The sequence below is a fragment of the Desmodus rotundus genome, unplaced genomic scaffold, assembly GCF_022682495.2.
Source record: "Desmodus rotundus isolate HL8 unplaced genomic scaffold, HLdesRot8A.1 manual_scaffold_34, whole genome shotgun sequence".
Lineage (NCBI taxonomy): Eukaryota > Metazoa > Chordata > Mammalia > Chiroptera > Phyllostomidae > Desmodus > Desmodus rotundus.
In genome coordinates, this window is record NW_026527412.1 from 342,152 (window position 1) to 591,658 (window position 249,507).

The 249,507-nt window shown below is 44.9% G+C and overlaps 5 protein-coding genes, 1 non-coding gene and 1 pseudogene across 8 annotated transcripts; 2 read left to right on the forward strand and 5 right to left on the reverse strand.

Annotated features, from left to right (window-relative positions):
• Positions 1–133,547: 133,547 nt before the first annotated feature.
• LOC112300850 (acyl-coenzyme A diphosphatase NUDT19) lies at positions 133,548–141,852 on the reverse strand. Of its 2 annotated transcripts, none has more exons than XM_045191947.3 (3): positions 140,920–141,852; positions 135,016–135,276; positions 133,548–134,151 (listed from the first exon to the last, which is right to left on the reverse strand). In XM_045191947.3, exons 1-3 carry the CDS (start codon positions 141,713–141,715, stop codon positions 133,946–133,948), a joined length of 1,263 nt encoding a protein of 420 aa, XP_045047882.2. In that variant the 5' UTR covers positions 141,716–141,852; the 3' UTR covers positions 133,548–133,945. The 2 variants fall into 2 exon arrangements, with proteins under 2 accessions (XP_045047882.2, XP_053773810.1); XM_053917835.2 differs by having other exon boundaries at positions 135,016–135,223; positions 141,005–141,850.
• On the forward strand, positions 137,169–139,901 carry LOC128780102 (cyclin-Y-like protein 1 pseudogene; annotated as a pseudogene).
• A 3,292-nt stretch (positions 141,853–145,144) lies between the features above and the next one.
• Positions 145,145–152,869, reverse strand: RGS9BP (regulator of G-protein signaling 9-binding protein). Its single transcript, XM_053917836.1, has one exon. It carries the CDS (start codon positions 152,459–152,461, stop codon positions 151,754–151,756), a length of 708 nt encoding a protein of 235 aa, XP_053773811.1. The 5' UTR covers positions 152,462–152,869; the 3' UTR covers positions 145,145–151,753.
• A 631-nt stretch (positions 152,870–153,500) lies between these two features.
• Positions 153,501–221,933, forward strand: LOC128780104 (ankyrin repeat domain-containing protein 27). The gene is made up of 29 exons (XM_053917839.1): positions 153,501–153,638; positions 162,942–163,073; positions 169,030–169,140; positions 172,793–172,949; positions 173,670–173,824; positions 176,758–176,817; positions 176,905–176,958; positions 177,054–177,119; positions 177,206–177,282; positions 177,985–178,106; positions 179,161–179,239; positions 179,736–179,868; positions 183,169–183,261; positions 184,346–184,473; positions 185,043–185,125; positions 185,980–186,095; positions 186,514–186,606; positions 187,766–187,963; positions 190,236–190,295; positions 195,401–195,520; positions 197,450–197,494; positions 199,561–199,683; positions 207,519–207,716; positions 208,811–208,930; positions 217,195–217,356; positions 218,379–218,490; positions 219,449–219,527; positions 219,715–219,787; positions 221,309–221,933. The coding sequence occupies exons 2-29, from the start codon at positions 162,972–162,974 to the stop codon at positions 221,540–221,542; spliced, it is 3,153 nt and encodes a 1,050-aa protein (XP_053773814.1). The 5' UTR covers positions 153,501–153,638; positions 162,942–162,971; the 3' UTR covers positions 221,543–221,933.
• A 3,923-nt stretch (positions 221,934–225,856) lies between these two features.
• On the reverse strand, positions 225,857–235,239 carry LOC128780103 (programmed cell death protein 5). Of its 2 annotated transcripts, XM_053917837.2 has the most exons (7): positions 235,052–235,239; positions 234,041–234,078; positions 229,737–229,798; positions 227,895–227,986; positions 227,096–227,176; positions 226,386–226,457; positions 225,857–226,046 (listed from the first exon to the last, which is right to left on the reverse strand). In XM_053917837.2, the coding sequence occupies exons 1-7, from the start codon at positions 235,235–235,237 to the stop codon at positions 225,999–226,001; spliced, it is 579 nt and encodes a 192-aa protein (XP_053773812.1). In that variant the 5' UTR covers positions 235,238–235,239; the 3' UTR covers positions 225,857–225,998. The 2 variants fall into 2 exon arrangements, with proteins under 2 accessions (XP_053773812.1, XP_053773813.1); XM_053917838.1 differs by lacking the exon at positions 227,096–227,176 and having other exon boundaries at positions 235,052–235,233.
• Positions 235,240–245,940: 10,701 nt separating this feature from the next.
• Positions 245,941–248,524, reverse strand: LOC128780105 (large ribosomal subunit protein eL13). Its single transcript, XM_071220477.1, has 6 exons — positions 248,433–248,524; positions 248,152–248,272; positions 247,716–247,857; positions 247,341–247,514; positions 246,624–246,680; positions 245,941–246,123 (listed from the first exon to the last, which is right to left on the reverse strand). Exons 2-6 carry the CDS (start codon positions 248,253–248,255, stop codon positions 245,965–245,967), a joined length of 636 nt encoding a protein of 211 aa, XP_071076578.1. The 5' UTR covers positions 248,256–248,272; positions 248,433–248,524; the 3' UTR covers positions 245,941–245,964.
• Positions 247,569–247,652, reverse strand: LOC128780106 (small nucleolar RNA MBII-202). Its single transcript, XR_008426076.1, has one exon. It is a non-coding gene; the product is annotated as a small nucleolar RNA MBII-202 (small nucleolar RNA).
• Positions 248,525–249,507: the final 983 nt, after the last annotated feature.

Sequence of the window (249,507 nt, forward strand, 5' to 3'; positions counted from 1 at the left end):
GAGCGGCGAGAAGCCCACACTCGCAGCTCATTGTCCTGCGAAGTTCTGAAACTGCTATGCTCCTGTTCATTCACTACCGATTGAAAATGATTTCAGTAGCATTTAGTTTAGGACACAACCCACAGCTCTGATATATCAGAAGATTTCTGTTTAAAGATAGAGTTAGGGTTAGGGCTAGCATTACGATGATGGTAAGGATAAGCTTTATCATGAGGGTAGGGATAGGGATAGGGTTAGGGTTAGGGGTAGGGTAAGGGATAGGGATAGGGTTAGGGTTAGGGTTAGGGAAAGAGATAGGGATAGGGTTAGGGTTTGGGTTAGGGTTACGGATAGGGTTAGGGTTAGGGCTAAAGCTAGATGACGGCCGCAGGTAGAGGAAAGTGTGTCATAGAAGACCGCGCATTTCATAGCTCTCTTAGTCCTGTGCTTTCATTGAGTCCGTTGAGGACGAGAAAGTGATTCTGTAGATCGTTGCACTGAAACACAGCAAGGTAAACATAACAGAGCAAGAGAGCGGATCATAAGTTCTGAAGAGGGTATGTGATATGGTACAAGGCACTCATTTCCAATTCAACTGCTAGGAGCACATTGATCTAGTGCTGCGTTCATGCTTAAAGCCGCTTCTCAGGAACATGTTCAATCCCGAGTGACTTGGCAGCTTTCAAACCGTTCACTCCTTTGCTGTGCGAGAGAGTCACTCGAATAGAGTAAGGGGACTGCTAGCTGCACATGCATTTCTACGTTGAAAACTCTGTATGGGCAAAGTGAGGTAGTAGGCTGTTGCCTCTCTTCTTCCTGGGGCTACGATTTTCTGATGGAAAAAGTACCTAGGAGAAAACTCTACTGTGGAAGCTCATTCCGCTTCAAGGATCACAAAGTGCTATGCTAGCATTCCCTCCGTTGCTGACGGGAAATCGTTTCAGTAGCTCTTGCGCTATGACACGAGCCAGAGATCCTATACTGCAGCAAGGTTCTTGGACAGGATGCTCACAAGACTACGTACTATGTGACACACCGCTGCTTTCATCTCCTACTGAAATGAGAACATGGATAACACGTCAAATAGTGTGGATGGCTTTTGTTGAGAACACTTTTCGCACGACTTGATATAATTCCTGAGTGACGCAGGGGAGCGCAAAGTCTTCACTGCTGTATTCGCAGAGTGGAATGAATGGCCTGGTAGGCCCATGAGGTACTTTTAGCTTCTTCCTCTTTGAATGCTTCACGAACGGGTGGAGTCCGAGGGACGTAGTATAGTCTCCATGGTTTCTTAGGCTACAGTCTTCTTCTCCCATCACATCTACTACTGAAATGACCACATTGAGAAGACGTTGAACACTGAGACGGCTTTGGAGGAAAACCCGCTTCCTACGAAATAGGTTGATTCCCGAGTGAGTTTGAGGAGCAAACAAATCTTCAGGAATGTATTATCTTCCACTGGGAGCCCCACAGGCTACTCTGACATTGATATTCCCTTAGATCTTCAGAGACTTGCAGGCCAGGTCGCGCAGCATGGCCTAGCCGCCTTCCAACGTCCGCATACGCTTTCCTCGCAGAACGCATAATTTGGCGAAAACACTGGTAGACAAGCTTACTCTGGGTCATAGTTGGCATAGCGCTGTGCTTGCGTTCACTCATTTGTTTTGGGCAACGGGATTCCACAACTCTGTGGCTAGCAAACTTACCGCCAAGGTGATCATACAGAAAACCAATTGAAATGACGTTCTAAATGGGTGGCTTCTAGCGGCATCCCACACATTTCGCACTCTACTGAAACGAGTCCTTTGACCTAGTGTTACCCGCTGGAGATGAAGTTTTCTCTTAAGGGACTTGTATGAAACATCCTGATTCCCTAGTTGTTTGGAAGCTTTCCATGAATTCCTTGCTATTCTATCAGAAGGAAACTCAATCGCATAGAGTCAGTGGGCTGTGAGCTTCATGGGCATGTCTACGTTCGAGAAACAGTTTTGTCCACAAGACACAGTAGTCAGTAGCTGCAGGAGATCTTCGGCCTCTGCTGTTTTCCCGGACGAAATAGAGCGGCGAGAAGCCCACACTCGCAGCTCATTGTCCTGCGAAGTTCTGAAACTGCTATGCTCCTGTTCATTCACTACCGATTGAAAATGATTTCAGTAGCATTTAGTTTAGGACACAACCCACAGCTCTGATATATCAGAAGATTTCTGTTTAAAGATAGAGTTAGGGTTAGGGCTAGCATTACGATGATGGTAAGGATAAGCTTTATCATGAGGGTAGGGATAGGGATAGGGTTAGGGTTAGGGGTAGGGTTACGGATAGGGTTAGGGTTAGGGTTATGTTTAGCGTTAGGGATAGGTTTAGCATTAGCGTTTGGGTTAATGTTACATGTGGGTTTAGGGCTAGGGCTAAAGCTAGATGACGGCCGCAGGTAGAGGAAAGTGTGTCATAGAAGACCGCGCATTTCATTGCTCTCTTAGTCCTGTGCTTTCATTGAGTCCGTTGAGGACGAGAAAGTGATTCTGTAGATCGTTGCACTGAAACACAGCAAGGTAAACATAACAGAGCAAGAGAGCGGATCATAAGTTCTGAAGAGGGTATGTGATATGGTACAAGGCACTCATTTCCAATTCAACTGCTAGGAGCACATTGATCTAGTGCTGCGTTCATGCTTAAAGCCGCTTCTCAGGAACATGTTCAATCCCGAGTGACTTGGCAGCTTTCAAACCGTTCACTCCTGTGCTGTGTGAGAGAGTCACTCGAATAGAGTAAGGGGACTGCTAGCTGCACATGCATTTCTATGTTGAAAACACTGTATGGGCAAAGTGAGGTAGTAGGCTGTTGCCTCTCTTCTTCCTGGGGCTACGCTTTTCTGATGGAAAAAGTACCTAGGAGAAAACTCTACTGTGGAAGCTCATTCCGCTTCAAGGATCACAAAGTGCTATGCTAGCATTCCCTCCGTTGCTGACGGGAAATCATTTCAGTAGCTCTTGCGCTATGACACGAGCCAGAGATCCTATACTGCAGCAAGCTTCCTGGACAGGATGCTCACAAGACTACGTACTATGTGACACACCGCTGCTTTCATCTCCTACTGAAATGAGAACATGGATAACACGTCAAATAGTGTGGATGGCTTTTGTTGAGAACACTTTTCGCACGACTTGATATAATTCCTGAGTGACGCAGGGGAGCGCAAAGTCTTCACTGCTGTATTCGCAGAGTGGAATGAATGGCCTGGTAGGCCCATGAGGTACTTTTAGCTTCTTCCTCTTTGAATGCTTCACGAACGGGTGGAGTCCGAGGGACGTAGTATAGTCTCCATGGTTTCTTAGGCTACAGTCTTCTTCTCCCATCACATCTACTACTGAAATGACCACATTGAGAAGACGTTGAACACTGAGACGGCTTTGGAGGAAAACCCGCTTCCTACGAAATAGGTTGATTCCCGAGTGAGTTTGAGGAGCAAACAAATCTTCAGGAATGTATTATCTTCCACTGGGAGCCCCACAGGCTACTCTGACATTGATATTCCCTTAGATCTTCAGAGACTTGCAGGCCAGGTCGCGCAGCATGGCCTAGCCGCCTTCCAACGTCCGCATACGCTTTCCTCGCAGAACGCATAATTTGGCGAAAACACTGGTAGACAAGCTTACTCTGGGTCATAGTTGGCATAGCGCAGTGCTTGCGTTCACTCATTTGTTTTGGGCAACGGGATTCCACAACTCTGTGGCTAGCAAACTTACCGCCAAGGTGATCATACAGAAAACCAATTGAAATGACGTTCTAAATGGGTGGCTTCTAGCGGCATCCCACACATTTCGCACTCTACTGAAACGAGTCCATTGACCTAGTGTTACCCGCTGGAGATGAAGTTTTCTCTTAAGGGACTTGTATGATAATCCTGATTCCCTAGTTGTTTGGAAGCTTTCCATGAATTCCTTGCTATTCTATCAGAAGGAAACTCAATCGCATAGAGTCAGTGGGCTGTGAGCTTCATGGGCATGTCTACGTTCGAGAAACAGTTTTGTCCACAAGACACAGTAGTCAGTAGCTGCAGGAGATCTTCGGCCTCTGCTGTTTTCCTGGAAGAAATAGAGCGGCGAGAAGCCCACACTCGCAGCTCATTGTCCTGCGAAGTTCTGAAACTGCTATGCTCCTGTTCATTCACTACCGATTGAAAATGATTTCAGTAGCATTTAGTTTAGGACACAACCCACAGCTCTGATATATCAGAAGATTTCTGTTTAAAGATAGAGTTAGGGTTAGGGCTAGCATTACGATGATGGTAAGGATAAGCTTTATCATGAGGGTAGGGATAGGGATAGGGTTAGGGTTAGGGGTAGGGTAAGGGATAGGGATAGGGTTAGGGTTAGGGTTAGGGAAAGAGATAGGGATAGGGTTAGGGTTTGGGTTAGGGTTACGGATAGGGTTAGGGTTAGGGCTAAAGCTAGATGACGGCCGCAGGTAGAGGAAAGTGTGTCATAGAAGACCGCGCATTTCATAGCTCTCTTAGTCCTGTGCTTTCATTGAGTCCGTTGAGGACGAGAAAGTGATTCTGTAGATCGTTGCACTGAAACACAGCAAGGTAAACATAACAGAGCAAGAGAGCGGATCATAAGTTCTGAAGAGGGTATGTGATATGGTACAAGGCACTCATTTCCAATTCAACTGCTAGGAGCACATTGATCTAGTGCTGCGTTCATGCTTAAAGCCGCTTCTCAGGAACATGTTCAATCCCGAGTGACTTGGCAGCTTTCAAACCGTTCACTCCTTTGCTGTGCGAGAGAGTCACTCGAATAGAGTAAGGGGACTGCTAGCTGCACATGCATTTCTACGTTGAAAACTCTGTATGGGCAAAGTGAGGTAGTAGGCTGTTGCCTCTCTTCTTCCTGGGGCTACGATTTTCTGATGGAAAAAGTACCTAGGAGAAAACTCTACTGTGGAAGCTCATTCCGCTTCAAGGATCACAAAGTGCTATGCTAGCATTCCCTCCGTTGCTGACGGGAAATCGTTTCAGTAGCTCTTGCGCTATGACACGAGCCAGAGATCCTATACTGCAGCAAGGTTCTTGGACAGGATGCTCACAAGACTACGTACTATGTGACACACCGCTGCTTTCATCTCCTACTGAAATGAGAACATGGATAACACGTCAAATAGTGTGGATGGCTTTTGTTGAGAACACTTTTCGCACGACTTGATATAATTCCTGAGTGACGCAGGGGAGCGCAAAGTCTTCACTGCTGTATTCGCAGAGTGGAATGAATGGCCTGGTAGGCCCATGAGGTACTTTTAGCTTCTTCCTCTTTGAATGCTTCACGAACGGGTGGAGTCCGAGGGACGTAGTATAGTCTCCATGGTTTCTTAGGCTACAGTCTTCTTCTCCCATCACATCTACTACTGAAATGACCACATTGAGAAGACGTTGAACACTGAGACGGCTTTGGAGGAAAACCCGCTTCCTACGAAATAGGTTGATTCCCGAGTGAGTTTGAGGAGCAAACAAATCTTCAGGAATGTATTATCTTCCACTGGGAGCCCCACAGGCTACTCTGACATTGATATTCCCTTAGATCTTCAGAGACTTGCAGGCCAGGTCGCGCAGCATGGCCTAGCCGCCTTCCAACGTCCGCATACGCTTTCCTCGCAGAACGCATAATTTGGCGAAAACACTGGTAGACAAGCTTACTCTGGGTCATAGTTGGCATAGCGCTGTGCTTGCGTTCACTCATTTGTTTTGGGCAACGGGATTCCACAACTCTGTGGCTAGCAAACTTACCGCCAAGGTGATCATACAGAAAACCAATTGAAATGACGTTCTAAATGGGTGGCTTCTAGCGGCATCCCACACATTTCGCACTCTACTGAAACGAGTCCTTTGACCTAGTGTTACCCGCTGGAGATGAAGTTTTCTCTTAAGGGACTTGTATGAAACATCCTGATTCCCTAGTTGTTTGGAAGCTTTCCATGAATTCCTTGCTATTCTATCAGAAGGAAACTCAATCGCATAGAGTCAGTGGGCTGTGAGCTTCATGGGCATGTCTACGTTCGAGAAACAGTTTTGTCCACAAGACACAGTAGTCAGTAGCTGCAGGAGATCTTCGGCCTCTGCTGTTTTCCCGGACGAAATAGAGCGGCGAGAAGCCCACACTCGCAGCTCATTGTCCTGCGAAGTTCTGAAACTGCTATGCTCCTGTTCATTCACTACCGATTGAAAATGATTTCAGTAGCATTTAGTTTAGGACACAACCCACAGCTCTGATATATCAGAAGATTTCTGTTTAAAGATAGAGTTAGGGTTAGGGCTAGCATTACGATGATGGTAAGGATAAGCTTTATCATGAGGGTAGGGATAGGGATAGGGTTAGGGTTAGGGGTAGGGTTACGGATAGGGTTAGGGTTAGGGTTATGTTTAGCGTTAGGGATAGGTTTAGCATTAGCGTTTGGGTTAATGTTACATGTGGGTTTAGGGCTAGGGCTAAAGCTAGATGACGGCCGCAGGTAGAGGAAAGTGTGTCATAGAAGACCGCGCATTTCATTGCTCTCTTAGTCCTGTGCTTTCATTGAGTCCGTTGAGGACGAGAAAGTGATTCTGTAGATCGTTGCACTGAAACACAGCAAGGTAAACATAACAGAGCAAGAGAGCGGATCATAAGTTCTGAAGAGGGTATGTGATATGGTACAAGGCACTCATTTCCAATTCAACTGCTAGGAGCACATTGATCTAGTGCTGCGTTCATGCTTAAAGCCGCTTCTCAGGAACATGTTCAATCCCGAGTGACTTGGCAGCTTTCAAACCGTTCACTCCTGTGCTGTGTGAGAGAGTCACTCGAATAGAGTAAGGGGACTGCTAGCTGCACATGCATTTCTATGTTGAAAACACTGTATGGGCAAAGTGAGGTAGTAGGCTGTTGCCTCTCTTCTTCCTGGGGCTACGCTTTTCTGATGGAAAAAGTACCTAGGAGAAAACTCTACTGTGGAAGCTCATTCCGCTTCAAGGATCACAAAGTGCTATGCTAGCATTCCCTCCGTTGCTGACGGGAAATCATTTCAGTAGCTCTTGCGCTATGACACGAGCCAGAGATCCTATACTGCAGCAAGCTTCCTGGACAGGATGCTCACAAGACTACGTACTATGTGACACACCGCTGCTTTCATCTCCTACTGAAATGAGAACATGGATAACACGTCAAATAGTGTGGATGGCTTTTGTTGAGAACACTTTTCGCACGACTTGATATAATTCCTGAGTGACGCAGGGGAGCGCAAAGTCTTCACTGCTGTATTCGCAGAGTGGAATGAATGGCCTGGTAGGCCCATGAGGTACTTTTAGCTTCTTCCTCTTTGAATGCTTCACGAACGGGTGGAGTCCGAGGGACGTAGTATAGTCTCCATGGTTTCTTAGGCTACAGTCTTCTTCTCCCATCACATCTACTACTGAAATGACCACATTGAGAAGACGTTGAACACTGAGACGGCTTTGGAGGAAAACCCGCTTCCTACGAAATAGGTTGATTCCCGAGTGAGTTTGAGGAGCAAACAAATCTTCAGGAATGTATTATCTTCCACTGGGAGCCCCACAGGCTACTCTGACATTGATATTCCCTTAGATCTTCAGAGACTTGCAGGCCAGGTCGCGCAGCATGGCCTAGCCGCCTTCCAACGTCCGCATACGCTTTCCTCGCAGAACGCATAATTTGGCGAAAACACTGGTAGACAAGCTTACTCTGGGTCATAGTTGGCATAGCGCAGTGCTTGCGTTCACTCATTTGTTTTGGGCAACGGGATTCCACAACTCTGTGGCTAGCAAACTTACCGCCAAGGTGATCATACAGAAAACCAATTGAAATGACGTTCTAAATGGGTGGCTTCTAGCGGCATCCCACACATTTTGCACTCTACTGAAACGAGTCCATTGACCTAGTGTTACCCGCTGGAGATGAAGTTTTCTCTTAAGGGACTTGTATGATAATCCTGATTCCCTAGTTGTTTGGAAGCTTTCCATGAATTCCTTGCTATTCTATCAGAAGGAAACTCAATCGCATAGAGTCAGTGGGCTGTGAGCTTCATGGGCATGTCTACGTTCGAGAAACAGTTTTGTCCACAAGGCACAGTAGTCAGTAGCTGCAGGAGATCTTCGGCCTCTGCTGTTTTCCTGGACGAAATAGAGCGGCGAGAAGCCCACACTCGCAGCTCATTGTCCTGCGAAGTTCTGAAACTGCTATGCTCCTGTTCATTCACTACCGATTGAAAATGATTTCAGTAGCATTTAGTTTAGGACACAACCCACAGCTCTGATATATCAGAAGATTTCTGTTTAAAGATAGAGTTAGGGTTAGGGCTAGCATTACGATGATGGTAAGGATAAGCTTTATCATGAGGGTAGGGATAGGGATAGGGTTAGGGTTAGGGGTAGGGTAAGGGATAGGGATAGGGTTAGGGTTAGGGTTAGGGAAAGAGATAGGGATAGGGTTAGGGTTTGGGTTAGGGTTACGGATAGGGTTAGGGTTAGGGCTAAAGCTAGATGACGGCCGCAGGTAGAGGAAAGTGTGTCATAGAAGACCGCGCATTTCATAGCTCTCTTAGTCCTGTGCTTTCATTGAGTCCGTTGAGGACGAGAAAGTGATTCTGTAGATCGTTGCACTGAAACACAGCAAGGTAAACATAACAGAGCAAGAGAGCGGATCATAAGTTCTGAAGAGGGTATGTGATATGGTACAAGGCACTCATTTCCAATTCAACTGCTAGGAGCACATTGATCTAGTGCTGCGTTCATGCTTAAAGCCGCTTCTCAGGAACATGTTCAATCCCGAGTGACTTGGCAGCTTTCAAACCGTTCACTCCTTTGCTGTGCGAGAGAGTCACTCGAATAGAGTAAGGGGACTGCTAGCTGCACATGCATTTCTACGTTGAAAACTCTGTATGGGCAAAGTGAGGGAGTAGGCTGTTGCCTCTCTTCTTCCTGGGGCTACGATTTTCTGATGGAAAAAGTACCTAGGAGAAAACTCTACTGTGGAAGCTCATTCCGCTTCAAGGATCACAAAGTGCTATGCTAGCATTCCCTCCGTTGCTGACGGGAAATCGTTTCAGTAGCTCTTGCGCTATGACACGAGCCAGAGATCCTATACTGCAGCGAGGTTCTTGGACAGGATGCTCACAAGACTACGTACTATGTGACACACCGCTGCTTTCATCTCCTACTGAAATGAGAACATGGATAACACGTCAAATAGTGTGGATGGCTTTTGTTGAGAACACTTTTCGCACGACTTGATATAATTCCTGAGTGACGCAGGGGAGCGCAAAGTCTTCACTGCTGTATTCGCAGAGTGGAACGAATGGCCTGGTAGGCCCATGAGGTACTTTTAGCTTCTTCCTCTTTGAATGCTTCACGAACGGGTGGAGTCCGAGGGACGTAGTATAGTCTCCATGGTTTCTTAGGCTACAGTCTTCTTCTCCCATCACATCTACTACTGAAATGACCACATTGAGAAGACGTTGAACAGTGAGACGGCTTTGGAGGAAAACCCGCTTCCTACGAAATAGGTTGATTCCCGAGTGAGTTTGAGGAGCAAACAAATCTTCAGGACTGTATTATCTTCCACTGGGAGCCCCACAGGCTACTCTGACATTGATATTCCCTTAGATCTTCAGAGACTTGCAGGCCAGGTCGCGTAGCATGGCCTAGCCGCCTTCCAACGTCCGCATACGCTTTCCTCGCAGAACGCATAATTTGGCGAAAACACTGGTAGCCAAGCTTACTCTGGGTCATAGTTGGCATAGCGCTGTGCTTGCGTTCACTCATTTGTTTTGGGCAACGGGATTCCACAACTCTGTGGCTAGCAAACTTACCGCCAAGGTGATCATACAGAAAACCAATTGAAATGACGTTCTAAATGGGTGGCTTCTAGCGGCATCCCACACATCTCGCACTCTACTGAAACGAGTCCATTGACCTAGTGTTACCCGCTGGAGATGAAGTTTTCTCTTAAGGGACTTGTATGAAACATCCTGATTCCCTAGTTGTTTGGAAGCTTTCCATGAATTCCTTGCTATTCTATCAGAAGGAAACTCAATCGCATAGAGTCAGTGGGCTGTGAGCTTCATGGGCATGTCTACGTTCGAGAAACAGTTTTGTCCACAAGACACAGTAGTCAGTAGCTGCAGGAGATCTTCGGCCTCTGCTGTTTTCCCGGACGAAATAGAGCGGCGAGAAGCCCACACTCGCAGCTCATTGTCCTGCGAAGTTCTGAAACTGCTATGCTCCTGTTCATTCACTACCGATTGAAAATGATTTCAGTAGCATTTAGTTTAGGACACAACCCACAGCTCTGATATATCAGAAGATTTCTGTTTAAAGATAGAGTTAGGGTTAGGGCTAGCATTACGATGATGGTAAGGATAAGCTTTATCATGAGGGTAGGGATAGGGATAGGGTTAGGGTTAGGGGTAGGGTTACGGATAGGGTTAGGGTTAGGGTTAGGTTTAGCGTTAGGGATAGGTTTAGCATTAGCGTTTGGGTTAATGTTACATGTGGGTTTAGGGCTAGGGCTAAAGCTAGATGACGGCCGCAGGTAGAGGAAAGTGTGTCATAGAAGACCGCGCATTTCATAGCTCTCTTAGTCCTGTGCTTTCATTGAGTCCGTTGAGGACGAGAAAGTGATTCTGTAGATCGTTGCACTGAAACACAGCAAGGTAAACATAACAGAGCAAGAGAGCGGATCATAAGTTCTGAAGAGGGTATGTGATATGGTACAAGGCACTCCTTTAGAATTCAACTGCTAGGAGCACATTGATCTAGTGCTGCGTTCATGCTTAAAGCCGCTTCTCAGGAACATGTTCAATCCTGAGTGACTTGGCAGCTTTCAAACCGTTCACTCCTGTGCTGTGTGAGAGAGTCACTCGAATAGAGTAAGGGGACTGCTAGCTGCACATGCATTTCTACGTTGAAAACACTGTATGGGCAAAGTGAGGTAGTAGGCTGTTGCCTCTCTTCTTCCTGGGGCTACGCTTTTCTGATGGAAAAAGTACCTAGGAGAAAACTCTACTGTGGAAGCTCATTCCGCTTCAAGGATCACAAAGTGCTATGCTAGCATTCCCTCCGTTGCTGACGGGAAATCGTTTCAGTAGCTCTTGCGCTATGACACGAGCCAGAGATCCTATACTGCAGCAAGGTTCTTGGACAGGATGCTCACAAGACTACGTACTATGTGACACACCGCTGCTTTCATCTCCTACTGAAATGAGAACATGGATAACACGTCAAATAGTGTGGATGGCTTTTGTTGAGAACACTTTTCGCACGACTTGATATAATTCCTGAGTGACGCAGGGGAGCGCAAAGTCTTCACTGCTGTATTCGCAGAGTGGAATGAATGGCCTGGTAGGCCCATGAGGTACTTTTAGCTTCTTCCTCTTTGAATGCTTCACGAACGGGTGGAGTCCGAGGGACGTAGTATAGTCTCCATGGTTTCTTAGGCTACAGTCTTCTTCTCCCATCACATCTACTACTGAAATGACCACATTGAGAAGACGTTGAACAGTGAGACGGCTTTGGAGGAAAACCCGCTTCCTACGAAATAGGTTGATTCCCGAGTGAGTTTGAGGAGCAAACAAATCTTCAGGAATGTATTATCTTCCACTGGGAGCCCCACAGGCTACTCTGACATTGATATTCCCTTAGATCTTCAGAGACTTGCAGGCCAGGTCGCGCAGCATGGCCTAGCCGCCTTCCAACGTCCGCATACGCTTTCCTCGCAGAACGCATAATTTGGCGAAAACACTGGTAGCCAAGCTTACTCTGGGTCATAGTTGGCATAGGGCTGTGCTTGCGTTCACTCATTTGTTTGGGCAACGGGATTCCACACCTCTGAGTCTAGCAAACTTACCGCCAAGGTGATCATACAGAAAACCAATTGAAATGACGTTCTAAATGGGTGGCTTCTAGCGGCATCCCACACATTTCGCACTCTACTGAAACGAGTCCTTTGACCTAGTGTTACCCGCTGGAGATGAAGTTTTCTCTTAAGGGACTTGTATGAAACATCCTGATTCCCTAGTTGTTTGGAAGCTTTCCATGAATTCCTTGCTATTCTATCAGAAGGAAACTCAATCGCATAGAGTCAGTGGGCTGTGAGCTTCATGGGCATGTCTACGTTCGAGAAACAGTTTTGTCCACAAGACACAGTAGTCAGTAGCTGCAGGAGATCTTCGGCCTCTGCTGTTTTCCCGGAGGAAATAGAGCGGCGAGAAGCCCACACTCGCAGCTCATTGTCCTGCGAAGTTCTGAAACTGCTATGCTCCTGTTCATTCACTACCGATTGAAAATGATTTCAGTAGCATTTAGTTTAGGACACAACCCACAGCTCTGATATATCAGAAGATTTCTGTTTAAAGATAGAGTTAGGGTTAGGGCTAGCATTACGATGATGGTAAGGATAAGCTTTATCATGAGGGTAGGGATAGGGATAGGGTTAGGGTTAGGGGTAGGGTAAGGGATAGGGATAGGGTTAGGGTTAGGGTTAGGGAAAGAGATAGGGATAGGGTTAGGGTTAGGGTTAGGGTTACGGATAGGGTTAGGGTTAGGGTTAGGTTTAGCGTTAGGGATAGGTTTAGCATTAGCGTTTGGGTTAATGTTACATGTGGGTTTAGGGCTAGGGCTAAAGCTAGATGACGGCCGCAGGTAGAGGAAAGTGTGTCATAGAAGACCGCGCATTTCATAGCTCTCTTAGTCCTGTGCTTTCATTGAGTCCGTTGAGGACGAGAAAGTGATTCTGTAGATCGTTGCACTGAAACACAGCAAGGTAAACATAACAGAGCAAGAGAGCGGATCATAAGTTCTGAAGAGGGTATGTGATATGGTACAAGGCACTCCTTTCCAATTCAACTGCTAGGAGCACATTGATCTAGTGCTGCGTTCATGCTTAAAGCCGCTTCTCAGGAACATGTTCAATCCCGAGTGACTTGGCAGCTTTCAAACCGTTCACTCCTGTGCTGTGTGAGAGAGTCACTCGAATAGAGTAAGGGGACTGCTAGCTGCACATGCATTTCTACGTTGAAAACACTGTATGGGCAAAGTGAGGTAGTAGGCTGTTGCCTCTCTTCTTCCTGGGGCTACGCTTTTCTGATGGAAAAAGTACCTAGGAGAAAACTCTACTGTGGAAGCTCATTCCGCTTCAAGGATCACAAAGTGCTATGCTAGCATTCCCTCCGTTGCTGACGGGAAATCATTTCAGTAGCTATTGCGCTATGACACGAGCCAGAGATCCTATACTGCAGCAAGGTTCTTGGACAGGATGCTCACAAGACTACGTACTATGTGACACACCGCTGCTTTCATCTCCTACTGAAATGAGAACATGGATAACACGTCAAATAGTGTGGATGGCTTTTGTTGAGAACACTTTTCGCACGACTTGATATAATTCCTGAGTGACGCAGGGGAGCGCAAAGTCTTCACTGCTGTATTCGCAGAGTGGAATGAATGGCCTGGTAGGCCCATGAGGTACTTTTAGCTTCTTCCTCTTTGAATGCTTCACGAACGGGTGGAGTCCGAGGGACGTAGTATAGTCTCCATGGTTTCTTAGGCTACAGTCTTCTTCTCCCATCACATCTACTACTGAAATGACCACATTGAGAAGACGTTGAACACTGAGACGGCTTTGGAGGAAAACCCGCTTCCTACGAAATAGGTTGATTCCCGAGTGAGTTTGAGGAGCAAACAAATCTTCAGGAATGTATTATCTTCCACTGGGAGCCCCACAGGCTACTCTGACATTGATATTCCCTTAGATCTTCAGAGACTTGCAGGCCAGGTCGCGCAGCATGGCCTAGCCGCCTTCCAACGTCCGCATACGCTTTCCTCGCAGAACGCATAATTTGGCGAAAACACTGGTAGCCAAGCTTACTCTGGGTCATAGTTGGCATAGGGCTGTGCTTGCGTTCACTCATTTGTTTTGGGTAACGGGATTCCACACCTCTGAGGCTAGCAAACTTACCGCCAAGGTGATCATACAGAAAACCAATTGAAATGACGTTCTAAATGGGTGGCTTCTAGCGGCATCCCACACATTTCGCACTCTACTGAAACGAGTCCTTTGACCTAGTGTTACCCGCTGGAGATGAAGTTTTCTCTTAAGGGACTTGTATGAAACATCCTGATTCCCTAGTTGTTTGGAAGCTTTCCATGAATTCCTTGCTATTCTATCAGAAGGAAACTCAATCGCATAGAGTCAGTGGGCTGTGAGCTTCATGGGCATGTCTACGTTCGAGAAACAGTTTTGTCCACAAGACACAGTAGTCAGTAGCTGCAGGAGATCTTCGGCCTCTGCTGTTTTCCCGGACGAAATAGAGCGGCGAGAAGCCCACACTCGCAGCTCATTGTCCTGCGAAGTTCTGAAACTGCTATGCTCCTGTTCATTCACTACCGATTGAAAATGATTTCAGTAGCATTTAGTTTAGGACACAACCCACAGCTCTGATATATCAGAAGATTTCTGTTTAAAGATAGAGTTAGGGTTAGGGCTAGCATTACGATGATGGTAAGGATAAGCTTTATCATGAGGGTAGGGATAGGGATAGGGTTAGGGTTAGGGGTAGGGTAAGGGATAGGGATAGGGTTAGGGTTAGGGTTAGGGAAAGAGATAGGGATAGGGTTAGGGTTAGGGTTAGGGTTACGGATAGGGTTAGGGTTAGGGTTAGGTTTAGCGTTAGGGATAGTTTTAGCATTATCGTTTGGGTTAATGTTACATGTGGGTTTAGGGCTAGGGCTAAAGCTAGATGACGGCCGCAGGTAGAGGAAAGTGTGTCATAGAAGACCGCGCATTTCATAGCTCTCTTAGTCCTGTGCTTTCATTGAGTCCGTTGAGGACGAGAAAGTGATTCTGTAGATCGTTGCACTGAAACACAGCAAGGTAAACATAACAGAGCAAGAGAGCGGATCATAAGTTCTGAAGAGGGTATGTGATATGGTACAAGGCACTCCTTTCCAATTCAACTGCTAGGAGCACATTGATCTAGTGCTGCGTTCATGCTTAAAGCCGCTTCTCAGGAACATGTTCAATCCCGAGTGACTTGGCAGCTTTCAAACCGTTCACTCCTGTGCTGTGTGAGAGAGTCACTCGAATAGAGTAAGGGGACTGCTAGCTGCACATGCATTTCTACGTTGAAAACACTGTATGGGCAAAGTGAGGTAGTAGGCTGTTGCCTCTCTTCTTCCTGGGGCTACGCTTTTCTGATGGAAAAAGTACCTAGGAGAAAACTCTACTGTGGAAGCTCATTCCGCTTCAAGGATCACAAAGTGCTATGCTAGCATTCCCTCCGTTGCTGACGGGAAATCATTTCAGTAGCTATTGCGCTATGACACGAGCCAGAGATCCTATACTGCAGCAAGGTTCTTGGACAGGATGCTCACAAGACTACGTACTATGTGACACACCGCTGCTTTCATCTCCTACTGAAATGAGAACATGGATAACACGTCAAATAGTGTGGATGGCTTTTGTTGAGAACACTTTTCGCACGACTTGATATAATTCCTGAGTGACGCAGGGGAGCGCAAAGTCTTCACTGCTGTATTCGCAGAGTGGAATGAATGGCCTGGTAGGCCCATGAGGTACTTTTAGCTTCTTCCTCTTTGAATGCTTCACGAACGGGTGGAGTCCGAGGGACGTAGTATAGTCTCCATGGTTTCTTAGGCTACAGTCTTCTTCTCCCATCACATCTACTACTGAAATGACCACATTGAGAAGACGTTGAACACTGAGACGGCTTTGGAGGAAAACCCGCTTCCTACGAAATAGGTTGATTCCCGAGTGAGTTTGAGGAGCAAACAAATCTTCAGGAATGTATTATCTTCCACTGGGAGCCCCACAGGCTACTCTGACATTGATATTCCCTTAGATCTTCAGAGACTTGCAGGCCAGGTCGCGCAGCATGGCCTAGCCGCCTTCCAACGTCCGCATACGCTTTCCTCGCAGAACGCATAATTTGGCGAAAACACTGGTAGCCAAGCTTACTCTGGGTCATAGTTGGCATAGGGCTGTGCTTGCGTTCACTCATTTGTTTTGGGTAACGGGATTCCACACCTCTGAGGCTAGCAAACTTACCGCCAAGGTGATCATACAGAAAACCAATTGAAATGACGTTCTAAATGGGTGGCTTCTAGCGGCATCCCACACATTTCGCACTCTACTGAAACGAGTCCTTTGACCTAGTGTTACCCGCTGGAGATGAAGTTTTCTCTTAAGGGACTTGTATGAAACATCCTGATTCCCTAGTTGTTTGGAAGCTTTCCATGAATTCCTTGCTATTCTATCAGAAGGAAACTCAATCGCATAGAGTCAGTGGGCTGTGAGCTTCATGGGCATGTCTACGTTCGAGAAACAGTTTTGTCCACAAGACACAGTAGTCAGTAGCTGCAGGAGATCTTCGGCCTCTGCTGTTTTCCCGGACGAAATAGAGCGGCGAGAAGCCCACACTCGCAGCTCATTGTCCTGCGAAGTTCTGAAACTGCTATGCTCCTGTTCATTCACTACCGATTGAAAATGATTTCAGTAGCATTTAGTTTAGGACACAACCCACAGCTCTGATATATCAGAAGATTTCTGTTTAAAGATAGAGTTAGGGTTAGGGCTAGCATTACGATGATGGTAAGGATAAGCTTTATCATGAGGGTAGGGATAGGGATAGGGTTAGGGTTAGGGGTAGGGTAAGGGATAGGGATAGGGTTAGGGTTAGGGTTAGGGAAAGAGATAGGGATAGGGTTAGGGTTAGGGTTAGGGTTACGGATAGGGTTAGGGTTAGGGTTAGGTTTAGCGTTAGGGATAGTTTTAGCATTATCGTTTGGGTTAATGTTACATGTGGGTTTAGGGCTAGGGCTAAAGCTAGATGATGGCAGCAGGTAGAGGAAAGTGTGTCATAGAAGACCGCGCATTTCATAGCTCTCTTAGTCCTGTGCTTTCATTGAGTCCGTTGAGGACGAGAAAGTGATTCTGTAGATCGTTGCACTGAAACACAGCAAGGTAAACATAACAGAGCAAGAGAGCGGATCATAAGTTCTGAAGAGGGTATGTGATATGGTACAAGGCACTCCTTTCCAATTCAACTGCTAGGAGCACATTGATCTAGTGCTGCGTTCATGCTTAAAGCCGCTTCTCAGGAACATGTTCAATCCCGAGTGACTTGGCAGCTTTCAAACCGTTCACTCCTGTGCTGTGTGAGAGAGTCACTCGAATAGAGTAAGGGGACTGCTAGCTGCACATGCATTTCTACGTTGAAAACACTGTATGGGCAAAGTGAGGTAGTAGGCTGTTGCCTCTCTTCTTCCTGGGGCTACGCTTTTCTGATGGAAAAAGTACCTAGGAGAAAACTCTACTGTGGAAGCTCATTCCGCTTCAAGGATCACAAAGTGCTATGCTAGCATTCCCTCCGTTGCTGACGGGAAATCATTTCAGTAGCTCTTGCGCTATGACACGAGCCAGAGATCCTATACTGCAGCAAGGTTCTTGGACAGGATGCTCACAAGACTACGTACTATGTGACACACCGCTGCTTTCATCTCCTACTGAAATGAGAACATGGATAACACGTCAAATAGTGTGGATGGCTTTTGTTGAGAACACTTTTCGCACGACTTGATATAATTCCTGAGTGACGCAGGGGAGCGCAAAGTCTTCACGGCTGTATTCGCAGAGTGGAATGAATGGCCTGGTAGGCCCATGAGGTACTTTTAGCTTCTTCCTCTTTGAATGCTTCACGAACGGGTGGAGTCCGAGGGACGTAGTATAGTCTCCATGGTTTCTTAGGCTACAGTCTTCTTCTCCCATCACATCTACTACTGAAATGACCACATTGAGAAGACGTTGAACACTGAGACGGCTTTGGAGGAAAACCCGCTTCCTACGAAATAGGTTGATTCCCGAGTGAATTTGAGGAGCAAACAAATCTTCAGGACTGTATTATCTTCCACTGGGAGCCCCACAGGCTACTCTGACATTGATATTCCCTTAGATCTTCAGAGACTTGCAGGCCAGGTCGCGTAGCATGGCCTAGCCGCCTTCCAACGTCCGCATACGCTTTCCCCGCAGAACGCATAATTTGGCGAAAACACTGGTAGCCAAGCTTACTCTGGGTCATAGTTGGCATAGCGCTGTGCTTGCGTTCACTCATTTGTTTTGGGCAACGGGATTCCACAACTGTGTGGCTAGCAAACTTACCGCCAAGGTGATCATACAGAAAACCAATTGAAATGACGTTCTAAATGGGTGGCTTCTAGCGGCATCCCACACATTTCGCACTCTACTGAAACGAGTCCATTGACCTAGTGTTACCCGCTGGAGATGAAGTTTTCTCTTAAGGGACTTGTATGAAACATCCTGATTCCCTAGTTGTTTGGAAGCTTTCCATGAATTCCTTGCTATTCTATCAGAAGGAAACTCAATCGCATAGAGTCAGTGGGCTGTGAGCTTCATGGGCATGTCTACGTTCGAGAAACAGTTTTGTCCACAAGACACAGTAGTCAGTAGCTGCAGGAGATCTTCGGCCTCTGCTGTTTTCCCGGACGAAATAGAGCGGCGAGAAGCCCACACTCGCAGCTCATTGTCCTGCGAAGTTCTGAAACTGCTATGCTCCTGTTCATTCACTACCGATTGAAAATGATTTCAGTAGCATTTAGTTTAGGACACAACCCACAGCTCTGATATATCAGAAGATTTCTGTTTAAAGATAGAGTTAGGGTTAGGGCTAGCATTACGATGATGGTAAAGATAAGCTTTATCATGAGGGTAGGGATAGGGATAATGTTAGGGTTAGGGTTAGGGTTACGGATAGGGTTAGGGTTAGGGTTAGGTTTAGCGTTAGGGATAGGTTTAGCATTAGCGTTTGGGTTAATGTTACATGTGGGTTTAGGGCTAGGGCTAAAGCTAGATGACGGCCGCAGGTAGAGGAATGTGTGTCATAGAAGACCGCGCATTTCATAGCTCTCTTAGTCCTGTGCTTTCATTGAGTCCGTTGAGGACGAGAAAGTGATTCTGTAGATCGTTGCACTGAAACACAGCAAGGTAAACATAACAGAGCAAGAGAGCGGATCATAAGTTCTGAAGAGGGTATGTGATATGGTACAAGGCACTCATTTCCAATTCAACTGCTAGGAGCACATTGATCTAGTGCTGCGTTCATGCTTAAAGCCGCTTCTCAGGAACATGTTCAATCCCGAGTGACTTGGCAGCTTTCAAACCGTTCACTCCTGTGCTGTGTGAGAGAGTCACTCGAATAGAGTAAGGGGACTGCTAGCTGCACATGCATTTCTAAGTTGAAAACACTGTATGGGCAAAGTGAGGGAGTAGGCTGTTGCCTCTCTTCTTCCTGGGGCTACGCTTTTCTGATGGAAAAAGTACCTAGGAGAAAACTCTACTGTGGAAGCTCATTCCGCTTCAAGGATCACAAAGTGCTATGCTAGCATTCCCTCCGTTGCTGACGGGAAATCATTTCAGTAGCTCTTGCGCTATGACACGAGCCAGAGATCCTATACTGCAGCAAGGTTCTTGGACAGGATGCTCACAAGACTACGTACTATGTGACACACCGCTGCTTTCATCTCCTACTGAAATGAGAACTGGATAACACGTCAAATAGTGTGGATGGCTTTTGTTGAGAACACTTTTCGCACGACTTGATATAATTCCTGAGTGACGCAGGGGAGCGCAAAGTCTTCACTGCTGTATTCGCAGAGTGGAATGAATGGCCTGGTAGGCCCATGAGGTACTTTTAGCTTCTTCCTCTTTGAATGCTTCACGAACGGGTGGAGTCCGAGGGACGTAGTATAGTCTCCATGGTTTCTTAGGCTACAGTCTTCTTCTCCCATCACATCTACTACTGAAATGACCACATTGAGAAGACGTTGAACACTGAGACGGCTTTGGAGGAAAACCCGCTTCCTACGAAATAGGTTGATTCCCGAGTGAGTTTGAGGAGCAAACAAATCTTCAGGAATGTATTATCTTCCACTGGGAGCCCCACAGGCTACTCTGACATTGATATTCCCTTAGATCTTCAGAGACTTGCAGGCCAGGTCGCGCAGCATGGCCTAGCCGCCTTCCAACGTCCGCATACGCTTTCCTCGCAGAACGCATAATTTGGCGAAAACACTGGTAGCCAAGATTACTCTGGGTCATAGTTGGCATAGCGCTGTCCTTGCGTTCACTCATTTGTTTTGGGCAACGGGATTCCACACCTCTGTGGCTAGCAAACTTACCGCCAAGGTGATCATACAGAAAACCAATTGAAATGACGTTCTAAATGGGTGGCTTCTAGCGGCATCCCACACATCTCGCACTCTACTGAAACGAGTCCATTGACCTAGTGTTACCCGCTGGAGATGAAGTTTTCTCTTAAGGGACTTGTATGAAACATCCTGATTCCCTAGTTGTTTGGAAGCTTTCCATGAATTCCTTGCTATTCTATCAGAAGGAAACTCAATCGCATAGAGTCAGTGGGCTGTGAGCTTCATGGGCATGTCTACGTTCGAGAAACAGTTTTGTCCACAAGACACAGTAGTCAGTAGCTGCAGGAGATCTTCGGCCTCTGCTGTTTTCCCGGACGAAATAGAGCGGCGAGAAGCCCACACTCGCAACTCATTGTCCTGCGAAGTTCTGAAACTGCTATGCTCCTGTTCATTCACTACCGATTGAAAATGATTTCAGTAGCATTTAGTTTAGGACACAACCCACAGCTCTGATATATCAGAAGATTTCTGTTTAAAGATAGAGTTAGGGTTAGGGCTAGCATTACGATGATGGTAAGGATAAGCTTTATCATGAGGATAGGGATAGGGATAGGGTTAGGGTTAGGGGTAGCGTAAGGGATAGGGATAGGGTTAGGGTTAGGGTTAGGGAAAGAGATAGGGATAGGGTGAGGGTTAGGGTTAGGGTTACGGATAGGGTTAGGGTTAGGGTTAGGTTTAGCGTTAGGGATAGGTTTAGCATTAGCGTTTGGGTTAATGTTACATGTGGGTTTAGGGCTAGGGCTAAAGCTAGATGACGGCCGCAGGTAGAGGAAAGTGTGTCATAGAAGACCGCGCATTTCATAGCTCTCTTAGTCCTGTGCTTTCATTGAGTCCGTTGAGGACGAGAAAGTGATTCTGTAGATCGTTGCACTGAAACACAGCAAGGTAAACATAACAGAGCAAGAGAGCGGATCATAAGTTCTGAAGAGGGTATGTGATATGGTACAAGGCACTCCTTTCCAATTCAACTGCTAGGAGCACATTGATCTAGTGCTGCGTTCATGCTTATAGCCGCTTCTCAGGAACATGTTCAATCCCGAGTGACTTGGCAGCTTTCAAACCGTTCACTCCTGTGCTGTGTGAGAGAGTCACTCGAATAGAGTAAGGGGACTGCTAGCTGCACATGCATTTCTACGTTGAAAACACTGTATGGGCAAAGTGAGGTAGTAGGCTGTTGCCTCTCTTCTTCCTGGGGCTACGCTTTTCTGATGGAAAAAGTACCTAGGAGAAAACTCTACTGTGGAAGCTCATTCCGCTTCAAGGATCACAAAGTGCTATGCTAGCATTCCCTCCGTTGCTGACGGGAAATCATTTCAGTAGCTCTTGCGCTATGACACGAGCCAGAGATCCTATACTGCAGCAAGGTTCTTGGACAGGATGCTCACAAGACTACGTACTATGTGACACACCGCTGCTTTCATCTCCTACTGAAATGAGAACATGGATAACACGTCAAATAGTGTGGATGGCTTTTGTTGAGAACACTTTTCGCACGACTTGATATAATTCCTGAGTGACGCAGGGGAGCGCAAAGTCTTCACGGCTGTATTCGCAGAGTGGAATGAATGGCCTGGTAGGCCCATGAGGTACTTTTAGCTTCTTCCTCTTTGAATGCTTCACGAACGGGTGGAGTCCGAGGGACGTAGTATAGTCTCCATGGTTTCTTAGGCTACAGTCTTCTTCTCCCATCACATCTACTACTGAAATGACCACATTGAGAAGACGTTGAACACTGAGACGGCTTTGGAGGAAAACCCGCTTCCTACGAAATAGGTTGATTCCCGAGTGAGTTTGAGGAGCAAACAAATCTTCAGGAATGTATTATCTTCCACTGGGAGCCCCACAGGCTACTCTGACATTGATATTCCCTTAGATCTTCAGAGACTTGCAGGCCAGGTCGCGCAGCATGGCCTAGCCGCCTTCCAACGTCCGCATACGCTTTCCTTGCAGAACGCATAATTTGGCGAAAACACTGGTAGCCAAGCTTACTCTGGGTCATAGTTGGCATAGCGCTGTGCTTGCGTTCACTCATTTGTTTTGGGCAACGGGATTCCACACCTCTGTGGCTAGCAAACTTACCGCCAAGGTGATCATACAGAAAACCAATTGAAATGACGTTCTAAATGGGTGGCTTCTAGCGGCATCCCACACATTTCGCACTCTACTGAAACGAGTCCATTGACCTAGTGTTACCCGCTGGAGATGAAGTTTTCTCTTAAGGGACTTGTATGAAACATCCTGATTCCCTAGTTGTTTGGAAGCTTTCCATGAATTCCTTGCTATTCTATCAGAAGGAAACTCAATCGCATAGAGTCAGTGGGCTGTGAGCTTCATGGGCATGTCTACGTTCGAGAAACAGTTTTGTCCACAAGACACAGTAGTCAGTAGCTGCAGGAGATCTTCGGCCTCTGCTGTTTTCCCGGACGAAATAGAGCGGCGAGAAGCCCACACTCGCAGCTCATTGTCCTGCGAAGTTCTGAAACTGCTATGCTCCTGTTCATTCACTACCGATTGAAAATGATTTCAGTAGCATTTAGTTTAGGACACAACCCACAGCTCTGATATATCAGAAGATTTCTGTTTAAAGATAGAGTTAGGGTTAGGGCTAGCATTACGATGATGGTAAGGATAAGCTTTATCATGAGGGTAGGGATAGGGATAGGGTTAGGGTTAGGGGTAGGGTAAGGGATAGGGATAGGGTTAGGGTTAGGGTTAGGGAAAGAGATAGGGATAGGGTTAGGGTTAGGGATAGGGTTAGGGATAGGGTTAGGGTTAGGGTTAGGGATAGGTTTAGCATTAGCGTTTGGGTTAATGTTACATGTGGGTTTAGGGCTAGGGCTAAAGCTAGATGACGGCCGCAGGTAGAGGAAAGTGTGTCATAGAAGACCGCGCATTTCATAGCTCTCTTAGTCCTGTGCTTTCATTGAGTCCGTTGAGGACGAGAAAGTGATTCTGTAGATCGTTGCACTGAAACACAGCAAGGTAAACATAACAGAGCAAGAGAGCGGATCATAAGTTCTGAAGAGGGTATGTGATATGGTACAAGGCACTCATTTCCAATTCAACTGCTAGGAGCACATTGATCTAGTGCTGCGTTCATGCTTATAGCCGCTTCTCAGGAACATGTTCAATCCCGAGTGACTTGGCAGCTTTCAAACCGTTCACTCCTGTGCTGTGTGAGAGAGTCACTCGAATAGAGTAAGGGGACTGCTAGCTGCACATGCATTTCTACGTTGAAAACACTGTATGGGCAAAGTGAGGTAGTAGGCTGTTGCCTCTCTTCCTCCTGGGGCTACGCTTTTCTGATGGAAAAAGTACCTAGGAGAAAACTCTACTGTGGAAGCTCATTCCGCTTCAGGGATCACAAAGTGCTATGCTAGCATTCCCTCCGTTGCTGACGGGAAATCATTTCAGTAGCTCTTGCGCTATGACACGAGCCAGAGATCCTATACTGCAGCAAGGTTCCTGGACAGGATGCTCACAAGACTACGTACTATGTGACACACCGCTGCTTTCATCTCCTACTGAAATGAGAACATGGATAACACGTCAAATAGTGTGGATGGCTTTTGTTGAGAACACTTTTCGCACGACTTGATATAATTCCTGAGTGACGCAGGGGAGCGCAAAGTCTTCACGGCTGTATTCGCAGAGTGGAATGAATGGCCTGGTAGGCCCATGAGGTACTTTTAGCTTCTTCCTCTTTGAATGCTTCACGAACGGGTGGAGTCCGAGGGACGTAGTATAGTCTCCATGGTTTCTTAGGCTACAGTCTTCTTCTCCCATCACATCTACTACTGAAATGACCACATTGAGAAGACGTTGAACACTGAGACGGCTTTGGAGGAAAACCCGCTTCCTACGAAATAGGTTGATTCCCGAGTGAGTTTGAGGAGCAAACAAATCTTCAGGAATGTATTATCTTCCACTGGGAGCCCCACAGGCTACTCTGACATTGATATTCCCTTAGATCTTCAGAGACTTGCAGGCCAGGTCGCGCAGCATGGCCTAGCCGCCTTCCAACGTCCGCATACGCTTTCCTCGCAGAACGCATAATTTGGCGAAAACACTGGTAGCCAAGCTTACTCTGGGTCATAGTTGGCATAGCGCTGGGCTTGCGTTCACTCATTTGTTTTGGGCAACGGGATTCCACACCTCTGTGGCTAGCAAACTTACCGCCAAGGTGATCATACAGAAAACCAATTGAAATGACGTTCTAAATGGGTGGCTTCTAGCGGCATCCCACACATTTCGCACTCTACTGAAACGAGTCCATTGACCTAGTGTTACCCGCTGGACATGAAGTTTTCTCTTAAGGGACTTGTATGACACATCCTGATTCCCTAGTTGTTTGGAAGCTTTCCATGAATTCCTTGCTATTCTATCAGAAGGAAACTCAATCGCATAGAGTCAGTGGGCTGTGAGCTTCATGGGCATGTCTACGTTCGAGAAACAGTTTTGTCCACAAGACACAGTAATCAGTAGCTGCAGGAGATCTTCGGCCTCTGCTGTTTTCCCTGACAAAATAGAGCGGCGAGAAGCCCACACTCGCAGCTCATTGTCCTGCGAAGTTCTGAAACTGCTATGCTCCTGTTCATTCACTACCGATTGAAAATGATTTCAGTAGCATTTAGTTTAGGACACAACCCACAGCTCTGATATATCAGAAGATTTCTGTTTAAAGATAGAGTTAGGGTTAGGGCTAGCATTACGATGATGGTAAGGATAAGCTTTATCATGAGGGTAGGGATAGGGATAGGGTTAGGGTTAGGGGTAGGGTAAGGGATAGGGATAGGGTTAGGGTTAGGGTTAGGGAAAGAGATAGGGATAGGGTTAGGGTTAGGGTTAGGGTTAGGGTTAGGGTTAGGTTTAGCGTTAGGGATAGGTTTAGCATTAGCGTTTGGGTTAATGTTACATGTGGGTTTAGGGCTAGGGCTAAACCTAGATGACGGCCGCAGGTAGAGGAAAGTGTGTCATAGAAGACCGCGCATTTCATAGCTCTCTTAGTCCTGTGCTTTCATTGAGTCCGTTGAGGACGAGAAAGTGATTCTGTAGATCGTTGCACTGAAACACAGCAAGGTAAACATAACAGAGCAAGAGAGCGGATCATAAGTTCTGAAGAGGGTATGTGATATGGTACAAGGCACTCCTTTCCAATTCAACTGCTAGGAGCACATTGATCTAGTGCTGCGTTCATGCTTAAAGCCGCTTCTCAGGAACATGTTCAATCCCGAGTGACTTGGCAGCTTTCAAACCGTTCACTCCTGTGCTGTGTGAGAGAGTCACTCGAATAGAGTAAGGGGACTGCTAGCTGCACATGCATTTCTACGTTGAAAACACTGTATGGGCAAAGTGAGGGAGTAGGCTGTTGCCTCTCTTCTTCCTGGGGCTACGCTTTTCTGATGGAAAAAGTACCTAGGAGAAAACTCTACTGTGGAAGCTCATTCCGCTTCAAGGATCACAAAGTGCTATGCTAGCATTCCCTCCGTTGCTGACGGGAAATCATTTCAGTAGCTCTTGCGCTATGACACGAGCCAGAGATCCTATACTGCAGCAAGCTTCCTGGACAGGATGCTCACAAGACTACGTACTATGTGACACACCGCTGCTTTCATCTCCTACTGAAATGAGAACATGGATAACACGTCAAATAGTGTGGATGGCTTTTGTTGAGAACACTTTTCGCACGACTTGATATAATTCCTGAGTGACGCAGGGGAGCGCAAAGTCTTCACTGCTGTATTCGCAGAGTGGAACGAATGGCCTGGTAGGCCCATGAGGTACTTTTAGCTTCTTCCTCTTTGAATGCTTCACGAACGGGTGGAGTCCGAGGGACGTAGTATAGTCTCCATGGTTTCTTAGGCTACAGTCTTCTTCTCCCATCACATCTACTACTGAAATGACCACATTGAGAAGACGTTGAACACTGAGACGGCTTTGGAGGAAAACCCGCTTCCTACGAAATAGGTTGATTCCCGAGTGAGTTTGAGGAGCAAACAAATCTTCAGGAATGTATTATCTTCCACTGGGAGCCCCACAGGCTACTCTGACATTGATATTCCCTTAGATCTTCAGAGACTTGCAGGCCAGGTCGCGCAGCATGGCCTAGCCGCCTTCCAACGTCCGCATACGCTTTCCTCGCAGAACGCATAATTTGGCGAAAACACTGGTAGCCAAGCTTACTCTGGGTCATAGTTGGCATAGCGCTGTGCTTGCGTTCACTCATTTGTTTAGGGCAACGGGATTCCACACCTCTGTGGCTAGCAAACTTACCGCCAAGGTGATCATACAGAAAACCAATTGAAATGACGTTCTAAATGGGTGGCTTCTAGCGGCATCCCACACATTTCGCACTCTACTGAAACGAGTCCATTGACCTAGTGTTACCCGCTGGAGATGAAGTTTTCTCTTAAGGGACTTGTATGAAACATCCTGATTCCCTAGTTGTTTGGAAGCTTTCCATGAATTCCTTGCTATTCTATCAGAAGGAAACTCAATCGCATAGAGTCAGTGGGCTGTGAGCTTCATGGGCATGTCTACGTTCGAGAAACAGTTTTGTCCACAAGACACAGTAGTCAGTAGCTGCAGGAGATCTTCGGCCTCTGCTGTTTTCCCGGACGAAATAGAGCGTTGAGAAGCCCACACTCGCAGCTCATTGTCCTGCGAAGTTCTGAAACTGCTATGCTCCTGTTCATTCACTACCGATTGAAAATGATTTCAGTAGCATTTAGTTTAGGACACAACCCACAGCTCTGATATATCAGAAGATTTCTGTTTAAAGATAGAGTTAGGGTTAGGGCTAGCATTACGATGATGGTAAGGATAAGCTTTATCATGAGGGTAGGGATAGGGATAGGGTTAGGGTTAGGGGTAGGGTAAGGGATAGGGATAGGGTTAGGGTTAGGGTTAGGGAAAGAGATAGGGATAGGGTTAGGGTTAGGGATAGGGTTAGGGATAGGGTTAGGGTTAGGGTTAGGGATAGGTTTAGCATTAGCGTTTGGGTTAATGTTACATGTGGGTTTAGGGCTAGGGCTAAAGCTAGATGACGGCCGCAGGTAGAGGAAAGTGTGTCATAGAAGACCGCGCATTTCATAGCTCTCTTAGTCCTGTGCTTTCATTGAGTCCGTTGAGGACGAGAAAGTGATTCTGTAGATCGTTGCACTGAAACACAGCAAGGTAAACATAACAGAGCAAGAGAGCGGATCATAAGTTCTGAAGAGGGTATGTGATATGGTACAAGGCACTCATTTCCAATTCAACTGCTAGGAGCACATTGATCTAGTGCTGCGTTCATGCTTATAGCCGCTTCTCAGGAACATGTTCAATCCCGAGTGACTTGGCAGCTTTCAAACCGTTCACTCCTGTGCTGTGTGAGAGAGTCACTCGAATAGAGTAAGGGGACTGCTAGCTGCACATGCATTTCTACGTTGAAAACACTGTATGGGCAAAGTGAGGTAGTAGGCTGTTGCCTCTCTTCCTCCTGGGGCTACGCTTTTCTGATGGAAAAAGTACCTAGGAGAAAACTCTACTGTGGAAGCTCATTCCGCTTCAAGGATCACAAAGTGCTATGCTAGCATTCCCTCCGTTGCTGACGGGAAATCATTTCAGTAGCTCTTGCGCTATGACACGAGCCAGAGATCCTATACTGCAGCAAGGTTCCTGGACAGGATGCTCACAAGACTACGTACTATGTGACACACCGCTGCTTTCATCTCCTACTGAAATGAGAACATGGATAACACGTCAAATAGTGTGGATGGCTTTTGTTGAGAACACTTTTCGCACCACTTGATATAATTCCTGAGTGACGCAGGGGAGCGCAAAGTCTTCACGGCTGTATTCGCAGAGTGGAACGAATGGCCTGGTAGGCCCATGAGGTACTTTTAGCTTCTTCCTCTTTGAATGCTTCACGAACGGGTGGAGTCCGAGGGACGTAGTATAGTCTCCATGGTTTCTTAGGCTACAGTCTTCTTCTCCCATCACATCTACTACTGAAATGACCACATTGAGAAGACGTTGAACACTGAGACGGCTTTGGAGGAAAACCCGCTTCCTACGAAATAGGTTGATTCCCGAGTGAGTTTGAGGAGCAAACAAATCTTCAGGAATGTATTATCTTCCACTGGGAGCCCCACAGGCTACTCTGACATTGATATTCCCTTAGATCTTCAGAGACTTGCAGGCCAGGTCGCGCAGCATGGCCTAGCCGCCTTCCAACGTCCGCATACGCTTTCCTCGCAGAACGCATAATTTGGCGAAAACACTGGTAGCCAAGCTTACTCTGGGTCATAGTTGGCATAGCGCTGGGCTTGCGTTCACTCATTTGTTTTGGGCAACGGGATTCCACACCTCTGTGGCTAGCAAACTTACCGCCAAGGTGATCATACAGAAAACCAATTGAAATGACGTTCTAAATGGGTGGCTTCTAGCGGCATCCCACACATTTCCCACTCTACTGAAACGAGTCCATTGACCTAGTGTTACCCGCTGGACATGACGTTTTCTCTTAAGGGACTTGTATGAAACATCCTGATTCCCTAGTTGTTTGGAAGCTTTCCATGAATTCCTTGCTATTCTATCAGAAGGAAACTCAATCGCATAGAGTCAGTGGGCTGTGAGCTTCATGGGCATGTCTACGTTCGAGAAACAGTTTTGTCCACAAGACACAGTAGTCAGTAGCTGCAGGAGATCTTCGGCCTCTGCTGTTTTCCCGGAGGAAATAGAGCGGCGAGAAGCCCACACTCGCAGCTCATTGTCCTGCGAAGTTCTGAAACTGCTATGCTCCTGTTCATTCACTACCGATTGAAAATGATTTCAGTAGCATTTAGTTTAGGACACAACCCACAGCTCTGATATATCAGAAGATTTCTGTTTAAAGATAGAGTTAGGGTTAGGGCTAGCATTACGATGATGGTAAGGATAAGCTTTATCATGAGGGTAGGGATAGGGATAGGGTTAGGGTTAGGGGTAGGGTAAGGGATAGGGATAGGGTTAGGGTTAGGGTTAGGGAAAGAGATAGGGATAGGGTTAGGGTTAGGGTTAGGGTTACGGATAGGGTTAGGGTTAGGGTTAGGTTTAGCGTTAGGGATAGGTTTAGCATTAGCGTTTGGGTTAATGTTACATGTGGGTTTAGGGCTAGGGCTAAAGCTAGATGACGGCCGCAGGTAGAGGAAAGTGTGTCATAGAAGACCGCGCATTTCATAGCTCTCTTAGTCCTGTGCTTTCATTGAGTCCGTTGAGGACGAGAAAGTGATTCTGTAGATCGTTGCACTGAAACACAGCAAGGTAAACATAACAGAGCAAGAGAGCGGATCATAAGTTCTGAAGAGGGTATGTGATATGGTACAAGGCACTCCTTTCCAATTCAACTGCTAGGAGCACATTGATCTAGTGCTGCGTTCATGCTTAAAGCCGCTTCTCAGGAACATGTTCAATCCCGAGTGACTTGGCAGCTTTCAAACCGTTCACTCCTGTGCTGTGTGAGAGAGTCACTCGAATAGAGTAAGGGGACTGCTAGCTGCACATGCATTTCTACGTTGAAAACACTGTATGGGCAAAGTGAGGTAGTAGGCTGTTGCCTCTCTTCTTCCTGGGGCTACGCTTTTCTGATGGAAAAAGTACCTAGGAGAAAACTCTACTGTGGAAGCTCATTCCGCTTCAAGGATCACAAAGTGCTATGCTAGCATTCCCTCCGTTGCTGACGGGAAATCATTTCAGTAGCTCTTGCGCTATGACACGAGCCAGAGATCCTATACTGCAGCAAGGTTCTTGGACAGGATGCTCACAAGACTACGTACTATGTGACACACCGCTGCTTTCATCTCCTACTGAAATGAGAACATGGATAACACGTCAAATAGTGTGGATGGCTTTTGTTGAGAACACTTTTCGCACGACTTGATATAATTCCTGAGTGACGCAGGGGAGCGCAAAGTCTTCACGGCTGTATTCGCAGAGTGGAATGAATGGCCTGGTAGGCCCATGAGGTACTTTTAGCTTCTTCCTCTTTGAATGCTTCACGAACGGGTGGAGTCCGAGGGACGTAGTATAGTCTCCATGGTTTCTTAGGCTACAGTCTTCTTCTCCCATCACATCTACTACTGAAATGACCACATTGAGAAGACGTTGAACACTGAGACGGCTTTGGAGGAAAACCCGCTTCCTACGAAATAGGTTGATTCCCGAGTGAGTTTGAGGAGCAAACAAATCTTCAGGAATGTATTATCTTCCACTGGGAGCCCCACAGGCTACTCTGACATTGATATTCCCTTAGATCTTCAGAGACTTGCAGGCCAGGTCGCGTAGCATGGCCTAGCCGCCTTCCAACGTCCGCATACGCTTTCCTCGCAGAACGCATAATTTGGCGAAAACACTGGTAGCCAAGCTTACTCTGGGTCATAGTTGGCATAGCGCTGTGCTTGCGTTCACTCATTTGTTTTGGGCAACGGGATTCCACAACTCTGTGGCTAGCAAACTTACCGCCAAGGTGATCATACAGAAAACCAATTGAAATGACGTTCTAAATGGGTGGCTTCTAGCGGCATCCCACACATTTCGCACTCTACTGAAACGAGTCCATTGACCTAGTGTTACCCGCTGCAGATGAAGTTTTCTCTTAAGGGACTTGTATGAAACATCCTGATTCCCTAGTTGTTTGGAAGCTTTCCATGAATTCCTTGCTATTCTATCAGAAGGAAACTCAATCGCATAGAGTCAGTGGGCTGTGAGCTTCATGGGCATGTCTACGTTCGAGAAACAGTTTTGTCCACAAGACACAGTAGTCAGTAGCTGCAGGAGATCTTCGGCCTCTGCTGTTTTCCCGGACGAAATAGAGCGGCGAGAAGCCCACACTCGCAGCTCATTGTCCTGCGAAGTTCTGGAACTGCTATGCTCCTGTTCATTCACTACCGATTGAAAATGATTTCAGTAGCATTTAGTTTAGGACACAACCCACAGCTCTGATATATCAGAAGATTTCTGTTTAAAGATAGAGTTAGGGTTAGGGCTAGCATTACGATGATGGTAAGGATAAGCTTTATCATGAGGGTAGGGATAGGGATAGGGTTAGGGTTAGGGGTAGGGTAAGGGATAGGGATAGGGTTAGGGTTAGGGTTAGGGAAAGAGAGAGGGATAGGGTTAGGGTTAGGGTTAGGGTTACGGATAGGGTTAGGGTTAGGGTTAGGTTTAGCGTTAGGGATAGGTTTAGCATTAGCGTTTGGGTTAATGTTACATGTGGGTTTAGGGCTAGGGCTAAAGCTAGATGACGGCCGCAGGTAGAGGAAAGTGTGTCATAGAAGACCGCGCATTTCATAGCTCTCTTAGTCCTGTGCTTTCATTGAGTCCGTTGAGGACGAGAAAGTGATTCTGTAGATCGTTGCACTGAAACACAGCAAGGTAAACATAACAGAGCAAGAGAGCGGATCATAAGTTCTGAAGAGGGTATGTGATATGGTACAAGGCACTCATTTCCAATTCAACTGCTAGGAGCACATTGATCTAGTGCTGCGTTCATGCTTATAGCCGCTTCTCAGGAACATGTTCAATCCCGAGTGACTTGGCAGCTTTCAAACCGTTCACTCCTGTGCTGTGTGAGAGAGTCACTCGAATAGAGTAAGGGGACTGCTAGCTGCACATGCATTTCTACGTTGAAAACACTGTATGGGCAAAGTGAGGTAGTAGGCTGTTGCCTCTCTTCTTCCTGGGGCTACGCTTTTCTGATGGAAAAAGTACCTAGGAGAAAACTCTACTGTGGAAGCTCATTCCGCTTCAAGGATCACAAAGTGCTATGCTAGCATTCCCTCCGTTGCTGACGGGAAATCATTTCAGTAGCTCTTGCGCTATGACACGAGCCAGAGATCCTATACTGCAGCAAGGTTCTTGGACAGGATGCTCACAAGACTACGTACTATGTGACACACCGCTGCTTTCATCTCCTACTGAAATGAGAACATGGATAACACGTCAAATAGTGTGGATGGCTTTTGTTGAGAACACTTTTCGCACGACTTGATATAATTCCTGAGTGACGCAGGGGAGCGCAAAGTCTTCACTGCTGTATTCGCAGAGTGGAACGAATGGCCTGGTAGGCCCATGAGGTACTTTTAGCTTCTTCCTCTTTGAATGCTTCACGAACGGGTGGAGTCCGAGGGACGTAGTATAGTCTCCATGGTTTCTTGGGCTACAGTCTTCTTCTCCCATCACATCTACTACTGAAATGACCACATTGAGAAGACGTTGAACAGTGAGACGGCTTTGGAGGAAAACCCGCTTCCTACGAAATAGGTTGATTCCCGAGTGAGTTTGAGGAGCAAACAAATCTTCAGGAATGTATTATCTTCCACTGGGAGCCCCACAGGCTACTCTGACATTGATATTCCCTTAGATCTTCAGAGACTTGCAGGCCAAGTCGCGTAGCATGGCCTAGCCGCCTTCCAACGTCCGCATACGCTTTCCTCGCAGAAAGCATAATTTGGCGAAAACACTTGTAGCCAAGCTTACTCTGGGTCATAGTTGGCATAGCGCTGTGCTTGCGTTCACTCATTTGTTTTGGGCAACGGGATTCCACAACTGTGTGGCTAGCAAACTTACCGCCAAGGTGATCATACAGAAAACCAATTGAAATGACGTTCTAAATGGGTGGCTTCTAGCGGCATCCCACACATTTCGCACTCTACTGAAACGAGTCCATTGACCTAGTGTTACCCACTGGAGAGGAAGTTTTCTCTTAAGGGACTTGTATGAAACATCCTGATTCCCTAGTTGTTTGGAAGCTTTCCATGAATTCCTTGCTATTCTATCAGAAGGAAATTCAATCGCATAGAGTCAGTGGGCTGTGAGCTTCATGGGCATGTCTACGTTCGAGAAACAGTTTTGTCCACAAGACACAGTAGTCAGTAGCTTCAGGAGATCTTCGGCCTCTGCTGTTTTCCCGGACAAAATAGAGCGGCGAGAAGCCCACACTCGCAGCTCATTGTCCTGCGAAGTTCTGAAACTGCTGTGCTCCTGTTCATTCACTACCGATTGAAAATGATTTCAGTAGCATTTAGTTTAGGACACAACCCACAGCTCTGATATATCAGATGATTTCTGTTTAAAGATAGAGTTAGGGTTAGGGCTAGCATTACGATGATGGTAAGGATAAGCTTTATCATGAGGGTAGGGATAGGGATAGGGTTAGGGTTAGGGGTAGGGTAAGGGATAGGGATAGGGTTAGGGTTAGGGTTAGGGAAAGAGATAGGGATAGGGTCAGGTTTAGGGTTAGGGTTACGGATAGGTTTAGGGTTAGGGTTAGGTTTAGCGTTAGGGATAGGTTTAGCATTAGCGTTTGGGTTAATGTTACATGTGGGTTTAGGGCTAGGGCTATAGCTAGATGACGGCCGCAGGTAGAGGAAAGTGTGTCATAGAAGACCGCGCATTTCATAGCTCTCTTAGTCCTGTGCTTTCATTGAGTCCGTGGAGGACGAGAAAGTGATTCTGTAGATCGTTGCACTGAAACACAGCAAGGTAAACATAACAGAGCAAGAGAGCGGATCATAAGTTCTGAAGAGGGTATGTGATATGGTACAAGGCACTCATTTCCAATTCAACTGCTAGGAGCACATTGATCTAGTGCTGCGTTCATGCTTAAAGCCGCTTCTCAGGAACATGTTCAATCCCGAGTGACTTGGCAGCTTTCAAACCGTTCACTCCTGTGCTGTGTGAGAGAGTCACTCGAATAGAGTAAGGGGACTGCTAGCTGCAAATGCATTTCTACGTTGAAAACACTGTATGGGCAAAGTGAGGTAGTAGGCTGTTGCCTCTCTTCTTCCTGGGGCTACGCTTTTCTGATGGAAAAAGTACCTAGGAGAAAACTCTACTGTGGAAGCTCATTCCGCTTCAAGGATCACAAAGTGCTATGCTAGCATTCCCTCCGTTGCTGACGGGAAATCATTTCAGTAGCTCTTGCGCTATGACACGAGCCAGAGATCCTATACTGCAGCAAGCTTCCTGGACAGGATGCTCACAAGACTACGTACTATGTGACACACCGCTGCTTTCATCTCCTACTGAAATGAGAACATGGATAACACGTCAAATAGTGTGGATGGCTTTTGTTGAGAACACTTTTCGCACGACTTGATATAATTCCTGAGTGACGCAGGGGAGCGCAAAGTCTTCACGGCTGTATTCTCAGAGTGGAATGAATGGCCTGGTAGGCCCATGAGGTACTTTTAGCTTCTTCCTCTTTGAATGCTTCACGAACGGGTGGAGTCCGAGGGACGTAGTATAGTCTCCATGGTTTCTTAGGCTACAGTCTTCTTCTCCCATCACATCTACTACTGAAATGACCACATTGAGAAGACGTTGAACACTGAGACGGCTTTGGAGGAAAACCCGCTTCCTACGAAATAGGTTGATTCCCGAGTGAGTTTGAGGAGCAAACAAATCTTCAGGAATGTATTATCTTCCACTGGGAGCCCCACAGGCTACTCTGACATTGATATTCCCTTAGATCTTCAGAGACTTGCAGGCCCAGTCGCGTAGCATGGCCTAGCCGCCATCCAATGTCCGCATACGCTTTCCTCGCAGAACGCATAATTTGGCGAAAACACTGGTAGCCAAGCTTACTCTGGGTCATAGGTGGCATAGCGCTGTGCTTCCGATCACTCATTTGTTTTGGGCAACAGGATTCCACAACTCTGTGGCCTGCAAACTTACCGCCAAGGTGATCATACAGAAAACCATTTGAAATGACGTTCTAAATGGGTGGCTTCTAGCGGCATCCCACACATTTCGCACTCTACTGAAACGAGTCCATTGACCTAGTGTTACCCGCTGGAGAGGAAGTTTTCTCTTAAGGGACTTGTATGAAACATCCTGATTCCCTAGTTGTTTGGAAGCTTTCCATGAATTCCTTGCTATTCTATCAGAAGGAAATTCAATCGCATAGAGTCAGTGGGCTGTGAGCTTCATGGGCATGTCTACGTTCGAGAAACAGTTTTGTCCACAAGACACAGTAGTCAGTAGCTGCAGGAGATCTTCGGCCTCTGCTGAATTCCCGGACGAAATAGAGGGGTGAGAAGCCCACACTCGCAGCTCATTGTCCTGCGAAGTTCTGAAACTGCTATGCTCCTGTTCATTCACTACCGATTGAAAATGATTTCAGTAGCATTTAGTTTAGGACACAACCCACAGCTCTGATATATCAGAAGATTTCTGTTTAAAGATAGAGTTAGGGTTAGGGCTAGCATTACGATGATGGTAAGGATAAGCTTTATCATGAGGTTAGGGATAGGGATAGGGTAGGGTTAGGCGTAGGGTAAGGGATAGGGATAGGGTTAGGGTTAGGGTTAGGGAAAGAGATAGGGATAGGGTTAGGGTTAGGGTTAGGGTTACGGATAGGGTTAGGGTTAGGGTTAGGGTTAGGGTTAGCGTTAGGGATAGGTTTAGCATTAGCGTTTGGGTTAATGTTACATGTGGGTTTAGGGCTAGGGCTAAAGCTAGATGACGGCCGCAGGTAGAGGAAAGTGTGTCATAGAAGACCGCGCATTTATTAGCTGTCTTAGTCCTGTGCTTTCATTGAGTCCGTTGAGGACGAGAAAGTGATTCTGTAGATCGTTGCACTGAAACACAGCAAGGTAAACATAACAGAGCAAGAGAGCGGATCATAAGTTCTGAAGAGGGTATGTGATATGGTACAAGGCACTCATTTCCAATTCAACTGCTAGGAGCACATTGATCTAGTGCTGCGTTCATGCTTAAAGCCGCTTCTCAGGAACATGTTCAATCCCGAGTGACTTGGCAGCTTTCAAACCGTTCACTCCTGTGCTGTGTGAGAGAGTCACTCGAATAGAGTAAGGGGACTGCTAGCTGCACATGCATTTCTACGTTGAAAACACTGTATGGGCAAAGTGAGGTAGTAGGCTGTTGCCTCTCTTCTTCCTGGGGCTACGCTTTTCCGATGGAAAAAGTACCTAGGAGAAAACTCTACTGTGGAAGCTCATTCCGCTTCAAGGATCACGAAGTGCTATGCTAGCATTCCCTCCGTTGCTGACGGGAAATCATTTCAGTAGCTCTTGCGCTATGACACGAGCCAGAGATCCTATACTGCAGCAAGCTTCCTGGACAGGATGCTCACAAGACTACGTACTATGTGACACACCGCTGCTTTCATCTCCTACTGAAATGAGAACATGGATAACACGTCAAATAGTGTGGATGGCTTTTGTTGAGAACACTTTTTGCACGACTTGATATAATTCCTGAGTGACGCAGGGGAGCGAAAAGTCTTCACGGCTGTATTCTCAGAGTGGAATGAATGGCCTGGTAGGCCCATGAGGTACTTTTAGCTTCTTCCTCTTTGAATGCTTCACGAACGGGTGGAGTCCGAGGGACGTAGTATAGTCTCCATGGTTTCTTAGGCTACAGTCTTCTTCTCCCATCACATCTACTACTGAAATGACCACATTGAGAAGACGTTGAACACTGAGATGGCTTTGGAGGAAAACCCGCTTCCTACGAAATAGGTTGATTCCCGAGTGAGTTTGAGGAGCAAACAAATCTTCAGGAATGTATTATCTTCCACTGGGAGCCCCACAGGCTACTCTGACATTGATATTCCCTTAGATCTTCAGAGACTTGCAGGCCCAGTCGCGTAGCATGGCCTAGCCGCCATCCAATGTCCGCATACGCTTTCCTCGCAGAACGCATAATTTGGCGAAAACACTGGTAGCCAAGCTTACTCTGGGTCATAGGTGGCATAGCGCTGTGCTTCCGATCACTCATTTGTTTTGGGCAACAGGATTCCACAACTCTGTGGCCTGCAAACTTACCGCCAAGGTGATCATACAGAAAACCATTTGAAATGACGTTCTAAATGGGTGGCTTCTAGCAGCATCGCACACATTTCGCACTCTACTGAAACGAGTCCATTGACCTAGTGTTACCCGCTGGAGAGGAAGTTTTCTCTTAAGGGACTTGTATGAAACATCCTGATTCCCTAGTTGTTTGGAAGCTTTCCATGAATTCCTTGCTATTCTATCAGAAGGAAATTCAATCGCATAGAGTCAGTGGGCTGTGAGCTTCATGGGCATGTCTACGTTCGAGAAACAGTTTTGTCCACAAGACACAGTAGTCAGTAGCTGCAGGAGATCTTCGGCCTCTGCTGAATTCCCGGACGAAATAGAGCGGCGAGAAGCCCACACTCGCAGCTCATTGTCCTGCGAAGTTCTGAAACTGCTATGCTCCTGTTCATTCACTACCGATTGAAAATGATTTCAGTAGCATTTAGTTTAGGACACAACCCACAGCTCTGATATATCAGAAGATTTCTGTTTAAAGATAGAGTTAGGGTTAGGGCTAGCATTACGATGATGGTAAGGATAAGCTTTATCATGAGGGTAGGGATAGGGATAGGGTAGGGTTAGGGGTAGGGTAAGGGATAGGGATAGGGTTAGGGTTAGGGTTAGGGAAAGAGATAGGGATAGGGTTAGGGTTAGGGTTAGGGTTACGGATAGGGTTAGGGTTAGGGTTAGGGTTAGCGTTAGGGATAGGTTTAGCATTAGCGTTTGGGTTAATGTTACATGTGGGTTTAGGGCTAGGGCTAAAGCTAGATGACGGCCGCAGGTAGAGGAAAGTGTGTCATAGAAGACCGCGCATTTATTAGCTGTCTTAGTCCTGTGCTTTCATTGAGTCCGTTGAGGACGAGAAAGTGATTCTGTAGATCGTTGCACTGAAACACAGCAAGGTAAACATAACAGAGCAAGAGAGCGGATCATAAGTTCTGAAGAGGGTATGTGATATGGTACAAGGCACTCATTTCCAATTCAACTGCTAGGAGCACATTGATCTAGTGCTGCGTTCATGCTTAAAGCCGCTTCTCAGGAACATGTTCAATCCCGAGTGACTTGGCAGCTTTCAAACCGTTCACTCCTGTGCTGTGTGAGAGAGTCACTCGAATAGAGTAAGGGGACTGCTAGCTGCACATGCATTTCTACGTTGAAAACACTGTATGGGCAAAGTGAGGTAGTAGGCTGTTGCCTCTCTTCTTCCTGGGGCTACGCTTTTCCGATGGAAAAAGTACCTAGGAGAAAACTCTACTGTGGAAGCTCATTCCGCTTCAAGGATCACGAAGTGCTATGCTAGCATTCCCTCCGTTGCTGACGGGAAATCATTTCAGTAGCTCTTGCGCTATGACACGAGCCAGAGATCCTATACTGCAGCAAGCTTCCTGGACAGGATGCTCACAAGACTACGTACTATGTGACACACCGCTGCTTTCATCTCCTACTGAAATGAGAACATGGATAACACGTCAAATAGTGTGGATGGCTTTTGTTGAGAACACTTTTCGCACGACTTGATATAATTCCTGAGTGACGCAGGGGAGCGCAAAGTCTTCACTGCTGTATTCGCAGAGTGGAATGAATGGCCTGGTAGGCCCATGAGGTACTTTTAGCTTCTTCCTCTTTGAATGCTTCACGAACGGGTGGAGTCCGAGGGACGTAGTATAGTCTCCATGGTTTCTTAGGCTACAGTCTTCTTCTCCCATCACATCTACTACTGAAATGACCACATTGAGAAGACGTTGAACACTGAGACGGCTTTGGAGGAAAACCCGCTTCCTACGAAATAGGTTGATTCCCGAGTGAGTTTGAGGAGCAAACAAATCTTCAGGAATGTATTATCTTCCACTGGGAGCCCCACAGGCTACTCTGACATTGATATTCCCTTAGATCTTCAGATACTTGCAGGCCCAGTCGCGTAGCATGGCCTAGCCGCCATCCAATGTCCGCATACGCTTTCCTCGCAGAACGCATAATTTGGCGAAAACACTGGTAGCCAAGCTTACTCTGGGTCATAGGTGGCATAGCGCTGTGCTTCCGATCACTCATTTGTTTTGGGCAACAGGATTCCACAACTCTGTGGCCTGCAAACTTACCGCCAAGGTGATCATACAGAAAACCAATTGAAATGACGTTCTAAATGGGTGGCTTCTAGCGGCATCCCACACATTTCGCACTCTACTGAAACGAGTCCATTGACCTAGTGTTACCCGCTGGAGATGAAGTTTTCTCTTAAGGGACTTGTATGAAACATCCTGATTCCCTAGTTGTTTGGAAGCTTTCCATGAATTCCTTGCTATTCTATCAGAAGGAAATTCAATCGCATAGAGTCAGTGGGCTGTGAGCTTCATGGGCATGTCTACGTTCGAGAAACAGTTTTGTCCACAAGACACAGTAGTCAGTAGCTGCAGGAAATCTTCGGCCTCTGCTGTTTTCCCTGACAAAATAGAGTGGCGAGAAGTCCACACTCGCAGCTCATTGTCCTGCGAAGTTCTGAAACTTCTATGCTCCTGTTCATTCACTACCGATTGAAAATGATTTCAGTAGCATTTAGTTTAGGACACAACCCACAGCTCTGATATATCAGAAGATTTCTGTTTAAAGATAGAGTTAGGGTTAGGGCTAGCATTACGATGATGGTAAGGATAAGCTTTATCATGAGGGTAGGGACAGGGATAGGGTTAGGGTTAGGGGTACGGTAAGAGATAGGGATAGGGTTAGGGTTAGGGTTAGGGTTACGGATAGGGTTAGGGTTAGGGTTAGGTTTAGCGTTAGGGATAGGTTTAGCATTAGCGTTTGGGTTAATGTTACATGTGGGTTTAGGGCTAGGGCTAAAGCTAGATGACGGCCGCAGGTAGAGGAAAGTGTGTCATAGAAGACCGCGCATTTCATAGCTCTCTTAGTCCTGTACTTTCATTGAGTCCGTTGAGGACGAGAAATTGATTCTGTAGATCGTTGCACTGAAACACAGCAAGGTAAACATAACAGAGCAAGAGAGCGGATCATAAGTTCTGAAGAGGGTATGTGATATGGTACAAGGCACTCCTTTCCAATTCAACTGCTAGGAGCACATTGATCTAGTGCTGCGTTCATGCTTAAAGCCGCTTCTCAGGAACATGTTCAATCCCGAGTGACTTGGCAGCTTTCAAACCGTTCACTCCTGTGCTGTGTGAGAGAGTCACTCGAATAGAGTAAGGGGACTGCTAGCTGCACATGCATTTCTACGTTGAAAACACTGTATGGGCAAAGTGAGGTAGTAGGCTGTTGCCTCTCTTCTTCCTGGGGCTACGCTTTTCTGATGGAAAAAGTACCTAGGAGAAAACTCTACTGTGGAAGCTCATTCCGCTTCAAGGATCACAAAGTGCTATGCTAGCATTCCCTCCGTTGCTGACGGGAAATCATTTCAGTAGCTCTTGCGCTATGACACGAGCCAGAGATCCTATACTGCAGCAAGGTTCTTGGACAGGATGCTCACAAGACTACGTACTATGTGACACACCGCTGCTTTCATCTCCTACTGAAATGAGAACATGGATAACACGTCAAATAGTGTGGATGGCTTTTGTTGAGAACACTTTTCGCACGACTTGATATAATTCCTGAGTGACGCAGGGGAGCGCAAAGTCTTCACTGCTGTATTCTCAGAGTGGAATGAATGGCCTGGTAGGCCCATGAGGTACTTTTAGCTTCTTCCTCTTTGAATGCTTCACGAACGGGTGGAGTCCGAGGGACGTAGTATAGTCTCCATGGTTTCTTAGGCTACAGTCTTCTTCTCCCATCACATCTACTACTGAAATGACCACATTGAGAAGACGTTGAACACTGAGACGGCTTTGGAGGAAAACCCGCTTCCTACGAAATAGGTTGATTCCCGAGTGAGTTTGAGGAGCAAACAAATCTTCAGGAATGTATTATCTTCCACTGGGAGCCCCACAGGCTACTCTGACATTGATATTCCCTTAGATCTTCAGAGACTTGCAGGCCAAGTCGCGTAGCATGGCCTAGCCGCCTTCCAACGTCCGCATACGCTTTCCTCGCAGAAAGCATAATTTGGCGAAAACACTTGTAGCCAAGCTTACTCTGGGTCATAGTTGGCATAGCGCTGTGCTTGCGTTCACTCATTTGTTTTGGGCAACGGGATTCCACAACTCTGTGGCTAGCAAACTTACCGCCAAGGTGATCATACAGAAAACCAATTGAAATGACGTTCTAAATGGGTGGCTTCTAGCGGCATCCCACACATTTCGCACTCTACTGAAACGAGTCCATTGACCTAGTGTTACCCACTGGAGAGGAAGTTTTCTCTTAAGGGACTTGTATGAAACATCCTGATTCCCTAGTTGTTTGGAAGCTTTCCATGAATTCCTTGCTATTCTATCAGAAGGAAATTCAATCGCATAGAGTCAGTGGGCTGTGAGCTTCATGGGCATGTCTACGTTCGAGAAACAGTTTTGTCCACAAGACACAGTAGTCAGTAGCTGCAGGAGATCTTCGGCCTCTGCTGTTTTCCCGGACAAAATAGAGCGGCGAGAAGCCCACACTCGCAGCTCATTGTCCTGCGAAGTTCTGAAATTGCTGTGCTCCTGTTCATTCACTACCGATTGAAAATGATTTCAGTAGCATTTAGTTTAGGACACAACCCACAGCTCTGATATATCAGATGATTTCTGTTTAAAGATAGAGTTAGGGTTAGGGCTAGCATTACGATGATGGTAAGGATAAGCTTTATCATGAGGGTAGGGATAGGGATAGGGTTAGGGGTAGGGGTAGGGTAAGGGATAGGGATAGGGTTAGGGTTAGGGTTAGGGAAAGAGATAGGGATAGGGTCAGGTTTAGGGTTAGGGTTACGGATAGGTTTAGGGTTAGGGTTAGGTTTAGCGTTAGGGATAGGTTTAGCATTAGCGTTTGGGTTAATGTTACATGTGGGTTTAGGGCTAGGGCTATAGCTAGATGACGGCCGCAGGTAGAGGAAAGTGTGTCATAGAAGACCGCGCATTTCATAGCTCTCTTAGTCCTGTGCTTTCATTGAGTCCGTGGAGGACGAGAAAGTGATTCTGTAGATCGTTGCACTGAAACACAGCAAGGTAAACATAACAGAGCAAGAGAGCGGATCATAAGTTCTGAAGAGGGTATGTGATATGGTACAAGGCACTCATTTCCAATTCAACTGCTAGGAGCACATTGATCTAGTGCTGCGTTCATGCTTAAAGCCGCTTCTCAGGAACATGTTCAATCCCGAGTGACGTGGCAGCTTTCAAACCGTTCACTCCTGTGCTGTGTGAGAGAGTCACTCGAATAGAGTAAGGGGACTGCTAGCTGCACATGCATTTCTACGTTGAAAACACTGTATGGGCAAAGTGAGGTAGTAGGCTGTTGCCTCTCTTCTTCCTGGGGCTACGCTTTTCCGATGGAAAAAGTACCTAGGAGAAAACTCTACTGTGGAAGCTCATTCCGCTTCAAGGATCACAAAGTGCTATGCTAGCATTCCCTCCGTTGCTGACGGGAAATCATTTCAGTAGCTCTTGCGCTATGACACGAGCCAGAGATCCTATACTGCAGCAAGCTTCCTGGACAGGATGCTCACAAGACTACGTACTATGTGACACACCGCTGCTTTCATCTCCTACTGAAATGAGAACATGGATAACACGTCAAATAGTGTGGATGGCTTTTGTTGAGAACACTTTTCGCACGACTTGATATAATTCCTGAGTGACGCAGGGGAGCGCAAAGTCTTCACGGCTGTATTCTCAGAGTGGAATGAATGGCCTGGTAGGCCCATGAGGTACTTTTAGCTTCTTCCTCTTTGAATGCTTCACGAACGGGTGGAGTCCGAGGGACGTAGTATAGTCTCCATGGTTTCTTAGGCTACAGTCTTCTTCTCCCATCACATCTACTACTGAAATGACCACATTGAGAAGACGTTGAACACTGAGACGGCTTTGGAGGAAAACCCGCTTCCTACGAAATAGGTTGATTCCCGAGTGAGTTTGAGGAGCAAACAAATCTTCAGGAATGTATTATCTTCCACTGGGAGCCCCACAGGCTACTCTGACATTGATATTCCCTTAGATCTTCAGAGACTTGCAGGCCCAGTCGCGTAGCATGGCCTAGCCGCCATCCAATGTCCGCATACGCTTTCCTCGCAGAACGCATAATTTGGCGAAAACACTGGTAGCCAAGCTTACTCTGGGTCATAGGTGGCATAGCGCTGTGCTTCCGATCACTCATTTGTTTTGGGCAACAGGATTCCACAACTCTGTGGCCTGCAAACTTACCGCCAAGGTGATCATACAGAAAACCATTTGAAATGACGTTCTAAATGGGTGGCTTCTAGCAGCATCGCACACATTTCGCACTCTACTGAAACGAGTCCATTGACCTAGTGTTACCCGCTGGAGAGGAAGTTTTCTCTTAAGGGACTTGTATGAAACATCCTGATTCCCTAGTTGTTTGGAAGCTTTCCATGAATTCCTTGCTATTCTATCAGAAGGAAATTCAATCGCATAGAGTCAGTGGGCTGTGAGCTTCATGGGCATGTCTACGTTCGAGAAACAGTTTTGTCCACAAGACACAGTAGTCAGTAGCTGCAGGAGATCTTCGGCCTCTGCTGAATTCCCGGACGAAATAGAGCGGCGAGAAGCCCACACTCGCAGCTCATTGTCCTGCGAAGTTCTGAAACTGCTATGCTCCTGTTCATTCACTACCGATTGAAAATGATTTCAGTAGCATTTAGTTTAGGACACAACCCACAGCTCTGATATATCAGAAGATTTCTGTTTAAAGATAGAGTTAGGGTTAGGGCTAGCATTACGATGATGGTAAGGATAAGCTTTATCATGAGGGTAGGGATAGGGATAGGGTAGGGTTAGGGGTAGGGTAAGGGATAGGGATAGGGTTAGGGTTAGGGTTAGGGAAAGAGATAGGGATAGGGTTAGGGTTAGGGTTAGGGTTACGGATAGGGTTAGGGTTAGGGTTAGGGTTAGCGTTAGGGATAGGTTTAGCATTAGCGTTTGGGTTAATGTTACATGTGGGTTTAGGGCTAGGGCTAAAGCTAGATGACGGCCGCAGGTAGAGGAAAGTGTGTCATAGAAGACCGCGCATTTATTAGCTGTCTTAGTCCTGTGCTTTCATTGAGTCCGTTGAGGACGAGAAAGATTCTGTAGATCGTTGCACTGAAACACAGCAAGGTAAACATAACAGAGCAAGAGAGCGGATCATAAGTTCTGAAGAGGGTATGTGATATGGTACAAGGCACTCATTTCCAATTCAACTGCTAGGAGCACATTGATCTAGTGCTGCGTTCATGCTTAAAGCCGCTTCTCAGGAACATGTTCAATCCCGAGTGACTTGGCAGCTTTCAAACCGTTCACTCCTGTGCTGTGTGAGAGAGTCACTCGAATAGAGTAAGGGGACTGCTAGCTGCACATGCATTTCTACGTTGAAAACACTGTATGGGCAAAGTGAGGTAGTAGGCTGTTGCCTCTCTTCTTCCTGGGGCTACGCTTTTCCGATGGAAAAAGTACCTAGGAGAAAACTCTACTGTGGAAGCTCATTCCGCTTCAAGGATCACGAAGTGCTATGCTAGCATTCCCTCCGTTGCTGACGGGAAATCATTTCAGTAGCTCTTGCGCTATGACACGAGCCAGAGATCCTATACTGCAGCAAGCTTCCTGGACAGGATGCTCACAAGACTACGTACTATGTGACACACCGCTGCTTTCATCTCCTACTGAAATGAGAACATGGATAACACGTCAAATAGTGTGGATGGCTTTTGTTGAGAACACTTTTCGCACGACTTGATATAATTCCTGAGTGACGCAGGGGAGCGCAAAGTCTTCACTGCTGTATTCGCAGAGTGGAATGAATGGCCTGGTAGGCCCATGAGGTACTTTTAGCTTCTTCCTCTTTGAATGCTTCACGAACGGGTGGAGTCCGAGGGACGTAGTATAGTCTCCATGGTTTCTTAGGCTACAGTCTTCTTCTCCCATCACATCTACTACTGAAATGACCACATTGAGAAGACGTTGAACACTGAGACGGCTTTGGAGGAAAACCCGCTTCCTACGAAATAGGTTGATTCCCGAGTGAGTTTGAGGAGCAAACAAATCTTCAGGAATGTATTATCTTCCACTGGGAGCCCCACAGGCTACTCTGACATTGATATTCCCTTAGATCTTCAGAGACTTGCAGGCCCAGTCGCGTAGCATGGCCTAGCCGCCATCCAATGTCCGCATACGCTTTCCTCGCAGAACGCATAATTTGGCGAAAACACTGGTAGCCAAGCTTACTCTGGGTCATAGGTGGCATAGCGCTGTGCTTCCGATCACTCATTTGTTTTGGGCAACAGGATTCCACAACTCTGTGGCCTGCAAACTTACCGCCAAGGTGATCATACAGAAAACCAATTGAAATGACGTTCTAAATGGGTGGCTTCTAGCGGCATCCCACACATTTCGCACTCTACTGAAACGAGTCCATTGACCTAGTGTTACCCGCTGGAGATGAAGTTTTCTCTTAAGGGACTTGTATGAAACATCCTGATTCCCTAGTTGTTTGGAAGCTTTCCATGAATTCCTTGCTATTCTATCAGAAGGAAATTCAATCGCATAGAGTCAGTGGGCTGTGAGCTTCATGGGCATGTCTACGTTCGAGAAACAGTTTTGTCCACAAGACACAGTAGTCAGTAGCTGCAGGAAATCTTCGGCCTCTGCTGTTTTCCCTGACAAAATAGAGTGGCGAGAAGTCCACACTCGCAGCTCATTGTCCTGCGAAGTTCTGAAACTTCTATGCTCCTGTTCATTCACTACCGATTGAAAATGATTTCAGTAGCATTTAGTTTAGGACACAACCCACAGCTCTGATATATCAGAAGATTTCTGTTTAAAGATAGAGTTAGGGTTAGGGCTAGCATTACGATGATGGTAAGGATAAGCTTTATCATGAGGGTAGGGACAGGGATAGGGTTAGGGTTAGGGGTACGGTAAGAGATAGGGATAGGGTTAGGGTTAGGGTTAGGGTTACGGATAGGGTTAGGGTTAGGGTTAGGTTTAGCGTTAGGGATAGGTTTAGCATTAGCGTTTGGGTTAATGTTACATGTGGGTTTAGGGCTAGGGCTAAAGCTAGATGACGGCCGCAGGTAGAGGAAAGTGTGTCATAGAAGACCGCGCATTTCATAGCTCTCTTAGTCCTGTACTTTCATTGAGTCCGTTGAGGACGAGAAATTGATTCTGTAGATCGTTGCACTGAAACACAGCAAGGTAAACATAACAGAGCAAGAGAGCGGATCATAAGTTCTGAAGAGGGTATGTGATATGGTACAAGGCACTCCTTTCCAATTCAACTGCTAGGAGCACATTGATCTAGTGCTGCGTTCATGCTTAAAGCCGCTTCTCAGGAACATGTTCAATCCCGAGTGACTTGGCAGCTTTCAAACCGTTCACTCCTGTGCTGTGTGAGAGAGTCACTCGAATAGAGTAAGGGGACTGCTAGCTGCACATGCATTTCTACGTTGAAAACACTGTATGGGCAAAGTGAGGTAGTAGGCTGTTGCCTCTCTTCTTCCTGGGGCTACGCTTTTCTGATGGAAAAAGTACCTAGGAGAAAACTCTACTGTGGAAGCTCATTCCGCTTCAAGGATCACAAAGTGCTATGCTAGCATTCCCTCCGTTGCTGACGGGAAATCATTTCAGTAGCTCTTGCGCTATGACACGAGCCAGAGATCCTATACTGCAGCAAGGTTCTTGGACAGGATGCTCACAAGACTACGTACTATGTGACACACCGCTGCTTTCATCTCCTACTGAAATGAGAACATGGATAACACGTCAAATAGTGTGGATGGCTTTTGTTGAGAACACTTTTCGCACGACTTGATATAATTCCTGAGTGACGCAGGGGAGCGCAAAGTCTTCACTGCTGTATTCTCAGAGTGGAACGAATGGCCTGGTAGGCCCATGAGGTACTTTTAGCTTCTTCCTCTTTGAATGCTTCACGAACGGGTGGAGTCCGAGGGACGTAGTATAGTCTCCATGGTTTCTTAGGCTACAGTCTTCTTCTCCCATCACATCTACTACTGAAATGACCACATTGAGAAGACGTTGAACACTGAGACGGCTTTGGAGGAAAACCCGCTTCCTACGAAATAGGTTGATTCCCGAGTGAGTTTGAGGAGCAAACAAATCTTCAGGAATGTATTATCTTCCACTGGGAGCCCCACAGGCTACTCTGACATTGATATTCCCTTAGATCTTCAGAGACTTGCAGGCCAAGTCGCGTAGCATGGCCTAGCCGCCTTCCAACGTCCGCATACGCTTTCCTCGCAGAAAGCATAATTTGGCGAAAACACTTGTAGCCAAGCTTACTCTGGGTCATAGTTGGCATAGCGCTGTGCTTGCGTTCACTCATTTGTTTTGGGCAACGGGATTCCACAACTCTGTGGCTAGCAAACTTACCGCCAAGGTGATCATACAGAAAACCAATTGAAATGACGTTCTAAATGGGTGGCTTCTAGCGGCATCCCACACATTTCGCACTCTACTGAAACGAGTCCATTGACCTAGTGTTACCCACTGGAGAGGAAGTTTTCTCTTAAGGGACTTGTATGAAACATCCTGATTCCCTAGTTGTTTGGAAGCTTTCCATGAATTCCTTGCTATTCTATCAGAAGGAAATTCAATCGCATAGAGTCAGTGGGCTGTGAGCTTCATGGGCATGTCTACGTTCGAGAAACAGTTTTGTCCACAAGACACAGTAGTCAGTAGCTGCAGGAGATCTTCGGCCTCTGCTGTTTTCCCGGACAAAATAGAGCGGCGAGAAGCCAACACTCGCAGCTCATTGTCCTGCGAAGTTCTGAAACTGCTGTGCTCCTGTTCATTCACTACCGATTGAAAATGATTTCAGTAGCATTTAGTTTAGGACACAACCCACAGCTCTGATATATCAGATGATTTCTGTTTAAAGATAGAGTTAGGGTTAGGGCTAGCATTACGATGATGGTAAGGATAAGCTTTATCATGAGGGTAGGGATAGGGATAGGGTTAGGGGTAGGGGTAGGGTAAGGGATAGGGATAGGGTTAGGGTTAGGGTTAGGGAAAGAGATAGGGATAGGGTCAGGTTTAGGGTTAGGGTTACGGATAGGTTTAGGGTTAGGGTTAGGTTTAGCGTTAGGGATAGGTTTAGCATTAGCGTTTGGGTTAATGTTACATGTGGGTTTAGGGCTAGGGCTATAGCTAGATGACGGCCGCAGGTAGAGGAAAGTGTGTCATACAAGACCGCGCATTTCATAGCTCTCTTAGTCCTGTGCTTTCATTGAGTCCGTGGAGGACGAGAAAGTGATTCTGTAGATCGTTGCACTGAAACACAGCAAGGTAAACATAACAGAGCAAGAGAGCGGATCATAAGTTCTGAAGAGGGTATGTGATATGGTACAAGGCACTCATTTCCAATTCAACTGCTAGGAGCACATTGATCTAGTGCTGCGTTCATGCTTAAAGCCGCTTCTCAGGAACATGTTCAATCCCGAGTGACTTGGCAGCTTTCAAACCGTTCACTCCTGTGCTGTGTGAGAGAGTCACTCGAATAGAGTAAGGGGACTGCTAGCTGCACATGCATTTCTACGTTGAAAACACTGTATGGGCAAAGTGAGGTAGTAGGCTGTTGCCTCTCTTCTTCCTGGGGCTACGCTTTTCCGATGGAAAAAGTACCTAGGAGAAAACTCTACTGTGGAAGCTCATTCCGCTTCAAGGATCACGAAGTGCTATGCTAGCATTCCCTCCGTTGCTGACGGGAAATCATTTCAGTAGCTCTTGCGCTATGACACGAGCCAGAGATCCTATACTGCAGCAAGCTTCCTGGACAGGATGCTCACAAGACTACGTACTATGTGACACACCGCTGCTTTCATCTCCTACTGAAATGAGAACATGGATAACACGTCAAATAGTGTGGATGGCTTTTGTTGAGAACACTTTTCGCACGACTTGATATAATTCCTGAGTGACGCAGGGGAGCGAAAAGTCTACACGGCTGTATTCTCAGAGTGGAACGAATGGCCTGGTAGGCCCATGAGGTACTTTTAGCTTCTTCCTCTTTGAATGCTTCACGAACGGGTGGAGTCCGAGGGACGTAGTATAGTCTCCATGGTTTCTTAGGCTACAGTCTTCTTCTCCCATCACATCTACTACTGAAATGACCACATTGAGAAGACGTTGAACACTGAGACGGCTTTGGAGGAAAACCCGCTTCCTACGAAATAGGTTGATTCCCGAGTGAGTTTGAGGAGCAAACAAATCTTCAGGAATGTATTATCTTCCACTGGGAGCCCCACAGGCTACTCTGACATTGATATTCCCTTAGATCTTCAGAGACTTGCAGGCCCAGTCGCGTAGCATGGCCTAGCCGCCATCCAATGTCCGCATACGCTTTCCTCGCAGAACGCATAATTTGGCGAAAACACTGGTAGCCAAGCTTACTCTGGGTCATAGGTGGCATAGCGCTGTGCTTCCGATCACTCATTTGTTTTGGGCAACAGGATTCCACAACTCTGTGGCCTGCAAACTTACCGCCAAGGTGATCATACAGAAAACCAATTGAAATGACGTTCTAAATGGGTGGCTTCTAGCGGCATCCCACACATTTCGCACTCTACTGAAACGAGTCCATTGACCTAGTGTTACCCGCTGGAGAGGAAGTTTTCTCTTAAGGGACTTGTATGAAACATCCTGATTCCCTAGTTGTTTGGAAGCTTTCCATGAATTCCTTGCTATTCTATCAGAAGGAAATTCAATCGCATAGAGTCAGTGGGCTGTGAGCTTCATGGGCATGTCTACGTTCGAGAAACAGTTTTGTCCACAAGACACAGTAGTCAGTAGCTGCAGGAGATCTTCGGCCTCTGCTGTTTTCCCGGACAAAATAGAGCGGCGAGAAGCCAACACTCGCAGCTCATTGTCCTGCGAAGTTCTGAAACTGCTGTGCTCCTGTTCATTCACTACCGATTGAAAATGATTTCAGTAGCATTTAGTTTAGGACACAACCCACAGCTCTGATATATCAGATGATTTCTGTTTAAAGATAGAGTTAGGGTTAGGGCTAGCATTACGATGATGGTAAGGATAAGCTTTATCATGAGGGTAGGGATAGGGATAGGGTTAGGGGTAGGGGTAGGGTAAGGGATAGGGATAGGGTTAGGGTTAGGGTTAGGGAAAGAGATAGGGATAGGGTCAGGTTTAGGGTTAGGGTTACGGATAGGTTTAGGGTTAGGGTTAGGTTTAGCGTTAGGGATAGGTTTAGCATTAGCGTTTGGGTTAATGTTACATGTGGGTTTAGGGCTAGGGCTATAGCTAGATGACGGCCGCAGGTAGAGGAAAGTGTGTCATACAAGACCGCGCATTTCATAGCTCTCTTAGTCCTGTGCTTTCATTGAGTCCGTGGAGGACGAGAAAGTGATTCTGTAGATCGTTGCACTGAAACACAGCAAGGTAAACATAACAGAGCAAGAGAGCGGATCATAAGTTCTGAAGAGGGTATGTGATATGGTACAAGGCACTCATTTCCAATTCAACTGCTAGGAGCACATTGATCTAGTGCTGCGTTCATGCTTAAAGCCGCTTCTCAGGAACATGTTCAATCCCGAGTGACTTGGCAGCTTTCAAACCGTTCACTCCTGTGCTGTGTGAGAGAGTCACTCGAATAGAGTAAGGGGACTGCTAGCTGCACATGCATTTCTACGTTGAAAACACTGTATGGGCAAAGTGAGGTAGTAGGCTGTTGCCTCTCTTCTTCCTGGGGCTACGCTTTTCCGATGGAAAAAGTACCTAGGAGAAAACTCTACTGTGGAAGCTCATTCCGCTTCAAGGATCACGAAGTGCTATGCTAGCATTCCCTCCGTTGCTGACGGGAAATCATTTCAGTAGCTCTTGCGCTATGACACGAGCCAGAGATCCTATACTGCAGCAAGCTTCCTGGACAGGATGCTCACAAGACTACGTACTATGTGACACACCGCTGCTTTCATCTCCTACTGAAATGAGAACATGGATAACACGTCAAATAGTGTGGATGGCTTTTGTTGAGAACACTTTTCGCACGACTTGATATAATTCCTGAGTGACGCAGGGGAGCGAAAAGTCTACACGGCTGTATTCTCAGAGTGGAATGAATGGCCTGGTAGGCCCATGAGGTACTTTTAGCTTCTTCCTCTTTGAATGCTTCACGAACGGGTGGAGTCCGAGGGACGTAGTATAGTCTCCATGGTTTCTTAGGCTACAGTCTTCTTCTCCCATCACATCTACTACTGAAATGACCACATTGAGAAGACGTTGAACACTGAGACGGCTTTGGAGGAAAACCCGCTTCCTACGAAATAGGTTGATTCCCGAGTGAGTTTGAGGAGCAAACAAATCTTCAGGAATGTATTATCTTCCACTGGGAGCCCCACAGGCTACTCTGACATTGATATTCCCTTAGATCTTCAGAGACTTGCAGGCCCAGTCGCGTAGCATGGCCTAGCCGCCATCCAATGTCCGCATACGCTTTCCTCGCAGAACGCATAATTTGGCGAAAACACTGGTAGCCAAGCTTACTCTGGGTCATAGGTGGCATAGCGCTGTGCTTCCGATCACTCATTTGTTTTGGGCAACAGGATTCCACAACTCTGTGGCCTGCAAACTTACCGCCAAGGTGATCATACAGAAAACCAATTGAAATGACGTTCTAAATGGGTGGCTTCTAGCGGCATCCCACACATTTCGCACTCTACTGAAACGAGTCCATTGACCTAGTGTTACCCGCTGGAGATGAAGTTTTCTCTTAATGGACTTGTATGAAACATCCTGATTCCCTAGTTGTTTGGAAGCTTTCCATGAATTCCTTGCTATTCTATCAGAAGGAAATTCAATCGCATAGAGTCAGTGGGCTGTGAGCTTCATGGGCATGTCTACGTTCGAGAAACAGTTTTGTCCACAAGACACAGTAGTCAGTAGCTGCAGGAAATCTTCGGCCTCTGCTGTTTTCCCTGACAAAATAGAGTGGCGAGAAGTCCACACTCGCAGCTCATTGTCCTGCGAAGTTCTGAAACTGCTATGCTCCTGTTCATTCACTACCGATTGAAAATGATTTCAGTAGCATTTAGTTTAGGACACAACCCACAGCTCTGATATATCAGAAGATTTCTGTTTAAAGATAGAGTTAGGGTTAGGGCTAGCATTACGATGATGGTAAGGATAAGCTTTATCATGAGGGTAGGGACAGGGATAGGGTTAGGGTTAGGGGTACGGTAAGAGATAGGGATAGGGTTAGGGTTAGGGTTAGGGTTACGGATAGGGTTAGGGTTAGGGTTAGGTTTAGCGTTAGGGATAGGTTTAGCATTAGCGTTTGGGTTAATGTTACATGTGGGTTTAGGGCTAGGGCTAAAGCTAGATGACGGCCGCAGGTAGAGGAAAGTGTGTCATAGAAGACCGCGCATTTCATAGCTCTCTTAGTCCTGTACTTTCATTGAGTCCGTTGAGGACGAGAAATTGATTCTGTAGATCGTTGCACTGAAACACAGCAAGGTAAACATAACAGAGCAAGAGAGCGGATCATAAGTTCTGAAGAGGGTATGTGATATGGTACAAGGCACTCCTTTCCAATTCAACTGCTAGGAGCACATTGATCTAGTGCTGCGTTCATGCTTAAAGCCGCTTCTCAGGAACATGTTCAATCCCGAGTGACTTGGCAGCTTTCAAACCGTTCACTCCTGTGCTGTGTGAGAGAGTCACTCGAATAGAGTAAGGGGACTGCTAGCTGCACATGCATTTCTACGTTGAAAACACTGTATGGGCAAAGTGAGGGAGTAGGCTGTTGCCTCTCTTCTTCCTGGGGCTACGCTTTTCTGATGGAAAAAGTACCTAGGAGAAAACTCTACTGTGGAAGCTCATTCCGCTTCAAGGATCACAAAGTGCTATGCTAGCATTCCCTCCGTTGCTGACGGGAAATCATTTCAGTAGCTCTTGCGCTATGACACGAGCCAGAGATCCTATACTGCAGCAAGGTTCTTGGACAGGATGCTCACAAGACTACGTACTATGTGACACACCGCTGCTTTCATCTCCTACTGAAATGAGAACATGGATAACACGTCAAATAGTGTGGATGGCTTTTGTTGAGAACACTTTTCGCACGACTTGATATAATTCCTGAGTGACGCAGGGGAGCGCAAAGTCTTCACTGCTGTATTCGCAGAGTGGAACGAATGGCCTGGTAGGCCCATGAGGTACTTTTAGCTTCTTCCTCTTTGAATGCTTCACGAACGGGTGGAGTCCGAGGGACGTAGTATAGTCTCCATGGTTTCTTGGGCTACAGTCTTCTTCTCCCATCACATCTACTACTGAAATGACCACATTGAGAAGACGTTGAACACTGAGACGGCTTTGGAGGAAAACCCGCTTCCTACGAAATAGGTTGATTCCCGAGTGAGTTTGAGGTGCAAACAAATCTTCAGGAATGTATTATCTTCCACTGGGAGCCCCACAGGCTACTCTGACATTGATATTCCCTTAGATCTTCAGAGACTTGCAGGCCAAGTCGCGTAGCATGGCCTAGCCGCCTTCCAACGTCCGCATACGCTTTCCTCGCAGAAAGCATAATTTGGCGAAAACACTTGTAGCCAAGCTTTCCTGGGTCATAGTTGGCATAGCGCTGTGCTTGCGTTCACTCATTTGTTTTGGGCAACGGGATTCCACAACTGTGTGGCTAGCAAACTTACCGCCAAGGTGATCATACAGAAAACCAATTGAAATGACGTTCTAAATGGGTGGCTTCTAGCGGCATCCCACACATTTCGCACTCTACTGAAACGAGTCCATTGACCTAGTGTTACCCACTGGAGAGGAAGTTTTCTCTTAAGGGACTTGTATGAAACATCCTGATTCCCTAGTTGTTTGGAAGCTTTCCATGAATTCCTTGCTATTCTATCAGAAGGAAATTCAATCGCATAGAGTCAGTGGGCTGTGAGCTTCATGGGCATGTCTACGTTCGAGAAACAGTTTTGTCCACAAGACACAGTAGTCAGTAGCTGCAGGAGATCTTCGGCCTCTGCTGTTTTCCCGGACAAAATAGAGCGGCGAGAAGCCCACACTCGCAGCTCATTGTCCTGCGAAGTTCTGAAACTGCTGTGCTCCTGTTCATTCACTACCGATTGAAAATGATTTCAGTAGCATTTAGTTTAGGACACAACCCACAGCTCTGATATATCAGATGATTTCTGTTTAAAGATAGAGTTAGGGTTAGGGCTAGCATTACGATGATGGTAAGGATAAGCTTTATCATGAGGGTAGGGATAGGGATAGGGTTAGGGTTAGGGGTAGGGTAAGGGATAGGGATAGGGTTAGGGTTAGGGTTAGGGAAAGAGATAGGGATAGGGTCAGGTTTAGGGTTAGGGTTACGGATAGGTTTAGGGTTAGGGTTAGGTTTAGCGTTAGGGATAGGTTTAGCATTAGCGTTTGGGTTAATGTTACATGTGGGTTTAGGGCTAGGGCTATAGCTAGATGACGGCCGCAGGTAGAGGAAAGTGTGTCATAGAAGACCGCGCATTTCATAGCTCTCTTAGTCCTGTGCTTTCATTGAGTCCGTGGAGGACGAGAAAGTGATTCTGTAGATCGTTGCACTGAAACACAGCAAGGTAAACATAACAGAGCAAGAGAGCGGATCATAAGTTCTGAAGAGGGTATGTGATATGGTACAAGGCACTCATTTCCAATTCAACTGCTAGGAGCACATTGATCTAGTGCTGCGTTCATGCTTAAAGCCGCTTCTCAGGAACATGTTCAATCCCGAGTGACTTGGCAGCTTTCAAACCGTTCACTCCTGTGCTGTGTGAGAGAGTCACTCGAATAGAGTAAGGGGACTGCTAGCTGCACATGCATTTCTACGTTGAAAACACTGTATGGGCAAAGTGAGGTAGTAGGCTGTTGCCTCTCTTCTTCCTGGGGCTATGCTTTTCTGATGGAAAAAGTACCTAGGAGAAAACTCTACTGTGGAAGCTCATTCCGCTTCAAGGATCACAAAGTGCTATGCTAGCATTCCCTCCGTTGCTGACGGGAAATCATTTCAGTAGCTCTTGCGCTATGACACGAGCCAGAGATCCTATACTGCAGCAAGCTTCCTGGACAGGATGCTCACAAGACTACGTACTATGTGACACACCGCTGCTTTCATCTCCTACTGAAATGAGAACATGGATAACACGTCAAATAGTGTGGATGGCTTTTGTTGAGAACACTTTTCGCACGACTTGATATAATTCCTGAGTGACGCAGGGGAGCGCAAAGTCTTCACGGCTGTATTCTCAGAGTGGAATGAATGGCCTGGTAGGCCCATGAGGTACTTTTAGCTTCTTCCTCTTTGAATGCTTCACGAACGGGTGGAGTCCGAGGGACGTAGTATAGTCTCCATGGTTTCTTAGGCTACAGTCTTCTTCTCCCATCACATCTACTACTGAAATGACCACATTGAGAAGACGTTGAACACTGAGACGGCTTTGGAGGAAAACCCGCTTCCTACGAAATAGGTTGATTCCCGAGTGAGTTTGAGGAGCAAACAAATCTTCAGGAATGTATTATCTTCCACTGGGAGCCCCACAGGCTACTCTGACATTGATATTCCCTTAGATCTTCAGAGACTTGCAGGCCCAGTCGCGTAGCATGGCCTAGCCGCCATCCAATGTCCGCATACGCTTTCCTCGCAGAACGCATAATTTGGCGAAAACACTGGTAGCCAAGCTTACTCTGCGTCATAGGTGGCATAGCGCTGTGCTTCCGATCACTCATTTGTTTTGGGCAACAGGATTCCACAACTCTGTGGCCTGCAAACTTACCGCCAAGGTGATCATACAGAAAACCATTTGAAATGACGTTCTAAATGGGTGGCTTCTAGCGGCATCCCACACATTTCGCACTCTACTGAAACGAGTCCATTGACCTAGTGTTACCCGCTGGAGAGGAAGTTTTCTCTTAAGGGACTTGTATGAAACATCCTGATTCCCTAGTTGTTTGGAAGCTTTCCATGAATTCCTTGCTATTCTATCAGAAGGAAATTCAATCGCATAGAGTCAGTGGGCTGTGAGCTTCATGGGCATGTCTACGTTCGAGAAACAGTTTTGTCCACAAGACACAGTAGTCAGTAGCTGCAGGAGATCTTCGGCCTCTGCTGAATTCCCGGACGAAATAGAGGGGTGAGAAGCCCACACTCGCAGCTCATTGTCCTGCGAAGTTCTGAAACTGCTATGCTCCTGTTCATTCACTACCGATTGAAAATGATTTCAGTAGCATTTAGTTTAGGACACAACCCACAGCTCTGATATATCAGAAGATTTCTGTTTAAAGATAGAGTTAGGGTTAGGGCTAGCATTACGATGATGGTAAGGATAAGCTTTATCATGAGGTTAGGGATAGGGATAGGGTAGGGTTAGGCGTAGGGTAAGGGATAGGGATAGGGTTAGGGTTAGGGTTAGGGAAAGAGATAGGGATAGGGTTAGGGTTAGGGTTAGGGTTACGGATAGGGTTATGGTTAGGGTTAGGGTTAGGGTTAGCGTTAGGGATAGGTTTAGCATTAGCGTTTGGGTTAATGTTACATGTGGGTTTAGGGCTAGGGCTAAAGCTAGATGACGGCCGCAGGTAGAGGAAAGTGTGTCATAGAAGACCGCGCATTTATTAGCTGTCTTAGTCCTGTGCTTTCATTGAGTCCGTTGAGGACGAGAAAGTGATTCTGTAGATCGTTGCACTGAAACACAGCAAGGTAAACATAACAGAGCAAGAGAGCGGATCATAAGTTCTGAAGAGGGTATGTGATATGGTACAAGGCACTCATTTCCAATTCAACTGCTAGGAGCACATTGATCTAGTGCTGCGTTCATGCTTAAAGCCGCTTCTCAGGAACATGTTCAATCCCGAGTGACTTGGCAGCTTTCAAACCGTTCACTCCTGTGCTGTGTGAGAGAGTCACTCGAATAGAGTAAGGGGACTGCTAGCTGCACATGCATTTCTACGTTGAAAACACTGTATGGGCAAAGTGAGGTAGTAGGCTGTTGCCTCTCTTCTTCCTGGGGCTACGCTTTTCCGATGGAAAAAGTACCTAGGAGAAAACTCTACTGTGGAAGCTCATTCCGCTTCAAGGATCACAAAGTGCTATGCTAGCATTCCCTCCGTTGCTGACGGGAAATCATTTCAGTAGCTCTTGCGCTATGACACGAGCCAGAGATCCTATACTGCAGCAAGCTTCCTGGACAGGATGCTCACAAGACTACGTACTATGTGACACACCGCTGCTTTCATCTCCTACTGAAATGAGAACATGGATAACACGTCAAATAGTGTGGATGGCTTTTGTTGAGAACACTTTTCGCACGACTTGATATAATTCCTGAGTGACGCAGGGGAGCGAAAAGTCTACACGGCTGTATTCTCAGAGTGGAATGAATGGCCTGGTAGGCCCATGAGGTACTTTTAGCTTCTTCCTCTTTGAATGCTTCACGAACGGGTGGAGTCCGAGGGACGTAGTATAGTCTCCATGGTTTCTTAGGCTACAGTCTTCTTCTCCCATCACATCTACTACTGAAATGACCACATTGAGAAGACGTTGAACACTGAGACGGCTTTGGAGGAAAACCCGCTTCCTACGAAATAGGTTGATTCCCGAGTGAGTTTGAGGAGCAAACAAATCTTCAGGAATGTATTATCTTCCACTGGGAGCCCCACAGGCTACTCTGACATTGATATTCCCTTAGATCTTCAGAGACTTGCAGGCCCAGTCGCGTAGCATGGCCTAGCCGCCATCCAATGTCCGCATACGCTTTCCTCGCAGAACGCATAATTTGGCGAAAACACTGGTAGCCAAGCTTACTCTGGGTCATAGGTGGCATAGCGCTGTGCTTCCGATCACTCATTTGTTTTGGGCAACAGGATTCCACAACTCTGTGGCCTGCAAACTTACCGCCAAGGTGATCATACAGAAAACCAATTGAAATGACGTTCTAAATGGGTGGCTTCTAGCGGCATCCCACACATTTCGCACTCTACTGAAACGAGTCCATTGACCTAGTGTTACGCGCTGGAGATGAAGTTTTCTCTTAATGGACTTGTATGAAACATCCTGATTCCCTAGTTGTTTGGAAGCTTTCCATGAATTCCTTGCTATTCTATCAGAAGGAAATTCAATCGCATAGAGTCAGTGGGCTGTGAGCTTCATGGGCATGTCTACGTTCGAGAAACAGTTTTGTCCACAAGACACAGTAGTCAGTAGCTGCAGGAAATCTTCGGCCTCTGCTGTTTTCCCTGACAAAATAGAGTGGCGAGAAGTCCACACTCGCAGCTCATTGTCCTGCGAAGTTCTGAAACTGCTATGCTCCTGTTCATTCACTACCGATTGAAAATGATTTCAGTAGCATTTAGTTTAGGACACAACCCACAGCTCTGATATATCAGAAGATTTCTGTTTAAAGATAGAGTTAGGGTTAGGGCTAGCATTACGATGATGGTAAGGATAAGCTTTATCATGAGGGTAGGGACAGGGATAGGGTTAGGGTTAGGGGTACGGTAAGAGATAGGGATAGGGTTAGGGTTAGGGTTAGGGTTACGGATAGGGTTAGGGTTAGGGTTAGGTTTAGCGTTAGGGATAGGTTTAGCATTAGCGTTTGGGTTAATGTTACATGTGGGTTTAGGGCTAGGGCTAAAGCTAGATGACGGCCGCAGGTAGAGGAAAGTGTGTCATAGAAGACCGCGCATTTCATAGCTCTCTTAGTCCTGTACTTTCATTGAGTCCGTTGAGGACGAGAAATTGATTCTGTAGATCGTTGCACTGAAACACAGCAAGGTAAACATAACAGAGCAAGAGAGCGGATCATAAGTTCTGAAGAGGGTATGTGATATGGTACAAGGCACTCCTTTCCAATTCAACTGCTAGGAGCACATTGATCTAGTGCTGCGTTCATGCTTAAAGCCGCTTCTCAGGAACATGTTCAATCCCGAGTGACTTGGCAGCTTTCAAATCGTTCACTCCTGTGCTGTGTGAGAGAGTCACTCGAATAGAGTAAGGGGACTGCTAGCTGCACATGCATTTCTACGTTGAAAACACTGTATGGGCAAAGTGAGGTAGTAGGCTGTTGCCTCTCTTCTTCCTGGGGCTACGCTTTTCTGATGGAAAAAGTACCTAGGAGAAAACTCTACTGTGGAAGCTCATTAGGCTTCAAGGATCACAAAGTGCTATGCTAGCATTCCCTCCGTTGCTGACGGGAAATCATTTCAGTAGCTCTTGCGCTATGACACGAGCCAGAGATCCTATACTGCAGCAAGGTTCTTGGACAGGATGCTCACAAGACTACGTACTATGTGACACACCGCTGCTTTCATCTCCTACTGAAATGAGAACATGGATAACACGTCAAATAGTGTGGATGGCTTTTGTTGAGAACACTTTTCGCACGACTTGATATAATTCCTGAGTGACGCAGGGGAGCGCAAAGTCTTCACTGCTGTATTCGCAGAGTGGAACGAATGGCCTGGTAGGCCCATGAGGTACTTTTAGCTTCTTCCTCTTTGAATGCTTCACGAACGGGTGGAGTCCGAGGGACGTAGTATAGTCTCCATGGTTTCTTGGGCTACAGTCTTCTTTTCCCATCACATCTACTACTGAAATGACCACATTGAGAAGACGTTGAACACTGAGACGGCTTTGGAGGAAAACCCGCTTCCTACGAAATAGGTTGATTCCCGAGTGAGTTTGAGGAACAAACAAATCTTCAGGAATGTATTATCTTCCACTGGGAGCCCCACAGGCTAATCTGACATTGATATTCCCTTAGATCTTCAGAGACTTGCAGGCCAAGTCGCATAGCATGGCCTAGCCGCCTTCCAACGTCCGCATACGCTTTCCTCGCAGAAAGCATAATTTGGCGAAAACACTGGTAGCCAAGCTTACTCTGGGTCATAGTTGGCATAGCGCTGTGCTTGCGTTCACTCATTTGTTTTGGGCAACGGGATTCCACAACTCTGTGGCTAGCAAACTTACCGCCAAGGTGATCATACAGAAAACCAATTGAAATGACGTTCTAAATGGGTGGCTTCTAGCAGCATCGCACACATTTCGCACTCTACTGAAACGAGTCCATTGACCTAGTGTTACCCGCGGGAGAGGAAGTTTTCTCTTAAGGGACTTGTATGAAACATCCTGATTCCCTAGTTGTTTGGAAGCTTTCCATGAATTCCTTGCTATTCTATCAGAAGGAAATTCAATCGCATAGAGTCAGTGGGCTGTGAGCTTCATGGGCATGTCTACGTTCGAGAAACAGTTTTGTCCACAAGACACAGTAGTCAGTAGCTGCAGGAGATCTTCGGCCTCTGCTGAATTCCCGGACGAAATAGAGCGGCGAGAAGCCCACACTCGCAGCTCATTGTCCTGCGAAGTTCTGAAACTGCTATGCTCCTGTTCATTCACTACCGATTGAAAATGATTTCAGTAGCATTTAGTTTAGGACACAACCCACAGCTCTGATATATCAGAAGATTTCTGTTTAAAGATAGAGTTAGGGTTAGGGCTAGCATTACGATGATGGTAAGGATAAGCTTTATCATGAGGGTAGGGATAGGGATAGGGTAGGGTTAGGGGTAGGGTAAGGGATAGGGATAGGGTTAGGGTTAGGGTTAGGGAAAGAGATAGGGATAGGGTTAGGGTTAGGGTTAGGGTTACGGATAGGGTTAGGGTTAGGGTTAGGGTTAGCGTTAGGGATAGGTTTAGCATTAGCGTTTGGGTTAATGTTACATGTGGGTTTAGGGCTAGGGCTAAAGCTAGATGACGGCCGCAGGTAGAGGAAAGTGTGTCATAGAAGACCGCGCATTTCATAGCTCTCTTAGTCCTGTACTTTCATTGAGTCCGTTGAGGACGAGAAATTGATTCTGTAGATCGTTGCACTGAAACACAGCAAGGTAAACATAACAGAGCAAGAGAGCGGATCATAAGTTCTGAAGAGGGTATGTGATATGGTACAAGGCACTCCTTTCCAATTCAACTGCTAGGAGCACATTGATCTAGTGCTGCGTTCATGCTTAAAGCCGCTTCTCAGGAACATGTTCAATCCCGAGTGACTTGGCAGCTTTCAAATCGTTCACTCCTGTGCTGTGTGAGAGAGTCACTCGAATAGAGTAAGGGGACTGCTAGCTGCACATGCATTTCTACGTTGAAAACACTGTATGGGCAAAGTGAGGTAGTAGGCTGTTGCCTCTCTTCTTCCTGGGGCTACGCTTTTCTGATGGAAAAAGTACCTAGGAGAAAACTCTACTGTGGAAGCTCATTACGCTTCAAGGATCACAAAGTGCTATGCTAGCATTCCCTCCGTTGCTGACGGGAAATCATTTCAGTAGCTCTTGCGCTATGACACGAGCCAGAGATCCTATACTGCAGCAAGGTTCTTGGACAGGATGCTCACAAGACTACGTACTATGTGACACACCGCTGCTTTCATCTCCTACTGAAATGAGAACATGGATAACACGTCAAATAGTGTGGATGGCTTTTGTTGAGAACACTTTTCGCACGACTTGATATAATTCCTGAGTGACGCAGGGGAGCGCAAAGTCTTCACTGCTGTATTCGCAGAGTGGAACGAATGGCCTGGTAGGCCCATGAGGTACTTTTAGCTTCTTCCTCTTTGAATGCTTCACGAACGGGTGGAGTCCGAGGGACGTAGTATAGTCTCCATGGTTTCTTGGGCTACAGTCTTCTTTTCCCATCACATCTACTACTGAAATGACCACATTGAGAAGACGTTGAACACTGAGACGGCTTTGGAGGAAAACCCGCTTCCTACGAAATAGGTTGATTCCCGAGTGAGTTTGAGGAACAAACAAATCTTCAGGAATGTATTATCTTCCACTGGGAGCCCCACAGGCTAATCTGACATTGATATTCCCTTAGATCTTCAGAGACTTGCAGGCCAAGTCGCATAGCATGGCCTAGCCGCCTTCCAACGTCCGCATACGCTTTCCTCGCAGAAAGCATAATTTGGCGAAAACACTGGTAGCCAAGCTTACTCTGGGTCATAGTTGGCATAGCGCTGTGCTTGCGTTCACTCATTTGTTTTGGGCAACGGGATTCCACAACTCTGTGGCTAGCAAACTTACCGCCAAGGTGATCATACAGAAAACCAATTGAAATGACGTTCTAAATGGGTGGCTTCTAGCGGCATCCCACACATTTCGCACTCTACTGAAACGAGTCCATTGACCTAGTGTTACCCGCTGGAGATGAAGTTTTCTCTTAAGGGACTTGTATGAAACATCCTGATTCCCTAGTTGTTTGGAAGCTTTCCATGAATTCCTTGCTATTCTATCAGAAGGAAATTCAATCGCATAGAGTCAGTGGGCTGTGAGCTTCATGGGCATGTCTACGTTCGAGAAACAGTTTTGTCCACAAGACACAGTAGTCAGTAGCTGCAGGAGATCTTCGGCCTCTGCTGTTTTCCCAGAAGAAATAGAGCGGCGTGAAGCCTACACTCGCAGCTCATTGTCCTGCGAAGTTCTGAAACTGCTATGCTCCTGTTCATTCACTACCGATTGAAAATGATTTCAGTAGCATTTAGTTTAGGACACAACCCACAGCTCTGATATATCAGAAGATTTCTGTTTAAAGATAGAGTTAGGGTTAGGGCTAGCATTACGATGATGGTAAGGATAAGCTTTATCATGAGGGTAGGGATAGTGATAGGGTTAGGGTTAGGGGTAGGGTAAGGGATAGGGTTAGGGTTAGGGTTAGGGTTAGGTTTAGCGTTAGGGATAGGTTTAGCATTAGCGTTTGGGTTAATGTTACATGTGGGTTTAGGGCTAGGGCTAAAGCTAGATGACGGCCGCAGGTAGAGGAAAGTGTGTCATAGAAGACCGCGCATTTCATAGCTCTCTTAGTCCTGTGCTTTCATTGAGTCCGTTGAGGACGAGAAAGTGATTCTGTAGATCGTTGCACTGAAACACAGCAAGGTAAACATAACAGAGCAAGAGAGCGGATCATAAGTTCTGAAGAGGGTATGTGATATGGTACAAGGCACTCCTTTCCAATTCAACTGCTAGGAGCACATTGATCTAGTGCTGCGTTCATGCTTAAAGCCGCTTCTCAGGAACATGTTCAATCCCGAGTGACTTGGCAGCTTTCAAACCGTTCACTCCTGTGCTGTGTGAGAGAGTCACTCGAATAGAGTAAGGGGACTGCTAGCTGCACATGCATTTCTACGTTGAAAACACTGTATGGGCAAAGTGAGGTAGTAGGCTGTTGCCTCTCTTCTTCCTGGGGCTACGCTTTTCTGATGGAAAAAGTACCTAGGAGAAAACTCTACTGTGGAAGCTCATTCCGCTTCAAGGATCACAAAGTGCTATGCTAGCATTCCCTCCGTTGCTGACGGGAAATCATTTCAGTAGCTCTTGCGCTATGACACGAGCCAGAGATCCTATACTGCAGCAAGGTTCTTGGACAGGATGCTCACAAGACTACGTACTATGTGACACACCGCTGCTTTCATCTCCTACTGAAATGAGAACATGGATAACACGTCAAATAGTGTGGATGGCTTTTGTTGAGAACACTTTTCGCACGACTTGATATAATTCCTGAGTGACGCAGGGGAGCGCAAAGTCTTCACTGCTGTATTCGCAGAGTGGAACGAATGGCCTGGTAGGCCCATGAGGTACTTTTAGCTTCTTCCTCTTTGAATGCTTCACGAACGGGTGGAGTCCGAGGGACGTAGTATAGTCTCCATGGTTTCTTGGGCTACAGTCTTCTTCTCCCATCACATCTACTACTGAAATGACCACATTGAGAAGACGTTGAACACTGAGACGGCTTTGGAGGAAAACCCGCTTCCTACGAAATAGGTTGATTCCCGAGTGAGTTTGAGGAGCAAACAAATCTTCAGGAATGTATTATCTTCCACTGGGAGCCCCACAGGCTACTCTGACATTGATATTCCCTTAGATCTTCAGAGACTTGCAGGCCAAGTCGCGTAGCATGGCCTAGCCGCCTTCCAACGTCCGCATACGCTTTCCTCGCAGAAAGCATAATTTGGCGAAAACACTTGTAGCCAAGCTTACTCTGGGTCATAGTTGGCATAGCGCTGTGCTTGCGTTCACTCATTTGTTTTGGGCAACGGGATTCCACAACTGTGTGGCTAGCAAACTTACCGCCAAGGTGATCATACAGAAAACCAATTGAAATGACGTTCTAAATGGGTGGCTTCTAGCGGCATCCCACACATTTCGCACTCTACTGAAACGAGTCCATTGACCTAGTGTTACCCACTGGAGAGGAAGTTTTCTCTTAAGGGACTTGTATGAAACATCCTGATTCCCTAGTTGTTTGGAAGCTTTCCATGAATTCCTTGCTATTCTATCAGAAGGAAATTCAATCGCATAGAGTCAGTGGGCTGTGAGCTTCATGGGCATGTCTACGTTCGAGAAACAGTTTTGTCCACAAGACACAGTAGTCAGTAGCTGCAGGAGATCTTCGGCCTCTGCTGAATTCCCGGACAAAATAGAGCGGCGAGAAGCCCACACTCGCAGCTCATTGTCCTGCGAAGTTCTGAAACTGCTGTGCTCCTGTTCATTCACTACCGATTGAAAATGATTTCAGTAGCATTTAGTTTAGGACACAACCCACAGCTCTGATATATCAGATGATTTCTGTTTAAAGATAGAGTTAGGGTTAGGGCTAGCATTACGATGATGGTAAGGATAAGCTTTATCATGAGGGTAGGGATAGGGATAGGGTTAGGGTTAGGGGTAGGGTAAGGGATAGGGATAGGGTTAGGGTTAGGGTTAGGGAAAGAGATAGGGATAGGGTCAGGTTTAGGGTTAGGGTTACGGATAGGGTTAGGGTTAGGGTTAGGTTTAGCGTTAGGGATAGGTTTAGCATTAGCGTTTGGGTTAATGTTACATGTGGGTTTAGGGCTAGGGCTAAAGCTAGATGACGGCCGCAGGTAGAGGAAAGTGTGTCATAGAAGACCGCGCATTTATTAGCTGTCTTAGTCCTGTGCTTTCATTGAGTCCGTTGAGGACGAGAAAGTGATTCTGTAGATCGTTGCACTGAAACACAGCAAGGTAAACATAACAGAGCAAGAGAGCGGATCATAAGTTCTGAAGAGGGTATGTGATATGGTACAAGGCACTCCTTTCCAATTCAACTGCTAGGAGCACATTGATCTAGTGCTGCGTTCATGCTTAAAGCCGCTTCTCAGGAACATGTTCAATCCCGAGTGACTTGGCAGCTTTCAAACCGTTCACTCCTGTGCTGTGTGAGAGAGTCACTCGAATAGAGTAAGGGGACTGCTAGCTGCACATGCATTTCTACGTTGAAAACACTGTATGGGCAAAGTGAGGTAGTAGGCTGTTGCCTCTCTTCTTCCTGGGGCTACGCTTTTCTGATGGAAAAAGTACCTAGGAGAAAACTCTACTGTGGAAGCTCATTCCGCTTCAAGGATCACAAAGTGCTATGCTAGCATTCCCTCCGTTGCTGACGGGAAATCATTTCAGTAGCTCTTGCGCTATGACACGAGCCAGAGATCCTATACTGCAGCAAGGTTCTTGGACAGGATGCTCACAAGACTACGTACTATGTGACACACCGCTGCTTTCATCTCCTACTGAAATGAGAACATGGATAACACGTCAAATAGTGTGGATGGCTTTTGTTGAGAACACTTTTCGCACGACTTGATATAATTCCTGAGTGACGCAGGGGAGCGCAAAGTCTTCACTGCTGTATTCGCAGAGTGGAATGAATGGCCTGGTAGGCCCATGAGGTACTTTTAGCTTCTTCCTCTTTGAATGCTTCACGAACGGGTGGAGTCCGAGGGACGTAGTATAGTCTCCATGGTTTCTTAGGCTACAGTCTTCTTCTCCCATCACATCTACTACTGAAATGACCACATTGAGAAGACGTTGAACACTGAGACGGCTTTGGAGGAAAACCCGCTTCCTACGAAATAGGTTGATTCCCGAGTGAGTTTGAGGAGCAAACAAATCTTCAGGAATGTATTATCTTCCACTGGGAGCCCCACAGGCTACTCTGACATTGATATTCCCTTAGATCTTCAGAGACTTGCAGGCCCAGTCGCGTAGCATGGCCTAGCCGCCATCCAATGTCCGCATACGCTTTCCTCGCAGAACGCATAATTTGGCGAAAACACTGGTAGCCAAGCTTACTCTGGGTCATAGGTGGCATAGCGCTGTGCTTCCGATCACTCATTTGTTTTGGGCAACAGGATTCCACAACTCTGTGGCCTGCAAACTTACCGCCAAGGTGATCATACAGAAAACCATTTGAAATGACGTTCTAAATGGGTGGCTTCTAGCGGCATCCCACACATTTCGCACTCTACTGAAACGAGTCCATTGACCTAGTGTTACCCGCTGGAGAGGAAGTTTTCTCTTAAGGGACTTGTATGAAACATCCTGATTCCCTAGTTGTTTGGAAGCTTTCCATGAATTCCTTGCTATTCTATCAGAAGGAAATTCAATCGCATAGGGTCAGTGGGCTGTGAGCTTCATGGGCATGTCTACGTTCGAGAAACAGTTTTGTCCACAAGACACAGTAGTCAGTAGCTGCAGGAGATCTTCGGCCTCTGCTGAATTCCCGGACGAAATAGAGCGGCGAGAAGCCCACACTCGCAGCTCATTGTCCTGCGAAGTTCTGAAACTGCTATGCTCCTGTTCATTCACTACCGATTGAAAATGATTTCAGTAGCATTTAGTTTAGGACACAACCCACAGCTCTGATATATCAGAAGATTTCTGTTTAAAGATAGAGTTAGGGTTAGGGCTAGCATTACGATGATGGTAAGGATAAGCTTTATCATGAGGGTAGGGATAGGGATAGGGTAGGGTTAGGGGTAGGGTAAGGGATAGGGATAGGGTTAGGGTTAGGGTTAGGGAAAGAGATAGGGATAGGGTTAGGGTTAGGGTTAGGGTTACGGATAGGGTTAGGGTTAGGGTTAGGGTTAGCGTTAGGGATAGGTTTAGCATTAGCGTTTGGGTTAATGTTACATGTGGGTTTAGGGCTAGGGCTAAAGCTAGATGACGGCCGCAGGTAGAGGAAAGTGTGTCATAGAAGACCGCGCATTTATTAGCTGTCTTAGTCCTGTGCTTTCATTGAGTCCGTTGAGGACGAGAAAGTGATTCTGTAGATCGTTGCACTGAAACACAGCAAGGTAAACATAACAGAGCAAGAGAGCGGATCATAAGTTCTGAAGAGGGTATGTGATATGGTACAAGGCACTCATTTCCAATTCAACTGCTAGGAGCACATTGATCTAGTGCTGCGTTCATGCTTAAAGCCGCTTCTCAGGAACATGTTCAATCCCGAGTGACTTGGCAGCTTTCAAACCGTTCACTCCTGTGCTGTGTGAGAGAGTCACTCGAATAGAGTAAGGGGACTGCTAGCTGCACATGCATTTCTACGTTGAAAACACTGTATGGGCAAAGTGAGGTAGTAGGCTGTTGCCTCTCTTCTTCCTGGGGCTACGCTTTTCCGATGGAAAAAGTACCTAGGAGAAAACTCTACTGTGGAAGCTCATTCCGCTTCAAGGATCACGAAGTGCTATGCTAGCATTCCCTCCGTTGCTGACGGGAAATCATTTCAGTAGCTCTTGCGCTATGACACGAGCCAGAGATCCTATACTGCAGCAAGCTTCCTGGACAGGATGCTCACAAGACTACGTACTATGTGACACACCGCTGCTTTCATCTCCTACTGAAATGAGAACATGGATAACACGTCAAATAGTGTGGATGGCTTTTGTTGAGAACACTTTTCGCACGACTTGATATAATTCCTGAGTGACGCAGGGGAGCGAAAAGTCTACACGGCTGTATTCTCAGAGTGGAATGAATGGCCTGGTAGGCCCATGAGGTACTTTTAGCTTCTTCCTCTTTGAATGCTTCACGAACGGGTGGAGTCCGAGGGACGTAGTATAGTCTCCATGGTTTCTTAGGCTACAGTCTTCTTCTCCCATCACATCTACTACTGAAATGACCACATTGAGAAGACGTTGAACACTGAGACGGCTTTGGAGGAAAACCCGCTTCCTACGAAATAGGTTGATTCCCGAGTGAGTTTGAGGAGCAAACAAATCTTCAGGAATGTATTATCTTCCACTGGGAGCCCCACAGGCTACTCTGACATTGATATTCCCTTAGATCTTCAGAGACTTGCAGGCCCAGTCGCGTAGCATGGCCTAGCCGCCATCCAATGTCCGCATACGCTTTCCTCGCAGAACGCATAATTTGGCGAAAACACTGGTAGCCAAGCTTACTCTGGGTCATAGGTGGCATAGCGCTGTGCTTCCGATCACTCATTTGTTTTGGGCAACAGGAATCCACAACTCTGTGGCCTGCAAACTTACCGCCAAGGTGATCATACAGAAAACCAATTGAAATGACGTTCTAAATGGGTGGCTTCTAGCGGCATCCCACACATTTCGCACTCTACTGAAACGAGTCCATTGACCTAGTGTTACCCGCTGGAGATGAAGTTTTCTCTTAATGGACTTGTATGAAACATCCTGATTCCCTAGTTGTTTGGAAGCTTTCCATGAATTCCTTGCTATTCTATCAGAAGGAAATTCAATCGCATAGAGTCAGTGGGCTGTGAGCTTCATGGGCATGTCTACGTTCGAGAAACAGTTTTGTCCACAAGACACAGTAGTCAGTAGCTGCAGGAAATCTTCGGCCTCTGCTGTTTTCCCTGACAAAATAGAGTGGCGAGAAGTCCACACTCGCAGCTCATTGTCCTGCGAAGTTCTGAAACTGCTATGCTCCTGTTCATTCACTACCGATTGAAAATGATTTCAGTAGCATTTAGTTTAGGACACAACCCACAGCTCTGATATATCAGAAGATTTCTGTTTAAAGATAGAGTTAGGGTTAGGGCTAGCATTACGATGATGGTAAGGATAAGCTTTATCATGAGGGTAGGGACAGGGATAGGGTTAGGGTTAGGGGTACGGTAAGAGATAGGGATAGGGTTAGGGTTAGGGTTAGGGTTACGGATAGGGTTAGGGTTAGGGTTAGGTTTAGCGTTAGGGATAGGTTTAGCATTAGCGTTTGGGTTAATGTTACATGTGGGTTTAGGGCTAGGGCTAAAGCTAGATGACGGCCGCAGGTAGAGGAAAGTGTGTCATAGAAGACCGCGCATTTCATAGCTCTCTTAGTCCTGTACTTTCATTGAGTCCGTTGAGGACGAGAAATTGATTCTGTAGATCGTTGCACTGAAACACAGCAAGGTAAACATAACAGAGCAAGAGAGCGGATCATAAGTTCTGAAGAGGGTATGTGATATGGTACAAGGCACTCCTTTCCAATTCAACTGCTAGGAGCACATTGATCTAGTGCTGCGTTCATGCTTAAAGCCGCTTCTCAGGAACATGTTCAATCCCGAGTGACTTGGCAGCTTTCAAACCGTTCACTCCTGTGCTGTGTGAGAGAGTCACTCGAATAGAGTAAGGGGACTGCTAGCTGCACATGCATTTCTACGTTGAAAACACTGTATGGGCAAAGTGAGGTAGTAGGCTGTTGCCTCTCTTCTTCCTGGGGCTACGCTTTTCTGATGGAAAAAGTACCTAGGAGAAAACTCTACTGTGGAAGCTCATTCCGCTTCAAGGATCACAAAGTGCTATGCTAGCATTCCCTCCGTTGCTGACGGGAAATCATTTCAGTAGCTCTTGCGCTATGACACGAGCCAGAGATCCTATACTGCAGCAAGGTTCTTGGACAGGATGCTCACAAGACTACGTACTATGTGACACACCGCTGCTTTCATCTCCTACTGAAATGAGAACATGGATAACACGTCAAATAGTGTGGATGGCTTTTGTTGAGAACACTTTTCGCACGACTTGATATAATTCCTGAGTGACGCAGGGGAGCGCAAAGTCTTCACTGCTGTATTCGCAGAGTGGAATGAATGGCCTGGTAGGCCCATGAGGTACTTTTAGCTTCTTCCTCTTTGAATGCTTCACGAACGGGTGGAGTCCGAGGGACGTAGTATAGTCTCCATGGTTTCTTGGGCTACAGTCTTCTTCTCCCATCACATCTACTACTGAAATGACCACATTGAGAAGACGTTGAACACTGAGACGGCTTTGGAGGAAAACCCGCTTCCTACGAAATAGGTTGATTCCCGAGTGAGTTTGAGGAGCAAACAAATCTTCAGGAATGTATTATCTTCCACTGGGAGCCCCACAGGCTACTCTGACATTGATATTCCCTTAGATCTTCAGAGACTTGCAGGCCAAGTCGCGTAGCATGGCCTAGCCGCCTTCCAACGTCCGCATACGCTTTCCTCGCAGAAAGCATAATTTGGCGAAAACACTTGTAGCCAAGCTTACTCTGGGTCATAGTTGGCATAGCGCTGTGCTTGCGTTCACTCATTTGTTTTGGGCAACGGGATTCCACAACTGTGTGGCTAGCAAACTTACCGCCAAGGTGATCATACAGAAAACCAATTGAAATGACGTTCTAAATGGGTGGCTTCTAGCGGCATCCCACACATTTCGCACTCTACTGAAACGAGTCCATTGACCTAGTGTTACCCACTGGAGAGGAAGTTTTCTCTTAAGGGACTTGTATGAAACATCCTGATTCCCTAGTTGTTTGGAAGCTTTCCATGAATTCCTTGCTATTCTATCAGAAGGAAATTCAATCGCATAGAGTCAGTGGGCTGTGAGCTTCATGGGCATGTCTACGTTCGAGAAACAGTTTTGTCCACAAGACACAGTAGTCAGTAGCTGCAGGAGATCTTCGGCCTCTGCTGTTTTCCCGGACAAAATAGAGCGGCGAGAAGCCCACACTCGCAGCTCATTGTCCTGCGAAGTTCTGAAACTGCTGTGCTCCTGTTCATTCACTACCGATTGAAAATGATTTCAGTAGCATTTAGTTTAGGACACAACCCACAGCTCTGATATATCAGATGATTTCTGTTTAAAGATAGAGTTAGGGTTAGGGCTAGCATTACGATGATGGTAAGGATAAGCTTTATCATGAGGGTAGGGATAGGGATAGGGTTAGGGTTAGGGGTAGGGTAAGGGATAGGGATAGGGTTAGGGTTAGGGTTAGGGAAAGAGATAGGGATAGGGTCAGGTTTAGGGTTAGGGTTACGGATAGGTTTAGGGTTAGGGTTAGGTTTAGCGTTAGGGATAGGTTTAGCATTAGCGTTTGGGTTAATGTTACATGTGGGTTTAGGGCTAGGGCTATAGCTAGATGACGGCCGCAGGTAGAGGAAAGTGTGTCATAGAAGACCGCGCATTTCATAGCTCTCTTAGTCCTGTGCTTTCATTGAGTCCGTGGAGGACGAGAAAGTGATTCTGTAGATCGTTGCACTGAAACACAGCAAGGTAAACATAACAGAGCAAGAGAGCGGATCATAAGTTCTGAAGAGGGTATGTGATATGGTACAAGGCACTCCTTTCCAATTCAACTGCTAGGAGCACATTGATCTAGTGCTGCGTTCATGCTTAAAGCCGCTTCTCAGGAACATGTTCAATCCCGAGTGACTTGGCAGCTTTCAAACCGTTCACTCCTGTGCTGTGTGAGAGAGTCACTCGAATAGAGTAAGGGGACTGCTAGCTGCACATGCATTTCTACGTTGAAAACACTGTATGGGCAAAGTGAGGTAGTAGGCTGTTGCCTCTCTTCTTCCTGGGGCTACGCTTTTCTGATGGAAAAAGTACCTAGGAGAAAACTCTACTGTGGAAGCTCATTCCGCTTCAAGGATCACAAAGTGCTATGCTAGCATTCCCTCCGTTGCTGACGGGAAATCATTTCAGTAGCTCTTGCGCTATGACACGAGCCAGAGATCCTATACTGCAGCAAGGTTCTTGGACAGGATGCTCACAAGACTACGTACTATGTGACACACCGCTGCTTTCATCTCCTACTGAAATGAGAACATGGATAACACGTCAAATAGTGTGGATGGCTTTTGTTGAGAACACTTTTCGCACGACTTGATATAATTCCTGAGTGACGCAGGGGAGCGCAAAGTCTTCACTGCTGTATTCGCAGAGTGGAATGAATGGCCTGGTAGGCCCATGAGGTACTTTTAGCTTCTTCCTCTTTGAATGCTTCACGAACGGGTGGAGTCCGAGGGACGTAGTATAGTCTCCATGGTTTCTTAGGCTACAGTCTTCTTCTCCCATCACATCTACTACTGAAATGACCACATTGAGAAGACGTTGAACACTGAGACGGCTTTGGAGGAAAACCCGCTTCCTACGAAATAGGTTGATTCCCGAGTGAGTTTGAGGAGCAAACAAATCTTCAGGAATGTATTATCTTCCACTGGGAGCCCCACAGGCTACTCTGACATTGATATTCCCTTAGATCTTCAGAGACTTGCAGGCCCAGTCGCGTAGCATGGCCTAGCCGCCATCCAATGTCCGCATACGCTTTCCTCGCAGAACGCATAATTTGGCGAAAACACTGGTAGCCAAGCTTACTCTGGGTCATAGGTGGCATAGCGCTGTGCTTCCGATCACTCATTTGTTTTGGGCAACAGGATTCCACAACTCTGTGGCCTGCAAACTTACCGCCAAGGTGATCATACAGAAAACCATTTGAAATGACGTTCTAAATGGGTGGCTTCTAGCGGCATCCCACACATTTCGCACTCTACTGAAACGAGTCCATTGACCTAGTGTTACCCGCTGGAGAGGAAGTTTTCTCTTAAGGGACTTGTATGAAACATCCTGATTCCCTAGTTGTTTGGAAGCTTTCCATGAATTCCTTGCTATTCTATCAGAAGGAAATTCAATCGCATAGGGTCAGTGGGCTGTGAGCTTCATGGGCATGTCTACGTTCGAGAAACAGTTTTGTCCACAAGACACAGTAGTCAGTAGCTGCAGGAGATCTTCGGCCTCTGCTGAATTCCCGGACGAAATAGAGCGGTGAGAAGCCCACACTCGCAGCTCATTGTCCTGCGAAGTTCTGAAACTGCTATGCTCCTGTTCATTCACTACCGATTGAAAATGATTTCAGTAGCATTTAGTTTAGGACACAACCCACAGCTCTGATATATCAGAAGATTTCTGTTTAAAGATAGAGTTAGGGTTAGGGCTAGCATTACGATGATGGTAAGGATAAGCTTTATCATGAGGGTAGGGATAGGGATAGGGTAGGGTTAGGGGTAGGGTAAGGGATAGGGATAGGGTTAGGGTTAGGGTTAGGGAAAGAGATAGGGATAGGGTTAGGGTTAGGGTTAGGGTTACGGATAGGGTTAGGTTTAGGGTTAGGGTTAGGGTTAGCGTTAGGGATAGGTTTAGCATTAGCGTTTGGGTTAATGTTACATGTGGGTTTAGGGCTAGGGCTAAAGCTAGATGACGGCCGCAGGTAGAGGAAAGTGTGTCATAGAAGACCGCGCATTTATTAGCTGTCTTAGTCCTGTGCTTTCATTGAGTCCGTTGAGGACGAGAAAGTGATTCTGTAGATCGTTGCACTGAAACACAGCAAGGTAAACATAACAGAGCAAGAGAGCGGATCATAAGTTCTGAAGAGGGTATGTGATATGGTACAAGGCACTCATTTCCAATTCAACTGCTAGGAGGACATTGATCTAGTGCTGCGTTCATGCTTAAAGCCGCTTCTCAGGAACATGTTCAATCCCGAGTGACTTGGCAGCTTTCAAACCGTTCACTCCTGTGCTGTGTGAGAGAGTCACTCGAATAGAGTAAGGGGACTGCTAGCTGCACATGCATTTCTACGTTGAAAACACTGTATGGGCAAAGTGAGGTAGTAGGCTGTTGCCTCTCTTCTTCCTGGGGCTACGCTTTTCCGATGGAAAAAGTACCTAGGAGAAAACTCTACTGTGGAAGCTCATTCCGCTTCAAGGATCACGAAGTGCTATGCTAGCATTCCCTCCGTTGCTGACGGGAAATCATTTCAGTAGCTCTTGCGCTATGACACGAGCCAGAGATCCTATACTGCAGCAAGCTTCCTGGACAGGATGCTCACAAGACTACGTACTATGTGACACACCGCTGCTTTCATCTCCTACTGAAATGAGAACATGGATAACACGTCAAATAGTGTGGATGGCTTTTGTTGAGAACACTTTTCGCACGACTTGATATAATTCCTGAGTGACGCAGGGGAGCGCAAAGTCTTCACGGCTGTATTCGCAGAGTGGAATGAATGGCCTGGTAGGCCCATGAGGTACTTTTAGCTTCTTCCTCTTTGAATGCTTCACGAACGGGTGGAGTCCGAGGGACGTAGTATAGTCTCCATGGTTTCTTAGGCTACAGTCTTCTTCTCCCATCACATCTACTACTGAAATGACCACATTGAGAAGACGTTGAACACTGAGACGGCTTTGGAGGAAAACCCGCTTCCTACGAAATAGGTTGATTCCCGAGTGAGTTTGAGGAGCAAACAAATCTTCAGGAATGTATTATCTTCCACTGGGAGCCCCACAGGCTACTCTGACATTGATATTCCCTTAGATCTTCAGAGACTTGCAGGCCCAGTCGCGTAGCATGGCCTAGCCGCCATCCAATGTCCGCATACGCTTTCCTCGCAGAACGCATAATTTGGCGAAAACACTGGTAGCCAAGCTTACTCTGGGTCATAGGTGGCATAGCGCTGTGCTTCCGATCACTCATTTGTTTTGGGAAACAGGATTCCACAACTCTGTGGCCTGCAAACTTACCGCCAAGGTGATCATACAGAAAACCATTTGAAATGACGTTCTAAATGGGTGGCTTCTAGCGGCATACCACACATTTCGCACTCTACTGAAACGAGTCCATTGACCTAGTGTTACCCGCTGGAGAGGAAGTTTTCTCTTAAGGGACTTGTATGAAACATCCTGATTCCCTAGTTGTTTGGAAGCTTTCCATGAATTCCTTGCTATTCTATCAGAAGGAAATTCAATCGCATAGAGTCAGTGGGCTGTGAGCTTCATGGGCATGTCTACGTTCGAGAAACAGTTTTGTCCACAAGACACAGTAGTCAGTAGCTGCAGGAGATCTTCGGCCTCTGCTGAATTCCCGGACGAAATAGAGCGGTGAGAAGCCCACACTCGCAGCTCATTGTCCTGCGAAGTTCTGAAACTGCTATGCTCCTGTTCATTCACTACGGATTGAAAATGATTTCAGTAGCATTTAGTTTAGGACACAACCCACAGCTCTGATATATCAGAAGATTTCTGTTTAAAGATAGAGTTAGGGTTAGGGCTAGCATTACGATGATGGTAAGGATAAGCTTTATCATGAGGGTAGGGATAGGGATAGGGTTAGGGTTAGGGGTAGGGTAAGGGATAGGGATAGGGTTAGGGTTAGGGTTAGGGAAAGAGATAGGGATAGGGTTAGGGTTAGGGTTAGGGTTACGGATAGGGTTAGGGTTAGGGTTAGGTTTAGCGTTAGGGATAGGTTTAGCATTAGCGTTTGGGTTAATGTTACATGTGGGTTTAGGGCTAGGGCTAAAGCTAGATGACGGCCGCAGGTAGAGGAAAGTGTGTCATAGAAGACCGCGCATTTCATAGCTCTCTTAGTCCTGTGCTTTCATTGAGTCCGTTGAGGACGAGAATGTGATTCTGTAGATCGTTGCACTGAAACACAGCAAGGTAAATATAACAGAGCAAGAGAGCGGATCATAAGTTCTGAAGAGGGTATGTGATATGGTACAAGGCACTCATTTCCAATTCAACTGCTAGGAGCACATTGATCTAGTGCTGCGTTCATGCTTAAAGCCGCTTCTCAGGAACATGTTCAATCCCGAGTGACTTGGCAGCTTTCAAACCGTTCACTCCTGTGCTGTGTGAGAGAGTCACTCGAATAGAGTAAGGGGACTGCTAGCTGCACATGCATTTCTACGTTGAAAACACTGTATTGGCAACGTGAGGTAGTAGGCTGTTGCCTCTCTTCTTCCTGGGGCTACGCTTTTCTGATGGAAAAAGTACCTAGGAGAAAACTCTACTGTGGAAGCTCATTCCGCTTCAAGGATCACAAAGTGCTATGCTAGCATTCCCTCCGTTGCTGACGGGAAATCATTTCAGTAGCTCTTGCGCTATGACACGAGCCAGAGATCCTATACTGCAGCAAGCTTCCTGGACAGGATGCTCACAAGACTACGTACTATGTGACACACCGCTGCTTTCATCTCCTACTGAAATGAGAACATGGATAACACGTCAAATAGTGTGGATGGCTTTTGTTGAGAACACTTTTCGCACGACTTGATATAATTCCTGAGTGACGCAGGGGAGCGCAAAGTCTTCACGGCTGTATTCGCAGAGTGGAATGAATGGCCTGGTAGGCCCATGAGGTACTTTTAGCTTCTTCCTCTTTGAATGCTTCACGAACGGGTGGAGTCCGAGGGACGTAGTATAGTCTCCATGGTTTCTTAGGCTACAGTCTTCTTCTCCCATCACATCTACTACTGAAATGACCACATTGAGAAGACGTTGAACACTGAGACGGCTTTGGAGGAAAACCCGCTTCCTACGAAATAGGTTGATTCCCGAGTGAGTTTGAGGAGCAAACAAATCTTCAGGAATGTATTATCTTCCACTGGGAGCCCCACAGGCTACTCTGACATTGATATTCCCTTAGATCTTCAGAGACTTGCAGGCCCAGTCGCGTAGCATGGCCTAGCCGCCATCCAATGTCCGCATACGCTTTCCTCGCAGAACGCATAATTTGGCGAAAACACTGGTAGCCAAGCTTACTCTGGGTCATAGGTGGCATAGCGCTGTGCTTCCGATCACTCATTTGTTTTGGGAAACAGGATTCCACAACTCTGTGGCCTGCAAACTTACCGCCAAGGTGATCATACAGAAAACCATTTGAAATGACGTTCTAAATGGGTGGCTTCTAGCGGCATACCACACATTTCGCACTCTACTGAAACGAGTCCATTGACCTAGTGTTACCCGCTGGAGAGGAAGTTTTCTCTTAAGGGACTTGTATGAAACATCCTGATTCCCTAGTTGTTTGGAAGCTTTCCATGAATTCCTTGCTATTCTATCAGAAGGAAATTCAATCGCATAGAGTCAGTGGGCTGTGAGCTTCATGGGCATGTCTACGTTCGAGAAACAGTTTTGTCCACAAGACACAGTAGTCAGTAGCTGCAGGAGATCTTCGGCCTCTGCTGAATTCCCGGACGAAATAGAGCGGTGAGAAGCCCACACTCGCAGCTCATTGTCCTGCGAAGTTCTGAAACTGCTATGCTCCTGTTCATTCACTACGGATTGAAAATGATTTCAGTAGCATTTAGTTTAGGACACAACCCACAGCTCTGATATATCAGAAGATTTCTGTTTAAAGATAGAGTTAGGGTTAGGGCTAGCATTACGATGATGGTAAGGATAAGCTTTATCATGAGGGTAGGGATAGGGATAGGGTTAGGGTTAGGGGTAGGGTAAGGGATAGGGATAGGGTTAGGGTTAGGGTTAGGGAAAGAGATAGGGATAGGGTTAGGGTTAGGGTTAGGGTTACGGATAGGGTTAGGGTTAGGGTTAGGTTTAGCGTTAGGGATAGGTTTAGCATTAGCGTTTGGGTTAATGTTACATGTGGGTTTAGGGCTAGGGCTAAAGCTAGATGACGGCCGCAGGTAGAGGAAAGTGTGTCATAGAAGACCGCGCATTTCATAGCTCTCTTAGTCCTGTGCTTTCATTGAGTCCGTTGAGGACGAGAATGTGATTCTGTAGATCGTTGCACTGAAACACAGCAAGGTAAATATAACAGAGCAAGAGAGCGGATCATAAGTTCTGAAGAGGGTATGTGATATGGTACAAGGCACTCATTTCCAATTCAACTGCTAGGAGCACATTGATCTAGTGCTGCGTTCATGCTTAAAGCCGCTTCTCAGGAACATGTTCAATCCCGAGTGACTTGGCAGCTTTCAAACCGTTCACTCCTGTGCTGTGTGAGAGAGTCACTCGAATAGAGTAAGGGGACTGCTAGCTGCACATGCATTTCTACGTTGAAAACACTGTATTGGCAACGTGAGGTAGTAGGCTGTTGCCTCTCTTCTTCCTGGGGCTACGCTTTTCTGATGGAAAAAGTACCTAGGAGAAAACTCTACTGTGGAAGCTCATTCCGCTTCAAGGATCACAAAGTGCTATGCTAGCATTCCCTCCGTTGCTGACGGGAAATCATTTCAGTAGCTCTTGCGCTATGACACGAGCCAGAGATCCTATACTGCAGCAAGCTTCCTGGACAGGATGCTCACAAGACTACGTACTATGTGACACACCGCTGCTTTCATCTCCTACTGAAATGAGAACATGGATAACACGTCAAATAGTGTGGATGGCTTTTGTTGAGAACACTTTTCGCACGACTTGATATAATTCCTGAGTGACGCAGGGGAGCGCAAAGTCTTCACTGCTGTATTCGCAGAGTGGAATGAATGGCCTGGTAGGCCCATGAGGTACTTTTAGCTTCTTCCTCTTTGAATGCTTCACGAACGGGTGGAGTCCGAGGGACGTAGTATAGTCTCCATGGTTTCTTAGGCTACAGTCTTCTTCTCCCATCACATCTACTACTGAAATGACCACATTGAGAAGACGTTGAACACTGAGACGGCTTTGGAGGAAAACCCGCTTCCTACGAAATAGGTTGATTCCCGAGTGAGTTTGAGGAGCAAACATATCTTCAGGAATGTATTATCTTCCACTGGGAGCCCCACAGGCTACTCTGACATTGATATTCCCTTAGATCTTCAGAGACTTGCAGGCCAGGTCGCGCAGCATGGCCTAGCCGCCTTCCAACGTCCGCATACGCTTTCCTTGCAGAACGCATAATTTGGCGAAAACACTGGTAGCCATCCTTACTCTGGGTCATAGTTGGCATAGCGCTGTGCTTGCGTTCACTCATTTGTTTTGGGCAACGGGATTCCACAACTCTGTGGCTAGCAAACTTACCGCCAAGGTGATCATACAGAAAACCAATTGAAATGACGTTCTAAATGGGTGGCTTCTAGCGGCATCCCACACATTTCGCACTCTACTGAAACGAGTCCATTGACCTAGTGTTACCCGCTGGAGATGAAGTTTTCTCTTAAGGGACTTGTATGAAACATCCTGATTCCCTAGTTGTTTGGAAGCTTTCCATGAATTCCTTGCTATTCTATCAGAAGGAAACTCAATCGCATAGAGTCAGTGGGCTGTGAGCTTCATGGGCATGTCTACGTTCGAGAAACAGTTTTGTCCACAAGACACAGTAGTCAGTAGCTGCAGGAGATCTTCGGCCTCTGCTGTTTTCCCGGACGAAATAGAGCGGCGAGAAGCCCACACTCGCAGCTCATTGTCCTGCGAAGTTCTGAAACTGCTATGCTCCTGTTCATTCACTACCGATTGAAAATGATTTCAGTAGCATTTAGTATAGGACACAACCCACAGCTCTGATATATCAGAAGATTTCTGTTTAAAGATAGAGTTAGGGTTAGGGCTAGCATTACGATGATGGTAAGGATAAGCTTTATCATGAGGGTAGGGATAGGGATAGGGTTAGGGTTAGGGGTAGGGTAAGGGATAGGGATAGTGTTAGGGTTAGGGTTAGGGAAAGAGATAGGGAAAGGGATAGGGATAAGGTTAGGGTTACGGATAGGGTTAGGGTTAGGGTTAGGGTTAGCGTTAGGGATAGGTTTAGCATTAGCGTTTGGGTTAATGTTACATGTGGGTTTAGGGCTAGGGCTAAAGCTAGATGACGGCCGCAGGTAGAGGAAAGTGTGTCATAGAAGACCGCGCATTTCATAGCTCTCTTAGTCCTGTGCTTTCATTGAGTCCGTTGAGGACGAGAAAGTGATTCTGTAGATCGTTGCACTGAAACACAGCAAGGTAAACATAACAGAGCAAGAGAGCGGATCATAAGTTCTGAAGAGGGTATGTGATATGGTACAAGGCACTCATTTCCAATTCAACTGCTAGGAGCACATTGATCTAGTGCTGCGTTCATGCTTAAAGCCTCTTCTCAGGAATATGTTCATTCCCGAGTGACTTGGCTGCTTTCAAACCGTTCACTCCTGTGCTGTGTGAGAGAGTCACTCGAATAGAGTAAGGGGACTGCTAGCTGCACATGCATTTCTACGTTGAAAACACTGTATGGGCAAAGTGAGGTAGTAGGCTGTTGCCTCTCTTCTTCCTGGGGCTACGCTTTTCTGATGGAAAAAGTACCTAGGAGAAAACTCTACTGTGGAAGCTCATTCCGCTTCAAGGATCACAAAGTGCTATGCTAGCATTCCCTCCGTTGCTGACGGGAAATCATTTCAGTAGCTCTTGCGCTATGACACGAGCCAGAGATCCTATACTGCAGCAAGGTTCTTGGACAGGATGCTCACAAGACTACGTACTATGTGACACACCGCTGCTTTCATCTCCTACTGAAATGAGAACATGGATAACACGTCAAATAGTGTGGATGGCTTTTGTTGAGAACACTTTTCGCACGACTTGATATAATTCCTGAGTGACGCAGGGGAGCGCAAAGTCTTCACGGCTGTATTCGCAGAGTGGAATGAATGGCCTGGTAGGCCCATGAGGTACTTTTAGCTTCTTCCTCTTTGAATGCTTCACGAACGGGTGGAGTCCGAGGGACGTAGTATAGTCTCCATGGTTTCTTAGGCTACAGTCTTCTTCTCCCATCACATCTACTACTGAAATGACCACATTGAGAAGACGTTGAACACTGAGACGGCTTTGGAGGAAAACCCGCTTCCTACGAAATAGGTTGATTCCTGAGTGAGTTTGAGGAGCAAACAAATCTTCAGGACTGTATTATCTTCCACTGGGAGCCCCACAGGCTACTCTGACATTGATATTCCCTTAGATCTTCAGAGACTTGCAGGCCAGGTCGCGTAGCATGGCCTAGCCGCCTTCCAACGTCCGCATACGCTTTCCTCGCAGAACGCATAATTTGGCGAAAACACTGGTAGCCAAGCTTACTCTGGGTCATAGTTGGCATAGCGCTGTGCTTGCGTTCACTCATTTGTTTTGGGCAACGGGATTCCACAACTCTGTGGCTAGCAAACTTACCGCCAAGGTGATCATACAGAAAACCCATTGAAATGACGTTCTAAATGGGTGGCTTCTAGCGGCATCCCACACATTTCGCACTCTACTGAAACGAGTCCATTGACCTAGTGTTACCCGCTGGAGAGGAAGTTTTCTAATAAGGGACTTGTATGAAACATTCTGATTCCCTAGTTGTTTGGAAGCTTTCCATGAATTCCTTGCTATTCTATCAGAAGGAAATTCAATCGCATAGAGTCAGTGGGCTGTGAGCTTCATGGGCATGTCTACGTTCGAGAAACAGTTTTGTCCACAAGACACAGTAGTCAGTAGCTGCAGGAGATCTTCGGCCTCTGCTGTTTTCCCGGACAAAATAGAGCGGCGAAAAGCCCACACTCGCAGCTCATTGTCCTGCGAAGTTCTGAAACTGCTACGCTCCTGTTCATTCACTACGGATTGAAAATGATTTCAGTAGCATTTAGTTTAGGACACAACCCACAGCTCTGATATATCGGAAGATTTCTGTTTAAAGATAGAGTTAGGGTTAGGGCTAGCATTACGATGATGGTAAAGATAAGCTTTATCATGAGGGTAGGGATAGTGATAGGGTTAGGGTTAGGGTTAGGGTTAGGGAAAGAGATAGGGATAGGGTTAGGGTTAGGGTTAGGGTTACGGATAGGGTTAGGGTTAGGGTTAGCGTTAGGGATAGGTTTAGCATTAGCGTTTGGGTTAATGTTACATGTGGGTTTAGGGCTAGGGCTAAAGCTAGATGACGGCCACAGGTAGAGGAAAGTGTGTCATAGAAGATCACCATTTCATAGCTCTCTTAGTCCTGTGCTTTCATTGAGTCCCTTGAGGACGAGAAGGTGATTCTGTAGATCGTTGCACTGAAACACAGCAAGGTAAACATAACAGAGCAAAAGAGCGGATCATAAGTTCTGAAGAGGGTATGTGATATGGTACAAGGCACTCATTTCCAATTCAACTGCTAGGAGCACATTGATCTAGTGCTGCGTTCATGCTTAAAGCCTCTTCTCAGGAATATGTTCATTCCCGAGTGACTTGGCTGCTTTCAAACCGTTCACTCCTGTGCTGTGTGAGAGAGTCACTCGAATAGAGTAAGGGGACTGCTAGCTGCACATGCATTTCTACGTTGAAAACACTGTATGGGCAAAGTGAGGTAGTAGGCTGTTGCCTCTCTTCTTCCCGGGGCTACGCTTTTCTGATGGAAAAAGTACCTAGGAGAAAACTCTACTGTGGAAGCTCATTCCGCTTCAAGGATCACAAAGTGCTATGCTAGCATTCCCTCCGTTGCTGACGGGAAATCATTTCAGTAGCTCTTGCGCTATGACACGAGCCAGAGATCCTATACTGCAGCAAGGTTCTTGGACAGGATGCTCACAAGACTACGTACTATGTGACACACCGCTGCTTTCATCTCCTACTGAAATGAGAACATGGATAACACGTCAAATAGTGTGGATGGCTTTTGTTGAGAACACTTTTCGCACGACTTGATATAATTCCTGAGTGACGCAGGGGAGCGCAAAGTCTTCACGGCTGTATTCGCAGAGTGGAATGAATGGCCTGGTAGGCCCATGAGGTACTTTTAGCTTCTTCCTCTTTGAATGCTTCACGAACGGGTGGAGTCCGAGGGACGTTGTATAGTCTCCATGGTTTCTTAGGCTACAGTCTTCTTCTCCCATCACATCTACTACTGAAATGACCACATTGAGAAGACGTTGAACACTGAGACGGCTTTGGAGGAAAACCCGCTTCCTACGAAATAGGTTGATTCCCGAGTGAGTTTGAGGAGCAAACAAATCTTCAGGAATGTATTATCTCCACTGGGAGCCCCACAGGCTACTCTGACATTGATATTCCCTTAGATCTTCAGAGACTTGGAGGCCAAGTCGCATAGCATGGCCTAGCCGCCTTCCAACGTCCGCATACGCTTTCCTTGCAGAACGCATAATTTGGCGAAAACACTGGTAGCCATCCTTACTCTGGGTCATAGTTGGCATAGCGCTGTGCTTGCGTTCACTCATTTGTTTTGGGCAACGGGATTCCACACCTCTGTGGCTAGCAAAGTTACCGCCAAGGTGATCTAACAGAAAACCAATTGAAATGACGTTCTAAATGGGTGGCTTCTAGCGGCATCCCACACATTTCGCACTCTACTGAAACGAGTCCATTGACCTAGTGTTACCCGCTGGAGATGAAGTTTTCTAATAAGGGACTTGTATGAAACATCCTGATTCCCTAGTTGTTTGGAAGCTTTCCATGAATTCCTTTGTATTCTATCAGAAGGAAATTCAATCGCATAGAGTCAGTGGGCTGTGAGCTTCATGGGCATGTCTACGTTCGAGAAACAGTTTTGTCCACAAGACACAGTAGTCAGTAGCTGCAGGAGATCTTCGGCCTCTGCTGTTTTCCCGGACGAAATAGAGCGGCGAAAAGCCCACACTCGCAGCTCATTGTCCTGCGAAGTTCTGAAACTGCTACGCTCCTGTTCATTCACTACGGATTGAAAATGATTTCAGTAGCATTTAGTTTAGGACACAACCCACAGCTCTGATATATCAGAAGATTTCTGTTTAAAGATAGAGTTAGGGTTAGGGCTAGCATTACGATGATGGTAAGGATAAGCTTTATCATGAGGGTAGGGATAGGGACAGGGTTAGGGTTAGGGATAGGGATAGGGTTAGGGTTAGGGTTAGGGAAAGGGATAGCAATAGGGTTAGGGTTAGGGTTAGGGTTATGGATAGGGTTAGGTTTAGGGTTAGGATTAGCGTTAGGGATAGGTTTAGCACTAGCATTTGGGTTAATGTTACATGTGGGTTTAGGGCTAGGGCTAAAGCTAGATGACGGCCACAGGTAGAGGAAAGTGTGTCATAGAAGATCGTGCATTTCATAGCTGTTAGTCCTGTGCTTTCATTGAGTCCCTTCAGGACGAGAAAGTGATTCTGTAGATCGTTGCACTGAAACACAGCAAGGTAAACATAACAGAGCAAGAGAGCGGATCATAAGTTCTGAAGAGGGTATGTGATATGGTACAAGGCACTCATTTCCAATTCAACTGCTAGGAGCACATTGATCTAGTGCTGCGTTCATGCTTAAAGCCGCTTCTCAGGAACATGTTCATTCCCGAGTGACTTGGCAGCTTTCAAACCGTTCACTCCTGTGCTGTGTGAGAGAGTCACTCGAATAGAGTAAGGGGACTGCTAGCTGCACATGCATTTCTACGTTGAAAACACTGTATGGGCAAAGTGAGGTAGTAGGCTGTTGCCTCTGTTCTTCCTGGGGCTACGCTTTTCTGATGGAAAAAGTACCTAGGAGAAAACTCTACTGTGGAAGCCCATTCCGCTTCAAGGATCACAAAGTGCTATGCTAGCATTCCCTCCGTTGCTGACGGGAAATCATTTCAGTAGCTCTTGCGCTATGACACGAGCCAGAGATCCTATACTGCAGCAAGGTTCTTGGGCAGGATGCTCACAAGACTACGTACTATGTGACACACCGCTGCTTTCATCTCCTACTCATATGAGAACATTGATAACACGTCAAATAGTGTGGATGGCTTTTGTTGAGAACACTTTTCTCACGATTGATATAATTCTTGAATGATGCAGGGGAGCACAAAGTCTTCACTGCTGTATTCTCAGAGTGGAATGAATGTCCTGGTAGGCCCATGTGGTACTCTTTTAGCTTCTTCCTCTTTGAATGCTTCACGAACGGGTGGAGTCCGAGGGACGTAGTATAGTCTCCACGCATTTCTCAGGCTACACTCTTCTTCTCCCTTTACATCTAGTACTGAAATGAGAACATTGAGAAGACGTTGAACACTGAGACGGCTTTGGAGAAAAACCCGCTTCCTACGAAATAGGTTTATTCCCGAGTGACGTTGAGGAGAACACACAACTTCACCAATGTATTATCTTCCACTGGAAGCCCCGCAGGGTACTCTGAGATCCATATTGCCTTAGTTCTTGAGAGACTTGGAGTTCAACTCACGTAACATGGTCGGATGCTGACAAGAGTATGTAGTATGTGTGACACCACTACTTTCATCTCTAGAGAAATGAGAATATTGATAACACGTCCAGTGATGTGGATGGCTTTTGTGGAAAACACTTTTCGCAGGACTTCATATCATTCCTGAATCATGCAGGGAAGTGTGAAATCTTCACTGCTGTAGTGTCAGAGTGGAATGAATGCCCTGGTAGGACAATGGTGTACTCTCCATGCATTTCCTAGGCTACATTCTTATTCTCCCATTACATCTACTACTGAAAAGAGAACATTCAGAAGATGTTCCACACTGAGGCGGCATTGGCTAAAAAACTGGCTTCCTACGAAATAGGTGTATTCCTGTGTGATGTTGAGGAGAAAACACAACTACACCTATGTATTATCTTCCACTGGGAGCTTCTCAGGGTACTCTGAGATCCATATTGCCTTAGATCTTGAGAGACTTGGAGTCCAAGTCACGTAGCATGGTCGGATGCTGACAAGAGTATGGACTATATGTGACACCACTGCTTTCATCCCCTACTGAAATGAGAACATTGATAACACGTCAAATGGTGTGGATGGCTTTTGTGGAAAACACTTTTCGCTGGACTTTATATAAAATTCCTGAATGACGCAGCGTAGCGCAAAGTCTTCACTGCTGTATTATCTTCCACTGGGAGCCCCTCAGGCTACTCTGAGATTCATATTCCCTTAGATCTTCAGAGACTTGGAGTCAAGTCAGGAAGCATGGCCTAGCAGCCTTCCAACGTCCGGATACGCTTTCCTCCCAGAACGCATAATTTGGCGAAAACATTGGTTCACTCATTTGTTTTGGGGAATGTAATTCCGGAACTCTTTGGCTGGGAAAGTTACCGCCAAGGTGGTCATACAGAAAACCAATTGAAATGACGTTCTAAATCGGTCGGTTATATCGGCACCCAATACATTTCCCACTCTACTGAAACGAGTCCATTGACCTAGTGTTACCCGCTGGAGATGAAATTTACTAATGAGGCACTTGTGTGAAACATCCTGATTCCCTAGTTGTTTGGAAGCTTTCCATGAATTCCTTGCTGTTCTATCAGAAGGGAATTCAGTCGAATAGTCAGTGGACTGTGAGCTTCATGTGCATATCTACGTTCGAGAAACAGTTTTGTCCACAAGACATAGTAGTCACTTCCTGCAGGAAATCTTCGGACTCTGATTTTTTGAAGGAAAAAATAGAGGGGCGAAAACCCCACACTCATTGTCCGGCAAAGTTCAGGTACTGCTATGCTCCAGTTCATTCACTACTGATGGAAAATGATTTCAGTAGCATTTAGTTAGGACACAATCCACAGCTCTGATATATGAGAGGACTTCTGTTTAAAGATAGAGGTAGGGTCAGGGCTAGCATTAGGGTTATGGAGAGGATTAGCTTTATTATTAGGTTTAGGGTTAGGGTTAGGGATAGGATTAGGTTTAGGGTTAGGGATAGGGATAGGGTTAGGTTTAGGGTTAGGGATAGGGTTAGAATTAGGGTTGGGATGGGGTTACGGTTAGGGTTAGGGTGAAGGTTAGGGTTAGGAATAGGTTTCGGGTTAATGTTACAGGTAAGTTTAGGGCTAGGGCTAAAGCTAGATGATGGTCGCAGGTCGAGGAAAGTGTGTCATCGAAGATAGTGCATTTCATAGCTGTCATAGTCCTGTACTTTCCTTGAGTCGTTGATCACGAGAAAGTGATTCTGTAGATTGTTGCATTCAAATACAGCAAAGTAAATGATAAGAGAGGAAAATAGCTGATCATAAGTTCTGAAGAGTGTATGTGATATGGTACAAGGCAGTCATTTCCAATTCAACTGATACGAGCACATTTATCTAGTGCTGCGTTTATGCTCAAAGCCACTCTCAGGTATATGTTCCTTCCCGAGTACTTGGCAGCTTTCAAACCATTCACTCCTGTGCTGTGTGAGAGAAATTCACTTGAGTAGAGTAAGGGGACTGCAAGCTGCACATGCCTTTCTACGTTGAAAACACCGTATTGTCAAAGTGAGGTAGTTGGCTGTTGCTTCTCTTCTTCCTGGGGCTACGCTTTTCTGATGGAAAAAGTACCTAGGAGAAAACTCTGCTGTGGAAGCTCCTTCCCCTTCAAGGATCACAAAGGGCTATGCTAGCATTCCCTCCTTTGCTGACGGAAAATTATTTCAGTAGCTCTTGGGCTATGACACGAGCCAAAGATCCTATATTGCAACAATGTACCTCGACAGGATGCTGACAAGAGTACGTATTAGGTGAGACACCACTGCTTTCACCTCCTTCTGAAATGAGAACATTGATAACACGTCAAATAGTGTGGATGGCTTTGGTTGAGAACACTTTTCGCACGACTTGATATCATTCCTGAATGATGCAGGGGAGCGCAAACTCTTCACTGCTGTAATATCGAGTGGAATGAATACCCTGGTAGGCCCATGTGGTACTTTTAGCTTCTTCCTTTAATGCTTCGCGAACGGGTGGAGTCTAAGGGACGTAGTATAGTCTACATGCATTTCTTAGGCTACACTCTTCTCCCATTACATCTAGTACTGAAATGAGAACATTGAGAAACTTCAACACTGAGACGGCTTTGGGAAAAAACCCGCTTCCGACGAAATAGGTTTATTCCCGAGTGATTTGGGGGAGAAAACACATCTCCACGAATGTATTATATTCCACTGGGAACCACACAGGCTACTCTGAGATTCATATTCCCTTAGATCTTCAGAGACTTGGAGTCCAAGTCAGGAAGCATGGCCTAGCGGCCTTCCAACGTCCGGATACGCTTTCCTCCCAGAACGGATAATTTGGCGAAAACAGTGGTAGCCAAGCTTACTCTAGTTCATAGTTGGCATAGTCCTGTGCCACCTAGGGTTCTCTCATTTGTTTTGGGGAACGTGATTCCGGATCTCTTTGGTAGGAAAGTTACAGCCAAGGTGGTCATACAGAAAACCAATTGAAATGACGTTCTAAATCGGTCGGTTATATCGGCACCCCATACATTTCGCACTCTACTGAAACGAGTCCATTGACCTAGTGTTACCCGCTGGAGATGAAATTTGCTAATAAGGCACTTGTGTGAAACATCCTGATCCCCTAATTTTTTGGAAGGTTTCCATGAATTCCTTGCTGTTCTCAAAGAAGGAAATTCAGTCGAGTAGAGTCAGTGGACTGTGAGTTTCATGTACATATCTACGTTCGAGAAACAATTTTGTCCAGAAGACATAGTAGTCAGTACCTGCAGGAAATCTTCGGACTCTGATTTTTTGAAAGAAAACATAGATGGGTGAAACCCCACACTCGCAACTCATTGTCCAGCAAAGTTCAGATACTGCTGTGCTCCAGTTCATTCACTACTGATGGAGAATGATTTCAGTAGCATTTAGTTAGGACACAATCCACAGCTCTGATATATGAGAGGACTTCTGTTTAAAGATAGAGGTAGGGTCAGGGCTAGCATTAGGGTTTTGGTTAGGATTAGCTTTATTATTAGGGTTAGGGTTAGGGTTAGGGATAGGGTTAGGGTTAGGGTTAGGGATAGGGTTAGGGTTAGGGATAGGGTTAGGGTTTGGGTTAGGGTTGGGGTTAGTCTTTGGGATATGGTTAGAGATGGATTTAGATATAGCCCCTATCCCTAACGCTATCCCTAAACTTAGCCTTAACCCTATCCTTATCCGTTTCCCTAATCATAACACTAGCCCTGAACATTACCCTATCACTTTCCCTAACCCTAACCATAACCCTAACCCTAACCCTAACTCTAACCCTATTCCAAAATGTTACCCTATCCTTAACCCTAATCCTAACCTTACCCTAACTCTAACCCTATCCCTTACCCTAGTCCTAACGCTAAACCTAACCTTATCACTAACCCTAGTCATAACCCTAACCCCTCCCTAACCCTATCGCCAACCCTAGTCGTAACCCTAACCCTATCCCTAAACCAAACCCTATCCCTAGCCCTAACCGTAGCCATTACCCTAACCCTATCCTTAAACCAAATCCTAACCCTAGCCATAACCCTAACCCTAAACCTAACCCTATCCCTAACCCTAGTCATAACCCTAACCCTAACCCTAGTCCTAACCCTAACCTTAACCCTAACCCTATCCCTGACCCGAACCCTAACCCTAGACCTCACCCTAACCCTAACTCTAACTCTAGCCCCAACCCTAACCCTAATGCTCACCCTAACCTTAACTCTGTCCTTAAACATAAACCATGTGAAATATCAGAGCTGTGGGTTGTGTCCTAACCAAAAGGCTACTGAAATCATTTCCCATCAATATTGAATGACCAGGAGCATACTGGTATCTCAACTTTGCAGGACAATGACCTGCAAGTGTGGGGTTTTCTCCGCTCTATTTTTTCAGCAGGAATACGTAGTTGAAGAAGACATGCAGGTACTGACTACTTACTCTTTTGCACAAAACTTTTTCGAACGTAGTTATGCACATGAAACTCACAGTCCATTGACTCTATTTGACTAAATTTCCTTCTGATAGAACAGCAAGGAATTCTTTGAAAGCTTCCAAAATCTAGGGCATCAGGATGTTTCATACAAGCGCCTTATTAGCAAATTTCATCTCCAGTGTGTAACACTAGGTCAATGGACTCATATCAGTAGAGTGAGAAATGAATGGGGTGTCCGATATAACCAACTTTTTTAGGAAGTCATTTCAATTGGTTTTCTGTATCATCACCTTGGCGGTGACATTGCTAGCCAAAGAGTTCCCAAATCACGTTCCGCAAAATAAATGAGTGAACGTAAGCACAGGAGTATGCCAACTATGCTATAGAGTAAGCTTGTCTAGCACAGGTTTTGCCAAATTTTGCTCTCTTGGAGAAAAGCATATCCAGACGTTGAAAGGCCTCTAGGCCATACAACGAGACTTGGACTCCAAGTTTCTGAAGATCTAAGGGAATATGAAAAACAGAGTACCCTGTGGGCCTCCCAGTGGAAGAGAATACAGTAGTGAAGACTTTTTTCTCCTCCAAATCACTCGGGAGCAAACCATTTTCGTAGGAAGCGGGTTTTTATCCAAAGCCGTCTCAGTGTTGAACGTGTTCTCAGTGTTCTCATTTCAGTAGTAGATGTAAAGAGAGAATAGAGTGTAGCCTAAGAAATGCATGTAGTGGGAGAACCAAGATGGTGATGTAGGTAGACACACTGTGCCTCCTCGCACAACCGGAACTGACAGAAAATCGAACGGCAAGGAAGTCAGACACAAGGGAAATAAAAAATAAACATTCATCCAGACTGGTAGAAGGGGTGGAGACGGACAGTCGGGGCGGGGAAGACTCACGTGGCCATGGCGTGACTGAGACTGGTGGAGTGTGGGACGAAAGGGGCAGGCAGGCTGGCCACTAGCAGACACTGCAGCCCCACACTCGCGCACAGAGAAACCAAGAGGGCCGGACTCAGAGTGGCGGGGAACAGGGCAGGCAGAGAGGCGCGTAGCACCCAGCAGCCCCACATTTGCGCACAGATAAACCAGACAAACAGCGGGGAGCGAGGTAGACCGCACAACCCAAGGCTCCAGAGTGGGTAAATAAAACCTCAAACCTCTAATTGAAAATGCCCGTGGGGGTTGGGGCGGCAGCAGGAGAGACTCCCAGCCGCACAGGAGAGGTTGTTGGAGAGATCCACAGGGGCCTAGGGCGTGCACAAGCCCACCCACTCGGGAACCAGCACCAGAGGGGCCCAGTTTGAATGTGGGTAGCGGAATGAAAGATTGAAATCCGTTGGAGAGTGGAGTGGACGCCATTGCTCCCTCTCGGCCCCTCCCCCACATACAGTGTCACAGCACAGCGACCAGCATTACCCCGCCCCAGTGAACACCTAAGGCTCCGCCCCTTTAAGTAACAGATGCACCAAGACCAAAAAAAAAAAAAGGCCCAAATGACAGAACACGTCAAAGCTCAAGAAAAGATACAGCTAAGCGAGGAAGAGATAGCCAACCTATCAAATGCACAGTTCAAAACACTGGTTATCAAGACGCTCACAGAATTGGTTGAATTTGTTCGAAAACCAGATGACAAATGAAGCCTATGCTAAGAGAAACAAAGGAAAATGTACAGGGAACCAATAGTGATGTGAAGGAAACTGGGACTCAAATCAAAGAGGTGGACCAGAAGGAAGAAAGAAACATCCAACCAGAAAAGAATGAAGAAACAAGAACTCGGAAAAATGAGGAGAGGAACCTCCAGGACATCTTGAAACGTTCCAACATCCAAATTATAGGGGTGCCAGAGGAAAAGAGAAAGAACAAAATATTGAAAACTTATTTGAACAAATAATGAAAGAGAACTTCCCTCATCTGGCAAAGGAAATAGACTTCCAGGAAGTCCAGGAAACTCAGAGAGTCCCAAAGAAGCTGGACCCAAGGAGGGACACACCAAGGCACATCATAATTACATTCCCCAAGATTACACAGAAGGAGAGAATCTTAGAAGCAGCAAGAGAAAAGGACACAGTTACCTACAAAATAGTTCCCATAAGACTGTCAGCTGATTTCTCCAAAGAGACCTTACAGACAAGAAGGGGCTGGCAAGAAGTATTCCAAGTCATGAAAGGCAAGGGCCTACATCCAAGATTACTGTATCCAGCAAAGCTATCATTTAGAATGGAAGGGCAGATAAAGTGCTTCTCAGATAAGGTCAAGTTAAAGGAGTTCATCATCACCAAGCCCTTATTATATGAAATGTTAAAGGGATTTATCTACGAAAAGGAAGATAAAAAATATGAACAGTAAAAATGACAGCAAACCCACAGTTATTAACGACCACACCTAAAACAAAAACAAGAGCAAACTAGGCAAACAACTAGAACAGGAACAGAACCATAGAGATGGAAATCACATGGAGGGTTGTCAATAGCCGAGTGGGAGGGAGAGGGGGGAAGGTACAGAGAATAAGTAGCATAGATGATAGGTGGAAAATAGACAGGGGGAGGGTAAAAATAGTGTAGGAAATGTAGAAGCCAAAGAACTTATAAGTATGACCCATGGACATGAACTATAGGGGGGGAATGTGGGAGGGAGGCGGTGGGCAGGATGGAGTGGAGTGAGGTGGGGGAATGGAACAACTGTAATAGCATAATCAATAAATATATTTTTAAAAAATAAAATTAAAATTAAAATTCAATAAAATATCACTTTCACTCATTTACTCCTTTGAATATTATATTTCTCTATGTTTGTTTTAACCTCTCTCTTTTTCTAAATCTCTCCCTCTCTGTCTTTAATTCTCTCTTTTTTATGTATATTTTAGAGGGTTGGGGTACTATAAGCATGTATTGGGTTGTGGAAAAAGGCTATGAAAAACCCTACCATGCAGAAGACATCACCGAAAACACAAGTGATTTGGCCTAAAATGTCCATGGTTAACACATGGCAAGAGCCCCAACATTGATGCATATGAAGTACTTACTGTGTGTTAGTTTTCAGATTCTTTATATGTGGTGTGGGGTTGGAAGCACTGAAGGCTGTTGATGAAGCTCCTCTTTTGGATCAGATATGTATTCCTAATGACTTATATGCTAAAAAAAAGAACTCTGAGGTGCTAAATTTTGTCGTGTTACTTCCAGTCAATATTGCATGAGGGAGATATGAGGTTCAGAAGAATAGAAATGTTCAGAGAAGGGCCTGGGGGCCAGTAACCTGAGAGACAGTGGTTGTCCCAGTTGTAACGCTGCAAAATCATCTAAACAGGTGTCACCTGATCAAGGTCAGTCTTCAGCCACAACGAAAGTCTACAAACATAGGTGTGCTTACACACTCCTACTCTCAGGTTTTGAACTGTTGAAGGAAAAGGAGCTGAGTGAAAGATAACTATAGGGAGTGTGTGAGCACTGAAAATGAGGGGGGAAACTAGCATAAATTAAAAAACAAGGAGACTTAACCATAGCTGACATCAGTTGGGAAACAGGGAATATAGGCAGGAATGAAGTCAGTTGGAAGGCAAAGAGGGATGTGTGGCCTAGAAATTTCTGTGAAGCAGAAATTGGTGAGGTGCTCACTTCAATGGGAAGACAGGGAGAGGTGGGTAAGAAGGAAGCAGGGCTGGTCCCATTTGAAATATGGAAGAGGTGGGCAGAGCTGTTATCAGTTTAAATTTATTTTTGTGTATGATGTAATAATGTAGACAAGTATTATTGCATGCATAAATTTTAGTTTTCCAAGACCAGCTTTTGAAAAGTCTCTCAGCTCTTCAGTGTATATCTTTACCCACTCTCACATAGATTACTTGTTCATGTAAGAGAGTTTAACTGTGAATTCTCTATACTCTTCCATTGATTTAGGCATCTGATTTGTGCTGACACATTTCTGTTTTGACAGTTTAATATAGTATTAAAGTATTATTAGACTTTGTCATATATTTATTATATATAATTATACAGATATAAATTATATATATATATGATTTCTATTATCTACATATTAAAGTATTACTTTACTTTTATAGAAGAGTTTGAAAATCCAGAGTGTGATATCTCCAACATTGCTCTTTCTTCTCCAAATATATTTGGCTTTTTAAAGTATTTGTGGTTCCATAAAAATTTTAATGTTTTTTTTTCTGAGCAGTATTTTGATAAGGATTGAATTGAACTAATAGCTTTGGGAAGTATTACAATTATAACAATTTAATGTTCCCTTTGTATAGGAATGATTTACCCTTCCATTTTTTATGTTCTTTTCACTTTCTCTCTTCAGTGTCCTTTAATTTTGAGAGCACAGGTACTTCACCTCTTTGTTTATTCCAATTCACAGGCATTCATTTCTTTTCCACACAACTGTACATGGGATTACTTTCTTTACCTCTTCTTTCATTGTTTTTTAATGCTACGAATGTGACAGATTTCTGTACATTCAGTTTGCATTTCATTCTTAATGAGTTATTTTATTAATTCTACTGTGTTGGATTCTTTAAGAAATTGTGGATGGGTGGCAATGGCAGAAGAGGGAGTGGAAGCCACACTAAACTTCTCCCAGGACCAACCTGGAATTACAACTAAATTGTGGACAAATTACCCAGAGCAAACAAATGAACTATAGTGAGGGAGAAGCCTTAGTACATCATACAGAAAGAAGAACCACCTTCAGCACAACCTGTCTGGTAAGGAGTGCGGCAGAGACTCAAGAGGCCTGGCTGGGTTCCCGTAGGCAACAATGCCTGGGGGATAATTAAGCAACATATTAGAGCCCCTGAGAAGAATGGAGTCTAAACCCTAATCTCAGATCCCCAGTCTAGAACACCAGAGCCAAAAAGTATACAGATAACAACCAGATGCAAAAAGTGGCAGGGTTGGCTCTGCCAGAAATGGATGGCTGGTGACACAAAGAGCCACTTAAAAGGCCAAAGCACACATTTTCATTTGCTGTCACTTACCTGTGATTCCAGCAAAGGTGGGAGCAGATTGTCATGGAGATGCCACAGGAGAGACTGGTAATGGAAACTTTGGGGAGAAGGCAGAGAGAGTAGACACAGGGAACAAGGTGCTGAATCAGCTCCCAAGCCCCAGCAGCCAACATGCTCAGGCAGACCACTCCCTTCTGAGCGGCAGCAGCCTGAGGGGAAGCAACAACCCAGCCCCCAAGTGAGACTCTAACCTGGCTCTCTGTTGCTTAAGCCTGATTGTGGAGTGTGGAGAAACTAAATTAATAACTAAAGGAGACAGCCACAGACGTAAATCCCTGGCAAAGAGAGGAGGGCAGTGTGGACTAGAGACACTTGAGGAGAGAGTGAAAATGGAGGCATGGAGCAGAGAGCTGAGAGACCAGCTGCTGGGATCCCAGTACCGAGTCATCTCTCATACTGCAGCAGCCATCCTATTCAGGCAGACATCTCCCCTCTGCACAGCAGGAGCCTGAGGGAAGACAATAGCACCAACTGCTGAAGAAATTCTGCCCTGCCCTATGGGTCTTAAACCTGACTGCTGAGTGCAAAGTAACTAAAAATTGAAACAGACAACCATAGTCAGCAGAACTCTGGCAGTCACACAGCAGGAAGCTGAAGGTCAGACAGGGTCAACATCTGACACCACTGGATGCAGACCCAGAAAGAAAAAAAAGTGCTAAATACTAAAGTCTACTGACACAGAGTTGACTCGTCTTCTCCATGACTAGTGATATTTTCTTTCCTGCATAGCTCTTCAATGTTCATTACTTGTCCAGCAAGTTTGTGCATAATAAGTCACTAGAATTTATACTAGTTTATTTCCCTCCTCTCTTAAAATAGCCTTAATTTCATTACATCATTATTAATATTTGTTCATTTGCCATTGATACTGAGAATTTGGAGGGAGATACTTTTGTGGAGGTGGGTTTGTTGCAGGGGCCAAAACAATTTATAGACTCAATGCAACCCCTAGTAAAGTAACAATGACATAATTCACAGATGTAGAACAAACATTTCCAAAATTTATATGGAACCATAAATAACCCCGAATAGCCACAGCAATTTTGAGAAGGAAGTACAAAGTAAGAGGATGTCAATCTTGATATTAAACTGTATTATATGGTCATTGTAATCAAAACATCATGGTATGGGCATAAAAACAGAGACATAGACCAATGGAACAGATTAGAGAGCCTGGAAATAAACCCAAATCTCTATTGTAAATTAATATTCGACAAAGTGGGAAGAAGCATAAAATGGCGTAAAAAGAGTGTCTTCAAGAAATGCTGTTAAGAGAGCTGGAATGCTACATGCCTAAAAGTGAAACACAATCACCAACTTACTACATCCACAAAAATAAATTCAAGGTGGGTAAAAGACTTAATTAAATATAAGTCACAACATCATAAAAGTCCTAGAAGGGAACATAGGCTGGAAAACCTCAGATATTTCACGCAGCCATATTTTCACAGATATGTCCCCTAGGCCAAGGAAAGAATACACAAATGGGATCTCATCAAAATAAAAAGCTTCTCCACAGCTAAATAAAAAAGCATTAAAATGAAAAGAGAATCAAATACCTGGGATACCAATGATACCTCGGACAAGGGTTGGATCTCCAAAATATATAAAGAACTTATATGACTCAATGACAGGAAGACATACAACCCAATTAAAAAATGGGCAAAGGACTTGAACAGACACTTCTCAAGGAGGACACACAGATGGCCCAGAGACATATGAAAAGATGCTTAGCATCACTAGTCTTCAGAGAGATGCAAATTAAAATGACAATGCAATGCCACTTCACACTGATTAGAATGGCCATCATAAGCAAATCAACAAACAACAAGTGTTGAAGAGGATGTGTAGAAAAGGAAATCCTATGGCACTATGGTGGGAATGAAGACTGGTACAGCCACTGAGGCAAACAGCATGGATTTTCCTCAGAAGAATAAAAATGGAACTGCCTTTTGACCTGGCAATTCCACTGGTGGGATTATATCCTAAGAACATTGAAACATCAATTTAAGAGAACCTATGCACCCCAATGTTCATAGCAGCACAATTTACAATAGCCAAGTGCTGGAAGCAACCCAAGTGCACATCAGTACGTGAATGGATCAAAAAACAATGGTACTTTTACATGATGGAATATTACACAGCAGAAAGAAAGGAGCTCCTACCCTTTGAGAGAGCAGGGATGGTACTGGGGAACATAATACTAAGTGATATAAGTCAGGTGGTGAAAGACAAATACCTTATGATCTCACCTATAAGTGGAACCTAATCAATAAAACATACAAGCAAGCAAAATATAACCAGAGACATTGAAATTATGAACAAACTGACAGTAACCAGAGGGGAGGTGGGAGGGGATAATGGGGGAAAAATGGGGAAGGGTTTTCAGGAATATCTACAAAGGACACATGCAGAAAACCATAGAGGGGTAGGATCGAGGTTGGTAAATGGGGATGACTGGTCTGAGGGGAATGGTTGGGGGAAAATGGAGACAATTGTACTTGAACATCAATAATAAAAGGAAGAAAAAAAAGAAATTCTGTATAAAGTATCATGTCATCTACAAATACTCATTGTTATTTTTCTTTTATAGATAGATGCATTTCACTTATTTTTTGACTGCTATGTCTAAATATTCCATTATTATTTTTAATAATAGTAACAAGCGTAGACATTCTAGACATGTTTTAGATCTTTAAAATGCTTTCATTACTTCACATTTGAGTATTATGTTAGCTGTGAGGCTGTCATATATAGCCTTTTTCAAGCTGAGATCTTTTCTTGTATTAGCATTCTTTTGAAATCTTTTTTATCAGTAATGCATATTTAGTTCTTCAAAGGCTTTTCCTGTGTTTCTCACATAATCATATGATTCTTGTTTTTGGTTGTTTTTTTTTAATTTTCACCAATAACTTTATTTTGATATTTTTAGTATGTCGGCTATCTCCTGCTTGGTATAATGTTGATTATTCTCAATTAATGTCTCAATTTGATCACTATCACCTTCAACATGCCTACCCAACCATGGAGCATCGTCCAGTGAAAAATCTCCAGCATGAAACTTCACAAACAAAATCAAGGGGGAGGGTACAGGTGGGGGCGGGAGGTGGGATTGGTTGGGGTGGGGTGGAAGGATGGGGAGAAAATGCAGACAATTGTAACAGAATAACAATAAAAAATTAATTTAAAAAATATAGGGGAGAGAGAAGATGGCAGGGAGATAGGTGGAAGTGGAGTTAACTTCCCTCTGCACCTGGGTGAAACACCTACCCATTCTACTGAGGAACAAAGCAAACAACCAAAAGCAGCCCAGCGTTTATGAGGATATGAGACCAAAAAGTACAGAGGACACTGAGAAAACAGAAGGTAAGGGGATTGCTTCAGGACAAAAAGGTCCCTGGGACCAACTTGGGGACCAGGGTGGCTGCAGCCCCAGGCTCGCCCCTGCTGGGCCTGCCGCAGGACTCCTGGGAGAGAGCAGAGTTAACGGCCCCCTCCCCTGCCAAACAAGGCCTGAGCAACACTGTAGAGACCTGGTTGCCTGAAGTCGCAGGGTGGGGAATAAGAACGAAGTGGTAAACCCAGGGAGACCACGGGTGCTGGCTGAGGAGAGTTGAAAGTTGGGCCGTGTGCGATCCTGACCCGGACAGCCCCCTGCCTAGCTGGAGAGGTGGGCTGTGTGAGAGGACAGGCCCTTCCTTGTATGGAGGGAGCTACAGGATTGAGCAGGAGGATTTTTCCCAAAAAGAAAAAGACCCTCTGGGGCACTTTGGGGAATTCCCCTGCAGCAACAGCTCCAGTCTCCTCTCCACCCCACCACCCTTCGGGGGACTGAGACTACAGGCACCAACCAGGGGAGGGTGCCCAGCGACTGGGGAGTGTGCCCATCCACCGGGGAGTGTCCGCACTGTCAGGATGGGCAGGGATATCTGCCTGGCAGCCTGAGCCTGAGGGGAAGCACCAATGATGGACTGCGGCTTTGTTCCAGGAGCAACCCCCCAAGGAGAGCCAATCAGAATTTGGTGCATAAAACCCCACCATATTCCCTGCTTCTGCAGGACTTCCTCGGCCTGCTCCGTGGACTGGAGAATCTCGCCCGGGTCCGCAAACCTCAATAAAGCTCTGTACTGCCTAATTTTGTGGCTGATTGGCATTTTTTCCTTGGTGGAGCCTAAGAAAACCTTTCACGCGCCTCATCTCGGAGGGAGCTGAGACTAATATAACCTCGGGGGAGGGTGCCCAGTGACCAGGGAGTGTGCCCATACACCGGGGAGTGCCTGCACCTCATCTCGGAGGGAACTGAGACCACAGGCACCAGGGAGAGTGCGAATCAAGAAAGGCTCTGTGTGCACACCCATAGCCCAGAGAAGGCCTACCATAAAAAAAAGAGTGGGTAGAAGCTGGGGACAACAGGATACCTCCTGAAAGAGGAAACCCACCAACAAAGGAAACACCAACAGATAAGAAGAGAAGAAGGTGAAGGAGGGAGGGTAAGCCACACTAAGTCAACCCAGGACATATCTGAAAATACAAATAAATGGTGAGGAAATTACTAAGGACAAACAACTGAACAAGAGCAAGAGAAAAGCCTCAAAACCTTGTACACATGGAATAACCAGCTCCAACACAACCTGCCCACAACTGCACAACAGAAAAAAAGAGGTGGGGGACAGCAGATAACCAGCTGGTGGGAAATACCCACAAAAGAAAGATCCAACAAGAACCAAAAACCAAAGACATACACAGAGCCAACATAAACCACAGACCAAGATCAGTAAGATCGGGAGATCAAGGAGACTGTACCATTAAATCTCACAGGTATTCTATCACAGAAGTTTACACCAAAACCCCAGGGAGTCAGAACAGAGCAACTTAAGAAGAAGAGGCTAACAGGAAGAATCTCACAAATAATGGGAAGACAAAGAAACAATCCCCAAATGAAGGGAAAGGGGGAAGTCTCAGAAACAATGCTAAATGAAAAAGAGGCAAGTCAACTATCAGATAATGAGTTCAAGGAATTAATTATAAAGAAGCTTCATGAACTCACACAGAATTACAAAAAAATAAAGGGAAACTACAATGAACTCACTGCAAACTATATCAACATGAAAAAGGAAATAGAAACTATCAACAAGGGCCAAGAGGAAATGAAGAATACAATTTCTGAACTGAAGAACACAGTAGAAGGAATCAAAAGCAGGCTCGATGAGGCAGAGGATCGGATCAGTAAACTGGAGGACAAGGTAGAAAAAAACACCCAGAATGAGCAAGAAAAGCAAAAGAGGCTCAGAAAGAATGAAGGGGGATTAAGGGAAATGCAGGACAACATGAAACGCAATAATATCCATATAGTAGGGATACCAGAAGGAGAAGAAGAAGAGCAAGGGATAGAAAACATGTTTGAAAAAGTAATGATGGAAAATTTCCCTAATTTGATGAGAGAAAAAGTCACACAAATCCAGGAATCACAGAGTCCCAATCAAGAGGAACCCAAAGAGGCCCACTGCAAGACACATAATAATTAAAAAGGCAAAATTCCAAGACAGGAGAGGATCTTAAAGGCAGCAAGGGAGAAAAAGGAAGTAACATACAAGGGAGCCCCAATAAGGTTAGCAACTGACTTCTCAATGGAAACGCCCCAAGCCAGAAGAGAATGGCAAAAATATTCCAAGTGATGAGAACCAGAGGCCTGCAACCAAGACTACTTTACCCAGCAAGGCTCTCAATCAAGATAGAAGGCCAAATGAGGAGCTTCCCAGACAAAAGAAGTCTAAAAGAATATACCTCCACCAAACCAGCTCTGCAAGACATGCTAAAGGGGCTGCTGTAAGGAAAAGAAGGAAAAGAGAGAAAGAGGGAAGAACACAGGTACAAAGAATTGGTAATGAATAAATACCTATCAATAATAACCTTAAATGTAAATGGATTAAATGCTCCAATCAAAAGACATAGAATAGCTGAATGGATAAGAAAGCATGACCCACACATATGCTGCCTACAAGAGACGCACCTCAGGACAGAAGACCTACACAGACTGAAAGTGAAGGACTGGAAACTAATATTCCAAGCAAATGGACAAGAAAAAAAAAAAGCAGGGGTAGCAATACTCATATCAGACAAAATAGACTTCAAAAGAAGGGCCATAAAGAGAGACTCAGATGGTCACTTCATAATACTCAAAGGAAGAATCCACCAAGAAGACATAAACATTGTAAATATATATGCATCCAACATAGGAGCACCAAAATACATAAAGAAAATCTTGGAGGACTTCAAGAAAGATATTGACACCAACACAATTAAGGTAAGGGATTTTAATACCCCACTGTCAAAGATGGACAGATCTTCTAAACAAAATATCAACAAAGATATTGTGGCATTGAACAATGCCCAGATGAAATGGACTTAACTGACATATATACAGCCTTTCATCCCAAAGAAGCAAAATACGCATTCTTTTCAAATGCACATGGAACATTTTCAAAGATAGACCACATGATGGGACACAAAACAAGCCTCAACAAATTCAAGAAAATTGAAATCATATCAAGCATTTTCTCTGACCATAAGGGACTGAAATTAGAAACAAATCTCAAGGAAAAAAAACCCAAATACTCAAAAACATGGAGATTGAATAGCATGCTATTAAACAATGAATGGGTAAAGAATGAGATTAGGGAAGAAATCAAAAAGTTTCTGGAAACAAACGAAAATGAACTCACAACAATCCAAAACCTATGGGACACAGCAAACTTGTGTTAAACTTCCCTTTCCTGAGAGGGAAGTTTATAGTGATACAGGTCTAGCTAAAAAGAATAGAAACAGCTCAAATAAACAACCCAACTGTACACCTACAAGAACTCGAGGAACAACAACAAAGACAACCCAGAGCAAGTAGAAGGAAGGAAATAACCAAGATCAGAGCAGAATTAAATGACATAGTGACTAAAAGCACAATTGTAAGGGATCAACGAATCCAGGAGCTGGTTCTTTGAAAAGATAAACAAAATCGACAAGCCTTTAAGTAGGCTCATCAAGAAAAAAAGAGAGAGGACCCAAATAAACACAATCAGTAATGAAAGAGGAGAGACTACAAGTGATACCACCAAAACAAAGGATTGTAAGAAATTACTACGAAGAACTGTATGCCAAAAAAAATTGAAAACCCAGATGAAATGGACAAATTTCTAGAAAAATATAACCTTCCAAAACTCAATGAAGAAGTAGCAGAAAGCCTGAACAGACCAGTAACTCCTGATGAAATTGAAACAGTAACCGAAAAGCTTTCAACACACAAAAGCCCTGAACCAAATGGTTTCACAGAAGAATTCTGCAGAGCATTTAAGGGAGAGCTAACCCCTATCCTCCACAGATTATTTCAAAAAATTCAAAAAGATGGAAGACTCCCAATCTCGTTTTATGAAGCCAACATCATCCTAATCCCAAAACCATATAAAGACATAACAAAGAAAGAAAACTTCAGGCCAATATCGCTGATGAACATAGATGCTAAAATACTCAACAAAATATGGGCAAACCACATCCAGGAATACGTTAAAAAGGTCATACACCATGATCAAGTGGGATTCATCCCAGAGATGCAAGGATGGTACAATATTTGCAAATCAATAAACATAATACACCACATAAACAAAAGCAAAAACAAAAACCACATAATCATATCAATAGACGCAGAAAAAGCATTTCATAAGGTACAGCACCGATTTATGATAAAAACACTCAGCAAAGTGGGAATAGAGGGAACATTCCTCACCATAATAAAAGCCATAATGAGAGACCTACAGCCAACATCATACTCAATGGACAAAAATTTAGAGCTTTCCCACTAAGATCAGGGACAAGACAAGAATGCCCTCTCTCACCACTCCTATTCAACATAGTACTGGAAGTCCTAGCCACAGCAATCAGACAAGAAAAAGCAATAAAAGGCATCCAAATTGGAAAGGAGGAAATGAAACTGTCACTGTTTGCAGACGACATGATAGTGTACATGGACAACCCTATAGACTCCACCAAAAGACTACTCAACCTAATAAATGAATTTGGCAAAGCAGCTGGATACAAAGTCAACACTCAGAAATCAAAGGCATTCTTGTACACCAACAATGAAACATCAGAAAAAGAAATCAGGGAAAAAATCCCATTTGATATAGCAACAAGAAAAATAAGGTACCTAGGAATAAACCTAACCGAGGAGGTAAAAGACTTGTTCTCAGAAAACTACACAACACTGCAGAAAGAAGTTAAGGAAGACACAAACAAATGGAAGCATGTACCATGCTCATGGATTGGAAGAATTAACATCATCAAAATGGCTATACTACCCAAAGCGATTTATAGATTCAATGCAATCCCTATTAAAGTACCCATGACATATTTCACAGATATAGAACAAACACTTCAGAAATTTATATGTCACCATAAATGACCCCGAATAGCTGCAGCAATTTTCAGAAAGAAGAACAAAGCAGGAGGGATCACAACACCTGATATCAAACTGTATTACAAGGCCACTGTAATCAAAACAGCCTGGTACTGGCATTAAAACAGACACATAGAACAATGGAACAGAACAGAGGGCTCAGAAATAAACCCAAGTCTCTACAGTCAATTAATATTTGACAAAGGAGGCAGGAGCATAAAATGGAGCAAAAACAGCCTCTTCAACAGATGGTGTTGGGAGATCCGGACAGCTACATGCAAAAAAATGAAACTCGATCACCAACTTACGCCATACACAAAAATAAACTCAAGATGGATAAAAGACTTAAATATAAATCGTAACACCATAAAAGTCCTCGAGGAAAACATTGGCAGGAAAATCTCAGACATTCCACGCAGCAACATCCTCACAAACATGTCCCCTAAAGCAAGGGACATAAAGGAAAAAATAAACAAATGGGACCTCATCAAAATAAAAAGCTTCTGCATGGCTAAAGAAAACAGCACCAAATTACAAAGAGAACCAACAGTATGGGAAAACATATTTGCTAATGATACCTCAGACAAGGGCCTGATCTCCAAAATATATAAAGAACTCACAAGACTCCACTCCCGGAAGACAAACAACCCAATTAAAAAATGGGCAAAGGACTTGAACAGACACTTCTCCAAGGAAGACCTACAGAGGGCCCAGAGACATATGAAAAGATGCTCAACATCACCACCCATCAGAGAGATGCAAAATTAAAACCACAATGAGGTACCATCTCACACCGGTCAGAGTGGCCAACATAAACAAATCAACAAACAAATATTGGAGAGGATGTGGAGAAAAGGGAACCCTAGTGCACTGTTGGTGGGAATGCAGACTGGTGCGGCCACTGTGGAAAACAGTATGGAATTTCCTCAGAAAAGTAAAAATGGAAATGCCCTTTGACCCAGCAATTCCGCTGCTGGGATTATACCCTAAGAACCCTGAAACACCAATCCAAAAGAACCTGTGCACCCCAATGTTCATAGCAGCACAATTTACAATAGCCAAGTACTGGAAGCAACCTAAGTGCCCATCAGCAAACGAGTGGATCCAAAAACTATGGTACATTTACACAATGGAATTCTACGCAGCAGAGAGAAAGAAGGAGCTTATACCCTTTGCAACAGCATGGATGGAACTGGAGAGCATTATGCTAAGTGAAATAAGCCAGGCGATGAGGGACAAATACCATATGATCTCACCTTTAACTGGAACATAATCAACAAAAGAAAAAAGCAAACAAAATATAACCAGAGACATTGAAGTTAAGAACAATCTAACAATAGCCAGGGGGGGAGTGGGGAGGAGACAGTGAGGAGAGGGGATTACAGGAACTACTATAAAGGACACATGGACAAAATGAAGGGGGAGGGTGGAGGTGGAGGAGGGAGGTGGTTTTGGCTGTGGTGGGGTGGAGGGGTGGAGAGAAAATGCAGACAACTGTAATTGAGCAACCACGAAAATAAAAAAATTTAAAAAGTACAGAATCCTGTAGAATAGCTTCAAATTTACTCGCCATTTCCCTGTATAAACTTTTGTATTAAATGTGATCATGTATACATCTTGGAGAATGTCTGGGCTTACACTGGAGCTGACTGCAATCTGGGGAACGTAGTTCAAACAATTCAAAAGCAAAATCAGGAAACATATGGCCTACTGAGAAGTTAAACAACATGGTGTTTTGTCTAGAATTTCCACAAGTATGTGAGGACTGAATTATATTTTTTCAAGTATTTGGTGATGGAGAAAATGGCAATTAACTTTTTGGGGGGAGTGGGCCAATAAGAGACATTTTTCGGAAAGCCATAGAGATGCCCAAGTTATACATACATTGTATTCTGAAATCTGGGGTCCCTCGGTTCATCTTGTGTCTGTCTTCATTTCCTTGCCAGTATACCTACATAGCTGACTGAACCATGCGCTTCTGTGTAACTGCAGTTCCGATGACATGAAGATAAATAACAGTACACCAAGTGCAATGCAGTATTTAATTTTCTTCATGTTCTAAAGTATACAATGAAAACGCACAATGCCCATACCTCTGTATGTAATATAACATTCTCTGTGTAGAAGTAACTAGAATTTTGTCTTCCAGTCCATGCTCAAACCTATACTGTTTCATTGAACAAAGCTTATATATAAAAGGCTTTAAACAAATATAGCTCTTTATTTATTGAACTTTCATTTTGACACCATCAAATGAGATCAAAAACAACATGTTATGTTGAGCATCTTTTACTCTGCTTATTTCATGTGCCTGTTTGGTATTTGTATGTATTCTTTTTTTTAATTTTTTTTAAATTTATTTTTTATTGTTATTCAATTACAGTTGTATGCCTTTTCTCCCCTTACCTCCCCCCCACCCCAGCTGAACCCACCTCCCTCCCCCACCCCTACCATCCCCCCCGATTTTGTCCATGTGTCCTTTATAATAGTTCCTGCAATCCCCTCTTCCCACTGTCCCCACCCCACTCCCCCCTGGCCACTGCTAGACTGTTCCCCCCCTCAATGTCTCTGGTGGTATTTTGTTTGCTTTTTTCTTTTGTTGATTATGTTCCAGTTAAAGGTGAGATCATATGGTATTTGTCCCTCACCGCCTGGCTTATTTCACTTAGCATAATGCTCTCCAGTTTAATCCATGCTGTTGCAAAGGGTATAAGCTCCTTCTTTCTCTCTGCTGCGTAGAATTCCATTGTGTATATATACCATAGTTTTTGGATCCACTCGTTTGCTGATGGGCACTTAGGTTGCTTCCAGTACTTGGCTATTGTAAATTGTGCTGCTATGAACATTGGGGTGCACAAGTTCTTTTGGATTGGTGTTTCAGGGTTCTTAGGGTATAATCCCAGCAGCGGAATTGCTGGGTCAAAGGGCATTAGTAGAAAATCAACTTGAAAGGACCATTGTTGCAGGCTAACCCTGAAACAATCAGGGTACGTTAGGAAATCAGATTTTATCACAGAGCAGAGGACACCAAGAGATCTAAATGATCGGAATTCAATGAAGAAGGTGGTGATCCTGTGGCTGCTAGTAACCCAGCCTGAGAGTCTCTCGGTCGGTCCCTCACTCTAGCGTGACCCATGCGTCTAGATAGTAACCGTGCTTTTCCATCACACACATCTCTGAAAATGTTGCTAAGTGTTTTTACCTACTTCCATATTGGTCTCTATGAATAGAATAAGATAAGCATGAACTCAATAGCTAAACAAAGGCTTCTAAATATAAATCCCCTGAATCCTAAATGCATGTGATAAAAATGCTAGATACAGAGTTGACTTTGCAGATTAAATACAATTTAAACATTATTTTCCAAAAAAAAAACCAAAACAAAACATGTTTCATCTTGTGTAAATGCAACATTTAACATTACATAATGAGGAGAGTTTGTATTTACCAATTGTAGTCTCTACTGATAAGCTTTCCCAATCCTCTCCTGGTATGTATTAAACTTAACCATCTTCAAACACTGTACTTTGCTTTCCAAGAAGGAAGAGAAGGTTAAGGAGCGGTACATTTTCCAACATACATTTTCCATGAAAACTTAAGCAACTTCCAGATTTCAAGTAATTTAACACAGTATTTTCACATTTCTTTGCTACAATGTGTTCCTCTCCTTTAAAATGTATGTTGCTCTAGCCCTAGCCCTAGCAGAAGCCCAAACACAAACACTAATAGTAACCATACCTAAGCCCTAACCCTAACCCTAAACCAAGTCCTAAATCTAACCCTTGAGCTGATCCTAACCCTACCCTAAACCAAATGCTAGCCCTAATCTTAACACTGCCCCAGGCCAAACAATAACCTTAAATTTAACACTAACCTGAGCCCTAAACCTAAGCCTAAACCTAGCCCAAGAACTAACTCTAAATATAAATATAATCCTAAACCTAACATTAGCCCTAACCTTAGCCCTAGCCCTAAACTTAACTCTAACCCTACCTCTAGCCCTAGCCCTAAACCTAACCCTAACCCTAATACTAACACTAACCCTTGCCTTAACCCTAAACCTAACTTTAGCCCTAAACCTAATCCTAACCCTAGCCCTAACCCTAATGCTAGACCTAACCCTAACCCTAAACCTAAACCTAACCATAGCCCTATCCCTAACACTAACCTGATGCTAAACCTAATCCTAGTCCTAACCATTACATATCCCTAACCCTAATCCTAATGCTTACCTTAACCCTAAACCTAAACCTAATCCTACCCCTAACCCTAACCCTAACCCTAACCCTAGCCTTAACCCAATACTAATCCTAACCCCAAACCTAAACATAACCCTAGCCATAAACCTAATCCTAAACCTTTCCCTAACCCTAAACCTAACCTTAACACTAATCCTAAAACTAGCCCTAGCCCTAGCCATAGCCATAGCCCTAACCCTGTCCTAACCCTAAATCTAACCCTAGTCCTAGCTATAACCCTAGCAGTAGCTCTAGCCTGAAACCTGGCCCTAGCCATAGCCCTAAACCTAGCCCTAGCTCTAACCCTAAACCTAACTCTAACCCTAACCCTAAACTTAAACCTAACCATATCTGACTTCTAAGGAGACCTTTATTTCTATGCTTCTCATAGCTCTACGAGTAATAAAGCTGCTGCACAATCTACAATAACATAGGAGCACACCTTAAAATATATCACTGCCAAAATTGTTGTTTCTGTCCTCGTATTATCCCCAGTATTGCCTACACAGACAAGAGAACCATTTTCTTCTGTATAACTGCACCTCTGATGACATAAAGAGAAATAACAGTACACTAAATTCAACTCAGTATTAATTGTAGCTGTGTCCTATATCTTACAAAGAAAACTCACCCTGCCAAGCCCTTTGTCTCTCTATTAACATTCTGAGGTGTGGAAATAACCAGAATTTTTTCTTCTAATCCATACTCTGTCCTATACTGTTTCATTGGGGGGGGGGAAGCTTATATAAATGGCTTTACACATAGTTCTTATTTATCAAAGTCTACCTTTCTCACCATAAAATGCGTTCCAAAACAAACAAACAAACAAAGCCGTGATAATTTGTCTAAAGGTAACATTTTACATTACAGGATGAGGAGAGCTTGTATTTATGAATTGTAGTCTCAGCTGATCAGCACTCCCAAATCTCACCTGGTATGCATTCAACGTAAGCATGTTCAAACACTGCACTGTGGATTTCCATACAGGACAAGAAGGCTGAGGGTGGTCACTCCATCCTCCAACATATATTTTCCCCTTTAACTTAACCAACTTCCAGATTTCAAGAAATTTAAAACAATAATTTCACGTTTTGTCACAACAATTCCTTTCAGTCCTTGAAGATGTACACTGCCCTAGCTCTAACCTTAACCAAAACCTCAAACCTAACCCTAACTCTAGCCCTAAACCTAACCCTATTCCTAATCCTACAACTAACCATAAACCTAACCCTAGGCAAAACCCTAACTCCAATCCTAGCCAAAACGCTAACCCTTACCCTAATCCTAACCATAATCCTAGCCCAAACCTAAAACCTAACCTTAACCCTAACCTTACCTTAAGCCTAACCCTAGCCGTAACACTAACCTAATCATAAACCTAACCCTAGACCTAAATCTAAACCTAACTGTAACCCCAACTCTAACCCTAACACTAAGCTTACCTTAAACCTAGCCCTAACCATAATCCTAACCTAATTCTAACCCTAGGTGTACACCTAACTTTAGCCCTAATTCAAACCAAAACCTGGCCCTAAACCTAATTCAAAACCTAACCATAATCATAACCCTAACACTAACCCTAACTGTATCCCTAAGCCTAAACCCCGCCCAAACCTTACCCTAACCATACACCAAGCCCTAATCCTAACCATAAACCTAAACCAAACCCTAACCCTAACCTTAACCTTAACACTAACCTCAGCCTTAAACCTGACCATAAGCCTGACCCTAGACCAAAACTTATCCCTAACCCCAGCCCTAATATTAACCCTAACCTTACCTTAACCCTAGTTGGAAACCTAAATCTAACCCTAGCCCTACACCTAACAGTAACTCTAACCTTAGCCATAACCCTAACCTAACCCTAATCATAAACCTAAGTCTATTCCTAACCCTAACACTAAACCGAACCCTAACCCTAATTCTAACCCTAACCCTAGCCTTAACTCTAACTCTAACTCTAACCCTAACCCTAACCCTAGGGATACCCATAACCCTAATCCTAAACCTATTCCTTACCCTAAACCTAACCCTAGCCCTAAACCTATCCCTAACCCAAGCCCTAACCCTAGCCCACCCCTAACCCTAACCATAGGCCTAGCCTTAAATTTAACCCATATTCAAACCCTACACCTATCCCTGGCCCTAACTGAATACCTAATTATAATCCTAACCCTAACCCTAGTACTAATCCTCACCCTAACCCTAACCCCAACCCTAACTGTAGCCCTACCTTAATCCTAAACCTACCTCTAATCCTAACCCTAAACCTAATTCTAACCCTAATCCTAACCTAAACCCTAAACCTAACCCTAGCATTAACCCTAACAAGAATTCTAACCCTAGCCCTAAATCTAACCATAAACCTAATCCTAAACCTAACCTAGCCTAATCTTAACCAAACATTAACCTTAACACTAGCCCTAGCAGTAACCCTGACCTAAGACTAACCCTAACCCTAATCCAAATCCCCCCAAAACCTAACCCTAGCCTGAACTCTAATCTTATCCTAGGACACCCCTTAACCTAACCTTTATCCTAGCCCTAACCCTAACCCTAAAACTAAACCTAATACTAACCCTAACTCAAATACTTATCTAATACTAACCCTAAACCTAACCCTAGCCCTACATTTAATATGAACCCTGAACCTAACCATAGCTTTAACTCTAACCCTAGTCCTAACCCTAACCCTAACCCTAACCCTAGTGCTAGCCCTTACCTAACCTTAAACCTAATCCTAACCCAAACACAAACCTAGACCTAACCCTATCCAAAAACCTAACCATAACCCCAACCATATCCCTAGCTCTAAACCTAACACTATCCCTAACCCTAACCATAACCCTAACCTTAACCCTAACCCTAGCCATAGCCTTAATCCTAACCCTAAACCTAGCCTTAATGTCAGCCCTAAACTTAACCCTAACCTTAACCTTCACCCTAGCCCTAGCTATAACCCTAAACTAAACCTAAACCTAACCTTAGACCTAATCCTCACACTAGCTTAACCCCTAAATTTATCCCTAAACCTAACCCTAATGAGAGCCCTAGCCCTAATCCAAAACCTAATTCTAAAGCTCTCTCTAACCCTAAACCTAGCCCTAGCCCTAACCTTAACCCTAATCCTAACACTATTCCTAGCCCTAACCCTATTCTAAGCCTAAACCTAAGCCTAGCCCTAGCCTTAACCGTAGCACTATCCCTAGTTCTAGACCCTCCCTAGCCCTAGCCCTAAAACTAGCCCTAACCCTAACCATAACCCTAACCCTAACCCTAGCCCTAAACCTAATCCTGACCCTAAACCTAACCCTAACACTATCCAGAACCCTAACCCTACCCATATCTGATTTCTGAAGGAACTTTATTTCTATGCTTCTCACAACTCTACAAATAACAAAGTTACCACACAATCTAGAAAAACATGAGAACACGCCTTAAAAAAATGATCACGCAAATGTTTGTTTCTGTCCTTCAGAATCACAGTCTCTGCTGATAAGCACTCCCAAGGTTTACCTGGTATGCATTCAACGTAAGCATGTTCAAACACTGCACTGTGGCTTTCTGAACAGGACAAGAAGGCTGAGAGTGATCAGTAGATTCTCCAACATATATTTTCCTCATAAATTTAAGCAACTTCCAGATTTCATGTAATTTAACTACTTTCACATTTCTTTGCTACAATTCCTTTCACTCATTGAAACTGTACATTGCTCAATGGAGTGGACAAATGGCTTCTTTCACAAAAATGTAAATATGTATCAGGCCATTTTCTGGTACAAAGTTGCTCCACGAGTTGTGTTTAATAGCTCGGTAGAGAAGTTTCCATTAATTACTTCTTGTCCATGAGAAAACAGCATTTTACCCAGCTTTACAACACCATACTTAAAAGAGATATGAGGTTAATCATATCTGACTTCTAAAGAGACCTTTATTTCTATGCTTCTTATAGCTCTACAAGTAACAATGTTACTGCACAATCTAGAAAAACAAAAGCACCCCTTAAAAAACATCAACAACACCCAAGTAGTTGTTTCTGTCCTTATGTTCTTCCCAGTATTACCTACAAAGTGAACTGAATCATGCAATTCTGTGTAACTGCAGTTCTGATGACATTAATAGAAATAACAGTAGAACAAGTGCAATGCAGTCATTAACTTTAGCCATGCTGTAAAGCTTACAAAGAAATCTCAACTTGCCAACCCATTTGTCTGTCTATTAACAATCTCAGGTGTGGAAGTAACCAGAATTTTGTTTTCCAATCCATGCTCAGTCCTATACTCTTTCATAGAACAAAACTTATATAAATAGCTTTACACAAACACAGCTCTTTAATGAAATTTCCTACTGACACCGTCAAGCATGATCAAAACAACATATGTATAACAACATGTGTAAAGGAAACGTTGTACACTACATACTACATAATGAGGAGAGTTTGTATTTATGATTGTAGTCTCTGCTGATAAGAACTACCATATCTCACCTGGTGTGCATTAAACTTAACTGCGTTCAAACACTGCACAGTTGCTCTCCAAGAAGGAAAGCAGGCTGAGAGTGAGCAGTTTATTCTCCTACATATATTTTCCTCACAAACTTAAGCAACTTCTAGATTTCAAGTAATTTAAGACAGTACTTTCATGTTTCTTTGCTACAATGTGTTTCTTTCCTTGAAACTGTATGTTGCCCTACCCCTAGCCCAAACCCTAAGCCTAACCCTAACCCTAACCATAAACCTAGCCCTAAACCTAGGCCTAATCCAAGCACTAATGCTAACTTTAACCCTAATCCTAAACTTAACCATACCCTCTCCCCAACCCTAACCCTAGGCCTAGGCCTAACCCTTAAGCTAAACATATCCCTAAATGTAACCCTAACCCTAAAACTAGTCCTAGCCCTAGCCCTAAACTTAACCATACCCCTGACTGTAAACCTACCCATATCTGACTTCTGAAGAGAACTTTATTTCTATGCTTCTCACAATTCTAGAATTAACTAAATTACCACACAATCTAGAACATAACAGCACACCTTGAAATACATCACCACACAAATGTTTGTTTCTATCCTTCAGAACTGTATTCCAATTCTGAAATACAAACTTATGTTTGTATTTCAGAACTGTAGTCTCTGCTGAGAAACACTAATAAACCTCACCTGGTATGCTTTCAACTTAACCGAGTTCAAACACTGCACTGTTGCCCCTGGGAAGGAAAGCTAGCTGACAGTGAGCAGTAGATTCTCCTACATATATTTTCCTCATAAACTTAAGCAACTTCTAGATTTCAAGTAACTTAAGACAGTACTTTCATGTCTCTTTGATTCAACGTGTTTCTCTCCTTGAAAGTGTACATTGCCATAGCCCTAGACCTAGCCCAACCCCTAGCCTTAGCACATACCTAAAACCTAACCCTAGCCATAGCCCTAGCCCTAGACCTAACCCTAAACCTAACACTAACCAAAACCCTGACCCTAAACCTAGCCTTCACCCAAATACTAACCTAACCCTACCCTACCTCTAGCCCTATCCCTAAGCCAACAGCAGGCCATAGGCCTATCATAACTCTAATCTTAACCTTATCCCTAACGCTACCCCAAGCCCTAGCCCTAAACCTATCCCTAACTCCAGTCCTAGCCCTACCACAGCCCCAAACATAACACTAACGCTAAACCAAAACCTAGCACTAGCCCTAACCTTAACCCTAACCATAACCCTAGCCCTAACCCTGGCACTATCCCTAGACCTAAACCCTCCCTAGCCCTAGCCCTATAACCACCCCAAGCCCTAACAATAACACTATCCCTAACCCTAACCCTAGCCCTAAATCTAATCCTAACCCTAACCCTAACCCTAACCCTAACCCTAACCCTAACCTAAACCTAACTCTAACCCTAATCCTAGCCCTAGCCCAAACCCTAAACCTAATCATACCCCTAGTCCTAGCCCTAATGCTAAACCTACACTAGCTCTAGCTCTAACCCTAACTCTCATCCTAATCCTAACCCTAACCCTAACACTAAACCTAAACCGAAACATAAACCTCGCCTTACCCCAACCCTAAACCAAATATTAAAACTTACATTAAACTCAAATCTGACCCTAACCCTAACCCTAACCCTAACCGTAGTCCTATGCCCAGCCCTAACCCTAGCCCTAACACTAACCCTACTTTAATGCTACACCTAGCATTAACCCTAGCACCAAGCATAAACCTAGCTCTATCCCTTACACTAACTGTAGCCCTAACCGTTACACAAACCCTAATCCTAGCCCTAGTCCTAATCTAACCTTACCCCTAAACCTAACACTAGACCTAACCCTAACCATAATCCTGCACCTTACCTAACCACTAAACCTCAAGCTAGCCTTAGCCCAAACCCTAATCCTAACCATAACCCTAGTTCTATCCCTAACCCTAACTCTAAAGTTAAACCTGAAACTAACCCTAACCCAGACCCTAAATATAACCCTACCCCTACCCCTAACCCTAACACTAACACTAACCCTAAAATTAACTCTTACCCTAACCTTTGCACTAGCCCTAAACCTAACCTAATCCTAAATCTAACTCTAGCCCTGGCTCTAACTGTAGCACTAGCCCTAGCCCTAGCCCTAGCCCTGGGATTAGCCATAATACTTACCATACCCCTAAACCTAGCACTAGCCCTAACTATAAACCCAACTCTAGCCCTAGCCCTAAATCTAACCATTATACTAACCCTAAACCTAAACCAAAACCTAACCCTAACCTTATCCCTTAACCCTAAACCTAGCCTTAACCCTAACCCCAGGCCTGGCCCTAACCCTGACCATAACTGTAACCCTAGCCCTAGCCCTAAACCTAACCTAATCCTAGTCTTAGCCCTAACCAAACCCTAACCCTAAACTTAAATTAAGCCTTAGCCCTAACCCTAACCCTAATGATAACCCTAGTCCCAGACATAGCCTTAGCTTTATCCCTATCCCTATCCCTAACCCTAACCCTAACACTAACACTAACACTAAACCTTACCCTGGCCCTAATGCTAATACTAACCATACTCCTAGACCTAGACCTAACCCTAACCCTAACCCTATCCTAACCCTAACCGTACTCTAACCCTACAACTAGCCCTAGCCCTAAGCCTAAACCTAGCTCTAGCCCTACACTAACCCTACCCTAGCTCTTACCCAAGACCTAGCCATAACACTGCCCTAACCCTACCCCTAACTCTAACCCTAACCCTAAACCTAAACCTAATCCTAACCCCAACACTAACCTAACCCAAAACCTAAATCTTGCCCTATCCCTAACCCTAAACCTAACACTAAACCTTACATTAAACTTAACCCTGACCCTAACCCTGACCCTAGACCTGTCGGGAGCCGAACAACAGCTGACCCTTGACACAGTCAGGACGGATGAGATGCGTCTGCACAGCAGAGGCAGCTGTGGCTGGACTTCCTGTATATCTCTTCTGGCATGCATGTCTTTGCTATTACTAGGTGGTGGGATTTTTGAGCACTTGTATTTCAGGTCCACTGATCTGCAGAATTCCAATGCAATTGTACAAAATGATTTCTTGGCCATAAAACAAAAGTCCTTTATAACCCCTCCACAGCCTACTTCTCCTACCTATTGGGTGATTAATATTAGACAATGGTCAGGCTAGCTGCCTGAAAGATGGAGAAAAGTTTTACTAGATGTTCCCCTTAGTACAACAACCCCCCCATACCTTGGACAGGAATAATAATTGATGGAACCAGATAGGTAAAAGAGCAAGGAAAATACGTGAACTATTATGATTTAAGCACGAGGGAACAAATACAAAGATCATCCCCTGCAAAGTGCATAAAGAAAGAACCTAGACAGGAAGATAGATGGCTGAGTTAGAAAGCCTAACCACATAGACCCTTAAATAGTTTACATATAACCAATGACGAGTCTAGCGTATCTTTTTGACCTATGCCAAATTCTGAAAACTTTGTTAGACATCAGATGATCAATAGACATTTGAAACTTTGTACATGTAGTTACTTGTAATTGTCTGATTGATAGCCCTCCTAGTCAAAATAACTTTTGTTCAGTATGAACAAATCTGTAGAACTTCCTGTACATTTCCTTGGTATTTCTGTATAGACCATTTCTGCTTGAGAAATCATGCCATGCACCTGTTCCTTTGATGTTATATAACAAATCCCTATAAAAATAAAGCTTGATTAAACTCTTTGAGTTCGGTCAGACCCACAAGGGCTGGCCGTTCTCTGGCATCAGACTTGGTGTCTGATCCCTCGTTCGTCACCTGTGCCGTCCATCCTTTGGGGACCCTGAGACCCGCTGAGGCTGGACCCCAGCATAGACCTACACCTAGCCCTAACAGTAACCCTAATTTAACCCTACACCTAGCAGTAGCCCTGCTGCTAAGCCTAAACTTAGCTCTAGCCCTACACTAACCCTATGCCTAAAATTAACCCTAACCCTAATCTTTGCCCTAGCCCTAAACCTAACTTTAACCCCAACCATAACCCTAGACCTAATGCTAACTATAATCCTGGGCCTTACCCTAACACTAATCCTAGCTCTAGCACATTCCCTAGACCTAACCCTAAACACAACCATAAATCTAAACCTAACACTAACTCTAGAGCTAGCCCTAGCCTGAACCCTAATCGTAGCCACAACCCTAGTCCTAGCCCTAAACCGAACCCTGCTCTAAACTTAAACCCGAAACTAACCCTAACCCTAGACCTAGACCTAGATCTAGCCATAACCCTAACACTAACACTAACCCTAAATCTTACCCTTACCCTAACCCTAGCACTAGCCCTAAACCTAACCTAACCCTAAACCTAACCCTAGTCCTATCCCTACCATAACCCTAAACAAAATCTTGGCTCAGGCTCTAGCCGTAGCACTAGCCCTAGCCCTAGCACTAGCACTAGCTGTAACACTAACCCTAAACCTAACCCTAGCACTAGCCCTAACCCTAAACCTATCTCTAACCATATCCCTAAACCTAACCCTAACACTAACCCTACCCCTAACCTAACCCTAGCCATAGATGTAACCCCAAACCTTACCCTAACCCTCCCTCAAACCTAAGCCTAACCCTAACACTAAACCTAACCCTGACCTTAACCCTAACCCTAAATGGAACCTTAACACTACCACGAACCCTAACGCTAGTCCTTGCCCTGACCCTATCCCTAATTCTAACCCTAACCATAGACCTAACACGCTAAACCTAATTTCAATGCTAGCCCTAAAACTTTTCCTAAACCTTACCCTAAATCTAGCCCTACCCATAGCAATGGCCCGAATCAAAATCCAAGCCCTAGCCCAAGATCTAACACTAACAATAAACCTAAACCTAACCTTAAACCTAAACCTAACTGTAACCCTAACCTTAGCCCTAACCCTAGCCCTAACCCTAACCCTAACCCTACCCTAATCCTAACACTAGCTGTAGCCCTAGACCTAAACCTAACCCTCAACCTAGCCTAACCTTAATCCTAACCCTAACCCAAGGCCTTGCCCTAAATTGATCCTAACCCTGGGGCTTGCACTAACGCTACCCTAACCCTTGGCCATTCCTTAGCACTAATCATAACCATAACCCTAGCCCTAGCCCTAGCCCTAACCCTAACCCTAACCATAAACCTAGCCCTACGTCTAGCCCTAAACCTAGCCTTATCCATATTCTAGGCCTAGCTGTGACACTCACCCTAACCCTAGCCCTACCCTGACACTAAACCTAGCCCTAGGCTTAGGACTAGCCCTAGTTCTAGCCCTAGCCCTACCCCTAACACTGACACTAACCCTAAACCTAGCCCTAGCCTAGCCCTAATGCTAACCCTAACCCTAACCGTAACCCAAGCCCTAGTCGTAATCTGAACCCTAATCCTAATGCTAGCCCTAGCCCCAGCCCAAGCCATAAACCTAACCTTAACCCTATCCTATACCTTGCCCTAGACCTAGACCTAGCCTTACACCTAATCATAACCCTAAATGCAAACCTAACACTACCGTAACGCTAACCTTAAACCTAAGACTAACCGTAGCCCTTGCCCTAACCCTAACCTTAACCCTAGATCTTGCCCTACCCTAACACAGGTCCTAGCCTGGGCCATAGCACATCCCAAAACCTAACCCTAACCCTAACGCTATACCTAGCCCTACCCTAAACCTAACCCTACCCCTAGTGCTGGCCCTAGCTCTAGCATTAGCCCTAGCCCTAGCCCTAACCCTACAGAAAAAACTAGCCTGGATCCTAATCCTAGACCTAGGCATAACCTTAAACTAACCATAACCTTAACCATATCCCAGCCCTACACCTACCCCTACCCCTAAATCTAGCCCTAACTCTAACCCTAACCCTAACCCTAGCCCTAGCTCTAGACCTATCCCTAGCCATAGCCCTGACACAAACCCTAAACCTAACCATAATCCTAGCCCAACCTGAGCCCTAGACCTAAGTCTAGTCCAAGCCCTAGCCCTAAGTCTTACCATCAACCAAACCCTAAACATAACCCTAACCGTAGCCGTAACCCTAATCCTAAACCTAGACCAACCTGTAGCCCTAGCCTTAGCCATAAATCTAACCCTAATCCTAACAGTTGCCCTAGTCATAAACTCAACTGTAGCCACAGCCCTAACCTTAAACCTAATCGTAGTCATAGCCCTAGCTGAAGACCTAGACCTAGCCCTAACCCTAACCCTAAAATAAACCTAACCATAATGCTAACAGTAACTCTAACCCTAACACTACCCTAAAACCTAACCCTAAATATAACACTAACCCTAAACCTAACCCTAATCCCATCTCTAGCTTTAATACTAGCACTAGCCCTAATCCTAGCCCTACTCCTAGTGTTAACCCTAACCCTAACACTAGCCTTAGCCCAAACCTAGCCTTACCCTAGCCTTAAACCTAAACCTAACCCTAACCCTAAAGCTACATCCAACCCTAATCCTAAACCTAACCATCACCCAATTCCGAGCCTTAGCACTAGCCCTAACCTAAACCTAACACTAACCCTAAACCTAAACCTAACCTTTAAACTTACCTTAGGCCTAGCTCTAGTCCTAGCCCTAAACCTAGGCTTACCCCTAACCTTAACCTTAATCCTAGAGCAAACCATAAGACTAACTCTAGTCATAGCACTAGCCATAGCTTTACCCCTAAACTTCTCCTTAGCCCTAGACCCAACCATAAACATTGTCCTAGCCCTACACCCAAACATATCTCTAATCATTCCCCTAACCCTAACATTAACACTTACCCTAACCCTAAACTTAAACGTAGCCCTAGCCCTAACCCTAAATCTACCCTAACCCTAAACTTAAATCTAAACCTACCACTAACACTAGCCATAACCCTAGCCCTAGGCCTAGCCCTAGCCCTTTCCATACAACTAGCCATAAACATAACTCTTCCCCTAACCATAAACCAAAACCTAACCCTAACCCCTAAACCTAAAACTAACACTAAACCTAACCTGAACACTAACCCTAAACCTAATCCTAACCCCAGCACCAACACTAACCCTAACCCTACCTCTAGCATTAGCCCTAACCTTGCTCTAACCCACCCATAAGCCTAGATCTAACCCTAACCCCAGCCCTAGTCCTAACCCTAAGAATAACCCTAAACATAAACATAAAGCAAACCTTTAGTCTTATCCTAACCCTAGTCCTAATGCTAATGCAAACCATAAACTTAGCCATAGCCATGGCCATAGCCATAACCCTACCCCTAACCCTAGCCCTAACTGTAATTCTAAACCTATCCCTCACCCTAAACGTAGCTATAACCCTAACCCTAACCTAACCCTAACACTAGTCCTAACCCAAACCGTAGCCCTAGCCCTAGCCTAGACTTAACTCTAGCCGTAGTCCTAGTCCTCGGCCTAACCATAACACTAAACCTAGACCTCACCCTAACCCTAGCCGTAGACCTAACTCTAACCCTAACCCTAGCACTAGACCTAACCCTATACCTTGCCGTAGCCTTAGTCCTAATCCTAACCCTATAACCCTATGTCTAACCCCAACTGTAGCCATACTCTAACAATAACCCTAACCCTAGCCCTGGCCCTAAACCTATTCCTAAACCTAAACCTAAGCCTAACCCTTACACTAAACCTAACATTAACCACAAACTTATCTCTAGCCCTAATCCTAACCTTAGCCCTAACATTATCATAACCCTAGGCCTAACCTTAACCCTAACCCTAACTGTAACCCTAGCACTAGCCCTACCCTTAACCCTAAACCTAACCCTAGACCTAGCCATAATCCTGACCCTAAACATTACCCTAGCCATAACTTTAGCTCTAGCTCTAGCCCTAGCCATAGCCATAGCCATAGCCATAGCCCTAGGCCAACCTGTAACATTAACCCTAACCCTAACCGAAAACCTAACTGTGGCCCTAATGCTAACCTTATTTTAATGTTCGTTTTAACCCTAGCCCTAACCGTGGCCATAGCACTAGCTCTAAACCAAGCACTACACTTAGCCCTAGCCCTAGTTCTAGGCCTACCTCTAACACTAACCCTAAACCTAACACTAACCGTAGCCCTAGCCCTAACCCTAAACCTAGATTACCCCTACTCCTAAATCAAAACCTAACCCTAACCCTAACCTTAATCTTACACCTAATCCTAAACATAACCCTAACCCTAGCCCTAGCCCTAACCCTAAACCTAAACTTAGCCCTAGCCCTAGCACTATCCCTAACACTAAACATAACTTTAACTCTAGCCCTAACGCTAGCCCTAGCATTAACCCTAACCCTAACCCTAACCCCAATCCTAACACTAAACCTAACCCAAAACCTAACCCTAATCCTAAACGTAAACCTAACCTTAGTCCTAACCCTTCCCTAAACCTAGCATTAACACTAGACTTAGCCCTAAGCCCTAATCTAACCATAACCCTAGCCCTAACTCTAATGCTAGCACTAACCCTAAACTTAATTCAGTGCTAAACCTTGCCCTAGTCCTAGTCCTAGCACTACCCCGAACCCTACCCCTAACCCTAATTTTAACCCTAGCTCTATCCTAGCCCTAGACTTAGTCCTAGGCCTAACCCAGACCCTAAACATAACCCTAACCATAACGCTAATCCTAGCCCTGTTCGTATTCTCACTCTAACCTAGCCATAGCCTTAATGCTAACCATAACCCTGTGGCAGATTCCAACCTGCAGAGTCTGCATGTTGTGACTGAAAACGAAAACAAATGTACAGAGTACAGCAGTCCTGTGGAGAAAAAGGAAAGGCATGGTACTCTCTTAAGATGAGAGTCTTGCGGCTACTTTTCTTAAGGGGAGAGCACCTTGGCCACTCTCTCAAGGGGAGAGTGCACCGACCCTTGCCTGGACAGGCTTGTATTGTTTTTCTTAGGTCTTATATTAAAGAACAATTTATTATCTATTACATAGAATATTGTTGTCTACATTTTAGGTATAATTAAAGAAATGAAAATAACAAATGCAAAAGGGAAAGGTGGCGAGCTGATTAGCTCCATCCTTGGGAGAATTCACACAGGCTTTGGAAATTATCTTGAAGATAGACAATAAACATCTACTGTTTTACACTAGGGTGAGGGAGTTTTAGCAAGAGCAAGCCATAGCAGTCTGAATGCATTTTCTAGGTCTGATTCCCATGGGAAAACCCAGTTTGAGGGTCTGGCTCCTGCCCACCACTTCACTTCTGTAGGTTTTCCATATGGAGCTGAGTCACATTTGCCATATTTAAAACAAACCGGTTCCCTACATAACCCTAAGCCTAACCCTAGCCGTAAACCTAACTCTAACCCTGGGCCTTGCCCTAAACCTAACCCAGACTCTAAACCTAGCTCTACTCCTAACCCTAACCCTAAACCTCTCCTAACCCCAGCCCTAGCTCTAGCCCAAAACCCACACCTAGAACTAGCCCTACTCCTAGCCCTGGGCCTAGCCCTAACACTAACCCAACCCTAACCCTAGCTCTAACACTAACCCTAAATCTAGCCCTAGCCCTAGCCCTAGTCCTAATCCTAACCCTAAACCTAACCTTAACCATAGCCCTAAACCTAACCCAGCCCTATGCATAATCCTAACTCTAACCCTAAACCTAACCCTAAACAAATCCTAACCCTAACTGTAATTATAACCCTATCCCCAGACTAACCCTTAGCCCTAAGTCTAGCCCTAAGCCTAACCCTAATCCTAGCCTGATTATTAAACCTAAATTGAAACCTAACCCTGGCCCTAACCCTAACCCTAAACCTAACCACAGCAGTAGCACTAATCTTAACCCTAATCTTAACCCTAGACCTAGCATTGTTGGGGACTGCTCTGCTTGGTTTCAGAAGCTGTAACCCCCCATGGCTAAGGCTGAGTAAGAGACCTTGGGACCATAAGCCACTAAGGAGACAAAGCTTATCTCCCTAGCAGGAGCTCTGTCTCTGCCCGCTTTACTTCACCCTGCTTGGTCCCAGGTGATGACTGGTTAGCCATTGACAGGTAAGATTCCTCAAGGGAGGGATGACCTAAGACAGGCACAGTCATGAAGGGGACCTTAGGGAAGGACTCGGGGAGCTATAGAAAAAGGGGGTGATGGACCTTCACCCCTCTGCTTTGACATAGCCTGAGTCCTCATTCTGTCTGCCAGAAGTCTCCTAATCTCTTGGCTACCTTACTTCCACTGCCTGACTTAAGCCTGAAACAGTGCCAGAGGTGGGTGCAGCCCTGTGCTGGAAAGGGCCAGTTCCCAGGGCAATCAGGCCTAAGAATGAATGCATAAAATCCTGTGAAACCTGCTTTGCTAATACCCTCAATTTAAATGATAAGGGTCCAAGCATAGAATGAGTTTGTTTCCCCCAAGTTTTATGGCCCTTTAGCTGTCTCACCCTGACTCAGGATAAGCTCTCCTAGTTCTTTGAACGTTATCTATTGCTTGATCATTACTGCCTGACAATGATTGGTGAGCGTTGCCTGTATTCCTATGCAAATTAAACCAAATAAAAGCCCATTGAGGAACAGGCTCAAGGCCCTTCTCCTTTGAAAGATCCACCACCTTTCCTCCCCAAGCAGATCATGTCTTGGCAGACTTATTTTCATCCGTGGTGGATGGTGGAGCCCTATGGGCAGAGCCACCCAACACTTTAAAAAAGAATTAATTATGGGACTGAATGAACTAAAGATAATTATTATTTTTATAACTTTGTTCAAAATATTACTGATTTTTAAATTTGTTTTGTTAGGGCGCTTTGATAGATTGTACCTTAATAAGCAATACTGAAACATTTATATTTTTCTCCCTACTTGATCCCTCCAGAAATTAAAAACTCTTAATGAGTGAATATTATTATTTTCATAGCAATATGTTTATTTGCATGAATGCAATAAGAATTTAATTTCTTCATAGCAGAACACATAAAGCCATTTTCCAATTGTGGTTTATGAACCAAAACTTTGACTAGAATGTCTTGTCTAAGAGAGACATGCCTAGACTCTGGATGTCACCAGAAAGCTTTAAGGGATGAAGATTGACTTTGAAGATAATAAAAGCCCCTTGGAGAAATGGCTTGGTACCTCACTTATTTCTATGGTTCATGACAGTCTTTCCAGGTAAAGAGCAAAGATTACTTTCCTGGGAGGTAGCAAAAGAAGAATCTCAAGATATTTTTGGGACCTCAAGAACTTGAGGAACTCAACAAAATCAATAGGTATTACAAGCAAAGCATGATGGCAACTGTGTAGTTTGGCTTCTTTGCCCTGAGGAGCAAATTGAAACTTAGTCTGGAAATTCCTTATAAGATGCCAGCAAAGCAGATTTAAGCCCATATAATAAATCGCTATTCCTGCTGTTTATGCAGTAAATCAGGCCAAATTGAAACTGAACTTAATGAAGTAAATGAATTGGTCTTGATTTGGCTCTTTTAAAAAATGAGAGTGATTTAGGAGAAAAATTGTGTTTCAATAATATCTGTTTTACATAATTGTGGAAATTAGACTCTGGTTGTTTGTAAAATTTTATTTTTCACCTATACACTAGACTGAATCCTGAATTTTTCCTAGCTCTCTGAAATATTTTGGCTACAACCCCCTAACTTCTACAGAAATGGAAAATAACTTGACAGTGAGAAATTGTTTCTCCTTAAGTATATTTTATTGATTATGCTACTACAGGTATTCCATTTTTTCTCCCCTTTGTTCCCCTCTGCACTGCACCCCTCTCCCACCAGCATTCCCCCCTCTTAGTTCATGTCCATGGGTCATGCAAAAAGTTTTTTGGATTCTCCATTTCCTATACTATTCTTACCCTCCCCCTGTCTATTTTCTACCTACCATTTATGCTACTTATTCTCTGTACCTTTCCCCCCTCTGCCCCCCTCCCACTCCCCTGTTGATAACCCTCCATGTGATCTCCATTTCTGTGGTTCTGTTCCTGTTCTAGTTGTTGGCTTAGTTTGCTTTTGTTTTTGTTTTAGGTGTGGTTGTTAATAACTGTGAGTTTGCTGTCATTTTATTGTTCATATTTTTTATCTTCTTTTTCTTAGATAAATCCCTTTAACATTTCATATAATAAAGGCTTGGTGATGATGAACTCCTTTAACTTGACCTTATCTGAGAAGCACTTTATCTGCCCTTCCATTCTAAATGATACCTTTGCTGGATAGAGCAATCTTGGATGTAGGTCCTTGCCTTTCATGACTTGGAATACTTCTTGCCAGCCCCTTCTTGCCTGCAAGGTCTCTTTGGAGAAATCAGCTGACAGTCTTATGGGAACTCCTTTGTAGGTAACTGTGTCCTTTTCTCTTGTTGCTTCTAAGATTCTCTCCTTCTGTGTAATCTTGGGTAATGTAATTGTGATGTGCCTTGGTGTGTTCCTCCTTGGGTCCAGCTTCTTTGGGACTCTCTGAGTTTCCTGGACTTCCTGGAAGTCTATTTCCTTTGCCAGATTAGGGAAGTTCTCCTTCATTATTTGTTCAAATAAGTTTTCAATTTGTTGTTCTTCCTCTTCTCCTTCTGATACCCTTATAATTCGGATGTTGGAATGGTTAAAGATGTCCTGGAGGTTCCTAAGCCTCTCTTCATTTTTTGAATTCTTGTTTCTTCATTCTTTTCTGGTTGGATGTTTCTTTCTTTCTTCTGGTCCACACTACTGATTTGAGTCCCAATTTCCTTCCCATCGCTATTGGTTCCCTATATTTTTTCCTCTGTTTCTCTTAGCATGTCCTTCATTTTTTCATCTAATTTGCAACCAGATTCAACCAATTCTGTGAGCATCCTGATTACCAGTGTTTTGAACTGTGCATCTGATGGGTTGGCTATCTCTTTGTCGCTTAGTTGTATTTTTTCTGGAGCTTGATCTGTTCTTTCCTTTGGGCCTTTTTTTTTTTTTTTTTTTTTTTTTTTTGGTCTTGGCGTGCCTGTTATGTAAAGGAGCAGAGCCTTAGGCATTCCCCCCAGATGGGGCAACCCACGGCACTGGGCTGTGACGTTGTATGCAGCAAGGGGTCCAAGAGGGGACAATGGTGCTTGCTGCGGTCTCTGCTGGCTTTCAGTCACTTCCCTCGCTACCCACAAGCAAAGTGGGCCCTCTGGCTCTGATTCCTGTATGGGTGATTTTGTGTACGTTCTGGGACCCTGTGGGTCTCTCCAAGGAACTGTCCTGTGAGGCTGGGAGTTTCTCCCACTGCCACTTCAACCCCCAAGGGGTTTTTCATTGGTGGTTTGAGGCTTTATTTCCCAGAGCTGGAGCCCTGGGGTTGCACAGTCTGTTTCGCTCCCCCTTTGTTCCTCCTAGTTCATCTGCGCAAGAATGTGAGACCACAAGGTCCACCAGCCATCACTTCACTGGGTCTGCCAGCCACTGTTTTGTTGCGAGTCCTCTCCACCCAGCTGCACATCTCCACCCCTCCTACCAGTCTGAATGAATGTGTCTTCTTTATCTCCTTGGTTGTCGGACTTCCATACAGTTCAATTTTCTGTCAGTTCTGGTTGTTTTTTGTTTTTAAATTGTTGTCCTTCTTTTGGTTGTGTGAGGAGGCACAGTGTGTCTACCTACACCTCCATCTTGGCCAGAAGTCTCCCTGTAAGGTCTCTGATGAGAAATCAGCTGACAGTCTTATGGGAACTCCTTTGTAGGTAACTGTGTCCTTTTCTCTTGCTGCTTCTAAGATTCTCTCCTTCTGTGTAATCTTGGGTAATGTAATTGTGATGTGCCTTGGTGTGTTCCTCCTTGGGTCCATCTTCTTTGGGACTCTCTGAGCTTCCTGGACTTCCTGGAAGTCTATTTCCTTTGCCAGATTGGGAAAGTTCTCTTCATTATTTTTTCAAATAGGTTTTCAATTTTTTGCTGTTCCTCTTCTCCTTCTGGCACACCTATGATTTGGATATTGGAATGTTTAAAGTTGTCGTGGAGGTTCCTAAGTCTCTCCTCATTTTTTTAAATTCTTGTTTCTTCATTCTGTCCTTGTTCAATGTTTATTTCTTCCTTTTGGTCCAAATCGCTGATTTGAATCTGGGCTTCCTTCCCTACACTGTTGGTTCCCTGTATATATACTTTTAAAGATTTTATTTATATTTTTTTAGTGAGAGGGGAAGGGAGCGAGCAAAAGGGAGAGAAACATCAGTGTGTGGTTGCCTCTTGCGCACCCCCAACTGGGGACCTAGCCTGAAACCCAGGCATGTGCCCTGACTGGGAATCAAACCAGCAACCCTTTGGTTCGCATGCCAGCAGTCAATCCACTGAGCCACACCAGCCAGGGCAGTTCCCTGTATATTTTTAGTTCACTCTGCATAGCCTTCAATTTTTCCTCTATTTTATGACCATAGTCAACCATTTCTGTGAGTGTCCTGATTACCAGTGTTTTGAACTCTGCCATCTATCTCTTCACTGCTTAGTTCTATTTTTGGATTTTTTTTTAAATATTTTATTTACTTATTTTTAGAGAGAGGGAAAAGGAGGGAGAGAGAAGGAGAGAAACATCAATATGTGGTTGTTTCTCACATGCCCCCTACTAGGGACCTGGCCTGCAACCCAGGCACATGCCCTGACTGGGAACTGAGCCAGTGACCCTTTGGTTTGCAGGCCCACACTCAATCCACTGAGCTATACTAGCCAGGGTCATTTTTGGAGTTTTGAGCTGTCCTTTCATTTGGGTCATATTTCTTCATCTGGGTGCACCTGTTATGTTGTAAGGGGCAGAGCCTTAGGTATTCACCAGGGCAGAGCAACCCACTTCACTGTGTTGTGGCACTATAACTGGGAGAGGAGTCAGAGAGGGAACAATGCCACTTGCTTTGCTCTTGGTAGCCTTTCAGTCACTTCCCCTGCTACACACAAGCATATTGGGCCCTTCTGGTGCTGATTCCCGAGTGGGTGGGTTTGTGTACATTCTAGGACCCTGTGGGTCTCTCCAACAAACTTTTTTGTGAAGCTGGGAGTTTATCCCACCATCACCACCCCCACAGATTTTTACAGACAGAGATTTTGAGGCTTTCTTTCCCCATACTGGAACGCTGGATTGTGCGGTCTGCCTTGCTCCCCAGTTTTTCCTCCCAGTTTATCCACTTGCAAATGCGGAACCACCAGGTCCTGTAGCTGCAGCCTTGCCACACAACCTCTCTGCCCCGGCTGCCCATCTCTGCCCCTCCTACCAGTCTGGATGAATGTGTCTTCTTTATCTCCTTGGTTGTTGGACTTCCATACAATCCAATATTCTGGCAGTTCTGGTTATTTTTTGTTTTTAAAGTTGTTGTCCTTCTTTTGGTTGTGTGAGGAGGCAAAGAGTATCTTCCCACACCTCCATCTTGGCAGGACTGACAGTGGGAAATTGTAACCCACCCCACCATTCTTTTGACCTTGTTCCTATAAGTGCTGACTCTGACTAATAAGTAGCTTGTAGATGAACCACATGTTTATATAAGAATCCTAGGAACTAACTTCAAAAGATACAGGCTCTGACCTTCCGTCATCCCAGCTCTGGGACATTTGCTGACCTTCAAACAAAAACCAGGGTGACACACACAGATCGTTTGACCCATTTTCAAATTCTTATCAGAATAGATTATGCTGTTCTGCACTCTCAACCCCTTCCCCTTGATCCTTTTGTTCTGCTTTTCCTCTCTCTCCTTATTAAAAAAGAAAAAATCTCTGCCTGCACTGACATGTCAGTATTCACCTGTACTGAAGAATCCTTGGCCCGACCTGTGAGATTTCCATTTTAATCTCCCTTAAATGTATGTATAGATCGCATTTAAAGCAATGCTTAATATTAGAAGTGTTTGGAGTCTTTATTTAGGAGTTTGGTGAGGTTTTTGTGACCAGAGATATGCCATAGAAACTTAATATTTGTTTGTATCAATTAGTCTATGGTTAAAATTGGTATTGTTATATGTCATTGCACTTAAAATTGCAGTTTCCAAGAACATACAGATACTATTAAATGAGGAATTACTGTACTATGTTTAATAGGAGAGGTGAGAGTGGGCACTCTTTTCTTGTTCCTGATCTTAAAGGAAAAACTTTCAACCTTTCACCATCGAGCATGATGTTGGCTATGGGCTTGTCATATACGGCTTTTATTACATTCCTTCTATACCCAACTTGTTGAGAGGTTTTTATCATGAATGAATTTTGAATTTTGTCCAATGTTTTTTCTGCATCTATTGAGATGATCTTATGATTTTTATCTTTGATTCTATTAACATGATGTATCACATTTATCTAACTTTATTATGTTGAACCATCCTTGCATTCCAGGATGAATCCCACTTGATCATGATGTATGATCCTTTTAATATGATACTGAATTTGGTTTGCTAGTGTTTTGTTTAGATTTTTCACATCTATCTTATTTAGAATTTTTGCATCTATCTTCATCAGGGATATTGGCCTGTAGTTTTCCTTTCTCGTAGTGTCCTTCTCTGGTTTTGGTATACTGGCCTTACAACATCAGTGTTCCCTCCTCTTTTATTGTTTGGAAGAGTTTGAGTAGTGGCATTAATTCTTGAAATTGACCGGTGTAGCTGTCTGGTCCTGAGCTTTTCTTTATTGGGATGTTTTTCATTACTGATTAAATCTTCTTACTTGTTATAGGACTGTTCAGATTTTCTATTTCTGATTCAGTTTTGGTGAGTTTATGTTTCCAGGGATTGATCCTTTTCCTCTAGGTGGTTCAGTGAGTTGGCATATAGTTGTTCACAGTAGGTTTTCATGACCTTATTTCTTTGGCATCCATTGTAATGCCTCCTCTCTCATTTACAGTTTTATGGATTTGGGTCATATCTCTATTTCTTGGTTAATCTAGCTGAAGGTTTATAAATTTTGTTTTTCTTTTCAAGGAACCAACTCTTAGTGGTGTTAATGTTTTCTATATTTTTCCTGTCTCTATTTATTTCTGCTCTAATCTTTATTACCACCTTCTACCTGCTAACTTTGTGGTTAGTTTTTCTTTTTTCTAGTTTCTTTAGCTAATGTGGTTTAAAACATTTACTCTGAGAGTCTTTATCTTTTAATAAATTTAACCCATTTTTTGTTTATAATGATTGATATTTATTCCTGAGTCATTTTATTCAAGCATTTGACTTTTGTTTCATTGCTAATTTCACTGTTTTCTCTTTTGCATTAGAAGTTATGCTTGTTTTTTGACTAATTTAAAGAGACCACTCTATTTTTTATTTCATTTAAAAACATTTAAATAGGTATTTATTACAAAACTGCAGCTATTGATTCCCTCCTCTCACCTTTTTTTTATTCCTTCCATGGCTACTTACTATATATAGTAACATAATCTGGAATTATTGAACCAAATTATTTTTTTAAGACTTTATTTATTTACTTTTAGAGAGGGGATGAGGGGGAGAAAGAAAAGGAAAGAAGCATCAATGTATGAGAGAGACATCTATCAATTGCCTCTCACACGCCCCCAATGGGGACCTGGCCCACAATCCAGGCATGTGCCTTAGTGGACTGAGAATCAAACTGGTGACCTTTTGGCTCACAGCCTGGTGCTCAAACAACTGAGCCACACCAGCCAGGGCTGAAACAAATTATTTTTATAAAAAGGAAGTTTTTACATAATAGGTTGAAATGTTTTTTAATCCTTACCCAAGAATATATTTTTATTGATGAGAGAAATATCAGTGTGAGAGAAACACAGATGTGAGAGAGAAACATCAGTTGCCTCCCAAATGCACCCTGACCAGGGATCGAACCCACAACTTTTTTGGTATACAAGATGCTGCTCCAACCGAGCCAGAAGTTAAAATTTGAATTATTTTTGATATTTGCAGTACTTTACTCACATATTGTTCACATTTACTTCCTATATTTGATTCCTATACTCACCATAAGGACTTCTATTATGCACTTCTGCTACTTTGAAAGTTTTTATTTTAGTTCATCTGCTAGTCATCTGTAGTAGTTCTGTGAAGTGAACCTTTTTCAGAGTGGGTGGGATCTTCAGAGCCTCTATGGAAATGAGGTTTATATCTCCCACACGTGGTTGATGTGGCACTGAGCCCATACGTCTATTTACCCTCAACATGTCATATAGGCCCTCCAGTGTATCCTGTTGCTCTGTAACACCCTGATTCAGAACCCTGATTTTTGAGAGTTTATGAGCAATCTTTTCCTTCCTGAAAGTGTGTATTCTTTATCTTTGAAATTCAAAATGTCACCCAGCTATTGGGCAAGTTTTGTTAATTTTGCTTGAACCACAACAGGACTTTTTACCCTGAAGATCATTTTTCTTCAGCTCAAGAAACCTTCACTTTCTTCTCTAAATAATGCTTTTCTTCTATTTCTTCTAGAATTTTCTTTTAGGTATGACATAATCCACATATTGGATGCCCATCCTCAGCTGTTTTTTGGAGGCTACAAGAACAAAATAGTGCAGAAATCCAGATCTGTCTGAAGGCAACTGTGTGTGCAGATTCTGAGGTAGGAAAGGACTCTGAGTACCTAAGGAACAAGAAAGAAGACCTTTTTGATGGGAGTGCAGAGGAAAAGGTTGAATGATAAGATCAGATGGGGCCTTAGAGGCCACAGTAAATTAATTTAGTTTTTAAGTGTGAAGGAAACCCATGGGTTTTAAAGAAGGCAGTGACAGGACACAACGTGAATTTCAATGTCCAGACCACTTTTCCAGCTCAATGGGAGAATGCAGGGCCATAGTGAAAATGGAGAGACTAGCTCAGAAGCTATTACAGTTGTCTGGTAAAAGATAACTGGCTTAGACTAAGGCGATAGTGCAGAGGCAGATGAGAAATTCAAGTTAATTGTGGGTAAGAGAATCAACAGGACCTCCTAGTCACCTGGATATAGGAATGAAGAAGAGAGGCAGCAAGAGTGACTTGAGATTTTTAGCTTAACTAATTGGTAGATTTCTGATATAGGGAAGACTGCTGAGGGAGGAAAAACTATAGGTTAGGGAACAAGCTAAAGTTGTTTAACAGAGACCCAAAAATACAGAAAAGTAGTTTAACAGTTGTGAATATGCTAAAGTTTATTCTTGTATCATTATTTATTATTGTATTGTTATTAATCTATTTTGCCTACCCCTATAGTGGTTTATATAAAATAAAAGTATATATCCTTCCATATAACACATATAACAAGCAAGAGGTGAGCAGTCCAACTCTGACAGGCATGTATGCCTTAACATCTGTAAAGGGCAATAATTTCATTTTGGAAGAATGTGACTTGGTCCTGGCTGGTGTGGCTCTGTAGACTGAGCACCGGCCTGCAAACAGAAACAGCTGGTTCGATTCCCAGTCAGGGCACATGCCTGGGTTGCGGGCCAGGTCCCCAGCTGAGGGTGCATGAGAGACAACCACACATTGATGTTTCTGTCCCTCTTTCTTCCTCCCTTCCTCTCTAAAAATAAATAAGTACTGAGGGACTCTAACATCTAAAAGTTTGTTTGAGAAGACAATTAAAGAGGCCAGAGGAGGAGTGGCTAAGGGGGAGCAAGGAGGAGTGGAAAACTGTCAAATTCGCAAAAAAACTGAAAAAAAATAGAGGTTTGAGAAGAAAGGAGAAACTATGAAATAACTACAAATGTGAGGGGCTCCCTACCCAGCACCCCCTGCCCCCACACACACAAATCAGCTCTGGGAAAAGAGTAAGTCCCCTTATATTTGAGTTCTTATTATATCTGCCACATTATAGGGTACTCATTTTATTTTTATTAAAAAAGAACTGTGAAGACAAGACCTGTTAGCCTGAAATATTGATGTCAGAATCCAGTTTTGGATTCTGATGGAGGTCATCCAAAAGAATCTGCAAAAAAGGTAGGCAATGAAAATATGTACTTAGTATTTACTCCTGAGCTTATATAACTGCAGTTTCAAGAGACTGTACAGTGTCATAGAAAACAAGTTTTCCTGGCTCTTTCCTGGACAAGATGGAATGGAATGCAGATACCAGCATGGGCAGGAAGATGACCATGCTTTCTGCTTCTGTATCAGAGGGTGAGGCAGCTAAAATATGGGTAAGGAAGACAACATAATAAATGCTACCAACACTAGCAAGCTGGGCTCTAAATCAATTTGCTTTTTCAGCTCATGGGGGCAGCCCTATTATTTTGGGCTGGGATGATAGCACCACAAATAGGAAGTCACATGACAGTCTCCCCAAAGGAATTCTTGGAAGGAGCCTAGGCTCATTCAGATTTTTTTTAAAAAGATCTTTATGAAGAAAAACCAGTCATATTACTTTATTATATCTCCTAAAATTTCCCATTGAGCCATCTAACTCCAGTAAAGGATGCAGGGATAGGAGTGTTGGGAAAGCCAGTGTCTTGCACATAGTCTTTCAACTTTCCCTTGGCTGCACAAGAATGGGCCTTGGGCCTCTAACACTTTCTTACCAAAAGATAGAGTCCTCAGAGCCTCTGGTGGACTAGACACCTTGTTTGGAAATCTTTCCCCGTTTCAGACTCAACGTGTGTCCTTGGCTCTTCGCTTAAGCAGGCACTTCATATGGCACCAGGCCAACCCCACTACTATGTCTGTCCCCTCTAGGGAAGAGATGGGGTCCTTCTACTGCACAAAAAGGCTACATGTGGGCCAGTTGTCTTGTGCTGGCTGCAGGGAGAGGACCTGCCGACCATGGGGTACCAAGGTGCACTACTGGAGCTGATCTTGCTCTGCCTCATCTCTATGTGAATAAAGCATTGTTCCATCCAGTGCTTGGCTGTGTTGTGGTTTCCTTGGCGACTATGACACCAAGATGCAGTGGGCAGAAGTGTTCAAATACCTGCTTTTGGTGACAAGCAACAAATGTTACTTGCTTGACAATGAATCCAGTTCTACTCTTGGCTGTGGCAGGAGCTACATGAATCTGTTTCTCAGTTTTCTCATCAGTAAAACTATAATGTTCACTGAGGTCTCTTCCAGCTACATTCCATTATTTGTAAGAATAAAAGAATATTGTGCCCAAGGTCAAAAGTCAGTAAGAACTTTGATAGATTCAGAGGCCAGATGGAATGCGAACAGTGTCCATGGTTCTCAAAAGTTACACACTGGAATCATTTATTGAAAAAAATACATTTTATTCTAGATCAGTTTCTCAGCCTTGGCCAGACTGTTCTTTGCTGCGGCAGCTGTCTTCTGTATTGTGGGACAGTTAACTGCATCCCTGTCCTCTTCCCACTAGACAGAGTAGCCTCTTGCTCTCAGCTGTGACAACCAAAAAGGTTTTCAGACATGGTCAAATACCTCCTGGAGGCCAAAGTGCTCTGGGCTGAGAACCCCTGATCTATTCCTCTAATCAGATTAAACAATAAACATAAAAGGAATTCACCAGTACTTCTATCTTATAAGTAGAAAAATTAAAGAATTTCATAAAATATGAAATCTGTTTTATTATGCATAATACAAAGATCTTAAGTACAATTGGTGTCTTAACCATTTCCCAGCTTTAATCAATAAACATTATTCTTCCTAAAAGGAGCCGAAAAAATTACCCATATTAAAAATACTGAAAAATAAACACCATTGAATGATGAGTAAGTACATCTCTCTAACCTCTTTGTTTCATTACCTAGTACTCCAAAGTAAAATAGTTATGGTCAAACATCTTTAAAAATATTGGTCCTGGCTGGTGTGGCTCAGTTGGTTGAGTGCTGGCCTATGAACCGAAACTAGTGTTTTGATTCCCAGTCAGGACACATGCCTGGGTTGTGGGCCATGTCCCCAGTTGGGGGCATGCAAGATGCAACCAATCAATGTATCTCTCCTACATCGATGGTTCTCTCCCTCTCTTTCTCCCTCCCTCCCTCCTCCTCTCTCTCTACAAATAAATAAATAAAAATTGACATTGTCACCCAAAGGCTGTGTAAATCTACCGTTTATCATGTAATCAGACACCCTTAAATTAACTCTAGCAGAAAGTCTGAGGAATTCATGGATGATCTCCTAAGCACTTCAGTGAAACTGTAAATACAATGGATAAAAGACAATGGCAGTAGAACAGCTTATTTAAACTTTTGATAATAAAACAATACAGAAGTGGGAACCCTTTGTGAGATTTTTTCTTATTTCAGTAAGAAGATCATTAATACTTTATACTTGTGTGACACTGTAAGGTTTACAGAATAAAATAAGCAAGAGAGCTCCATAATACACTGGAAATATGAAATTCTGTACTATACTTTTTATAGGCACAAAGTTCCTTAAATTCCAAGTAAGACTATTCATTAGGACACCTTCAAGTAGGCCAGCTTACAAATAAGCAATACATTACAAATGGCTCTTATTTACTAGATAGGTCTTAGGATAAATACGTTTATACTTCGACTGAACGGTCACGTGGATACTATAAAGATGGTGACTGTGTACCACTATTCGGTGCAATTTCTTCCCTTCCTTCATGATTTCTTCAGTCTTTTTTCCATTGCACAAAGAATCTTCTAAAAACTTTGAATCTTCTAAGTACAGCTCATCTCCTGAAAAATAACATTTTAATTCCACAGTGTTATTTTATAAAACATTCCAGTTATTAGTGATATATAAATCAGTAGGTTTTTAAATCTATTTCATGTGCTTAGAACTGAGATGGTTGTTAAATAACCCTAATTGTATGAGTTTACCTCAATTTCTTGTGTTTTTAATACCCACACTCCCTAGGTCCCATTCTCCACTCAAGAATTTTCTCTGGGCACATTAATATTTATGGCTGGTATTTTTTCATCAAACTATAACTTTATATAGTTCATGACTCTCTTTATCATAGTCAATATTAATATGGGCCTTGATATCCATATATTTTGGTGTTTTAATGGAGACTACTGTAGTAATTTTAAGATTAAATTAGAGAAATCATCATTTACACATCAGAATTGCTAAATTCTCCCACTGCAGGATGAGTAACGAATACTATCACTGGGTGAGAACTGAGACAGGCAGCCATAGTCAGACAGACACAAAGCCCCACAATGACCCACCACAAAACCTCCATCCTACCCATGCACAACAACTGACCACGAGCAAACACCCTGATTTAAGTAAGCTGACAACTTACAAGTTCTCATAACTCGAAATTAAAATATAAAAAAGTGAGATAATATGAAAGAACTTTGTCAATGTCTAGAAAACATACATAATTGTATAAGTGTGTAAAGTAACTTATTCAGAACTTCTGGCTATAATAAGTACTATGATATTTTATAGACTTTGACCTTATTTAATCAATACCATTATAGTATGTAAAACAGACTGTAAATCATGTCTCTGTGTTGGGCAATACCACCATACAGCCCAGTGAATTAAGTGTGAATACTAAAAAAAGCATTGATGCTTCACTGATTTACCTGGTAAAAGCAAGATCAGCCCATCAGCAGTTATTAACGTGATTGGCATCCATCTTTCCACCCCTTGTGATATGTGATCCAAACAAAATTTGTGCAAGTCAGACAGAGAGGCAAAGTTTTCAAGTCTTCTTATTTCATAGAACTGTGGGGGTGCCAACCAAATCTGTTTTGATAAGAAACTTCCAGTTGCCTCTGCCGGAGATGACCACTGTGGAAGACAAAGGTTTATTCCATAGACAGTGTAAGATCTGGGATCAGTGCCTGAGAGTGAAATGAAGATACAAAGTTAATTCACTAATGTGCTTTGCTAGATTCCCAAGACAACATGAAAAGGTGTGGTGAAGAAAGCTGGGTTGATCCCCTTAAGACAGGGTGTCAAACTCATTTTCACTGGGGGCCACATCAGCCTCATGGTTGCCTTCAAAGGGCTGAATATAATTTTAGGACTGCGTAAATTTAACTACTCCTTAACTGTTAAGGAGCTGAAATTACATTTGATCCTTTGAAGGCAACCATGAGGCTATGCGGCCCCCGGTGAAAATGAATTTGACACCCAGATGTGGACCCTGAGGACTAGTAAATACACCAGGAGAGTGCATCATGGGTTGATAGTCATTAAGCATAAAAGGCAGGAGATGCGTACAAGGCAAAGTAGTTCTGGTGATTCCTGAAGGAAAGCAGAGTCTGAAGTGTAAACTCATGGCAGCAGATTGAGATTTTAGTGCCCATTTGTTCCTCCCATAAATAAGGAACAATTTGGCTAGGCCCTGAGGTTGTGTAAGTAGACAAGCAAAGCTCTCTCAGGCCCTATGGGGCCTTCAGCAACCAAAATGTGTGATGTATACCATGTGTTATAACAGTGGTAAAAAGTCAGGAGTAGTAGCTAAGAAGGGTCGAGAGGCATAACTCAGTCTACAGTCCCAGGATTGTAATCACAGCAGGGCATCAACCAACCAGTGTTTGCCCATTTTACGTAAGTGGCCTCAGTGCTGTGACTTACTCTCCTTCCAGAGCCTTCCTTCCATACACATTTGGATAAAAAGAGCTGATTCAATGAATATGGAATAACCCTAAAAGGTTTTTCTTTAACTGGCTTACTAAATATCCATTTACACTGGGGAAAACTGATTCCCACACCTAAACCCAGGGACTTAAAATTGATTTCAGCCTTGGATAATGATAGGCCGAAGGTTTACAAGCTTGTACGTGCTTAAACATCCCCTAAGAAACCTATTAAATCTTCAGTCTATCGGGCCCAACAATCCATGTCTAACAAGCACCCCACATTATAGGGAACCGTTCCACATGGCGTGGGGAATGTAGCCCAGCCCCCACTCGGAAAGGCCAGTGGGGACTGAGGTCCAGAACACAGGACCCACACCCACAGATAGGTTCTCCCATGGGGAATCAGGCCTGCATTGTACCTAGGCTGCTATGCGACTTGCTTTTGCTAAAACTCCCTCACCCTGGATTGAGGCAGCAAATGTTGACTGCATATCTCTAAAGTAACTTCCTAAAATCTGTGCTAAACTTCCCAAGGATGGGGTGTAACCAGTTCAACCAATTTTCCCCTTGATCTGTAACATCCTTCTCTTTGAAGTAATTAGCAACATTCTTTCCTTTGTTATCTGTAAAAGGTGACCATCTACAGCGAACCTGTGCATAGTAAATGAGGACCATCCTCAATGTAATGTACCCAGAAAAGCAATAAAAGCCTGTCCAGGCAGGGGTCACCCCTCTCGCCCTCTCTCTCACTTAGAGAGCAGCCATGCCATCCCTTTTTCTCCACAGGACTTCTGTAGTCCGTGTGAATTTGTCCATTGCAGCCACAAATCACGGACCCAGCAGGCCAGGGTCCGCATCACCACATTATTCTGAAGTTGGCTGCATTTTACAAACAAACCTAGGTCTTCAAAGAACCACCCAATATTTAAGTTATTTACAAAGCATTCTGCTTTCTCAGTTTTATGTGAGTTCAGTGATAATAATCAAGATGTAGGGTTAAACAATAGGCATCCACCCACTTAATTCAATTGTTCAGGTTAGTCCAGAGGATAGATTAAAAGAAGTTGTGCCCTGGCTGGTGTGGCTCAGTGGAATGAGTGCTGGCCTGTGAACCAAAAAGTCACTGGTTTAATTCCTAGTCAGGGAACATGCCTAGGTTGCAGGTCAGGTCCCCAGATGGGGCCACATTTATTGATATTCCTCTACCACTCTTTCTCCCTCCCTTCCCCTCTCTCTAAAAATAAATAAAATATTTTAAAAATAAAAGAAGTTACCATTTATTGGTTACTTGTTACCAGTAAAGCACTGCTCAAATACTATATGTAAAATATTTCCAGTCCTTAGGTCATCGCTGCATAGTATCATTTTACAGAGGAAGAAACTCTGGCACTACTCTGTCTAAAAGTCTGGGCTTCACACCTGGGGTGGGGCAGGGGGACTGGCTCTAAATTCCTCTCTGTTCCCACTAAGTTTTGGAACCTTGGCACTATTGACACTTTAAACCAGATAACTCTTTGTTGTAGGAGGTTGTCCTGTGCACTCAAGGACGTTTAACAGCATACTTGGGCTCTACTGGGTAGAAGCCAGCCGAAGTCCCTGAGCTGTGACAACCAAAAATGTCTCCAGATGTTGCAAAACGTACCTGGGTGTGGGGTGGGCAAATCTCCTTTTGAGAACCACTCGACTTAATGAGGTTAAGAATTATTTATTGGAGCCTTCTCTCCCAGCCATGAGTGCCATATTACCTTCCCCCAATACAATGTGAAAAATAGGTAAGTGGTCAAAATCTATAAAACCACCATTTTGAACACTGAAAAATGCAGAACTGTAGTGTGTGAAAAAAGAAAAACAAATGAGGCGAACTCAGTAAAGCTCTGAGACAGACCAGGACAAGTGGAACAGAGAAGTAAGACAGAAAGCTGAACAAATTGGCCAAACAATTTACATCCTGATGCAGAAGGTCATTTCCCTAGAGACAACATATAGGCCTCAGCTCCAGGACCAGAAAGGCAGCAAAACCAGGTAGGTGAGCCAGGACAGCTGCAATGACTAACAACCCCCTGCCCTGGCACTGACCAATCAGTGAAGACCACAACCCTGAGAAAGCACACCTAGAAAACTGACAAATATTCTGCTGAAAACATCCCAAAGACCTTCCCTAAGATTCCCATGGCAAGAGGGAAATAAACCCTCAAAACAATGGACCCAGTGGACCTCTCCCTCTGGGGAGGAGGGGAAGTACAGGGAGCACGCCAGTACCTTCTCCTTCCCCTCTTCCTCCCCCACAGGCACTCATCTCCTAAACTCAAGGGTTCCCATGAGACTTGCAACCAGGGGAGCAATGCACAAAGAGATATGCCACAGAGATATAGTTAGTAAGTCAATAATGGGGGCAAAACGGAGTCCTAAAAATATACAAATAATCGAAAAGAAGTCAGGAAAAGAAAAACAGTGCAAAGAATAGATGGGACAGAGAAAAAAACTAACAGTAAGACGGTAGACTTGACTAACTCTATTGATAACGACATTAAATATAAGTGATCTAAACACCCCAATTAAAAGGGATAAATTGTCATACTGGATAAAAAAACAAAACTATACACCGCCTACAAGAAACACATTTTAACTATAAAGGCACAGATAGGTTAAAAGTTACAGATGGAGGCAACTCCGGGGAGAAGGGGGCTACCACAAGGGGTGCGGCTGGGTCCAGAGCCCCACTTGGGCCCTGCAGGCATGCGAACAGCTGGCTAGGTCAAGCTTGTTTGTGCTGCGCTGCCCCGGTGGTGGCCACACCTTTGTTGGTGGAGTCCCGGGTCCGGGCAGGACTCGGGAGAGAGCAAAGGCCGCTACAGGGGCGAAGAGTGTAGGCACCTCAAGGGGAACACGTTGACCTGTTGCGTGAAGCCTAGTGCCAGCCCCAAGCTGAGCCAGCAGAGCCAGACTACGAGTCTGAGATCTCTGAGGAGGCCGCTGGGGGCATGGTGGCAGCAGCACCTTCACCCGCTGCCCTGGACCCCCCAGAGTTGGATTTCAGAACCAGCAAGGGCTACCACCTGCAGCACACAAGCGACCGGGAGATGCTGAACCAGTGAGGTTGGGAATCAAATCCTCCTGGCTATCTGAGGGCAAGCACAATTTTCCTGAACAAATCTCCAACGGATGTGTGAGAAAAGAGGAAAAACAACTATGTAAACCATGTATCTCCAGGGCACCTTACTAAAAAATATAGCTTATGCTCAACAATATTTCCAGACGACAGCACAGTCTGCCATGCTAATCTTAGAACCACAACACAAAGTGTGACCTTAGTGGTATATTACCACATAAAGCACAGAGATACAAATAGATCCTTGGATATTTTTAATGAGAGATCACATCCACTCACACAAGAAACAGTTCCATGACTCTGAACACAAATTTATTTAACAGATTTGCTCATACTCTTTTCAGTGCCACACAGCTAACAGCTGAATATGCGGTAGTAACTTTGCTTTACTTAGAAAGGCTTTTAATTTATGCTGAGATCGACATTTGTCCCACTAACTGGAAAAGAATTATTTTGGGAGCTGTTGTTCTTGCTTCCGAGGTTTGGGATGATCAGGCTGTGTGAAATGTGGACTGCCAGATCCTCAAGGACATTAGTTGAGGACATGAATAAGATGAAAAGGCATTTTTTGGAGCTACTTCAGTTTAATATTAATGGTCCTGCCAGTGTTTACGCCAAATACTACTTTTACCATCGCTCCTTAGCAGATGACAACAACCTGCCTTTCTGTTTTGTGCCTCTTAGCAAAGAAAGAGCACAGAGCCTAGCAGCCATTTCCGGACTGTGTGAAGACAAGGACCTGTGCAGCGCTGCCGTGAGAAAGTCTCTATAAAGAGGGTGGGAGTGGGGAGGCAGGGAGTAAGGGATGGGAAAAGGTATACTATGCAATTGTTAATCAAATGAAAGGCAGAGTGGCTATATTAGTATCAGACAGAGTAAGCTTCAGATTTCAGGTAAGGAGTATTACCAGGAATAAAGAATGCTATTTCATAAAAAAGGGTCAATCCATCAGGGTTTAACAGTCCTAGATGTCTATGCAGCACCTTGCAAGGCAACTCTGAAATACATGACGCAAAACCTGATAGAACTGAAAAAACACAAACCCACAATTACCCATTGAAGATTTAAACATTCCTCTCTCAGTACAGTATTTGATGGAACAAAATGGAAAACCTGAAAGAAATTATGGAGGAATCTAACCTGTCATTTTTATAAACACTCCCTCAAAACATGGCAGAATATTCTTTTTAGGTGCAAAGAGTACAATTCACCAAAATAGGCCATATATGCGGCCATAAAACAAGACAACAAATTTTTAAAATGTTTAAAGTAAACCCCTTTAAGAAAAAAAAGGATTTTATTTATTTTTGGAGAGGGGAGGGGAGGGAGGAAGAGGGAGAGAAACGTAGATGTGAGAAGCATCCATTGGTTGCCTCTCTCACGCGCCCCATCTGGGGACCTGCCCACAACCCAGGCATGTGCCCTGACCAGGAATCTAACAAGGGACCTTTTCGCTTTGCGGGAGGACGCCCAACCAACTGAGCCACACAGGTCGGGGCTAAATTCAAAAAAATTAAATCACATAAAGGATGTTCTCTAAGGACACAACTGTTGTGGAGATGAAATGACAATGTATTTGAAGTGCTCAGGAAGGACCCTGGAGCCTAATAGGCGGTCTGCTCAGTTCTTTGGCTCTCCGGAGCGGTTCCGCTAAGGAAGCCGCGTGGGGAGGCAGAGTCAAGGCCTTGGGACAGTGAAGCCGCGAAAAACACTTCACCAGGAAGTCCTGGCTTTGGCCTGCCCGGCTGGGGGCCGGACTGCCTGGGTCCCATACCCTCTTAGTCACTTACTGGCTGTACCACCCTTATTCGGAGGTTCTGGGTGGGTCTTAGCCTCCGGCCGGGGTCCCCACTGCGTGCCGTGAGAACGCCCTACCTGGCAGTCCACTACCTCGGCCAAATCTAGGTAGACCCGCGGCGGCTCATGCAGGCAGCACACGAAGAAGGACGTCTCGAAGCGGCGGCCGCCACGCTGCCTGAACGGCGTGAGCCAGGCGCTCCAATCGTGCAGCGCCCAGATGTCGGGGATGCAGTCGAGGTGCTCACACAGGTGAAGGAATTGGCACGGGTCGCGGAGAACACGGGCGCGCCAGGTAGCCAGGCCCTTCGGCGCCGGGAGCGCGCTGCCCGGCTTCCGCACCGCGGCCGGGGAGGCCCGCGGCTGCAGCAGCAGCACTCCCGCCTCCTCGAAGGTCTCGCGGATGGCGCAAATGCGGAAGGCTACGTCATCCGGCAGCGCAGCCCCGCCCTCAACGGCGGAGTCAGGCCCCGCCGCGGGCAGCTCCGGGAAGGTGGTGTGCGAGGGTGGCGCGCGGCCCAGGCCGAAACGTGGCGGCCCGTGGTGCGGCGCGAAGAGGCGCAGCCAGTCGGCCGAGTGATCTGCCGCGTCCAATACGCCACCCGGGAAGACGTGTGCCCCAGGCAAGAAGCCTTGCTGCTCCGAGCGCCGCAGCAGCAGCAGTCGGAAGCCCTCGGCTAGCGGGGGCAGCGACTCGGCGCTGGGGCTTGGGTGTGTCCAGTCCGCCGCCAGCACCAAGGTGGCCGCCCGCCGCCAGTTGCTCGAGCCCGACCGCAGGAAGCCGCTCATGGCTTTTGACCTCCGGGTTCTGGTGCGGCAGGGGCTCCAACGCACCGACCCTACGACCCCCAGTGCCTTCCTGGGCAGCACCTCGACTGCAGAACTGCCCGAGTCTGGCTGAACTCTGGGCGCTCTGCGAATGCAGACTGTGGAAGGGGCGTGGCCTTGGGCAAGCTCCGCCTCCAGTGCCCAGGTTCGCTTCCAGGCCACTGTCACCGGACAAGGGCTGTCACAGCCGCCTGAAGGGAGAGCCGTGCAATCCTCACTCAGGACACTGGACAAAGAGCGGGAATGCTTATGGCCGCACGTGACTTGCCCGGGTAAAAGTGCGAAGCAGCCCCAGGCCTGGTGGCACCTAACTGACCAAAACCTGAGAACTAGGCCTTTGTTGACAGTAGGCCTTTGTTAAGCATGTGTTTCCTTTTTGTGGGGAAGGGGGTGTCCAAGGGGCAGGTATCCAGCACACCAATAAGAAACTGATGGATTAATCAGATGCCAAATCGTACATTTTCCACTGCACAGCCTGAGTGTGAAAGGTCCTTGAATCCATGCTCCCCAAGGTAATCAGCCAATACCTTGACCTCTAGGCCGAGGGAGGACATGCCCTGGGAGGGTCTGCCAACTTCCATCCACCTTGAGTCTACAGAATCCACAGTCAGAGACCCCTCTCTGAACCATTCCCTGCGGCTCTCTGCTCTGGGAATCATTTCAGAATCATAGAGTCTGGGCGGCATCTTGGAACCCATACTTTTAACAATACCCTACACCCCAGGGGTCCTAGTACTGTGAGCCAGGGGAAGCTGTAACAGGTCACAGTGACTTGATCAAATTCAAATTTTCAAAGGTCACCCAGACACCAGTGTGGTGACTCAGTTAAATGAGTCTGAACTGGAGGTCCATGGAATGTGCTAGGCAAGAAATAATGAGCTCCAGAACTAGGAGTGTCTGTGCAGAAGGGGTTAGGTAGGGAGAAGGGAATGATTTATTAGAGTATTTAGGAGCTAGACTTGATGTAGTATTTGGTTGAACATGCAGAGCGAGGGAGAGGAAGTGTCTAGCTTAGGAGACTGAACTAACAGTCCTTCAACCCTAGGAGTGATAACGTTAATATTTACTAAGCACTTACTGTGTGTGAGGCAGTAGGAACTTTGTAAGGATTAGCTGTATAATCCACAAAACTGTAAGGTAGAAATAGTTGTTGCCATTTCACAAATGAGAAATCATTCACTTTAAGTATCTTAAGAAAGTACACACTCTTCACTGTAAAGTAACACCATGGTTTTGAAGGTATCAATGTTTATTTCTATATCAGTTGGTTTCCCCAAAGGCTGGTCACTCCTCAGTGAGATGGCCAAGTCCTGGAGTACATAGCAAAGGGATGTACTTGTTACAGAACAGACCCGGGGGGGGGGAGGTGGAGAGGTGCAAACGATAAACTATTACAGAATGGACCCCCTCCTTGTGCTCTGGGCCCCCCACCCCCATACTAGGTTCACCTTGCCAGCTGCCAGGGAAAGGCATCTCTCAACACCAGGGATTGGCGAAAAGGAAAGGAATTATTTATTCAAAGAGTTACACAGACTTAAGAGTAATGACTTAGTATCTTCATTAAAATACTAAAGTCATTTAGAATACCCACAAATGCACACAGTCCTTCCTTCTCCCTCTGCCCAGTCTGGGGCACTGTATCTCAGGAAAAGAAGTAGAAGTCCATGGCTCAGGTAGCTCCTGGTTCCCGGCGCCATCAGCTGTGTTGCAGCCACGATCTCCAGTTAATCCAAAACCATGTGGCACCTTCTCATGGCACACTAGCAAGAGTCCTTTCACCCCTTTTCTTCCCAGCAAGGTCTCTCCTGCTTCCTAAGCCACATGGCAAAAGGGAGCACCCCAAAGCTGCAAGGTCCCAACTTTCGCCAAAGCCCCATGGCCCCCCAAAACTCTGCAAGGCTGCCAAGCCTAGGTTTAAATCCCAGCACCAATCTTCCTCCGCAGCCCCATTTCCGACTCCCCCCACAATCAGTTACATCTGCCAGCATCCCCGTATTCTTCCAGCTTTACTGGGCTGCCATAGAAAATCCAGGCAGGCGTGGCCCCGTGGCGTGGAGCCAATCATCTGCAAGCTCTCAAGCAGGAGCTGTAACCAGAGGGAGTTGTCTCCCAGTTACATCATGGGTTGAAGTCACTCCTATCTCCCTGGCTCAGAGCAAAGCCACAGCTATTTAACATATCCATGAAACCAGTCAAAAGTTAGAGATATGTTAAATGACCATGCCTGAGGTTAGTTGCAAACTGTTGCTATGCAAAACAGTCTCAGTGGTCCTGCTCCATGTGTCCCATCCCCCAGTTCAGACTTGTAGGGGTGAGGACATCATATATATATATTTTAATATTTCCTAGACAACCTGAATTCTGGACCCCATTACAAATCACTATTTGGGGCCCCCCTTGGCTGCACCCTGTTACATACTTTGGTTAGATCTTCACCAGCACAGAACAGTCTCCAGAACTGCACACTACCATGGCGGTCTGAGGCTCTGTGATGATGCAGTACCACTTTATGTATGTATCCAGAGATCATATCCTGTAACTGTCATGGGTGGGCACAGGTAACCAGGTTCTTGGTGATCACGGACAAAGAATTGAACCGGACACACAGAGTTTATAGCAGAAAGAGAGAAAGCAGATTTATTAAGCAATAGTACACTCCACAGAACATGGGAGTAGGCCAACTCTGAGCAGAGATTGACCTCAGGAGCTGGAGGGATTCTATTCTTAAATAGCAGATATTTCCTGGCTGGTTTTGGTGGGGTTTTATTGCGCATGTACAAGTAGTCGTATTACTTTAAAGCTATGTGCATGTGGTCTCCCATGATTTTCCTTGATCAAGCCACTGGGGAAGGGGTTACGCAATGTTAATTCATTATAATGAAACAGAGGTCATGTAGGATCTTCTGCGAAGGTGCATTCTCGAGTCACCATGATTCAGCAGTTTTCCAGAAAGTGGGAACAACTGGTCTTAGAACAGGATCTCTGTCCTGTATCTGTGTCCTTTATCTTAGCCCTGGGGCACCTCGGGAATTTCCTCCTTACTATCTCCTGCTTCATAACCTCAGTTATCTGAACTGTAGCCATCCCCTACTAGTTCTAGCAGTTACCGTGTGCCCTGTGGTCACAAGACAATGAGTGACTTTGTTAACAATTGCTTACTTCATATCTAAGGAAAGTTGACTTCATTTGTATGTTCTACCATCCTCCCCAGCTATCTTTACAATGAGAAGTTTCTTTATTTAATTCATTAGAACATGCATAACCCTGAAAGAAAAAAACGTTACAAACATGTCATCATATTGCTTCTTACCTACAGCTTCAAGTGAGCTTTTATTTCAATCTCTCATTCAACCAGCCCAAATTCATTTCTGTTATGCATTATTTATCAGAGTTTTTTTCAGTTGAAAAGAAAGGAAGAAAATGTGATCTGCAGGGCTAGCCATGGAGAAATGACTTTGGCTTGGAGATTCAACAATAACAGGAGAGATTGTCCCATCTGCCTAGAAACCAAGGCATATCACTGCCGTGAAACATCACTCGCCTTGAATGGCCAGTAACATCTTGTGCACCAAGAATCACCATGTAAAACATTCTCAGAGTTTTTAAAAGGTTCACAACATTGTTTTCTCAAAAATATATGGATTCCATTCATTTGATGTTTTGGAAAAGGCAAAAGTATAGGGACCGAAATCTGAGCAGTGGTTGCCAGAGCCTAGGGTGGGAGGAAAGGGTTGTCTACAAAGGGACATGGGGACCTTTGGGGGCTGATAGAAACATTCTATAACTTGCCTGAGGTGGTGGTTACATAATTGAATACATTTGTCAAAATTCAGAACTGCTGTATTTAAATTATACCTAAGTTTGACCTTATAAATATATGGATTCCATCTTCTACATCAACCTGGATTTCCCTCTGTAGTCTTGACCTTTTTGCTACCTACCTTATCTCATTTGACAAGTTCTTCCAGTTTTAATCTTTAAACTGACTTTTGGCAGATTTTTCTTTTGGCAACCATCCTATTTTTCGGTCTTCCAAAGTGTATGGTAGACAGTAACAGCAGTGGCAGCCAGCATTTATTGAGCCCTGTGCCTGGAAAAAGTCATCTCCACACTCCCATGAAGTTTACCCTATTATTGCTCCCACTGCATAGATGGGCAACCGAGGTCACAGAGATTAAGGAACTTCAAGGAGGTCGGATCAGAACTCAGGTGTACTTTGCTCCATAGGCAGTGCTCTTAGCCTGTATGTCTTGATACCATATTTCACAGTGTGCTTCTGATTCTCTGGGGTACAACTCCAGAAGTATTTTGCTTTGCTTTGGAGCGGGGTGGGAGGGATGTTCTGAAATTCTTTCTCATTATAACTGAGATCCTAACTATAAAAAATATATTATAATAACATTTTCTAGGTGATAAGAGCATTCATATTTTTTTGTAAAAACCATATAACAACACTAAATAAAAATGTTGAATAAATGCCATTCATAATCCCACCACCTTAACAAAAATTTTCATTTCTGTATATTTCCTTGAAGATTTCCTCTATTTACAGACCTCACACATACAAGCAGGGACACTCAACTTTGCCTTCTGGCAACAGCATATTAAAAGGACTTTTCAAAATCAGTTTGCCAACAGGAGCTCTCATTTGGCGTATTTATGTTTGTCATATAAGCCTTAAGTTTATACAACTCTAAACTTATACACCAAAGAACAAGGATACCCAATATCTGCTAGCATTACAATGAAAACACTCAGAATCCTCTGTGGAATGAGACAAAATAAGTAAATGAAAGAGAGGAATGCTTTTCCAGAAATCCATTTAGTCCTCACGGAGACAAGGCCGCAGCATGTAGTCAGTTCCCTCTCTTTTGGTCTGTCCCCAAGAGCCAAAGAAACAATATTTGAATATGACTTTGATTGTGTTGACCAGAGCTAAAAAAAGTATAATCATATTGTAGAACAGCACTCAGAGATTTATAATCCTGGAGTATTTCTGAACTCCTCTTTGTGTAATGAAATCTGTGAAGGGTAAATATGTTGATCAGGATATTCTCTTCAATTCAAATGTTCATGAAAAAGATAATGAATATTTTTTAAGCCCTGGCTGGTATGGCTCAGTGGATTGAGTGCCAGCCTGAAAACCACAGATTCGCTGGTGCTATTTCCAGTTCAGGGCACATGCCTGGGTTGTAGCCCAGGTTCCCAGTGCAGGGCATGCGAGAGGCAACCACACATTGATGTTTCTCTCCCTCTCTTTCTCCCTCCCTCCCCCTCTAAAAATAAATAAATAAGATCTTTTTAAAAGACAGAATTTTTTTAAAAAATCACAATAGTTGATAGCTGAACCATTTGAGGGTGCCTTTTTCGACAAAGTTGTAAAGGCTATGTGTTATCTTTAATTTTTTACTTATTAATAAACATTTTAGTTAGAAGCATCATTCAAACAGTAGACATGAAGCTCTTCATTCCACTTTGGATCTGATGACAGCCATGCTGCACTCACATTCCCAGACAGCAGACAGCAAATGTATTCACCAGTGCCGAGGACACCAGAACAGGATTCTCCCAGCCTCCATGACAAAGGACAGGTGTTCACACCTGTAATTTCCCAGAATCAGTTCAGGTGGTCCACCTCCTGGGTACAACAAGCTGTTAAATAAATACTAGGCTTTCTTGGACTTAGACTTAGGGTCTGAATTTAAATTCCTAATCTAATGTAAGTACTTAATCTAAATATGTAGCATTAACACAAATTTGCTTTTAAGTCCATCCACTAATTCTGACGTGGACTAAAATCACAGTAAGCTTAGCTCATTCAGATTTTTTAAATTCACTTGGAGTTTTACCAACAGACCATTTTTAGACAATAACCAACAAACTGTAAGATTCCATTTCAGTATTCACCAAAACAAACAACATCCAAAAAAAGCAAACAAAATAACCCTTTCTTGTTTAACTGCATTCTATTAAATATTTTAAGCTCTGGAAGGGAACTTTGAGTTAGTGAGGAACCCCCGTTTCACACATGAGGCGAGTGAGGCACAGGGAGGTCAGTGACTTGTCTGAGGTACTTGGAAAGGGAGGCAGAGCCCCTGCCCATTGCAGCTGGTCAGGCCTGGGAGGAGGCCTGCCCTGAAAGAACACAGAGGCCAGTCCTGCAGCACTTTGTGTCTCTGATGTAAAGACTTACACTCTGAGGCTCACACCCTTACAAGCACGCAGTACAGAACAGAGAACTACATTCTGGAAAGCAACTAAGTAGCTAAAAACATACCTATGTGCACATTGAAAAGGAAAACGCAGCATCATCAGGGTCCGCATGCAAACCAGAACTCTCTTCAAGCAGAACTACTTTTTAGTCACTCGACATCACACATCCCATGTGTAGCTTACTGTAAACCTTAGGTAAATCATGAAGTTTATGCTCTACTTTTATTTACCAAAAATATTTTCCCTTATGGCATTTAAAAGCATAAGCTCTTAGAGTACATAAAAAAATTGCCAGTAGGCACTTTTTCTCGTACAAACATATTTTTAACTGATAGCAATGGTTCAAAGTTCCCATGATGAGAGTCTTGGCATTCCAAGCACTTGTCCTCTTGGTGACACATAGAGCAGCGCTGCTGTCCCCAGGAGAGAAGCCAGGGCTGTCTCTCTACATGTACATAACTTCACCAGACACTTACTTCACAATAGCACTTGACTTTGGAAGTGAAGGTCTACCCTCTAACTTACACCTTTGGTTTGGGGAAATGGATATTCTCTGCCATCGACTTCAACATGGACCTCTTCATATATATCCCATATTAACATGTTGAATTTGTTTCTTTTTTTCTATCACTTCTATTATGGTATAAGATCATACCAAATGTTTTTTTTTTTAGAAAATTACTAACTGATATCAAACACCTAAATTAAGTCAGGCTTCTACCAGAAAGCAATTTCTTGAATTATGTATAGAAATGAGAGCAGAAAGCTAGAGAGAGCACGCTATCACTCATGCAGAAAGTGATTTTGCTTGCATCATAGAGCGAAAGTTCTATTAGACAATGTTAAAACTACAAATAATGCCAAACATTGCTAATGTTTATAATTTTCAGGCATGCTCTTCCTCCTTTGAGCATTCCCACACCTTTCTTCCCTCTCAGGCATGCACCTCCTAAACTCTAAGGAACCCCACGAGACTTGAACCCAGGGGAGCAATGGGCAGCAGCAGCTTGTTCTCAGCTAACCCTATGAACCTGTTGGCACAGCTCATTTTTCCTGACTTCCCAGTGAGCTCAGGCAGCCCAGCCCAGGCTCTCCTGTTGCTTCCTCTGTCCTAAGCCCTTCCTTGTTTCACTGTCCCCATATTTAATAAACATACTTTCAAAAAAAATTTTAAACTTCAAACTCAGAGTTGTTTAGGCTAACAGGTGACAGGTTAAAGGGACATTGAGAATCCTCCCTGTTTATGCTCAAGCCCGTGACATTTATTGTAAGAATGAAATATAGGCGTGCTCTCTCCCAGGGAGAAGTGGTCCTTCTCCCCCGGAGATTAGTACTTTTACTATTTAACTGTTCCTTTCGGGAGAACTGGCCCTTCTCCCAGAGGGACCTGTTGGTTAGTCAAGTCACACAAGGTCCTTGGCGCATAGCCACTTTTGCCTAAATCATATTTAACCATAGCCCCCAAAGTGAGATTTTGAAATCTCACCCGAGAGAAGGATGCTTCACTTGGCACTTTCCCAGTCAGAACCTGAATGTTTTCTCCGGGATTCCCTGGCATCTACACCCAGGTGATGGTGACTTCCCATCTGGCGATGTATGATCTTGATTCTTGATTTTGCTTTGCTCTTGCTTGATAAAGTGCTTAGTTATTCACCTTTGACTTGGGGGTTTTATTGTCTGCGAATCCAAAACTCCAAATTAAGTGGCCACAATCTCGTACGTGCCCCTTAACGGTACAACACGTCTACAGGATAAATGTGATTATCGTAATTCAGCCTCTTTTTGCAGCATCTTACCACTAATGTCATCGAGCAGAGGACTCTGGGAATCAGGTGCACACCTGACTACACATATAAGTAAATGCCCAAGGGTCTGCCAGGTAGGTGGAAGGAGGGACAGCAAAGAAAACTGTCCTGACTGCTCCCTGTGGATTACATGTACAACTTCTGGTGGGCTGGCTGTTTCTTTAGCAGGTTCTGCTGAAATTTTTGTTTTTCTTTTTTAAAATTTATTTGATTTGAGAGAGAGTGGGGGGGGGGACAGACAGAGGTAGAATTTGTTGTTCCACTTATTTATGCATTCATTGGTTGACTCCTCTATGTGCCCTGACCAGAGATGAAACCCACAATCTTGGTGCATCTGGATGTTCTAAATAACTGAGCTAACCAGCTGGGGCCTGAATAATTATTTTTTTCATGAACAAAACACTATGATAAGAACAGAGGCCCTGGCCGGGTTGCTTAGTTGCTTAGATCATCATCCCAAAACACCAAGGTTGTGGGTCCCATCCCCAGTTAGGGCACATACCAATGAATGCCTAAATAAGTGAAACAACAAATTGATGTTTCTCTCTCTCTCGCTTCCCCTCTCTAAAATCAATAAACAAAATTAAAAAAGAAAATTAAAGCAAGGACCACTTCTGTCATTTACACTTATGGTTTTGGTAGTTTTTGCTATGACTTTCTGCCTTCAAGATCAATTTTAAAAATAGATGCAGACATATATTTAGTAACTAAAGTATTTAAGACTGCTATGTTTGACTCATTGGCACATATATTCGTGGCCAAATGTCCTTTACGGAAAAAAAAAACGACTTTGATAGTACAGAATGTGGTTATGTGATTTTTCTTTAAAAATGACTGTTATTTTTAAAACGTTTCTTAAATTCCAAGTTAAAGGTGTTAACAGTCTAACCCATACTTGGCTAATTGGCTCAAAACCTCTGTGTACCAGTGATGCCACTATACCCCATCAGGAGGCAGTGTTGGGGTTAGAGAGTTGTGCGGCTCCTTCCAAAGCTAGCTCTCCTACTGGCTGGCAAGCAAATTCCAAGGGATAGATAAGATTAAGGGCTCTGAAGAGGATTCCCTAGCCCTCCCCCAAAGAAGGATCAAAAACTCTGGTCTAGTTCTGGAACAAAAATAAGCCAAAGCGAAGGAGAAAGTCCCTGCCTATATAGCATGCAGCTCTTCCCAAAGCTTGCACCTCTCCCAGGCTGGCGGAGAGACCTTTCAAATTGGCAGTGTGTGCAGTGGCTCCAATCCCCTGAAGGCAGGTTCTACGGCCCCTCTCTGGTTTCCTAAGCAGAACCAGACCCTGCGCGGGAAGGCACGACCCCAAACCTCTTCTCATTTTGGTGACTAATGGGTAAGCTCTGTCAAGAAGCACAATCGTGAGCCATCGAGAAAGCACTTTGCGTGAACTTCTATTTGCACTCTCCTAAATTTAGGCCCCAAATGATTAAAGTAAAACAAACAAACAAAAACCCTGCTTATATCTTGTTGCAATCTGCCTCTCATTCAGAAGACCCCACCCCCCGCCCCGGCAAAACAGTTCCACACTTCATTTCATCAACCCCTTTTTCAAACTTGCAGAGCCCCATGCAGAGTAGGAGTCGCCAGCAGGGATCGTGGCACCAAGCCTGGACTCAGTATAAACACGCCCCAGCAGCACAGGCGGTAACCCATTAACTCAGAGGAATCTAGGGTCACTGGACGGTTTTCTATTAATAGGGGATAAAGCGATAAAGCTTCTGCAGACGTTAGCGGTAATGCCCTGCCGGCCCGCACAAAATTAACTCCTCCCCGCCCAGAGGGAACTACGTTTTGATGGCAAATGTGTGCTTGAAATACGCGTGTACACCTACATACATGGAGTTTTAGAACCGCTCCTCTTAACCATGCCAGTTTCCACTCCCATCCTGAGTCCTGGAGGTAGAGGTAATTCTGGGAGAGGGGTGTCTCTGGGGAAGGAGCAATGGTGGAGGCGGGGGCCGTTGGGTGTCGGTCAGCTCAGCTTTGCCACGCACACCGCCAGGGCTACAGCCACCAGCAGCACGGCGCTGAAAACCGTGGCAGCCAGAGCCTTGCTCGGGTCGCAGGGCCCTGTGCGCTCTTCTACGGACACAAAGCCGGACGTGGAGACTCCAGCACTGGACAGAAGCTCGGCACCCGTCGCCTGCCGGGCTTGCACTGTCCAGCGGGGCACATTGACCTTCATCTCCATGTCGTGGATCATCTTGCCCACCTGAAGGATCTCCCACTCCAGCTCGCAAGGATCTTCCACGACGAAGTCCCGCTCCGCCTCATGCGGCAGGCTGCGGAAGCTCAGGGCGCGCGCCGCTACGCCAGCCGCGCCGCCGGCCACACCAGTGCGAACGAGCGGCCGCCGCGAGGCGTGCAATGGGAACGCGGTGCCCAGCGCCAGCGCTCGCCGCATGTCGGCTTCCAGCAGTTCCAGGCAGCCAGAGAAGGCTACCCAGAGGCGCTGGAACTCCGCGCGCTCCTCCGCGCCCAGGCGTTTGTCTCGCAGCGCGGTCGTCAGCGGGGCGCCGGTAGCTACCGCCAGCTCCTGCGCCTTCTGGCGCGTCCTCTGCAGCTCCTCACGCAAGTTCTGCGAGTCCGCCGAGCCGCCGACGGTGAGCACCAGGTGGTGGTAGCATGCGGTCGCCTTGCTGAGCGCGTCCAGCAGCGCCTTGCACTCCTCCCTCGCCATGTCGGTGCGCTCAGGCACAACCTAGCTGCCTGCGCCCCTCTCGGCCTCACACCCTCAGCGTGGCAGAATGCGGCCTGTCCCGACCGCGGCCCTGGGTTGGGCCACTGGCACTCTCCTCATGGCAACAAGATTAGTTCCGCGCTACAGTGCTGTCGTCGGAGCCCACTCGGGACCTGCGACGTGAGCCTTCGAGGACCGGGCACGAAGAGGGAACCCCGTTAGCTGCCTCCCGTCCTGTCGTCCATCCTCCCAGTCACACGCTAAGTCTCAGCACAGCCCTGGCCTTTACGGTGGCCCGGTGCGAAGCCGGGGTTGCGGTCCCCATCCTTCTCTGGTGCGGTTGCCAGAGCTTAGCCCGCGAGCTGCACGCTCCGCCTTAGCCGCTGCCAAGGGCGGTCGGGTTGTGTTTCTAAAGGATCCACCCACTCCCGCGCGTCCTCGTGGGGCGCTCGCATCGCGTGGACAAGGGATAGGCGGGGCCCCGCGCAGGGAGGTCACGTGTAGGTCCCCCATCTCCCCCTCCTCCGCAGCCCATTGCAGTTCTGGAATATTAGCTAACAGTCGATTTTACGGATGGGGAAACTGATGTCCAGGTAAAGAAAAGGCGGGGGGCCTTGGTCACTCGACGTCCATGCAAGTGAGGGGACTAGAACCTAGGGACAATGACTCCCAGCCTCTGCCAGCGACGGGAGTGGTGTGCTTCGTAGGCCTGGGCACCTCCATGCTCCAAAGCTAGCAGTAAAGGGCGAGCCATGGGGCAGTATGGCTCCAGGGTCTCCCCATCTCGGTCCAGTCTGCTTTCCAAGACCAGGCTTGGACCCCTTCCCTAGTGTCGGAGCTGCTCTCGGCCCCGCCCTCTCCCGTCCCGGGCACGCGCAGTCGGCAGCTCTAGGCTACTGCAACCTGAGTAGGAAGCACTGTCCGCCGCCTCGGCCCCTCCCTCGGTTGGGAGGACTTAATGATTGCTCTGCGCGCACGTCATTCTGGGTAAGGGCGGCCGCCCATTGGGCTGACTCGAGGCTTTGAGGTACGTCTCCGCCCAACTGTGGAGTAAGAGGGTGGGTGGTGGAGTGGGGCCGCCCGCTGGGGTGGTGGGTCCTGAGGCTAGGTCCCAGGGGCTGGGAGTTGTCGCCGCCGCTCCGGGAAGGGCAGAGAATGAAACTATGTAGCCTTTTAAGTAAGTGTCCTCTCTACTGTCTGCTCCCGCGCCTCCCTTCCCTCGGGACGGCTGCGCCTCGGGGCCCAGAGGCCCGGCGAGGCCCTGAGCGGGAAGGGGAGGTGCTCTTTCCTCTCCACCTCTGGCGTCCCACGGCGTTCCTGGCTGGGCTGGTAACCCCCGGGCGACCTCCAAGACCCGGCTCCTGGTCGGATGGACCACCCCTCCCGCACTCTCCCGGTCCTATCTGCAGATGAACTCGTTCTGCCTTTTCTTTCCGGGGCGGGGTGGGGAAGAATGCGCACTTTGACCCCCGCGGCTCCAGAATGGGTCCAGCGGGTCCCGGGTCTTCAGAGTTCGGAGTTGGGGGCAGTGGGCAGGACCGTCGCTCCTGGGCTGAGTAGCGTCCGGGGTTTGCTGGCAGCCTGGCCGTGAAGATGGAGGGGAGGCTGTATGTGGGGGTCCAACGCCTCAGGCCGGGCTCTTGTGGTCCCCGGAAAGAAGGTGATGAAGGCGTGAAGGAAGTAGAAGGGAATCCCTGCCTGCCAGCCCGCCGGGGCGGTGTCTTCCTCGTCCTGCTGGGTAAAGATTACTCCAGGAAAACTCTTAAGGACCAAGAGATATTCGGGACTTAGGGCCTGTTCAGTTCCTTTCTTTGGAAATGGACTGCCCAGAGGCATTAGAGCCAGGCCGTGCCTCTCTGGCGGCCCCTCGAGGTACTGTGGACCTGGGCATTTGGAGCCCTCGCTGGGCCGGGAGCAAGTGTCAAGTCTTCATTGAGGATTTAGGACGTCGAAGAAATGAGGGGTAGAGTAAACTGGAGGGAGTACTAATTTATATAGCCAGCTGCGATTTTCTAAGTTTATGGGTTTCCTGTAAAGAGGCCCCTATTTTAATTAATGCACCTTCACACTAGTGCTAGAAAAGAGCAGTGGATATTAGCTTTTCTAGGACACCTGTCTGGTCCAGGTGTTGGATTTTGCAGGGTTCAGAGGGCTGGGCCTCAGCGCTTGCTGTCATTCAGCAGTCTGTCCTTTAATGCATTGATTCAGTGGCCATTTGTGGTGAGGGCTCAGGTTCTCTGGGCCTTGGCCATTCTTAGCTGTGGAGGGTTTCAGCCCCCACCTTTCAAATAGGTGCCTTAACAGAGGAAGAATAGTTTTTAGGACAAACTGGTAGAAGAAGGGAGAACCCATCTCTTTGGGGACCTGTGCAGACAGCAGAGGGAGATGAGGCTACAGAGGTGAATGGGAGGTTAGAGGTGAGAGTTCATCTAGTAGGGAGTGAAGACGAAGTCATTGAGGAATCCTGCACAGACCTCAGTGTTGAAAAGATAGCCTTGTGGATGAACAGGTTTGAGTGACATCAGGAGGCAGAGCCTGTAGGCTTCCAAAGGAGAAGTGTAGTGTGGGAGCAGGGACAGATTCTTCTGACTAAGTCCTAGTGGCAAGAAAGCAGCTGGGGCTATGAAATGGGTAGACAGTTTGGGTGAGCTCTCTGACCTTGGCTTGTCACCTAAAGTGATCCTGCAGGGCAATGTTGCTTGGGAAGTGAGCAGTTGTATCTGCATAGGGCCTGCGGTCAGGTCCTGATTGTGCCTCCTGTGGCTCTTGGATTGTGAGCAGCTGCTGGGTCTTTGCTATTCACATGTGTGTGCACTGTTCATTCTGGGCTTTGCCCCTGTTTATGAACTTCCAGGATTAAGCAGGTGCCAGTCACTTTATCTTCTCCTAGAGGATTAAGAGGGATCTGACCCTGTGATGATGGATACCTGACCTAAAAAGGATTTACACCTGAAGAATCCAGATCTGGTTTGTCCTGAGGTTGCTTTCAAGTCTGAGAGACAATGAGAAGTGGCCCTTGGAGCCCCTGCCTTTCTGCCCAAGGTTGGCAGGGAGATGGGTGCTGTGGTTCCACCCGCAACTCCAGGAGCAGGGCGGTGGAGTGGCGTTCTGTGCAACAGTCGTGCCCCTCCAAACTTTCCTGCTCCCTTGGTGGTCACACCCCTTTCCAGCCATGGCCTTCTTCCCCTCTGTGACCCTCCACAGTTGAGCTGTCACCGTGGTTAGCCAGCTCTGAGGACACTGTTTGTGTCTTTTAGTCAATGCCTATATGATTGCCTGGGGCCAGCCCCTCACCTTCCGCTGGATATGGGTAGTGGATTTCCAGCTTCAGTTAGAGATGACCCCTCCCTGGGAGCTTGAGCTTCCTCTAACACCCCACCGTTATTTTATTCAAATGGAAGAACAGTTACTACATGCCTACTGTGAGCCAGGCGGCCAGGTGCAAGCTGGGTGCTTTGACAAGGAGCCTTGAAAAAAATATGTATGAGATCCATAGACATTATAGGCCAGAAGGACACAAGTGACTGTGACACCATACATTATATTATCAAATTGTTTCCATTTGGTACTGTACACAAATATAAAGTTTTCCCTTTGTGCCTTTTTCCTTCTGAATCACAAATTAAATTAGCCAGAGAATAATGCTCATCAGTTGGAAAATATGCCTGGTCAAGGTCTTTGGTCTGGTCCCTGGAAGGGTGGGAACAGCTGCAGCAGTAAGATGTAAGCAGGGAATGCATCTCTGGGAGGCACATACTTTCCTGTGCTGGATTCTGCTGAGCCAGGCAGCACACTGTCACCAGCTGGTCCCTGACCAGCTAGAGTCATCCAGGCTGGCAAGACGGTTGAAGACCACAAAACCACAAGTGAGCACACTGCCTCCTGAAATGCCTGGTACTGGTTTGAGGCCTCGCCTAGCCATCCAGGTCACAGAGTAACTCTAGATAACTCATGTTCAGGGGTATTTGATCTCTGACTAACTTTACTAGATTTTCTGTAAATGATCCCATTATTTGAGCTTAGACAGGGGTGCAATTTTTTTTTAAGGGAGTTCTATTAGAGGAGTCACTCATCTTTTCAGTTTTACATGGGAAAAGTCAATTTGCATGATATTTTAAAATATAAAACTAATTCTTGCAAGTAAACTTGTTAGGGCATTAAATAGTATTTTTAAGCATTTACCCCTAGAAAAGAATTCAACCCTGTCATTACACACCAGACTGTATGTGATTATTATGTGCTTTTAATTCTAGAACAGAAAGGTTGAGAACAGTACAGGACAGAGCTCTTTGAATCCCTACTCCTGGGCACAGGGCTCAATGTCTAGTGACCAGGAGGACTGGTATCCAAGAGAAAGCAGATGACATGGGACTGAGAAAGAGTAAGCTCCATCCCATTCACCAGCAATACTTGCTAAGAGTCTTATATGTTTACACAGTTTATGCATTTAAACTGAATGTTTTGATGTGGCATTCAGGGGCCTCCTCCTACCTTGCTGCCTCTCTTCAACCTGCTCTGTTTGGATTCTGATTATTTCCCTGGATTCATCTTCTCATCTAGTCAAAAAAGTTTCCTTAGGTTTTTTGTGCCCACAAGTACCTTTTCCTGCCTCCTGAACCTTTGGCCTTACTCTGGTCCCTGCCAGGATACCCCCAACCCCGCCACCTCTTGCCCCTAAGCCCCTCCCTGCTATTTCCGTCTCTATCTGGTCCTCACTTTTCCCAGTACTGTTCTGGGTCGGTTTTACTCTTCTGGTGCACATTCCTTGCGTAAAGGCCAGGTTATTAGTTTGTCCATCAAAGCCAGCCCATGTCACCTTCATCTCAGGGGAGGAGGCGTCGGTGTTCTGCCAGCATCCCGTCCAAAGCAAAAGGAATCTCCCTGCAGAGCTTTAGTCTGACCTTGTCATATCCTGTTTCTCATGTGGTTTTTGTCCAAGACATCTTTACTTTTGCACTCTGCCACATAGAGTGCAAAACTGTGCACAGTCTGCCAACTGTCAGGAACCTGGAAGGATTTTGTTTTCTTGTGACTCTGTCCCAGCAAAATTACATGATTCAGTTGTTCTGGTAGGGTCTCAAAAAAGGACTATCTGGGCTCTGGTAATAATTGAATTCAATAGCTCAAATACCTAAATTGTTACAGAACTATCTCTGGGGTCTGGGAAGGGATTATATGTAGCAGGTTTTCACTGTAGGCTTTTCTCCAGAAGTGGATTTGCAGGGAGCTCAGGGGCCTCCTTCAGGCAGCCCTCTAGAGCTGCAGCCATGGCAGCTCTGGCTGTACCAGGCTGAGGGGGTTCCATGTGGGGCCTGTGTGGCTGCCTGTCTGTCAGGGGGACTTTTCCTTTGGAGGAAGTGAAGTGAGGAATCCTTGCATCCATGGCTCATGAGATAAGCCCTAGTCCAGGCATATTTATTTTATACGAGGTGTAGTAGTTGTTCAAGGGGTGGGTATTTGAATAAATTCTGACATCTGTGTAACCTCAAGTTGGCCAACAGAGCCTCAGTTTCCTCATCTGCAGCGTGGGGCTAATGATACCCATAGCTGTTGTGACCGTTGATTATTGGTAGTTACCCATAGTTGTTGGGAGCATTAAAATGGAGTGAGGATGTATAGAAGCTACCACAGTGCCTGATCCAAGGATGTTCTCAAATGGTTGCTGTTTTTATCATTAACTATAAGAGCTAGAATTCATAACATATTTATGCATACTATTCTGGTGTTTTCCCAAGGAAGCATATTGTAATATTGGTACATAGTAAGAAAGTAATTCAGTGTTCACTCATATTTCATTCATCTGATTATATCAAGGGTAGGTTTACTTGATGCTCCTTAATAGTTACTAATTTCCTCTTTTTAATGAAGAGGCCACAGGCTGAAGTACAGAACCTTTGTCAGGCAATAGTATCTAGCAAGGTTTTAAATAATGTCATTGTTTTTAAGATTTTATTCTCTTTATGGGAATTGATAGGGTTTTTTTTTCATTTAAGTAGTCATAAGATTTTTTAAAATTCTCATCTAAGGATATGCTTATTGATTTTAGAGAGAGGGGAAGTGAGGGGGAGGGAGAGAAACATCGATGGGATGCCTCTCTCATGCACCTCAACCCGGGACAGAACTGCAACTTGGGCATGTGTCCTGACCAGGAATCAAACCCGCAGCCTTTTGGTTTATAGGACAGTGCTCAACCAACTGAGCCACACTGGCCAGGGTGTAGTAAGAATTCTTTTTTAAAAAATTATAAAAGGGAGTAGGTGTTTAAAGGAAAATGTCAATGATTAACGATACAGCTATTGTGTATACTGTGCAGGTTATTTATTGCACAGGTGCCCTGCCCGGGGGAGGGGAACCATCGGCAAACTGGGGCTGATATGTAGCCTGTGAGCTGCTTACCAAACCATGTGCCCTGATACAAGACTGTACCCCTTTCTAATCCTCACAAAGGGACCCTGTGGGCTACCAGTGAGTGTTGGTACATATGTATGCAGTGTGAGATGGAGGCTCAGAAGGGGCAGTGATGTGGCTAGACCTCTGACTCCCTCTTTGTGCCTGTTTCTCATATTCCTCTCTGGGAGCTCAGTAAAAACACACTGACATATCTGTGAAAGAGGAACAGACTAGGGCAACGGAAGCCCTGTTCACCACAGGCGTAAACCTATACAGAATATATAAATAATGTCTAATAAAGGTCATATATGGTCTTTATAGAGATAATTTAATTGGATGTGAAAGAAGATGTACATGGAAAGATGTACCCTGTTCATAGACGATAGGATTAGTATAAACATGTTGACTCTCTGGTCCATGAATTCTGTACAGTTTCAATAAAAATCCCAACAGGATTTTTCATGGAATCGATAAGCTGATTCTAATTCATGTGACATTGCAAAGAATTGGGAATAACCAGACAATTTTGGAGAACAAGAGCAGGGAGGGCTTTCTCTATGAAATATCAAGGCAGATTTTGAAGCTGTAGTCATATAAAATAATGTGGCCCTGCTCTGTCCAATATACTAGCCACTAGCCACATGTGGCTATCAAGCACTTGAAATGTGGCTACTATGAATTGAGAAGTACTATAAATGTAAAATACACTCCAGATGTTGAGGACTTACTAGGAGTAAGAATGTAAAATATGTCATTAATAACTTGAAAACTGGCCCTGACTGGTGTGGTTCAGTGGATTGAGGGCTGGCCTACAAACCAAAGGGTGGCCAGTTTGATTCCCAGTCAGGGCGCGTGCCTGGGTTGCGGGCCAGGTGCTCAGTAGGGGGCATTCGAGAGGCAACCACACACTGATGTTTCTCTCCCTCTTTCTCCCTTCCTTCCCCTCTCTCTAAAAATAATATATCAAAATAATATATTCAAAATTATTTTGCAATAATATATGCAAAATATGCATAAAATCTTTAAAAATAACTTTAAAATATTGATAACATGTTGAAAATATAATATTTTGGTCATATTTAGATAAATAAAATATATTATTAAAATTGCCCTGGCTGCTGTGGCTCAGTGGATTGAGTGCCAGCCTGTGAACCAAAGGGTCGCTGGTTCTATTCCCAGTCAAGGCACATGCCTGGGTTGTGGGGCCAGGTCCCTAAGTAGGGGGTGTGCAAGAGGCAACCACACACTGATGTTTCTCTCCCTCTTTTTCTCCCTTCCCCTTTGTCTAAAAATAAATAAATAAAATCTTTTTAAAAATTAATTCCCCCTTTTTCTTTTAAAGATTTTATTTATTTTTTAATTTTTTTAGAGAGAGGAGAAGGGAGGGAGAAAGAGGAAGAGAACATTGATTCGTTGCCTCTCACCTGCTGCCCAAGTGGGGACCCGGCCGGCAGCACAGGCATGTGCCCTGGCTGGGAATCAAACCAGCGACCTTTTGGTTTCCAGGCCGATTCTGAATCTGCTGAGCCACAGTAGCCAGGACAGATGTCTTATTTATAACATATATACAAATAACAATGAACTGACAACCTAAAAATGAAAATTTTTAAGATTCTTAGAAATTGTAGGGACTTTTTTATGGCCTTGGTGTTGGAAAGGATGTAGTTTCAGTTATAGCCTTTGCTACATAACAAACCAGCCAAAAAATTAGTGGCTTAAAACCGCTACAGCTTATTACCTTCTACTGTTCTGTGGAGTGGCAAATGGTTCTTCTGTTAGTCTCACCTGGGCTCACTCACATGGCTGCATTCAGCTGGTGGGGTGGCAGTGCTCTCGGGGCCACCTGGGCTGCTTCTTTGATGGTCTTTTGTCCCATGGGCTGCTTCATAGTGTGGTAGTCTCAAGGCACCATAAGAATGAGAGGGGAATATGCAAGGCCTGTTGAGGCTGGTACTCAGAAATCACAGAGCATCTGTGACAGCATGGATCTGGAGAACATTATGCCAAGTGAAATAGCCAGTCAGAGAAAGACAAATACCATATGATTTCACTCACATGTGGAATCTAATGAATAAACTGAACTAATAAGGAAAATGTTGGCACACTCATAGATAGAGAGCAGGATGACAGCTGGGTGGAGGGAGGTTGGGGGTAGAGGAGTTGAACAAAAAAGAAAAAGGACTCATGAACATGGACAACAGTATGGTGATTGCTGGCGGGGAGGGAGGTATAAGGGGACTAAATGGTAATGGAATAAAATACAATGAAGAGTAAATTATTTTTTTAAATCACAGAGCATCAGTACTGTCTGTTGGTTGGTTAAAGCAAATCATGGGCAGGCTGAGATTCAAGGGGTAGGGAAGTAGATACCACTGTCTCTTTGGGAGAATGGTTAAGTCACTTCACAAAGGAATGTGCCAAACCATAGGATCCCCTAAAATCCAGATAGTCCTGACCATTAAGGCAAAGATTGACAAGTTCAACTACATTAAAATCAGACATTTCAGTTTCTGAAAACACCCATTGAAAAAAATGCAAAGATAAGTTGCAGGCTGGGAAAATATATTTGCAACATCTTTTAGTAACCAGATATATAGAAAGAACTGTAAACCATGAGAAAAAAGCTAGCAATGCATTAGAAAAATGGGCAAAAGACACAATAAGGTAATTTATAGAACATGAAATGATGTTCAACTTCATTACAGAAGTGAAAATATAAAAACAGTGAGATACTATTTATATCCACAGACTGGTAGAAACAAGACAATCCAACAACACCGAAAAGTGTCAACTAGGATGCGGTGTGAGGCAGGGGAGTGCTTGTGTGCTTTCCAAGGAGGTAGACGGCAACCCAGTGTCATCAGCATCCGGTGACAGTGCAGGTGGATGCACCAGGCAGCTCTTCCTACGGACATTCCTAGATATGTGCTCCGGTATAGAGTGTTCATTCCAGCACAGTTTGTAATACTGAAAATGTGGAAGCAACTTAAATGCACGATATTAGAGAAATTGTGTCATGTTTACAGAAGTCAGTGGATGAGTGAGAGCTATACGGATCAGCATGCACAGTGCTGACTTGCAAACACAATGTTGATTGAAAAGGGCATGTTCCATATACTTATAGTGTGATACAATTTATGTAAATTTTGAACCACATAAAACAATATTCTAGATTATTTATGAATACATAAGTATTAAAGGAATAGTAACGAGAGCAAGAAGGATGTACAGCAACTCCAGGATCATGGTTGACTCTGGAAAGGGAGGAGAAAGAGATCAGGGTGGGCTCAGCAGGAGTTCCAGCTACTCTGATATCTTTTTTAAAAGAAAATCTGAGGCACCCTGGCTGGTGTGGCTGGGTTAGAGTGTCATCCCGTACACCAAAAGGTTGGGGATTTGCCTTATCCTGTGTGGCTCAGTGGGAGCAATGTCCCATAGCCCAAGGATACATACGATCTCCAGTTCGGGTGCTGGTCCCTGGCCCAGGTGCACATAGGAGGCAACCAATTGATACTTCTCTCTTATGTAGATGTTTCTCTCTGTACTTCCCTCTCTTCCTTCCACTCTCTCTGAAAGCAATGGGGAAAAAATGTCCTCAGGGTAAGTATTAAAAAAAGAGTTGGGGGTTCAGTTCCCGTTCAGGGCACATGCCTGGGCTGTGGGTTTTGATCCCTGGTCAGGGCACCTGTGGGAGGCAGCCAATCAAGTATGGTAATGGTGTTAAGAGTTGGTAATTCTGGTTTATATTATTTTTACTTTTTTGTATGCTTCAAATATTTCATTAAAAATACTTTAAATGCTTTAAAGTATCATAATTTTGGTCATGTAGGATGTTCTAAAAAGAGTCATTTTTATATTTGCAATGCCCTGGAGTCTAATTTTCTGAACATAATTTACACATTTAACCAGTAAAAATATAGTCATCCTAGAATTGATGGGCTGTTTTAGATATTTCCTGCTGGAGGGTGAGGTCTGTAGAAGAGAATACTATGTGTCAGGGAGGGTCTTTAGAAATTGCCAGATTGAGACTTGCATGTGTTATATAAATCTGAAAGTGGTCATTCACTGCCTTTTTCCTCCCTTGTACCAGGAGCCTCACTTTGCCCCATCTGAAGTCCATATGGCTCTTTATGATGAAGATCTTCAGAAAAATCCTTTCTATCTGGCTCTTCAAAAGTGGCGTCCTGACTTGTGCAGCAAGGTGGCCCAGATCCATGGTGTGGTAAGTGCATCAGTCCTGGGGGTTGTCCTTCCCACTAGGTGTGGACCACACAGTGCCTCTGAAGCCAGAAATATAGTAACCCTTGGTTAAATCTGGAGGGAGTCAGCTCCAAACTCACTCGTGCAGCAAGCCCCAGACCATGTGTGGTGTATGAACAAGGGCCAGCCCAGGGTGTACTCTTCTCTGAACCCTTAACCCATGTTGACACAGGTCTCACCATGTTTGCCTGTTTCTTTTGATTCCGTGTTGACCATGAGGACTTCTGAGGGCAGAAATCAGATTCTTCCTCAGGGCCTCATGAATCCTGGTGTGTCAGGTGGGTGCTCACTCCCATACCATAAGAAAACATTCACATGTCACTCCGAAGGCATTTCCCAAGGGAGGGAACTGTGGCAAAAGAACTTTAAAATAGAGGCCACAACCTCAAGAGCCTTCCCAGGCAGCCAGGTAACAGGAATCAGGAAAATATGTGAGAGAAACCGGAGCCTACTGGTGGGGCCGGTGCTGCCTGGCAAGAAGGTGGCCCGACACCACAGGCCTGTCTGGTTCTGAGATTGTCACACACAACACATCAGGACACTGTGAGCGCCTCCGTGCTGGCCTCTGCTCAAGGAGCCTTCTGCCTTCTTTCTGTGTGTCATCCTCTTCTCTTCCTGTGTTCTTGCTTTTCTTGCCACGGGTGTGACTACTCAGGTGTGTCAGGAGGCTCCAGAGTTGAACCAGAGAGAAGTCATTTTAGCCCAATGATGTCAGGTTCTCAGCTGCCTCTCTGGAAAATTGGAACTGACTTTTACCCCACCCAGTCCATCCCTATGCCATCAGAAGCCTGATTTCTCAAAGTCCCTTCTGATTTTTATGATTGGTTTTGTGATGCATACATTTCTCCCAGAACTTTTTTACCCTAGATTTTAGAAGTCATAAAATTCATTATAAAAACAATTGGATAAGACAATTGTTGCTAAAGAAGAAAATTAAAATCTCATAAAAGCTCACAGAAGACATTCATTATTATCTATTATTTCATACTATTTATTGAATGCTACTCTAGCCTTGGCTGGTGTGGCTCAGTGGATTGAGCGCCAGCCAGCGAACCAAAGGTTCAATTCCCAGTCAGGGTACATGCATGGGTTCCGGGCCAGGTTCCCAGTAGGGGACATGGAAGAGGCAACTACACATTGATGTTTCTCTCCCTCTCTTTCTCCTTCCCTTCCCCTCTCTAAAAATAAATAAATAAAATCTTTACAATAAAAAAAATGCTACTGTAGGCAAGGTTAATGTTTAGTGCTGAGAATTCAGCAAAAATTATGAATATACATCACCAAATATGTATCACCATCTTCATCCTTAAAGAGCTTAAATTCTAGAGGGAGAGATGGTCATACCTGGGCAAATATATATGAATTATAGTTGTGGTGAGTGCCACAGAGAAAAAGTACAGGATGCAAAGCAGTCATGTTAACCTGGAGGACTTGATCTGATTTGGGAAATATTTCCTTCCATCTTTGTTCTAGGATATTTTTTAGATACTGTTTAGATAACATATGTGACTTTCTCATGCTTTTTAAAAATGCCTCACTGCGGAATGCTGTTATTTTTCAGTAAGCTCTGCAGGACCTGTCTGTCTTGCTCACCTCTGTGTGGCCAGCACTAGCGTAGTTCCTTGTCACCCAGTAGGTACTTTTCTAGCTGCAAGTAATAGAGTCACACTTGGGCTCACATCAGCAAAGGGGAATTTTAAATAAGAACTTTGGCTTCTCAGTCGCCTTCCTCTCTTGTACGCAGAGTTTAAGAGTCTTCTTAAACTCTGCCACCCTGGGTTCCCAATGGTTCCCTGGGCTGCTGACTCAGCCCCTCCTAAAAGCCATGAGGCGCACAAGAAGCTGCTTGGGGTGCACACTGGGCAGTGATGGGATGGAGCTGTCCTGCTCAGCCCAGTCAGATACTGTCGGCTAGCCCCTGCCCCTGTCGGCCATGTGACGGGAACCCTGGCTCGTCCCTGTCTAGTTCATAACAGTTCTCCATCCATGTCTGTTGGTTGAATGAAAAAGTAGAATATTCCAGTCACCTCTAGAAGAGCACTCATCCTTTCTGCCACCTCTAAAGGATCCACGTGGCCTCAGCTGGTAAATGCTAAATTTCCTTCCGTGAGACTTAGCCACTGGGCCAAATCTGGCTGCCCTTGAATTGGCCCTGGAGATGAGTCCTGTACTGGGCTCTAAAAAAATGTGGAGTCCCCACTTTTAAACATGTGTGTCCCCTACAGTTAACTGCCCCTCATATCTCTCCCTGTAAGCCCAGGTTGCGAGCCCCCTATCCTCAGGAAAGTGTGGATGGTGGCTGAGGGTGCAGCTTGGCTGCTTTCCCCACCCGCTGTAGCCCCTCCTCAGGTCTTACTTCCATACAAGCCTTCCTTTCATAAGGATGCCTCCATGTCCAGGCAGGCTTCTCTTGCCATTCTCTTGCTCTTTGTCCCGGACAGTGGAAGCTCTTTTCCTCATGTTCCCCGTTTCCAGGCACAGGCCTGTGAGACACACACACTGCTTCTAATAGCCACCCCTTTTCTTACAACCATTTAGCTATGTATACACTGTGACCACTTCAGAGCAGGTTCACAGGCCTGCTGCACCCCTGGGGCTCTTGTCCATGAGGGCTGGGGAGGTGGTTGGAGAGTCCTCCAGGTTTCCAAGGTTGATTGGGGGTGGGTCCATTTGCCTATAAGAAAAACAAAAATTATAACAGGAGATTCAGTGTGGACCTTTCATAATGGTCCTTTAATTATAGGATAGGTAGGATTTTGAAAGCCAGTCTGGGAGCCTAGCAGCCTGTCTTATAAGTTCCAGAGAACTGACTTTCAAGTGAAATACCTAGATAGCCAGCTAGCAGCACTGATGGCCATATTCTCGATCTCAGGATTTATTTAGTATAGATCCAGCCAGCAAACATTTATTGAGTATGTGGTATGTGCCAGGCTCTATGCTGGTTCTGCAGGGTTACTCAGATGAGTGGGCACCACAGCATGCCAACAGGAAGTTCTGGAAGCAGGTCAAGTGCAGGACAGAGGAGTGAGTGTCAGCACAGAAGTCGGCAGGGCACCTGTAGAGTGCCTAACTCAGCCTGGGGAGGGCTCAGGAGGGAGCCCTGGAATGGGTGTCACTACGCTGATTCTTGCCTTCATTCTATTGTCTTCTCTTTAATTGCTGTTATTTTTAAATTTCTTTATAAAGGAGCTCTACTAAAAAGGTTTATTGTTGAGCTTTGAAATGAGTGGGTCCCCAACTTACGGCCTACTCCATGATGTCTATTCCAGAAGTAGCCTGAAGCTCTGTCTCATGACAGCCCCTGAGGCACTTGACCCCCCTCCCTCGGGCAGCTTCAGAGCTTACCCCCTGCCCACACCCCCCACCCTTCAGCAGGACTCAGGAGTCTGATGGGGACTGATGGAACCACCAAGAGCCAGCCACTGGCTTTTGTTCGCAATCAAATGCTCTCGGCATATTGTCTGCCTGAAAACTGTGAGGTGGGGTCCCTGAAATCGGAGGGCCGTCTATTCACTTCACAAACCCTGATTGGGCACCTTCTGTACTCTGAGCCCTGTGTTGGGAAATGAGGACACATTGCATGCAGCAGGAGCTGGTCATACTCTGTGCAAGTAAGGGAGGAGGAGATGGCTTTCTTTCACGCACAGGTGGATAGAACCTTGGGGTGGAGTCAACCCAAGCACCTCAGAAGTGCCTGGTGCTCAGAGGCCCTTCCTCTCATGGGACTCTGGGCTTGGCATCAGGCACCCCCAGGCCCTCGTGCATGTGCTGCTACTGTGAGGCCTCCCGGGTGCCTTGAGGTTGTTTCTCAGTTCGGGCTCATACCTGGGGGCCTCCCCTTTCTTTCTTTAAGTTTAACTTTTATTGAAATTTAAAATTATTATGTTTAATTTCAAACATATTAAAGTAGAAAGAGTAATTAATTATTGTTATGCACCATCGCAGTGATCACCTCAGTGGCCAGTCACTTGTTGTTTCTACTCCTCTTCCCCTCCACCCATGGCCCCGGGACTATTTCGAAGTGAATCCCAGAAAATTTTATAAGGGAGTCATGTGATGTTATCTGTAAATATTTAGGAATATATTTTTAAACGATAAGGACTCTTTTTAAAAATATATAACCACAATGCCATTATCACAGCTAAAAAATTCCTTAATAATTCTTCAATATTATCTAATATCTAGCCATTGTTCAAATTTCCCAAATTGTCTCATGATTTTGTTTGTTTGTTTTACAATTAGTTTGTTCAAATCAGGATTCAAAGGAGATCCACACATAGTATGGGATTGATAAGTCTTTTAAGTCTCTCTTTTTCTTTCCACTTTTTTGAGCTAAACTGAAGTACACTAAACTACACATAGTTAATGTGCAATCTTAAATTTCTTTTTAACTTTTTCTTCTCATTTTCTTTCTTTCTTTGCAGTTTGTTTATCCAGGTCGCTTATCCTGCATTCTGGCTTTAGACAACTTCAGTCCCATGGTGGTGTTTAACCTGGTCCTCTGTTCTCTGTATTTTCTGAAACTGGTAGTTAAATCTAGATCTTGATCTAATTCAGTCTTGATTTTTTGAGGCAGGGCAAGGCGACTTCTTAGGGAGGGTTGAGCTCAGCCATGAATAAGTGCCTCCCTTTCCTGCTGTGGGGAGTTGGTGTGTCTCTCCATGAGGAGACAGGCTACACTGCTCTTTCTAAGCTGCCTGAGGAAGCTCCTAATGACAGCTGCCCCCGGGGCTCCAGAGGGAACTCCAGCAGGTGCTGGGCTGTGCTTCTAGGAGGCAGCAAGGTAGTTAGGAAGGGGCAGGAGTGTGAATCGTGGCTCTGCCACTCACTGACTATGCAACCCTGGACAAGTCACCTACCTCCTTTGAGCCTCAGAGTCCTCTTCTGCACAGTGGAGACAGGATAGGAGCCTCTGCTTTGTGCTGGGCTGCTTTAGGAGACGGGGCTCTGAGGGACTCGGCTGCCTTCGGTCACCTTCCTTCCAGGTACACGCGAGTCTGAGAGTCCTGTTCAATGTGAGTCCCTGAGCCAAGCACAGATCCACATGCCAGGGCAGTCGGCAGTGCTGAATCGAGCCCCTTCCCATTGCTGCATTGAGCTGAGAAGCTGGTGTCTGGTCAGTGAGGTGGCCACTTTTGGAACAAAAATTCAGGTTTCAGTTTGCAGCTGCCACAAAGAGAGAGTCTGGTGCCCTGAGACGTCTCTGACAGAGGTGCAGCTTGCAATAGGAAACTGAGTTTCTGCAGCTTGTGTTACAAACTATGATCACAACTAGGCTTAAAAACAAGTGTAGAGCCCTGACTGGTGTGGTTCAGTGGGTTGAGTGTTGTTCTGTAAACCTAAAGGTCGCCAGTTCAATCCCCGGTCAGGGCACCTGCCTGGGTTGCAGGCCAGGTCTGATCAATGTTTCTCTCCCTCTCTTTCTCCCTTCCTTCCTCTCTCTCTAACAATAAATAAATACAATGTTTTTAAAAAATATATGTAGAAGATAGGAAGGAAACTGTCTTCATGTGTAGTGTGTATCATTTAGGTGGTGGGGTTACATGTGACTTTTAGTTTCACTTTCCTGTGTTTCCCAGACTATCCTCTCTTTACCTGGAATTATTCCTGAGCCTTTTGAGGGCTGAGTGGGCCGCTTGGTCTGGCTGTGGGGAGGGACGGGAGCGAGCCCCTATCTGCAGGCCTCAGGTGGATGGGGACTTAGGCCAGTTCCCTCTGCCTGGGCTCCATCACAATGAAAACAAATTAAGTCAGTTGGCATCAACTGCTGCCATTGTAGCAAGTGACCCTAGGTGTTCTCTCTGCCTGTAGGTCCCCACAGAAGTTCCATCTGGAATGTTTTTTGATAAATCCTGTTCTACTGAAGCTGTAAATGACACATCTCTCTAGTAGTATTCACCCTAATTTTTTTTTTCCAGGTCTTAGTACCCTGCAAAGGAAGCCTGACAAGCAGTGTTCAGTCTACCTGTCAGTTTGAGTCCTATGTTTTGAGACCAGTGGAAGAACACTTTCAGACCTTAAATGGAAAGGTATTCATTTCTTTGTGGGTCAACCAGGGCTGCTCACACAGTGTTCGGGTAGGGTGGACAGGAGAGAATCCTGCTTGTCACCCCTTCATATCTGGTTAATGATGGCTTTGACACACACTGCAGCACTGTGGGGTGGGGTTGGAGGGCCTGCTGCCTCTGAGGGAAGAGGAGATGAGAATGCCGAGCAGCTGCCTGAGAGTGAGGAGGAAGGGGCTGGGCACATCCCCTTGGCCCACCTGACCATGCCACTGCATTGGGCTGTCCCTGACATGCCTCCTCCTTGCAGTCCTGTCAGAGTAAGCTGTTTCATCCCTGTGACATTGAAAGCTCATTGGTTTCTTGGCCACAAATTGGAGATTAGGGATGAATTTTTAATTTTTTAAAAACTTTGCTTTGAAATAATCTCAACCATACAGAAAGTTTCAATAAAGTACAAAGAACCCTCATATACCCTTCCCCTAGATTGCTCAACTGTTAACATTTTAGCCACATTTGTCTTATCACTATATATAATACACATGATTATTACTTTTTCGGAAACTTTTTCAGAAAAAGTTTCAGATACCATGTTCCTTCCTCCAAAACAATTCAGTCTGTGTTCCCTGCACCGCCGCAGTGCAGAGCATACACTCAGGAAGTTTAACATTGACGGAGTGCTGCCCTCTGATACACTGTTCCTGCCCAGCGTGTGCTCACTGCACCGACACTGTCCTTACAGGTGCAGGGTCGCAGAACACCTTTTTAGTTCTCTTCCATTTGGGAGAGTCCCTCAGTCTGTCCCTGTCTCTAATGACATTGACGTGTTTGGTTTGCCTTGTGAACTGTCCCTCAGTGCAGGTTCTCAGATGCTCCCTGGTGATTAAATGGGCAGTTACACAGTTCGGGAGGAATGTCTCTGAAGGGTGTGTTATCTTTCCCAGAGTTTCCTGTCAGGAGGCACGTGATGTCAGTCTATCTGGTTGTCAATGTTAACTTCAGGATATGCATTTTATTTTAATATATTGTATTGATTATGCTATTACATTTGTCCCATTTCCCCCTCTTCACTCCACAACATCCTGCCCACCCCCTCCCTCCCACATTCCCCCTCTATAGTTCATGTCCATGGGTCATACATATAATTTCTTTGGCTCCTACATTTCCTATACTATTTTACCCTTCCCCTGCCTATTTTCTACCTACCATTTATGCTACTTATTCTCTGTACCTTTCCCCTCTCTCTCCCCCTCCTAATCCCCTATTGATAACCCTCCATGTGATCTCCATTTCTGTGGTTCTGTTCCTGTTCTGGTGGTTTGCTTAGTTTGCTTTTGTTTTTGTTTTAGGTGTGGTTGTTAATAACTGAGTTTGCTGTCATTTTTACTGTTCACATTTTTTATCTTCCTTTTCGTAGATAAATCCCTTTAACATTTCATATAGTAAGGGCTTGGTGATGATGAACTCCTTTAACTTGACCTTATCTGAGAAGCACTTTATCTGCCCTTCCATTCTAAATGATAGCTTTGCTGGATAGAGTAATCTTGGATGTAGGCCCTTGCCTTTCATGACTTGGAATACTTCTTGCCAGCCCCTTCTTGCCTGTAAGGTCTCTTTTGAGAAATCAGCTGACAGTCTTATGGGAACTCCTTTGTAGGTAACTGTGTCCTTTTCTCTTGCTGCTTCTAAGATTCTCTCCTTCCGTGTAATCTTGGGGAATGTAATTATGATGTGCCTTGGTGTGTCCCTCCTTGGGTCCAGCTTCTTTGGGACTCTCTGAGCTTCCTGGACTTCCTGGAAGTCTATTTCCTTTGCCAGACTGGGGAAGTTCTCCTTCATTATTTGTTCAAATAAGTTTTCAATTTGTTGTTCTTCCTCTTCTCCTTCTGGCACCCCTATAATTTGGACGTTGGAACATTTAAAGATGTCCTGGAGGTTCCTAAGCCTCTCCTCGTTTTTTTGAATTCTTGTTCATTCTCTTCTGGTTGGATGTTTCTTTTTCCCTTCTGGTCCACACCGTTGATTTGAGTTCTATTTTCCTTCCCATTACTATTGGTTCCCTGTACATTTTCCTTTTTTCTCTTAGCATAGCCTTCATGTTTTCATCTAATTTGTGACCAAATTCAACCAATTCTATGATCTTCCTGAGTACCAGTGTTTTGAACCGTGCATCTGATAGGTTGGCTATATCTTCGTTGCTTAGTTGTATTTTTTCTGGAGCTTTGATCTGTTCTTTCATTTGGGCCTTTTTTGTGTGTGTCTTGGCATGCCTGTTACATAAAGGGGCAGAGCCTTAGGTGTTCACCATGTCCCTGCACTGTGACGTTGTATGTGGGGAAGGGGCCCAATAGGAGCAATGGTGCTTGCTCCCACTCTCTGCTGGTTTTCAGTCACTCCCTCCACTACCCACAATCAAATTGGGCCCTTCTGGTGCTGCTTCGCATGTGGGTGGGTTTCTAGGCTCCTGTGGGTCTCTCCAACGAGCTCTCCTATGAGGCTGGGTGTTTTTCCCACTGGCACCTCAACCCCCACAGGTGTTTTCAGTCAGAGCTTTGAGGCTTTATTTCCCCAAGCTGGAGCCCTGGGTTGTGAGGTCTGTTGCAGGGTCCACCAGCTGCTGCCTCTCCCGCCAGCTGCAGCTTTGCCTGCCCTGCTCCACAATCCACCACCTCACTGGGTCTGCCAGCCGCCTCCTTGCTGTTAGTCCTCTCTGCCCTGCCTGCCCATCTCCACCCCTCCTACCGGTCTGGATAAATGTTTCTTCTTTATCTCCTTGGTTGTTGGACTTCCATACAGTTAGATTTTCTGTCAGTTCTCGTTGTTTATTGTTTTTAAATTGTTGTTGTCCTTTTGGTTGTGCGAAGAGGCACAGTGTGTCTACCTATGCCTCCATCTTGGCCAGAAGTCCAGGATATGCATTTTCTTATTTGTTTAAGTGGAAACAGGTAGTCCTGACAGAGGGAGGTTCCATTCCTAGTCAGGACTGTCCACGGTCTCCCATGGCCAGGGGAGAGGGCCACGTTGGTTGGTACAGCGTGGCCTCTCCAGCCCTGCAGCCAGGGCTTGTGGGCCCTGTGTGGGGAAGACAAGGGAGGGATAGGGCATGGGGTGGCCCAGACACTGGTGTGTGGGTCAGCAGCCCATAGCTCATGAGGATTGCCGCTGTTTTCCTGCTAAGGATCTGCTCACCACAATTGCCAGTGCCTTGTTAGTTTTTGTGTTCCCTTTGGGGCACCCAGACCTGCAAAGAGAGCAGAGCAGTCAGGCTTCTCGGGACAAGTCTGCCCTGGGCACCCCGCCATGGCCAGAGTGGTGAGCTGCGAAGGGGGCTGTGGCATGCATTGTCCAGCCCCATGTGTGATGCACCAGTGGTCACTTTGGTGTCTCGTTCAGATAGGAGCGCACTCTCACGTCTCCTCTCCTGTGGTGCAGGTTTCCTGCTGCTCTAAAGAACAGCTTAGCGCTGCTTCTGTTGCAGTGTTTAAAAAGGATCCAGGTCCTATGCAGCCACGACTCAGGGGGAACAGAGAGGAAGGAAAAACATTTTAGTATCAAAAAGCAAAATAAAAGAACAGTGAAGAGGGGCAGGTCGGGTAAAGTGCTGTATGGGGGTCCAGGCTAGCGGGGTCGGTGGTCACCACTGTCCAGTGATGCAGTGATGTGTCTCTTGTTGCAGGATGTCTTTATACAAGGAAACAGGATTAAATTAGGAGCTGGTTTCACCTGTCTTCTCTCAGTGCCCATTCTTTTTGAAGAAACTTTCTACAATGAGAAGGAAGAAAGTTTCAGCCTACTGTGTATAGCCCATCCTTTGGAAAAGAGAGAGAGTTCAGGTATTCTGGGAGAAGACCCCTTTCTCATGCTTTGGAGAAACATTTTTGTCCAACTGCCTCCTGACATAACCATTACAAACACCCCATAAAATACTCAGGAGCCCACTAGAAACCTACCTAATGATTTATATAATCCCCCATAGAACTTAATTGCAAAGTCATCTTGAGCTGAAGCGTGGACTGGGCTGCTGCATGTGGTTGCACAGTTTGGATACTACACAATTCCAGGAGGCAGTATTCACGTAGACCCCAGTGTAGATGTCACCCCCTGGAGTTAAGCAAAGTTCATAGCCCTGGCTTTGTCTCTGGGCCTCAGCTTTTGATCTCGCTCCTATAGCATTATTATCTACCAAGCCCCACTGTGGTGCCTTTTTAATGAATAATGATTCTTCAGTTGCTCCAGGAAATTGAGACAGTTATGTGCCAAGTGCACACTAAGGAACTCAGGGCTTCTTCACTAGAGCCTCATAGGTCATGCCCATGGTCCCAAGTAGTCCAGGTTTGGTCCCAGGAAAGGTTTCTGAGAGGACCAGGCTCTCTGGACCCTGGGTTGTCCTGTAACTGGGCTAGGCTTGGGCAATATCTTAACATAGGTTGTCCTCCTCTTCTCCCTGGAAGATGGGACCCCTGGCCCTGGGGAAGGAGGGCAAGGCTGTGGCACTCCCCCCATTAGTAAACAGTGAAAGCTTCAGGCAGCATGACCCTCTGTCTCTTTTTCAGAAGAGCCTTCAACACCCTCAGATTCCTTTTCCCTGAAAACCATCGAAGATGTGAGAGAGTTTTTGGGAAGACACGCAGAGAGATTTGACAAGAACATTGCCTCTTTCCAGCGAACATTCAGGGAATGTGAAAGGAAGAGCCTCCGTCATCACATAGTCAGTAGCTGCATCTTACTTTGCGGGCATGCCTGGTCTCCAGCCAATTTAGATCCCCAGGATCCCTCTCCGTTTACTCTGAAGCTTTGCTGCCTCCACTGTTGGAAGTTTTGTTGAAATGTTTCTTTCTAACTATAGAAGTAGCACAAGCCACATCCTGGCTGGTGTGGCTCAGCGGGATGAGTGCATCCTGCAAAATGAAGGGTCACAGTTTGATTCCTGGTCAGGGCACATGCCTGGGTTGCAGGCCGGGTCCCCGCTTGAGAGCGTGCAAGAGGCAGCCAATCAATGTTTATCTTGCACATAGATGTCTCTCTCCCTATCTTTCTCCTTCCCTTCCCCTCTCTCTAAAAAAAAAATAAATAAAATCTTTTAAAAAAAAGATAGTAGCACAGCCACTGTAGAAAACTTGAAAATCACAGGAAAATGTAAAAATGACCATTATGGCCCTGTCTGGTATGGCTCCGTTGGTCATCATCCCACAAAGCAAAAGGCTGCCAGTGAATTCCTAGTCAGCGCACGTGCCTGGGTGGTGGGTTCAAGTCCCCTGTCAGGGCACATAAGAGAGGCAACTGGGAGAGAACCAAGATGGCGGCGTAGGTAGACACACTGCGCCTCCTCGCACAACCAGAACTGACGGAAAATCGAACGGCGAGGACGTCCGACACCAAGGAAATAAAAAATAAACATTCATCCAGACCAGTAGGAGGGGCGGAGACAGCCAGCCGGGGCAGAGAGGACTCGAGTTGCCGTGGCGGAACTGAGACTGGCGGAGTGTGGGACGAAAGGGGCAGGCAGTCTGACCACTAGCAGACCCTGCGGCCCCACATTCGCGCACAGAGAAACCGAGAGGGCCGGACTCAGAGTGGCGGAGAATGGGGCAGACAGAGCAGCAGATAGTACCCCGTGGCCCCCACTTGCGCACAGATAAGCCGGGATGAACGGCAGGGAGCGAAGCAGACCACGTAACCCAGGGCTCCAGAGCGGGAAAATAAAGCCTCAAACCTCTGATTGAAAACGCCCATGGGGGTTGAGGCAGCAGTAGGAGAAACCCCCAGCCTCACAGGAGAGGTCATTGGAGAGACCCACAGGGGCCTAGAGTGTGCACAAGCCCACCCACTCGGGAATCAGCACCAGAGGGGCCCAGTTTGATTGTGGGTAGTGGAGGGAGTGACGAAATCCAGCAGAGAGTGGAGCGGGCGCCATTGCTCCCTCTCGGCCCCTCCCCCACGTACAGTGTCACAGTGTAGCAACCAGCGTTACCCTGCCCTGGTGAACACCTAAGGCTCCGCCCCTTTAGGTAACAGATGTGCCAAGACCAAAAAAAAAAATGGCCCAAATGACAGAACACTTCAAAGCTCCAGAAAAAATACAACTAAGCGAGGAAGAGATAGCCAACCTATTGGATGCACAGTTCAAAACACTGGTTATTAAGACGCTCACAGAATTGGTTGAATTTGTTCAAAAGCTAGATGAAAAAATGAAGGCTATGCTAAGAGAAACAAAGGAAAATGTACAGGGAACCAATAGTGATGCGAAGGAAACTGGGACTCAAATCAATGAGGTGGACCAGAAGGAAGAAAGAAACATCCAACCAGAAAAGAATGAAGAAACAAGAATTGGGAAAAATGAGGAGAGGCTTAGGAACCTCCAAGACATCTTGAAACGTTCTAACATCCGAATTATAGGGGTGCCAGAAGGAGAAGAGAAAGAACAACAAATTGAAAACTTATTTGAACAAATAATGAAGGAGAACTTCCCCAGTCTGGCAAAGGAAATAGACTTCCAGGAAGTCCAGGAAGCTCAGAGAGTCCCAAAGAAGCTGGACCCAAGGAGGGACACGCCAAAGCATATCATAATTACATTACCCAAGATTAAACAGGAGAGAATCTTAGAAGCAGCAAGAGAAAAGGACACAGTTACCTACAAAGGAGTTCCCATAAGACTGTCAGCTGATTTCTCAAAAGAGACCTTACAGGCAAGAAGGGGCTGGCAAGAAGTATTCCAAGTCATGAAAGGCAAGGGCCTACATCCAAGATTACTCTATCCAGCAAAGCTATCATTTAGAATGGAAGGGCAGATAAAGTGCTTCTCAGATAGGTCAAGTTAAAGGAGTTCATTATCACCAAGCCCTTATTCTATGAAATATTAACGGGATTTATCTAAGAAAAAGAAGATAAAAAATATGAAAAGTAAAAATGACAGCAAACTCACAGTTATTAACAACCACACCTAAAACCAAAACAAAAGAAAACTAAGCCAACAACTAGAACAGAAACAGAACCACAGAAATGGAGATCACATGGAGGGTTATCAATAGGGGATTGGGAGGGGGAGAGAGGGGGGAAAGGTACAGAGAATAAATAGCATAAATGATAGGAGGAAAATAGACAGGGGGAGGGTAAGAATAGTGCAGGAAATGTAGAAGCCAAAGAACTTATAAGTATGACCCATGGACATGAACTATAGAGGGGGAATGTGGGAGGGAGGGGGTAGGCAGGATGGAGTGGAGTGAAGGGGTGGAAATGGGACAACTGTAATAGCATAATCAATAAATATATCAAAAAAAATGAAAAAAAAAAGAGGCAACTGATCAATGCTTCTTTCTCACATTGATGTTTCTCTCTTTTTCTCCCTCCGTTCCCCTCTCTCTAAAAATAAATAAAATCTTTAAAAAAAATGAGTATTATCATCTGTGTTAACCCCAAGAGGAATTTTTTCCTACTCTTAATGCATATACACCTAAAAAAAAAAGAGTCGAAAAAAATCACATAATTGATCTGATAAGTTTGCATTAGCACTTAAATTTGTCACCCAGGAAATACATCTTAGGAAATGTTCCCCTCACTCTAGGACACGTTGCATGTCCTGGGTTTGGTGCTATGGCCTCGGATTATTTCGAGAGTGACCTGTCTCTCTATTCTGTTGCACAGGACTCTGTGAATGCTCTGTATACCAAATGCCTCCAGCACCTTCTAAGGGACTCTCACCTGGTAAGCAGTGGGAATTTCAAAAGAGAGAATTGCAGTCTGCCCATGTGCAAAGCCAAGCTCTTTAACTGTGCTTTCCTTGTCTTCTAGAAAATGCTTGCCCGGCATGAGGCCCAGATGAACCTGATGAAGCAGGCAGTAGAGGTAAGAGCCAGGGCAGCGAGGGGAGAGAAAGAGGGCAGTGCCACGGGCTCTCCTTGTTGTCCCCACACACTGAACTGAGGTTCATTGATTTCCAGATGTACGTCCAACATGATATTTATGATCTGATCTTTAAATATGTGGGGACCATGGAGGCAAGTGAGGTAGGTTCTAATCTTCATCACCCAGGGTGGCAGCCTTATTCTGTGCTTTCTAAGAAATTTGAAGCTTCGTTAAAATCTGTTGTTAGGATGCTGCCTTTAACAAAATCACAAGAAGCCTTCAAGATCTTCAGCAGAAAGATATCGGTGTGAAACCTGAGTTCAGGTAAGGGCTTGCGCTGCAGCAGCTCGGCATCCTCAGAGGCGGGGTGCCATTTCCTCTGGAAGCAGGGCTGTTGACAGCAGCGGCTGCAGGCCGATTTGACTTGGTTGATATGAAGGAGCAGCACAGTTATTTGTGACCAAAGATAAAGGGCTGTCATTGGCAGATGACTGTTTTTGTAGCTGTCAGCCTCCTGCACCCAATTGCCCATGTGCCAGCTGGGAGGGAGCTAAAGGAGCTGTGGTTTTGCCCAGTTGGTCTCTAGGTGGCCACATAACTCACCCAGGTGGGCTCGGCATGCAGGTGTTCCTCCTCATCTGCCTGCCTGAGGGAACACTGCTAAAGAGGCACCTCCTTTTGAATTAATTTAGGTTTCATGAGGGTAAAAAAATATCTACAGTGTTCATGTTTAAACTCCTTTTCTTCCCCCTTTGGGCTGTTTCACTCTGGGGCCAAGGACTTTTTCTTTGTTTGTTTTTCCCTAATTTTATGGTGCTGCCATATCTCTGGGCAGCCTGAATGAGACATTTAAAGCTGCTGTGTTTTGCCACTGACCCAAGTCAGATGGCTTCTGAGTTCCTATTTTTATTTTTCATTATTTATGGTTTGTTATAAGTAAGGTAAATCAGAGGCACATTATTAGACCAGAGAGGAAGGAGCCTCATACTGTAGTCTTAAGTTGTCACTTGCCAAATTATTTCACAGCTTCAACATACCTCGTGCAAAGAGAGAACTGGCTCAGCTGAACAAATGTACCTCCCCACAACAGAAGTTGGTTTGTTTGCGAAAGGTGGTGCAGCTCATCACACAGTCTCCTAGCCAGAGAGGTTTGTGCTGGGGAAAGGCCAGCCTGGGGGCGGGGGAGCATCCATCCAGATGCAAACATCTGTTAAGGAGCAGTGCTATCTTACAGGAGCACACAGCCCTGCATTCCAGCATGAGTGTCCTGGGGTCTGTTCTGATGGGTGGGGACAGGCGTGTCATGACTAGGGTAAGAAAATGGTGGCCAAGGAACATCAGCCTCAGGAATGAGCCAAGCTGGTGATAGAAATGTAGGAGCTCAATGGTTTGTTAAGACTGTTTGCCCTCATTTTATATATGTTTAAATTTTTTCCATTATAAAAAGTAAAACAAAATAAGCCAAGAAAAAGTAGTGAGGAGGCAGATTTGTGTATGTAGATGGGGGATAATCCTCAAAGTATAATAAACAGAAGAAACAGGAGTGTATGGGTCACCCTCAGCAGCACTGTGGAAGGGGGTGTGTGGCTACATAGCCAGGTGCATGGTGGTGAGTTCACAGATTGTCTCTGGAAAGATACTTGGGAAGCAGGTAGCAGCGGCAGCATCTGGCCGGGGGGGCAGGGGGCGGGGGGGGGGGGGGGACGCCCAGGTGGCAGGGAGGGGGATGGACAATCACAGTTTGCTCTTTTGTGCTGTTGGAATTTTTAAACGTGTGAATGGATTACTTAAACAAAATGTCAAAGTGAAAAAAATGAAGTCAGGCCATTGTCAGCATCAGACTCCCCAGTGTGTGAAACAGAATGATCTCCAGAGGAAAGAGGCTTTCGACAGGCTCTGGGCACACCTTCACTGTGTGTCCACTGTCACTGGCCTCCCTGGGCTCTGCCTGTCCAGGGACGCCACAAGAGCTGGTGCACTTGGAATTTCTTTCTCTGCACGTGTTCTGAGCATGCTGGGCGTTCGTGTTCCCCTTGAACCTGACTTCTGTCAGGACACCATTAGGGAAGTCATGCGGTTGAGTTTCTCCCTAATGTGCGGCCTGACTAGGCTGTGCTTCATGGGCTGAATGGTGGTGGGGAATCAATAAGATGTTGGCCCATTGGAGTCTCATGGTGGCTTTGAACATGTTTTCTGTTGCAGTTAACTTGGAGACTGTGAATGCCGATGATCTTCTGTCAGTCCTGTTATATTTGCTTGTGAAAACAGAGATCCCTAATTGGTAATATTTTTTGTTAAAATACTTTTTTTAAATGGCAGCCCTGCTGTGGCAGTTTCAGTGTCGCTTTAGGAAGTTGAGCATCTCCCATGGATCAGGTGCTGTGCCTGCCCCACCTTCATTAGGCAGGGATGGCTCCCATTCTGTTTGCAGGTGGGGAAGCTGAGGCCCTGAGAAATGAGCTTACATTTCTCATTCTGGAACATACAGCTAGTCAGTGGCCAAGCAGAAGGCTGTGAGACCCCAAGCTTGTCTTCTTCCCATAGGAACCCACAACTCACAAGAATCAGCTGTCTAAAAAAAAAAAAAAAAATAGCCTATTCCAGAAAAATAACGAGGAGTTTTACTTATTTTTCTAATTGCACACACACTCTGAATAGAAAGCAAGAGGGCAGCAGTCATTGTTCCCCTGGAGCTAACCAACTTTAGTCACCCAAGCCAACAGCATTGCTTCTGCCAGTGTTGTGTACAGCAATAAAACTTATTTCCCCTTTGTTAGGATGGCAAATTTGAGTTATATCAAAAACTTCAGATTCAGCAGCTCGACAAAAGACGAATTGGGATACTGCCTGACCTCAGTTGAAGCTGCAATCGAATATATCCGGCAAGGAAGCCTCTTCGTTAAACCACCGGTACGATCCCCTCCTGCCCTAGCCTTTTTTGGGGGATGTCATGGCATGTTTGAAAAAGTTCTAAGGTTGGTGTGGGGGAGGGGATTCTTAAATGGCCTCCTAAGAATGGGGCCTCAGCTGTTTATGGGCCCTGAGGCTGGACAGCTGCCCAGCACACTGAACACTGAGCACCCAGCTGGCTGTGAAAGTTTGTGGGTTTTCGTTGGGACTTACATTGTTAACATCCTGCCTCATTGCTCCTCAACACCCTCAAAAGCCCATGGGGAGGGGGGAAGCTAGAAAGAGTTGATTTGGATATTTTGACCATGACAGGCAAGAAATTAGATAATTGTGTGCAATTATAGAACTCAGTGGCCTTATTATTATTTCCTTGGTTGGTTGGTGAGCTTTGGCTAAGGGAGGCAATTATATTTCCACGTGAACTGTGAGGATCTTAAACCAAGATTGCAGTGCTGGTCTGTTTTACCACATCCCAACCAGCAAAGTGTGACAGTGCTCACAGAAGTCACAAAATCGACGTTAATAGGTGAAGACATTTCTGTACTGCAACCAAGGACCCTGAGGGTTGAACATTTATTTGATCCTAATTTTCTATGATGTTGGGATTTCCCACAATAGTAAGTTAAAACATCTGGCAAAGAACATAAGCCTGTCCAGATAGGTGCACTCTGGTATAAGCAGTTTCTCTGAATCCATTCATCAACATGTTTATGTATTTCCCAGTCTTTCCTATCCACATGTACTTTATATAATTGAAATTATTATATATATTGTATACAGCATTGTATGTTGTTTCCCCCCAAAAGAACAGTTTTATTTTTCTGATTAGAAGACTTAATATTTGCTTTTAAACAGCATTTGCTATCTGAAAAGTTACAGTGAAGAAAACAAAAGCCTCCTGTAAACTCACTAGCTAGGAGTAGCTTCATTTATGTCTTTTTTCTGGGCCATACAATTGTATTTTTAACCCGAATTTGAGGTTATGCTGCACTTGTTGGCACGTCACCCTGCAGCATCATGGTGCCTGGTGAAGAACGAAGTTTTACTCTTGTCTGGGTTTTGATTTGATATCCCACCTCTCTGCAGGTGAAATTAGGTGCTGTCCAGCAGACATGGCAGGCTGGGACTCTTGGAAAAGGTGTTTCTCATGCAGGGGAATCACTAACATTCCGGAATGAATGTGTGTGCACTCCAGTGCACAGGTATCTGCAGAATCAGTTGCCGCTCACTTCCATAGTAAGGGAGTAAGATTTCCTCGTTTGAAAATCATCTTGTGTGAGGTTCTAGCAATGTGGGTTTGGGTTTTTTCTTATGTAATCAAAATTAAATCTTTTATTTTTCTTTCAATTTTACTTTGTATTAGTTTCAGGTATACAGCATGGTGGTTAGATAGTCATAAACCTTAAATAGCGCTCCCCTTGATGTATCTCCAGTACCCAACTCTCACTCTGCAGTTATGACAATATTAGTGACTGCATTCCCTGTGCTGTACTTTACATCCCGTGACTTTTGTAACTACCAATTTGTACTTCTCAGTCCCTTAACCTCTTTCACCCAGTCCCCCAACCCCTCTGGCAACCACCAGTCCGCTCTCTGTCTGTTTCAGTTTCATTTTTTCCTTTATTTTGTTCTTTAGATTTCACATGTGAGTGAAACCCTATTGGTACTGTGCCCATCAGTAGATGAGTGGATGAAAAAGCTGTTGTTCATGTATACAATGGAATATTACTTGGCCATAAAAGACAATGAGATCTTACTATTTGCAACAGCACAGGTGGACCCAGAGGGTATTATGCTCAGTGAAATAAGGCAGCCTAGGAATGTGTTGTTCCCAAGGTGCCTGCAGTGGTTTTCTGTGATGGCCCTGCCCTTCTGGTTCTTTCCCTCTCATTGGTCTGAGAGGGCACCCTCTTCCTGGCCCTGCCACCCTGCAGAAGAAGGTTGCCTAATGCTCCTTGGTGGGGCCGATAGTGCCCTTGCCAACTGGAGGGAAGTGTCCACCTCTTAGAGGTGCTCCTGTCCTCTTACTGTCCCCACACTACACCATGGCTCTTCTGCTTTATTTTCCAAGTAGTCAAGGAGGCCAACACTTCAGCCAGAGTATGAGGAGGTGGCTGACAAAACAGTATCAGCAGAATGTCCACACCTACTTGGACTTCAGAAAATACTCCAAGTGGAACTGGGGGAGTGTTGGAGGAGAGGCCCCTCTTGTGCTGGTGTTGATTTGAGTCTAGCACTTCCATTTGAGGTTGGGCAAGTCTGTTTGTTTCTCTCAGACTCTGTGCATCTTCCTGTGTACGCTGGGGAGAATGTGGTATATTTCACCCCTTCCTAGGTGGTCATGAGAATCAATTGGAATATTTGGAAGGGCTTTTTGAATTGCGAAGTGATACCAGTGTCCTTAGGTGCTTTTCTAGTAGCCCTACATCTGGGTGCCTTTGTCTCCTGGTCCTCTGGAGCATTCTGCACGGATGTGCAGGGAAGTATGGAACACAGCCCAGGGTACTCCCCTAGTCAGGGTGCCTGAGCCTGGTCCAAAGTAAAAGTGTTTTCTGCCTTTCTGGATGGGAGGTGGTTAGTCCCATCAGATAATGTGACAAGGTGTGTGTCATCCTCACGGCTTGCTGAGGAGCCCGTCCCTTGTGTCTTAAGTGGGTCAGGCCCGAGAGATGCTCTTCACCTTGTTGACAGAGCAGGTATTGTGGCTTCCTTGTCCCTTGTAATGCCCGCGTCAGAAGTCCATCTGCGGTGTTGCCTCTGCCTGAGCTGCTGACAGCTTTCTTCTCAGAAGTGTAGTTCCCTGTAGAGATGTTTGAGGCCACTGCTATGTGTTAGTGTCATTTGTTTTCTGGGGAAAGAGCCCAAGAGTGTCTCTAAAATCAATAAAGTCATCCTTGGGTGAGGACTTTTTAAAATGGCAGGGGAATGGGACGTGTAGGGTAGGACAACGTTTGAGAGGAGAAGGAGGCCAGGACAGCTCAGGTTTCCATCTGGAAGGTGACGGGGTGAGCATACAACATCCCACACTCTGAGACAGCACATTCCACACACACACACAGGCTGTGTGCCGCCGCTGTCCCAGATCCCCTCTGGGAAACGGTCCTCAGAGTGAGAGAGCTAGAAAGCCCTTCGTCCAGCCTGATGAGGGTCAGCTGCCTGGCTCGGTGAGAGGGGGAGCGAGGCACTGCTGACCCCATTCTAGGGAAATGGCAAGGATTGTTCTGGGGTCCTCTCTTTTGAAGGATCTGCACTGACATTTTGTCACACGTGACAAACAGACTTACTGGGTTTTTCCTGCAGGAGTCTGAGGGATTTGGTGACAGGCTGTTCCTTAAGCAGAGAATGAGCTTACTATCTCAGATGACTTCAACTCCCATTGACTGCCTCTTTAAGGTAAGACAGCAGGAGGACAGAACATAAGTCTCTGTGAGGAGCACCCCACTGTGCAGCATCTCTACAGAGCCTACAGGCCGTCTACGTTGCTAAACACTGAAGTTCACCTGCTGCCAGGAGTGGAGGGCAGGGATGCCGAGGAGTCACAGGCGGCGTCCGTGCGTGTCCTCATCCCCAGGGCTTGTGCTGTGCTGTAGCAGCTCTGGACGGCTCACTGAAGGCCCTGGGCCTCCACGCGTGGAACCCTCTGCCCAACTGTCCTCCCTTATCCATTTGGCAAAACATAGTTTGTCTTTAGGCCAGCTCAGGGGCACTTTATTGGTGGTGCCTGGAGCGCAGAGGCCTCTTCTCAGCTCCAGGAGCCCCCCCATTGCAGGTGTCTGGGAGTGCATCGCCCAGCGGCGCTTTGATTGTACGGCAGCACGTGCACACACTCTCTGTCAGATCTCCGCTGGGAGGCTGCCCTGCCGGGCGGTCAGCAAGGCCTGGTTGAGGGCGAATCTCCTCAAGAGGCCACCAGCAACGGAGTGGGTTCCGTGGAGGCCCAGAGCGCCCCCTGGGACATGGGCTCCTGCTCCCCAGAACATCTCATTCCCTGGAGGAATCTCCAGGAATCGCAGGGGTGAGCCCTGCGGCTTTGGTTGTGATGGGGTCACCTGCTAGTTGCAGCTGTTGCCTCCCCACCAAACCGAGGCTCTGTCAGATACCAGAGGCCAGGACGAAGGCCTGTTCTACTGAGGTGTCAAATCCACACTGAATTTCTGGATGTATTGCCTCCCTACTCCTGCTGCTTTGGGAATTTTGTCATGTTGTTGCTTTTTAATTATGGGAATTTTCTTACATTTGCTTACAAAAGAGTGGTGTAATGAACAAACCCCAGATAGCCATCTCCCAATCTTAGTTTGTCCCTTTCCCACCCACTTTCCCCATCCGTCCCGATTATTTTGAAACAAATCCCAGAGAGCAAATCAATTCATCATTGCATGCATACATAAGTGTTTTCTGCAAGGACACTCAAAAAATTCACAGCTCAAAAAGCAAATAATTTCTTAATACTGATATTATCTTTGATGGCACTTTCCAGCACATCGCTTCAGGTAACCAAAAGGAAGTGGAAAGACTTCTGAGCCAAGAAGACCAAGATAAAGATGCCATCCAAAAAATGTGCCACCCTCTTTGCTTCTGCGATGACTGCGAGAAACTTGTCTCCAGGTAAGAGGCTCCCTGTGGCAGCTTGGTACACCAGGAAGTGGGATACTCAGGGCCTTGGCGGAACTCTTCTACCTCTTTCCCATGCGATTTTGAATGAGGCCCTTATCTTAGCTGCTCTCAGCTTTCTCTTCTGTAAAGTGGGGACACTCATCTCTGCCTTTTGGAGCATCAGATGGAATAAAATCCTTGGCAAGCTGTTGGGCTTGATACCAGGGTAGGCAGATAGAGAGCCTGTGCCAGCCTCAGCAAGTGAGCTTAGGATGGGAGAATTGTCAGCTTCTCCCAGTAACCTTTTTGGTTTCCCCTTAACCTCGTCAGGCTATTTTGCTGGGTGTCAAGGCCTAGAGGGTGAGGCGGCGGCGAGGCGTGCTGAAACTAGATGCTGAGTTCCCCACCCTGTGAGCAGGGACTGGGTTATTTCTGGGACATACAGGAGAGACCCAGCCTGGACCACACTCAGAGACCTCTCTTGCAGTCCCAAGACCCTGGCATGGCTAGCTTGTCAGGAGGAGGAGGCTTTGGCATGCCATTCCTAGGGTGTCTTTTTCTGTGTTTTTTCTCTACTTTAGGAGGCTGAATGATCCCTCAGTTGTCACTCCATTCTCCAGAGATGACAGGGGTCACACCCCACTCCATGTGGCTGCCCTCTGTGGTATGTGGTCTTGGGCTGGCCTGTTGTGGGTGTCACGGCAAACGGATGGAGCCAAGGATGGCCCAGTAGAGGCCTGAGGCCTGGCTGACGGGTGTGGTGGAGTTGGGGAGGTGGAAGGGACTACATTGCAGGCCCACCCCCAGGGGCTTTGCTGGAACAGAAGAAGAGCAGATGGTGTGGGGACCTCCCTGTGCTGCTCCGGGGCCGACAGAGCACTCACCCACACTCTCACTGTGTGGGCACCTGCTGCTGCCCTGGGCTGGTGCTCTGGGGAGGGAAGACTTGAATCCAGCTATGTGAGAATGGTCTTAGAATTGGGGTTCTCATATCCCGCTTAAAAAAAAATAACTTTACTGTCTTTTAAAGAGCACAAAACAGAAAACACAAACTTCTCCAGTATCACCCACCACCCTTCTGCCCCCCAGAGATATAATTTTGATTTACACATATCTGGAATTTCCCCATCTGTGTATATGAATATAAAGTATGTGATACTGTGGAGGCCATTCTGTTTATATTGTGCTTTTTGCAGAACAGTTCTGTCAGTATTTTTTTAATGGCTGCACAGTATTCCTTCTTATGAACCGATGAATCGTGGAATCTTCTGTGGGCGTCTAAGCCTCTTCTCTACCACCTTCTGTTGCTGAGAAGTCCCCTGTAAAAGCCACCCTGAAGTGCCCAGAACCTGCAGAGTCTGACTTGACCTTAGCTCTGGTTTCTCTTAAGCGGAAGAGGGCACCCTGGCATCTCTAATGCCAGGGAATAAGAGAGTAAAATATTGCTCTGGCTCCACACTTAGGCTTTGAAAAGCCTCTTCTCTTTCCTTCTCCATGTGAAGTCCTTCTATTCTGTAGGACAGGCATCCCTCATCGACCTCCTGGTTTCCAGAGGTGCTGTGGTGAACGCCGTGGACTACCACGGGTCGACGCCGCTCCATCTTGCATGTCAGAAGGGCTATCAGAGCGTGACGGTGAGCAGGGGGCGACAGGGCCACCCCACACACATGTGCGGGTGAGCCGGACTCTGGCTTTCTGGTCGTGCTGGCTGCTCCCCTCTGTCCCACCGTGGCTGTGCTGTGGCCACGCAGGAGGGGCTGCGAGTCTGAGGCCCTTCTACCCCTGGACAGAACTGTGAGGTCTAGATTCAAAGTGTCCTGATTATCTGGGGGTGGAGAGGTGGGGCTGTGGACTTTTTTTCTTTAATCTCTTAACTTTTTGTAAGGAAGGATAAGCATAACAATATCATTTAACTGTAGATTAGTTAAATAAGTTTGCACATGGAAACAAGTGGCCTCCCCCTTAAGAGACTGCAGGCCGGGCTTCCCGAGGAAGCATGTGCCTGCCCTTGTGGCCTCGCTGCTGCTCATCCGCTTTCTCCTCCCCTGGAAGCTGCTGCTACTGCACTACAAGGCCAGTGCCGACGCGCAGGACAACAGCGGCAGCACCCCGCTCCACCTGGCCTGCACCCAAGGCCATGAAGATGTAAGTGGTGCTGCTGCCCCTGGCTGTGTTTGCCCTTTACGACTCGTGAACGGATGTGACTTTCTAGTGGTTTAGTGTAGCATTCTGTGTTGATAATTATTGGAAGATTTTGTGTGTGATTTGTTTAATTTAAAAATTTTAAGTTTATTACAGATGCTATGTTGAAGGAACGAACCTGAAACTTTATTGCCCATTATAGTATTGTAAAATTAAGTTGTTCTCACTCATCCCTGCTACCTTTGTTTATATTCAGCTTTACCTTTTACTTTTTTATAGTACTCTCAAGGACTTTTATAATTTGTTTTTACTTCACATTTAACAGTGTGTCATTTTCCCTAACCATTCCCTCTCACCATTCTCCTCCTAGTAACACACAGATTTAGACACACTTAGGGTTGATCCTGGGTTAGGTGGGTGACATGCAAAAACGAGACGCTCCCTTAAACACCCTACACGTCTGTATGCAGCTCACTTTCCTAAGTCAACAACGCACTATGGAAATTCTCTTGGTCAGTAAATGCAGATCCAGCCCCCTCTTTAATCACTACAGTGATCAGTTCTGTGCGTTGTGGCAGTGTTCCTAAGACGCCCTTTGGTTCCGTGAGTTGTGCCAACACCTGTGAAGTGTGGTCCACCAGGGCAGCTCATGGGGCACTCTGGCCATGTTTTATTGGAGGCCGGACATATAAACACCCTTTGCCTGTCATGAACCAAATCCCAGACTCCCAGAGGAAAGCAGGTGTTCAGCATGAACCACGTTGTCATACAAATAGGTCAGGCACAGTGAGTCCCCTTATCAGGTAGGGGACTGTGGACATACCCCCAAATCCAGGCTCCCAAGGAATATTGCAAGTCAGGGGCCAACCCTGCAATCAGGCCTTTCAGGGGATTGCGGTCTCCAGCCTGCCATGGTAATTCCTTTCTGTGCATGGATACGCCACAATTTTTTCAGCCGTTTCTTACAGATGGGCAGTTGAGTTCTTTTGGAAAAGTGATGTGTCCTGATCAGGTAACCTGGCACACTTGGGTTCTAACTCTCCGCTACTGCACAGCTGCATGGTCAGTGCAGCCTGGATTGAACTGGGACCTGGGGAGCACCCAGACATTGCCCGAGGCTCAGCACGTGAGTTAACTGTGGCATTTCCCAATTTCTTTGCAGTGTGTGAAGGCTTTGGTCTACTATGACGTGCAGTCCTGCAGGCTCAATATTGGTAATGAGAAAGGAGACACTCCCCTACACATAGCTGCACGCTGGGGTTACCAAGGCATCATAGAGACATTGCTACAAAATGGAGCATCCACAGAGATCCAGAACAGACTGAAAGAAACTCCCCTCAAGTGTGCATTAAACTCAAAGGTAGATCTTTTTTTTTAATCTTGGAGAAGTAATATAACTTTAAAAGAAAATCAGTGTCACCCTGGCCGGTGTGGCTCGATTGATTGGCCATCCTCCCACAAACCAAAAGGTCACTGGTTCAATTCCCGGTCAGGGCACATGCCTGAGTTGCAGGTTCAGTCCTCAGTTGGGGTGCATATAAAGGCAGCCAGATGATGTTTCTCTCCCTCTCTTTCTCCCTCCTTCCCCCTGTCTTTAAAATAAAAATAAATAAAAACATAAAAATCAGTATCCACAGATTCAGCCTTCGCGATGCTAGACAAGTTGCATTAGTGCCAGAGGGCAGAACTTGGCCTGTACCCTCTCTGCTGAGTTTGGAACCTGGTTGTTAATGGGTTTTATTTACTTATATTATTCTGAGTTTTTCTTTGTGTTGTTCTGACAGCTACTCCCAGCACTTTGCCCAGCCTCTGCGTGCTGTTGGTTTGTGAGCAAATGCAGTGGGTGGACACCGGACAGTAGCTCTGACCGAAAGCAGGGAAAGGGAATGGGACACGGAGGCAGTGAGGGCCAGAGGTCTGCTGTCCTGTGACTTCCTCCTCAGCTCCTAAAATACTTATCCTAATCTGCCCAATTTTGAACATTTCCTTCATAAGTGATTTGTTAATGAACTACTCATCCTTTCCTGGGAGTAATTTCTGGGAACCTGTAGTTTTTGGCAACATGTGAAAGTGCTGACTTCATGACTGGGTGGGGAGTGGGAGGCTGAAAGAGACCAGTTGTCTGTACCGCATCTCCCCGCAGGCTGAAGGTGTGCCTTCAGAAAAGCGTGTTTGGCCAGCTGGCCAGAGGAAGCACAGAGCCGTATGCAGGGAAGTCCCAGGGCATCAGGCTGATTGTCTGAACATCATTGATCGTGGCTCACATAAATGATTCCATTTTAATACAAGTCTCCAGTTGTCTCCCTCTGCACAGGCCCTCTCCCTGCCTCTTGATGTTTCACCAGATTTCCTTTACAGATTCCGACTCTCTGCTAGGGAGGTCTTTCAATTGTTCATGCCATCTTCTAGGATAGCACAGCCTTTGAAATTATTTCATTGAGGTATTAACATAAAAAAATACATATTTAATGTACAGACATACCTTGGAGATACCGCAGGCTCAGTTCCAGACCACCACAAGAAAGTGAGTCATACTTTTTTTGCGGGTGGAGGATCTTGCCTTCAATTTGTAAGAAACACAACATCTGTGAAGTATAGTAAAGCAAAACACAATAAAATGAAGTACGCCTATATACAACTTGATGAGTTTGAAGATAAGTACACACCTGTGAGACCATCACCACAATGTAAGCTATAAACGCATCTATCACTGCCCTGACAGGTGTGGCTCAGTGTGTTGGTCATTGTCCTGCACGGCGAAAGATCGACAGTTTGATTCCCAGTCAGGGCACATGCCTGGGTTGTGGGCCAGGTCCCCAGTAGGGGGCGCCTGAGAGGCAACCACACATTGATATTTCTCTTTCTCCCTCCCTTCCCTTCTCTAAAAATAAATAAATAAAATATTTAAATAAATAAAATAAAATATTTTAAAAGTATATATCCATCACCTTGAAAAGTTTCCTCTAATCTTCTTTATTACTATGTTTCTATGTGTGACAAGAACACTTAAGATCTGCGATAGCAGTTTTAGAAGGTGAAATCCCTGCTCCTGACCCCAGAGGGCGCTGAACCACACTTCTTGTGCACCCACAGGGTCTCTGCTTTGTAGCAGCCACAGCTGATGGGACTAGGTGGTGCTGCCTGTGGCCTGAGATGCCCAGGAGGAGTTGAGGACTCCTCTGCCCCTATATCTTCTACCAAAGGCCCCTTCCCAAGGGAGGTCTGCAAAGGGAAGGAGATAGCTGCCTGCTTGGGTCTGCTCTGGGCTGCTCGTGGATGCCAGTGAAAAGGCCACACTTCATCTCCGTGGACGAATAGCCCCAGGGCTGGACAAGGCAGCCTTTGAGGCCCTTCTGTGTCTGGGCTTCTCTTGACCTCTAAGCCCATTCATAGGAAACACCAGCTGCTCCTTTCAAGCAGCAGGAGTAATGGTGTGGCAGAAGGAAGCCCAGACTTAATCATTGTAATCTGTGTAAGCGCCCCCCAGGTCCAGGCCCTGGTTCCTCTGTCTCTCCCAGGGGGTGGCTGAGCTGCCTGGCCTTCCGAGGAGATGGGCAGTCACTGGGGTGTTACAGATGATGAAGCTTTGGGGACCCATCTCATTCTGTACTTTGTCTCCTTGGTCCCCCTAGATTCTGTCTATAATGGAAGCCCACCATCTATCCTTTGAAAGGAGGCAACAATCTTCGGAGGTAAGTGACGCGGATCGCGGCCCGCAAGATCTGCTGTTGAGGTTTCAGTATTCAAGCACACATACACACGGACTATAGAAATCCGGTGGGGGAAAAGGGGCTATGTGGCCACTCTCCAAGTTAGAGAGAGACCCCTTCACCCCCGACTGGACAGGCTTTATTGTTTTTCTAGGCCTCCTACATCAAACATGGTCCTCATTTATTATTCATAGGTTTCTTTGGGGTGGTTATCTTTGCAGACACAGGAGAGGATGTCGCTGAGTACATCAAAGGGGGATATTTGCAATGTAAAAGGAGAAATGGTCGAAAAGGCTTTGTCCCATACCTGGGGGGTTTGCCCAGATTCTGGGAAGATAAGGATACTCAGTAAACATTTGCTTCCTCAATTCAGGGTGAGGGAGTTTTTTAGCAAGAGCAAGTCTCATAGCAGTCTAAGTACAATGCAGGCCTGATTTCCCACTGGAGAACTTATCCATGAACGTGGGTCCTGCCCGCCAACTTCGCTCCCCACTGGTTTTCCAAGTGGGGGCTGAGCCACATTTCCCACGCTTGGAACGGTTCCCCACATCTCCCCCCTTGTTTTTATTTAGGACTGCTATAGGTTCCACAAAGCTTGCTACTTGCTGGTCTCTCACACGACCCTGGGAAAATAGCTTGTAAATGCCGCGCAGTACACAGAGCATTATTATAATCAGTAAGCAACCAGTGGCTCCAAAGACCCACCTTCTCAGATTAAGTCCATCAAACCAATTTTTTGGGTTTAGCCAGTCGAGATTGTCACGGAGGGTTTGGAAAACCTCTTGCTTAGTTAGGTGTTGAATGTCCTGTAGCTGCTGATGTAGTTCTAGTTGTAATTTATCAATTTGTCCTTTTAAATTGGTAGAAAAAGTCCCTCTAGGTGATGCTGAATATCACTCCAGGAGTACTGGATGGAATTGCACTTTAGGGTGGGTGATGCGCAGCTTGGAGAATCCTGGATCGGAAGAGTCCAATGGGGTGGAAGTGGGTCTCTGCCAGGGAAGCCTTTTCTGATATAGCTTCACCCTCTTCAATGCAGCTCCAAAGGTCCTTCTGGAGAGAAAAAACAAGCATACCCTCTTCCCCAAGTTAATAGAGCAACTGGGCCTTCCCATTTTCCTCCCCTAATGGGTCTTTGTATGAGACCAAGGGGTGTGGGACTGCAGGCCTGTTTTGCCCAAGGCATTTGTCTATGGGTAACTTTAAATTATCATCACAACTTAAAAAATTGTAGGTATATATTGCCAGCACGGTTAAAAATCTGAGGGGTAGTGAGTAACTTCTGTTTGCCAAATTATTTGAGGTCGCAAACCTCTGGGGTTAGCACAGAGAACAGAGTGATGTGTATTCCCCAGAGTGAGGAGGTCCCTGCCCCAGGAATTAAGTGGGGCAGGGAGGAAGTAAGGCTAAATTCATCCAACTTGCCCTTTGGACCAAAACATTTAAGAGACTACACACCTTTCCAGGGTTGAGAAATGTCCCCATTCCAGTTATAGAAATGTAAACGTTATAGAAATCCCTTTTTCAAAACTAAACACGCTGGGGCCTCCCCTTGGAGAGGCGCAAACTGTGCCTCAGCTGCTAGGCGCCCAAGGAGGCTGGGTGCTGCGGGGAACCGCAGCCCCGGGCGCCCCAGCAGGTCCTGATCACAACAGCGCTGGGTGCGGGGAAACGGAGGCTAATGGGGACCAATGTCTCCTCCATCCCCGCCCGTCCTTGGCAGAAAAAACCTGGCCGCGAAGCTCTGGGAGCATGCGCGCGCTGACGCCAAGGCCTATAATGCTTTTCCCGGGCTACGACTAGTTCCGCTGAGGTGACATAGAGGTAAACTTGCTTTAGCTCTTCTTGAGAGGCTGTAGCAATTACGGTGTCATCCATGCAATGATAAATTACACTTTGAGGAAACTGAGTCCGTACTGGCTAAACAGGCTGAAGAACAAAATGTTAGCGGATGGTAGGGCTTTCCACTGAAACCTCTCTAATGGTTGACAATTGTTAAGTACTGGGACTGAGAAGGCAAATCTCTTGCAGTTCCTTTCTGCTAGGGGAATGATAAACAGTCCCTTAACTTTTTCCTATTACTTTTCCTGTTTAATCCCAGAGGTCTGATTCTCTGATTCTCACCCTCCTTGGAGGACTCCAAGTGGTGACAGAAAAATAGCCTGTTTTAAAAGTGCCCCTTTTTCATTTTTATTTTGAAACAGTAAAACGTGGGGCTCAAACCCACAACTCTGGGATTAAGAGTCCCATGCTGTACCGACCAAGCTAGCCGGGCGCCTGGGTGAAGGCCAGAAATCCTAACCACTGGACCATGTGGGAAAGACAGGGGTGGAGGTGCTTTGCTTAAAATACGTTTTAGAAAAGAGCGCCAGGAGCCTTTTGTGACTTAATTAACTAATCGTTCCTTCCGGGAGAATAGCCAGTTCTTCCCCAAGGAAATGATCAGTGTTTACAGGTACTGAGTTAAAAATTGGTGTGTATTCTTCCGTGGAGAAGGGCTAGTTCTCCCCGGGAGGCAGCACACCTATATTTCATTTTTACAATAAAAGGTCACGGCTCCGGCCTAAACAAGGAGGATTCTTAATATTTCTTTAATACGTCACACACACCCCCATTCCACTTGTAACATGCTTTAGATTGACAAATTGCTGAACACATTCCTAACCTTCAGAGCCAGTCTTTTCTCCACTGGCAAATACATTTATTTATTTATTTTAAACAATCTAAATTCTTTCTGAGTAGAATCTTTATGATGTAACAACATTAGAGATCTCATTCTGTTTACCAGAGGTTTAGGAAAATATTTTGAGATTGAGCTATTCAAGAACAAAAATAAAATTCAAGCAAACCAGTATTTTCAAATTAAATCCTCTAAGGGAGGGAGGGAGACACTAGCCTTAGAATCTTACCTCACACCACCTGTTATTTCCACTCCTGCCCAACTTGTTCCTAAGTAAGTTTAAAGATCCCTTATTAGGGAGACATTCAGCAGCCTTAAATAGCTGCTGAATTAGCTTAAAACATTGCTCTTGTTCCTTAGAGAGCCTGTTCCCACTTTTAAAGAAATTCCTTAACAATTAAAAAAATCTTTTCTGAAATTCCTCCCGCCGCAAACGCGGTGTTTATAAAACCAGTGTCAGTCTTGCTTTTTACTCCGCCGGTGGGGCTGTAGGCAGAACTTTCATAGCTGATTCTTCTACTACATTATACGTAACTTCCTCCTCTGAGCTAGACTCCTTGTCCTCCTCTGTAACTAGCTCCTGTTTCTTAGCCCACATGGGCATGAGGGCAGTCTTGACTAGGCCCCAAGTTATTAGGTCTTGGGATCCGATAGAAACACCATTGTCCTGTAAAGATTTTAACTTATCGCCTGCTTCTTCCCAAACCTCGATATCTAAGTTTCCTTTGTCAGGAAAAGCAGGGTAATATTCCTTTATAGTTCGTAAAAGCTGAATGAGATGCTGCTCCTTTACCTTACAACCCGCTCCCTGGAGAAGCTGCTGTAACACTCGCAGGTATACCTCCTGCTCTAGATAAACCAGAGCCCATTCTTGCTAGTAAAAAGGCTTTTAACTTTCGATTCTTGTCCCCTCAGATCACGTCACTTATGCTGAACCCTAACTAGTTAACTGTTAAGGGATAGAGTGTGGGTCGAAATGTGCTGTTGGTGAAAGACCGTCAGGGAGAGGAGCACCGGACTTTCCGAGTGCCCTAACCCTGCTTATGGGTCTCGGGTACTCCCCAAGCGTTTAGAACCGCGAGGAAGGGGCTTCCCTAGATGAATCAGAAGTTAGATTAGGTGATGTTGGAGGTCCCTGTAAGGCCCCTGCACGTCTCGGGAATTGATCCCAGACACCCTCGCAAGGTCCCGACTCACGTGGGAACACCTGATTTCTCAGGCCGAGGGGAGGAAGTGCCTTTTGTCTTCGGAGCTTGGCGAATGCCAAAGGCTCTCATACAAAACCTGTGACTAACGTTAAATTCTTCTGGAAAGCGATCTTCGGAGTCCGGCCGAAACCGAAACCCTCATTTCCTATCCACTTTTCCCTATGCAGGCAGACGGATCGAAAAGGCAAGAATCGAAAGGACCGCAAGAAGCAGCTTGTTTAAAATATCCCTGTAACTAGTTGCTGTTTTTAAAGCTGATTAAAGAAAAAGTCTTTGCTCTTTCTCCCAAGCCTAGACCTAGTTGGGAGAAAGAGCAAGGCTACTGCTTACTGAAGAAAGTGCAGTTGTAAAGCGGTGGCAAGAGAGCGCGACCTTGGAAAGAAACCCCTTTTCCCCTGAATCCAATACACCCTACGGCATAACCGAAAAGCGCTCGGTGCCGTCTGCCCTTACCTGGGCTATTGCGCGCAAATCCCACGAAGTTGGTGTATTGACCACAACTGCGGCTCGGAGCCCTGGGTCCCTGTTCCTGGGCTCCAGTTGATGCAGATCTCGTCCCGCAAGATCTGCTGTTGAGGTTTCAGTATTCAAACACACATACACACGGACTATAGAAATCCGGTGGGGGAAAAGGGGCTACGTGGCCACTCTCCAAGTTAGAGAGAGACCCCTTCACCCCCGACTGGACAGGCTTTATTGTTTTTCTAGGCCTCCTACATCAAACATGGTCCTCATTTATTATTCATAGGTTTCTTTGGGGTGGTTATCTTTGCAGACACAGGAGAGGATGTCGCTGAGTACATCAAAGGGGGATATTTGCAATGTAAAAGGAGAAATGGTCGAAAAGACTTTGTCCCATACCTGGGGGGTCTAGCCCAGATTCTGGGAAGATAAGGATACTCAGTAAACATTTGCTTCCTCAATTCAGGGTGAGGGAGTTAGCAAGAGCAAGTCTCATAGCAGTCTAAGTACAATGCAGGCCTGATTTCCCACTGGAGAACTTATCCATGGACGTGGGTCCTGCCCGCCAACTTCGCTCCCCACTGGTTTTCCAAGTGGGGGCTGAGCCACATTTCCCACGCTTGGAACGGTTCCCCACAGGTAAGTGGATAGGGCTGTCCTCCTTGGCTCTATTCATGACCAGGGCATCCTCACTGGCCCTCACCTGTCTCTTCTCTTGTTGGGCTGCTTTGCTGCAGGTCCCTGTGCCACCCCCTCAGCATTCCATGGACTCCATCAGCCAGGGGTCCTCCACCTCCAGCTTCTCCTCTGTGTCCACCACCTCCAGACAAGAGGAGCCCAAGAAGGACTACCGAGAGGTGAGGCCACCAGGCAAGGGGAGGGTGAAAGGGGGGCTGCATGGCCCTGTGTTATGGCACTGGTTAAAGAGCCAGGGCCTGACGAGAGCCGCCCAGTGGACCAGCTCGCCACGATTGCGACAGCCGCATCTGCAGCGACGGCGGCAGCACCCTGGAGAGGAGCCCAGGGTGTCCTCGCCTTGCTCGCCCTTCACGGTCTGCTCTCTCTGCAGCTCTTTGCTTTGAGGACAGTGGGTGTGTGTGAGGGCAAGAGGAAATTCTGAGAAAAGTACAAGTCACCTTATAGCTCCACTGATGTAAAATCATTTTACAAAGTAAATTTTCTCTGCCCTTGTCTCCCACTCTATAAGCACCCCTGTCAACCTGAGCTGGGTCCTTCCTGGCTTCTTGCAAAGTTTCTGTAGACGTTTACATGCATTCACACATTGTGTTTTGGAAAAGCTGATTTAGAGCCTGTTTTTTTTTTCCCCATTTAATCTGTCTTAGAGTTTGTCCATCACCAGCTTACAGCCATTGCATGGTGTGCCACCTCCTCTCATTCCCCTGCGGAGGGGAACCCTCACTGACTCTACCTGAGACCCCCCCCCATTACCCCGCAAGCTCTGACTTGCTGTTGGAGGACTTGTCAAGCTTAGCTCGATGCAAAAGCATAGCAAAGAAAACCAAGAGACACACTCCAGAGTCTGACAGAGACCTGGGCTCATTCATGGGAGGGACATCCCCCTCATGTACCCTCAGCTGGCAGATAATAAGAACTGAATATAGGCAGTTCTAAAGGGTGGCTGGCTTCCAAGGGAGGGCTTGTGTTTCAAGGTGGCCATCATCTCACTTTGCCACATAAATAGCAATGTCATTTTATAGACCTTAAGTGGTATGGGTTCAGTGCACACTAGCACCTCCTAGGATGTCCTTGTCTGAGCAGTATTAGGGATATCTTTGAAAGATACTGAATCAAGCTCTGCGTGGTGTGGCTCAGTTGGTTAGAGCATCGTCCCATACACCAAAAGGCTGGGGATGCGATTCCTGGTCAGGGTACATACCTAGGTTGTGGGTTCAGTCCTTAGTTGGGACGCATATGGGAGGCAACCAATTGATGTTTTTCTCTCTCTCTTTCTCCTCCTCTCCCCCTTCTTCTCTCTCTAAAATCAATAATCACATTTTTAAAAAAATTTTAAAGAAGATACTGAATCAAGACTCCATAAATCAAGAGACAAATGAGCCCTGACTGGTGTGGCTCAGTGGGTTGGTCATCGTCCCACAAACTGAAAGGTTGCTGGTTTGATTCCCAGTCAGGGCACATGCCTGGGTTGCAGGCCAGGTCCCTGGTTGGGGGTGTACAAGAGGCAACCAATCAATGTTTCTCTTTCATATTAATGTTTCTCTCCCTCTTTTTCTTTCTCCCTTCCCCTCTAAAAATAAATAAATACAATCGTTTTTAAAAAGACAAATGAACCCTGGCTGGTGTGGCTCAGTGGATTGAGTGCCGGCTGGTGAACCAGAAGGTTGCCGGTTCGATTCCCATTCAGGGCACATGCCTGGATTGTAGGCCATATCCTCAGCTGGGGGCATGTGAGAGGCAACCATTCAATATTTCTCTCCCTCTTTCTCCCTCCCTTTTCCTCTCTCTAAAAATAAATAAAATCTTAGGGGAAAAAAACAAATGAAAGCTACTAGGCTTTCAGAATGTTGTTTTTATTTTTATTTTTTATTAATTGATTTTAGAGAGAAAGGAAGGGCGGGGGGGGGGGACATGGATTTGTTGTTCCGCTTATTTATGCACTTGTTGGTTGCTTCTTGTGCGCGCCCCGACCTCAACCTCGGCATATCAGGATGGCACTCCAACCAACGGAGCTCCCTGGCCAGGACTTACTGTGTTTATTATTATTTTATTTAAAGTATTTTTCTAACATTCTTTTTCCTTTTATTAAGGTAGAAAAACTTTTAAGAGCAGTTGCTGATGGAGATCTAGAAATGGTGAGTTTGTAGAAGTTCGTTTTTAAAAACTTGCTTTCAATTTAAAGCTGCTGTACTTCTGCTTCTTGTCTGCAGCTCAGTTCGGGGCCATGTGGCTTCCTTGTGCGCACTCTCACACAGAAGATGGTGTATTTAATAATCATTTGGTGATGGCAATGTGATGTTTCTCCCACAAGTAATGAGACAAGTGGACAGAAAGCCACATAATGAGCATGTCCATGCCTCTTAGACATTCATATGTGAGGGTGGTGAGGTGTTGGCAAGAGACCAGCCCACATCGAGGTCACAGAGTGTGGGCTCAAAGCCTGGGCCCACTAGCCAGGAGCAAAGTGAGCAGACGGGGTTGAGGGTAAGGAGGAGGTGGCAGAGGTGCGGGCAGAGTGCAGAGAGTGTTAGTGTGGCCCTGCAGAAGTTGCGGACAGCTGGGACACCTGGGACACCTGAGGCCTGGGGCTCCAAGGAGTCCTGAGCAGGTGTCTGGCCCAGGTGGTGATGACTGATCTGGGGGGACCTGTTGAGGATGACTGGGTGGGAGGGAAGGTGTCTGTGCTGACCCTCACTGTCAAGTAGCAGGGCACCTCTATGATGAGATCACTGGAGGGTCGAGGTTGCCTCCACAAGATCCCCACAGGCAGTTTCCCTGGCCTGCCTTTGGCTTCCTGAAAGGGATTTGTTTTGTCCTCCACTGTAAAAGGACGAGTAAACTAGGTGCTCAGCAAATGAGGAGGTTACAAGAGAGCTTTACCACAATGTGTGTTTCAAGAGTGCTTTCTGCTGATGATCAAGTTTAAGTGGTGGACGAAAATTACGGGGTCTGATTATAACAGCCTCAGAGATAGTGAGATCCGAGTGTGGTCCTTAGTGTGTGAGTCTTTGCCTGGAGGCCACTGTGAATCCACTGTGCCGTCATGTGTCTGCATCTGGCTGACATGGCACCGCTCCTCCCCTGAGAGTGGCCCCAGGAGAACCCAGCATTAAGCAAAGGCGGACGTCATACGGACGTTGTTAGGTGCCCTGAGAGCCATGGTGTGAGCCAGTGGGATAGGCTGTGTGGAGAAGACATTATTACAGTCCCTGTGTTGTGACATGTATGCTCTCTTCTTCCTTCTGTGGGTGGTGAGAGAGCTGAGGTCACTCAGAAGGAGGTTGGCAGACACACTGCCCAGTGCCATGAGGACTAATCTAATCTACATCCAAACTAATATACATATGCAAGACCTTCCAGCGCCATGCCTGGGGCCACCTGCCCCTCTCCCTATTCCCCTGTTCTCAACAAGCGAACCCTTGGTCTCTCTCAGCTAGCCTGGCAGGTGAGGCCCCTCAGTCAAGGCCCTGGTGTTTCCACCCTGACCGGTATCTGTTGTCTGGGAAGCAAAGGGACCTGGAGGAGAGACGCCTTGGGTCAAAGAGGGATCCCTGGAGCCCTGTGTCAGCCCCTGTAGGCACATGCTGACTTCCTCAGTGATTAGGACCAGGCCTAGGTATGCACTTAGATTTTCTTTTCTCAAACTTAACATTCCCGAAACTAGTCTTCACTGGGACATGAATCTGATCTGTTGGGGCTCTTATCCATGCTCTCAGCCGGGGGGGGGGCTAGTGCATGGCAGTGGGAAGGACAGTGGTGTGGGGTTGTAGCCACCGCTTCCTGTCTATGTAGCCCTGAGCACATTATTGGCCTCTGGCACTGAGTTCCCTCCCAGGGGAAAAGGGAGGGGCTGGTTTTTGAAAGTGATTTTATCTCTTTTTAGATAAAAGAGAAGGGACTTGTCAAATGCTCCAGGACCAGGGTTTTAAAGCGGCACCACTTTGGCCCTTTTTTAAGATAGGAAAAAAGAACCTCTAACACCAGCTACAGAAATGGTAGCTTAACCTACCCACCATGAAGAGGGCTTAGAAAGGGTTGATTACCTGTGACCCCTGGACTCTTCGTGAGCAGCAGCTGTCAGAGTGAGAGAGAGGTAGGGTCGGAGGGAGAGAGGGAAAGAGAGATAGATTAAGAAACTGTAGCTTGTAAAGGAGCTAAGATGAGTTTTGAGCCCCGATTTCTCTTTACTCTGCAACACCAGGTGCGTTACCTTTTGGAGTGGACAGAAGAGGACCCGGATGATGTGGACGACGCTGTCGATGCTGCGGATCTTGAATTTTGTCACCCCTTGTGCCAGTGCCCAAAATGTGCTCCAGCTCAAAAGGTTGGGCTTTACTTCTGTTGTTGGAGGTGATGATAGGAGGGAAATTCTCCTTTTCCCCTAGAGAGAGTTGTCTGCTTCTCAGCCAGTCAACATCTGCATGGCTGATGGTGGGTACTCCTGAGGTGTGGTGGGACTCATTAGTTCGGGGGACAGAAGCTGACACTAGTACAGGACCTGGCTTGGGCTGCCAGCTTCCTGAACAGAAGGCCAGTGAGCAGGGACATCCACACATGCTAGTGTTTCACCTGCTCTCTGGGCCCCTGAGCCACAGGCAGGAGTTGACAGATAGACACACCTGAGGGTCTCCGTGAGTGTGGCTGCATTCCCCTGGAGAGACTGTGCTCTAGTTCCATTGCCACGGCCTGTGCCCACGTTGGTACATGTTCTGTGGCAGATGGATCACCTGCACCATCCAGCTTCCCTAACTAGCAACAGCTGAGAAAACCACAGAACAGTGTTATGACCAGGATATCGACATGGATACAATGCTTCCACCTTATTCAGATACCCCCAGTTTTACCTGTGCATGTGTGTGTGTGTGTGTACTTAGTGGTATCTAGTTTTTCACATTTGTAGCTTTGTGTATCCACCAGCACATTCAAGGTACAAAACAGTTCGCTCACCACAGGAAGAATCACTCATGTTGCCCTTTTATAACCACACCTGCCTGCCTCCCTCTGTGACCCCCAGCCCACCATCCACTGATCTGTTCTCCATTTCAAAAGTGTTAAGTAAACACAATCAAATAGTGCATAACCTTTTGGGACTGGCTTCGTTCACAAGCGGGATTCCCAGTTGCTGCCTTAGTTCGCAGTGGGTCCCGTTACTCTCAGGCACCACTCCAGGCGCACATGTGCCCCCTGCCACTTTAACCACTCACTGTTGAAGGACGTGGGGTTGATTCTGGGTGTGGGATGTTACAAATGAAGCTGCTGTGCACATTTGTGTACAAGTTTTTGTGAGAACGTAACATGGTTTTCATTTCTCTAAGGTAAATGCCCCAGAATGTAACTGCTGGCTCATGATAAGTAGATGGTAATTCTATGGTTAGTTTTGCAAAGAACTGACAGACTTTTCCAGAGGGGTTGTACCCTTTTACATTCCCAGCAGCAATGTATGAGTGGTCCAATTTCTCCACATTTTCAGCTGTGTTTGCTGTAGTCACTATTTTTTTTAATTTTGGCCATTCTTGCATTCCCTAATAATGGGTGATGACATCGAGCCTCTTTTCATGTGCTTATTTGCCATCTGTATATGTTCTTTGGTGAATTGTCTGTTCATTTCCTTTGCCCACTTCCTAATTGTTTTTTTTTTTTCTTTACTGTTGAGTTTTAAGAGTTCTTTATGTGTTCTAGATTCATTGTGCTTTTGGTGTTAAGTGTAAGAACTCTGTTTAACTCTAGGTTCCAAAGATTTTCTCCTGTTTTATTTTCCTAAAAGTTTTATAATTTTACATTTAACACTTAAGTCCCTGATGCAGTTTGAGTTCAATTTTGTACAGGGTGTGAGATTTAGGTTGCAGTTTATTTTTTGCCTACGGATGTCCACTCTTCCAGCACCATTTGTTGAAAGGCAGTCCTTCCTCCACCTTCTTGCTTTCTGGACCTCGGTTGGCTGTGTGTGGTGTGGGTCTGTTTCTGAGCGCTCTCTTCTGCTCCAGTGCTCTGCGTGCCTCTCCCTCCGCCAGTGCCACCCCGTCTTGATTGTTGCAGCTGTGTGGTAAGCCTCACTTTCGGGTAAAGTGATTCTTCCTAATTTATTCTTCTTCAAGTTAGGATCGTTTTAGCTATCATTCTAGGGCCTGTGCCTTTCCATATAAATTTTAGAATAAGCTTGTCTCTGTCTACATAAAACCTTGTTAAAATTGGATAGTAATTGCATTAAAACTGTAGATCAATTTGGAGAGAAATAACATCTTTACTATGCTGAGTCTTTAGGCCTTCTTTGATTTCTTCTTCAACATTTTGTGGTTTTCAGCATAGAGATCCTGTCCATGTTTTGTTAAATGTGTACCTAAGTATTTCATTTTCTTTCGAGCAGTTGTAAATAACATTGTATACATAGTGTGCACTCATGTACCAGCTCTCTAACTCATTGTGTGTTCCGTACTGAGAAAATTCATTTGACTTTACAAAATAGATAGAGTGGTGTTATCCTTTAGATTGCAAAATTATACTACCTTATTTAAAAAGCTTCACCGTGAGTTTCTCTAACCTAAGAATACTGAAATGACTATTTTTTATTCACGTGTAGCTTTTCAGCTGCACGGTGATGTGTATACAGGGCTATGCAACTTCTGTTCCGTTCCCATGCTGCTGGATATGCACAGTCCAAACAGTTACTCCCCCTAGGTGGGAGGCTATGAAAGCCAGGGTTAAAAGGGCAGGTGATGTTTCAGAGTATATGATGGGGAGGAATGAAGCCCCCAGGTCCAGTTGTGAGTCTGTGCGGCCAGAGGCGGTTACTGCATCTCCCCGTTGTTCTTTTCTCATTTTTCTGCACTCTGTTCTTCCCCACCCCAGTGCGTTCATTGTACAATAACAAGACACATTACAGTATCTGTTGAATTTATTGGATAAAGCCTTATGTTCCCTGTGCTTTTAAAAACTCTTATCTTTTCTTTTTGTAATTTCTCAAAAAGACATAAAACTAAATTGCTTCATGTCTGTGATTAAATTAAAACTCTCCCCAACCCCATTCTCTGGTGTATTTAGAGTAAAAAATAAACAAAAAAGCCTTTACTGAAGTATCATTTATGTAAAGTAAAGTACAGCAGGTCCTCAAATAATGTCATTTCAACATAATGCTGACGACATGCTGTAGGAACTTAACTCTTCTTTATATCAATTAGCTGATGGTAAAACTGGTTTTGTTATACCTCATTTTGCTTAACATCGCAGAACCTGTCGATGATGGTAAGTGAGGACTTACTGTATATGCATGTGAAGTATACCATTCGGTGAGTTCCTGCAGATGTGTATACCCATGAAGCCATCACCACATCGCCTCTGAGAATTCCCTCCTACTGCTGTGCAGCTCCTCCCTCCCTCCCTCCCCACCTAGGCACAGTTTGTCAGATATGTGTGCTGCAAACATAACCACTGACCTGCTTTGTGTCATACAGACTCACTGGCATTTTCTAGAATTGTATGTGAAAGGAACCATACTGGACACACTTTCAAGTCTGACTTTATTTACTCAGCAGATTGGTTTTGAGATCCATGTTGAATCAGTAGCTTATTTCTTTTTATTGCTGGGTAGCATTTTGTTGAATATACCATAATTTGTTCACCTGGTTGCCTGTTGATGGACTTTTGAGTAGTTTCCTGTTTTTGGCTTTGTGAGTAAAGCTACTGTGAATATTGGTGTACGTCATTGTAAAAATGTGTTCACTTGGGTAAATACCCAGGGACATAATTGCTGGGTCATACAGTTAAGAGTACGCTGAACTTTAGAAAGCAAGCAGCCAGCTTTTCACAGTGATTATAGTGTTTCTGCATCCCAGCAGCCTGTGAGAGTTCTGGTTGCCCGACACCCTGTTAGCTCTCGGTGTTCTGACTTTTTACCTTCAGCCGTCATCCTGGTAAGTGTGCCGTGGTACTGTGTTGTGTTTCGCCCCACTGACTTACTTGTTTTTGACTTTGAGATATAATTCGCATGCAGTAAAAATTCACCCTTTAAATTTAGCTTAGTTTTTTTTAATATATTTTATTGATTATGCTATTACAGTTGTCCCATTTCCCCCCCTTCACGCCACTCCATCCTGCTCACCCGCCTCCATTCACATTCCCCCCCAATAGTTCATGTCCATGGGTCATACATATAAGTTCTTTGGCTTCTACATTTCCTATACTATTCTTACCCTCCTCCTGTCTATTTTCTTCCTACCATTTATGCTACTTATTCTCTGTACCTTTCCCCTCTCTCTCCCCCTCCTAATCCCCTATTGATAACCCTCCATGTGATCTCCATTTCTGTGGTTCTGTTCCTGTTCTGGTGGTTTGCTTAGTTTGCTTTTGTTTTTGTTTTAGGTGTGGTTGTTAATAACTATGAGTTTGCTGTCATTTTTACTGTTCACATTTTTTATCTTCCTTTTCGTAGATAAATCCCTTTAACATTTCATATAGTAAGGGCTTGGTGATGATGAACTCCTTTAACTTGACCTTATCTGAGAAGCACTTTATCTGCCCTTCCATTCTAAATGATAGCTTTGCTGGATACAGTAATCTTGTATGTAGGTCCTTGCCTTTCATGACTTGGAATACTTCTTGCCAGCCCCTTCTTGCCTGTAAGGTCTCTTTGGAGAAATCAGCTGACAGTCTTATGGGAACTCCTTTGTAGGTAACTGTGTCCTTTTATCTTGCTGCTTGTAAGATTCTCTCCTTATTTTTAATCTTGGGTAATGTAATTATGATGTGCCTTGGTGTGTTCCTCCTTGGGTCCAGCTTCTTTGGGACTCTCTGAGCTTCCTGGACTTCCTGGAAGTCTGTTTCCTTTGCCAGACTGGGGAAGTTCTCCTTCATTATTTGTTTACAAATAAGCATTTGTTAACCAAATAAGTTTACAACTTTTTGCCGTTCCTCTTCTCCTTCTGGTACCTCTATAATTCAGATGTTGGAACATTTAAAGATGTCTTGGAGGTTCCTAAGCCTCTCTTCATTTTTTGAATACTTGTTTCTTCATTCTCTTCTGGTTGGATGTTTCTTTTTTCCTTCTGGTCCACACCGTTGATTTAAATTCCATTTTCCTTTCCATCACTATTGGTTCCCTGTACATTTTCCTTTTTTCTCTTAGCATAGCCTTCGTTTTTTCATCTAATTTGTGACCAAATTCAACCAATTCTGTGAGCTTCCTGATTACCAGTGTTTTGAACTGTGCATCTGATAGGCTGGCTATCTCTTCGTTGCTTAGTTGTGTTTTTTCTGGAGCTTTGATCTGTTCTTTCATTTGGGCCTTTTTTTTTTTTTTGTCTTGGCATGCCTGTTACGTAAAGGGGCGGAGCCTTAGATGTTCACCAGGGAGGGGCAACCCATGTCCTTGCACTGTGATGCTGTATATGCGAGAGGGGCCGATAGGGAGCAATGGCGCTTGCTCCACTCTGTCCGTTTTCAGGCACTCCCTCCACTACCCACAATCAAATTGGCCCCTCTAGTGCTGCTTCCCGAGTGGGTGGGTTTGTGTACATTCTAGGACCCTGTGGGTCTTTCCAACAAACTCTCCTATGAGGCTGGGAGTTTCTCCCACTGGCTCCTCAACCCCCACAGGTGTTTTCAATCAGAGCTTTGAGGCTTTATTTCCCCAAGCTGGAGCCCTGGGTTGTGAGGTCTGTTGCAGGGTCCACCAGCTGCTGCCTCTCCCGCCAGCTGCAGCTTTGCCTGCCCTGCTCCACAATCCACCACCTCACTGGGTCTGCCAGCCGCCTCCTTGCTGTTAGTCCTCTCTGCCCTGCCTGCCCATCTCCACCCTTCCTACCGGTCTGGATGAATGTTTCTTCTTTATCTCCTTGGTTGTTGGACTTCCATACAGTTCGATTTTCTGTCAGTTCTCGTTTTTTGTTTTTAAATTGTTGTCCTTCTTTTGATTGTGCAAGGAGGTGCAGTGTGTCTACCTACGCCTCCATCTGGGCTGGAAGTCCTAAATTTAGCTTAGTTTTTAAGCGGTGACATTTTTAATCATCAGAAAGTGAACTAGATAACCGAAGTGTTAATCCTCGATCAGTCACAGAAAATATTGACAAATTAATTCCACTATCAAAATGTATGATTCAACATCACAATTTGTTTCTTTTTAGTTATATGGCTTATAGATCAGGTTTTTTAATTATGTATTAATTATTCTATATCACATGATTGATTGTAAAACCACTGTGACCAATAAGGTAGTTTCATGATAAAAATGAAGGTGAACTATGGAGATCAGTAGCAAACAATGTTACAAGGTTTGACCATGAATTCAAGGTCTCATAACCACCAGCAGCACAGTGAAGATGCAGAATATCTCCATCAGCCCTTCCTGCCCCTGCGTGGTTATCCCCCCCCTACTTCACCCCCACAGTCACTCATCTCTTTTCTGACCCTGTGGTTTTGTCACCCCTGCTCTTGATTTGCTTTTCCCTAAGAACTAAAGATGTTAGTTCACGTTTATTGACTGGCTCTTCAGCTGTCTTCTTTTGTGAAAAGTTTTGAGATCTTTTGTGTATGTTTTTAGAAGTTAGAATATGTTATTGAGTTGTTAGAGTTTTTTGTTTATTTTTTTAATTCTGTTTAATACAAGTCCTTTCTGAGATATACATGTTACAAATATTTTCTACCATTTGACTTTTTTTTTCTTTATTTTCCTTTCCTTTTGGGTTGAGAATTTTTATAAGAATTTATTTGACCCAAGTTGACAACATAAGCCAGGATTTCATTTTTTTTTTCTTTTTTCTTTTTTGGTCAATATTTCTTATTTATTTTCTTAGAAGGTAATTTTTCATAGTTTATTAATATATCATGTAAAACATTTCAGAAAATGAGCAGTTAACTATTTACAAATCCCATTCTTCCAGGAATTATGGGATTACCTTAATCAGTTTCAGTAAATATCACAGTTAAGCTCAGGAGAAAATGGTGCTGATTTATTGGTGAAGTTTTCCTCCCGTTAGCCTAATATATCTCTACACATCTCCAGAGAGACAGTATGTTTTAGTGGTCTCAGCCTTGGGCTCTGGAGTTCAGCTTGGGTTTGAATATTAGATCCTCCATTTATAAGATGTTTGACTTTGGACATGTTAGTTAGCATCTCAGGTAGCAGTTTCTTTATCTTCCAGGAGCTCCAGTAAGCATTTAAAGGGCTTTTAAGTTATACTTCACCTAATATTTTTGTAACAAGAGGGTTTTCAAGTTGCATATTCCATAAAATTGCCACAATCAAGTTCTGTCTGGCTCTGTTCGGTCTGTTCATTATTGCCTGTAACTTTTTAGTGTGATGAAATCAACCTTCACAGGGACAAATCTATCTGAATTTCGAGTGATGCTCTTAAGGTGTTCTCCAAGATCAGCCCAGAACCTGTAACCTCCTGAAGCACACACTGGACTGTAATGTATATGATGTCTTTTTATAACATCCTTAGCCAGCCGCTCAGTTCTGTCACAGTGATGCCGTGCAACACGAGGACATACTCCACATCTCCAGAATAGTGCTGTGGGTAGATGAATATATTCAAGTCACTCCCTGGCCAGTTGTCATCCATAATCTCTACACCTCGCCCATAACCTGGCACCTCCACTCCCGGCCATGTTTCCCTCAGGGAAAGTGGGAAGGCTCATTTTCTTAGTCTTTTTTAGAGAGCAAAGATTTGTAATTTTAAAGCCTAGTTTATCATAGTTTTCCTTTATGTTTTTGCTTTGTGTCTTATCTAATAAATCTTTACTTATCCCAGTGTTGCAAAGGTTTTCTTCTGTGTTCTCTTCAAGTTTTATAATTGCAGCTTTTGCATTTGGTCTGTGATGCACTTTGATTTTTGTTTTGGTGAGAGGTGGGGCTGATGTGCAGTTTCCCATGCATGCACACCCAGTTGTTCTAGCAGCAGCTGCTAAACAGACCTGCCCTTCCCTGTTGCATTGCCTTGGCATAACACGGTGTTATTTGAGGGGTTGCTTTCTTGAAAATGAAAGTTAACCCTTCGACTTCCACACCTTTCTAAAGTAGTTGGGATTCACCTTTGGGCAGCCTGATTCTGGATCCCACTGTGAGGATTTTGCTGAGGAGTTGTAGGGGGCAGATGGCTTCAGTTCCTTCGGCCTGATTTCCTACATAGTAATGGCATTTCTGTTTTCCTCTTCTGCTCTTACTAGAAACTGGCAAAGATTCCTGCCAATGGGCTTGGTGTGAACATGACCAGCCAGGATGGCTCTTCCCCACTGCACGTTGCTGCCCTGCATGGTCGGGTGGAACTCATCCCCCTCCTTTTGAAGCATGGTGCCAGTGTGGGTGCCAGAAACACAAACCAGGCTGTCCCACTCCACCTGGCCTGCCAACAAGGCCACTTTCAGGTATGGTTTGTCTCTCGGGCAGAGTGTTAGGATGCTTGCCTTCAGTTAGAACCTTACTTGGGAATGCAGCAGAGGGACAGGAGTTTGACAGCTGACCCAGAGCACCAGCCCCTTTCCTTCCTCCCAGCCCCGAGACTCAGAGGTACACATGGATAGACCACTCAACCATGGAGCACAGAATTTTGATGCTTCTGGTGGCAGAGCCAACTCCCTCCCACTGCCAGTCACACGAGGGTGGCACAGAGGCTGTCATTTTGATACTGGCCCCAGAGGGCTCTCTCTGGTGCTTGGGGGTTGGTCATCAAGGGCTCTGGCTGCCTGCCAGCACCTGATTGTTTCCACAACCCTTGGTCTGTGTCAAACAGGTTGGTGCCTCGTAGAGTATAGCCCTGTAGAGGGTGCCAAGAGAGAACTGTGGCTGATTGCCCTGAGCAAAGTCCCCTTTTCCATTTTGAAAGTTATCTACATTCTACATTTTTTCATTTTCCCTTAGTAGTTCTAATGTAAATAAGCTTTCTGAAGTCAGGAACCATATTTCAGGGCTCCTAACACCTCACATAGTACTTCAAGCATCAGTTTCCTCATCTGTAAAACTGGAGTTATAATTCCAGCTCTCTGTGGACTAGATCAAATGATTAAATGAAAAAAAAGAACAAGAAAAAAAAAAGAAAGCAAGCGCCTGGCACATGGTCCACCCTCAGCAAATATTAACTGCCCACCCCCCAGGCCCTTTCGGCTGGTCTGCTTTCTCCTGAGGTCAGACCTGTGTGTAAAGAGCCTTCTAGATAAACTTAGAGAAAAATCAAAAGGATACCAAGTTAGAGAATTTCTCCCTGCCAATTTTTTAAATTTTATTTATTTATTTTTAGAGAGAGGGGAAGGAAGAAAGAGAGGGAGAGAAACATCAATGTGTGCTTTCTTCTTGCATGCCCCCTACTGGGGACCTGGCCTGCAACCCAGGCATTTGCCCTGACTGGGAATTGAACAGGTTACCCTTTGGCTCACAGGCCGATGCTCAGTCCACTGAGCCACACCAGCTAGGGCTCTCCCTGCCAACTTTAACTAAGGTTGAAAATTATCCCTCTTTTGGCTAGGTGGTGAAGTATCTATTAGATTCCAACGCAAAACCCGATGAAAAGGATCTAAGTGGAAGCACTCCCCTCCTTTATGCCTGCTCCAGTGGCCACCATGAAGTTGCAGCACTATTGCTACAGGTAAGGGCCCCCACAGCCCTTGGAGCTGCAGACACTGGTCAGTGATGGGCATCTCATCAGGTGGCGAGCCCCTGGCAACAAACTGGAGATGGCTGGGGCCCGCCCATGGCTTTGCATTGCCCCTGGGGAGAGGAGTTCTGCGTGAGAATTCCATGTGGGGATTCTCAAGTGGGAAGTGGGTCTCAGGGTCCATGCTGCCCCTGGGAGGCTGAGTAAAGGACCAACACTGCTTTTGCAAAGGTTTGCATCTTGCCTCGTTTACCTGCAGGGTAGATTGAATTGTACAAGGCTAAGTCGAACTCTTACCTTTAATGTCAGCTGAATGTCCTTTGTCACTTTTTTTGTCTCTTGATAAAGGTTATATGTGTTGAACAAAGAATTTAAAGCAGGGGAAAACCCAACTTGCCTATCATAACCCTATTACTCAGAGGCAGCTCATGTTGGTGCACTGTAAAAAGTGCATAATTTAGATCAATATTGGTTTCCATCTTGCCTATTTTCACTTAAGGTACAAAATTTTTTATTAAAACCTTAATTTTTATGGAGGAAATTTAATTTCCACTTTATTTTATTAACGTTTTCTTTTTTTTTGATTTTTAAGAATTGTTACTCTATTACAGTTGTCCCAATTTTTCCCCCTTTGCCCTCCTCTGCTCAGTTTGCTCCCCACTCCCACAGTCAATCCCCACTCGTTGTCCATGTCCATGGGTCATTCATACGTGTTCTTTAGTCCTTTCCCCTTTTTTTTTTAAATATATTTATTGATTATGCTATTGCATTTGTCCCATTTGCCCCCCTTCACTCCACTCCATCCTGCCCACCCCCTCCCACCCACATTCCCCCCCTATAGTTCATGTCCATGGGTCATACATATAAGTTCTTTGGCTACTACATTTCCTATACTATTCTTACCCTCCCCCTGTCTATTTTCTACCTACCATTTATGCTACTGATTCTCTGTACCTTTCCCCCCTCTCTCCCCCTCCCCTGTTGATAACCCTCCATGTGATCTCCATTTCTGTGGTTCTGTTCCTGTTCTAGTTGTTTGCTTAGTTTAATTTTGTTTTTGTTTTTTAAGTTCCGTCGTTGATAGCTATGAATTTGTTGTCATTTTACTGTTCGCATATTTGATCATCTTCTTTTTCTTAGATAAGTCCCTTTAACATTTCATGTAATAAGGGCTTGGTGATGATGAACTCCTTTAACTTGACCTTATCTGAGAAGCACTTTATCTGCCCTTCCATTCTAAATAAAAGCTTTGCTAGATAGAGTAACCTTGGATATAGGTCCTTGCTTTTCATGACATTGAATACTTCTTTTCAGCCCCTTCTTGCCTGCAAGGTTTCTTTTGAGAAATCAGCTGACAGTCTGATAGGAACTCCTGGATGTAACTGTCTCCTTTTCTCTTGCAGATTCTCTTTATTTTTAATCTTGGGAAATGTGATTGTGATGTGCCTTGGCATGTGCTTCCTTGGGTCTAAGTTCTTTGGGATTCTCTGAGCTTCCTGGACTTCCTGGAAGTCTATTTCCTTTGCCAGATTGGAGAAGTTCTCCTTCATTATTTTTTCAAATAGGTTTTCAATTTCTTGTTCTTCTTCTTCTGGCACCCCTATGATTGGGACGTTGGAATGTTTAAAGTTTTCTCGGAGGTTCCTAAGCCTCTCCTCATTTTTCTTAATTCTTGTTTCTTCATTCTGTTCTGGTTGAATGTGCATTTTTTCCTCCTGGTCCAAATTGTTGATTTGAGTCCCGGCTTCCTTCCTGTCACTGTTGGTTCCCTGTACCTTTTCCTTTATTTCACTTTGCATAGCCTTCACTTTTCCCTCTATTTTGCGATCATACTCAACCATTTCTGTGAACATCCTGATTACCAGTGTTTTGAACTCTGCATCTGATAGGTTGGCTATCTCTTTACCCCTTAGTTCTGTTTTTGAAGCTTTGATCTGTTCTTTCATTTGGGCTATGTTTTTTTTTTGTCTCCTTGTGCCTGTTATGTTGTAAGAGGCAGAGCCTTAGGTATTCCCCAGGGCAGGGCAACCCACATGGCTGCATTGTGGCTCTATGTGTAGGGGAGGGGTCAGAGGGGGAACAATACGGCTTGCTCACCTCTCGTTTGGCTTTGAGTCACATCTCCCCACTACCCACAAGCAAATTAGGCCCTTCTGGTGCTGTTTCCCGGGTGGATGGGTGTGTTTACCTTCTAGGATCTGTGGGTCTCTGCAGGGAACTTTCCTGTGAGACTGGGAGTTTCTCCCGCCACCGCAACCCCCATAGGTTTTTACAGCCAGAGTTTTTGAGGTTTTCTTTCCCTGTGCTAGAACCCTGGGTTGCGCAGTCTGTCTTGCTCCCCAGTTGTTCCTCCCAGTTTATCTGCTTGCAAATGTGGGACTGCCTGATCTGCCAGCTGCCACCTCACCCCATCCCAGTCTGCCAGCTGCAGCCTTGCCAGGCATCCTCTCCGCTCCTCCTACCTGTCTAGATGAATGTTTCTTCTTTCACTCCTTGGTTGTTGGACTTCCATACAGTTAGATTTTCTGGCAGTTCTGGTGGTTGTTTTTAAATTTGTTTTTGTCCTTCTTTCGGTTGCACAAGGAAGCAAAGTATATCTACCTACACCTCCATCTTGGTCAGAAGTCTCCATGTCTCTCATTCTATTTTGCTCAGTTTATTTTGTTCATTAGATTCCTCTTGTAGGGGAGATCATATGGTATTTGTCTTTCACTGACTGGTTTATTTCACTTAGCATAATACTCTCCAGTTCCATCCATGCTGGTGCAAAGGTAGGAGTTCCTTCTTTCTTTCTGCTTCATAGTAGTATTGCATTGTGTTAATGTACCACAGTTTTTTTATCCATTCATCTACTGATGGGCACTTAGGCTGTTTCCAGCACTTGGCTATTCTATATAGCACTGCTATAAACATAGGGATGCCTACGTTCTTTTGAATTGGTGTTTTGGGACCCTTAGGTCATATTCCCAGCAGTGGAATTGCTGGGACAGAAGGCAGTTCCATTTTTAGTTTCTTGAGGAAATTCTGTACTGTTTTCCACAGTGGCTGCACCACTCTGCATTCCCACCGACAGTGCACTAGGGTTCCCTTTTCTTCACATCCTCGTCAGCACTCGTTGTTTGTTGATTTATTAATAACAGCCATTCTGACAAATGTGAGGTGATATCTCATTGGGGTTTTAATTTGCATCTCTCTGATGGCTAGTGATGCTGAGCATCCTTTCTTGTGTCTAGGGGCCCTCTGTATGTCCTCCTTGGAGAAGTATCTGTTCAGGTCCTTGCCCTTTTTTTATTTGGATTGTTTGTCTTCCTGGCATTGAATCATATGAGTTTTTTATATATAGCGTCCAGCAGAAGTAATGCCTGCTTGAATGTGTTGGTAGGGTAGGAATATGGGTATAATGATTTTAGTTTTAATTTGAACATTTCACCTAAAATGTCATATGGTATGCTTGCATGTAATAGTTATGTTGCAGGATTACATGCTTATGATTTTGTAATAAAAGATTTTGTAATAAACAGGGCCATTATTTGTGCCAGACCTTGTATTTTGGAGATTAAACCCTTGTGTGAGGTATTGTTGGCAAATACGGTCGGTTCCCTTTTCCTTTTGATGATGGTTTCTTTAGTAGCCGTGCAGAAGCTTTTTAATTTGATGTAGTCCAATTTGTTTGTTTTTTCCTTTATTTCCCTTCCTGTAGGAGATATATCAACAAAAATATTGCTACCTGGGAGATCTGAAATTTTACTGCCTGTGTTTTCTGCTAGGACTTCTATGGTCTCACGACTTATACTTAAGTCCTTTATCCATTTTGATTTTATCCTGGTATACGGTGTACATTGGTAGTCTAGTTTCATTTTCTTCCATGTACCAGTTCAGTTCCCCAACACCATTTATTGAAGAGGCCATCTTTATTCCACTGTATGCTCATGCCCCCTTTGTCAAATATTAATTGACTAGAGAGACATGGGTTTATTTCTGGACTCTCTATTTTGCTCCACTGATCTATGTGTCGTTCTTATGCCAGTACCAGACTGTGTTGATTGCAGTGGCCTTGTAATAACAGTTTAATATCAGGTATTGTGATCCCTTCAACTTTGCTCTTCTTTCTCAAGATTGCTGAGGCTACTTGGGGTCTTCTTTGGTTCCATATAAATTTTAGGGGCATTTGTTCTAGACCAGTGAAATATGACATTGATATTTTAATAAGGATTATGTTGAGGAGAGAACTAAGATGGCGGCGTAAGTAGACACACTGCGCCTCCTAGCACAACCAGAACTGACAGAAAATCGAACAGCAAGGAAGTCCACACCAAGGAAATAAAAAATAAACATTCATCCAGACCGGTAGGAGGGGCAGAGACGGCACTGGGGCGGAGAGGACTTGTGTGGCTGTGGCGGGACCGAGACTGGCGGAGTGTGGGACGAACGGGGCAGGCAGTCTGACCACTAGCAGACCCTGCGGCCCCACATTCGCACACAGATAAACCAAGAGGGCCAGACTCAGAGTAGCAGAGAACGGGGCAGGCAGAGCAGTGGGTAGCACCCCGCGGCCCCATATTCACGCACAGATAAACCGGACAAAAGGCGGGGAGCGAAGCAGACCTCGCAACCCAGGGCTCCAGCTCGGGAAAATAAAGCCTCAAACCTCTGATTGAAAACGCCGGTGGGGGTTGGGGGTGGCAGCAGGAGAGACTCCCAGCCTCACGGGAGAGGTCGTTGGAGAGACCCACAGGGGCCTACAGCATGCACAAGCCCACCCACTCGGAAACCAGCACCAAAGGGGCCCAGTTTGATTGTGGGTAGCACAGCAAGTGAGTGAAATCTGGTGGAGAGTGGAGCGGGCGCCATTACTCCCTCTCGGCCCCTCCCCCATGGACAGCATCACAGAGCAGTGACCAGCGTTACCCCGCCCTGGTGAACACCTAAGGCTCCGCCCCTTAAAGTAACAGACGCCAAGACAAAAAGAAAAAAAAATGGCCCAAATGACAGAACACTTCAAAGCTCCAGAAAAAATACAACTAAGCGAGGAAGAGATAGCCAACCTATTGGATGCACAGTTCAAAACACTGGTTATCAAGATGCTCACAGAATTGGTTGCATCTGTTCAAAAACCAGATGAGGAGAACCAAGATGGCGGCGTAGGTAGACACACTGCGCCTCCTCGCACAACCAGAACTGACAGAGAATTGAACAGCAAGGGGGACCAACACCAAGGAAATAGAAAATAAACATTCATCCAGACTGGTAGGAGGGGCGGAGACAGGCACTGGGGTGGAGAGGACTCGCGTGGCTGTGGCGGGACTGAGACTGGCGGAGTGTGGGACAAATGGCACAGGCAGTCTAAGCACTAGCAGACCCTGCGGCCCCACATTTGCACAGATAAACCGAGAGGGCCGGACTCAGAGTGGCAGAGAACGGGGCAGGCAGAGCAGCAGGTAGCACCCCGCGGCACCACATTCGCCCACAGATAAACCGGACGAAGGGCGGGGAGCGAAGCAGACCGCGTAACCCAGGGCTCCAGCTCAGGGAAATAAAGCCTCAAACCTCTGATTGAAAACTCCCGTGGGGGTTGGGGCGGCAGCAGGAGAGACTCCCAGCCTCACAGGAGAGGTGGTTGGAGAGACCCACAGGGGCCTAGAGTGTGCACAGGCCCACTTACTCGGGAACCAGCACCAGAGTGGCCCAGTTTGATTGTGGGTAGCGGAGTGAAAGATTGAAAGCCGGAGGACAGTGAGGCCGGTGCCATTGCTCCCGCTCGGCCCCTCCCCCACGTACAGCATCACAGCGCTGCGACCAGCATTACCCCGCCCTGGTGAACACCTAAGGCTCCGCCCCTTAAAGTAACAGACGCACCAAGACAAAAAAAAATGGCCCAAATGACAGAACACTTCAAAGCTCCAGAAAAAATACAACTAAGCGACGAAGAGATAGCCAACCTATCGGATGCACAGTTCAAAGCACTGGTTATCAATATGCTCACAGACTTGGTTGAATCTATTCGAAAAACAGATGAAAAAATGAAGCCTATGCTAAGAGAAACAAAGGAAAATGTACAGGGAACCAATAGTAATGAGAAGGAAACTGGGACTCAAATCAATGGTGTGGACCAGAAGGAAGAAACAAACATCCAACCAGAAAAGAATGAAGAAACAAGAACTTGGAAAAATGAGGAGAGGCTTAGGAACCTCCCGGACGCCTTGAAACGTTCAAACATCCGAATTATAGGGGTGCCAGAAGGAGAAGAGGAAGAACAAAAAATTGAAAACTTATTTGAACAAATAATGAAGGAGAACTTCCCTAATCTGGCAAAGGAAATAGACTTCCGGGAAGTCCAGGAAGCTCAGAGAGTCCCAAAGAAGCTGGACCCAAGGAGGAACACGCCAAGGCACATCATAATTATATTACCCAAGATTAAATGCAAGGACCTACATCCAAGATTACTGTATCCAGCAAAGCTATCACTTAGAATGGAAGGGAAGATAAAGTGCTTCTCAGATAAGGTCAAGTTAAAGAAGTTCATCATCACCAAGCCCTTATTATATGAAATGTTAAAGGGAGTTACCTAAGAAAAAGAAGATCAAAAATAGGAACAGTAAAAATGACAGCAAACTCACAGTTATTAACGGCCACACATAAAACAAAAACGAGAGCAAACTAGGCAAACAACTAGAACATGAGGGTTGTCATTAAGGGAGTGGGAGGGGGAGAGGGGGGGAAAGGTACAGAGAATAAGTAGCATAGATGATAGGTGGAAAATAGACAGGGGAAGGGTAAAAATAGTGTAGGAAATGTAGAAGCCAAAGAACTTATAAGTATGACCTATGGACATGAACTATAGGGGGGGAATGTGGGAGGGAGGGGGGTGGGCAGGATGGAGTGGAGTGGGGGGGGGAAATGGGACAACTGTAATAGCATAATCAATAAATATATTTAAAAAAAAAAAAAAAAAACCAGATGAAAAAATGAAGCCTATGCTAAGAGAAACAAAGGAAAATGTACAGGGAACCAATAGTGATGCGAAGGAAACTGGGACTCAAATCAACGGTGTGGAATAGAAGGAAGAAAGAAACATCCAACCAGAAAAGAATGAAGAAACAAGAATTCGGAAAAAGGAGGAGAGGTTTAGGAACCTCCAGGACACCTTGAAATTATCCAACATCCGAATTATAGGGGTGCCAGAAGGAGAAGAGGAAGAACAAAAAATTGAAAACTTATTTGAACAAATAATGAAGGAGAACTTCCCTAATCTGGCAAAGGAAATAGACTTCCAGGAAGTCCAGGAAGCTCAGAGAGTCCCAAAGAAGCTGGACCCAAGGAGGAACACACCAAGGCACATCATAATTACATTACCCAAGATTAAACGCAAGGGCCTACATCCAAGATTACTGTATCCAGCAAAGCTATCATTTAGAATGGAAGGGAAGATAAAGTGCTTCTCAGATAAGGTCAAGTTAAAGGAGTTCATCATCACCAAGCCCTTATTATATGAAATGTTAAAGGGAGTTACCTAAGAAAAAGAAGATCAAAAATATGAACAGTAAAAATGACAGCAAACTCACAGTTATTAACGACCACACCTAAAACAAAAACAAGAGTAAACTAGGCAAACAACTAGAACAGGAACAGAACCATAGAGATGGAGATCACATGGAGGGTTGTCAATAGGGGAGTGGGAGGGGGAGAGGGGGGAAAAGGTACAGAGAATAAGTAGCATAGATGTATAGGTGGAAAATAGACAGGGGGAGGGTAAGAATAGTGTAGGAAATGTAGAAGCCAAAGAACTTATAAGTATGACCCATGGACATGAACTATAGGGGGGGGGGAATGTGGGAGGGAGGGGGTGGGCAGGATAGAGTGGAGTGGGGGGGGTATGGGACAACTGTAATAGCATAATCAATAAATATATTTTTAAAAAAAGGATTATGTTGAATCTATAGATTGCTTTGGGTAGTATGGATATTAAAAACTTCAATTTTTAATTGTTGCATAACCAAAGATGTACAATATAGTGTTTGTTTAAATGTTCTTGCTCTATACATTTAGGTGACTTCTGTTCCTTTCTGCCATAATGATAAATGCTGCATAAATATCTCTGTACATAAATCTTTTCCTCAATATTACTTTAATGCCAACATTTTAAGACAAATTTCAGAAATACTGAAAAGTTGAAAGAATTTTATAGTGAACACCCATCTAGATTCTGCATTAATGGCCTTTAGCATTCCTTTTGATTGTATTGTCTCTGTTTCTAGCATGGGGCCTCCATTAACATCTCTAACAACAAGGGCAACACAGCGCTGCACGAGGCTGTGATAGAAAAGCACGTCTTCGTCGTGGAGCTTCTGCTTCTTCACGGGGCATCAGTTCAGCTCTTAAACAAGAGGCAGTGTACAGCTATAGACTGTGCTGAGCAGGTAAGTGGGAGGGCATTCCAAGCTCCCTCACAGCTTGCTTCAGATAACACTTATATTTAAGCCAGATCTGAAATAGCACCAGCCAGACCATTGAATTGCTGTCCCTGCCATCTGCCAGAGTGGCTGAACACCTGGTCCTCGGTCACCTGGTCAGACGTGGGCTGCTCGGAAGCCAGGAGTCAGTCCTTTGGGGGCAGTTTTCAAAGATCCGAGGAGAGGCACTGGCCACCAGCTACTGGTCTGAGGTCCTAGTCTGGCCAGCAGTCAGGTCCTCACAGGGAAATAGCACGCTGAGACAGCGCCCTGCTTTCATGTCCTTGCACTGAGAATACATCTGTGGTCTGGGCAGCACAATGGAGAAAGTTTGTTCAGTGGTCACTTTAAACCCCCTGAGTTTTGCATGGAGAATTGTGACGACCAGTGCACGCTTGCCATGGAGGCATGGTGAGGAATGAGTCTTTCTCCTGGGGGGAAGGCAGCTCTTTACTGTTCCTGTTTTCATACTGAATCTTTATCTAGTTTTCTACTCAAGGTAGACAACTAGTGAGCTGCTAAATGATACTACTGACATGTTAAAGTTACCATAAAGCCAGCCTACTCATAGGCTTATTGTATTAATTTTTAAGTTTCAGACATTTCTTGACAGTATTCAGATATTTTAAGTTTTCATTTTAACACTTTCTCAAATGATATTGGTGAATGTTTTTATTGAGTACTTACTATGTGCTGTGTCCTCGATAACCTCAAGGTAACTTTAAAATTATAGATCCTATTACTGTCAACCTAATTGCACAGACCAATGAAATGCCTGGGCTAGAGTACCTAGCAGAGAGCAGAGCCAGGCTCCAAATACAGGGCTACTCTTGACCAGTAGGCTTTTTGGCCTCAAAGTTGTATCTGTAGTTGCTTCTTAGCCCTTCTGTCCATCTACACTAATATTGATACTTAGATCAAAAATAAGCAACTATCTGCTGAAAAAGAATAAAAAATATTACTATTAATTTTTCCCTTTCAAATTGTAGAATTCAAAGATAATGGAATTACTTCAGGTAGTACCAAGCTGTGTGGCCACATTAGATGATGTTGGTGAAACAGACCACAAGGAATACGTTACTGTTAAGATCAGGAAAAAATGTAAGAATTTATATACTTTCTGTAATTCTCAACTTGGGTTTATTTGGAAGTTCACAAGTTGTTGCTGGTTTTCATTTAATTGTGAATATAAAATGTCATTAGTCACGACTAGGGGTGGGATGAGGCACCAAAGAAATGTACATTACATCCTAATTTATCGGGTACTTTGATACTGGAATTCTGGTTGGTTGTGATGACATCTCTCAGCATTACCTTCAAGGTGAAATTACTTCCACTCACCCACTGGGGAGGAGGAGCAGGCTCTGGTAGTTCTCTCCTGACTCATGTTCCAAAGCCAGCCCCGTTTCTAAGTGTTTTCTGAACTTCAGGGTAAATCCTATCTTTAAATAATTTTTTTGGTTGATGTGAATTAGAACAGTATTTGCCAAACAGGTAGGCCTCAGTATTTTCAAGTTGTTATAGTTTAGATGGGGGCCTTGTTTTGATGTGTGTGTGTGCGTGAGTTTTTGTTGTTGTTATTGTTGTTTTTTAATTTTAGAGAATGGGGAAAGGAAGGAGAAAGAGGGAGAGAAACAGATCAGTTGCCTCACACACGCACACCTCCAACTGGGAACCTGGCCTACATCCTAGGCCAGCAACCTTTCAGTCTGGGCCAGAGCTCAATCCACTGAGCCACACCAGCCAGGACTTGTTTTGCTTTTTAAATTACAATATGAGTCTGCACTGCAGTAATGTGAATGAACCCATGCACATATCTGGATAATCCTTAGGCTATCTCACTATCATTGGCTGGGAATATCAGTGTATTAAGGATTTTTCTTTGTTTCATGGGAGTTCAGACAGTAATAGATAAATATGTTTCTTTAAACAAATGCAGTACTGTATTTTCAAAATTTTGCTGAAGTAATAAAATTGAAAAGTTGTATCTATGCCATAATTTTAAAACAATTCTTAAACTATTTTGGAAATTTTCAGATGTTTATCCTTTTCTCTACAGGGAATTCAAAAATGTATAATCTACAAGATGAACCTTTTACAAGACAGTTTTACTTTGTCTGCTCAGTTGGTCAGTTTAAGTGAGTATAAAATTTGAGTTGATTCAATGCTTTTGACCCTACCTTTTTACTGAAAACAAAAGCAAGAGTATATGCAGCTTGAATGGGTTGTAGACAAATCTGCTCTCATCAAATGCTGCCACCTTGTGGCCAACCAGTGTTTTGCACTGCTATCCCAAACTCTAAATTAATTTGTTTGGGGTTTTAGGGGAAGGACTTCAAGAGAGATTATGGCAAGAGATAAAAGTGTCCCTAATTTTACTGAAGATTCTTTGCATGAAGTGAGTTATTAAACGCTGGATTATAATTATATGTTTTAAAGCTTGGCTTTTTCAAAACTAATCCAAGGTAAACACATTTCTCATTTCATTATTCCCTTCACTGTAAGAGTTAATAACTATTAAAACAAGCTCTTCAGTGGGATGGTCGAGAGTATAGACTTCATTCACCATTATACAGGGTCCGGCACAAATGACACTCCTTTTTATTGCAAAATCTTTTATTACAAAATCATAAGCATGTAATTCTCTAACATAATATCACACTCAAGCATCCCATATGACATTTTAGGTGAAATGTTCAAATTAAAACTATAAATTATTACACCCATATTCTCACCCTACCAATCACACTCAAGCAGGCATTACTTCTTGTGGACCCTGTATTTAACAACACATTTCTGAGCTGAGAAAGGAAAGTGAGTAAAAAGTGGAAAATAGTCATATGCATGGAAAGACACTGCAGTTCGTGGCGTGTGTACTTGGTGAAATATCTCAAATTTCACTAAGCAAATTAGCTAATTTGTTAATCATTAATGTCAGGAAGAAAATAAATGGGTAAAAAACTTCTCTAAATATAGTATGCAGTTGCTCACATAGACAATTCTATACGTAGCCATCTTCCTGTAGTGCTATTTAATCAGTCAATTATAAAGAGAGGCCTGCTTTACATTCTGTGGTGCCGTTAGGTGAGTTTTCTCAAAAACATGACTTTTCACCCTGGCCAGTGTAGCTTCATGGACTGAGCACCAGCCTGTGAACCAAAAGGTTGCCAGTTCAATCCCAAGTCAGGGCACATGCCTGGGTTGCAGGCCAGGTCCCCTTTTGGGGGTGTGTGAGAGGCAACCATTCGATGTATCTCTCACACATTGATGTTTCTCTCCTTCTTTCTCCCTCCCCTCCCCTCTCTTTAAAAAAAGTAAATAAAATATTTTTTAAAACATAGGATTTTTCCCTTTGCTACTTGCCAATATAATACATGACTATTGATGAAAATTTGAACTTATAGCATGCATGGCATAGGTTTGTTGGAACAAGGATATAAATATTCTCAATCTTCATTTTAGAGAATTGAAGTGATTTTTGTTAACATGACTCATTTTAAGTTCATATTGAGTCTTTCATGGCTTTGCTAATAGACCTGCTGCTGGATGGGAAACCAGCAAACTGTGAAATCTGCGTGGATTCAATCAAGTGCTAGCTCTTCCCTTGCTAGCTGTGGGACTTCCGGCAGATTGCTTAACTTTGTTGATCCTGTTTTCTCAGTTGTAGAATGGGAATAACAAGGTACACACTTGCTAGAATTGTAAGGATTAAATGTGAAAACACATGTATGCTGTGTCTGACACATGTAGCGCATACATGTCAGACTATCACCACTGGGATGTTCGAGTCGAAATTATGTCTGAAAAGTACTGAGCACAGTGGATGGCACACCAGCACTCAAGGGTTGCTGTTATTGCCGTGGTGGTGGTTTGCAGGCCAGTGCACAGATGAACAGTTTGAATTGTTCCTTCTCTTTAGCCAGGGAGGCAAGAAGTCACACAGCAACAGAAGAACCTGTCAGACCAGAACAGATCTCAGGCTGCTGACAGAGGAGACGGTGACTGGCCCGAGAGGCACAGACTAAAACAAACTGCTCCTGGAAACAGGCGGATGTTCCGCAGACACACTGTCAATGATGCAGTTGTACCAAAGGACCCAGAGACTGCCAGCAACCTCCCCATTCCCCAAGAGGCTAGTATTTCCCAGTCTTAACAGTAATAAGGAATTAATTTGGTTGCCAAGAAGTGAGTCCTTAGTAAGAAGATGCCGAGCATGAATACAGCTTAGAACTCAATGTACTTTCTGTTTGGCTTGAGAGCAAGCAGAAAGTTCCTGAAAGCTTTTCTGTGGCTGGAAGAATACAACAAAGAAAATGATCACCATCTCTTTCCTCTTCAGAGCTAATGAATACACTTGAAAAGGACTAGAAAAAAATTCCAGTGGTGTCCAGTTCCTTAAGACTGGGGTGTATGATTCTTTAAAAAAAAATTTTTTTTAATTGATTTGGAGAGAGAAACATGGATTTGTTGTTCCATGTATTTATGCTTTCATTCGTTGATTCTTACATGTGCCCTGACCAGGAATCAAATGCACCACCTTGGCATATCGGATGCTCTAACCAACTGAGCAACCCAGCCAGGGCTGTTTCTTCTTAAGTATTAGGGTTCCTTGGTTACAGTGAGAGGTGTCATCACCAGATTCTGACCTCCTCCTGCTGAAAGGTGCTAAACCTTTGTGACATATATAAATTAGCCACAAGCTAAAACAATTCCACCATGTGGGATGAGCTGAAGGGAAGCAGTTTAGGTTTTATGGTACTGTGGAAGCCAGGCAGAAATGTCACATTTGAATGAAGAAAACAGGACCTGGAAAATACTCCTTTGCAAAGCAACACTTGAACCCAAAGATGCCTAAATGCCATTTTGACGTTCATTTTAGTGAAAAGGACATATATGGCCTGTATGACACTATGTATGTGGGGAAAGGTGGGTACAATTTTTCTAACAACAAAGTATGTAGATACTCAATCACTGCACATGTGCACCTGTAGCAGTGTCTTTAGGAACACCCCTTCCATTAAGAGCCTTCCCTTAAATGTCACATCTGAGGATGGTGGTAACAGAAGGTAGATTTGGCACATCTTTTCTTAGTCTTTTAATTGATCAAAACTTATAGCACAAACCAGGTCAAAGTAACTTTGAGTTAGAATTTAATGCCATTTATTCCTTTTTATGAATTTCTACAAATTAACTTATTTTTTTATGTTAATTGGTCTAGATCCACAAACATAGGTTTGTCCTGAGTACATTTTCAAATAACTTTGTAATAGGGAAATGGCTTTGTGCATGTTCTTAGAAATACTTATGTACGTAAAGAAGGGAGGGGCTGATTATTTTTCTACAAAGTAATTTATGATTTCTAATTTTCTAATGTGCCTTGGGCATGTGCCAAATGATGGAAAAGAAACAGTAAACTTTATGATTCTTGAGCGTGTCATGGTGTACTTTTTTTAGTCAAGTACTTGCTGTGGAGATATGTGTTTCAAAACCTCTGCTATAAGCATGTGCTTTGTGTATGGAAAAATCTCCCACTGGATGGATATACATTTTATTTTTCAGTTATAGGTATGACTGTGACTGAAACATAAACTGAGTCATTCAGAGCACATCATTCATTACCCGTCTACCCTGACTAGGGCTGACAACACATTAGACATAGTGCCTAGGGCCCACAAAAATGATTTGTTTTATAATCAGAAAAAAAATGAATATATTACAGCTTCTTAGCCTGCCCACACAGGAAATGAGTGTTGTTGCTTTGCAAATTTAATTCATTTTCATCCTTTTCTTTTGGGGGCCACTTTGTGTGGCATCAGAAACTGTAGCCCCACCCGAGCAAGGCCTTGGAAGAGACCTGTCTCAACCAGAGCACTGGGAATGCAGGAGGCAGGCATGACTCGATGCTAGCACCGAGGGTTCCCGTGGGAAATCTGGTCTGAAGAATGCATTGTACCCTTTGAAGCCTGCTTTGCTTTGTAGAGCCCTGTTGGTGCTATACAAACCAAATAAGCACAAGGAGTGAATTCCTTATCTCATGAAACAGGCCTTAATGACCATCTGGCATCAGCACCTCTAACAGACCTTAACCTGAGGCAGATCTCTGTTCCTTCGATTGTTATCTTTAGATACTGTTTTCTATGAACAGATACTATCTGTTTTCAATGCCTTTGGGCATTGACTGATGAGCTGTACATGCATGCTGTATACCCCTGCATGATGGATCCCTATAAAAGCCGTTTCAGAGAAGAGCTTGGGGCATTCTCCACTAGAGGGAACCACCACCTCCTTCCTCGCCAGAACAGATTGTGTCCCGGATGACTCCTTCTCATCCTCGGCAGCTGGGAGAGCTCTGCAGGATGGGGCATCCCACACTTTTCTCCACTTTTGAACAAAACAACTCATTGCCTTAAGTTGCTATGGTTCTCCACCATCCTAATTAAGAAACCATATCCTATAGTTTATCAAAACAGCCATTTCCAGTACACGATGATACCACTAAATTTTTTGGATGGTACAATATAATTTTAGCAATTGCTCTGGCAGGCAGAACCATCAAATGAGGAAACAAGTTCAGAGAAATAAGGGCTAATTTGTTTGTGCTATCAGAACTGGGGACAAAGCACAATTGGCAATGACTGGCAGTATCATCTGAATTGGCAGTTTCCAGCTTGGTGTTCCTTCACCTGGAGATAGGAATACCCTGAATGGATTGTCAGTCTTAAGGGAGGAGTTTCCTCTTGAGGTATTCTGGTAATCAGCAGGGTGAGCCATCCGAAGTGATTTCCCTCAATAATATTTAAAAACACTTGTTTCTTTTTTCTCCAATTGCTTTCCCACTTAAAACTAAACTTGATTAGATAACTTAGAAATTGCTAATGCCCAAGTTTCAATTTTGAATGTTTTGAATTCAAAGTACTGCCAGTTTAGAATAAGCACTCCCCACTCCCTAGACCGAAATGTATTCCACCCTTGTTGTATTTAAGAACTTCTATCCCTGTATACAGAACCACTTTCCATTCTTAAGTGTCTTCGAAGCCCAGAGCTTGACAGTCTTTAAACACATTCACATTGGTAGCTGACAGTGATAATACTTGCTGAAAATTGTCTAGTCTCCCTCCAGCATTTTAATGTAACTGAGACCTAAAATAAAATTTACCTGTAACTGGATTTTTTGTTTTTCAAAATCCTTCATCAAAATTTACTTTTGACTATTTAATTGTTCCTTTAAAAAAATGGTGACATTCTTAATGGTTCTACTCACTTGTTTGTTCATTCAGAAATGCTAGTCACTGCCCTGGCTGGTGTGGCTCAGTGGACTGAGCGCTGGCCTCCAAACCAAAAGGTTGCTGGTTCAATTCCCAGTCAGGGCACAGGGTTGCAGGCAAGGTCCCCAGCTGGGGGCATGCAAGAGGCAATCTCACACATTGATGTTTCTCTCCCTTTCTCCTTCCCTTCCCCTCTCTAACAAAGTAAATAAATAAAATATTTTTTAAAAAGAAAAGGAAATGCTAGTCAATTTCAACACTGACTTTCTTTGTTGGCTATAGTTACAAATTTCAAGACTCTAATAGAGTAAACTCTCATACGTACAATAGTTTAAACACACGTCAGCGGTATGCTAGCTAAAGCAGAGATTGGAACTGTAAACCACATTTCCCATCACTTTTCTGCAGCTGATTCTATTCATCACATTAAACGTTCCAACTTCCTCTCGGGCTGGGTCTCACAGAACTAAGACATCTAAAAGGCTGTATCGAACAGCTCACTTCAGAGTTAAATTTAAAAATTAAGTTTATGAGCAAAGGGGAGTGAAGCACAACATAAAACATGACATTTGCTTTAAATTACCTGCAGCTTTATTGAAGAACCCAGAACATTTCTACCAAAATGTTTAACTGTTGTTAAACCATCAACTAGAGTTTAATCATCAGAAGTGTTACTTCTCTTACAAACATGTTTATTATTGTTGAAGTATTATTACCAGCATGTCCTATTTTGAGAATTCTTTTCAGTGGAAGTATCCCTCTACTTACAGAGGTTTTTTGGATAGAGGTAGTATTTGTTAGATAATTTAATACACCTCAAGGCCTCTGAAAAGCAGACTATAAATGAAACCAAAGCTAAGAATATTCTTACATTAAATGTAAGTACTATTTGCAGGAAGAAAAATAGCTCACCTGCTTTCAGAATCTATGTCTTGGAAATATTAAAGTTGATTCAGCTTAATCCATGAGTTTTAACTCCCATGATGTTACTGGATGCTATTGTCTTCTTACTGAAGACTACTCAAGCAATTTCTATTTCTACTATAGCCATTTTGCTACCTAACGCTAATGTCACAATTACAAAGGATATAGTCAGGCTACTATATGTTTTAAAAGTTTTTGGTAGGAAAGGAAAAAATGCAAAATACAAAATACAGATCTTCTGTTCATTCAGCTACAGTACTAAAATAATTTTGCCCAAATTGTTTTATTTTACATCAGTTTATTTTTCTAAAGGTATATAAACAGTAAACAAGGTAAACATTCAATCAGATCTTAGCTTCTCCCAGGCATTATCTGTCCTGCAACTGTCCCAAGAAGTTCCAGTGCCTATGCACCCAAAATTCAATAGTCATCATCTTCATCGGAGTCCATCACTTTTCTCCTGTTGAACTGGTGGGGAAGGCAGGAATTAAACAAGTGTTACTATGTGTTTAAAAAAGCACAACCCACATTTTCTCAGAAGTGATAATGCCACCTACTACAACAAGACACTTTTGTCTGTCTTTAAAACAACTTCGTGTTTTAGATCTAAGGGGAGAGGGAATGATGAAACAAAAGCCTTAAAGATTAGACTCCTCAATATATGCAACCTTGCTCCCCAAACTTCCATGTGCCACACAATGAAATGTCTATGGGCTGACACATGTTGTGACACAGTGTATGTACATTGAACACAACATTCCAAATACCAATTTTTCTCTTTTGCCATGTGCATTTGGGGAAACTTACTTTAACTGTGGTTTTCTTTTCTGTTTGTTGGCTTACTTTTTCAAGGATTTCTATTAAACCTTGTTCTGTTACCTAGGAAACCAGAAAGAAAAACAGTACTTTTAAGCAAAGATTTGACTCAGCAGATTGAATCATTTTAGTCTTTCTGGGGTGTGGAGGTAGAGGTCAAGAGGGAAGGAGAGGTAGGAAAAGATGCTGGAACTACCAGTTATAACTGCCCTGGCTGGTGTGGTTCAGTGAGTTGAGTGCTGACCTGTGAACCAAAGAGTCACCAGTTTGATTCCTGGTCAGAGCCCATGCCTGGGCTGCAGGCCAGGTGCCTAGCTGGGGGCTTGTGAGAGGCAACCGACTGATTGTTTCTCTCATACATTGATGTTTGTCTCCCTCTTTCTCCCTCCCTTCTCTTCTAAAGAGTAAACAAAGTCTTCCAAAAAAAATAAACTACCAGTTGTAACTGTAGGCATACCTTGTTTTACTATGCTTTGCTTTATTGCACTTCACAGGTGTTGCATATTTTACAAAGTGAAGGCAAGACCCTCCAGCAAAAAAAAATGACTCTCTTTATTGCAGCAGTCTAGAACCGAACTGGCAGTATCTCCAAGGTATACCTGTTAGCTTAAGTTCCAAATAGAACTTCTCTGCTAGTCATCTGAGAGCGGGAAAGTATGCAGAAAAATCCGAAGTTAACAGGTATTTAAGAATGCCTTTACCACCACTAGCAGACGAAGATGACCGCCTACACCCCTCTGTTGTATCAGTGAGAGAGACACACCACCTCTTCCCTTGAGACCCTGCAGGATATAGTCATTCAAAAAAGACGAACCAGTCAGTGAGTCTTCCACACACCATTTTAGTGTAAGGGGTTCAAGGCAAGAGTGATCCCTGCAGGGTGTGGTGGCAGCAGAGGGCTTCCCAGTGTAGGTGAGGCGTATGTGCATCTTTAGGGACAGTCTTGCAAGAATATACCCATCATGGCATTACAGCAACACACATAACAACCAGGAATTTTAGCAACCCCTCACTTGCAAAACAAGCTTAATGTCTACCTACATTGGTAGTTTTTTAATATGTATTGTTGAGAAACCCTGGTTGGTCACAGACCAACAAGGTTCCACAATGACAGGAAAGAAAAGCAGCAGAGGATTTTCGGAAAGGCAGTTAGTTATCTTTTAGGATTTATGGTTGGTACAATTATTCTCACCTTTAAAAACTGCTTCCTTGAAATAGCCAACAAGATTTCTGTAACCAGAAGATGGTTTTGTTTTGTTTTTTTTTAAGAGAGAGAGAAAGAGGAAGGGAGAGAGACAGAAACATTGATTTGTTGTTCCACTTATTTATGCATTCATTGGTTGATTCTTGTACGTGCCTTGACTGGGGATCAAACCCCCAACATTGGTGTATTGGGACGAAGCTCTAACCAACTGAGCTACCCATCCAGGGCAAAACTGACCTTTTGATGACATGTTTTCATAAAGTAGGTAACAACAGGTAAAACTAACTCAAGCTTACCTTCCCACTTAGCTGTCCATATCTTGCCATCTGTATAAGGTAATTCTCTACTCCTTTAGTTTTTTCAGGCTTTACAAGTGCTAAGTTACTTACTAAAAAGAAAAAAATACAAAAAGACATCAAAACTAAATGCATTTATAACTTAAAATTAAGCAACATCATTTCCAAAGCACTTCACAGACTTACTTATATCTTGAGACTACCAAGGTAGGAAGGGCAGAAGGTACTGTTACCCTCTTAAAAAGGAAACTGCCCTGGCCAGATGGCTCAGTTGGTTGGAGCACCATCCCATACACCAAAAGGTTAAGGGTTCAATTACTGGTCAGGACATACCTAGATTGTGGGTTTGATCCTCAGTCTCTCCCTCCCACTTTCTGTCTCTTAAATCAATAAACATATCCTTGGGTGAGGATTAAAAAAAATGAGGAAAATAAAGTTCAGCCATGTCAATCTCAGTCAAGGCCACACAGTAGAGGCAGAGCCAAGGTTAAACTTGGGTCCTCAGAGTCTAAGCCCCATGCTTTCTTTCTAAAAAAAATATATTGGGTTGACCAGAAAGTCCATTTAGTTTTGTCCCTAAAATAAAACACATTTCTTTACTTTCACCAATAATTTTATTGATTTGGATATTTTGAGTATGTTGGCTATCTCCCACGTGGTATAACATATATTGTTCTCAACTGATGTCTTGACTTGATAGCTTCAATTTCGACTGGACTACCTGACTGTGGAGCATCATCCAGCGAGATATCTCCAGCACAAAACTTCACAAACCACTTTTGACAAGTTCAATCAGTCACAGCACCTTCTCCACACACTGCAAAAATCTTTTTTTGTGTTTTTACCTTTCTTGAAATAATAAAGCATAATATGCTGAAAATGTTGCATATTTTCTTCTATCTTCAATATTATAATAGCTACCCAAAAATTCACCAATTTTGATGTTTTATTTTTAATGTTTTTTAAAGATTTTTTTAAATTTATTTTTAGAGAGAGGGAAAGGCAGGGAAAAGAGAACATTGACTGGTCACCTCTCACATGCCCCCAACTGAGGACCTGGCCCAAAACCCAGGCATGTGCCCTGACTGGGAATTGAACCAGCAACCTTTCAGTTATCAGGCCAATGCTCAACCCACTGAGCCACACCAGCCAGAGCTTGGCAAGTTTTTTTTAAATGCATCCTGATATGACAGCTGTCACAATACAATCTAACAAGATTAACTGGAATGAAGTTAAAGACAACTAAGTGCCACTAAGAGCCATCTTATGGAAAAACAAATGAACTTTTTGGCCAACCCAAAATGACTGTTCTCTGGAAAATAAGTTATATGTACCTACATATAAAATAAGTATCTATCTAAGGCTGCCTCTTCTAAGCTGGGCTTCAAGTTACAATACAGAAGATACTGCTAGTTCATTCCAACTGGTTCATTTAATTTTTTTTCTACATGGTTTTCTTCTTGGTTTTTATTATGAAAATTATAACTAAAACAGACACATGATTTTCTCTTTGGTTTTTAATTATGAAAAATTACTAAAACAAATACAATAAACCCCTCACGTTCCTATCACTAAGGTCAACCACCAGCAACACTTTGTAACTGACTTAACAGTTGTTGACTGTAAGTTTTACCTAATGAACACTGGGGGGATCATCTCATTGGTAGACCAAGCAGATTCATTTAATAATTTAAGTCCATTTCTTCAGGTTTATCAACTGCACATTTCAGGTGTTTTTAAGTTAAATAAATATTTAATCTAGAGGCAGCAATAATTTCATACCTCACCATTCAAAGAACCCAAGCCAATGTTATGGAAATAAAGAAAACTGAAGATGCTTACACCGGGCCCGGGCTGACTGATCCAGAACTTGGGCTAAGATACTGTTTCTCATTTCTGCTTCTCTACAACAAGAACAGGTCAAGCATAATTAGAACTAAGCTGTCAGCATTCCTATTGAACGCACAAAAATGTAACTCACTCAATACATTTCCCAAGATGGAAGGTTGGTGCAAAGAGACTGCACTACAGTAGGTGCTATATGGATGGCAGCAGCTGTCATTACAGTAGAAGAGTCCACTCACAGACCGGAGAGAAGATGACAGCTAGTGGACAGAGGAGGTGAGGGGTTGGAGGGATCAAGGGAAAAGGACTCATGGACATGGACAACAGTGTGGTGATTGCTGTGGGGAGGGAGGTATAAGGGGACTAAACAGTAATGGAAAAGATACAATAAAGATTATATTTCAAAAATAAGTAAGAGTCCACTCTTGCTCTGAAAAGCCAGCTTTATATGTGTGGGTATAAACCTACAAGGTTGAAAGGTACAACTTTACATTTTTTAACTTATGTAGGAGTTTCGGTTCAGCCACCATTACCAAGATTGACTAAAGTATCTACTGTGTGACAGGTGCTAAAAATTTGTAGTGAGATTAAGACTGTTTAATCCGTGTAATCTCAGAGACGAAGAAGCTGTGACCTAAGGAAACTATAAGGGGATATAAATAATTGTGGCAAAGCTAGAACCAAATCCCATTGTTTCAAGACAGTTCTTTTTTTGGGGTAGGAAGAGGGAGTGAAATTATCATTCTACAATTATCTTTGCACCTTCCCACCTATCCAAGCAGGAACTAGTTCATGTTCGTAGGACAGTGGTTTCAAACTTTTTTTAAGTAGCAGCAATTTTTTTTTAAGTGAAGTCCTTCAAGGAACTTAACACAGACAAAAGCAGAAATTCTTTGGCTGAACTGAGGGGGAACTGGGGCTGGCTATGCCCACTATCACCCCCTATCATCACAGGAGCCCTAGGGTTCATGGAACACAATTTGAAGTCCACTTCCATGGGCCTTTTCCTTACTGCACCTGAGTACTTCAGTTCAATCCTGCCATAAACAAACGTATTTCACTGAATCTAAGATGCTGTTGACTGTAAGACGGACCATGGTACTGTGTACTTCTAAGAACAAAAAAAACAGCCTAGATGAGGAGTCTAATAGGAGATCCCCCACTCAAAGCTGGAGCATCAAAGAGCAACAACCACAACAAAGTAAACAGGAAATAAACTTGCCATGCAAAAAGGACAGCAAATGAGGGTGCATGCATCAAACCTGGCCCTGAATGGAGGAAGAAAAAAGTTCCTTTGAGAATTTCAACTTCAAGCTTTAGTCATACAAATTTACAGTATGAATCCATGCCACCAGGGAGAAGGGAAGGAGTGGGAACCTCAAGCATAGAACTTAATTTTAAGATGTTTCAGATTAGGAGAGAACCAAGATGGCGGCACAGGTAGACACACTGCGCCTCCTCGCACAACCAGAACTGACAGAAAATCGAACAGCAAGGAAGTCCGACACCAAGGAAATAAAAAATAAACATTCATCCAGACTGGTAGGAGGGGCGGAGATGGGCAGCCGGGGCGGAGAGGACTCCCGTGGCCGTGGCTGACCGAGACTGGCGGAGTGTGGGACAAACGGGGCAGGCAGTTGGATCACTGGCAGACCCTGCGGCCCCACATTCGCGCAGATAAACCGAGAGGGCTGGACTCAGAGTGGCGGAGAACAGGGCAGGCAGAGCGGCAGGTAGCATCTGGCGGCCCCACATTCGCACACAGATAAACCGGACAAATGGCGGGGAGTAAAGCAGACCACGTAACCCAGGGATCCAGCTCGGGGAAATAAAGCCTCAAACCTCTGATTGGAAACGCCTATGGGGGTTGGGGCGGCAGCAGGAGAGACTCCCAGCCTCACAGGAGAGGTCGTTGGAGAGACCCACAGGGGCCTAGGGCATGCACAAGCCCACCGACTGGGGAACCAGCACCAGAGGGGCCCAGTTTGATTGTGGGTAGCGGAATGAAGGACTGAGGTCTGGTGGAGAGGGGAGCAGGCGGCATTGCTCCCTATCAGCCCCTCCCCCACATACAGCATCACAGCACAGCGACCAGCAGTTACCCCGCCCCGGTGAATACCTAAGGCTCTGCCCCTTTAAGTAACAGGCGCGCCAAGACCAAAAAAAAAAAAAAAAGGCCCAAATGACAGAACACTTCAAAGCTCCAGAAAAAATACAACTAAGCGAGGAAGGGATAGCCAACCTATCGGATGCACAGTTCAAAACACTGGTTATCAAGATGCTCACAGAACTGGTTGCATCTGTTTGAAAAACAGATGAAAAAATGAAGGCTATGCTAAGAGAAACAAAGGAAAATGTACAGGGAACCAATTGTGATGCGAAGGAAACTGGGACTCAAATCAATGAGGTGGACCAGAAGGAAGAAAGAAACATCCAACCAGAAGAGAATGAAGAAACAAGAATTCGGAAAAATGAGGAGAGGCTTAGGAACCTCCAGGACATCTTGAAACGTTCCAACATCCAAATTATAGGGGTGCCAGGAGAAGAGAAAGAACAAAAAATTGAAAACTTATTTGAACAAATAATGAAGGAGAACTTCCCTCATCTGGCAAAGGAAACAGACTTCCAGGAAGTCCAGGAAGCTCAGAGAGTCCCAAAGAAGCTGGGCCCAAGGAGGAACACACCAAGGCACATCATAATTACATTACCCAAGATTAAAGAGGAGAGAATCTTAGAAGCAGCAAGAGAAAAGGAGACAGTTACCTACAAAGGAGTTCCCATAAGACTATCAGCTGATTTCTCAAAAGAGACCTTACAGGCAAGAAGGGGCTGGAAAGAGTATTTGAAGTCATGAAAGGCAAGGGCCTACATCCAAGATTACTGTATCCAGCAAAGCTAGCATTTAGAATGGAAGGGAAGATAAAGTGCTTCTCAGATAAGGTCAAGTTAAAGAAGTTCATCATCACCAAGCCCTTATTATTTGAAATGTTAAAGGGAGTTACCTAAAAAAAGGAATATAAAAAATGTGAACAGTAAAAATGATAGCAAACTCACAGTTATTAACAACCACACCTAAAACAAAAACAAGAGCAAACTAGGCAAACAACTAGAACAGGAACAGAACCATAGAGATGGAGATCACATGGAGGGTTGTCAATAGGGGAGTAGGACGGGGAGATGGAGGGAAAGGCACAGAGAATAAGTAGCATAGATGATAGGTGGAAAATAGACAGGGGGAGGGTAAGAATAGTGTAGGAAATGTAGAAGCCAAAGAACTTATAAGTATGACCCATGGACATGAACTATAGGTGGGGAATGTGGGAGGGAGGGGGTGGGCAGGATGGAGTGGAGTGAGGGGGGGAATGGGACAACTGTAATAGCATAATCAATAAATATATTAAATAAATAAATAAATAAAAATTAAAAAAAGATGTTTCAGATTAGAACTGTACCCAAGTAATGGCAGAAGCAAAAGTAAATCCTCTCTGGAAGAACCCAGGACAACAGTGACTGATCATGAAATCCACCCCAATTTCAGATATGTTAAAATGTGAACAAAGACACACCTTAGAATCAATGACATTCATGTTGTTTCACTTTCTTCTTAGCACTATCCCAGATGTTTACTATCTTTCCCCATTAATACTTATTTCTATGGACCCAGCATAGTGCCTGACGTACAGCAGGTGCTCAATAAATATTCACTGACTGAGTTGAAAGGCAGTGTGATGGAGGCAGGGAAAAATGGGCAGTGAGTCAATAAGCATAGTTTCAATTTTGCAAGATGAAAAAGTTCTAGAGATCTGTTGCACAATAATGAGAATAGAGTTAACATGACAGAACTGTATACTTACAAATGGTTGTTATAGTAAATTTGTTATGTATTCTTTTATCACAGAAATAAAAAGGTAGCATAATGGGATAACTATTCATTTAATAAACCTGCCAAGGGCAAGATATTCTGCCATGTGCTAGGATAAAATAAGAATAGTATAACAGTTAATATTTACCTAGCATTTACTAAATTTGAGGTACTGGACCCATGTACCTCACAACATCCCTAGGAGGTAGTCCTAGTATCATGTTCATTTAAAAACAATCAACAGTTTAGCAGAGAAACAAACCAGTAATTGTATTGAACAAGGTAGTAAGTGCTGTGAGATTCTACACATATTTATGTAACAAATTAGTAACAAATACCCTGGTGATTTATGAAAAATCACTATTCCAGGAAAAACTTAGATTAACACACTGTTAAAAAAACATTTGGTGAAACAACCCTTCAGGGCTCCAGCGCGTACCTGTGCTTTGCCTCCTGTTGTGCTGCATCACCAGGATCCTGAAAAAATAATTTTGTCTTAGTCAAGTAATTAATTTCACAGGGGATAAAACAAACTATTTTGTTTCAGATACCTAATAGGGTCCTGCAGTGATAAGAGATCAAATTATTGCCAAATAATTAAAAGCTGGGTCTTCCAAGTGGTGGTGGGGGGCGGGAAATGAAGACAATTGTAATTGAACAACAATAAAAAAAGAAAAAAGAAAAAAAAACTGAGCCTTCCAGAAGTCAATGGGATGGTTTCCACTTATTAAAATGCTTTGATAAGCTTCTAAAGTCACAATCTAATGGAATTTTTAGAATACAAACAACCATTAGGGAGGGGAATCCCTGTACAATGAAAACGTATTTGACGAGGCAAGAATAATTTCTGGGGTTAAAAAATGTGCTGGGTACTGACTGGGACGCTGCTCATTCAAATGCGCTTCCTTGGAGACTACCGCCTTCTATCCCTTCCACAGACCTCTCCCTCTCTTGACAACACAGTCATTACTTGAGTAATCTATCCCTGCGATTCGTGTTTAGGGTCTGGCTCCTCCCCGGGCTGTCACTCGGGATTGGATGCGCCCCACTGTACCTCACACAGCAGACCCCCAACAAATGTTGGTCTACTACTGCAGTCAGAATTCTAGAAAACAATTCCGCTGGAACCAGTAGTCAAAACAGGCTAAACGTCCTACTTCGGACCGACGCTGGCCCGGGCGCGACCTCTGGGACGAGTCAAACCCTGCCCGAGAGAGGACTCGAGCCGGACCCACCCGGGACAGCATGTGGTCGGCACGCTGCCCGAAACCCCACGGGAAGCCACAAGGACAAAGGCCCAGGACCGGCACCGAGGCAGCGACGAGATTCCCCGCCAGACGGCCAAACACCGGCGGCGGCACCAAGAGCCTCCGCCTGCGGCCGCGCCTTCCACTTCGGGCGACGGCGGCGCCCGGGAGGGACGGGCAGGGCGGGCGGCCCACGCGCTCACCCCCTGCTTCGCCTGCAGCTCGGCCAGCCTCTGCTTCCGCAGAGCCTCCAGTTCCTCCTCCGCCATAGCGCGACGGTCCGGATGGAACAGCCGCAAGCCCACCGCGGCCCTCTCGGCGTTCTCCCTCAGCCTCCCAGAGAAAGCACAGCCTTCCCCACTGCGCAGGCGCCGGCAACTCCCAGGCATCACCAATCCAGCCCGGAGCTGCGCCGCGGGACGCTGCCAGGGAGGCTGGAGAGTCTCGATTCTGCGATTGCAGGTGATCGGGCTTGGGGCGGGGCTGTGGGCAAAACTCCTGTGGGGAGCTATCTCCCAGTGCGGCCCCACCTCCTTTCCCTGAGTAGACGCCCTTCACTTGCGGGTATCACGTGGGCTAAGATCTGGCTGCGAGTGGGATATGATAGAAATCTGAAAACAAGTTATCGTAAGCAAGTAAAATAGTAACAGGCAAAATTTGTTGGTGGCCTATGGATAGGCTCATGTTATCTCCATTTATAGATGGGCATCCCTGAGCTTAGAAAGATTAAGTGGTTGAGGAAAATGTTCTTAAACTGCATTGTAGTGAGGACTGCACAACTCGTAAATTTGCTACAAAGACATTATATTGTACAATTAGATCCGGTTAAAGGGGTGCCGGCGGGGGAGATAGAAGAGACTCGCTGGTCGCTCGTCATTAAGAAGCCAAGTTAAAACAGATTGGAGGGTGAGACTTGGGCACAGACAGGCCTTTCCTCCAAGGTTTGGAGCCAACTTCTGGACACCCTTCCCCTCGAGGGCCTGTCGGAGGCTGTTGGGGTGGGCAACTGTGGCTGTGTGAACTCTCTGGCGGGGGCGGTGTGGGGAGGGTGCAGCTTTGGAGTGGGGGTGTCCTGTAATTAGCAATTACTAATTATTAGTAATTCAGGTTATGTGCCCGCTGTTTTTTGAATTGTGACAAAATATAGTATAAATTTTTCCATTTTTGACTATTATTACTGAACAGTTCAATAGTGTTATTAAATACATTCACATAAACTCTTTTCATCTAGTAAAACTGAAACTCTATATTCATTAAATAACAACGCCCCAACCCCCTTCCCCTCTCTCCCCAAACCTTAGTAACCACCATTGTATTCTCTGTCCCTCATGATTTTGACTGACTACCTCATGTAAATAGGATCATACAATATTTGTCCTTTTGTGACTGACTTATTTCACTTGGCATACTGTCCTCAAATTCATTCATGATGTAGCATGTGTTAGAATGTCCTTCTTTTTAAGGCTGAAAAATATTCCACTATATGTGTATATCATATTTTGTTTATCCATTCATCCATCAATGGACACTTGGGTTGTTTCCACTATTTGGCTATCATTAATAATGCTGCCATGAACATTATTGAAAATATAAATGTCTCTTTCAATTCTTGGGAATAGAGAATCCATGTGGTTTGAATTTGACATTCTTAAACACTAATAATGCTTTTTCTCTAATATTTAAATAAATAGGCAAGATTTGGGAGTGTGGAGGGAGTGTTAAAATGGTAGTCTGAAGTCTTGAATTCCATTTCAGTGTGTCACAGTCGAGACCCTTGTGGACCATTTGTGAAAATGGGTTATGGGCTGGCTCACATGACTTCCACTCATAAATGTCAGCAGTACCTGGGCTGGTGCCTGAGTGGCACTCACAAGGAAGTGAGGAAATCAGAATCATGTGAAAACAGAATCAGCAAACAGGTATTTTCATGTCATTCCTTAAATCAGAACACACTCCCAGTGGATCAAACATTTAAAGGTTTAAAAAATCTGTCACATGCCCCCTAAAGCAAGGGACATAAAGGAAAGAATAAACAAATGGGACCTCATTAAAATAAAAAGCTTCTGCAAGGCTAAAGAAAATAGCACCAAATTACAAAGAGAACCAACAGTATGGGAAAACATATTTGCCAATGATACCTCAGACAAGGGCCTGATCTCCAAAATATATAAAGAACTCACACGACTGCACTCCAGGAAGACAAACAACCCAATTAAAAAATGGGCAAAGGACTTGAACAGACACTTCTCCAAGGAAGACATACAGAGGGCCCAGAGACATATGAAAAGATGCTCAGCATCACTAGCCATCAGAGAGATGCAAATTAAAACCACAATGAGGTACCATCTCACACCAGTCAGAGTGGCCAACATAAACAAATCCACAAACAAATGTTGGAGAGGATGTGGAGAAAAGGGAACCCTAGTGCACCGTTGGTGGGAATGCAGACTGGTGAGGCCACTGTGGAAAACAGTATGGAATTTCCTCAGAAAACTAAAAATGGAACTGCCCTTTGACCCAGCAATTCCGCTGCTGGGATTATACCCTAAGAAACCTGAAACACCAATCCAAAAGAACCTGTGCACCCCAATGTTCATAGCAGCACAATTTACAATAGCCAAGTACTGGAAGCAACCTAAGTGCCCATCAGCAAACGAGTGGATCCAAAAACTATGGTACATTTACACAATGGAATTCTACGCAGCAGAGAGAAAGAAGGAGCTTACACCCTTTGCAATGGCATGGATGGAACTGGAGAGCATTATGTTAAGTGAAATAAGCCAGGCGGTGAGGGACAAATACCATATGATCTCACCTTTAACTGGAACATAATCAACAAAAGAAAAAAGCAAACAAAATACCACCAGAGACATTGAGGGGGGGAACTGTCTAGCAGTGGCCAGGGGGGAGTGAGGTGAGGACAGTGGGAAGAGGGGATTGAAGGAACTATTATAAAGGACACATGGACAAAATCGGGGGGGATGGTGGGGGTGGGGGAGGGAGGTGGGTTCAGCCGGGGTGGGGGGAGGAAAGGGGAGAAAAGGCATACAATTGTAATTGAATAACAATAAAAAATAAATTTAAAAAAATCTGTCACAAAACCATAATAAATTTTTTATGTATTTACATAACTATTTAGTGACAGAAATGAAAGGACTCTCCATAAATACATCTGTATAGGGCCTCTCTTTTAAATATATTCTCTGACAGCTTTTAATTTTCTTCTAGGGTCTTCAGCCTGGTCAGGTTTTCTTGTTTCTTCTCAAAATAACTTTAATTTCTAAAGAATCATTCATTTCCATCAGGCTTTCACATTTTAGAAACAGTTGGCTATGACACCTCTATGTGTGGTTAGATCCTTTTCAGGGATTGTTGGTTTGATTGTTGACTTGATTTACTTGGGTTATTGTTTCTTTGTTTTTCTTTTCTTTTTAAAAAAAAATATTTATTTATTTTTAGAGAGAAGGGAAGGGAGGGAGAAAGAGAGGGAGAGAAGTGTCAATGTGAGAGAGAAACATCGATCTGTTGCCTCTTGTATGCTCCCCGACCAGGACTGAACCTACAACCCAGGCATGTGCCCGGACTGGGAACAGACCAGCGGCCTTTCGTTTTGCAGGACAACACCCAACCAACAGAGCCACACCAGTCAGGGCTCCTTGTTTCTCTTGATTATGCTTTCTAGACATTTTAACATTTCACTGGTTTTTTTCCCCAAAGAACTCAAATTTATCACCAATCATAATTGATTACTTTCTGCTTTTATCTTTATTTCTATATCTTTTTATATCTTCATTGTTATTTTCTTTTGGTTCCTTCAGATGGATGTTCTATTTGTTTCTTTTTATTTATTCCTGTTGAATAATGAAAACATTTAAGGAATTCATTTACTTGTGAATACAGTTTTAGTTGCATCCCATATGTAGTGTTTTCAGCATTCACATTTTTTCTCTATCATAATGTTCTAAAACATTTTTCTGTTGTTTTGAGGTAATAATAATTTCTTTAAACCTTGACAAAATATTTGGTTTTTTTTAAGCCAATGATATATCGGGAAAGACAGCTATTCCTGGCCCATTCTTAACCAACCCAGTCTCAGTTCCCCAAAGGTAAAAACCTTTCCTCTAGCTTGCTCTTTAGTTGTCCCTCTAGTATTATCTTCAAGTATTCTTTTCACAACTATTTATCCAGTGCCTACCACCTAGATGCCAAATAACTATTCTATGTACCAGTATATATAGAGGTGAGTAAAAACATGGGGGCCTAGGCAGGGCAGGAGAGAGCAATGGGGAAAAAATGGGGACAACTGTAATTGAACAATAAAAATTTTTTTAATTAAAAAAATAAAAATAGGCAAATGTCACTGTTTATCGTTACTTACACAGTACTGGTGAAAGATTGAATAAATATGTAAATAAATAAAATACAGCCTATAGATTATATAGTGATAAGTGAAGTGCTACAGAGGAAAAAATAAAGTAGGTAGTGGGACTAGGGAATGGTGTGTCAGGGAAATCTTCACTGAGATGGTGAGTTTTGAATAAAGATCAGAAGGAAGAGAATAAGAAAATCACAAAGATACCTTAGGGAAGCATATTCTAGGCAGAGGGAACAGAAATGCAAGGACCCTGAAGTAGGAGCACGCCTGACATGTTTAAGGATCTACAAGAGAGCCAATGAGGCTAGACTGTAAACTATGAGAGGAAGGAAGAAGGCAAAGGCACAATCAGGAAATGAGTTAAGAGGCTTTATATTTAAATAATATACCTATGTTGTTTCTCTTTTTCCTCTTTCCTTTTTTTTTTTTTTTTTGAGAGAGAGAGGAAGAGGGAGAGAGATAGAAAAAGAAACATCGATTTTTTGTTCTGCTTGTTTATGCATTCATTGATTGATTCCTACATGTGCCTGACCAGGGCTCAAACCCACAACCTTGGTGTGTCAGGGCAATGCTCTAACCAACTGAGCTGCCTGAGCAGGACTGTCATTTCTTAATTTGTATAGTTTAGACATTTTGTAAGTGACCTCCTATGATGGATAAAGATTTAACACATTTCTAGAACCCCTGTTTCCCTTCCTTATTAGTTTTCTAAAATAATATTACTGTTTTTAGTTCTAAAGTTGGTTATTGTTATATCTTCAAGTAATATAGTTATACCTGTTTTTTATTCCATCAAGTTTAAATGGTGTCTCTTTAAATTTTTTTTATTGAATTATTGGGGTAACATTGGTTAATACAATTATATAGGTTTCAGGTGTACAGCTCTACATCATCTGTATATTATACTGTGTGTTCACCACTCCTGGTCACGTAGCTCAGTTCTTGGGTTGCAAGTTCAATCCAAGTTCAATCCCCTGGTCATGGCTCATAAGGGAGATGACGTGTTGATGTCTCTGTCACACATCAATATACCGCTCTCTCTAAAATCAATAAACATATCCTCAGGTGAGGATTTTTTTTTTAAAGTAACACACACACACACACACAAAGAAGCAACAAAGGAATGCATAAGTATGTAGTATAATAAATTGATGATTTTGTCTCAAATCAATAAAAACTTTTAAAAATTTAAATATTTTCTCTCATTTGATGGGTTGCCTTTTAATTCTGTTGATAGTATCTTTTGATGCTCAAAAGTTTTAAGTTTTGCCCTGGCTGGTGTGGCTCAGTGGGTTGAGTGCTGGCCTGCGAATCAAAGGGATGCCAGTTTGATTCCCAGTCAGGGCACATGCCTGGGAATGTGGGCCAGGTCCCCGGTAGGGGGCATGCAAGAAGCAACCACACACTGATGTTTCTCTCCCTCTCTTTCTCCCTCCCTTCCCCTCTCTAAAAATAAATAAATAAAATCTTTTTAAAATTTTTTAATTTTGATGAAATCCAACTTACCTATTTTTATTTCTTTGCCTGTGCTTTTGGTGTCATATCTAAGAAATCATTGCCAAATCCAGTGTCATAAAGCTTTTCCCTATATTTCCTTCTAGAAGTTCTACAGCTTTAGCTCTTATGTTCAGGTCTTTGATCTTTTTTGAGTGTTTTTTTTGTATATGGTATAAGGTAAGGGTCCAATGTTTTTTGTCTTTTGTTTGTGCATGTGGGTAGCTATCCAGTTTCCCCAGCACTATTTGTTGAAAAGACTGTCCTTTCCCACATTGAAGTGTCTTGGCACCTTTGTCAAAAATCTTTTTAACCATATATGTGAAATTTCACTTCTGTGCTCTCCATATTCCATTGTTCTATATGTCTGTCTTTATGCCAGTACCATATACTATGGTGAATACTGTATGTACTTTGTAGTACATTTTGAAATCATGAAATGTGAGACTTGCAACTTTGTTCTTTTTCAAGGTTGTTTTGGCTATTCAGGATTCCTGGAGTTTCCATGTGAATTTCATTTTTAAAAAATTTATCTATTGATATTTTTAGAGAGAAAAATCAATTTGTTGTTCCATATATTTATGCATTCATTGGTTGATTCTTTTATATGCCCTGACCTGGGAACCTGGGTGTATCAGGATGATGCTCCTAACTTAGCTACCTTGCCAGGCTCTCCATATGAATTTTATTTTATTTTATTTATTTTTTAAATATCTTATAATTTTGTTTGTCCATTATACTTCAATAAAGCTGAAAAAATTGTATGACTCCAAAGTTTGAATCTTACCCTGCCCTGTCACATGCAAGCCTACCACGCCGCTCCTCAGCAAGTCTGGCCAAACCATTTCAGGCACTCAGTGCACACCCCAGAAGAACGAACCTCCACCCTGCCCAGCCTCATCCACCTCTGGGGCCAGTGTTCCAGGAGCCCTTAGTTAATGGCACCATCATCTATGTACTCACATAGGCCAAAACCCCTATAGTTGTCTTTGACTGTTCTCTTGCCTGGTCCCAGATCAGTATATCAACAAATCCCACTACTTCTACCTCCAAAATGCATCCAGAACCTGACCACGTCCCACCATGTGCCTGGCTGTCCGCCTGGAGCAAGGCACCACCACCTCTGGTCTGGACCTCCAAGTCAGCTCCCTAACTATTTTCCCTGACTCTAGTATCTCCCCCTTCCTATCTGGTCTCTCCCAGCACTCCAGCATTTTTCTTTTCTTTCTTTCTTTTTTTTAACTTCCTGGTTTTCTGCTTGTGATATATATATATTAATTTTATTGTATTTCAAGTACAGTTTTCCGCTTTTTCCTCCCACCTCTCCTCCCCACCCCAGCCATGCCTACCTCCCTCCCCTGATGCCATCCCCCCTTGGTTTTGTCCATGGGTCCTTTATAGTTGTTCCTGAAAACGTTCACCCATTTCCCCCCATTTTCCCCTCCCATCTCCCCTCTGGTTACTGTCAGTTTGTTCTTAATTTCCATGTCTCTGGTTATATTTTGCTTGCTTGTTTATTTTGTTGATTAGGTTCCACTTAAAGGTGAGATTGTTCCATATGGATTTTAAAATCAAGTTTTCTATTTCTTCAAAAATCATCATTGGGATTTTGATGGAGATTGCATTGAATCTGTAGATTACTTTGGGTTATATTGTCATCTTAACAATATTAAGTCTTCCAGTCCACAAATATGGAATAGCTCTCCATTTATTTGTGCCTTAATTCTTTCAGTGACATTTTGAAGTTTCTGGTGTACAAGTCTTTTGCCTCCTTGGTTTAGCTTACTTCTATGTATTTTATTCTTTTATATGCTAATATAAATGGAATTGTTTTCTTAATTTCCTTTTTGAATTGTTCACTGTTAATGTATAGAAATAAAACTGATTTTTGCATGTTAATTTTGTATCTTGCAACCTTGCCGAATACATTTATTAGTTCTAACTTTTCCTTATCGGAATCTTTAGGCTTTTCTACATATAAGATCATGTTGTTTGCAAACAGAGATAGTTTTACTTCTTTCTTTCAAATCTGGTCTCCTTTTATTTCTTTTTCTTGCACACTGGCTCTGGCTAACTTCCAGTATTATGGTGAATAGATAAGGTGAAAGTAAGCATTCTTACTTTGTTCCTAATTTTATTTATTTATTTTTTAAAGATTTTATTTATTTTTAGAGAGAAGGGACGAGAAGGAGAAAGAGAGAGAGAGAAACATCAGTTGGTATCCACCGAGCTACACCAGCCAGGGCACTTTGTTCCCAATTTTAGAGGAAAGTTTTCAGTATTTCACTATTGAGTAAGATTTTAGCTATGCGTTTTTCATACATTATTATTTGGAGGCAGTTACTTCTATTCCTAGTTTGTTGAGTGTTTTTACCATGAAAAAGTGTTAAATTTTGTCAAATGCTTTTTCAATATCAATTGAGATGATGATGTAGTTCTTTCCCATTCATTCTCTTACTGTGATGTCAATTAATTTTCATGTGTTGAAACTTCCTTGTATTCCAGGAATAAATCTTACTTGTTTGTGGTGTATAATCCTTTTAATATGCGTCAGACCCCAGCCAAGGGTGCCTAGAGGAGATGGTTAGGCACCCTTGCAGATGGAAGACTACCCAGCTATAGAAAGGGATGAGGAATCAGTATGGGTACTTGGGTTAGTTTTCTATGCTACACATTACCACAAATGTAGCAGCTAAAACAGCAGGCAGGCTCCTGGCACAGCATTCTGGGTTCTCTGCTCAGAAGCCATCACATTGGAGGTCCTGGTTGGTGGCAGAATTCAGTTCCTGGAGGTGAGAACCAAGGTCATGTGTGTTCTTGTTTTGTGGCTCCCTCAAGGCCTGCAGGGGGACTCTTCTTTCCATTAGGTACATCACCGAATCAGGATTGGTCTTTCCTCTTCACATTTCTGCCCATGCTCAAGGACAAATCCCAGACCATCCTTGAGTCCTGCTACCCCAGTGCTGGGGGATGCCCAGTGCACAAAGGACCCCATACTGGCAGTGCTGTCACACATGCAGGCAGTGCTGGGGAAGTCCCCTGCCCCCTGTAGGAATCAAGAGTGAGTTTGTTGTTGTTCCTCAGCTGCAAGGTCTTGGTCACAACCCACAGGTTCATTTGTTTAGGGACCCAGCATGAATTTGGGGATTGGGGCTGGTCAGCACCACCCACCTTCCAGGTCTCCAGCTCTGCCTTCAGGAGGCTTCTTCAGCCCCACTCTTTCCTGGCGGGACGTGAGCAGAGCTACCCAATCCACATCACTTCTGTATCAGGCTCACCTAAAGGAAACTACAGCAGTCCTGGGTGACAAATCTGTGAAACCCTCACCAAGAACATTCCCAGACTATAGAGGATAGTAGCCCTTCAGCCATCAGGTCAGGGATTTTAGTGGATCAAGCAGATTTAGGAGATCAAGCTGGGGCCCTAGTACCTTTCAAAGCTCCTCTGAACCCAGGATCAGGCCTATTTCCTGGTGTGAAGGTATCACCCTGCTTACTAAATAGGATATAAAGCTGGGGTGTCAACCTCATTTTCACCTCGCAGTTGCCTTCAAAGGGCCAAATGTAATTTTAGGACTGTATAAATGTAACTACTCAACTAGGGGCAAGGAGCTCGGCACTGCTGCTGGGTAGAAACAAGGTGCAGTGCCAGATTCAGCTCGCGGGCCTTGTGTTTGCCACCTGTGATGTCAGGAGGGAAAGGACCCAGAGAAGGAGCTTTTTCAGCATGATGTTGTAATGCTGCCACCACTCCTGGGCCTGGCCAGATTACACACAAATTGTAGACAATGGGCCATGTAACAGGGTCCTAAAGCATGGGCTCCACACCCAAGTCCTTTCCTGAGCATATGTACTTCATTGGCACTGCACTCACTCGGCCTGAAGACCCTACATTCTGGTGGGAACCATTAGCACAACTCCTCAAGGGGGTCTGGTGTGCACAGGTGACTGAAGATGGAAGCCATACCTAAGGGGAAGCAAGTATTTCTCCCCCTCACCCACCAAGGTGGAACACAGTGCCTGTGCAGTGGGGGCTGCTGTGTTGCACACCCACCTGGAAGCCCCTGTGCTTCCAGCCTGTAAAGACCACAGCCAGGGCTCTGTTATTACTATTTTTTAAATTTTACTTATTTTTAGAGAGAGGAGGAGGAGAAAGAGGGAGAGAAATCAGTGTGTGGTTGCCTCTCGCATGCCCCGCCACTGGAGACCTGGCCCGCAACCCAGGAATGTGCCCTGACTGGGAATTGAACCTATGACCCTTTGGTTCGCAGCCCACACTCAATGCTTTGAGCTACACCAGTCAGGGCTGGTAAATTATTCTAACTCCTCACTAGGCTCCCAAGTACAAAGCAAATAGTATAGGTGCCACCAGGCCATCCTTTTCAGATGGATTGTCAGGAACACTGCTTTATGCTCAAACTCCCACACCTCCACCTCAGCTGACCTTCATGTAGGATACTATTTCCTCAGAAATAGGCACCTTATAAACTTACTTTTAGATGTTAAAACCTTTCGACAGTCCCCCAAATAATCCTGTAAGGTACAGGAATGCACATCAGCTGTGATTTATAAAGACCTGCACCTGGAAGATCCAGGCAAGAAAACATGTTAAGGACACAATGTCTCCAGGCCCTGCTGTGACCAGGGACAACAGGGCATCTCACTTGTAGAGAAACCAGACTCTGGTTTCAAAGAAACTTGGGCACGACACTGCCATCAAGCAAACAGGCAATGAAGTGTTTGCCCACAGGGGACCACTTGGCTAGGCTCCATCCAGCCTCCCTCTGGGCCAAGCAGTGTAATACCCTGGCTGCCTCTTCAGGACCAAGCAGTCTCTTGAAGGGACTGTGAGGATGACCTAGAGCACGCAAGCCCTACAAGTCTGCCGCTGCTACTTGGTACAGCAAGGGTGCAGACAAGCCCAGGAAGAACCTGGGTATGGATCAAAGAAGGCTGAGGTGCTAAATAACTTGGAACTAAACTGATTTAAAGAAAAAGGCAGCTCGACTTAAAAATTGGGGCAAGATTTGTAATCTTGCCACAGAAAACTATTCAATTATTCAATCAACTAATCAAGTAGTAGTGGTAAAATACAGAAAGGATGAAATCCAGTCTCTGGGCTGCTTTGCAAGAACACCCTCACCTCCTGCCCCCAGGATCCTCTCAGGAAAAACAAGCCCAACACCCATTTTTTATACAGAAAAATGTCACACGGAGACTACACTTATCACAAGTTGCCAACAGCACTTTATTTTTTCTTTTCGACATCCTGTTCTGCAGCTTCCTTGGCTCTTTTTGCTCGGATGCCAAAGAGCCGAGCATTGGCGCGGGCCATGCGAAGACTGGCAAAAGCCTTGAAGTTCTTCTCCTCCTCTGTGATGACCCTGGCTTTCTCCTTCTTGTAGACCTGGAAGGAGCACAGGGAGTGAAACCCTTGCCTGCAGTGAGGCCTGTGACATGGCCCAAGGCCCAAATGTCAGCAGAATCTGGAGACACTTTGGGGGAGATTCAAGTAAGGCTGAAAGGCTAAACAGAGGCTGCCAAAGAAACGTCCGCTGGATTAGACATGAAAGATGGGTGGGGGTGCTGTGCTCGGACAGACACATGGCAGGACCTAACACAGGAAGGGTGGGCCCATCAGGCCTACCTCCTCTTCCCCAGAGAAACCTCAAGGGCCCAGTTACTTGATGCCCTGAGCTTTCCAAACAGCAAAGAGGGAAAAACAACCCAATAGGAGGAGGCTGAAAAATGTGGGTCCCCAAAGCTTTCTCAAAAGGGAGAGTAAGATCCTCCCTCAAGGTGTCCATCTATTAAGAATGCAGGATACTCTTGCTACCCCTCACTCCCTCAAGCCAATCCCCAACCCAGAAACATTCACTTGGGCATCATCCCAACACCCCCACTTACATTCCGTATGGGCATGACTGGTCCAGTCAGTTGGGTGGCCAATTTGAGGTCTTTTTCCTGTTTATTAATGAGAAGGGAGAGTCAAGTGGGCTCAGCTCATTTCCCTAAGGGCTCCAAGCTTACAACCCTCTAAGCCAGCCCCACACCTCTCACTGGATCACCAAGTAACGGCATGTCGCGGAACTTCTGTTCTATCTAGCTCACAAACACACGCAGAAGAACACCTATGTCTGAACCAGAGATGCAGATAAAGCAAAATGTCAACTGGAACAAAAAGCCACCCCCCTAACCCAACTCCCAGGAAGCTCACATGGACAGACACTGTCAACTCTGCTCTAAAACGTTTTTCTAGAAAACACTTACACTTGTGTTGTACATAAAGCATTTTAGAGAGTAAAACACTTCCAATGTAAAAAACCTGCCTCCAAGTCAAAAAGCTTTTGCCATTACCACAAAAACCTAAAAATACGTTGAGGAGTACAAAAGTGAATCTTGGCAGTTCTGACAGATGAACTTGGGAATTCTTTGGTTCTTTCTTCTCATTAACGATTCTCTATACCCACACGTGAAGGCCAAGTTTTGAGGGATAAAATGCCTACAGGCAAATGTTTCCCTTTTCGCTCTAGCTGGACCCAGGGACAGACGGCACTTACACCTGAACCAAGTGTCCCCACACCCGTTCCCGCCCCCCGTGGGAGCCCTCAGCGCTCTACTCACAGAGCTGTCTCCCTTCTTGGGGGCCGAGGGCTTCCTGGGGAAGAGAATGAGCTTGGAGCGGTATTCCTTCAGCCGCTGCACGTTGGCCTGCAGGGACTCGGTGGACTTGTTCCGCCTCCTGGGATCCACCGAGATGCCAATGGTCCGGGCCACCTTTTTGTGGATGCCCGCGGCCTGCCGGTGGAGAAAGACAATGAAATCCCAAGGAGACTGTAATTTCCATGCCCTAATTAAAACGCTCAGTCGTCAGATGGAAAAGGGTTCAAAAGTACTTTCATCAAGGCAGTACAGCGATTCCGGAGAATGTCATCATTTGACTAGGCTCAGGAGGCAAAACGTATGCGTCTCTGACGCCGGGGTTTTGAGGATACTCACCTTTAATTCCTCCAAGCTGAAGCCCCTGCCGGCTCGCACTTTGGTGTGATACCTCACCGTGGGGCATCTCACTATGGGCCGGATGGGTCCAGACGCTGGGCGCGGGGCGATACGGCGCGCTTTGGCTTGCCGGGCCTTGCGTCTAAGCAGACAGAAGCCAGGCGGCAGTTACCGCACTCCAAGGCCAATCTCCTATTATGGCGTGTCCTCTATCCTGTACCACAGCGGGGACGCGGACAGCGCAGACAGCGCCGCCAGCCTACGACCCCGAGCCCAACGTCGCCACCCGCTCGACCCCAACCACACCATTACAACCTCGGCTCTACCGTGGAACTACAAGGGCCTTATGGTTATCACATGGTTAAAGGGTTCAAGCACAGGGTACAGAGATTGCTGACACTAGTCACCTGACTGTGTGCTCCACATGCCCCCTCACCTGCGGATCTTCCGCGCCGGCTGGTTAAACCACGTGGCAACACGCCGCTGCCAGTCCTTGTGGAAGTGGGGCTTTAGAATCATGCCATTTCGGCTGGGTGCCATGGCTGCTGCCTATGCGCCTAGGGAGGAAAGCGGGTCAGGGCCCAACTCCGGCCGGACGGCGTTCCCACAGTGCCCGGCAATGGCCCGGTGCCGTCTGTGGCGTGGCCTTATGCCGATGGCGGCAGATGGAGCCAGATGGCACCCGATGGCTTCCACCAGAACCAAGATTACACATACCCAACTTCCCCGAAGGAGAACGGCCACCAGAAAGAAAATTGTGCCGCAAAGCACTCCGGGATGGCAATGGGCCCGGCCAATCAGAAGCGCTGAGGCGCTCTAACCAATCAGAGTCGAGCATCACAGAAGTGACTCACTCCCAGGCGCCCTTGCGGCCACCGGATGGACACGGATGTAACCCGCCCGGAGAGGGCCGGGAGGGGTGGGTTGGATGAAATACTGGCAGCGCCTGGCCTTCCGAGCTTACACACGTTACGGGAGTCGGTACGTTTCCCTAGCACCTAATGCCTCGTTTTCCGTGTCCCAGTCTTTGGACCTTCTCAACGATTTGGTACATTTTGTGCTTCATTCTTTAGACAAAACTTAACACAGCGGTTGCTGAAAGCGCGGCAGCCAGTACTTCCCGTGGAATCGTTACTACTGCCTCTGCTCGGTGGGGAAATCGATTAACTTCTCTGAGGTAGGGCAGCCGGTAGTAAGTTGGTGGCACTAAAAATCCACACGGCCGAGTGCAGATGTCACACTTGCCACCATTGTGTGTACTGTCTCCCTCACAGAGAACATCATCATAAAAAACATTAGGTCGCCAGGCATACATCTGTAACCTGTGTCCTGAGTCTCTTCTCTAGGACAAGTCTGGGAACTCTCCAACACCGCACTGCTATCTGTAAGCCTTTACATCCCCATAAGCCTCTTTTCCCCACCCTCACCCCCAATCATCAAACTTCCTCCTAGCAAAACTTAACATTTAAGAATTTCATGACACAATTCTGACCGGCCTGGCTTAGTAGTTTGGGCATCGTCCTGCAAAGCGAAAAGTCGCCTGGGTCTCTGGTCAGGGAACGCACCTGGGTTGTGGGCCAGGTACCCGGTTGGGGGCGTGCCAGAGGCAACAGATCAGTGCTTCCCTTTCTCCCTTTCTACTCTGAAAATAACAATCTTAAAAAAAAAAAAATTTCATGACACAAAACGAGAAACTTGGAGGCCTGTGCCTTGCACCGAGTAAACAGGTTCCTGATAAAGCTTTTTTCCCTATTAGGACATCATTGGGTGTTAGAAATAACAGGTTATGACC

What these genes read in the sequence shown, in the direction of transcription:
- LOC112300850 (XM_045191947.3), bottom strand. Translation starts at nt 141,715, where the DNA reads ATGAGCGGCTTCCTGCGGTCGGGCTCGAGCAACTGGCGGCGGGCGGCC. An exon ending in GAATAAGGGTGGTACAGCCA is followed by an intron (nt 135,277 to 140,919) that starts GTAAGTGACTAA and finishes TTTCACTCTCAG; the next exon opens with GCACTGATCCCAGATCTTAC. An exon ending in GCTGATCTTGCTTTTACCAG is followed by an intron (nt 134,152 to 135,015) that starts GTAAATCAGTGA and finishes GTTATTTTTCAG; the next exon opens with GAGATGAGCTGTACTTAGAA.
- RGS9BP (XM_053917836.1), bottom strand. Translation starts at nt 152,461, where the DNA reads ATGGCGAGGGAGGAGTGCAAGGCGCTGCTGGACGCGCTCAGCAAGGCG.
- LOC128780104 (XM_053917839.1), top strand. Translation starts at nt 162,972, where the DNA reads ATGGCTCTTTATGATGAAGATCTTCAGAAAAATCCTTTCTATCTGGCT. An exon ending in GGAAAAGAGAGAGAGTTCAG is followed by an intron (nt 172,950 to 173,669) that starts GTATTCTGGGAG and finishes TCTCTTTTTCAG; the next exon opens with AAGAGCCTTCAACACCCTCA. An exon ending in AATGTGCTCCAGCTCAAAAG is followed by an intron (nt 199,684 to 207,518) that starts GTTGGGCTTTAC and finishes TGCTCTTACTAG; the next exon opens with AAACTGGCAAAGATTCCTGC.
- LOC128780103 (XM_053917837.2), bottom strand. Translation starts at nt 235,237, where the DNA reads ATGCCTGGGAGTTGCCGGCGCCTGCGCAGTGGGGAAGGCTGTGCTTTC. An exon ending in AGCTGCAGGCGAAGCAGGGG is followed by an intron (nt 234,079 to 235,051) that starts GTGAGCGCGTGG and finishes TTATTTTTTCAG; the next exon opens with GATCCTGGTGATGCAGCACA. An exon ending in TCAGTCAGCCCGGGCCCGGT is followed by an intron (nt 227,987 to 229,736) that starts GTAAGCATCTTC and finishes TTTTCTTTTTAG; the next exon opens with TAAGTAACTTAGCACTTGTA.
- LOC128780105 (XM_071220477.1), bottom strand. Translation starts at nt 248,255, where the DNA reads ATGGCACCCAGCCGAAATGGCATGATTCTAAAGCCCCACTTCCACAAG. An exon ending in CCGGCGCGGAAGATCCGCAG is followed by an intron (nt 247,858 to 248,151) that starts GTGAGGGGGCAT and finishes CTGTCTGCTTAG; the next exon opens with ACGCAAGGCCCGGCAAGCCA. An exon ending in TCAGCTTGGAGGAATTAAAG is followed by an intron (nt 247,515 to 247,715) that starts GTGAGTATCCTC and finishes CTCCACCGGCAG; the next exon opens with GCCGCGGGCATCCACAAAAA.